Genomic DNA, 220225 nt, shown 5'->3' with positions numbered 1-220225 from the left:
GGGTTGTGCGCGGCCCGCAGGGCACCACCGATCCGGGGAGGGTGCCCCTCTCTAATGAACAGCCCCCCCTCTCTACCCCGCCCCCCCATTGCTCAATTGTATGCCCCCTCCCCCACATCCATTTAGAGGCAGCTCTCCAGGGTGGCTAGGGAGGTACCCAAGTTCAAGTTGAAAGATGTCACAACATTGACAACAATAACAATAATAACAACAATTACAATAACAAAAATAACAATAATAACAATAATAACAACAATAACAACAATAACAACAATAATAACAATAACAACAATAACAATAATAACAATAACAACAATAATAACAACAATAATAACAACAATAACAATAATAACAATAACAACAATACCAACAATAACAACAACAATAACAATAATAACAACAATAACAACAATAACAACAATAACAATAATAACAACAATAGCAACAATAATAACAACAATAACAATAATAACAACAATAATAACAACAATAATGTCAACTTGTAAAGCTGCGCCGCTGTCATGCAGCGTTCGCTCCTCGGTCTCGAAGAGAGAACGATAGAGGGACCAGGTGGAACCACGGATTCAGAGAGGCCAGGTGGAACCACGGATTCAGAGGGGCCGGGTGGAACCACGGATTCAGAGGGGCCAGGTGGAACCACGGACTCGGAGGGGTCAGGAGGAACCACGGACTCAGAGGGACCAGGAGGAACCACGGACTCAGAGGGGCCAGGAGGAACCACGGACTCAGAGGGACCAGGAGGAACCACGGACTCAGAGGGGTCAGGAGGAACCACGGACTCAGAGGGGCCAGGAGGAACCACGGACTCAGAGGGACCAGGAGGAACCACGGACTCAGAGGGGTTAGGAGGAACCACGGACTCAGAGGGGTCAGGAGGAACCACGGACTCGGAGGGGTCAGGAGGATCCACGGACTCAGAGGGACCAGGAGGAACCACGGACTCAGAGGGGTCAGGAGGAACCACGGACTCGGAGGGGTCAGGAGGAACCACGGACTCAGAGGGGCCAGGAGGAACCACGGACTTAGGGGGACCAGGTGGAACCACGGACTCAGAGGAACCAGGAGGAACCACGGACTCAGAGGGGTCAGGAGGAACCACGGACTCAGAGGGACCAGGGGGAACCACGGACTCAGAGGGACCAGGAGGAACCACGGACTCAGAGGGGTCTGGAGGAACCACGGACTCAGAGGGGTCAGGAGGAACCACGGACTCAGAGGGACCAGGAAGAACCACGGACTCAGAGGGGTCAGGAGGAACCACAGACTCAGAGGGACCAGGAGGAACCACGGACTCAGAGGGACCAGGAGGAACCACGGACTCAGAGGGGCCAGGAGGAACCACGGACTCAGAGAGACCAGGAGGAACCACGGACTCAGAGGGACCAGGAGGAACCACGGACTCAGAGGGGTCAGGAGGAACCACGGACTCAGAGGGACCAGGAGGAACCACGGACTCAGAGGGGCCAGGAGGAACCACGGACTCAGAGGGGCCAGGAGGAACCACGGACTCAGAGGGACCAGGAGGAACCACGGACTCAGAGGGGTCAGGAGGAACCACGGACTCAGAGGGGTCAGGAGGAACCACGGACTCGGAGGGGTCAGGAGGATCCACGGACTCAGAGGGACCAGGAGGAACCACGGACTCAGAGGGGTCAGGAGGAACCACGGACTCGGAGGGGTCAGGAGGAACCACGGACTCAGAGGGGCCAGGAGGAACCACGGACTTAGGGGGACCAGGTGGAACCACGGACTCAGAGGAACCAGGAGGAACCACGGACTCAGAGGAGTCAGGAGGAACCACGGACTCAGAGGGACCAGGGGGAACCACGGACTCAGAGGGACCAGGAGGAACCACGGACTCAGAGGGATCTGGAGGAACCACGGACTCAGAGGGGTCAGGAGGAACCACGGACTCAGAGGGACCAGGAGGAACCACGGACTCAGAGGGGTCAGGAGGAACCACAGACTCAGAGGGACCAGGAGGAACCACGGACTCAGAGGGACCAGGAGGAACCACGGACTCAGAGGGGCCAGGAGGAACCACGGACTCAGAGAGACCAGGAGGAACCACGGACTCAGAGGGACCAGGAGGAACCACGGACTCAGAAGGGCCAGGAGGAACCACGGACTCAGAGGGTCCAGGAGGAACCACGGACTCAGAGGGGTCAGGAGGAACCACGGACTCAGAGGGACCAGGAGGAACCACGGACTCAGAGGGACCAGGAGGAACCACGGACTCAGAGGGGCCAGGAGGAACCACGGACTCAGAGGGACCAGGAGGAACCACGGACTCAGAGGGGCCAGGAGGAACCACGGACTCAGAGGGACCAGGAGGAACCACGGACTCAGAGGGGTCAGGAGGAACCACGGACTCAGAGGGGTCAGGAGGAACCACGGACTCAGAGGGGTCAGGAGGAACCACGGACTCAGAGGGGTCAGGAGGAACCACGGACTCAGAGGGGCCAGGAGGAACCACGGACTCAGAGGGACCAGGAGGAACCACGGACTCAGAGGGGTCAGGAGGAACCACGGACTCAGAGGGGTCAGGAGGAACCACGGACTCAGAGGGACCAGGAGGAACCACGGACTCAGAGGGGCCAGGAGGAACCACGGACTCAGAGGGACCAGGAGGAACCACGGACTCAGAGGGGTCAGGAGGAACCACGGACTCAGAGGGACCAGGAGGAACCACGGACTCAGAGGGGTCAGGAGGAACCACGGACTCAGATGGGCCAGGAGGAACCACGGACTCGGAGGGGTCAGGAGGAACCACGGACTCAGAGGGGCCAGGAGGAACCACGGACTCAGAGGGGCCAGGAGGAACCACGGACGAGCGGGGAGGCAGCCATGCGGTGAAACGGCACAAAATCCAACCCCCCTCCTCCCACCCCCAAGTTCTGCAGTCCTCTATATATATGAAAGTGTTATCGGCCAATTATTGAGTATTTACATGTGGGAGGAAACTGGAGTACCCACAGCAACTCCACGCGTGCGAGGGGACAACACTCTATCCCGTATAGATGGAAGAGACCGGAGGCTACGCTCGTTGTAACCCGAGCCAACAAGCGGGCTGCTCCTCGACACCCAAGCGAGTTTAACGACATCTGTGCGGTGATCCACCAACCCTGGCTGCCTCCACAGCGCTGGATCACGAGCCACGTGCGCAGCCACCACCGCCCCCCGGCTCGTAACGATCAGGCCCACCATGATGGTTGATGCCGTCACACATCGCCATCGCTTCCTTCCTTCTGCCAGATCGCGCAGCATTTGCATAGGCTGACACAACGCTCGTGGAGTATTGCACTGGGGATATGGATGTGGGTGCCACTCCCTGCTCCCCATTGTAATCATAATGATATTTATTTAAATTTTGATTTAAAGCTTTCGTGACTGCAGGGATTCATATTCTTTGTTCTTTCGGTACGTCTTTATGTTGCGCTTCTTTTGCACGGTACATAGCCAACCGTGATAATTAGAGGTGCGGTGGAAGGACAACAAAATAAACACAAAAAGCAGTTCTAAAGAAATGTTTTTTAAATATATATTTAAAAATGAAGATCGTTCCAGCCGGCCGCAGAAGCGCATCTGAAAGCGCGCGATGCGGTGACCGCCTTTGTTTGATGGCCCAGCCAAAAAGCCGCTGCTGCTGCGAGGATGGCCGGAGTTCGTGCGGTGATGGTTTGTGCTCCTTGACGATATCGGCAAGGTATTGCGGTCGAGCGCCAGGGCTTTCACGACCGAAGGTGCCGCTGCGATTCACAGACACAATCTGCAGTGTCGTTTCACAGTACGGGGCGATGTTGCGGCTTCGCGTTATCCCGAAATTGAGTTTTAAAAATAGCGGTGTAAGTTTGCCAAATTTAGGAACACCTTTGGACCACGGCGCTGCGCACAATGGCCTATCCATTTAAAAAAAAAACACGTCCCTTTGTGAAGAGGCGTAGAACGTTACGGTGAATTCTGTCCTGCAGTAATAACCGGGGGCAATTTTCCAGATTCGAACCGCGCACCTCTCGGCCACGTCGCCCCATTCCCCCAGCAGTATAAAGCGAATCCATTGCTTGCAGAATTTTTTTTTTACCCCACGATTCGGTCACATTCACAATGCGAATATCAATCGGACATACTGCAATACGCATACGTGCAATCGATTCCTACACGCACGATCAGACATACGCGCGCGCGTCGTTGGTGAATATATCGATTTTGATCGATTAATCAATAAGTCGTGACGTGCCTTTGTGATTTGGTATCAAGGTAGGCAGCGTAAAGCGGGGGTGCGTATGAGCGGGGGGCGGGGGCGTGGGGGATCCCCCCTCAACCTCCCCCATCCATCCCCAGCCCCCCCCGAGTGAATTCGCACGTTTGACAATTGGCTCTCGTGGACAATTATTAACGAGGCCAATTCACTACAACCCCCGCGAGACCCATCACACGCAGCACTGTCTAAACAGCCGTCGCCACCCCCTCCCACTCCCTCCCACCCCACGTGGCCCCATCTATGTTCAGGAGCTATTAATGCCAATGTCGAGGTCCGCTGACCACGACGAGAGGGCATCGGGAGAGGGTCGTTGTCGTTTTGCTGTCCCTCCCCCGTTATAGACTGCAGTGGTCATGGTCCATAGTGTGAGTTGCGTGGCCACAATCGCACTACTGTGACTTGTGCCTTTAATTTTGCGTGAACGAAAGAGATGGGCGCAGCGGGCTACTGTTGATGTTCCGATGATGTTGATGGTCACATCTGTGTCTTCGAGGAGGAGGGGGAGGAGGAATGTCAAAGCCAGGATGAGCGATGTTTGGGTCTCCATTGAGGTATTTATTCTGCACTTCCACGTTCAGGCTAAAGCAATAGACGATGCAGGAAATGGCACGCCGAACCTCAATGGGGCCCTCACCCGTGTTAAATAAAGTACATCAATCAACGGGGATGATGATGTATCTCGAATGGCCTCTCGGGTAGTTCAATAAAGAATATTAATCAATCAAAGGTTGTTCGCACACACGTGGGAGTATTAAACACACATGATACTGTACTGTTGTAGCTACACGCGGGTATATTATATCATACGCACGAGGTTATTACGCACACACATATGGGAGAAATGATACACACAAAATACAAAGATCCCCCATGTAGCCTTTAACTTGCTGTTGGAGCAAGTGCTAGGTGCACTTTGAGGCAACGTGAAGTGTCGAAGGTTCGCTGGCATGAGATCACGGGACAGGTCCCGGTTTTTTGGGTTGTCTGGCCGCGATGACTGTCAGATGCACCAACTGTGCTCCCCACTGTGCCACCTTGCTGCGTTTTAGTCGCTCGGCGCTCCGCTCGTTGTTGTGAGCGTCGCTCTTCCGCCCTCAGCTGTTGTCGGAGAGCGAATGCCTCCGGGCTAACCAGGAGCGTCGTTCGCGAACCTCCTCCACAGAAACCGATCTTGACACCGCTGCTACCGGTCTTCGGCAAGCAAATCAAACACACAGACAACAAAGACAACAAAGACAAAGATCCCCAAGATAGCAGATCCCACGCTAAAGACCCACGACACGCCACGCGAGGGCTGTGCTCGATCGCCTTCGTCTCCCTGGTGCCGATGTTTGGCACACCACCGAACCAGTTACTCATTTGAGGTTGAGTCGACCTAGGGAAGGCCCAGGACCGGTTCGGATAATCGTCACCGGTGTTGGTGGCCGGCGAGCGAGGATCGATCGCGTGACCCGTCGGGTTTCGTAGCGCAGCGCTAACCGCTAGACTGCCGCGCGTGCACTCGCGCGCATGCCCGCGCGTGCACGCGCGCGCGCGCGCACGGAGACGAGGATGTACACACGCGGGACAGCGATGCCTAATTCATCATCGCACAAAGGGGCCATCTCCCGGACTCACGCAACAAACACGCCTCAGCCGAAGCCATTGGTGAAACTTCCACGACGGATCGCAACGCCGCCACCACCACCATCATCACGACCATCGTCATCATCGTCACCGCCACCACCATCATCATCACGACCATCGTCATCATAGTCACCGCCACCACCACCATCATCATCATCACGACCATCGTCATCACCGCCACCACCACCACCACCATCATCATCACGACCATCGTCATCACCACCACCACCACCATCATCATCATCATCACGACCATCGTCATCACCGCCACCACCACCACCATCGCTACCATCATCATCATTAACGAGGTGGCAGGAGGCGTTGGGCGACCCGGGGAAAGGTGACAGGCGACTAGGTGCGCAAATGTGTTTGGGATCGCGCGCGTGTGTGTGCGCGCGCACGTGCATGTGTGTGCGTGCGCACGTGTGTGAATGTGTGTGAGCTCATGTCGTGAGTAACTGTGCCGCGTGGATGTGTGGGGTTTTAATACAATCGGATATTTGTGCGTGCACTTGCCCCCGCAGTATGCTAAGGATTATACACGGGAAACCTTTGTCTTTTGTGTATAAATAGGGGAGCGGTAATCACGCGCGGTCAGCGCGCTGCACTGCGAACCCGAGTTCTATTCTCGCTCACGGCCAACGCCAGTGACGATTATCTGAACCGTGCCTGGCACGGTGTGTAAACATTACCACTGGGGGAGACAAAGGCTGCCGGGCGTGGTGCTGGCCACACTTCTCCGCGAGCGCCGTACTGGCTTTGATAGGTGCTAGCTACCAGCACTTGCCCCCATCAATATGTTAAAGGCTATACGGGGAATCTTTGCCTGCGAATATCTGTTAACGTTGTGTGGTTGGCACAGTGGTTAGCGCGCTGCCGTCTGAACCCGGTCACCTGAGTTCGTTCCCAGGCCACGGCTCATGTCAGCGGCGAGTGATATCTGAACTGGTGCTGGGCTTCCCCCTAGGTCTACTCAGCCTTAAATGAGTAGGGCTATGCCACGTTGTTATTTGACTCGATAAAGGCGGTCTGGCGTTGTTCCACATCATCCACTACCTATTAAGGGCATTATGTCCTTAATAGGTGCTCGCTAACATGTGTTTGTTGTGGTGTGGCTATTGTTGTTGTGTGATGTGGTTGCTGTTACGTGATGTGGTTGTTAATGTTGTGTGATTGTTGTATGATGTGGTTCTTGTGTGATGTGATGTTTGTTGTGTGATGTGGTTGTTGTTGTATGATGTGGTTGTTGTGTGATGTGATGTTTGTTCTTGTGTGACGTGATTGTTGTTGTGTGATATGGTGGTGGTTACTTGTGTAATGTGGTGGTTGTTGTGTGATGTGGTGATTGTTGTGTGATGTGGTGGTTGTTGTGTGATGTGGTGATTGTTGTGTGATGTGGTGGTTGTTGTGTGACGTGGTTGTTGTTGTGTGATGTGGTGGTGATTTTTGTGTAATGTGGTGGTTGTTGGGTAATGTGGTGGTTGTTGTGTGATGTGGTGGTTGTTGTGTGATGTGGTAGTTGTTGTGTGATGTGGTGGTTGTTGTGTGATGTGGTGGTTGTTGTGTGATGTGGTGGTTGTTGTGTGATGTGGTGGTTGTTGTGTGATTAGGTTGTTGTGTGATGTGGTAGTTGTTGTGTGATGTGGTGGTTGTTGCGTGATGTGGTGGTGGTTTTTGTGTGATCTGGTGGTTGTTGTTTTTGTTGTTGTGTGATGTGGTAGTTGTTGTGTGAGGCTGTTTTGTGTGATGTGCTGATTGTTCTTTTTTGCGTGATGTAGTGCTTGTTGTGTGAAGTGCTGATTGTTGTTGTTGTTGTGTGATGTGGTGTCAGACCACGCGTCTCCTCCTAGACTGCTGCTGAGCGGCGTGAGGCCGTGAAGGCGAAGCGGTGCTCATAGGAAAAGCGATCTCCCTGCACACAAGACGAACTACTTTGACCATCACCACCATCGCGAGCGTCACCCACCATCATTCACCGCCACCACCAACAAAAACCACGACCGCGACCGATGTGACGTGCCTTCCTTGGTGGCGTCAAGACAGGGCAGCGGTGGATAGAGCATCTCCCATTGTCCCAAATCGGGACCTACGTGGAGTATGGTGTCATAACGGATCGCAGGAACATCTCTGAAGGTGAGCACTGCCCTCGTCGGGAGGCGAATCACTGACGATGGGCATCGTGTAACTTGATAAGGGACCGTTCGTGAGTAACACCGCGGCCTTAGAAGAAAACATAATTGGCGACGTTTCGGTCACTGGTCCTTCATCGTAGCAACGGCCCCTTCATTCAGAATCAGAACCTTTGTTTAGGCTGGAGGAATCCGGTGAGCTGTGAAGCTCTTTTTTTCAAGGCGGCGGTTCAGAACGTTACAAACAACATTGAAGTGCTATGAAGGAGGGTCGTTGCTCGAATCGTCGCCGATTATATATAGACATCTTGTTGTTAAGTGAACGGAGTTATTGACACCTAACTTGTAGATTTTTGTTGTTGTTGTTGTTGTTAATTGTGCTTTGTGCGCGCTACTGCCAACGCAGCAGCGTCACAATATAATTTGTTTGATTTTAATTCAGCGTTTGGCGCGAGGCTTAAACGTGGCCAACTGTGGAGGCTTGAGGCTGACTTTGCCCCCCCTGGAGAGTGAAACGAACAACCCCAGGGGCTGTCATTATATTTTATTATGGCGACCAAAATTCGAAAAAGTTTGGTTTATTTTTGTTACAATCGTAGAACTCGACAGCAAGTTGTCTCTCGAGACCTCCTAGACCATGGCCATACTTTACATCAGTCGCGATGCATACGACATAGCTGCAGTATTGTTTGAGAACGTTGTCAATCCGCTGCTGCATTGATGGCATCTCCACCACGCCGTGTCGCTCACGGGCGGGGGGGGAGGGGTTGTTTGACCATACTTCACCACGCTGGTCAGTGCGGGTTGGTGAGGCTGGGATGCTGATTAAGATGTCACTTGCGCCACTGATGTATATGTTCGCCGTGGTCGGGAATCGAACTCAGGTAACCGGGTTCTAGTGCAATGTCCTCATCGCGGCGCCACCGCTCCTCTCCACTTCCAGCTGATGTGTTGTGGGCGCGGAGTGTCGATACTATCCATGTAACCACGAGGCGCTTTGGTTGTTGAGATTCGATTATTTTTGTGAATGAACTTAGCGGACGACCCACGTTGACTCGTCACATGCAACATTTACAAATCGGAAAAAAAATCGATTCTGACATGCGTAATTTGATACGTCCATATGATCGTGAGGTTAAGAATGTTTTCATATTAATCAATTAATATTTACACTCTCTGTGATTCATAGCGTCAGTCATAAAGTGCGTCCAGTGTCCTGACTCAAACGATATCTTTGTCGTGCTGAGATATTGGTAGAAATTCCACATTCTCATAGCGGAGCCATGCCATCCATAAGCCAACCACTGCTGACTTCCCAGAAAGTGGTACTCATTTTGTGAACTGCATGGGGATAACGGTGGTGATGATGCAGATGATGATGATGATGGATTGTTATAATCGTTGCACTGCTTGGGATATTAATTAAATACTCTTTCACTCAAAAGTGGGTAGACCACGGCCAATGATGATGGCGATCCATTGTAGCATCACAGGACTGTGAGGCATGGTGACGGCGCGATAATACTTTAATCCAGCAGTTGTTGGGCCGTGCCTGATGATTATAATGATGATGGATTGTAGAATTGCATGACCGTGATTAATGGCTATTGTGTGAAGAGAGCTTAATCCAGCAGTGCAGTGAGCGTGACTGATGATGTAGATGATGATGTTTATGATCTGATCAGCCCCCACTCACCCAGCCCCCCACTCACCCAGCCTCACTCTTTCCTCCTCCCTACGCGTGTCCATTTCTCGCAGCCCGTGGAATTCATTGAGGGTTGGAATAGGAGGAGGGTGGGAGCAGGACGTACGGTTGGAGCAGACGGTGGAAGCAGTGGACAGGGTGGGAGAAGGGGGGAGGGAGCAGGGGGTACGTTGGAATCAGGGTGGGAGCAGAGAATAGGGTAGGAGCAGGGTACCGAGTGTCCGTGGAGGGTGAGAACAGGAGGCAGGGCGGGGAGCAAGGCGGGAGGGAACAGGGGAGGGAGCAGGGGGACGAAGCGGGGAGGGGGGCAGAGGGAGGGAGCAGAGGCCTGAGAGGGAGCAGGGGAGGGGAGCGCGGAGCATGGAGCCGGTCTTCTCGCCAGACGCCGTGGCTGCTCTTGTGGCGGATCGACGGGACGAGCGGGAGGAGTCGGTGCTCGCGGCCATCGGGATAACGGCGACGGTGCTGAACCTCCTCGTCATCATCTTCGTCTACATCTACAACACGGCCTCGTGACTCCATCGTTACCCTCGTCACCATCACCGTCGTTGTCAGAAGCGACAGCAGAAGCAGCAGCAGCAGCATCCCCAGGATCAGCATTCGTGGACGAGCGCCATGAACCCGAAGAATCGCCGCCATCATCATCAACGTGGACATTATCGCCGCCTGTCGCGGTTTGAATTCGCGAGGCCGGCCTGGTTAATACTGCGGGTGTATCAACCTCACTGGCGGATGTTGTGGATCCCATGACGCCATTCGGAACGAGTAGGCCATTCCGTGCCGGCGTCGTGGTCCACATTTGGCAATTTTTTGACAAAATCTTACACCGCAAATGTCTTGATTGGGAAACACAATGGCAATGGTTGCCACGACTGCAAACAACTTAGCAGGACCCTTTTGAATAAGAATCTGGAGTCTCGGTGAGGATTGTATGGGTAGACATGTGTATTAAAAATCATCATTAAACCTGGAGACTCCATCTCGGCCACGTCCCATCCACCCGCACCCCGACTCCAACTATAACGCCAGCAACTATGGGGGGATTCCCAGCAACTCGGGGGTGCGAGGGGGCAACACTTTATCCCATACACATGAAAACATATTCTTTGTTTTCCTGGCGAGCAAGGGTATGGAATCTCCTCGACGCTCACGGGAAGGGAGTTTCACATTCGTCTCGTGACCCACCAACCCTTGCATGAACAGTGCCGGGTTAGAGGTCGCGTGCATAGCCGCCACCGGCCGGCTAAACAGAGAACACTGACTCAACATACATGCACACAAACAAACACACACACACGCAGTGAACAATGCACGTGTCTTAATGCTCAAAGAATATCGGCTGGGCATCGCATCCCATGGGAGTATCTATCCAGCGGTGGAAATGACACATTCCGATGTTCCGATGGACATGTCTGTGTCTCAAGCACAACCAGCAACAACCGTATTACTGTTGACTTCCCAAAGTCGTCTAACAACGGCCTCACAACGTGGTGCTAAGTTTACCGAGCCGGAAAGGATGATGGTAACAATGATGGTGATAATGGAACTCAATCTACGACCACGTGGTTATGATTTGAATTCATTAACCTCTACCGACTGAGCCATCATTCCAGCACTTTTCGTGAAGCCTTTATAACCGTGCCAATGTAGAACGGGCGTGCATCATGTGATTCATTGTTTGTTTCTAGCCACGGCAATAATATTGGGCTTCCCAGTGTCAAACACAGTGAAACAAATTCGTTTGAAAGGAGATTTTTTTTAATCGATGATTTAATCTAATATCGAACGTGGACCATGACATGGACTCCAATGGGGGGGGGGGGGGTGGGGGAGGTAGGATGGGGAGAATATTGTTACATCTCCCGCTGTGCAACACACAGACTTCGTGATCGATGAAAATGACTGCACAGTACCCGTACTACTATAATTGTGTAATCACGTCACGGTATTTTGTGATTTTACTGCTGTGTTGGCAGTGGCGCACGAATACTAATTGTAACAAAACACCGTTCTCTGTAACACTACGTGTCCTTAAAAAAAAAAACATTAAATACGCGACGTTTCGGGCAATGGTCCTTCTTCACAGAAGGACCATAGCGCAGTACATGTGCTTTGACAAAGGCTAATTTCCCGACAAAGTCACCGATTATATATTGTTTTTTTTTAAGGCCACACAGTTATGATTGACGAATGTGTTGAGGTTTTTTTTTACATTCGTGTGTTTTTTGTACGAAGGTAAAGAAGAAGTGAGGGTTTTAGACGCCTCTGATCAATCCTAAAATTAAATACAAGCTCTTAGATGCCTTATTCGTACCGAGCGATTAATCTGCGTGCGCAGGCGGTGCAACTGCACCGGGACCCACGGGCCGGATGGTGGGGGGGGGGGAGTCCGGACTATGAAGGCGGGGAGGGGGCAGGTAGAGAGGAGGGGCTACATTTAATTTATTGCACCAGGACCCGTGACAACCACCAAACTCTACTGCAGTGTTCTTCATTGCAAGGCCCGCGGGCCACTGGCGTCCTCTGGTGGCTTTTAGTACGTCCCCCGACAGTACACAAATGGTGAGAACACCACCGTCGTGCTGTTGCCAAACTCCAATGGCTTCAAAAGTGTGGGAGGCCCTCACACTGATGTCTATATCGGCGAAAGTGCCCCCCCCCCCTGTAAAAATTAGTGAAGAACACTGCTGTACTGGGTCGTGGCTTGTAGAGTTAGAGCCAGGGATATGTGGGTTCTGACCGACCTTTTACCGGCTCATTGCTTGGTTTATTGTCCCTTTAGAGTAGTTTAGTGTCACTGTAAAAGCTGGGCTTAATAGTTGAATCCAAGTGCGGGGCTTTGTATTAAATTTAAATTCCCGTGATGAAATACTGAAGTTACGAAGAGTAAATTTTTATTTAAAGCTTTCGTGACTGCAGGGATTCATATTCTTGGTTCTTTCGGTAAAGTCACGTAGAAGGGAAAGAATAAAATAATAAAAATATAAAACAATAAAATTCTCACGACGTTTCGACTGCAACACAAGCAATCATCATCAGGTGTGAAAAACCACAACAAGAAAATATGAAAAAAGTGGCGTTTTGTTGTTGTGGTTTTCACACCTGATGATGATTGCTTGTGTTGCAGTCGAAACGTCGTGAGAATTTTATTGTTTTATATTTTTATTATTTGATTGTTGTTTCCCTTCTACGTGACTTTACCGAAAGAACCAAGAATTACGAAGAGTAGATATACAGTAATGAAAATGGTGATGATGTTTACAGTAATTTATATATCTCTGAGTGTATATAAAAACAGCAACCTAAGTATTGATTACAAATATACGTGTATGTGTTTTTAAATTCAGTAATTTGACATGTCCATTGTGTGTTGTTAGGAAGTGTCTCTCTGTGGGTATGCTAGCCGTATAGGGCAAGCGTTATGCAAATTTCACTCTTGTGGCAACTGCGCTGGTATAAAGATGCATCGGTGAATCGACTAATATCAATTACTAGCCTTTTTCCAATCCAAGGACGGGTGTATTGCAGTAAATCTGAAACTTGCAAGCGAAAAGCAGACCGCGACGTGATATATTCATTGCATCAATGCGTGTGCAATTTGTAAGGCCGCGGTGACACAGACTTATTTCATTTAAAGGTTATAATCCCTTGTTCATCACGACGTCCTCTTTACTTCGATGTCTCAACAACAGCGTTACGGAGATCACGTGACGTGAGGGTTCTGCCTTTGTCGTGAGGGTTGTAAGTTGACGCCGAGGAGGGGGGAGGAGGCGCCTCGCCCCCCCCCCCCCCCATGTGGAGTGACGTCACCCACTAATTATTATTTATTAATGGGGGGTGTCCATTTTGAGGACGTCACCTGTTCATGATTATTAATGAGGGGGGCTGTTCGATGTGGAGTGACGTAACCTGTTCATGATTATTAATGAGGGGGGCTGTTCAACGTAGAGTGACGTCATGCGCGTTACACACTGACATTCTTGGGTAAATATAGTAGTAAATTTAAGCTCACTTGTGCAAGAATCGATTTTTTTTTTTTAAACTGTATCCGTTGTATTTGATGGGTTCACGTGACACCCGCAGCCGCTAGAGGTTGCTGCATTCATTAGAATGTAAAACGTAACAATCGATTTAAAAAAAAAGTTATTGTACACTTGACTCGCGGAAATTAATTGAATCGTTGGGCCAAATGGGGGTGGTAAATCGTGATCAGGGATTAAGTTCTCACTCGATATTTTCCGGTAACGTTGCTCGCGACTAGCTTGGAATAGGGATGATCGACTAGGGCACAATACAATGTATGCATCCCCGTAATAATTCTATTTTATAAGAACCTGCATTCCTATAATAATAATACTCATCATATGATTAGATTCAGGACAAAGTCAGGCGGGATGGATGTGGCGTGCCCAAAATAATTGCGTGCAAATAGAGTTCCGGACACTTTCGGCTGCAATGAACCACCAGTTATAACCCTCATGTGTGTGTGTTTATAAGGGAACTCAATTAGGTGTTTTTAAAACGAAAAGTATGTTGTTTGTACCCGATATAAACGTGTTTGTTTTAATACATACAGGTATTTTCATATTGAATATGGCAAGTGTTGTGCTTCTACATAAAATCAGTGTCCGTGTGTGATACACATACAACCACGTAACACTGTCCGCTGTTTTATTTGCACGTGTTTTTTTTTACTTCAGTCGTCGCAAAAACACGACGATCCGTGGTAACACGTTGACCAATCTCTGTTGTATTGCATGTTAAGTCGTCGATACATATGTAGTGACGTAGAATGAGTCACTGGAGCGCAGTAGCGCTGGGGACTGGTAGAGAATGGGAGTGCGGGCAGCAGCCCGTTCTACCAGTTGGACCCGTGGGCGAAGCCCGGAGCCTTCTGGGGGATACAGGAGGGGGCGTGGTCGAGGGCGGAGCCTGGCTACGCTGGTGGAGGATAAAAGGACGAGTTCCGACTCACGTTCGGGGCTGCTGCCATCTGGAGTGGAACTCGTCGTGCTGCCGTCGTCGTGGTCTTCGCCTCTTCGAAGCTGTGGGTATGGCAGCGTGTTGGCTGTCCCGACCCGGTGTGTAGTTAGCCCCTATGGCTGTAAAGGCCGGAATAAAATAGCGAGAGAGTGCCTCCTACAAGTGTCTCTGAATTAGCACACTACACATGTTCCACACACCTGATGATTGGTAAACAAAGAAAATAAGCGTCTTCCTCGTAAACCGTGAAACGGTAGGCCAACGTTGGGCTGCTGTTGTTGGAAATCGCTGTTGTTGTAGACATAACTTAATTGACGTAGTGTAATGATTTAATTTGCGGTACTGTCGTTCACAGTATGAGAGCCGACAGGTAGATGTCAGGGCACAACCGTGTTTGCATCTCTGCAGATCTTTTTTGCTTTGATTTGTGTTTCCAAACATAGTACTGGCTAACCCTTGATCAATGTAGCCACTTTTTGTAAATAGAGTAGATGCCTGATGGCAGCAACATATTATACTAAAGTTCGGCTCATATTGGATCATCTTTACGACGATCAACGTGAACTCCCCCCCCCACCCCCCCCCCCCCCCCCGTTTGCGACGACAGACAGATGGACAGACGGATGGCCTGACAGAGGTAATGTGAATGAACGCCATCAACCTTAGTTGTAAAGCGTCAAAATCAACGTACGAAAATACGAATTTGCAGCGTGCAGCAAGTAACACATGCTTCGTGCTGCAAACGCACAATAGGTGGCGTTGCTCCGCGGTATTCTTCCGAGCCGCGCGTGAAGGATTAAAAGCCCTGGGGGGAGACGGGGAGGAGGAGGATGGATTCCTTGAGCAAACGTTAGGATGGTTGCGCGTTCCATTAGGGGAAGGGGGGGGCATTACGGCTCCTCGGCAGTAACTGAGGCCGCTAAGTGCGGAGCGAGCGACGAGCAGGAAGTTTAACGAGGGTCAAGAGGTCACGGCGAGCCGGGAATAAGAGGCGCGTGATGACCCCGGACAGGGTGTGAATGATGGCGCTCTTCTAAATGTGCTGATGGCATTTACAGAGATAGTGAGTGAGCGCGTGAGTTGCGAGGGTGAGCAAATGAGACTGTTAAATTAATGCAGAGTTATTGATTTTTGGCAATGAGTTGGGATTTATTTGCACGTGTGTACGCGCAAACTGGCGCGCCTTCGAGGACGGCTGACCGACGTGGAAGATGGGGTAAAGTACCTCTCGAGAGCTCTCTCTAGAAATGACCTGAGCAAGAAATTGCAGGACTGCGCCTTTACCTTTTTGTTACGTGTACAGTACACATCCCTTTTGTATGTATGTACGTTGAAGTTTTTTTCGCACCGTACGTAGCCAATCGAAGGTGCACGTGCAGGACAACAAACTAAACACAAAACGCAATTCTAAAGAAATTACTTTTCGACCTAGATAATGTAAAAGTGCGTAGCTCCCAATGGCTTCCTAACGTGGGAAGGAAGAGCGTTCCAGACGGCTGCAGAAACGCGTCTTGAAAGCGCCCAGTGAGCGAGTGAGCCGACAGAATCGTTGCATTCATCCGGAAATTCATTTAACTCCTTGATCTCCATCACACCCTGGGGTATGACTTCTCGTCGGTATCGTGTAATTGTGCACGAACACCGAGACCCCGCGTTCCGGGTAACTGAGACGGGGATGATTCCCCGCGTGTTGGAGGAAGACAAGCCATGATGTGACCTCAGCTTCCAGTGTGCAGGTGTAAGTGAGCGTCGAATACAATTTTATTATATTGAATTGGTACGATGTTGAAATATGGTAAAGGGTCTTTGCCCGAAAAGGTTAGCTCACGCAGTGCGTGCATTTCCCAGTGTGTTAATTTAATGTTTTAGAAACATTTAACGAGGAATTATGATCATGAGATGACGATATTTTACAAAACGGACGATACAATAATCGCATAACTTATATAGTACGAAAATATATCGCTGTTTAATTATTGTTGTGATACAGAGGAGACACCAAAAAAAACACATTCATCAATACCTCTCTGGCCTATCTACTTATGTGCTGCGATGAAGAAGGGCCATTGCCCGAAACGTCGCCGAGTATATTATTTTCCTTTTAAGGCGGTGGTATAAATATCGTGGGATGTCAGGCACGTCGCGGGAAACCACGGTTAAGAAATAACAGCGATGTCACGCACAAGTGACATAAACAACCCCTTTCACCGCCCATGCCGGTGCCACAGCCAATGGGACCTCGGCTGAAGGACCTCTTAAGGAAGACTCGCACACGCGAGCCGAGCAGTCAAACGCCACGATTATTAAGCAGTGGCGTAACTATTGGATGTGCACACAAGCGGTGGTGCGGCTACACCAGTGGGACGTAAGGTCCGACGAGCGGGGAGGGGGGGGAATGGACAAAAACGAAACTATTTATTTTTATTTTACCAGGTTAGCCCCACTGAGCTATATTTAGCTGTATTTCAGAAGCGACCTGCCCACACACGATGATAGCTCAACGAAAGTGCCTGACCACGTGGACATTTGTAGCAACCAAATATTATAAACGCGGGTTCGATTCTTAAAGTGGAGGGGAAAAACCCGGAGGACCCGAAGAAAAATCCACACGACCACGAGGAGACAGAGAACATGAAAATTCCAAATATACAGGCGTCAGGGGTCGCGATCGGGATGGCGATTGAGCCCACGACCTCCTGCATAACAGGGGAAATAGTTAACATTTCGCCACCGTAGCTCCCCTATATTGCCATACATGTCAACCTCTAGGGCTTCTTCGTATTCTTGTACAGGGAAATTAAGTTTGCAGGCCCATACGGCGTAAAGCCGTTTCAATACGAGCAATAAAAAAAAAATCTTGATTTGAATCTTTCGTGACTGCAGAATCCATACTCTTTGGTTCTTTAGGGTAAAGTCACGTAGTAGGTAGATATAAAATTAAACAAATCACGACGTTTCGATCGCAACACAAGCGGCCGTGATCAGGCGACCGCTTTGTGTTGCGATCGAAACGTCGTGATTTGTTTTATTTTATTTCTAACTACTACGTGACTTTACCGAAATAACCAAAGAGCAATACAAAATAGTTTTAGTTGTTTGTGTTACTCCATTTTGATGGGACTTTTGTAGGATGAACGTTGAGATTTATAAGGGCACGGGGTGACCAATAAGGTCTGAATTGGTCTGTAATAAGGTAGGCACTGATAGAGGGTTGACAGGTACGCATTTCACCTGGACCCATGCCAACCACGTTACGCCACAGTTGTGTGTATATGTTTGCGTGTGTGTCAGTCGGCAAGCTCGCGGAGGAGGCTCGTGAAGGACGCTATTGTGCAGCAATATGGCACCGTGGGGAGCACAACAAGGTGGTGCGACTGTCAATAATCTCAGTCAACACTTAGCTCTTGTTTCGTGACCTCCCGCTTCACGTGGTGTACCTAGCCCGGCACAAGCGCCGTCACTGTCAGTTTGCGGTGAACGGCGGCCGTTGTAGTGTGACTATCGAGTGTGCCGGCGGTGCAGAATCAGAATCTGTATTGATCCTGGAGAAATCCGATGAGCTGTGAAGCTTTTTTTTCACTATTGTCCGGTGCAATTGCACCGTAGGTGCTGGGGGGGGGGGGCACGAGCTGGACCGGTCCAAGCCAGTGCCGGATGAAGCTAATGCGGGGCCTGTAGCATGCGTTACAAAGGGGCCCTGAATAAATAAACACGTAAATATTCAAACACATAAAAAAAAATACTTGCACAGTAAAGTAATTGTATTTTTTCATTTTCTATACAGCCGGGTAATTCGACAAATCACTAACCTTAAACACCCGGTCGTTCGTAAAAGTTGAAGGCGGTATAGTACTATAGTAATAGAGCAAGTGCAGAATCACTGAACCGGGATTGATAGCTTGAAAGCATTTAGCGCAGAGCCCTTGAAAGTACGGGGCCCGTAGCTACTACATTTGTAGTAGATACTACATATGTAGCTACTACACGTGTAGCTACTACACGTGTAGTAGCTACACATGTAGCTATTACATATGTAGTAGCTACTTGTGCTACTGGGATAATTCCGGCACTGGCCCAAGCACTGTGCTATGAAAAGGGACGGGAATGAGAGAGGGTGCGGGCTAGGGGTTAGAGGTTGGGAATTGGACGGGAGGGCCCCATTTAAATTCCTTGCACCAACCAGGAGGACCCACTCCAGCCACTCGACGCCCCTGAACTCTTTGCATGATTGGTCGTGTTGCTGCGTCGCAATTCGAGATTGGATTTTTTGTTGTCGCGTTTAGTTTTAAATTCTGGTGATTATCGAGGCGCGCTAGTGGCAGCAGGCGTCTCACGGATCCACATCTTCTTACATTAGTATAAAAAGGTGTACCGATGGGAAAATTGTCGATTGGCACGTGCGATTATGTGGATTCATCATGAGCAAAATCGATTTGAATCGATAAACCGATACACGTTACACCGCATAACTGACACGTGAAAAAATGAACGTTCGATTTTTTTGCAGCACATTTTTTAAAATATCGTATATAACATAATCTCCAATCCTCACCTAAGTCACATTAGCAATAATAAACCATGTAAATAAAGTTACCTTTAATGGTATTGTATGTATGCGTTTAAAATTAAGAATGATGCACATTGCATCACAAGGGCGTACGATTGTCGATGGTGTAGGGATGCATTTGTTCAACCAACATTGTATTGAGAATATAATAGCTGATGTTAATAAGTTATTTAAATTTCATATTAAGCGTTTCATGTTTGAACGAAACGTGTTCGGAGTAACTGCGACACACTTGCTTCCATTCATTTTCATTCCAGCTGACAAATTTTGTACGAAGTGCAATTACACCAACACTTCATGTTTTCAAACAACATTCTATTTGGCCAGAATGTTGTTTAAGGGGTCATCCATGTCACCCTGAGTCTTGTGTATGTGTGCGCGCGTGTATGTATATGGCCATGAACGTGCAGTGGGCTGACCAGTGAAGATTATCTGAACCGGTCCTGGGCCTCCCCTAGCTAGACTCAGCCTCAAATGAGCACCTGGTGCGATGTGTAAAGGGGCCGTCCATAAATGACGTCACGAGATTTTTGGACGATTTTTGACCCCCCCCCCCTTCGTCACACGGCGTCACGAAAAGTCAGACCCCCCCCTCAAATATGACGTCACAAAGCTCTGTCCCGCCCCCCCCCCAAATAAAACATTAAAATCGCTTTAAACTGTTGTCATTGTAGTGCGTATTTAATGTGGCGCTGCACTCTGTTGTTGGAGAAAACATTTATTAAAAAGTCTATTCAATTAAGTAGAACGTGTTGTCTATATTTATTTAAAGTTGCGATTTTTCGTTTGACGTCACATTTCTCAAACACCCCCCTCGTCACACATCTTCACAAATGTCTGACCCCCCCCTCGCCCCTAGGTGCGTGACGTCATTTATGGACGGCCCCAAAGACATTGCCACTGGGGAGACAAAGGCGGTCGGGCGTGGTGCTGGCCACCCAACTACCTCGTGTGCGACAGTGCCGGCCTTCATAGGCGCTACTCGCTAACAGCACTTGCCCCAACAGTCTGTTAAGGGGGGGTCTTTGTTTATGGCCATTAAACACTTTCATGCGGAGGGAGCTGGTAGGAACGTTGGGTTGCTCGGTCAATGGCCAGGGTCAACGGCGGCACCACCACGTGGTGTATTCCGCAAATATGCCCGACTGTAAGGGCGGGCACAAGCCTGGCGTGAGTAGGTTAAACGTTGAGTTTTATAAGGGCACCACGGGGTGACCAGCCCCTCCCCACCCAGCCCCACCTCTCCCACTCCCCACCCAGCCCCTCTCCTCCCACCCTCCCCACCCGGCCCCTCCCGACCCTCCCCACCCAGCCCCTCCCTCCCACCCCCATCCAGCCCCACCCCTCTCACCCCCCACTCAGCCCCACTCAGCCCCACCCTCCCCACCCAGCCCCTCTCCACCCTCCCCTCCCCACCCAGCCCCTCCCACCCCCACCCAGCCCCACCCCTCCCACCCCCCACCCAGCCCCTCCCTCCCCACCCAGCCCCTCCCCACTCAGCCCCTCCCTCCCCATCCAGCCCCTCCCCACCCAGCCCCTCCCCTCCCTCCCCACCCAGCCCCTCCCCTCCCTCCCCACCCAGCCCCTCCCCACCCTCCTCTCCCTCCCACCCCCCACCCAGCCCCACCCCTCCCATTTTTGATGCACGACGGACGAACGGACACAATAATCCCCTGTGGGCTGGTGGTGTAACCAGGAGGTTCCTACCAGTACATGCACAATGGCTGTATAATAATAACCACCACCACTACCGCCACTACCGCCGTCGTAATGTGTCTGTGTATCAGGCGGCGTAATTAATTAAGGGGTGGCAGATGCAGTTAGCCTCTAAAGTTGCGTCCGAGAACCCAACCACGTGCGTGACTCAGTCGATTGGTGGCAACTTTCCATCGATCGTGAATTACGAGATTTAGAGCAAAAGTCTGACTTGGCTCTGCTGATGAGACGCTGAATGTAGAAACCGGTCCAAGTGTCCCTTTTGTCTTGTCTCGACGATAATGCTGATGAAGTGATGCGCTGGTGGAGAGACGTACACGTGTGAAGGATATTTATATTGTAATATTCGCAACGACGCTACTGATTATTTTGAGTTTGATGTTACACGACTGCGTGAAAACGTAGTTTTGTTTTTGGTTTTTTTTGCGCCACGATATTTGTGAGGTAAGTTGACGATTGTTCAGCTTTATGAATGAGGCAGTTATTGAATTTTTAATGATGGTGCTAGTAAATTGGGATGTTATTTATTGATGTCGATGGTAGTTGATTATGCTCGTTGATATTGATAATAGTGATGAGGGTAATTGATGGTGGCGAAAGGCTTAATGTTACCAATCCCCCCTCCGCTATGTCGATCAGTAACGGAGACCAACACAATACCGATATCAGTGTAACTTAGTCCCAGATATCGTGCAAAAAAAAACAAACCACCACAATGCTTGTCATCCCAACACAACAAGATACCAATAATCAAGACTTGTCAGTTGACAACCCACCGCAGCGATGGTAGTGAATGGTGTTGATGCACGGTGCTGGTAATTGTCGATGATGATACAGTATCATGATCGATGATGTGGGTGATGATGTTATTATTTCGCCGCTATCGCGATGCATCCTTAAGAGGCCTAGCCGAAGCCTACGGATCTGTCAGTGCACGGCTCTTGGGTAAGGAGGTTTACAAAGCTGCGCAATTCCTATAACTTAAACAGACGCCTCCCGCCGCGGGCAATCCTTAATTAATGCCTCATTTTGATGTAAACTCAATTGCAAAGGTCCTCCAAAGTTAATTGTATTCTGTCTTCATTGAATTATTAGACGCTTGGCGTTTGAGATTAATTTTTACGTTTTTTTATTTTTACCTCAGTTTTATGTTATTTTAAAAAAAAAACATGATTAAATTGTAATATTGTTACTAAGCGAGTGGTCGGTCGTGGGGTTTCGTTGTTGTTGTTGATCATACTTCACTACGTTTTGGATAAAGTATCGGTTGTGTATATTTTTTTTGAAGAACAAGCCCGCCAAATTTGTACGTACAGTACGCAATGTTTTTCTGTACTGTACAGATGGGTGGCGCAGCGGTGTGCGCACTGAGCTCTTTGAGGGATTCCTGACCACGGCTCACATCAGTGGCGAGGGATATGACGGGGCCCTCCAACCCCGTCAGCGTGGTGAAGTATGGACAAATAACCCGATGGCACGGGGGAGGTCTTCATCCAGCAGTGAACTAACAAAGGGTTTAAAATTATTATCCCCGTTAATGCGTCCTCTGTTTCTGAGGTAAATGTGCTTACTTTTCGAAAGATTTTCCCAAATGGTAGACATTTACCATTGTCACTGACAATGCGTAGCTTCACGGTGCGTACCGTTGATATGAGTGGCCCCGCCATGTGAATGTGGAATCTCCACGATTGGCTCAGGCCTGTCCAGAGTATGGTCACCTGTAGGAGTTACCAGGTAAACATTTTTTTTTAAACAATCTGTTGTTGTGAATTCTAGGTGTCGTATGTCTCGATTTGATCGATTAATATCGCGTGTGTAAGAATTGATGTTTTAAAAATAAGAGCTTTTCGAGTCGATTTATGACCCAGAAATAGCGACGATTGTAAATGTTGTGGATTTACTCTCCAACACATACCGGTGTGCTGTACTAGTAACGAATTGCCATCTTGTTTACGTGACAAACCTTACTAATTGTCTTTGTCGGGTGGTGGCGGGTTTAACAACACATTTGTATTTACGCGATCAAACCACCCCCCCCCCCCAAAAAAAAACCTGTATTTCGAATTGATTTGAAAGTTGGCCAATCGTTAGTCCATTAATGGCAACCTCTGAGAGGAGAACAATTTTGCAAGTGGGAGCTGGCAAATATACGTGTGAGATGAAAACATTCTTGAGCCAGGACGCAATTGCGTAGGCAGCACGGTTGGGATGTTGCCCTGGTTCAAGTGACGAATGTGGGGGGCACTCTGTCCCATTTTATTCCCTGTCGTCGTATTCCAAGGCCTGGGCCCCTCGAGGACGTGGGCCCAATGTGCAGTTGCACCGACTGCACATTTTAATGGCCATGTGAAGGAGGCTCAAGATTCGTTTAGTCAAATGCCCTGCTTTGGAGTGATTGGCCAGACGTTTTCAGCTGGGAGTTGAGGAAACCACACTTCCTGGAGAAACCTCACATTTTCACGGGGAGAACACTGAAACGTGACATTGGGTTATAATTGTAACGCGTGCTAAAAAAAAAAAGATTGGACGTGTTTTACGTTCGAATCATTTGAATGTAAATGTGATGTGGCACCTCATGTTCCCCCTGCCTGCAGTGATTAATTATCCATCACATCAATCTATACTTGTATACAATCGATCAAACCAGTCAGTTGCTTCAGTGGGGGAAGGAATTACTGACATTCTATAGTCCGGATGTGGTGGATCACTATTGCCCACCAAAACAAATTTTAAACATTTTCTCACTCAGGCAGCCCATAATAAACAAGAACCCGGACATTTTAAGAATGACTGCATTGTCATGAAAATAATAATTCAAAAAGTACATCATTGTTGGGTGCAGAATCCGCCATGGAATAAAAAAATGTACAGCAGACAAAGGTGACTCGAAGCATCTGGCTTCACATCGATGCATGCAGCGACTGGTTAGCGTCACTTAGATTGATTAAATTCACGGTGATGGGCAGTAAAACTGGATTATGATGAAGGCGTCAATTATTTCACTGCAAGACCTATACAGTGAGGGAAAAAAGTATTTGATCCCCTGCTGATTTTGTACGTTTGCCCACTGACAAAGAAATTATCAGTCTATAATTTTAATGGTAGGTTTATTTGAACAGTGAGAGACAGAATAACAACAAAATCCAGAATAATGCATGTCAATAATGTTATAAATTGATTGGCATTTTAATGAGGGAAATAAGTATTTGACCCCCTCTCAATCAGAAAGATTTCTGGCTCCCAGATGTCTTTTATACAGGTAACGAGCTGAGATTAGGAGCATACTCTTAAAGGGAGTGCTCCTAATCTCAGCTTGTTACCTGTATAAAAGACACCTGTCCACAGAAGCAATCAATCAAACAGATTCCAAACTCTCCACCATGGCCAAGACCAAAGAGCTCTCCAAGGATGTCAGGGACAAGATTGTAGACCTACACAAGGCTGGAATGGGCTACAAGACCATTGCCAAGCAGCTTGGTGAGAAGGTGACAATAGTTGGTGCGATTATTCGCAAATGGAAGAAACACAAAAGAACTGTCAATCTCCCTCGGCCTGGGGCTCCATGCAAGATCTCACCTCGTGGAGTTGCAATGATCATGAGAACGGTGAGGAATCAGCCCAGAACTACACGGGAGGATCTTGCCAATGATCTCAAGGCAGCTGGGACCATAGTCACCAAGAAAACAATTGTTAACACACTACGCCATGAAGGACTGAAATCCTGCAGCGCCCGCAAGGTCTGAATGATTCAGAGGACAACTGGGTGAAAGTGTTGTGGTCAGATGAGACCAAAATGGAGCTCTTTGGCATCAACTTAACTCGCCGTATTTGGAGGAGGAGGAATGCTGCCTATGACCCCAAGAACACCATCCCCACCGTCAAACATGCAGGTGGCAACTTTATGCTTTGGGGATGTTTTTCTGCTAAGGGGACAGGACAACTTCACCGCATCAAAGGGACGATGGACGGGGCCATGTACCGTCAAATCTTGGGTGAGAACCTCCTTCCCTCAGCCAGGGCATTGAAAATGGGTCGTGGATGGGTATTCCAGCATGACAATGACCCAAAACACATGGCCAAGGCAACAAAGAAGTGGCTCAAGAAGAAGCACATTAAGGTCCGGGAGTGGCCTAGCCAGTCTCCAGACCTTAATCCCATAGAAAATCTGTGGAGGGAGCTGAAGGTTCGAGTTGCCAAACATCAGCCTCGAAACCTTAATGACTTGGACAAGATCTGCAAAGAGGAGTGGGACAAAATCCCTCCTGAGATGTGTGCAAACCTGGTGGCCAAGTACAAGAAACGTCTGACTTCTGTGATTGCCAACAAAGGTTTTGCCACCAAGTACTAAGTCATGTTTTGCAGAGGGGTCAAATACTTATTTTTCTCATTAAAATGCAAATCAATTTATAACATTTTTGACATGCGTTTTTCTGGATTTTGTTGTTATTCTGTCTCTCACTGTTCAAATAAACCTACCATTAAAATTATAGACTGATCATTTCTTTGTCAGTGGGCAATCGTACAAAATCAGCAGGGGATCAAATACTTTTTTCCCTCACTGTAATGAACTTCCCTCGTCGTGTACTGTCGATAAAGCTTTTGTCAACATAACCAAAATGAAATGGTAGTGCGTTGGCGGTTACATGTAATAATAATGCAGCAATGACTCAAGTTTTAAGGCCAGTCAGAAATGTTAGCTTGATGTCGTGTTTGTATCTGCTGTTTAGCTGGAATGTTAGTAAAGTGGTTCACATGCTTCGAGCAGAATATTGAAACAACTACGTCCCAATGACTTACACACGGTCTGGGGAGTCCCTCATTCAGAGGTTCTTTGAAAATTTTGGTGTAAATGTTTTACTGATATTACAATTTTTACGATGTATTTTAATATATCCAGGTGGTCCATTTGTTAAAACATACACCTCTCAATTAAAAGAGGTTGTGAGTGGAATCTCTACTGGAGTCAGTTCAGCATTTTATCCCATAGGGGCTCAATAAAATTGGTGCTATTTTAAATAAAGTCAACAGTGAGTTTATTATGGATTAACATACCCCTGTTATAGGAATGTGTAATTTCTGCCACTGGCTTTGGAGTACCGACAGATGAGCACTTTTAATTTGTTTTATTATTTGTCAGGGGTGCCAAAACTTGCTGACCTTATGAGCCGCGTACCAAAATCGTATGGCCTGCAGTTGAGAGGCACCAGCTTTTACTGGTTGTGCGTGGAGTTTTTAATGTAGACGTTTATGGGAGCACCTTCGGAGTACTGTACTCATGTCTGGCTCCTCTGCCAGGTTTGAGTGCCCTGGGCCGCTGTAACTTTCGTAGACTTTTTGTTTCAAATGAAGTTACATTGCAAAGTTAAACATAAATTGCATCTCTTTTGAACTGGACTTGAACTGCCCAAGAGCTGCATGTGGCTTGTGAGTTTGACCACCCCTGTTATGTATTATCGTCTTCATTCATGGTCTATCAACTGCTATCTTCGTTCTGTGTTATCACAATCTCATTTCTTAACATCATATGAACTCATCACTATCTGCAGGGTGGTCATCCTCGCATTCTTTCATAATTACTACCATTCATTCATCATTATCATCCATCGGCAATCTCTTCTGCAATGTATTCTGCCAAAGCCCAGTTACATACTTTAAAAGCCAGTAAGATATCTATATATATTAATTGTGTTTTTTTCTCTTGATCCATGTGTTCCTCTTTCTCGGCGTCTGGGTTATTCAGCAGCGTACTTTATTAAATTTATGCTGCATTATTAATGACAATTCTGGCAAAGTTTTTTTTATCACATTGTACGTGTGACAGCGGAGATGTATGTTGCCTGAAGCGGTCTTTTAAACCCTATCATACAGCTGAGCCATGCCACCTCTCGTCGTGTCTGCCACCCGCAACTGTCTCTCACTTTCTCAGTAATGAGTTCGAGGGTGGTGGAGGGTGAGTGACAGTGCCAAGGGCGATTGTGAGCTCTTCTCGTGATCCATGCTTTGCTGAGCACACGTGTTGCCAAATTCCCAGCACTTCTGTGTTTCACCTCCTGTCATTTTATGTGTTGCTGCTCCGATTGGCATAATGACACTGGGAGCAGTCTGTGTTACACAACCTAGAACATAGTATACAAATATTTCAAAGTGGTTTTCCTGTCCAGGAGATTAGAAACAGTGCTTGTATTATTTTGCTTGTTTTTGATTGGGTGAAATATGGTGCCAAGGTTGTCACTTGGCATATGTCAAGTGCCTGAGAACAGTTTTAAGCATAATTCTTCATAAATTGGAGCATTTGAGTTAAGCAATGAAATGTGTTTAATGTATGGCAATGAGTGTTAACAAATTATAATTTAAAAATATTTTTTTCTAGTAAAGCTGCAATGAATTTCAAGATGTTTTACACCATACGTCTATGAGGCCATTTCCGTTTTTGAGTATTGCTTCACGTCGCAGGAGTGATTGAATAACAGGTCCCTGCAGGGTGGGCTGGCAGGACAAGTCTCTGCGCTGTCTATTGCTGATTTTACACCCAACAGCACGAGATTTCACTTCGTTAAAGTATTGAAAGGGGACGGACGGACGGACACATTAATCTATTGCAGGCTGGTACACTCAGTTTACAACTTCGTTCCTACCAGTAAAATCGACACATACCATAGAAGAACACTCGTATGTGTATGTATGTTGAACTTCTTTCGCACCGTATGTAGCCAACTATGCTAGTCGGAGTTTCGAGGGAAGGACAACAAACTTAACACAAAAAACAGTTTCAAAGAAAAGCGCACCGGACGACTGTTGAAGGGCATCTGAAAGCGTGCGATGCAGAGACCGTCTTTGTTCGATGGTTAGCCAGAAGCCGCTGTGAGGATGACACGAGTTTAAGTGATGGCTTATGCTCCTTGACACATAGCCTGTTTAATCCTATTTGTTGTACTGCCTCTTATTGGAATTTTTATATTCCTGCAGATGGGTGTCACCTGAACATGACACAATCGAGATTCACTACCCAACCTTCAAGTTCTAGATTACAAACACGTCATCTCCACCACGCCCAGCACCGTAGCCGTGTACTTTGTAGGTGTCTCAAGTGTTACTGAAGTTTGGATTATTGACGTAAATGTGCTTTTAGGGCTTTTTTATAATCATACTGTCACAGCAATTCGCTTCTTTCTTGAGGCATTGGTGCCATCTCCCATTAACAGGTTAATTGAATATTTAAATAGTGAAAAATAATGATTTTGAAGGCTTTGTATTGGATTGGCTCCGTTGCTCAGTGGATAGATCACTGGTCTTGTAAACAAGGGGTCATGATTTTGACTTAAAGCTTTCGTGACTGCAGGGATTCATATTCTTGGTTCTTTCGGTAAAGTCACGTAGAAGAGAAACAATAAAATAAAAAATATATAAAACAATAAAATTATCACGACGTTTCGACTGCAACACCTGTTTGTAATCCAGAACTTGAAGGTTGGGTCGTGAATCTCGATGATTGCTTGTGTTGCAGTCGAAACGTCGTGAGAATTTTATTGTTTTATATTTTTATTGTTTCCCTTCTACGTGACTACCGAAAGAACCAAGAATAACGGGTCATGAGTTAAATTCTCGCTGGGGCCTCTGTAATTTTGCATCCTACTTTGGTAATATTGAGCACCTGTTGTTGATTCATACAGCGGGCGGGCACGTTAGCAACGATTTTGTAATAACGTGACATAAATTGGAATTTCGATTTAACGCTTTCGTGACTGCAATGATTCATCTTCTTTGGTTCTTTCGGTAAAGTCACGTAGAATGAGAATAAAATAATAAATTGATAAAATAAAATAACACAATAATATTCTCACGACGTTTCGGCCACAACACAAGCGGCCTTCATCAGGTGAAGGGACGAGACTGTCTGGTAGTTCAGTGGTTAGAGCACTGGTTTCGTAAACCAGGGGTCGTGAGTTCAATTCTCACTGGGGCCTCTTTTATTTTACACCTTCTTGAGACTGTGATTGAAAATAGAAGTTCTTGGTTTTACAAGTTGGCCCATGTTCGAGCGCACCAAGTCATTGTTCATTTCACCTGGGACCAAGGTGGCCCTAGCATCTTGTATTAATGTTGAAATGTTTCTGAATTGATATCGTCCAAATACATTTGTTGTGAAGTGTCGTCGGAAAATAGCACTGAATGTGTCTTGCAGTAAGACATGGATGGGAGTAGCTCTGTTGCTCAGCAGTGAAAGCGCTGGTCTTGTAAACTGAGGGTCGTGCCTTCAGTTCTAGATGGAGGTTATAAGTCGGTTGACATACTGCATTTGTAACATTTTGAAATATTGTACTACTTTTTGTGTTAAGTTTGTTGTCCTTCACCCGCATCTACGATGAGCGCGGTCGGCTACATACGGTCCGAAAGAAGTTCTACATTCGTACTTTTAAAATCTGAGCACGAGTGTGAGGATCTGCTACTTATTCATGGCAGCAGGGGGCACGCCAGCAACGTTGTTCGGTTTAAGTGTGGCGTTTTATAATGGACACAACCTAGTTTTATTTTTATTTATTTTCCAATGTGGGCATGTGTTAAAGCATTTTTTCATAGCTTATCCGTTCTTCAGAGGGCCACGTTTTTGCATATTTGGTGTAGCTAATTTTGTTGGGATATTAGTTCGACATTCCCTTAGAAGTTGATACAACTCCCCACTCAGATGGCTCCATAGCTCAGGGGGTAGAGCACTGGTTTTGTAAACCAGGGGTCGTGAGTTAAATTCTCACTAGCTTCTTCTTTTTGCTTATTCTTCAAAGAGACTGAGTGAATCATAAAACCCTTGGTTTTCAAAATTGGCCGATGCTGTGGGAGAGCACCGATTCACTTTTAAGGAAACCGGGATGTAATTTGGACCTCGTATTTCACAGTAATGTGGCAGTTTTTTCTGGATTATTCCCACCCGAAAGTTATTATTTAGAAGTGTCATATGTGTACGTATTTAAATTCAAACTTCCCAAGTCATGAGTTGCTAACATGGTCAAGTTTACATGAAGCTGTGTTACGCAATTTGTCTTTTTTGGCCACATCGCAATTAACTTCTCACCTGAGGCATTGGTAGCATCTTGCGTTAACAGGTTTTGTGAGCTTTTTAATTCTGCATTTGAAGGTGTCGAACAGGGTGGCTCCATAGCTCAGTGGTTAGAGCACTGGTCTTGTAAACCAGGGGTCGCGAGTTCAATCTCTCGCTTGGGGCTGTGTAGTTTTGCATCCTGCTTCGGCAATATTGACAAATCTAGAGACTGTTCTTTTAAGTTTTCAGCAATGCTAATAACAAACAGCAGGGGGCACGGTAGCACTGACTGGGTGCAGGTGTGGCATTGTTTTGGGCAACAACTCACTTAGGAGTTTACTTGTTTGAATACATTTTTACTTTTAAAGTGCGTGTGCAATAAAATTATTCGTTTTTATCGGTCACCAGTTTCTCAGAGAGCCCGGTTTTTGGTATTGTGATATGTTTCCTCAATTGTGTTCTCACCTCAAGAGGTTGACATAAAACTGTCACCAAAAGGCTTCATAGCTCAGGGGTTAGAGCACTGGTTTCGTAAACCAGGGGTCGTGAGTTCAATTCTCACTGGGGTCTTGTTTTTGCTTATACTTCAAAGAGACTGAGTGAATCATAAAACCCTTGGTTTTCAAAATTGGCCTATGATGTGGGAGATCACCGAGTCACTATTAAGGAAACAGGGATGCAATTTTGACCTAGTATTTCACAGTAATGTGGCAGTTTTTTCCGGATTATTCGCACCCGAAAGGTATTATTTAGAAGTGTCATATGTGTACGTATTTAAATTCAAACTTCCCAGGTCATGAGCTGCTAACATGGTCAAGTTTACATGCAGCTGTGTTACGCAATTTGTCGTTTTTGTCCACTTCGCAATTAAATTCTCAGTTGAGGCATTGGTGCCCTCTTTCATTAACAGGTTTTGTGAGCTTTTGAATTTGCAGATACAGTAATGGAGTTGCTCCATAGCTCATTGGAAAGACCACTGGTCTTGTAAACCAGGAGTCGCGAGTTCAATTTTCGCTGGGGGCTGTGTAGTTTTGCATCCTGCTTCGGCAATATTGACAAATCTAGAGACTGTTCTTTTAAGTTTTCAGCAATGCTAATAACAAACAGCAGGGGGCACGGTAGCACTGACTGGGTGCAGGTGTGGCATTGTTTTGGGCAACAACTCACTTAGGAGTTTACTTGTTTGAATACATTTTTACTTTTAAAGTGCGTGTGCAATAAAATTATTCGTTTTTATCGGTCACCAGTTTCTCAGAGAGCCCGGTTTTTGGTATTGTGATATGTTTCCTCAATTGTGTTCTCACCTCAAGAGGTTGGCATAAAACTGTCACCAAAAGGCTCCATAGCTCAGGGGTTAGAGCACTGGTTTCGTAAACCAGGGGTCGTGAGTTCAATTCTCACTGGGGCCTTGATTTTGCTTATACTTCAAAGAGACTGAGTGAATCATAAAACCCTTGGTTTTCAAAATTGGCCTATGATGTGGGAGATCACCGAGTCACTATTAAGGAAACAGGGATGCAATTTGGACCTAGTATTTCACAGTAATGTGGCAGTTTTTTCCGGATTATTCCCACCCGAAAGGTATTATTTAGAAGTGTCATATGTGTACGTATTTAAATTCAAACTTCCCAAGTCATGAGCTGCTAACATGGTCAAGTTTACATGCAGCTGTGTTACGCAATTTGTCGTTTTTGTCCACTTCGCAATTAACTTCTCAGTTGAGGCATTGGTGCCCTCTTTCATTAACAGGTTTTGTGAGCTTTTGAATTTGCAGATGCAGTAATGGAGTGGCTCCATAGCTCATTGGAAAGACCACTGGTCTTGTAAACCAGGAGTCGCGAGTTCAATTTTCGCTGGGGGCTGTGTAGTTTTGCATCCTGCTTCGGCAATATTGACAAATCTAGACGCTGTTCTTTTAAGTTTTCAGCAATGCTAATAACAAACAGCAGGGGGCACGGTAGCACTGACTTGGTGCAGGTGTGGCATTGTTTTGGGCAGCAACTCACTTAGGAGTTTACTTGTTTGAATACATTTTTACTTTTAAAGTGCGTGTGCGTTAAAATAGTCGTTTTATCGGTCACCAGTTTCTTAGAGAGCCAGGTTTTTGGTATTGTGATATGTTTCCTCAATTGTGTTCTCACCTCAAGAGGTTTGCATAAAACTGCCACCAACAGGCTCCATAGCTCAGGGGTTAGAGCACTGGTTTCGTAAACCAGGGGTCGTGAGTTCAATTCTCACTGGGGCCTCTTTTATTTTACACCTTCTTGAGACTGTGATTGAAAATAGAAGTTGTTGGTTTTACAAGTTGGCCCATGTTCGAGCACACCAAGTCATTGTTCATTTCACCCAGGACCAAGGTGGTCCTAGCATCTTGTATTAATGTTGAAATGTTTCTGAATTAATATCGTCCAAATACATTTGTTGTGAAGTGTCGTCGGAAAATAGCACTGAATTTGTCTTGCATTAAGGCATAGATGGGAATAGCTCTGTTGCTCAGCAGTGAAAGCGTTGGTCTTGTGAACTGAGGGTCGTGCCTTCAGTTCCAGATGGAGATTATAAGTCGGTTGACATGCTGCATTTGTAACATTTTGAAATATTGTACTACTTTTTGTGTTAAGTTTGTTGTCCTTCACCCGCATCTACGATGAGCGCGGTCGGCTACATACGGTACAAAAGAAGTTCTACATTCGTACTTTTAAAAGCTGAGCACGAGTGTGAGGATCTGCTACTTATTCATGGCAGCAGGGGGCACGCCAGCAACGTTGTTCTGTTTAAGTGTGGCGTTTTATAATGCACACAACCTAGTTTTATTTTTATTTATTTTCAAATGTGCGCATGTCTTAAAGCATTTTTTCATAGTTCATCCGTTCTTCAGAGGGCCACGTTTTTGGGTATTTGGTGTAGCTAATTTTGTTGGTATATTAGTTCGACATTCCCTTAGAAGTTGATACACCTCTCCACTCTGTTGGCTCCATAGCTCAAGGGGTAGAGCACGGGTTTTGTAAACCAGGGGTCGTGAGTTCAATTCTTACTCGTTGCATATTTTTGCTTATTCTTCAAAGAGACTGAGTGAATCATAAAACCCTTTTTTTTTCAAAATTGGCCTATGCTGTGGGAGATCACCGAGTCACTATTAAGGAAACCGAGATGTAATTTGGACCTCGTATTTCGCAGTAATGTGGCAGTTTTTTCTGGATTATTCCCACCCGAAAGTTATTATTTAGAAGTGTCATATGTGTACGTATTTAAATTCAAACTTCCCAAGTCATGAGTTGCTAACATGGTCAAGTTTACATGAAGCTGTGTTACGCAATTTGTCGTTTTTGGCCACATCGCAATTACCTTTTCACCTGAGGCATTGGTAGCATCTTGCGTTAACAGGTTTCGTGAGCTTTTTAATTCTGCATTTGAAAGTGTCGAAGAGGGTGGCTCCATAGCTCAGTGGTTAGAGCACTGGTCTTGTAAACCAGGGGTCGCGAGTTCAATTCTCGCTGGGGCCTCTGTAGTTTTGCATCCTGCTTCGGCAATATTGACAAATCAAGAGGCTGTTTTTTTAAGTTTTCAGCAATGCTAATAACATAGCAGGGGGCACGGTAGAACTGACTTGGTGCAGGTGTGGCATTCTTTTGTGCAACAACTAACTTAGGAGTTTACTTGTTTGAATACATTTTTACTTTTAAAGTGCGTGTGCGATAAAATAGTCGTTTTATCGGTCACCAGTTTCTCAGAGAGCCAGGTTTTTGGTATTGTGATATGGTTCCTCAATTGTGTTCTCACCTCAAGAGGTTGCATAAAACTGTCACCAACAGGCTCCATAGCTCAGGGGTTAGAGCACTGGTTTCGTAAACCAGGGGTCGTGAGTTCAATTCTCACTGGGGCCTGTTTTATTTTACACCTTCTTGAGACTGTGATTGAAATTGTAAGTTCTTTGTTTTACAAGTTGGCCCATGTTCGAGCGCACCAAGTCATTGTTCATTTCACCTGGGACCAAGGTGGCCGTAGCATCTTGTATTAATGTTGAAAAGTTTCTGAATTGATATCGTCCAAATACATTTGTTGTGAAGGGTCGTCGGAAAATCGCACTGAATGGGTCTTGCATTCAGGCATAGATGGGAATAGTTCTGTTGCTCAGCAGTGAAAGCGCTGGTCTTGTGAACTGAGGGTCGTGCCTTCAGTTCTAGCTGGAGATTATAAGTCGGTTGACATCCTGCATTGGTAACATTTTGAAATGTTGTACTACTTTTTGTGTTAAGTTTGTTGTCGTCCTGCACCTACGATGAGCGCGGTCAGCTACATATGGTACGAAAGAAGTTCTACATTCGTACTTTTACAATCTTAGCACGAGTGTGAGCACCTGCTACTTACTCTTTGGTTCTATTCGGTAAAGTCACGTAGGTGAAAATAAAGTAACAAAAAATCACGACGTTTCGGCCACAACATAAGCGGCCTTCATCAGGTGAAGGGACGAGACTGTCTGGAGGACAGCGCTGGAGTGAGAGAAGCCACGCTTAGATCACGACCTTTAAGCTGTGTGAGAGTTTGGTTACAGCACCGGTCTTGTAAACCAGGGGTCGCGAGTTCAATTCTCGCTGGGGCCTCTGTAGTTTTGCATCCTGCTTCGGCAATATTGACATATCAAAAGGCTGTTCTTTTAAGTTTTCAGCAATGCTAATAACATACAGCAGGGGGCACGGTAGAACTGACTTGGTGCAGGTGTGGCATTCTTTTGTGCAACTAACTTAGGAGTTTACTTGTTTGAATACATTTTTACTTTTAAAGTGCGTGTGCGATAAAATAGTCGTTTTATCGGTCACCAGTTTCTCAGAGAGCCAGGTTTTTGGTATTGTGATATGGTTCCTCAATTGTGTTCTCACCTCAAGAGGTTGCATAAAACTGTCAGCAACAGGCTCCATAGCTCAGGGGTTAGAGCACTGGTTTCGTAAACCAGGGGTCGTGAGTTCAATTCTCACTGGGGCCTCTTTTATTTTACACCTTCTTGAGACTGTGATTGAAATTGTAAGTTCTTTGTTTTACAAGTTGGCCCATGTTCGAGCGCACCAAGTCATTGTTCATTTCACCTGGGACCAAGGTGGCCGTAGCATCTTGTATTAATGTTGAAAAGTTTCTGAATTGATATCGTCCAAATACATTTGTTGTGAAGGGTCGTCGGAAAATCGCACTGAATGGGTCTTGCATTCAGGCATAGATGGGAATAGTTCTGTTGCTCAGCAGTGAAAGCGCTGGTCTTGTGAACTGAGGGTCGTGCCTTCAGTTCTAGCTGGAGATTATAAGTCGGTTGACATCCTGCATTGGTAACATTTTGAAATGTTGTACTACTTTTTGTGTTAAGTTTGTTGTCGTCCTGCACCTACGATGAGCGTGGTCAGCTACATATGGTACGAAAGAAGTTCTACATTCGTACTTTTACAATCTTAGCACGAGTGTGAGCACCTGCTACTTACTCTTTGGTTCTATTCGGTAAAGTCACGTAGGTGAAAATAAAGTAACAAAAAATCACGACGTTTCGGCCACAACATAAGTGGCCTTCATCAGGTGAAGGGACGAGACTGTCTGGAGGACAGCGCTGGAGTGAGAGAAGCCACGCTTAGATCACGACCTTTAAGCTGTGTGAGAGTTTGGTTACAGCACCGGTCTTGTAAACCAGGGGTCGCGAGTTCAATTCTCGCTGGGGCCTCTGTAGTTTTGCATCCTGCTTCGGCAATATTGACATATCAAAAGGCTGTTCTTTTAAGTTTTCAGCAATGCTAATAACATACAGCAGGGGGCACGGTAGAACTGACTTGGTGCAGGTGTGGCATTCTTTTGTGCAACAACTAACTTAGGAGTTTACTTGTTTGAATAAATTTTTACTTTTAAAGTGCGTGTGCGATAAAATAGTCGTTTTATCGGTCACCAGTTTCTCAGAGAGCCAGGTTTTTGGTATTGTGATATGTTTCCTCAATTGTGTTCTCACCTCAAGAGGTTGCATAAAACTGTCACCAACAGGCTCCATAGCTCAGGGGTTAGAGCACTGGTTTTGTAAACCAGGGGTCGTGAGTTCAATTCTCACTGGGGCCTCTTTTATTTTACACCTTTTTGAGACTGTGATTGAAAATAGAAGTTGTTGGTTTTACAAGTTGGCCCATGTTCGAGCACACCAAGTCATTGTTCATTTCACCTGGGACCAAGGTGGCCCTAGCATCTTGTATTAATGTTGAAATGTTTCTGAATTAATATCGTCCAAATACATTTGTTGTGAAGTGTCGTCGGAAAATAGCACTGAATTTGTCTTGCATTAAGGCATAGATGGGAATAGCTCTGTTGCTCAGCAGTGAAAGCGTTGGTCTTGTGAACTGAGGGTCGTGCCTTCAGTTCCAGATGGAGATTATAAGTCGGTTGACATGCTGCATTTGTAACATTTTGAAATATTGTACTACTTTTTGTGTTAAGTTTGTTGTCCTTCACCCGCATCTACGATGAGCGCGGTCGGCTACATACGGTACAAAAGAAGTTCTACATTCGTACTTTTAAAAGCTGAGCACGAGTGTGAGGATCTGCTACTTATTCATGGCAGCAGGGGGCACGCCAGCAACGTTGTTCTGTTTAAGTGTGGCGTTTTATAATGCACACAACCTAGTTTTATTTTTATTTATTTTCAAATGTGCGCATGTCTTAAAGCATTTTTTCATAGTTCATCCGTTCTTCCGAGGGCCACGTTTTTGGGTATTTGGTGTAGCTTATTTTGTTGGTATATTAGTTCGACATTCCCTTAGAAGTTGATACACCTCCCCACTCCATTGGCTCCATAGCTCAAGGGGTAGAGCACTGGTTTTGTAAACCAGGGGTCGTGAGTTCAATTCTTACTCGTTGCATATTTTTGCTTATTCTTCAAAGAGACTGAGTGAATCATAAAACCCTTTTTTTTCAAAATTGGCCTATGCTGTGGGAGATCACCGAGTCACTATTAAGGAAACCGAGATGTAATTTGGACCTCGTATTTCGCAGTAATGTGGCAGTTTTTTCTGGATTATTCCCACCCGAAAGTTATTATTTAGAAGTGTCATATGTGTACGTATTTAAATTCAAACTTCCCAAGTCATGAGTTGCTAACATGGTCAAGTTTACATGAAGCTGTGTTACGCAATTTGTCGTTTTTGGCCACATCGCAATTACCTTTTCACCTGAGGCATTGGTAGCATCTTGCGTTAACAGGTTTCGTGAGCTTTTTAATTCTGCATTTGAAAGTATCGAACAGGGTGGCTCCATAGCTCAGTGGTTAGAGCACTGGTCTTGTAAACCAGGGGTCGCGAGTTCAATCTCTCGCTGGGGGCTGTGTAGTTTTGCATCCTGCTTCGGCAATATTGACAAATCTAGAGACTATTCTTTTAAGTTTTCAGCAATGCTAATAACAAACAGCAGGGGGCACGGTAGCACTGACTGGGTGCAGGTGTGGCATTGTTTTGGCCAACAACTCACTTAGGAGTTTACTTGTTTGAATACATTTTTACTTTTAAAGTGCGTGTGCAATAAAATTATTCGTTTTTATCGGTCACCAGTTTCTCAGAGAGCCCGGTTTTTGGTATTGTGATATGGTTCCTCAATTGTGTTCTCACCTCAAGAGGTTGCATAAAACTGTCACCAACAGGCTCCATAGCTCAGTGGTTAGAGCACTGGTCTTGTAAACCAGGGGTCGCGAGTTCAATTCTCGCTGGGGCCTCTGTAGTTTTGCATCCTGCTTCGGCAATATTGACAAATCAAGAGGCTGTTTTTTTAAGTTTTCAGCAATGCTAATAACATAGCAGGGGGCACGGTAGAACTGACTTGGTGCAGGTGTGGCATTCTTTTGTGCAACAACTAACTTAGGAGTTTACTTGTTTGAATACATTTTTACTTTTAAAGTGCGTGTGCGATAAAATAGTCGTTTTATCGGTCACCAGTTTCTCAGAGAGCCCGGTTTTTGGTATTGTGATATGTTTCCTCAATTGTGTTCTCACCTCAAGAGGTTGCATAAAACTGTCACCAACAGGCTCCATAGCTCAGGGGTTAGAGCACTGGTTTCGTAAACCAGGGGTCGTGAGTTCAATTCTCACTGGGGCCTTGTTTTTGCTTATACTTCAAAGAGACTGAGTGAATCATAAAACCCTTGGTTTTCAAAATTGGCCTATGATGTGGGAGATCACCGAGTCACTATTAAGGAAACAGGGATGCAATTTGGACCTAGTATTTCACAGTAATGTGGCAGTTTTTTCCGGATTATTCCCACCCGAAAGGTATTATTTAGAAGTGTCATATGTGTACGTATTTAAATTCAAACTTCCCAAGTCATGAGCTGCTAACATGGTCAAGTTTACATGCAGCTGTGTTACGCAATTTGTCGTTTTTGTCCACTTCGCAATTAACTTCTCAGTTGAGGCATTGGTGCCCTCTTTCATTAACAGGTTTTGTGAGCTTTTGAATTTGCAGATGCAGTAATGGAGTGGCTCCATAGCTCATTGGAAAGACCACTGGTCTTGTAAACCAGGAGTCGCGAGTTCAATTTTCGCTGGGGGCTGTGTAGTTTTGCATCCTGCTTCGGCAATATTGACAAATCTAGACGCTGTTCTTTTAAGTTTTCAGCAATGCTAATAACAAACAGCAGGGGGCACGGTAGCACTGACTTGGTGCAGGTGTGGCATTGTTTTGGGCAGCAACTCACTTAGGAGTTTACTTGTTTGAATACATTTTTACTTTTAAAGTGCGTGTGCGTTAAAATAGTCGTTTTATCGGTCACCAGTTTCTTAGAGAGCCAGGTTTTTGGTATTGTGATATGTTTCCTCAATTGTGTTCTCACCTCAAGAGGTTTGCATAAAACTGCCACCAACAGGCTCCATAGCTCAGGGGTTAGAGCACTGGTTTCGTAAACCAGGGGTCGTGAGTTCAATTCTCACTGGGGCCTCTTTTATTTTACACCTTCTTGAGACTGTGATTGAAAATAGAAGTTGTTGGTTTTACAAGTTGGCCCATGTTCGAGCACACCAAGTCATTGTTCATTTCACCTGGGACCAAGGTGGCCCTAGCATCTTGTATTAATATTGAAATGTTTCTGAATTAATATCGTCCAAATACATTTGTTGTGAAGTGTCGTCGGAAAATAGCACTGAATTTGTCTTGCATTAAGGCATAGATGGGAATAGCTCTGTTGCTCAGCAGTGAAAGCGTTGGTCTTGTGAACTGAGGGTCGTGCCTTCAGTTCCAGATGGAGATTATAAGTCGGTTGACATGCTGCATTTGTAACATTTTGAAATATTGTACTACTTTTTGTGTTAAGTTTGTTGTCCTTCACCCGCATCTACGATGAGCGCGGTCGGCTACATACGGTACAAAAGAAGTTCTACATTCGTACTTTTAAAAGCTGAGCACGAGTGTGAGGATCTGCTACTTATTCATGGCAGCAGGGGGCACGCCAGCAACGTTGTTCTGTTTAAGTGTGGCGTTTTATAATGCACACAACCTAGTTTTATTTTTATTTATTTTCAAATGTGCGCATGTCTTAAAGCATTTTTTCATAGTTCATCCGTTCTTCAGAGGGCCACGTTTTTGGGTATTTGGTGTAGCTAATTTTGTTGGTATATTAGTTCGACATTCCCTTAGAAGTTGATACACCTCCCCACTCCGTTGGCTCCATAGCTCAAGGGGTAGAGCACTGGTTTTGTAAACCAGGGGTCGTGAGTTCAATTCTTACTCGTTGCATATTTTTGCTTATTCTTCAAAGAGACTGAGTGAATCATAAAACCCTTTTTTTTCAAAATTGGCCTATGCTGTGGGAGATCACCGAGTCACTATTAAGGAAACCGAGATGTAATTTGGACCTCGTATTTCGCAGTAATGTGGCAGTTTTTTCTGGATTATTCCCACCCGAAAGTTATTATTTAGAAGTGTCATATGTGTACGTATTTAAATTCAAACTTCCCAAGTCATGAGTTGCTAACATGGTCAAGTTTACATGAAGCTGTGTTACTCAATTTGTCGTTTTTGGCCACATCGCAATTACCTTTTCACCTAAGGCATTGGTAGCATCTTGCGTTAACAGGTTTCGTGAGCATTTTAATTCTGCATTTGAAAGTATCGAACAGGGTGGCTCCATAGCTCAGTGGTTAGAGCACTGGTCTTGTAAACCAGGGGTCGCGAGTTCAATTCTCGCTGGGGCCTCTGTAGTTTTGCATCCTGCTTCGGCAATATTGACAAATCAAGAGGCTGTTTTTTTAAGTTTTCAGCAATGCTAATAACATAGCAGGGGGCACGGTAGAACTGACTTGGTGCAGGTGTGGCATTCTTTTGTGCAACAACTAACTTAGGAGTTTACTTGTTTGAATACATTTTTACTTTTAAAGTGCGTGTGCGATAAAATAGTCGTTTTATCGGTCACCAGTTTCTCAGAGAGCCAGGTTTTTGGTATTGTGATATGGTTCCTCAATTGTGTTCTCACCTCAAGAGGTTGCATAAAACTGTCACCAACAGGCTCCATAGCTCAGGGGTTAGAGCACTGGTTTCGTAAACCAGGGGTCGTGAGTTCAATTCTCACTGGGGCCTCTTTTATTTTACACCTTCTTGAGACTGTGATTGAAATTGTAAGTTCTTTGTTTTACAAGTTGGCCCATGTTCGAGCGCACCAAGTCATTGTTCATTTCACCTGGGACCAAGGTGGCCGTAGCATCTTGTATTAATGTTGAAAAGTTTCTGAATTGATATCGTCCAAATACATTTGTTGTGAAGGGTCGTCGGAAAATCGCACTGAATGGGTCTTGCATTCAGGCATAGATGGGAATAGTTCTGTTGCTCAGCAGTGAAAGCGCTGGTCTTGTGAACTGAGGGTCGTGCCTTCAGTTCTAGCTGGAGATTATAAGTCGGTTGACATCCTGCATTGGTAACATTTTGAAATGTTGTACTACTTTTTGTGTTAAGTTTGTTGTCGTCCTGCACCTACGATGAGCGTGGTCAGCTACATATGGTACGAAAGAAGTTCTACATTCGTACTTTTACAATCTTAGCACGAGTGTGAGCACCTGCTACTTACTCTTTGGTTCTATTCGGTAAAGTCACGTAGGTGAAAATAAAGTAACAAAAAATCACGACGTTTCGGCCACAACATAAGCGGCCTTCATCAGGTGAAGGGACGAGACTGTCTGGAGGACAGCGCTGGAGTGAGAGAAGCCACGCTTAGATCACGACCTTTAAGCTGTGTGAGAGTTTGGTTACAGCACCGGTCTTGTAAACCAGGGGTCGCGAGTTCAATTCTCGCTGGGGCCTCTGTAGTTTTGCATCCTGCTTCGGCAATATTGACATATCAAAAGGCTGTTCTTTTAAGTTTTCAGCAATGCTAATAACATACAGCAGGGGGCACGGTAGAACTGACTTGGTGCAGGTGTGGCATTCTTTTGTGCAACAACTAACTTAGGAGTTTACTTGTTTGAATACATTTTTACTTTTAAAGTGCGTGTGCGATAAAATAGTCGTTTTATCGGTCACCAGTTTCTCAGAGAGCCAGGTTTTTGGTATTGTGATATGGTTCCTCAATTGTGTTCTCACCTCAAGAGGTTGCATAAAACTGTCACCAACAGGCTCCATAGCTCAGGGGTTAGAGCACTGGTTTCGTAAACCAGGGGTCGTGAGTTCAATTCTCACTGGGGCCTCTTTTATTTTACACCTTCTTGAGACTGTGATTGAAATTGTAAGTTCTTTGTTTTACAAGTTGGCCCATGTTCGAGCGCACCAAGTCATTGTTCATTTCACCTGGGACCAAGGTGGCCGTAGCATCTTGTATTAATGTTGAAAAGTTTCTGAATTGATATCGTCCAAATACATTTGTTGTGAAGGGTCGTCGGAAAATCGCACTGAATGGGTCTTGCATTCAGGCATAGATGGGAATAGTTCTGTTGCTCAGCAGTGAAAGCGCTGGTCTTGTGAACTGAGGGTCGTGCCTTCAGTTCTAGCTGGAGATTATAAGTCGGTTGACATCCTGCATTGGTAACATTTTGAAATGTTGTACTACTTTTTGTGTTAAGTTTGTTGTCGTCCTGCACCTACGATGAGCGCGGTCAGCTACATATGGTACGAAAGAAGTTCTACATTCGTACTTTTACAATCTTAGCACGAGTGTGAGCACCTGCTACTTACTCTTTGGTTCTATTCGGTAAAGTCACGTAGGTGAAAATAAAGTAACAAAAAATCACGACGTTTCGGCCACAACATAAGCGGCCTTCATCAGGTGAAGGGACGAGACTGTCTGGAGGACAGCGCTGGAGTGAGAGAAGCCACGCTTAGATCACGACCTTTAAGCTGTGTGAGAGTTTGGTTACAGCACCGGTCTTGTAAACCAGGGGTCGCGAGTTCAATTCTCGCTGGGGCCTCTGTAGTTTTGCATCCTGCTTCGGCAATATTGACATATCAAAAGGCTGTTCTTTTAAGTTTTCAGCAATGCTAATAACATACAGCAGGGGGCACGGTAGAACTGACTTGGTGCAGGTGTGGCATTCTTTTGTGCAACAACTAACTTAGGAGTTTACTTGTTTGAATACATTTTTACTTTTAAAGTGCGTGTGCGATAAAATAGTCGTTTTATCGGTCACCAGTTTCTCAGAGAGCCAGGTTTTTGGTATTGTGATATGGTTCCTCAATTGTGTTCTCACCTCAAGAGGTTGCATAAAACTGTCACCAACAGGCTCCATAGCTCAGGGGTTAGAGCACTGGTTTCGTAAACCAGGGGTTGTGAGTTCAATTCTCACTGGGGCCTCTTTTATTTTACACCTTCTTGAGACTGTGATTGAAATTGTAAGTTCTTTGTTTTACAAGTTGGCCCATGTTCGAGCGCACCAAGTCATTGTTCATTTCACCTGGGACCAAGGTGGCCGTAGCATCTTGTATTAATGTTGAAAAGTTTCTGAATTGATATCGTCCAAATACATTTGTTGTGAAGGGTCGTCGGAAAATCGCACTGAATGGGTCTTGCATTCAGGCATAGATGGGAATAGTTCTGTTGCTCAGCAGTGAAAGCGCTGGTCTTGTGAACTGAGGGTCGTGCCTTCAGTTCCAGATGGAGATTATAAGTCGGTTGACATGCTGCATTTGTAACATTTTGAAATATTGTACTACTTTTTGTGTTAAGTTTGTTGTCCTTCACCCGCATCTACGATGAGCGCGGTCGGCTACATACGGTACAAAATAAGTTCTACATTCGTACTTTTAAAAGCTGAGCACGAGTGTGAGGATCTGCTACTTATTCATGGCAGCAGGGGGCACGCCAGCAACGTTGTTCTGTTTAAGTGTGGCGTTTTATAATGCACACAACCTAGTTTTATTTTTATTTATTTTCAAATGTGCGCATGTCTTAAAGCATTTTTTCATAGTTCATCCGTTCTTCCGAGGGCCACGTTTTTGGGTATTTGGTGTAGCTTATTTTGTTGGTATATTAGTTCGACATTCCCTTAGAAGTTGATACACCTCCCCACTCCGTTGGCTCCATAGCTCAAGGGGTAGAACACTGGTTTTGTAAACCAGGGGTCGTGAGTTCAATTCTTACTCGTTGCATATTTTTGCTTATTCTTCAAAGAGACTGAGTGAATCATAAAACCCTTTTTTTTCAAAATTGGCCTATGCTGTGGGAGATCACCGAGTCACTATTAAGGAAACCGAGATGTAATTTGGACCTCGTATTTCGCAGTAATGTGGCAGTTTTTTCTGGATTATTCCCACCCGAAAGTTATTATTTAGAAGTGTCATATGTGTACGTATTTAAATTCAAACTTCCCAAGTCATGAGTTGCTAACATGGTCAAGTTTACATGAAGCTGTGTTACGCAATTTGTCGTTTTTGGCCACATCGCAATTACCTTTTCACCTGAGGCATTGGTAGCATCTTGCGTTAACAGGTTTCGTGAGCTTTTTAATTCTGCATTTGAAAGTGTCGAACAGGGTGGCTCCATAGCTCAGTGGTTAGAGCACTGGTCTTGTAAACCAGGGGTCGCGAGTTCAATTCTCGCTGGGGCCTCTGTAGTTTTGCATCCTGCTTCGGCAATATTGACATATCAAAAGGCTGTTCTTTTAAGTTTTCAGCAATGCTAATAACATACAGCAGGGGGCACGGTAGAACTGACTTGGTGCAGGTGTGGCATTCTTTTGTGCAACAACTAACTTAAGAGTTTACTTGTTTGAATACATTTTTACTTTTAAAGTGCGTGTGCAATAAAATAGTCGATTTTTATCGGTCACCAGTTTCTCAGAGAGCCCGGTTTTTGGTATTGTGATATGGTTCCTCAATTGTGTTCTCACCTCAAGAGGTTGCATAAAACTGTCACCAACAGGCTCCATAGCTCAGTGGTTAGAGCACTGGTCTTGTAAACCAGGGGTCGCGAGTTCAATTCTCGCTGGGGCCTCTGTAGTTTTGCATCCTGCTTCGGCAATATTGACAAATCAAGAGGCTGTTTTTTTAAGTTTTCAGCAATGCTAATAACATAGCAGGGGGCACGGTAGAACTGACTTGGTGCAGGTGTGGCATTCTTTTGTGCAACAACTAACTTAGGAGTTTACTTGTTTGAATACATTTTTACTTTTAAAGTGCGTGTGCGATAAAATAGTCGTTTTATCGGTCACCAGTTTCTCAGAGAGCCCGGTTTTTGGTATTGTGATATGTTTCCTCAATTGTGTTCTCACCTCAAGAGGTTGCATAAAACTGTCACCAACAGGCTCCATAGCTCAGGGGTTAGAGCACTGGTTTCGTAAACCAGGGGTCGTGAGTTCAATTCTCACTGGGGCCTTGTTTTTGCTTATACTTCAAAGAGACTGAGTCAATCATAAAACCCTTGGTTTTCAAAATTGGCCTATGATGTGGGAGATCACCGAGTCACTATTAAGGAAACAGGGATGCAATTTGGACCTAGTATTTCACAGTAATGTGGCAGTTTTTTCCGGATTATTCCCACCCGAAAGGTATTATTTAGAAGTGTCATATGTGTACGTATTTAAATTCAAACTTCCCAAGTCATGAGCTGCTAACATGGTCAAGTTTACATGCAGCTGTGTTACGCAATTTGTCGTTTTTGTCCACTTCGCAATTAACTTCTCAGTTGAGGCATTGGTGCCCTCTTTCATTAACAGGTTTTGTGAGCTTTTGAATTTGCAGATGCAGTAATGGAGTGGCTCCATAGCTCATTGGAAAGACCACTGGTCTTGTAAACCAGGAGTCGCGAGTTCAATTTTCGCTGGGGGCTGTGTAGTTTTGCATCCTGCTTCGGCAATATTGACATCTAGACGCTGTTCTTTTAAGTTTTCAGCAATGCTAATAACAAACAGCAGGGGGCACGGTAGCACTGACTTGGTGCAGGTGTGGCATTGTTTTGGGCAGCAACTCACTTAGGAGTTTACTTGTTTGAATACATTTTTACTTTTAAAGTGCGTGTGCGTTAAAATAGTCGTTTTATCGGTCACCAGTTTCTCAGAGAGCCAGGTTTTTGGTATTGTGATATGTTTCCTCAATTGTGTTCTCACCTCAAGAGGTTTGCATAAAACTGCCACCAACAGGCTCCATAGCTCAGGGGTTAGAGCACTGGTTTCGTAAACCAGGGGTCGTGAGTTCAATTCTCACTGGGGCCTCTTTTATTTTACACCTTCTTGAGACTGTGATTGAAAATAGAAGTTGTTGGTTTTACAAGTTGGCCCATGTTCGAGCACACCAAGTCATTGTTCATTTCACCTGGGACCAAGGTGGCCCTAGCATCTTGTATTAATGTTGAAATGTTTCTGAATTAATATCGTCCAAATACATTTGTTGTGAAGTGTCGTCGGAAAATAGCACTGAATTTGTCTTGCATTAAGGCATAGATGGGAATAGCTCTGTTGCTCAGCAGTGAAAGCGTTGGTCTTGTGAACTGAGGGTCGTGCCTTCAGTTCCAGATGGAGATTATAAGTCGGTTGACATGCTGCATTTGTAACATTTTGAAATATTGTACTACTTTTTGTGTTAAGTTTGTTGTCCTTCACCCGCATCTACGATGAGCGCGGTCGGCTACATACGGTACAAAATAAGTTCTACATTCGTACTTTTAAAAGCTGAGCACGAGTGTGAGGATCTGCTACTTATTCATGGCAGCAGGGGGCACGCCAGCAACGTTGTTCTGTTTAAGTGTGGCGTTTTATAATGCACACAACCTAGTTTTATTTTTATTTATTTTCAAATGTGCGCATGTCTTAAAGCATTTTTTCATAGTTCATCCGTTCTTCAGAGGGCCACGTTTTTGGGTATTTGGTGTAGCTAATTTTGTTGGTATATTAGTTCGACATTCCCTTAGAAGTTGATACACCTCCCCACTCCGTTGGCTCCATAGCTCAAGGGGTAGAGCACTGGTTTTGTAAACCAGGGGTCGTGAGTTCAATTCTTACTCGGTGCATATTTTTGCTTATTCTTCAAAGAGACTGAGTGAATCATAAAACCCTTTTTTTTTCAAAATTGGCCTATGCTGTGGGAGATCACCGAGTCACTATTAAGGAAACCGAGATGTAATTTGGACCTCGTATTTCGCAGTAATGTGGCAGTTTTTTCTGGATTATTCCCACCCGAAAGTTATTATTTAGAAGTGTCATATGTGTACGTATTTAAATTCAAACTTCCCAAGTCATGAGTTGCTAACATGGTCAAGTTTACATGAAGCTGTGTTACGCAATTTGTCGTTTTTGGCCACATCGCAATTACCTTTTCACCTGAGGCATTGGTAGCATCTTGCGTTAACAGGTTTCGTGAGCTTTTTAATTCTGCATTTGAAAGTATCGAACAGGGTGGCTCCATAACTCAGTGGTTAGAGCACTGGTCTTGTAAACCAGGGGTCGCGAGTTCAATTCTCGCTGGGGCCTCTGTATTTTTGCATCCTGCTTCGGCAATATTGACAAATCAAGAGGCTGTTTTTTTAAGTTTTCAGCAATGCTAATAACATAGCAGGGGGCACGGTAGAACTGACTTGGTGCAGGTGTGGCATTCTTTTGTGCAACAACTAACTTAGGAGTTTACTTGTTTGAATACATTTTTACTTTTAAAGTGCGTGTGCGATAAAATAGTCGTTTTATCGGTCACCAGTTTCTCAGAGAGCCAGGTTTTTGGTATTGTGATATGGTTCCTCAATTGTGTTCTCACCTCAAGAGCTTGCATAAAACTGTCACCAACAGGCTCCATAGCTCAGGGGTTAGAGCACTGGTTTCGTAAACCAGGGGTCGTGAGTTCAATTCTCACTGGGGCCTCTTTTATTTTACACCTTCTTGAGACTGTGATTGAAATTGTAAGTTCTTTGTTTTACAAGTTGGCCCATGTTCGAGCGCACCAAGTCATTGTTCATTTCACCTGGGACCAAGGTGGCCGTAGCATCTTGTATTAATGTTGAAAAGTTTCTGAATTGATATCGTCCAAATACATTTGTTGTGAAGGGTCGTCGGAAAATCGCACTGAATGGGTCTTGCATTCAGGCATAGATGGGAATAGTTCTGTTGCTCAGCAGTGAAAGCGCTGGTCTTGTGAACTGAGGGTCGTGCCTTCAGTTCTAGCTGGAGATTATAAGTCGGTTGACATCCTGCATTGGTAACATTTTGAAATGTTGTACTACTTTTTGTGTTAAGTTTGTTGTCGTCCTGCACCTACGATGAGCGCGGTCAGCTACATATGGTACGAAAGAAGTTCTACATTCGTATTTTACAATCTTACCACGAGTGTGAGCACCTGCTACTTACTCTTTGGTTCTATTCGGTAAAGTCACGTAGGTGAAAATAAAGTAACAAAAAATCACGACGTTTCGGCCACAACATAAGCGGCCTTCATCAGGTGAAGGGACGAGACTGTCTGGAGGACAGCGCTGGAGTGAGAGAAGCCACGCTTAGATCACGACCTTTAAGCTGTGTGAGAGTTTGGTTACAGCACCGGTCTTGTAAACCAGGGGTCGCGAGTTCAATTCTCGCTGGGGCCTCTGTAGTTTTGCATCCTGCTTCGGCAATATTGACATATCAAAAGGCTGTTCTTTTAAGTTTTCAGCAATGCTAATAACATACAGCAGGGGGCACGGTAGAACTGACTTGGTGCAGGTGTGGCATTCTTTTGTGCAACAACTAACTTAGGAGTTTACTTGTTTGAATACATTTTTACTTTTAAAGTGCGTGTGCGATAAAATAGTCGTTTTATCGGTCACCAGTTTCTCAGAGAGCCAGGTTTTTGGTATTGTGATATGGTTCCTCAATTGTGTTCTCACCTCAAGAGGTTGCATAAAACTGTCACCAACAGGCTCCATAGCTCAGGGGTTAGAGCACTGGTTTCGTAAACCAGGGGTCGTGAGTTCAATTCTCACTGGGGCCTCTTTTATTTTACACCTTCTTGAGACTGTGATTGAAAATAGAAGTTCTTGGTTTTACAAGTTGGCCCATGTTCGAGCGCACCAAGTCATTGTTCATTTCACCTGGGACCAAGGTGGCCCTAGCATCTTGTATTAATGTTGAAATGTTTCTGAATTGATATCGTCCAAATACATTTGTTGTGAAGTTTCGTCGGAAAATAGCACTGAATGTGGCTTGCAGTAAGACATGGATGGGAGTAGCTCTGTTGCTCAGCAGTGAAAGCGCTGGTTTTGTAAACTGAGGGTCGTGCCTTCAGTTCTAGATGGAGGTTATAAGTCGGTTGACATACTGCATTTGTAACATTTTGAAATATTGTACTACTTTTTGTGTTAAGTTTGTTGTCCTTCACCCGCATCTACGATGAGCGCGGTCGGCTACATACGGTCCAAAAGAAGTTCTACATTCGTACTTTTAAAATCTGAGCACGAGTGTGAGGATCTGCTACTTATTCATGGCAGCAGGGGGCACGCCAGCAACGTTGTTCGGTTTAAGTGTGGCGTTTTATAATGCACACAACCTAGTTTTATTTTTATTTATTTTCCAATGTGCGCATGTGTTAAAGCATTTTTTCATAGTTTATCCGTTCTTCAGAGGGCCACGTTTTTGCATATTTGGTGTAGCTAATTTTGTTGGGATATTAGTTCGACATTCCCTTAGAAGTTGCTACAACTCCCCGCTCAGATGGCTCTATAGCTCAGGGGGAAGAGCACAGGTTTTGTAAACCAGGGGTCGTGAGTTCAATTCTTACCAGCTTCTTCTTTTTGCTTATTCTTCAAAGAGACTGAGTGAATCATAAAACCCTTGGTTTTCAAAATTGGCCGATGCTGTGGGAGAGCACCGATTCACTATTAAGGAAACCGGGATGTAATTTGGACCTCGTATTTCACAGTAATGTGGCAATTTTTTTCTGGATTATTCCCACCCGAAAGTTATTATTTAGAAGTGTCATATGTGTACGTATTTAAATTCAAACTTCCCAAGTCATGAGTTGCTAACATGGTCAAGTTTACATGAAGCTGTGTTACGCAATTTGTCGTTTTTGGCCACATCGCAATTAACTTCTCACCTGAGGCATTGGTAGCATCTTGCGTTAACAGGTTTTGTGAGCTTTTTAATTCTGCATTTGAAGGTGTCGAACAGGGTGGCTCCATAGCTCAGTGTTTAGAGCACTGGTCTTGTAAACCAGGGGTCGCGAGTTCAATCTCTCGCTGGGGGCTGTGTAGTTTTGCATCCTGCTTCGGCAATATTGACAAATCTAGAGACTGTTCTTTTAAGTTTTCAGCAATGCTAATAACAAACAGCAGGGGGCACGGTAGCACTGACTGGGTGCAGGTGTGGCATTGTTTTGGGCAACAACTCACTTAGGAGTTTACTTGTTTGAATACATTTTTACTTTTAAAGTGCGTGTGCAATAAAATTATTCGTTTTTATCGGTCACCAGTTTCTCAGAGAGCCCGGTTTTTGGTATTGTGATATGTTTCCTCAATTGTGTTCTCACCTCAAGAGGTTGGCATAAAACTGTCACCAAAAGGCTCCATAGCTCAGGGGTTAGAGCACTGGTTTCGTAAACCAGGGGTCGTGAGTTCAATTCTCACTGGGGCCTTGTTTTTGCTTATACTTCAAAGAGACTGAGTGAATCATAAAACCCTTGGTTTTCAAAATTGGCCTATGATGTGGGAGATCACCGAGTCACTATTAAGGAAACAGGGATGCAATTTGGACCTAGTATTTCACAGTAATGTGGCAGTTTTTTCCGGATTATTCCCACCCGAAAGGTATTATTTAGAAGTGTCATATGTGTACGTATTTAAATTCAAACTTCCCAAGTCATGAGCTGCTAACATGGTCAAGTTTACATGCAGCTGTGTTACGCAATTTGTCGTTTTTGTCCACTTCGCAATTAACTTCTCAGTTGAGGCATTGGTGCCCTCTTTCATTAACAGGTTTTGTGAGCTTTTGAATTTGCAGATGCAGTAATGGAGTGGCTCCATAGCTCATTGGAAAGACCACTGGTCTTGTAAACCAGGAGTCGCGAGTTCAATTTTCGCTGGGGGCTGTGTAGTTTTGCATCCTGCTTCGGCAATATTGACAAATCTAGACGCTGTTCTTTTAAGTTTTCAGCAATGCTAATAACAAACAGCAGGGGGCACGGTAGCACTGACTTGGTGCAGGTGTGGCATTCTTTTGTGCAACAACTAACTTAGGAGTTTACTTGTTTGAATACATTTTTACTTTTAAAGTGCGTGTGCGATAAAATAGTCGTTTTATCGGTCACCAGTTTCTCAGAGAGCCAGGTTTTTGGTATTGTGATATGGTTCCTCAATTGTGTTCTCACCTCAAGAGGTTGCATAAAACTGTCACCAACAGGCTCCATAGCTCAGGGGTTAGAGCACTGGTTTCGTAAACCAGGGGTCGTGAGTTCAATTCTCACTGGGGCCTCTTTTATTTTACACCTTCTTGAGACTGTGATTGAAATTGTAAGTTCTTTGTTTTACAAGTTGGCCCATGTTCGAGCGCACCAAGTCATTGTTCATTTCACCTGGGACCAAGGTGGCCGTAGCATCTTGTATTAATGTTGAAAAGTTTCTGAATTGATATCGTCCAAATACATTTGTTGTGAAGGGTCGTCGGAAAATCGCACTGAATGGGTCTTGCATTCAGGCATAGATGGGAATAGTTCTGTTGCTCAGCAGTGAAAGCGCTGGTCTTGTGAACTGAGGGTCGTGCCTTCAGTTCTAGCTGGAGATTATAAGTCGGTTGACATCATGCATTGGTAACATTTTGAAATGTTGTACTACTTTTTGTGTTAAGTTTGTTGTCGTCCTGCACCTACGATGAGCGCGGTCAGCTACATATGGTACGAAAGAAGTTCTACATTCGTACTTTTACAATCTTAGCACGAGTGTGAGCACCTGCTACTTACTCTTTGGTTCTATTCGGTAAAGTCACGTAGGTGAAAATAAAGTAACAAAAAATCACGACGTTTCGGCCACAACATAAGCGGCCTTCATCAGGTGAAGGGACGAGACTGTCTGGAGGACAGCGCTGGAGTGAGAGAAGCCACGCTTAGATCACGACCTTTAAGCTGTGTGAGAGTTTGGTTACAGCACCGGTCTTGTAAACCAGGGGTCGCGAGTTCAATTCTCGCTGGGGCCTCTGTAGTTTTGCATCCTGCTTCGGCAATATTGACATATCAAAAGGCTGTTCTTTTAAGTTTTCAGCAATGCTAATAACATACAGCAGGGGGCACGGTAGAACTGACTTGGTGCAGGTGTGGCATTCTTTTGTGCAACTAACTTAGGAGTTTACTTGTTTGAATACATTTTTACTTTTAAAGTGCGTGTGCGATAAAATAGTCGTTTTATCGGTCACCAGTTTCTCAGAGAGCCAGGTTTTTGGTATTGTGATATGTTTCCTCAATTGTGTTCTCACCTCAAGAGGTTGCATAAAACTGTCACCAACAGGCTCCAAAGCTCAGGGGTTAGAGCACTGGTTTCGTAAACCAGGGGTCGTGAGTTCAATTCTCACTGGGGCCTCTTTTATTTTACACCTTCTTGAGACTGTGATTGAAAATGTAAGTTCTTGGTTTTACAAGTTGGCCCATGTTCGAGCGCACCAAGTCATTGTTCATTTCACCTGGGACCAAGGTGGCCGTAGCATCTTGTATTAATGTTGAAAAGTTTCTGAATTGATATGGTCCAAATACATTTGTTGTGAAGGGTCGTCGTAAAATAGCACTGAATGGGTCTTGCATTCAGGCATCGATGGGAATAGTTCTGTTGCTCAGCAGTGAAAGCGCTGGTCTTGTGAACTGAGGGTCGTGCCTTCAGTTCTAGCTGGAGATTATAAGTCGGTTGACATCATGCATTGGTAACATTTTGAAATGTTGTACTACTTTTTTGTTTAGTTTGTTGTCGTCCTGCACCTACGATGAGCGCGGTCAGCTACATATGGTACGAAAGAAGTTCTACATTCGTACTTTTACAATCTTAGCACGAGTGTGAGCACCTGCTACTTACTCTTTGGTTCTATTCGGTAAAGTCACGTAGGTGAAAATAAAGTAACAAAAAATCACGACGTTTCGGCCACAACATAAGCGGCCTTCATCAGGTGAAGGGACGAGACTGTCTGGAGGACAGCGCTGGAGTGAGAGAAGCCACGCTTAGATCACGACCTTTAAGCTGTGTGAGAGTTTGGTTACAGCACCGGTCTTGTAAACCAGGGGTCGCGAGTTGATGTCTCGCTGGGGGCTGTGTAGTTTTGCATCCTGCTTCGGCAATATTGACATATCTAGAGGGTGTTCTTTTAAGTATTCAGCAATGCTAATAACAAACAGCAGGGGGCACGGTAGCACTGACTTGGTGCAGGTGTGGCATTGTTTTGTGCAACAACTATCTTAGGAGTTTACTTGTTTGAATACATTTTTACTTTTAAAGTGCGTGTGCGATAAAATAGTCGTTTTATCGGTCACCAGTTTCTCAGAGAGCCAGGTTTTTGGTATTGTGATATGTTTCCTCAATTGTGTTCTCACCTCAAGAGGTTTGCAATAAACTGCCACCAACAGGCTCCATAGCTTAGGGGTTAGAGCACTGGTTTCGTAAACCAGGGGTCGTGAATTCAAGTCTCACTCGGGCCTCTTTTATTTTACACCTTCTTGAGACTGTGATTGAAAATAGAAGTTCTTGGTTTTACTGGGTAGGAACGAAGTTGTAAACTGAGTGTACCAGCCTGCAATAGATTAATGTGTCCGTCCATCCCCTTTCAATACTTTAACGAAGTGAAATCTCGTGCTGTTGGGTGTAAAATCAGCAATAGACAGCGCAGAGACTTGTCCTACCAGCCCACCCTGCAGGGACCAGTTAAAAGTTGACCCATGTGAGAGCGCACCAAGTCATTGTTAATTTCACCCAGGACCAAGGTGGCCCTAGCATATTGTATTAATGTTGAAATGTTTCTGAATTGATATCGTCCAAATACATTTGTTGTGAAGTGTCGTCGGAAAATAGCACTGAATGGGTCTTGCATTAAGACATAGATGGGAATAGTTCTGTTGCTCAGCAGTGAAAGCGCTGGTCTTGTGAACTGAGGGTCGTGCCTTCAGTTCTAGCTGGAGATTATAAGTCGGTTGACATCCTGCATTGGTAACATTTTGAAATGTTGTGCTACTTTGTGTGTTAAGTTTGTTGTCCTTCCCCCGCACCTATGATGAGCGCGGTCGGCTACATATGGTACGAAAGATGTTCTACATTCGTCCTTTTAAAATCTGAGCACCAGTGTGAGCACCTGCTACTTATTCATGGCAGCAGGGGGCACGCCAGCAACGTTGTTCGGTATAAGTGTGGCGTTTTATAATGCACACAATTTAGTTTTCTTGTTTGATTTTAATTTTATTTTCCAATGTGCGCATGTGTTAAAGCATTTTTTCATAGTTCATCCGTTCTTCAGAGGGCCACGTTTTTGCGTATTTGGTGTAGCTAATTTTATTGGGATATTAGTTCGACATTCCCTTAGAAGTTGATACAACTAAGCACTCAGATGGCTCCATAGCTCAGGGGGTAGAGCACTGGTTTTGTAAACCAGGGGTCGTGAGTTCAATTCTCACTAGCTCCTTCTTTTTGCTTATTCTTCAAAGAGACTGAGTGAAACATTAAAACCCTTGCTTTTCAAAATTGGCCGATGCTGTGGGAGAGCACCGATTCACTATTAAGGAAACCGGGATGCAATTTGGACCTCGTATTTCACAGTAATGTGGCAGTTTTTTCCGGATTATTCCCACCCGAAAGTTATTATTTAGAAGTGTCATATGTGTACGTATTTGAATTCAAACTTCCCAAGTCATGAGTCGCTAACATGGTCAAGTTAACATGAAGCTGTGTTACGCAATTTGTCGTTTTTGGCCACATCGCAATTAACTTCTCACCTGAGGCATTGGTAGCATCTTGCGTTAACAGGTTTTGTGAGCTTTTTATTCTGCATTTGAAGGTGTCGAAAAGGAGTGGCTCCATAGCTCAGTGGTTAGAGCACTGGTCTTGTAAACCAGGGGTCGCGAGTTCAATTCGCGCTGGGGCCTCTGGAGTTTTGCATCCTGCTTCGGCAATATTGACAAATCTAGACGCTCTTTTTTAAGTTTTCAGCAATGCCAATATCAAACAGCAGGGGGCACGGTAGCACTGACTTGGTACAGTTGTGGCATTGTTTTGGGCAACAACTAACTTAGGAGTTTACTTGTTTGAATACATTTTTACTTTTAAAGTGCGTGTGCGATAAAATAGTCGTCCTATCGGTCACCAGTTTCTCAGAGAGCCAGGTTTTTGGTATTGTGATATGTTTCCTCAATTGTGTTCTCACCTCAAGAGGTTGGCGTAAAACTGCCACCAACAGGCTCCATAGCTCAGGGGTTAGAGCACTGGTTTCGTAAACCAGGGGTCGTGAGTTCAATTCTCACTGGGGCCTCTTTTATTTTACACCTTCTTGAGACTGTGATTGAAAATAGAAGTTCTTGGTTTTACAAGTTGGCCCATGTTCGAGCGCACCAAGTCATTGTTCATTTCACCTGGGACCAAGGTGGCCCTAGCATCTTGTATTAATGTTGAAATGTTTCTGAATTGATATCGTCCAAATACATTTGTTGTGAAGTGTCGTTGGAAAATAGCACTGAATGTGGCTTGCAGTAAGACATGGATGGGAGTAGCTCTGTTGCTCAGCAGTGAAAGCGCTGGTTTTGTAAACTGAGGGTCGTGCCTTCAGTTCTAGATGGAGGTTATAAGTCGGTTGACATACTGCATTTGTAACATTTTGAAATATTGTACTACTTTTTGTGTTAAGTTTGTTGTCCTTCACCCGCATCTACGATGAGCGCGGTCGGCTACATACGGTCCGAAAGAAGTTCTACATTCGTACTTTTAAAATCTGAGCACGAGTGTGAGGATCTGCTACTTATTCATGGCAGCAGGGGGCACGCCAGCAACGTTGTTCGGTTTAAGTGTGGCGTTTTATAATGCACACAACCTAGTTTTATTTTTATTTATTTTCCAATGTGCGCATGTGTTAAAGCATTTTTTCATAGTTTATCCGTTCTTCAGAGGGCCACGTTTTTGTATATTTGGTGTAGCTAATTTTGTTGGGATATTAGTTCGACATTCCCTTAGAAGTTGATACAACTCCCCACTCAGATGGCTCTATCGCTCAGGGGGTAGAGCACAGGTTTTGTAAACCAGGGGTCGTGAGTTCAATTCTTACCAGCTTCTTCTTTTTGCTTATTCTTCAAAGAGACTGAGTGAATCATAAATCCCTTGGTTTTCAAAATTGGCCGATGCTGTGGGAGAGCACCGATTCACTATTAAGGAAACCGGGATGTAATTTGGACCTCGTATTTCACAGTAATGTGGCAATTTTTTTCTGGATTATTCCCACCCGAAAGTTATTATTTAGAAGTGTCATATGTGTACGTATTTAAATTCAAACTTCCCAAGTCATGAGTTGCTAACATGGTCAAGTTTACATGAAGCTGTGTTACGCAATTTGTCGTTTTTGGCCACATCGCAATTAACTTCTCACCTGAGGCATTGGTAGCATCTTGCGTTAACAGGTTTTGTGAGCTTTTTAATTCTGCATTTGAAGGTGTCGAACAGGGTGGCTCCATAGCTCAGTGTTTAGAGCACTGGTCTTGTAAACCAGGGGCTCGCGAGTTCAATCTCTCGCTGGGGGCTGTGTAGTTTTGCATCCTGCTTCGGCAATATTGACAAATCTAGAGACTGTTCTTTTAAGTTTTCAGCAATGCTAATAACAAACAGCAGGGGGCACGGTAGCACTGACTGGGTGCAGGTGTGGCATTGTTTTGGGCAACAACTCACTTAGGAGTTTACTTGTTTGAATACATTTTTACTTTTAAAGTGCGTGTGCAATAAAATTATTCGTTTTTATCGGTCACCAGTTTCTCAGAGAGCCCGGTTTTTGGTATTGTGATATGTTTCCTCAATTGTGTTCTCACCTCAAGAGGTTGGCATAAAACTGTCACCAAAAGGCTCCATAGCTCAGGGGTTAGAGCACTGGTTTCGTAAACCAGGGGTCGTGAGTTCAATTCTCACTGGGGCCTTGTTTTTGCTTATACTTCAAAGAGACTGAGTGAATCATAAAACCCTTGGTTTTCAAAATTGGCCTATGATGTGGGAGATCACCGAGTCACTATTAAGGAAACAGGGATGCAATTTGGACCTAGTATTTCACAGTAATGTGGCAGTTTTTTCCGGATTATTCCCACCCGAAAGGTATTATTTAGAAGTGTCATATGTGTACGTATTTAAATTCAAACTTCCCAAGTCATGAGCTGCTAACATGGTCAAGTTTACATGCAGCTGTGTTACGCAATTTGTCGTTTTTGTCCACTTCGCAATTAACTTCTCAGTTGAGGCATTGGTGCCCTCTTTCATTAACAGGTTTTGTGAGCTTTTGAATTTGCAGATGCAGTAATGGAGTGGCTCCATAGCTCATTGGAAAGACCACTGGTCTTGTAAACCAGGAGTCGCGAGTTCAATTTTCGCTGGGGGCTGTGTAGTTTTGCATCCTGCTTCGGCAATATTGACAAATCTAGAGGCTGTTTTTTTTAAGTTTTCAGCAATGCTAATATCAAACAGCAGGGGGCACGGTAGCACTGACTTGGTACAGTTGTGGCATTGTTTTGGGCAACAACTAACTTAGGAGTTTACTTGTTTGAATACATTTTTACTTTTAAAGTGCGTGTGCGATAAAATAGTCGTTTTGTCGGTCACCAGTTTCTCAGAGAGCCAGGTTTTTGGTATTGTGATATGTTTCCTCAATTGTGTTCTCACCTCAAGAGGTTTGCATAAAACTGTCACAAACAGGCTCCATAGCTCAGGGGTTAGAGCACTGGTTTCGTAAACCAGGGGTCGTGAGTTCAATTCTCACTGGGGCCTCTTTTATTCTACACCTTATTGAGACTGTGATTGAAAATAGAAGTTCTTGGTTTTACAGAGTAGGAACGAAGTTGTAAACTGAGTGTACCAGCCTGCAATAGATTAATGTGTCCGTCCGTCCCCTTTCAATACTTTAACGAAGTGAAATCTCGTGCTGTTGGGTGTAAAATCAGCAATAGACAGCGCAGAGACTTGTCCTACCAGCCCACCCTGCAGGGACCAGTTAAAAGTTGACCCATGTGGGAGCGCACCAAGTCATTGTTAATTTCACCCAGGACCAAGGTGGCCCTAGCATATTGTATTAATGTTGAAATGTTTCTGAATTGATATCGTCCAAATACATTTGTTGTGAAGTGTCGTCGGAAAATAGCACTGAATGTGTCTTGCATTAAGACATAGATGGGAATAGTTCTGTTGCTCAGCAGTGAAAGCGCTGGTCTTGTGAACTGAGGGTCGTGCCTTCAGTTCTAGCTGGAGATTATAAGTCGGTTGACATCCTGCATTGGTAACATTTTGAAATGTTGTGCTACTTTGTGTGTTAAGTGTGTTGTCCTTCCCCCGCACCTATGATGAGCGCGGTCGGCTACATATGATACGAAAGATGTTCTACATTCGTACTTTTTAAATCTGAGCACGAGTGTGAGCACCTGCTACTTATTCATGGCAGCAGGGGACACGCCAGCAACGTTGTTCGGTATAAGTGTGGCGTTTTATAATGCACACAATTTAGTTTTCTTGTTTGATTTTAATTTTATTTTCCAATGTGCGCATGTGTTAAAGCATTTTTTCATAGTTCATCCGTTCTTCAGAGGGCCACGTTTTTGCGTATTTGGTGTAGCTAATTTTATTGGGATATTAGTTCGACATTCCCTTAGAAGTTGATACAACTAAGCACTCAGATGGCTCCATAGCTCAGGGGGTAGAGCACTGGTTTTGTAAACCAGGGGTCGTGAGTTCAATTCTCACTAGCTCCTTCTTTTTGCTTATTCTTCAAAGAGACTGAGTGAAACATTAAAACCCTTGCTTTTCAAAATTGGCCGATGCTGTGGGAGAGCACCGATTCACTATTAAGGAAACCGGGATGCAATTTGGACCTCGTATTTCACAGTAATGTGGCAGTTTTTTCCGGATTATTCCCACCCGAAAGTTATTATTTAGAAGTGTCATATGTGTACGTATTTGAATTCAAACTTCCCAAGTCATGAGTCGCTAACATGGTCAAGTTAACATGAAGCTGTGTTACGCAATTTGTCGTTTTTGGCCACATCGCAATTAACTTCTCACCTGAGGCATTGGTAGCATCTTGCGTTAACAGGTTTTGTGAGCTTTTTATTCTGCATTTGAAGGTGTCGAACAGGAGTGGCTCCATAGCTCAGTGGTTAGAGCACTGGTCTTGTAAACCAGGGGTCGCGAGTTCAATTCTCGCTGGGGCCTCTGGAGTTTTGCATCCTGCTTCGGCAATATTGACAAATCTAGACGCTCTTTTTTAAGTTTTCAGCAATGCCAATATCAAACAGCAGGGGGCACGGTAGCACTGACTTGGTACAGTTGTGGCATTGTTTTGGGCAACAACTAACTTAGGAGTTTACTTGTTTGAATACATTTTTACTTTTAAAGTGCGTGTGCGATAAAATAGTCGTCCTATCGGTCACCAGTTTCTCAGAGAGCCAGGTTTTTGGTATTGTGATATGTTTCCTCAATTGTGTTCTCACCTCAAGAGGTTGGCGTAAAACTGCCACCAACAGGCTCCATAGCTCAGGGGTTAGAGCACTGGTTTCGTAAACCAGGGGTCGTGAGTTCAATTCTCACTGGGGCCTCTTTTATTTTACACCTTCTTGAGACTGTGATTGAAAATAGAAGTTCTTGGTTTTACAAGTTGGCCCATGTTCGAGCGCACCAAGTCATTGTTCATTTCACCTGGGACCAAGGTGGCCCTAGCATCTTGTATTAATGTTGAAATGTTTCTGAATTGATATCGTCCAAATACATTTGTTGTGAAGTGTCGTCGGAAAATAGCACTGAATGTGGCTTGCAGTAAGACATGGATGGGAGTAGCTCTGTTGCTCAGCAGTGAAAGCGCTGGTTTTGTAAACTGAGGGTCGTGCCTTCAGTTCTAGATGGAGGTTATAAGTCGGTTGACATACTGCATTTGTAACATTTTGAAATATTGTACTACTTTTTGTGTTAAGTTTGTTGTCCTTCACCCGCATCTACGATGAGCGCGGTCGGCTACATACGGTCCGAAAGAAGTTCTACATTCGTACTTTTAAAATCTGAGCACGAGTGTGAGGATCTGCTACTTATTCATGGCAGCAGGGGGCACGCCAGCAACGTTGTTCGGTTTAAGTGTGGCGTTTTATAATGCACACAACCTAGTTTTATTTTTATTTATTTTCCAATGTGCGCATGTGTTAAAGCATTTTTTCATAGTTTATCCGTTCTTCAGAGGGCCACGTTTTTGCATATTTGGTGTAGCTAATTTTGTTGGGATATTAGTTCGACATTCCCTTAGAAGTTGATACAACTCCCCACTCAGATGGCTCTATAGCTCAGGGGGTAGAGCACAGGTTTTGTAAACCAGGGGTCGTGAGTTCAATTCTTACCAGCTTCTTCTTTTTGCTTATTCTTCAAAGAGACTGAGTGAATCATAAATCCCTTGGTTTTCAAAATTGGCCGATGCTGTGGGAGAGCACCGATTCACTATTAAGGAAACCGGGATGTAATTTGGACCTCGTATTTCACAGTAATGTGGCAATTTTTTTCTGGATTATTCCCACCCGAAAGTTATTATTTAGAAGTGTCATATGTGTACGTATTTAAATTCAAACTTCCCAAGTCATGAGTTGCTAACATGGTCAAGTTTACATGAAGCTGTGTTACGCAATTTGTCGTTTTTGGCCACATCGCAATTAACTTCTCACCTGAGGCATTGGTAGCATCTTGCGTTAACAGGTTTTGTGAGCTTTTTAATTCTGCATTTGAAGGTGTCGAACAGGGTGGCTCCATAGCTCAGTGTTTAGAGCACTGGTCTTGTAAACCAGGGGTCGCGAGTTCAATCTCTCGCTGGGGGCTGTGTAGTTTTGCATCCTGCTTCGGCAATATTGACAAATCTAGAGACTGTTCTTTTAAGTTTTCAGCAATGCTAATAACAAACAGCAGGGGGCACGGTAGCACTGACTGGGTGCAGGTGTGGCATTGTTTTGGGCAACAACTCACTTAGGAGTTTACTTGTTTGAATACATTTTTACTTTTAAAGTGCGTGTGCAATAAAATTATTCGTTTTTATCGGTCACCAGTTTCTCAGAGAGCCCGGTTTTTGGTATTGTGATATGTTTCCTCAATTGTGTTCTCACCTCAAGAGGTTGGCATAAAACTGTCACCAAAAGGCTCCATAGCTCAGGGGTTAGAGCACTGGTTTCGTAAACCAGGGGTCGTGAGTTCAATTCTCACTGGGGCCTTGTTTTTGCTTATACTTCAAAGAGACTGAGTGAATCATAAAACCCTTGGTTTTCAAAATTGGCCTATGATGTGGGAGATCACCGAGTCACTATTAAGGAAACAGGGATGCAATTTGGACCTAGTATTTCACAGTAATGTGGCAGTTTTTTCCGGATTATTCCCACCCGAAAGGTATTATTTAGAAGTGTCATATGTGTACGTATTTAAATTCAAACTTCCCAAGTCATGAGCTGCTAACATGGTCAAGTTTACATGCAGCTGTGTTACGCAATTTGTCGTTTTTGTCCACTTCGCAATTAACTTCTCAGTTGAGGCATTGGTGCCCTCTTTCATTAACAGGTTTTGTGAGCTTTTGAATTTGCAGATGCAGTAATGGAGTGGCTCCATAGCTCATTGGAAAGACCACTGGTCTTGTAAACCAGGAGTCGCGAGTTCAATTTTCGCTGGGGGCTGTGTAGTTTTGCATCCTGCTTCGGCAATATTGACAAATCTAGACGCTGTTCTTTTAAGTTTTCAGCAATGCTAATAACAAACAGCAGGGGGCACGGTAGCACTGACTTGGTGCAGGTGTGGCATTCTTTTGTGCAACAACTAACTTAGGAGTTTACTTGTTTGAATACATTTTTACTTTTAAAGTGCGTGTGCGATAAAATAGTCGTTTTATCGGTCACCAGTTTCTCAGAGAGCCAGGTTTTTGGTATTGTGATATGGTTCCTCAATTGTGTTCTCACCTCAAGAGGTTGCATAAAACTGTCACCAACAGGCTCCATAGCTCAGGGGTTAGAGCACTGGTTTCGTAAACCAGGGGTCGTGAGTTCAATTCTCACTGGGGCCTCTTTTATTTTACACCTTCTTGAGACTGTGATTGAAATTGTAAGTTCTTTGTTTTACAAGTTGGCCCATGTTCGAGCGCACCAAGTCATTGTTCATTTCACCTGGGACCAAGGTGGCCGTAGCATCTTGTATTAATGTTGAAAAGTTTCTGAATTGATATCGTCCAAATACATTTGTTGTGAAGGGTCGTCGGAAAATCGCACTGAATGGGTCTTGCATTCAGGCATAGATGGGAATAGTTCTGTTGCTCAGCAGTGAAAGCGCTGGTCTTGTGAACTGAGGGTCGTGCCTTCAGTTCTAGCTGGAGATTATAAGTCGGTTGACATCATGCATTGGTAACATTTTGAAATGTTGTACTACTTTTTGTGTTAAGTTTGTTGTCGTCCTGCACCTACGATGAGCGCGGTCAGCTACATATGGTACGAAAGAAGTTCTACATTCGTACTTTTACAATCTTAGCACGAGTGTGAGCACCTGCTACTTACTCTTTGGTTCTATTCGGTAAAGTCACGTAGGTGAAAATAAAGTAACAAAAAATCACGACGTTTCGGCCACAACATAAGCGGCCTTCATCAGGTGAAGGGACGAGACTGTCTGGAGGACAGCGCTGGAGTGAGAGAAGCCACGCTTAGATCACGACCTTTAAGCTGTGTGAGAGTTTGGTTACAGCACCGGTCTTGTAAACCAGGGGTCGCGAGTTCAATTCTCGCTGGGGCCTCTGTAGTTTTGCATCCTGCTTCGGCAATATTGACATATCAAAAGGCTGTTCTTTTAAGTTTTCAGCAATGCTAATAACATACAGCAGGGGGCACGGTAGAACTGACTTGGTGCAGGTGTAGCATTCTTTTGTGCAACTAACTTAGGAGTTTACTTGTTTGAATACATTTTTACTTTTAAAGTGCGTGTGCGATAAAATAGTCGTTTTATCGGTCACCAGTTTCTCAGAGAGCCAGGTTTTTGGTATTGTGATATGTTTCCTCAATTGTGTTCTCACCTCAAGAGGTTTGCATAAAACTGCCACCAACAGGCTCCATAGCTTAGGGGTTAGAGCACTGGTTTCGTAAACCAGGGGTCGTGAATTCAAGTCTCACTCGGGCCTCTTTTATTTTACACCTTCTTGAGACTGTGATTGAAAATAGAAGTTCTTGGTTTTACTGGGTAGGAACGAAGTTGTAAACTGAGTGTACCAGCCTGCAATAGATTAATGTGTCCGTCCGTCCCCTTTCAATACTTTAACGAAGTGAAATCTCGTGCTGTTGGGTGTAAAATCAGCAATAGACAGCGCAGAGACTTGTCCTACCAGCCCACCCTGCAGGGACCAGTTAAAAGTTGACCCATGTGAGAGCGCACCAAGTCATTGTTAATTTCACCCAGGACCAAGGTGGCCCTAGCATATTGTATTAATGTTGAAATGTTTCTGAATTGATATCGTCCAAATACATTTGTTGTGAAGTGTCGTCGGAAAATAGCACTGAATGGGTCTTGCATTAAGACATAGATGGGAATAGTTCTGTTGCTCAGCAGTGAAAGCGCTGGTCTTGTGAACTGAGGGTCGTGCCTTCAGTTCTAGCTGGAGATTATAAGTCGGTTGACATCCTGCATTGGTAACATTTTGAAATGTTGTGCTACTTTGTGTGTTAAGTTTGTTGTCCTTCCCCCGCACCTATGATGAGCGCGGTCGGCTACATATGGTACGAAAGATGTTCTACATTCGTCCTTTTAAAATCTGAGCACCAGTGTGAGCACCTGCTACTTATTCATGGCAGCAGGGGGCACGCCAGCAACGTTGTTCGGTATAAGTGTGGCGTTTTATAATGCACACAATTTAGTTTTCTTGTTTGATTTTAATTTTATTTTCCAATGTGCGCATGTGTTAAAGCATTTTTTCATAGTTCATCCGTTCTTCAGAGGGCCACGTTTTTGCGTATTTGGTGTAGCTAATTTTATTGGGATATTAGTTCGACATTCCCTTAGAAGTTGATACAACGTACCCCTCAGATGGCTCCATAGCTGAGGGATTAGAGCACTGGTTTAGTAAATCAGGGGTCGTGAGTTCAATTATTTATACCTTCTTTTTGCTTATTCTTCAAAGAGACTGAGTGAAACATTAAAACCCTTGGTTTTCAAAATTGGCCGATGCTGTGGGAGATCACCGAGTCACTATTAAGCAAACCGGCATGCAATTTGGACCTCGTATTTCACAGTAATGTGGCAGTTTTTTATGGGTTATTCCCACCCGAAAGTTATTATTTAGAAGTGTCATATGTGTACGTATTTGAATTCAAACTTCCCAAGTCATGAGTCGCTAACATGGTCAAGTTAACATGAAGCTGTGTTACGCAATTTGTCGTTTTTGGCCACATCGCAATTAACTTCTCACCTGAGGCATTGGTAGCATCTTGCGTTAACGGGTTTTGTGAGCTTTTTATTCTGCATTTGGAGGTGGCGAAAAGGTGTGGCTCCATAGCTCAGTGGTTAGAGCACTGGTCTTGTAAACCAGGGGTCGCGAGTTCAATTCTCGCTGGGGCCTCTGGAGTTTTGCATCCTACTTCGGCAATATTGACAAATCTAGAGGCTGTTTTTTTTAAGTTTTCAGCAATGCTAATATCAAACAGCAGGGGGCACGGTAGCACTGACTTGGTACAGTTGTGGCATTGTTTTGGGCAACAACTAACTTAGGAGTTTACTTGTTTGAATACATTTTTACTTTTAAAGTGCGTGTGCGATAAAATAGTCGTTTTGTCGGTCACCAGTTTCTCAGAGAGCCCGGTTTTTGGTATTGTAATATGTTTCCTCAATTTTGTTCTCACCTCAAGAGGTTTGCATTAAACTGTCACAAACAGGCTCCATAGCTCAGGGGTTAGAGCACTGGTTTCGTAAACCAGGGGTCGTGAGTTCAATTCTCACTGGGGCCTCTTTTATTCTACACCTTATTGAGACTGTGATTGAAAATAGAAGTTCTTGGTTTTACAGAGTAGGAACGAAGTTGTAAACTGAGTGTACCAGCCTGCAATAGATTAATGTGTCCGTCCGTCCCCTTTCAATACTTTAACGAAGTGAAATCTCGTGCTGTTGGGTGTAAAATCAGCAATAGACAGCGCAGAGACTTGTCCTACCAGCCCACCCTGCAGGGACCAGTTAAAAGTTGACCCATGTGGGAGCGCACCAAGTCATTGTTAATTTCACCCAGGACCAAGGTGGCCCTAGCATATTGTATTAATGTTGAAATGTTTCTGAATTGATATCGTCCAAATACATTTGTTGTGAAGTGTCGTCGGAAAATAGCACTGAATGTGTCTTGCATTAAGACATAGATGGGAATAGTTCTGTTGCTCAGCAGTGAAAGCGCTGGTCTTGTGAACTGAGGGTCGTGCCTTCAGTTCTAGCTGGAGATTATAAGTCGGTTGACATCCTGCATTGGTAACATTTTGAAATGTTGTGCTACTTTGTGTGTTAAGTGTGTTGTCCTTCCCCCGCACCTATGATGAGCGCGGTCGGCTACATATGATACGAAAGATGTTCTACATTCGTACTTTTTAAATCTGAGCACGAGTGTGAGCACCTGCTACTTATTCATGGCAGCAGGGGACACGCCAGCAACGTTGTTCGGTATAAGTGTGGCGTTTTATAATGCACACAATTTAGTTTTCTTGTTTGATTTTAATTTTATTTTCCAATGTGCGCATGTGTTAAAGCATTTTTTCATAGTTCATCCGTTCTTCAGAGGGCCACGTTTTTGCGTATTTGGTGTAGCTAATTTTATTGGGATATTAGTTCGACATTCCCTTAGAAGTTGATACAACAAAGCACTCAGATGGCTCCATAGCTCAGGGGGTAGAGCACTGGTTTTGTAAACCAGGGGTCGTGAGTTCAATTCTCACTAGCTCCTTCTTTTTGCTTATTCTTCAAAGAGACTGAGTGAAACATTAAAACCCTTGCTTTTCAAAATTGGCCGATGCTGTGGGAGAGCACCGATTCACTATTAAGGAAACCGGGATGCAATTTGGACCTCGTATTTCACAGTAATGTGGCAGTTTTTTCCGGATTATTCCCACCCTAAAGTTATTATTTAGAAGTGTCATATGTGTACGTATTTGAATTCAAACTTCCCAAGTCATGAGTCGCTAACATGGTCAAGTTAACATGAAGCTGTGTTACGCAATTTGTCGTTTTTGGCCACATCGCAATTAACTTCTCACCTGAGGCATTGGTAGCATCTTGCGTTAACAGGTTTTGTGAGCTTTTTATTCTGCATTTGAAGGTGTCGAAAAGGAGTGGCTCCATAGCTCAGTGGTTAGAGCACTGGTCTTGTAAACCAGGGGTCGCGAGTTCAATTCTCGCTGGGGCCTCTGGAGTTTTGCATCCTGCTTCGGCAATATTGACAAATCTAGACGCTCTTTTTTTAAGTTTTCAGCAATGCCAATATCAAACAGCAGGGGGCACGGTAGCACTGACTTGGTACAGTTGTGGCATTGTTTTGGGCAACAACTAACTTAGGAGTTTACTTGTTTGAATACATTTTTACTTTTAAAGTGCGTGTGCGATAAAATAGTCGTCCTATCGGTCACCAGTCTCTCAGAGAGCCCGGTTTTTGGTATTGTGATATGTTTCCTCAATTGTGTTCTCACCTCAAGAGGTTTGCATAAAACTGTAACCAACAGGCTCCATAGCTCAGGGGTTAGAGCACTGGTTTCGTAAACCAGGGGTCGTGAGTTCAATTCTCACTGGGGCCTCTTTTATTTTACACCTTCTTGAGACTGTGATTGAAAATAGAAGTTCTTGGTTTTACTGGTAGGAACGAAGTTGTAAACTGAGTGTACCAGCCTGCAATAGATTAATGCGTCCGTCCGTCCCCTTTCAACACATTAACGAAGTGAAATCTCGTGCTGTTGGGTGTAAAATCAGCAATAGACAGCGCAGAGACTTGACCCATGTGAGAGCGCACCAAGTCATTGTTAATTTCACCCAGGACCAAGGTGGCCCTAGCATATTGTATTAATGTTGAAATGTTTCTGAATTGATATCGTCCAAATACATTTGTTGTGAAGTGTCGTCGGAAAATAGCACTGAATGGGTCTTGCATTAAGACATAGATGGGAATAGTTCTGTTGCTCAGCAGTGAAAGCGCTGGTCTTGTGAACTGAGGGTCGTGCCTTCAGTTCTAGCTGGAGATTATAAGTCGGTTGACATCCTGCATTGGTAACATTTTGAAATGTTGTGCTACTTTGTGTGTTAAGTTTGTTGTCCTTCCCCCGCACCTATGATGAGCGCGGTCGGCTACATATGGTACGAAAGATGTTCTACATTCGTACTTTTAAAATCTGAGCACGAGTGTGAGCACCTGCTACTTATTCATGGCAGCAGGGGGCACGCCAGTAACTTTGTTCGGTATAAATGTGGCGTTTTATAATGCACACAATTTAGTTTTCTTGTTTGATTTTAATTTTATTTTCCAATGTGCGCATGTGTTAAAACATTTTTTCATAGTTCATCCGTTCTTCAGAGGGCCACGTTTTTGCGTATTTGGTGTAGCTAATTTTATTGGGATATTAGTTCGACATTCCCTTAGAAGTTGATACAACTAAGCACTCCGATGGCTCCATAGCTCAGGGGGTAGAGCACTGGTTTTGTAAACCAGGGGTCGTGAGTTCAATTCTCACTAGCTCCTTCTTTTTGCTTATTCTTCAAAGAGACTGAGTGAAACATTAAAACCCTTGCTTTTCAAAATTGGCCGATGCTGTGGGAGAGCACCGATTCACTATTAAGGAAACCGGGATGCAATTTGGACCTCGTATTTCACAGTAATGTGGCAGTTTTTTCCGGATTATTCCCACCCGAAAGTTATTATTTAGAAGTGTCATATGTGTACGTATTTGAATTCAAACTTCCCAAGTCATGAGTCGCTAACATGGTCAAGTTAACATGAAGCTGTGTTACGCAATTTGTCGTTTTTGGCCACATCGCAATTAACTTCTCACCTGAGGCATTGGTAGCATCTTGCGTTAACAGGTTTTGTGAGCTTTTTATTCTGCATTTGAAGGTGTCGAAAAGGAGTGGCTCCATAGCTCAGTGGTTAGAGCACTGGTCTTGTAAACCAGGGGTCGCGAGTTCAATTCTCGCTGGGGCCTCTGGAGTTTTGCATCCTGCTTCGGCAATATTGACAAATCTAGAGGCTGTTGTTTTAAAAGTTTTCAGCAATGCTAATATCAAACAGCAGGGGGCACGGTAGCACTGACTTGGTACAGTTGTGGCATTGTTTTGGGCAACAACTAACTTAGGAGTTTACTTGTTTGAATACATTTTACTTTTAAAGTGCGTGTGCGATAAAATAGTCCTTTTATCGGTCACCAGTTTCTCAGAGTGCCCGTTTTTTGGTATTGTGATATGTTTCCTCAATTGTGTTCTCACCTCAAGAGGTTTGCATAAAACTGTCACAACAGGCTCCATAGCTCAGGGGTTAGAGCACTGGTTTCGTTAAACCAGGGGTCGTGAGTTCAATTCTCACTGGGGCCTCTTTTATTTTACACCTTCTTGAGACTGTGATTGAAAATAGAAGTTCTTGGTTTTACTGGTAGGAACGAAGTTGTAAACTGAGTGTACCAGCCTGCAATAGATTAATGTGTCCGTCCGTCCGTCCCCTTTCAATACTTTTTATACTGGTAGGAACGAAGTTGTAAACTGAGTGTACCAGCCTGCAATAGATTAATGTGTCCGTCCGTCCGTCCCCTTTCAATACTTTAACGAAGTGAAATCTCGTGCTGTTGGGTGTAAAATCAGCAATAGACAGCGCAGAGACTTGTCCTACCAGCCCACCCTGCAGGGACCTGTTAAAAGTTGGCCCATGTTCGAGCTCACCAAGTCATTGTTCATTTCACCTGGGACCAAGGTGGCCCTAGCATATTGTATTAATGTTGAAATGTTTCTGAATTGATATCGTCCAAATACATTTGTTGTGAAGTGTCGTCGGAAAATAGCACTGAATGTGTCTTGCATTAAGACATAGATGGGAATAGTTCTGTTGCTCAGCAGTGAAAGCGCTGGTCTTGTGAACTGAGGGTCGTTCCTTCAGTTCTAGCTGGAGATTCTAAGTCGGTTGACATCCTGCATTGGTAACATTTTGAAATGTTGTACTACTTTTTGTGTTAAGTTTGTTGTCCTTCCCCGGCACCTACGATGAGCGCGGTCGGCTACATATGGTTGGAAAGAAGTTCTACATTCGTTCTTTTAAAATCTGAGCACGAGTGTGAGCACCTGCTACTTATTCATGGCAGCAGGGGGCACGCCAGCAACGTTGTTCTCTGTATAAGTGTGGCGTTTTATAATGCACACAATTTAGTTTTCTTGTTTTATTTCTATTGATTTTCCAATGTGCGCATGCGTTAAAGCATTTTTTCATAGTTCATCCGTTCTTCAGGGGGCCACGTTTTTGCGTATTTGGTGTAGCTTATTTTTTGCGGATATTAGTTCCACGTTCCCTTAGAAGTTGATACAACTCCCCACTCAGATGGCTCCATAGCTTAGGGGTTAGAGCACTGGTTTTGTACACCAGCGGTCGTGAGTTTCATAAAACCAAGGTTTTATGAATCATAAAACCTTGGTTATCAAAATTGGCCGATGCTGTGGGAGAGCACCGAGTTACTATTAAGGAAACCGGGATGTAATTTGGACCTCGTATTCCACAGTAATGTGGCAGTTTTTTCTGGATTATTCCCACCCAAAAGTTATTATTTAGAAGTGTCATATGTGTACGTAATTAAATTCAAACTTCCCAAGTCATGAGTTGCTAACATGGTCAAGTTAACATGAAGCTGTGTTACGCAATTTGTCGTTTTTGGCCACATCGCAATTAACTTCTCAGTTGAGGCATTGGTGCCCTCTTGCATCAACAGGTTTTGTGAGCTTTTTTATTCTGAATTTGCAAATGTCGATCAGGAGTGGCTCCGTAGCTCACTGGTTAGAGCGTTGGTCTTGTTAAACATGTGTGTCTTTTGGAATAAGGGACTGTTCTGTAAATCTACAAATTGCTCTCGTGAATTTGTTTTATGTTTGTTAAACTCTGGTGTTCGTTTTTGTTTCCCTGAATCTTTTCTACGATTTCACTTGTAATATGGCTTGTTTTTGGTGCCTTGTTTACAGGTTTCATTGTTGATTTTTAATTGGCAGATATTCAAACTACTGGCTGCATAGTTCACTGGTAATAATGATGATCTAACAAACCAGGGTAACGTGTTTCCGGCTCTCCCCTTGCCGCTTTTTTAATTTGAATCCTCATTTCGTCGCGAGTGAAAGGTGTGACGTTCACATGTGTCGTTTGCCAACGATGTCGTCAACTGACTCCATAGCTCAGTGGTTAGAGTGCTGGACTAGGAAAACAGGGGTCGTGAGTTTAATCCTCACTGGAGTCTTGCTTTTGCATCATGGTGATTACTGTGAAGTTTTACACTGTTAGCGTATATTGAGGCAATAATGCATACCACCAAAGATATGGTAGCACTATCGTTCGGAATTGGGATAAAGCTACTCCAACTTACACTTTTGAACGCTACGTGACTTTTGGATTTGTATAGGTGTTTAAGTGTTTATATGTGATAAATATTTAAATCAGAAGTTTACTTCCCGAGTTAAGCCCATTGAGCTAAGAGGTTATTTTTCAAGGGAGACTGGGCCGGCAGACAACATGAAATTGCGAGTTAACAATGAGCTTGTCGCATAGCTCACTGATCTTGTAAATTAGGATGGCGATTTAAATTCTTGAAGTAACCTTTGTTATTATATTGTACATCCTGTTCGGATTATGTTGACAAAACAAGAGCCATTTAAGATGTTAGCGATGCGGTTTGTGAACACCAGTTTGCATGGTCACTATAATCTTTTTTAACTTCATCTGACTTGCTGATGTCTGTGTCTTTTAAGACAAGCTTCGTCGGTAATCAGTTATTAATAGGGTCTGTCTTGTGCTTACGTTTTTCTGGCAAACCTTCAAATAGCGACATTTTATTTGGGGCTCATGGTTGGCTCCGTATCTTGTTGGTTAAGCTACTGGTCGACTAAACCCGCTGAACTCAAATCTCTCCCAGGGCCTTTGTTTTTAATCTGGCGCGGTGATGCTGAATTGATAAAAGGAGAGCAGCTCATTACAAACACCAGGGGGCATGATAACACTGACATTTGATATGAACACGTGAATTTTAGGGGGAATTAAACATACTTTGGTTCTGCCTTTGTTTTAAAATTGTGATGATGTGGTGTCGGTGTGTAAGTGTGGTTCTTTCTTGAAACTTTCTCAAAGACTTCATTTTCGAATGTGTTGTGCACTTTCCAACGTGGCATTTTTTAACCAGACATTTATATGGCAACATAAAATATAAGGCCATGGGCAGAATCCTTAACTGAATTACCATAACATTCATTGATCTAATTAACTCGGCAACGTGTGCTGATGCTTGAGCCTTCTTTCATCCTGTTTCATTTTACACCATGATTTGCCTGATGGGTGACAGGCTTAAAATTCACGTGTGTCTTTTGGTGACAGGTGCTTCAACTGGCTCCATAGCTCAGTGGTTAGAGCACTGGTCTAGTAAACCAGGGGTCGTGAGTTCAATTCTCACTGGAGCCTTTATTTTATACATCATTAAACTGCAGTATTATAATTATTTTGTTGAATGTGACAGTTCCAGTCTGTGAGCACCTACTGACACTTATTCATAACTGCAGGTGTTATGAAGCATATGATGATACTCATCTGGCAATATATTTTAATAAAACCACTAAAATTTACATCGTGAACGCTTTTAAACATAAAACGGTGTCAGTCATGGAGATCCGAAATCAAGACTCTGCACCATAGAGCCCAATGCATATCCGACCAGGAACACATAGCCAGTGAACTCAAGCACGTACACCAAGCTCTTAAGGCTAATGGTTACTCCGACTACACAATCCGCAAAGCTATCACTCCAACCATGAAGAAGGACCCTCTTGAGGAGCCTTTCAAAACCATCACTTTACCTTACATTGCGGGGATCACAAAAAAAATCTCCAAAATCTTGAATAAACATGAGATCCAGGTTCGATTCAACACATTACATAAAATCCGTGATCTGGTTCCGTCTGTAAAAGATGTGATTCCGGACATACAGTACCCTGGCGTCTACAAACTAAGTTGCCTCTGTGGTAGTAGTTACATTGGAGAAACCAAACGACATGTCTCGGACCGCATTCGTGAACACAAAGCAGACCTAAAACACGGTAGGACCTACACCTCGGCCGTGGCAGATCACTGTTATAATGCAGTAGGCTCACATGACATTGACTTCTCCAAGACAGAGGTTATTTGCAAGCCATCTGGCTACCATGATGGATTCGTTCATGAGGCTATCCACATATACAAACACAGAGACAATTTCAACCGAGAAGATGGATTCTGGCTTAGCAATCATTGGAAGGATTTGATAAACCATTTCGGGTCTTAATTGATTCTTCACGCTTACGGTGGCTTTCAGGACCGCATCCATTATTTTCGTCTCCCCCCTCTTTTCCGAACATAGATGGACTCGTCCATCTGAACAAACTATCAAATCGCTCTCCGTGGTGCTAACATTAAAAAACCCGCCACTTTTTTCAAAATTTTCTTGCTGTGGTTTTCACACCTGATGATGATTGCTTGTGTTGCAGTCGAAACGTCGTGAGAATTTTATTGTTTATATTTTTATTATTTTATTGTTTCCCTTCTGAAAGAACCAAGAATATGAATCCCTGCAGTCACGAAAGCTTTAAATAAAAATTCAGCGATTGAGAGTTCCATTCGTACTGACCACCAGGAAACATAGGATCCAAATGAGTCTCCGGCTCTTTCAGTCAGTGACAGCGTTCGGTGTAAATATCATGCACGATAACTAAGGCAATATTTCTTGGATGAAGCCAGTCAAATGTACTCTTTAGAACGTTGCCTTACTTTCTGTTCGATGTGGTGTTTGTGTTTGTTACAAGCTTCCCCAGTCATCAGTTATAAAAGCCAATATTTTGCTCAGATGGTTTTTGTTAACTACCTCGCCTGGTATACAGGAGTTGGTGGGTTCGATTCCGACCCTGACGCCTGTACGTTTGGAGTTTGCGTGTCTCTCTCCGGGTGGTCGTGTGGAATTTTTTTCCGGGTTCTCCGGGTTTGCCATCCACATTTAAAAATCAACGTCCGTTTAGAGTATTTGGCTGCTATACATTTCCACGTGATGATAAGCCTCTTCGTCGAGCTTTCATTTGTGATAGCCAGGTCACTTCTGAAAAAGAGCTATATAGCTCAGTGGAACCTTACCTGGTAAAATAGTAACAAAAAAAATCACATCCTGGTGCGTTGAGGTTGACGAATGTGAGCTCCCACGTGTTTTAGGATGTTCGCCACGCGGTTGTGTCGTGAGCGCCCGTGGCACATTGAGAACTGCAGGGGGCGCAATAACTTTTGTTACACTTTTGGAACTTCGGCTTTGCGTTGTTTGTAATTAATATAAGCTTTTCAAGGTCATGGGTCACGAAGGAGCACCTGTCTTAACATAACAGACTTTGTGCATACGCCTGCACTCAACTTTAAATAGTGATATTTCACCCGCAAACTTCGTCTGGCTCCATAGCTCAGTGGTTAGAGCACTGGTCTCGTAAACCAGGGGTCGAGAGTTCAATTCCCTCTGGGGCCTTAATTTTTATATTAACAAAAGGCGATCGTTCTTTTTTAGACGTTATCCATGTATTGTTTGTGAACACCGAGAGCTAATTCAGAACAACAGGGACTGTCAAGTACTTATCCTTTAGAGTGAATATATGACGTTTTGGGGAGAAAAACATTACGTTAAAATTACTCCATTGAATGACTCAAAGCTTTGCCATTTGTGATATTCTGCTCTGTTGTGTGCGTCTTTTCCGGAAACGTTCTCCAATATTTCATTTTAAAAAGGGGGCTTAATGTGAGTGCTGGACTTTTGATTAATAATTGGGTTTATTATTAATATTTTACCACGTTGCATTTTACTTGCCATACTTTTAAATGGGAACATCACAAATAAATGAATGGACTCGCTTCCATATTCTGAACGCTTCGAAAACAGGACTGAATAATTTTCCAGGTAGCGTATCCTGAAACCTTTTCTTGATCCTTAAGTGCCAATCTTTTGATTTAAAGCTTTCGTGACTGCAGGGAATAATATTCTTAGTTCTTTCGGTAAAATCACGTAGAAGGGAAACAATAAAATAAAAAATATATAAAACAATCAAATTCTCACGACGTGTCGACTGCAACACAAGCAATCATCATCAGGTGTGAAAACCAATCTTTGTCAATGGTCAAGATGTGGAATCCTAGTATGCCTATTGAGAACAGATCCCTCAGCTGGCTCCATAGCTCAGTGGTTAGAGCACTGGTCTAGTAAACCAGGGGTCGTGAGTTCAATTCTCACTGGAGCCTACAAATATTTTTGTCTTATTTATCGCTATAGACATTTCCTAACAACTCTGAAACCACCAAATGTCCGCCCATGAGCACCAAAACTATAAATACGGTTATCTTAACTTATAATGCTTTAATTGCCGAGGAGAGCAAGATTTTTAGAAGGGGTTGTTTTGTATATGTACGTGTTGCCATGCAGCTCAGTATGGTCCTGGAACAGGTTTAGCAGGCCTCCTGCTGGTGTGGCGCTTGGCTCAGGCAATGATAATGATCTTAGAATAAGAGGAAGTGCAGGGAGGCGGTTCATGTATTTGTAGATTTTTTTGCATTTGGCGCAGAACATCACAGTTTATCATAAATACGAGTGTACTGTACGTTACTTTCCCAATATTACCTCTCCACTGAGTCTCAACACTTTGCATGCGAGTCCTGAGGACGTTTCCAATGATGAGTGTTTTTTTTCGCAACGTGAGGAAAAACCAGAGTAGCCACGCGAATAAGGGGTGACACTCAACACTGCCTTCTGCTGGCCGCTTGCAGCCTCGTGCCTGTAAACACGTGGAACACCCTGGTGGCCTGTAAACACGTGGAACACGCTGGTGTCCTGTAAACACGTGGAACACGCTAGTGTCCTGTAAACACGTGGAACACCCTGGTGGTCTGTAAACACGTGGAACACCCTGGTTGCCTGTAAACACGTGGAACACCCTGGTGGCCTGTAAACACGTGGAACATCCTGGTGGTCTGTAAACACGTGGAACACCCTGGTGGCCTGTAAACACGTGGAACACCCTGGTGGCCTGTAAACACGTGGAACACCCTGGTGGCCTGTAAACACGTGGAACATCCTGGTGGCCTGTAAACACGTGGAACATCCTGGTTGCCTGTAAACACGTGGGACACCCTGGTGGCCTGTAAACACGTGGAACACCCTGGTGGCCTGTAAACACGTGGAACACCCTGGTGTCCTGTAAACACGTGGAACATCCTGGTTGCCTGTAAACACGTGGGACACCCTGGTGGCCTGTAAACACGTGGAACACCCTGGTGTCCTGTAAACAACTGGAACACCCTGGTGTCCTGTCAACACGTGGAACATCCTGGTGATCACCAAACCCGATAACTAACCAGGCCGAAGATTGAGTTTTTAAGATCTGATGAGATTGGGCACTTTCTGGATTCGAATACATTTCCAGACCAGACTATTAAAGTTGCATATAATATCTGTTTGGTTGACAATGCAACCATTGGCCTAATGCTATAGTTCTGAGCGCAACATCAAAATCAGAATCTTTATTTATCCTAGAGGAATGCGGTGAGCTATGACGCTGTTTTTTCACAGATGTCCAGTTGTCACAGGTGCCCAGCGCAAATGTACATAACCAGGCTCGAAGCCGGCTTAGCTTTCGAGGTCTGATGAGATGGGGCATATTCAGGGTGATGTGGTCGTAGTTTGAGACAGAGGATATACTACACACAAGGGGCCACCCTGCCACTGACTCTATGTCGGCATGGACCCTTATTTGGTAAGAGTGGGCACAAGTCGTGGGAACGTTTTCATCTGGGATTGCAGATGTGGCAACGGGCCACGTAAAAATGTTACGCGCAAAGATGAATAAACAGAGCATCCACCACACGCATAAGGGGCCGTCGATAAATGACGTCACGAACCTAGGGGGGGTCAACATTTATGACGATGTGTGACGATGGGGGGGGGGGGGGTGAGAAATGTGACGTCACATCAAAATGCGCAACTTTAAATAAATATAGACAACACGTTCTACTTAATTAAATAGACTTTTTAATAAATGTTTTCTCCTACATCAGTGCAGCGCCACATTAAATACGCACTACAATGACAATAGTTTAAAGCGATTTGAAGCTTGCTTTATTTTCAAAATGGAAATATGGTTTGGGGGGGGGGGGCAGAGCTTTGTGACGTCATATTTGAGGGGGGGGGTCTGACTTTTTGTGACGCCGTGTGACGAAAGGGGGGGTAAAAAATCGTCCAAAATCGCGTGACGTCATTTATTGACGACCCCTAATTAACACTGGCGTATAACGGAAACATATAATGTACTGACCTAGGAATATAGTTATATATCTAGATCACAATTACTGTATATACATTCTTCCCCAAAGTTTAATTTTTTTTTCTAATATTTTTGTCTTATTGTTTTTCCTGTGACCAGCTGATTATTTTTCGATTGCTGTTATGACTGAGCCATTTCCACTTCGGTTAAGAGGTAAATATATAAAGGTGCAGCCCTGAAATAACTCGCTCACACCACTGTTGGCAGAAGGGCTCCCACTAGAGGGAGGTATATAGAGTACTGTATTTGGCCTACTCCTCCATGCTGGCTTGAGATCTTGTAAGAGATGGGAGCACCCACACGTTAGGGGCCGTCCATAAATCACGTCACGCGATTTTGGACGATTTTTGACCCCCACCTCGTCACACGGCGTCACATAAAGTCAGACCCCCCCCCCCCCTCAAATATGACGTCACAAAGCTCTGCTCCCCTCCCCCCCCAAAAAAACATGCTTCAAATCGCTTTAAACTATTGTCATTGTAGTGCTAATTTAATGTGGCGCTGCACTCTGATGTTGTAGGAGAAAACATTTATTTAAAAAGTCTATTTAATTAAGTAGAACGTGTTGTCTATATTTATTTAAAGTTGCGCATTTTTACGTGACGTCACATTCTAAACCCCCCCCCCCCCCCATCGTCACACGTCGTCACAAATGTCTGACCCCCCTCGCCCCTAGGTGCGTGACGTCATGTATGGACGGCCCCTTACCTCACCACACACAGTACCAGCCAATCGACTCTTATACCCATTGTATATTGCTGGGCTACTTTGGAAACTTTACAAGAAGGTTGACTTTCAAGTCCAGAGTGCAAAGCATTACAATCATATTCTTGGTTCTTTCGGTAAAGTCACCACGTAGAAGGGAAATAAGAAAAAAATATAAAACAATAAAATTATCACGACGTTTCGATTGCAACACAAGCAATCATCATCAGGTGTGAAACCCACAGCAAGAACATTTTTATTTTCTTGCTGTAATTTTCTGTGGTTTTCACAACCTGATGATTGCTTGTGTTGCAATCGAAACGTCGTGAGAATTTTATTGTTTTATATTTGTATTATTTTATTGTTTACCTTCTACGTGACGTCTCGACTTAACAGTATAATAAGTTGTCACTGGCTAACACACGACACACACGCATGTGCTACTACATACGTGTGTACGCGCTGGTGCCGGTAGTGGTGCGGCTCCATAGCTCAGTGGTTAGAGCACTGGTCTAGTAAACCAGGGGTCGTGAGTTCAATTCTCACTGGAGCCTCGTTTCTTTTATTAGGATAGCTGTTATTGTCGCGTACGTTTATTTGCGTTAACATTTTTAATTTTTTTATTATTATTTAGGAACCCAGCGATTCGAGTTCGATTCCTCGCTCACGGGGGGGGGTTGGGGTGAACAACAGTGACGATTATCTTAAACTGGTTCTGAGTGGTGCGGTATGTAGACTCGGCCACTAGGGAGGAAACATGCGGCCAAGTGCGTGTCTTGTTTGTTGGTGACCCACCGGCCCGCCCTCGCCTTCAGTTTTAGTTCAGTTTCAGTTCATTTATTTTGGTATAGCAACCGCGCAACAAACAAAACAACAAAAACACGAACAAGAAAACACATCTTAAAGTGACTATGTGACTGTTCATAGGCGCTGCACCGCTAAACAGCACTTGCCCCCAAGACTCTGTTTAGGCGATAGGGGGGATCTTTGTCTTTGGTGCTGTGCGTGGTGGGGCGCGGTAGTTACTGGTGGTTATCGCGGTGCGATATAATCCTGGCCAACAACCGGCGACGAATATCTGAACTGGTCCTGGGCCTCCCCTAGGTCGACTCAGCCTCAAATGACGGTACCGAGACGGTGTGTGAAAATCGCTACTGGGGGAGACAAAGGCGGCCGGGCACGGCGCTGGCCATCCACCCGCCACGTGTGCACTCGCCCTAAAAGTCTGTTGGTTATACGGGGGAATCTTCTGTCTTGTGCATTGTGTAGCGTGCTGTGCAGTTCACAAAGACGCCAGACGATTGAGCACAAAGTAAAAAACGATGTTAAACATTTTACGTAAGTTTTCCAACGATCTTCAACGTGTATATATATTTCATTTTCAACGTCGCATGTTTCGGAGCGAACGCGATTTGACATATAAATGGGTGTGGGCAGCGATACGTATCACGTGGCTCCATAGCTCAGTGGTTAGAGCACTGGTCTAGTAAACCAGGGGTCGTGAGTTCAATTCTCACTGGAGCCTTAGGTATTTTTTATTTTAAAATAAATTTTATTGCAGATGTAGGTTTTTTTTAATCATGTTTTACGAGCTAGCAGGTTGCATACGCTTACGTTGGGCTTTACTGGAGAGGACCACGTTTGTATGAGATTTTAAGCGGTTTATAGCTGGAGGCTGATCCTGCACAATGATTGCGCAATCAACCTCTGGCTGATAACTTTTTGGAGACCGACATTAAAACACGTTTATTGTATTTTGATAGCATTTTTTTTTTACAAAAATAACATTAAACTATATTTGAGCCAATTGCTTTTCATTTTGTCCTTCAAGAGCATCATTAAAATGTACACTAATCACTTAACCCGTGTCAAATACTTGTGTTAATGTAATCTGCAAATGGGTAACTATTATACCTTAATCAATATTTATTTTTACTGGAGGAATCCGATTTTCTATAAAGCTCTTTTTCATTGAAAAAGGATGGTACGTCACCTTCCTTTGACTGATGAGCTAGGAGTTTTCTAAATACAAACCTGTCAACCCCCTTATCAGTGCCCACCTTATTTAAGACCAATTCAGACCTTATTGGTCACCCTGTGCCCTGAACATCTCAACGTTCATCCGACACAGTCCCATCACAAGAGAGAAACACAAATAGACTTACAGTATTTTTTTTGCCTGGATTGAAACGGCTGTACGCCGTATGGACTTGAAAACCGAATTTCCCTGTACAAGAATACAGGTCAAACCGTACGGGTTGACACGGTATGTCAATATGTGAACCGTCAGGTGCTGCAGCATAAAAAAAACCCCCATTGGCAACAAAGTAATTCTATGTTAGGGTGCTGACGTGTCCGCAGTGCACATTTACATTCGCCACCATGCAGGCTCATTGAACCATGCGCTGCTGGGCGTTGCTGCAGTGCATAGTTACACAGCATTGTGCAGTGTACAGCGTTTGTCATCAGCTGTTATATAATGATTTAGCAGGCTTGATCGTAGGAGTGGCTCCATAGCTCAGTGGTTAGAGCACTGGTCTTGTAAACCAGGGGTCGCGAGTTCAATTCTCGCTGGGGCCTAAATGTTTTTTGATCATCTACACGTTTTAGTCAATCGCCCCCAACGGTCGTCAGCGTAGTCATTGGAAACAAATGTTCCCGACTCGGTTTTTGTTGTTTTACGTTCTGGAGATCCGTATTGACACACTGAAGTCACATAGGTTTGTAGCGTCTCGAATCAGCAAGCCACTTAAATACTGCCAAGTGGGCTGGCCCCACACGAGACCAACGATATTTAAAAACTGTTTAATTTAACACTCGGTGAATGAAGTTCGTCACTAGCGTATTTGTTAACGGCTGCATGTGGCCTGTTGGCCAGGTTTGTGGTAAAAGCTAAAAGGGTTTTTGGTATTTATCAGTACAAATTAAGTTTTGCACCACTGGCAGTTTTGCACCACTGGCATCTGGCTTTTTTGGAGTGATGTAAAAAAAAATTCGACTTGGTAATGCTGGTCGAGACTTACGACAGAGTGCCAGCCAAAGGAGTGAACAGTCCTGAGAGGATGGTCCATGAAAGGTTGAAACGATGAGATCAGCTTCTGTGCAGGAGCTTGATGGATTGTTAAATCACATGATCGTGACAAATGGTAATGGCTTGGGGAGGTCTTCATCCAGCAGTGGAAAATAAATTAATGGTGACAATGATTAAGAAGGGCTTCCATCGACAGGTTTATTATAAATCCAAAACTTTTTAACTTTCACCAATAGTTTTGGCTTTCCTGTGTAACTTATTACTCTCTTGATTTAATCAACCATCACTCAGAATATGCGGCCAGTGATATCAGTTGCCACTTAAATTTGTCAACAGGTGGCACTGCTCAGCTTGTCTCCACCATGGATTTGTCAACTAATTGGTTGCTTCTTGTCCAACACAAACAGGTTTGGCTACACTTCAAAGACTACGCTGAGAGGCACTTGTCAGGCTAGGCTCCATAGCTCAGGGGTTAGAGCACTGGTCTTGTAAACCAGGGGTCGCGAGTTCAATTCTCGCTGGGGCCTTGTTTTGTTGCTTTTAATTAAAATTGTGCATTTAGCATAAATTAAAAGCTTTAAACTCCATTACATTAATCATTACAAGCACGGTAATAAATGAGTCCATAGGTGGAAGAAAACATCTCCATGCTGTCAGTCGTAGGGGGTTGTTTGACCAAACGTTACCGCCACTGGTCAGTGGAGGGTTAGTAAAAGGTGAAGACAGCACAGGATCGGTTCAACTATCACTCAGCATTGACGTCAGCCGCAGTCAGGAACCAAACCACGAGTGCCACACAGCTCCCTTCCGTTGTAGACTGAACGATATACTGATCATTTTTCACCTAAAATCTGTTGCATCAAAAGCCAGGTAAAATAATCACGTTTATTTTACAAACTCAGTGGATTTGGCAAAAAAAAATACATCCAAAGCTTAGCATTCATTCAGCAACAGCTGCTAAGAGCGTGACACAATGCAACTAGGTATAAATCAACATACTTTTTAAGCAGCGCCTGCATTTTATTCTGTAAAAATATAAAATCTACATTATAATTTGATTTAAATATCACTCAACATTCAACTCTACATCAATTCAGCAACTACGAATGAAACGTCATCATAATCACACAGTATATACAACTAGATATGCAACTGATTCTCAGCTGAAAATACATGAACAAAATGTAAACTTGCTGTAATTTCCAGTATTTAAATCAGCATTGGGCTCTAAAGTTGTTTCACAAGAAACTAATGCTGAAAAATGTGCCCACCGCTGCGTAAAATGAGTAAACTCGGGGTTCCGCACTCACCATCATCGCCAAAGATTTAAGAGCAAATATTCTCCGTCAGTCCCACTACTCCTTAACACCACTCAGTCCATGACCTCCAGTTACCCAGACATGATCCAATTCTAGGCAGAATGTCTGCCAGTCAATGAACAGTACCCACAAAACATCCACAGACCACCTACCACAACAATTTCATTGCATGGGAGATGACTGGCCGATATGCAAACTCAGAACCAGAGTTCCGAGTTTGCCGTGTAACTTATTACTGTCTTGATTTAATCAACCATCACTCAGAATATGCGGCCATTGATATCAGTTGGAGGGCCCAATACTCAAAATGTACCGCTAAACCCCAGTTCTTTGGTACCTTTGACTTCAACATCTATAACTTTTAAAATTCCCACTTTTGTTGTATTTCATCGACAGCGGGTGGTGTCGTGGAGGCCGCGGCCGTTGCCGGCACCGGCTCAACGCATGCCCAGCAGCTGCCGGCTCTTGAGCTGGGATTCCGCCTCGAGGTATCGCAGCTCGCGCGTGCGCATGTTCGCTGCCTGCAGGCGCTCGCGCAGGGCATCCCCACGTCCCACCGGTGCACGGCACGGCCCCGCCAGCGACACGACCGTTGCCGCCCCGACCGAAACCGTCGCACCCACCACCAGGCCGGTGTTCTCCTTGCTCTGTACGCCGTCTCCCACAAACTGCACCTTCTTGCGTGCGAAAGCAAACTCGCCGTCTGCCGGAACAAGGAGAGGAGGGGGGCGAGCGCTTCCGTGAGTTTGTAATCGGACACCCCTGATAGTGTTAGTTTGGTGCTTGTGGTTGTTTATTTGTGTGAATAAACATCAATCACTCGCGTCACCAGTTACCACGCGTGCAGTGTTTCGGCATTCCCCGTGATTCGACGAATTGCTACGTTTGGGGCGTTACGATTCCATCCAGGAGTGGATACTGTTCTTGCCTTGTTTGCAAAGTCTCATGGGATTGCATGTCTCCTGACTTTTCTCTCATTTGGTTGGTGTCATTTGTACCATTAGCCCAAGGGTAATGTGATACATTTTCTTCCCCCCCCCCTCTGAATTGTTACACGCTGAACAGTTATATATTCAGAGAATGGATTTGGCTCCGGGAGACCCAACTGAACACTTTATTTGTTACAGTCCAGTGTTGATAAAGCTCTTTTCTAATGAATTGTTGTGGAAGCATAAAAGCTTACACCATTGTGCAGTACGCCGACTGTAAGTTATGGTAAAACAACACATGTTAAGTGGTGGAAAAACACAAAATATACCTCAATGAAAGCAGTGTCAGTGCCTTTCATCAGTTCTGAATCGTATCGGGAAGGGTAAAACTGCATATAATATTGTCTTATACACACACATAGCCTTTGTGTATGAAATATTTACAACAGAGCCATATAAAAAAGGTAACAACTTGAAAGATTTATTAATCTGCAGTATTAAAAACGTCCGTTTTCATTTTAATGAGACATTCGCAAACGCAAAACGGCAACGCCAACTACGAAGTACAACCTTTATTAATAACAATAAATATCATTGTCACGTTTCCATGCCAGCCAAATTTGAGCAAGACCATGATTGCAGATGCAAAATCAACTTCGTATTTACACGTAACCATGCATTTTTGCGGCGCTCGCACGCGCTGAATAATTCATCACGAGCTGCCGTGCCGCTGCACCATAATTGGGCGTGTGGACAGGGCGAGTGTTGTTTGAAAGAACCAATTAAAGCCAGCACGACTCGTGGTGCGATGTGACCAGGACCACACACAACCCTGCTGCCTTTTGTCAATCCAGTATTGATATTGTCACATTCCACGAGATACTCACTTAGGGCCGAATTGATCTAGGACCAGTTAAGATATCATTCGTTCCCTAAGTTAGCTGTGGCAAGGAATTTAACTAAGCTCGTTGGGCATATTGCAGAGTGTGCACAGGACTGCATCACCGATCCCCACACACATAGACATAAAGACCCCCCCCTATTGGGGGCAAGTGAGCACCTATGAAGGCCGACGCTGCACACAAGGGGACGCTATGGTCAGCACCACATGCAAACACACACTCACGCGCGCATACACAAAATAAAGATTCCCCCGCATCGCCACACAAGGCAAGTGCTGTTGGCGAGCCCCGATGCTACCAAGCGCCTATTTGTGTATATTTATATATACTATTGGAGCAAGTGCTTTTAGCGAGCACCTATGAAGGCCGGTACGCCACATGAGGAGGGTGGGTATATATACACACACACACACACAAATAGTCGCTTGTCGGTGCAGCGCGAGCCATCACGCGAGGTTCATCCTGTAGCGGTCAGCGGTGGCCGCTCGCCACTGCCGCCTGGGCTGCGGGGGGCTGGTAGCGCACAAGCACCCGCAGTTACCTGGGTTCACGAGCTCGGCAAGCGCCGACCCCGGTGCCGGCACGCAGCAGCCCGGCGCATCCAGCTTCAGCTCCTCCATCCTGCGCGGCGACGGCACGAGTCGGGGTACAGCGGAGAGACCGCGCGTCAGAGCTGCGGTACCGGCATCGGATTTCCAGACCACAGCGGCCGGTTGCGTAAAAATGCCTTGGGCCATATTCACGTCTTGGTGAATGTTCCTTTTGGTCCAAGAGAAATGCTCCTGTATTTTTCCAAACTTTTCTCTTTTACAATTGTGCTAGTGGCATCACGTCATTAAACGGAGGGTCCATATGGTACTCTCAAGAAGCAATGCTTCACGCTGTACGTTAAACGTTACGTTTAAGTAGATATCATAGAACCGCTTCCGAGATCCTCTCAAGTTGCCCTCCATACCTATAAAACACTAAGAGGGCGGTTTGTTCACAACTGCCACAGGCTTCAGTCTCTCCATCTCCAGCTACCCACCTTTCAGGGTTCTGAAAGGTGTGAACGCGTTAAACCACTCAATCACACTCCTTTATTTAATCAAATCAGGAGGCCTTCGAGGTCATCCCTTGCATGTGAAACCTGGGTTGACAAAAATTCGTGAACGCGCAGTCGTGTTGAAAGGAAACAGTTGCGAGTCAATTTCCCAGTCTGAAATCAGACCTGAGGCATGGGAATGGCGTATGATTGTGATCGCGAAGGATGTCATGCTTTATTTGATGTCCGCCTTTCCTACCTGGATAGTTTTTCGTCAGCCAGCCTTTCCCTCAGACACAGTTCCTTTTCCCGTTCTATGAAAAACAAACAAACTTACAAGTGGAAAATAATGAAGTTGGGATAAATCCCAACTCACAGGTAGAACATTTCCTCGAGTATTCTTTTACCAACAGGAGCATCAGGTGACAGTTTGACATAGCAGCCGGTTCTGTAGTGTAATTTCCCGAAAGTATAAACGCATGGATGCAAGGAGAGGTGTCAAGCCAGATATGGCAATGACCTCAGGTTATTAAGGGAATTAACTGGATCCAGGGTTAAATTTTGGTTCATGAATCACCGCCTTCGTCGTCCAAACTGTAATGTTCCATTTCTATTGTCGTTTTCTTTGTAAGACATGAAATGACTCGCTCATTAGTTCCATTGACCTGCACGTCACACTTGCATGCAATCTCTGCATGGATTGTAAATATTTCATTATTACGCGCGCTACTGAATATAGACTCCATTCCACGTGTAAACATCTATTTAAATGGATTGATCGTTACATGCCGAATGATGACACAATCATCAATTAAAAGGCCATCAAAAAGTCCACGCATTTACCACACAACCATCATCAGAAGCAATAGCGAGTAATGCCAGATAAATGACATCAATTAATTAAAATCAATTCTATTTTTCATGACATGCATCAGCCAATACCATCCCTACCCTTGCTACCAGACCATCACTATCTAGGTGCTTTCGCATTTATATGCTTCGTAAATACAATTTCCAGCGCATTTTTACAACTGTAAAATCCCTTTGTTATCGCTCTGTAAAAACCATTTGCTATGGGGCTACTGAGCCGATTCGCGGAGGAAGCTGAAACGGACTGGCTCACGTTCCAACCGCTCCTCCCGCTCGCGCAGGGCTTGCTCCTTGGCCTGGAGCTGCTCCTCCTTGCGACGGAGATCTGCCACCAAGCCCTCCTCCGCAGAGGGGCTACCGCCAGAGCGTCGCTCCGTGGTGGGGACCCCGCGCGGCTTCTCGGGCGCCGCCCGCGCCTGCTCTTCGTCCAGCACCTCCGCCAGGAGGCCGTACTGCATGATCTGCTCGATGGATGGCCGCAGGTAGTCCTGTGGTCGCACGCACGTGAACACGTGCGCATTCATTCTACGTCGATCCAGACTCGTAACTGTTAGAATGCTATCCCGCCCCACCGTCCCCCCCCCAACCAACTGTCGCCGCAAAGAAGTGTCCACTGACCTTTGCTCCTACAATGGGAGCAAACTTTCAAAGCTATGCATCTCATCTGTTTTGTCAAGACAGTAATCTGGCGCGAGGTCGGATTACAACGTGGACAATGATCCAGTTCCATCCATCGCAGCCTCGCCGCTTGCTTTTCCCTTCTGGGCAACACGGTCCCCTCGACGTGCGAGATGCACCTTCAGGTTGAGCATCTTGGAAATAATTTCGTTCAGCTCGTCCGAGTAGCGGTAGGGGATCCTCCTGAACTTCCCTTCCTTGATCTTCTCCGCCAGCTGCTTCTGGTTCATGGCCGTGAACGGGGGCCTGGGGGCGACAGGAAGCTGTATCTGTGGTGGCGTTGCGGCATTGCCAACTTTGCTGTTTAGATCAATAAAGATAATCCATTCCAAGGTGCAATACATCACATGTTTTCATTATTTCAATTGTGCTATCGGCATCATGTAATGAGAAAAAAAGAATCAATTTGGAAATCTTACACAAAGCAGTCCATGCCCTCATGGTAGGTTCCAGTCCCTGGAAAGTGGCATCACATAACTACGTTCGAGATCCCTTCAATGGTCTCTTGTCCACACTCGGGTGGCTGCACCTCCTAAAGCCTGCCCCTCTCGCAGAGGTGTCCGTCGCATGGCAAAGCAAAAATGTTGTGTTTCTCGGACGGATGGAAAAATACAAAATCAAGCAAAAATCTCAATTTTATTTAGTATTATGCAGTCATTGATGACCAGGACGAGACCATCACCTCCATAAAATCTAGAAGCTGGATTAATCATGGGTGGTGAACTCAGATTACAACCCAGTATCTCAAGTGCCAAATCAGTGCTCTGACAGGTAATGGAATCTCTGAGCAACCTAGCGACGTTTGAGGCCTGACTTAAAACCAGCCAAAGACACGCATGACTCAAGTTCTCATGAAACAATGTTTGGCTTCAACGCTGCACTTGTGGTGGTCGATTTCTCATGCAATTGGCAGCCTGCACACTGTACTCACACCAGCGCGCAGAGCTCGTAGAGCAGGCAGCCCAGCGACCAGATGTCAGACTTCTCATTGTACGACATGCGGCTGAACTGCTCCTGCAACGATACAATCCCACGTGCACCGTCGATGGATGGAGGGGGCCGGTGGGGCAGCCCACGGAATCCTTCGTTAGGATTTCCGACTCTGACAAACTCCGAGCAGGTTTGCGACTAGTCAATTAATATTGACTATCGCATCCAGCCGGGTTGGCTACGTAAGGTGTGAAAGAGGTTCAACATACATATTATTAATTCCTACGGCCATGGTATCAGTAACTGAATTGTGGGGGTAAGAATCAATCATTTTCTAGTCATGCAAACTCATGCTATTTTTAAAAGAATAATGGATTACATGAACTAGACCGAACAAACGAGACCGAGCAAGACATTTACGGTGACATTCGTCAAATGAAAAGGGCAATCAAGATGCAACGAGACAAAGCAAATGAGGCAATACAAGGAAAACTACCGTATTTTCCCACGTATAACCCGCGGGGTATACCACTTTTTACACACAAAACAAGACCCTGCGGGGTATATGGAGGTGCGGGCTATCCCAAAAATATTTTACACGTGTGATATGTCATGACTCGTTTAAAAATTTTCATGGTAGGACTAGCCACTATGCAACACTTACCTTTGACTAAAGCACTGCTGAATAAACCACTCACACTAAAATTGCACATGTTATCACGTTTTAAATAAATTGTTTGTACAATTAAACGACAATGTTTGAAGTGCGCGCACTGGGGGGTGGGGCAGCTGGGAGGAGAGAGAGGTGGGGGGGGTTGGTGGCTAGGCAACGGCGTTACCGGAGTGCCGCTATTATCTGCGCAGTGCGCAATCTGCCAGTGCTAAAACTGTACTTATCTACCAGTTATGTGTTACTTATTCATTGGATATTTACTTTTGTTACTTATTTACTGTTTTAAGTTCATTCGTTTCCGGTTAGTTTGTTTTCTATGTGCATGTTACGATTTTAACGTTAACAATTGATAGTGGAATGTATTACAAATGTAAACTTCGTATTAATATGATGGAATTAAGCTGCGGTAACGACGTTAAATATATGAATGCATGCGGGGTATATGGAGGTGCGGGCTATCTGAAATTTGTTTTACACAAAACGCTATTTTTGCGGGGTATATGCATCTGCGGGTTATATGCGTATGCGGGCTATATGCGGGAAAATACGGTAATTCTTCAATCGAAGCGTGAATGTGAATCGTGACTATGATTCGTGGAGAGAGTGAATTGCCACACACCCGTCAAACACGGCATTGAGTCAAGCGCGATGGTGGTTAGTGGCCGTTAGCCGTACCGGCGACATGTAATAGGGCGTTCCCACAAACGTCTTGGCGAAGCTGGTGTCATGCTGTAGGATGCGCGCTAGCCCAAAGTCTCCGAGCTTCACGTTGTGCCGTGCGTCCAGGAACACATTGGCCGGCTTGAGGTCGCGGTGCAGCACCGTGCGCCCGCCGGCCGTGCGCCGGTGGCACTCGCGAAGCGCCAGCACAAGCTGCGCCAGCACCCGCAGGACAAACTCCTCCTCCAGGAAACGCCTGCACGGCAGCATTTGAACGGGGACGTCAAGGGTGACAACACGGTTTAGCGATAGGTAAAAAAAAAGACTCACTAAGTGCATCGGCCAGTTGACAAAGCCATTGTGATTAGATTCTGTCCATCTCCCTGAAGTGTCTTCATTTCCCCTTCTGCTATCGTGCCATCTAAATTCCATTCTTGCCTGTGACTTTCCACCAAGCACTCCCTGCTCTAAACAATCCCTCTCTTCTTTAAACTCTCCAGATGCACGTGCCTGCGATTTGAACATCGATCATGAGACGCGATCGCATTTAAGACGCTTTATAAATCCAAGACGTGATTGAAATGTAAAAAACCTCCCGCGAGGCCATGGCAAAAGAATAACATCGGCAGCTATATATAGAGTAGGGCAATTTGAGATGTGAAAGCAGGCTCTGCCGACTCTTGGCGATAGGCTTGTACCGAGTCTCTCCCCCAGTGACTTGAACTGTCGCGGTCCGCCGGCACGTCTCAATTCAAGAATCCATTCCTTTGTCTCTTTTTTGCTGTCCCGTTAATTTGTATCGATCCCTCTTTCTTATTTGTTCGTTTGGATAGTTTTATTTGTTCCATTAGGCTAAATGAAATTACAAAGCAACACAACGAGTCAAGCTGGGGCAATCAAATAAATACAGCTAGGCATGTAACTATTACCCACCTAACAATAATTCCTTTCAATAAAACAATAAAAAATTTTTACTACATTTTGTTTCCATCAAGTTCCGTCTCATTTGCATCCATTATCCTTCGGACGTTTGAATATCATTTGCCTATAGGTTACAAATAGATAAAACAGTGGGTTTTTACTCGCGCGATTTTATGCATGTATTATGAGCAAAATTATCGATCGTAATAATCTGAGAATCGTTATTGCCTACTTGGTGAGAACCAAACAAGTGGGGCCTCCATCTTGATTTTGGGGACTAAAGTTGTCACACGTTGGTGAGCAAGCGTCCGAGTGAGCGTGCCTGTCACGACGGCAGCGGGAGATGAGGCTGGCAAGGTCCCCGCACTCGCAGTACTCCATGACGATGTAGAGCGTGGTATTGCTGCGGTCGATAATGCGGTCAAAGTAGCGCACAATGTTGGGGTGCTTGAGCTCGCGAAGGAGGTTCACCTCCGACACCAGCATCTGCTTCTCGGGTTCTGACATGGTGCCGTAATCCAGCACCTTCCACACCAGCACCTGCCAGACGGGTGGATGGTAGTGGTGGTGAGCATGCCCAGAATCCTCGATCAAAATAAGGCGGCCAAGACAAATAGTTAACGGAGCCTGAGTTCTCACAGAATAATCGTGGCGAACCAACAGCCCATGTCATGTGGCTCCTGGATAAATGAGACCTACCATTTTGAAACAGCCTGAAAAACAATATTTAGCATGTATGTAAATTTAACTTTTTTCGCACCATACGTAGCCAACCATGCTGAAGCTAAAACATTTTCAAACTGGCAACAATGATGATTTGAAGCTTTCGTGACTGCAGGAATCCATACTCTTTGGTTCTTTCGGTAAAGTCATGTGACTTTACCGAAAGAACCAAAGAGTATGGCAACAATGAGTTTCTAAATATAGCCTGCTCAGCCTCTTCTGTTACTGCAAGCACCTCCTACGGTCAAATAGGCGACTGAAGTGTGCGCAAATGTGCGCTTGTCGGTCAAACTTATTTGAAAGTCCCATACGTAGGGATTTTTACTGTACTGTCAAGAAAACAAATCTGCTATGATACTGCTTCTGGCAATGGCTAAGGCAGTTTTTTTTTCTCCCACTTAACGATCCTTCAAAGTTGTATAAGGGCATGCTGTCACACAGCCATGCTGTAGGAATACAAAATGCGTTTTCCCCCCATTCATCTCAAATTCCAAAACTAAAAAAAAAACACGATTAATTTAATTACCATCTAGCAGTGGATTGAGAATAACTGTCAATAATCGCGATTTCCAGCAACATTAATTCAAAATAATTATATAAGCAATCAGGTTACACGTCATTGTTTTCTTCTTGTTACCATGAGAACGTTGTAAGCGGAGATGCATGCTCATCTTAACAAAACGACCTGGTTACTGCAACAATACCTTTAGAAGAGTACAGTATTGTAATCATGGCATTTATTTTATTCAGTAAGGCCACACTGAGATTCAAGACTCCGTAGGCTTCGTGTGGGAGAAAACCGGGAGGAACCCCACAACGCAAACTCAAAACTCTGCAAAAAAAAAAACGGGTTTCATTAATCCACTTTCTGTACTGCCATATTCCGGCCACCTCGCAGCGCAAACAGCTTCTTTGGAGATTCACAAATCTCTGCGTGAGCAGTCAACCCTGGGACTCCCAAGCGCCGCTTTGGGGTGGCGCGCACAGCAACCACCACACGCCTAAATTTCGATTTAAAGCTTTCGTGACTGCAAGGATTCATCTTCTTTGGTTCTTTCGGTAAAGTCACGTAGAATGAGAATGAAATAATAAAATAAAACAATAAAATTCTCACAACGTGAGAATTTTATTGTTTTTTCTCACAACGTGAGAATTTTATTCTCACAACGTGAGAATTTGGAGCTCTGTCGTCCCGACAGTTTTTTTTGTTCCTTCACCTGAAGAAGGCCGCTTGTGTTGTGGCCGAAACGTCGTGAGAATTTCATTGTTTTATTTTATTATATTATTCTATATTCTACTTGACTTTACCGAAAGAACCAAAGAAGAACACCACACGCCTGGCTGCTGAACATTTTGTCCGGTTCAAGTTGGCACTGCGGTAGTTCACGGCGTGGTCCGGTGGGGGGCGGGGAAAGCTTTCGTCCAGCACCGGATTTACAAAAGGTGAGCGCTTTATTAATTTATTTTCGGTATTTAATTGCTAACGGCGCTGCAGGTTTATTTGCGTTTGACACACACGCAGCCAGCCATTCGAGTGGGAGTTTCAAATACTTGGGCAGACAGGTGAGCCGCTTGGGGGCAAAGTTGGTTCCCTTTGGTGCAACGATTCTTCACACCTTTTATGTCAAACTTGCACCCCCGTTGGGTTCTCAATCGTGTAAAAAAAACAATTATGTTAATACATTTGCGTAGGTTTGATGAAACAAAGTAGTGCTTATTTCGAGTTTCGATGATTTACTATTCTAAAAAAAAATCTGGCCGTGTCTCGCACCCCCGTGTTCAGAACCACTGGTTTAGGGGGAGCAACTGAATAAGTAATATTTTTTAAAACTTTTTTTTTAAAACACGCTTTTATTAAATGTACCGTACTAGTAATGGAATAGCTCCACGACACCAGGAAGTGGGCCCCGAAGCTTACCACAACGTAAGGGGCCCGTGGGCAATTTTACAGCCAACGTCAGTTGAGCGTGGACAATTAGACGCAAGCCGAAACATAACATGTAGAAAAGGTTTAAAAATATATTGTTTATTTTTATGCTAGAATATAGTATTGTCATCAGTGTGACATAAGTATACCAAGTTTCGCAGTCGATACCACATTGGGAAAGTGGGTTAAAATTGAGTTACAAGATTTCAGGATACAACAACAGACAGCGAGTTAAATAAAAGCGTGTAAAAATAAAAAACCACTGGACATAGACCCACCTTGGCTGCATTGTTTATCATTTCATGGGAATGCGGAATTCCCACCACTGCCTAATGAGAATGGTGCCTGCCAAAGTGTTAATTTGAGCAAGGATGTACTTTGAATGATACTTATTTTTGAGACCGATCTTTCAATACATTACTTAAGTGCAATACTACATCACTTAAACAAAATCAAGTTTGCCGAGCACAGGAATAAACAGTACTATTGAATGTGTAATACTAATCCGTACGTTTCTGGAATTAAGTAAACTCATAGGCGCTTGGGGAAAGAGGTGGAAGGGAATTCCGAATGCCGGGGTAGTTGACATGTCACGTTGCAATCGTCATCACAAGCAATAATCAATCCACTGCTGGATGAAGACCTCGACACCGCCGTCGCCATCTCACTCACGGTCTTGCGACACTTTGCAACGCACAGACTCCACTACTCATAAACGGTCCACCGCGGTTGTTGACAACCATTAGGTATTGGCCTTTGAATTGTGTACAAGTGGAACAATTAAATACTGAACGAACCCGTCTCACCTTGCCGTCCGACTTGCGCCGGATCTTCTGACACTCGCCGTAGGAGCCCGTGCCGATGGTGTACATCACTTCATACTCGTCCAGCTGCGACGGCATTGTAGTCTCGCTCTCTCTTCTCGATAATCCCAAATAAAATGGTATTCAATAACCCCCCCCGCCGCCGCCGCCCACCTACGGGCTCAGGTGTAAAGACGTGAAACACTTTAACTACTGGCTGTTGGGTGATAGTAATGAGGGTCCGGGTTAAGCTTCATACCGTGGAGGTTAAAGACGGAAGAAACTTGATGAAATAATTTAGATCTGCCCTCGCCAAAACCTAGAAACTGAGAACCCTTCGGGGACCGAGCCTGGTCTAGACACGCACCGCAACGGGTTGCTGAAGTTACTGCATGCAACCAGCTTCGCGGCTTTACCCTTCAGGATGAAAACAAACAAAACAGAGCGCTTATTTACGAGCGACCGTTAAACGTCTACTCAGACGAGACAACCGCCACAAATACCCGAGGAAATTTAACGAGATACGTGAGTTATAATGAGAACGGGGGCGAGCTCGTAACGACCGAGTATTCAGCAGCGCGTCGGGTTGAAGCGCCACCTCGCTCGCTCCCTCCCGCCGGCCCCGACTCCACGTGCGTGCAATTTCAAATCCCGCCTCCCGACAAGGCCACCCCTCTGATTGGCCGACGGGGGCTTAGCACGTGACGAGCTTGCCGGGCCACCCTCAACCCCGCCCCCCCTCTATTGGCTGTCGCCACTTGACAACAAACGGTCGCTGCCGGGTTCGCGCGCGCCCCCCCGCCCCCGTCAAACAAAGCGGCCCCCCCCCCCGATCCCAACCGTCGCCTTTAGTGACGCGGCCTCCACGGCACCCATCTTGGGTAGGGGGCATGAACCTCCCCTCCATTGGCTGTCACCACTTGACAACAAACGGTTGCTACCGGGTTCCGCCCCCCTCGCCAAACAAAGCGGCCCCCACCCCTCGATCCCAACCGTCGCCTTCAGTGACGCAAATTCTCTGGCAGCCATCTTGGGTAAGGGGCGTCACACTCCCCATTGGCTATCACGCCGCTGCCCCCGCCAAACAAAGCGCCCCTCGCACCCCCCCCCTCCCGATCCCAACCGTCGCCTTCAGTGACGCGATCTCCACAGCAGCCATCTTTGGTAGGGGAACGACCCCCCACCACCTAACCCAGTATTATGGACCCCCCTCTCCCCCCCCCATAGACTTGTCTGGGGTGACATCACGACGAAATAATAGTCCTCTACCATGTGAGACTAGGCTCTAAAGAAAGCTGTCTCTGGTGCGTTGTGGCCGAAACGTCGTGAGAATTTTATTGTGTTATTTTATTACTTTATTCTCATTCTACGTGACTTTACCGAAAGAACCAAAGAAGATGAATCCTTGCAGTCACGAAAGCTTTAAATCGAAATTTAATGCATATATTATCAGAGTATGTTTTTTGTTTCCATTCTCACCACAAGTATTGTGGCTAATGCAGACATGATGCTTTGTAAAAGGGTTCAGTTTGGCGTTTTAACATCTTAACACAACTGTTTTGTTGCCAGAAAAAAAGGGGGAAAACCTGTTCTCATATTTTGGTACTGGCAAAGGAGGTCCCATGATGAAAACAGGATGTGTTAAGATGTTCGAACGCCAAATTGAAGCATTTTGCAAGGAATCAAGTCTGCATAAACCACACACAGTACTTGTGGTGGACATGCAAGCAAATATATGCATTGTCTTTGAAACGGATTGGTCTACACGACTACACCAGAAACAGCCTTCTTTATGCAACAGATATATATAAAGGTAAGCAATAGATTTAAAGGTAAGCAATATATTTAAAGGTATGCAATAGATATAAAGGCAAGCAATAGATTTAAAGTTATGCAATAGATGTATATAAAAGTATGCGATAGATATAGGTATACAATAGCTATAAAGGTATGCAATAGATATACACAAAACACTGAACTCTGACGCCAACGGTCTATTGCCAACAAACTGCAACTTGAATCACTACCTATGAGATCTTCACTCAAAACTGCTCTAGAGGAGTTGTACAACCCTAGCTGCCACTGCTATTCAGTGGCCTAAATTATGGCCCTAGATTTTGGTGTTATAATTTATTTATGTAGTTTATTGTAAAAAATTCGGTCACAGTCTCTATGATCACTGTTACATTGCATTTATGGCTTTTATTTTGGTGATTTCGAAAAGTTTTTTTTTGTTTTGGCCATGTTTTTGTTTATTGTAGTACGGAGTTAGACTGATGGCCTTAATCTTAGTTGTCTTGTGGTTGTTGTTGTTTGACTTGCATCCCACTGGGATTTTTGCACACAGCGTTGGTGTACGGTGCTATTTCAGGAATATTTTGATATTTTTTTCCTGTATTTTATGTTTGCACAGCCACAAAATCACTTTAAGATGTTTTCTTGTTCATGTTTTTTTGTTTGTTGCGGTTGCACCCGATTCAAGAGCCGAATGGCTCACAAGGCTATACCAAATAAATGAAACTATGAACTATGAACGTAGGGCAGTGTGGTGGTAGGGGTGAGGCTATCCTCACCCAACATGGCCACCGGCGTGTCGATGACGTTGCCCGGTGGTGGCGGCGGCGGGGGAAGAGGAAGAAGACCCTGCGAGTCGGGAGGCGAACTGGCTGCGGTGAAGCCGATGGTGGGAGTAGGAGGAGGAGGAAGAAGAAGAAGAGGAGACGAAGGAGGAGGGGGTGTGAGGCGACATGGACGCGATCTTTCACGAGAAGGTGCGACCCGTTGGGTGGAATATATATTTTAAATGGTTGGGTGTTTTTTGTTTTGGGCCCCCCACCACCACCACCACGGTAATTCGCGGGGCCAAGCCCCGCCAAAGCGGCCTCCTCACACCCTCCTCCTCACCCCCCACTCCCCCGCGAAAGAGCGGACATTGCGGCGGGAAAGGCAGCCGTGGTGGTTGAGGTGGAAGAGGAGGAGAAGGATGATGATGAGGAGGAGGAGGAAGGGGGGGTGAGGGAGGGAGACCCGGTTCGCATCCCGGCCTCCTCACCTCAACCTCGTCGCTTAGTTTCCCTCCCAAGTCTCACGCGGTATTCAAGAGTGAGCGACTTGGAACCCGCTGTGGCGGCACCGCACATTGTCGTCGCCACTGTGGCTTTACAAACACGGCGTGTGGCCTTGTGGCAGACTGTTGGGGCAAGTGTTGCTAGCGGGTAGCAAACCTACGAAGCCTCCCCCCGGTTCGCCCGTCCGGCCGGCCGGCACACGCGGGGTGCCTGGTGGCCAGCACCGTGCCCGGCCCCGATGGGGATTCCCCACCCCCCCCTAACACATACACACAATTCTGCAGGTCATGAACATTATATTTTTCCCTATATCGATGTCATTACAATAGCGATGTATCACATCTAATCGTGCGAGAGATGGGTTTGCATTAATTGGCTGTGATAATCGTCTTAATTTGGCCCCCGGGGGTTGTGTTGTTTTTTGTTTTTTTTATTTCTTGCGAAACTTGGTGACGCGGTGTTTGTGTGTTGTTTTTGTTGTTTTCAGTGTTTGTGTTTTGAGAGATGCCCCGTGTGCCGCCTGTTACGCGTCACCCCACCTGTGTTGCGTGCTTATTACGTGGGTCGTGTAGTAAGCGTCTGTGTTGTGTTGCGCTACAACAGCCGGTGACACCGAGTTCACGATTCCCGTCCACGACCACCAAACAAACCCAGTGACGATTATCTGAACCGGTCCTGGGCCTCCCCCCCCCTAGGTAGACTCGGCCTCAAATGAGCACCTGGTACGATGCGTATAAAGTCGCCACTGGGGGAGACAAAGGCGGCCGGGCGTGGCGTTGGCCACCCACCCCCCTCGTGTGCCACAGTGCCGGCAACCTTCATAGGTGCTGCTTGCTAACAGCACTTGCCCCTACAGTCTGTTACAAGCTTATACGTGTGTGTGGGGGATCTTTATGTCGTTTTTTGTGTTGTGTGTTTATGTATTTTGTGATGTACTTGTGACGTTTTGTATATTATTGATGTGTTTGGCGGTTACAAACTGTGATGTCTTCGTGTTACGTATTGTTTGTGATGTCTGTGTGTTGTATGCCGTTTGTGTGCTGTTTTGTATTGCGTGATGCGAGTGTTATGTAATGTTTGTTTATTGTGTCGTGTGATCTTTGTGTATTGTGTTGTCTTTTGTGTGACGGATGGGTGTGGGGAGGGGTTGAATCGTGTCAGCCGGGAGAGAGTTCCTCTTGCTTTGTCGACAATTTGCCAGTGCCATCAGCTCTTTAAACGGCTGTGTTAAATGATGCTTGCACGTTATAGATAGACTGTAATGGAAATGCAAATTAGTTTCTATGTATAGTAACCTGTTTATTTATTTTGTGAAGCTTCATTAAAGGCAGACAAGTTCTACATTACATTCCATGAGTGTGCACACACACCTCAAGGACTATGTTTGGTCATTTTTCCTCGCCCGTGACAATAATGTAATTAGTCAACAATTCGAAGTACAGTTTATAATTGTATTTACGTAATGGTGAGGTTTACAGTAAAACGACACGTAAGTTCGTGTTTGTGCTATATTTTAAGGGTGGTGGCGTAAAGTATGGGTACTTGCACTTCGTTAAAGGTGTCTGGGCAGCGTGGAAGAGTAGGCCAAATACCCTTCGAGGAGGGGCTGTCTAGAGCTCCCTGGAGTGGCGTGAGAAAGTAATAGTAGGGCCGCAGCTTTGTATCTTGTTTTAATTATCGAAATGGTATTGAGACCGAAAGAAGAACACACATGCAGGTTTAAAAGGGCTTAATTTGGACTTCAGATAATAAGTAAGCGGGCCTTGGGCAGGACACGTCCCTAGAAAGGATGAGTTGAGGGCTGATGGTCGAGACTAATGACAGAGTGGCAGCCAGAGGAGAAAACACGTCCGAGAGGACATCCACTGTGGATCGTGCCGAGGTGCTCGGTAGGATGTAAAATTTCCGGACAGTGAGACACGGTAACGTCGTGGGAACTCGTTCATCAAGCAGTGGATTGATCGCGCCTGATGATGTGTTAAAAAAAAGAAACCCCCACATTGTAATGAAAAGCTGCGGTGTTTAATTCAGGTCACCTTGCATAATAGACTAATTGGTTCATTAAGTTGTCATCCTGAGTTACCAGTGAAGGAAATTTGTTGATTGTTGCCTGACGTCTGGTTCTTGTCAGGGGCGCTTCCTCATTGCACTTTGAGCCTGATCCTCCGGTTGAACTGACACCCGGAAATAAAAAAAAAACCCAGTGTTTCCCCTGAATTTATTATATTCCACTCATTTGTTACACATGTACAGCCCTTTGTCAATACTGCTGACCAATTCACCCAGCATGTATGCAGTCTCATCACATCTCAGAAGCTCAGGCGGGTGGTGACTGGATAGTAATTGTTTGGGTGACGCGTTGCAATTAAATGTTTAAGCTGTGAGGCTGCGTGGCGGGCCGTGAAAAGGTAAAGGTACCACAGTAGCGAGATGTTAACTACCTCGCCTGGTATACAGGAGGTTGTGGGTTCGATCCCGACCCTGACGCATGTATATTTGGAGTTTGCACGTTCTCCCCCTGGTTGTGTGTTTTTTTCTCCGGGTACTCCGGTTTCTCCCTCCACATTTAGAAACGTGCATTTAGAGTATTTGGCTGCTATAAATTTCCACGTGATAAGCCACTTAGTTGAGCAATCATTTGTGATAGCCAGGTCGCTTTTGAAAAGAGCTATATTGCTCAGTGGGTCTAACCTGGTAAAATAAAAATAAACTTTTTTTATAGTTTACTACAGCCCTGAAATTGCTTGTGCATACCCCTGCTGGCAGAATGGTCTCTACTAAAGGAAGCACTACATTGGTATTTGGCCTATTCTTCCACACGCTGCAGACGTCTTTGAAGGAGTGGGAGTACCCACACTTTACCCCACCAGACACTACCTGCCGATCACCATTTGTGGAGTTCCCGATGTTATACTACTTGGTATCAGAAACTTGTCCTTTGTTTCAATTGTCACACCTAGAGATTTAACGAGTGACCCCTGGATTGCACATAACTCGAAATAATTGGATTTATAACTCGTGTGCTCACCATTACACTGTTCACCATTAATCAGATGAGCCTTCAACTTTGCTGATGAGGGAGAACTCTAAATATCACATACCTCACGAGGCTGACAATGCAGTGGGTGTTGAAATGAAGTTGGATACAGACGATTAAAAGTGCCTTCCTGATTTTCATTGTTTTTCATTAGATTCAGATTGTCTGTTTGGCAATTGACATGTCTGGGAAATGCACACGTTTCTGGTCAAGCTGTGATGTGCCCAACTATTAATTAAATCCTTACACGTGAGAAATAGTCTAAAGTGTGAGAGATCAATTATATTCTTGTTGAAACCCACAAGTGTGTTGGAATAGCTTAGACCAGGTTTGTTGCAGTGGTTGTGAGAGCCCGTGGTACTTTTGCATTGCAACTCCCAAATTACAAAATTGGATTGATGTTTTTATAGTATTCCTGGAAAAAGAGACACTTGGTCTTGATGGGCTCTTATTTGGTCACAGATGAAAGTTATGTATCCATATTTACGGATAATACGTCATTTTCAACCCTTGATAATCCACAGCTGAATGACGCCTCACCAATTCAGTGAATGTGGGTTGGTGACAAGGGCAGTGATGAGGACAGATTTATATTTCAATTCGCTACTGGTGTTAGTGACCAGGAATGGAACTCAGATTGCCAGGTTCATAACAGTGCTGAGTTCAGAGCAACCCCCCCCCCCTGCCGCCATCATATTGTTAGACATGATCAATATACTACTGGATGACAGCCTCCCTACGCTATCCTCAACCGTCATGGTCCCTCTAATATAACAGTCCCCTAAGTACCTACACATGAGCTGAATTCAGGAGTTCATGTGCTGCATGTACTATCGCTGCACCACTGTACAATGCGTGCCCTGACCTCCTGCCACTTTTCCCTCGTATCTGCGGTTTCTAGCAAGAGGGCTCGCTGTGCGCCCAGCACTGCCTCAACTCACTGCTGCAGGGCCCTTACTTCACCGCTGTGGACCTGTCCACGCTTGCCGTGCAGCTGGACGAGGCTGAGCGCCTGCGCATGGCCGAGGGGGGAATCACGTCACAGGAGTATCAGCGTTTCATGGAGGTAGGGAGTTGCTGGGCGATGCGAGCGTTACCGCATTCCTAGTGATGTAGTGTTTAATAACCATGAAACAATTTATTCCATGGGTCCGTGATTCTATTGAACAATTTTGAATTTAGTTCTTCTATTTTTACTCTGCTAAGTTACAGCGGCGTGCGAATGACATCGCCAAATTGATGCTGTATTAAACGTGTGGAAGCAATGTCACTAAAGTGCCAAGGGGAGATGCCTGATTGTGTCCTAAATTTCTATGTTCTCATTAATGAAGCTTCCAATTTCTGTTAGACAGCCCGGGTCACACAGACTAGTTACGTTTACAAGATAAGAGCTGTCTAATGTGTTTTCAGATTGTACCTTTCATTGTTTTGGCATGATGTCCTACATTACGCGATGCAGTAAAACCAGAAAACACATTGGAAGCACAACCGAAAAAAACTACACAGTGATAACATAAGAGATGTTTATTTTTTGGGTTGCATCCTCGTATAAATTACATTTAAACATGTTTTTATTATGTTCGTATGTTGAACTTCTTTTGCACGTTACATAGCTAACCGTGCTGATCATAATTGAATTGATTGAATTACGTGTTAAATTGTTGTCTGTGTTACGCGTTTACTTTTTTCGATCATGCAGCAACCGTCAGGAAACATGGACGACAGTGGGTTTTTTTCCATACAGGTGAGACTTAAGACAATTAATGACAAATCCAGTCAATTACAAAAACAGTGAGCGGCAGCGATGGCGCATTGTTTAGCGCATTGCGCAAAATGAATCGAGTGACCAGAGTGTAAATCCTGGCCACAGCTGTCGTCATTGGCGAGTGATGTCCGAAACGATTCTGGATCCCCTCTTGACCAATCTGCCCTGAGCAGCATGGTGAAATATGGTCATACAACCTCCATGACTAACACAGCATGGGGAGGCCTTCAGCTAGCAGTTGAATGGCAAAATTATTCAAATTATTTCTATGCAGTAGTATTTATAGCCTTTGACAATCACCTCGAATATTCTCCCCGATCTCGTAAGAACGCAGACGCTAAGCTGGCTTGACGCTGGATTGTGCTTGGATGGGTGATCAGCACGCAGGTCTTGTAGACTGCTGTGGGGTTACATTGTGGAATGAAGAGGGTAGTGCAGCAATATCTATTGTATTGCTAATGCTACAATGCCTATGGTTCCCACCTCCACCAACGTCTGTTCAAATAACCCCCATGGCCTGCATGGTGTGGCAAGGCCCTCAACCAGCAGTGGATTGACAAAGGGGTTGCAAATGTACCACAGTAGTATGCTGGTGCTGTTGTATATTGTTCTAAGAGTACATGTTGTCGTGTGTGACAGTGGCCATATACTCATTGAATGCTCCTTTTGCTCCATTCGCTGAGTCGCTTCAGGTCTAAAGTCGTTGAGCCACGTTAGGGAGACTCCCACTGCTGGATCCTCACCTTGCCTCCTTCCTCACCCACCCACTCGACTCTCCCTGCCTCAGCACTCACCGCCTTCATGTCCTTGTCGAGATGCCATTTGCCCGTAACGCGCGTGTAATTGCCGCTGTCCTCGCTGCAGGTGATTAACAGCGCTCTGGGAGTATGGGGGCTGGAAATGGCGCCCGTGAATGCACGGCACTTCCAGCGGTCGCACATCGAATTGCTGTGAGTCTTCCTGCTCCTGAGCGAATCGCCCGTGCCCATCACGTGCCACTGGATGCAGTCATGGGCGGCCGGTGATGGGTGCTGTGAACAGCAAAGCTGAAAAGTGAACATAAAGAAGATCCAGGAGATGGGGTTAGGAGTAGGATTATGGGCAGTGGGAGGTCTAGTACTAGTGGCTGGTTGGATTGTTTTGTTCGGGTTAGGGCCTGTGGGAGAGATAATATCAGTTGCTTGTTGGTTACAGCCTGTCGGAGGTGTAGTGCTAGTTGTTGGTTTGATAGCTGTTTAGGGGTAGTGCTATTCTTTCCTTGGGTAATTGGTTAGAATTTCGACCTGTAGGAGGGCAAGTACTCATAGGTTAACTCACTGGTTATGGTTAGGACTAGTTCAAATAACTGGTTATATAGTTGGTTAGCGTTAAGATCAATGAGAGCAATAGTACTTGTGGTCAGTTGTTTATTTCACTGGGGCTAGGGATAGAGACTGTGTGGTTGACGAGTGTGTGCCACTACAAACTTTTTGTCCCCTCCTCCTGATTGCGATGTATGGCCTTTTAGCACATTTCACACGAACCTTTACAGTGTCTGTCTAGTGTTTATGATGTTTGCAGCTCTGTCATGTGTCCGTCTTGTGTCTTGCAGGAAGGAAATGGCGTTCATCTGCAATTACAAAGAGCACTGGCTCACGGTCCGGAAGCTGGGAAACCAGGTAATGTGCACTCATAACTTGACATTAAAGCATTGTATGTCATAATTACATGCCTGCTTGTAACTTTAAAGTCTCTATTTATCATTAACGAAGCCTCAATCTTGCATCTGTTAGCCCAGGACACACAACCTAGGTACTTTTCTACAAGATGAGCCATTTGATTTTGGGGTTGGGTTTAGGGTATTTGGCTGCTATAAATTTCCACATGATTAGCCACTTCGTTGAACTATAATTTGTGGCCAGGTCGCTTCTGAAAAAGAGCTATAGAGCTCAGTGGGTCTTACCTGGTAAAAAAACCTAATTTTTAGTTTATCAAGGCAACCAAATATTTAGCATCGCAGTCACATGAGAGTATTGCAATCATTTCCAACAGCACAGCCACGTGCAGCAGCACAACCGGTTGCATAAATTGTAACCGCACGCAGAAGCACAATCAGGTGCAGCAAGTGCAACCGCATATAGCCACACATCCACGTATAGCAAATTCCTTTAAGCCATCTGTTCTCAACCCGTGGGGTGTGAAAACCTTTGAGGGGTGCGAAATCTGCGAAATCGATACCATGCAAGGGAAGGTTTGAATTTGCACTGAGAATATCAGGGCTACGTTGCGACGACAAAACATTTATACACAGCATGAGACATGCCTTAAAACCGAGGGTGGGGATAGGGGGGGAATGTGGGAACCCGTCGTCTTGATTGGGGGAAGACTACGTAAAAAAGGATGAGAACCTCTGCGTTCAGCACACACTGTGAGATACGTTGTTACTGCTGTAGCGAGAAGACCAAAGTGTTGACCAATGCTTGGTGCCCCATGCCCTTCTCTGCCGACAGTGGTTCAACCTGAACTCGCTGCTGTCAGGCCCTGAGCTGATCTCCGACACCTACCTATCGCTGTTCCTGGCACAGCTGCAACAGGAGGGTGAGGGCGTGCGTAATGCAGTAAAACTCTCCTTATCTGTATTGATGTGGGGGGTGCTATTGGCCGATCCTATTATTTGTGCTTGTCTGTGAAAGTATTTCCAAATATTCATACGGTTACCCATGGTTAAATGCAGTGAATTTCCTGCTTTATCCAGGTGACTATTTTTATCGGTGATAAACACTTCCAGGAGACCCCTTTTCGGTCACTTCTGTTACCATGAGTATAAACACAGATAATATAAAGATTCCATGGGCGGAGAACAGGAAGCAGCTGTGCAAGGTGCTCGTGTGGCACAGGTCAGAGCGCTGGATTTGGAGCTGTTGAGGTCCTGGGTTTGGATCCAGGGGACCCGCCTATCATTAAACTGAGTTCTCAAGTGTAGCAAGTCTATGGTCTCATTCCAGTCACCAATGATTGCAAAAAAAAAGATCACCTTAAAATAGTTTCTCACTTAATCCAGCTAAATTCCAGTTGCTTTGTCATGTGACAAACATTACTCGCTACAGCAGGGCAGGTGGGAATGTGCTTCCCCCTACTCTGGACCAGAGGTGTTGTGGAAGGATCTCAGAGGTAGCTCTGATCGCTGCTCCTGTGAGCTGTTCTCTAGCACGTAGGGTTGCACTGCTGTGCGAGAGATTCAGTTCGATAGGTCATCTCGTGACACGATTCCGACAGCACGGTGGTGACATAACTGAAAAAAGTACAAAAAAATTGTTCGGGCTTGCAAGTTTCACAGAAAAGACGCGGCGTCTAAAAATCTGAACACATGGGCCACCTATTTAGGCCTCTCAGCAGCAGTAATGTCATGATTTATGGTGCGTCTAAAGACTGGCTTAATTTAGAGAACCACGTCATACACAAAGGGTTGCACTTCTCTGCTATGAGATTGAAATGGATACTTTGTCTCATTACGTGACACCAGTAGCGCGATCGAGATAAAATTGTGGGAAAGCATGAAATTCAAGTGACTACATGCACAAACGACTGCTTCGTCTGCGTTACGCGCGTGCGTGTACGAGCGCAGGCTATGCGATATTCGCGGTGCGCGGATCCTTCCCGGAGTGCGAGGCGGACCAACTGCTGCGGCTCATGCCGGCCGTGCAGAACGAGCGGCCCCGGCTGCTGAGCGAACTGGCGGCGTCCGGGAGCGGCAGGAGGGCGGCGGAGTCGCACAGGCAAATTCACAGCGGCAAAGCGAAATGAGATCACACACAGCAAAAGCTAAATGTGACGGCATCCGGTTAGCCACACAAACTGCGCGTTGAAATGCAGTCACAACCGGGTGCAGAAATGCAACCGTATGCAGAATTGCAATGGGTATGCAACAACGCAATAGCATGCATGCAACAACGCAATAGAGTTGCTGCAAAACAGTTAACATCTCGCCACCAGGGCACCACGGTGAAGAGATGTTCGCTACCTCGTCTAGTATACATCAGGTCCTGGGTCGATCCCGACCCTGACATCTGGATATTTGGAGTTTGCATGTTCTCCCTGTGGTCGCGTGGATTTTTCTACGGGTCCTCCGGTTTTTCCCTCCACATCTAGAAACATTCATGCATTTAGATTATTTGACTATTATTTATGGCCAGGTCGATTCTGAAAAAGTGCTGTAGAGCTCAGTGGACCATACTTACCTGGTAAAAAAAAAGAGTTTTTACTTTATCAAGGCAACCAAATATTTAGCAACTCAGTCACATGAGAGCTATGCAATCATGTCCGACAGCACAACCGTGTGTAGGAGCGCAATCAGGTGCAGCAGCACAACTGCATATAGCCACACATCCACGTAGAGCAAATGCATCAGCACTAAGATATGCAGCTGCATAGGCAACACAACCGCAGTCCACAGTCAACTGTGTGCAGCAATGACACTGGATGCAGGAAAACAAGCAGGTTTGCAGGTATTGGGAAGGCAGAGTGAATTGCTGAACTAACATTTATTTGGGGGGGGGGCGGGGATATTCCCCCATAATGTGTTGTGTCCGGTACATTAATTTCGTCATGGTAAATAATTATTAACTGTTACAAAATTTATCTCTTTCAATCGGTATAACTGCCCAAAGCCGTGATGGAGAAATCTAGTGGGGTGGCTGACAAGAAATCAGGACATTGGATGTGTCTTAATTGTGCTAATGTAAGTGGATTTTAATTTATTGCTTAATAAGTGGTGCTGTTGGCAAAAAGTGGGCTGGTGGGGTGGGGAACCTGTCTTGCATATTATAAATTCTCACTGTCGTTGGGCCAAGCGGTGAGTCATGGTTATTGTCAATCCCACGCACGCATCAGCATTTAATGAGCGCAGCTGCAAAGGAATGGAAACACTTCTCCTGCCGTTCGCTCGTTAATAACGGCACGATCAATATCGAGAGCCGTTTGATTCCAGTGCCAGAGTTGGGAGGGCAACCCCATGGGTGGAGTTTGAACGTTTTCTTCCGCATTAAATTATCCCGGCTGCCAGGTGGGGCTTTGGCCCGGCGGGAAGAGGAGCTGGTCTGAGCATCACACCACACATAATGCGACTGCTCGGAACCCTGGGGTTGGTGGATCGCCCAAGGAGGGGCGAAGCGTCTCGGCAAGGAGACACAAAAAGCACGAAAATGCAAAAACAGGAAATAAAGTGAGCTCGTATTGTTTATCTTTGTGCCTCTAGGAAAAGGGTGTCTTCATTCTATCTTGCTTGTCCTTTTACACAATCATCTCCAGTGTCTGCTTCCCAGGGACCAGCTGTCTGGGGAGAGCTCTCAACAGCGCCTCCTGTCGTGCCTTTACCGAGCTCCTAAGCAGCGACGCCCTCACTTTTATCCCCACGCATGTGGGCCCGCGTTTCCCCGCATGACTCCGCGTGTCATTTCCATCGTTTGTCGCGGGGGGGAGTGCAGCGACCTGGAGCAGGCGATGGCCGACAGCCAGGCGCACCCGGGCGGGCCGTCGGGGGCGGCCGAGTCGGAGAGCACGGAGGAGCGCGAAAATCTGCGTCGGGCGCTGGAGATGAGCCAGCAGCAGATGGACGAGGAGGACGAGCAGGCGGACCTGCGCCGCGCCATCCAGCTCAGCATGCAGGGCGCCTCGCGCCACCACGCGCTGCTGCCAGGCACGTCCCCGGGAAGAAGCGCAAAGGCGCCGTAATAATTCACCACCGGGCGTATATTTTTTCCTCCATCTGCGATTTATCGAAGTGTCACATATTTGTGGTTGCATGTCAATTCAAGAATTGATCATTTGTTATCAATTTTGTACCGTCTTGTTCGTGTCAGCTGTTTTGTATGTTATGGATTGTTCTGTGTCGTTTGTTCCGTTTGTCTAAATCTTTCTTTGTCATATCATTTGTATCGATCGTAAATAATTGCTTTTAGCAAGCGGGGTTCCACGTACATGTTGGAGGTGTGGATACTAATCAATCGATGGATCGTTGTTTGCAGCGTCAAGACTCGTCCTAATCTATTGGGATGTTTAGCCAGTTATTATTTTTACTGGTTTTTTTGCTTCGTGTGGGAGGAAACCAGAGGATCCAGAGGAAACTCGCCACACATACGAGGTGATAACTCTTAAAAGCTCTCCACAGATGGGTTCACAACCAACTTGCTGTCCCGGCATCTTGAGTGTTTTGGAGATTTTGCAAAGCTTGCATCCTGAACTCGATTGCAGGCGTGTGCCACCACCCCCAGATAACGAGTCCGTTAGTGGGCACACGCGGTACGGTTTATTAAAAATGTAATGATTTGCCTCCCTTCTAGGTCGTGATTTATTGTGGTGAGTTGAGCACCCCTGGTGGCTGCTGAGGTCACACAAACCAAGTACGTAAGAGTTTAACAGGTCCCTAGCCCGTGATTTAACCAGAAGTGCCCTGTTGTCGCTGAACGACTGGGAAGGCCCATGTCCAGCTGAGTAGGAGACCGTTGCTGGATTGTAATGGTGTGAAATGGTGCTGGATTGTAATGGTGTGCTTCGTGATCATCCTCAGACCCCAGGGCAGAGGGGGTCCCGCCAAGGCCAGCCCCGTTAGCTGAGCCAGAGGCCCTTGATGCTGAGGAGCTGCGTAGGAAGCGCCAGATGTTCTTCGAAAAGTACGAGTCACTGTGCACGCTTTGGCCTTCACCACTGACCTACTTCCTACCACTGTAGTCTAAAACTAAAATAATATGAAAATTGTGCATATGCATGGGTTCTGTACACTTCTCAACATGCGTTGTTGTCTTTGGAAGTTTTTCTTTAGAAATAATGTTACGTTTTAAGCCACTCAACGAGGTGATGACTTGTCATCTCTCAATTTGGCCGGTTTTCTTTAGGGTAATTCCTTTATAGGAACACAACTATATCTTAAAGTTTTGTTCACATTAGATCATCTTCATGAGAGTTATTGTGTCCGCCTGTTTTAGATGCAGACAGAGCAAGTTAATGCATTAATCCAACCGGCGTTGCAGCCTGCGCTGTACCACTGGTTGTCAGCCTTTGATGGCCTGTTAAGCGACCAGCATTGTTCTGTTAATTTTTTTTTACTATACATTTATTTCCGGTTACGTTCCAGTTGTGCTATTGGCATCACATCATTATACGAATTGGAACTGAAATGTTTAACCCTGGGAGCCAGAATAAAGCAAAAAACATTAAAAAAACAATTGTGACGCAACGGGTCTGTTTGTGCGGCCCTTGGCGACGGGTCTGAGACCAACAACGACGTTTTTTGTGTAGATAGTATTGTTGAGGCAGCACGCATTCTGGAAGCATTACCTGATAAGCGCCGTTTAGTTAAACCAGCAGGGGGGGGTGGTGGCAAGGGACTGAACCTTTTTCATTCATTCATTGATTTTACACGAGCGTATTTGTATTCGTTGGATTGCCACTTCCCCCCCCCCCGCGTCCTCTTGTGGCTGCACTCTATCAGGCAGCAGCAGCAGCAGCAAAAGGAGGAATCGGAGGGATCGATGACTCCGGATCTGTGTGCCGAGGGCAGCCTTGCCTCCTCGTCATCACCCGAAGAGGAGCCTCGTGCTCCGCAGCACGGCAAGCCAGGTACGGGTGATGCCAGCATGGCCACCTGATACCCCCTGCCTACCTGCTCATCTGCCTGCCCACCTGCCCATCTGTCTACTCACCCGTCTACCCGTCCGACCGCTTGCCCCTCCGCGTGCTCATGTGCAGCATCGCTCCCCCGCGCCTCCCTCTCCGCTGTCCTGTTTCGATCGTTTCATCTCGAGTGTCTGCTTTGCAGGAGCGTGCGCACAAACAACTGGAAAACTTCATCATTGGACATCCTTTGCCAGCACCAAAATATAATAATAGGGGTTTTCCCCTTTTTTCTGGCAACAAAACTGAAACTTTTTTTTTACAAGGATTCATGTCTGCATTAACCACAATACTTGCAGACAAAATACAAACAAAAAACACACTGATAATATATGCATTGTCCTTGAAACTTAGTTTCAGGGCAGCCTTGCCTCCTCGAAACTTAGTTTTAAGGACAATGCATATATTATCAGAGTGTGTCTTTTGTTTGCATTTTGACTGCAAGTATTGTGGTTAATGCAGACATGAATCCTTGTAAAAAAAATGTTTCAGTTTGTTGCCAGAAAAAAGGGGAAAACCCCTATTATTATTATTAAACTGGAAAACTATCGTAGGACTTGTGTGTAGGCAGCTGTTCCCTTCGGCGTGAGTAGAAACCCCCATCCCACATCTCCCTTGCGTTTGTGGTGTTGCGCTTTCTGCTGCACGAAGAAGCCGGCTTAATTTCTGGCTACTCACTCGCTCGTTGGCGTGTTCATTTGTTTGTTGTTTATTTTTCATTTGAAAAATCCTGTTTTGCTTTAGAAGCTTAAACAGAAGGCCCTGTAATGGTTTGTCGAATATTCTTTTAAAATGAATTTTGATGCTTCCAATAATACATCGAATTGTGTGTATTGAGAGTTGACTATGAGCTTTTCATGTATTGTCTTTGTTTGGACATGGAAATCACAGAGGTTGAATCTTGAATTGTGATCAGAAATGATGCACTTCACCAAATAATAGGTTACTGGTGGATCGTTCTATATTTTTGTATGTACATAATAATTCAGGGTCTGCGGCTGGCACATTAGAGGCTCTGTATGCCTTTCCACCGTCAATGATAACAACTGTGTCCAATACCTCTTGAATACAGAGACATCTCTGCATGCATTATTATTGAGTCACAACAGGGCATCGCCTTGAATACAGCTAGGCATGGAATGATCAAGATGGGAAACAATGTAAATTCTGGAATCATCTTTTTTTGACTAGCTTTGATTTGTTTTGCTCCATTAACCTTAAGGATAACGTTTGTTTTTAAATTGCATAACATTCGCACACATCCTAAATTATTTATTCTTATGCGGACACCGTGCTGCATGTATCACGAGCACAGGAGTCGGTTTTAATCGATGCATTCTTACATATATATCTATACAGCGTACGTTTAAATAAAATGAATACAGTTTAAATACATTTTTCGTACAAAAGAAAAAGGGCACTGGCTCGGAGGGGAGGTCTGTGAATGGGGGTCTCTCTTGCCGCAATCGACATAAAAGCGTGCGGAGCTCCATCCTCGAATCGGGCGCAGGTGTAAGGCTGGAAGCACAGACAGCGGGAGGTGTTTAATGGGATCGGAGGTGCAATTCGTTGGTAACTACAGTCGCGGTGCCGCTCGGTGTGTATTGAAATCCATACAATCTGTCAGCTCGTTTGCAGACCTTTGTACACGCACGAACAGCGAGATATCCATTTGATGCCATTGATCTGATGTGTTTGTATTATGCGTGTAAATATGCTTTCTAACAAAAATAATATATAAATGCACCTGCTGATGCGTGTATGTGTGCGGTGTCATGTCTGCATTGCATATACATGATGTGATTAACAGAGGACATGAATGTGGGGCACTTATTAGGGCCACCCTGATGAAAGCCGTTTTTGTGAAATGTATAATTTTTCTTCCTCTGCACGATGAACATTGTACCCTCACTAAAAATAGCACACTGCCAAGTGCGCACAAGCATGGCACTGTGTACACAGGAATAATCACAATTTAAATATTAATGAGCATTGGTCATTTTAATTCTAATTGATTTCCAAGGCCACTTAAAATGTAAATTTTAAGTTTGGTGATCCGTGGTACAAATGTTTCCCCCGTAACTATCGCGACCACGTAACTGTATTGTCCACCTCCGAGTGTCACTAATTATCGTTTGCTATTTATACAATTTTTGTACAGCCTGGCAGTACCCACAAGCATGACTGTTAGGATTATTCTCTGGATGCCCACCAGGTTGGGAAAATAAATATTAATTTGGAAGGTTGCCCCGTCACTGATAGGCCTCTTATCCCTACAAAAGTGTGTGTGACTCTTCTTTGCTCAGTTTATTTTTTTATTTGGCTGACCAGAGGCTGCTGGTGTGTTAACCAGCTCCTCTTTTGTTATTTCCTTCCCTTTCTGTTATGTATAATAGGGCTTGTCCCCAGGGGTAGGCCCTAGGGTCTGGCAGATCACTGTGGTTTGTGCCAACTGTTTGGGAACTAAACGCCACATGTCCTCTTGCCCTGCGTGATGGACCCTTGCCATCGGTCACATGACAGGCCTGGTAGGAGTGTCACGCACGCAAGGCGGCCCGTTCCTCGGCCAGGGGTCCACCCCCAATGCCTCTGGTGGTCTCGTCTGGCATGAGTCCCCGATGTTGCCGGTGGTCCAGTTGGGTGGCACAGCTGCAGTACGGCCCTTCGGTCACTGTGAGTTGGAAGCAGCTTCTCGGGCAGGCTGGACCAGTGGGAGTCAGAGGAGGCAATGGCCGAAGTTGCTCCTGTACCCTCAGGCCTGTGGCCCAGGAGAAATCCAGCAGCGACGTCCTAGCATTCTAGAGCCCTGGCTATTGTCTGAGGAGACCTGCTGACAACTGCCCCCTGAGCCCAGGGGTGAGGCAGCGGTCTGGGGAGCCTGGTCGGTGGTACCTAACAGTTCTTTCTTGTGGTTGCTGCAAAAATCCATCTTTACATAAGTACTAAATATTGTATTATTGTGTGTGTATATTAAAAAAAAATCATTTTGTACGTTGCTGGCGTTTTGTCGTTTTCACCCAGAGTTGTGTCCGTCTTTGCAAATTGGCCCCGGGTCAAAAGAGCGCACGTGTGTGTGTGTGTGCCCCACGTGACTTGCCCCCGTCATCCCCCCCCACCGCTGCCGTCGAGTGTTGGCACGTTTTGCCATCTCTCCGCAGTGGACCAGATGACAGAGGAGGAGATGCTGGCGGTGGCTCTCCGGCTGTCGCTAGAGGCACGCACGAGCAACGGTGGCGATGACAGCAACGGGGGCAGCGGTGGTGGTGGCGGCAGTGTTCCCCCTGTGCACTGACCTGTGACAGTGCCGCTTGGCCAGGTGCAGACCAACCCCTGCACCGCCCACACCGGTATTCACTTGCCAAACGGCGCCTACCCCCGCGCCCCTACCCTCCGACATTCTCCCGTGTTCCGTCCTCACTGCGTGGGGGTTGGGATCACCCCCTGTTGGGCAGTGTTGCGATTCAATGCAAAGTCTGGTCACATAAGCGACGACGATGTCTTGTGAGTGTTACATGGGAACCCTGTGTTGCTATTTTTGATGGAACAAGAATAATCGGACTGGAGCAACATCCAGAGGTGTTTATACGAGTAAGTGTCCATTGCTTGCCTGCACATAACAAAAAATACATAATGTGTAAACTGTACCGGGTGTTTCTAACGAATGTCATCTCGTTTTTGGATGTTAATGTTAACCAAGAGGGGTTTCTTTGACCGGCTGTGAATATCGGCAGTGGTGAGCACATTACCTGCGAATGCCAAGCTGTCTTATTTTATTTTCCTCTTTTGTAACTTATATAGTTTGGTGTGGGGTGAGGGTGCTCAGCAGTTGTGCTGTGTTAAGAGTGAGCGGGCAAGTGCAATTTAGCGAAGCAGCGCCATCATTACAGGTTACGCCTCTCTAGTCCAGTGTTTGCCAGCCTACTACCGCTAAATGTTCCCGCATACACCACGGACCCTCAGTATGGTGGATGTTTTAAGATATATGAATATCACATTCTTTTCCATAGTCCTTGCTGTTCTTACATCGGGCAGTTCTCCATGCCTTTTTAAATTTCCATCCTTTGGACTCTTTGCATAGATTTTATTCCAGTTTGTCACCAGGGTAGAAACTTGCTTTCATTTGCCTCTTGGGGGAAGGTGTTTTGACTGCTGGTTGTTGTACGAGGGAGCTCCGAGTCTCGTTGCTGGCTTAATTTGACATTGAAACAAAAAACACTTAACTATGGCTTAATATTGATACTGCACCTCCCACGCAGTAAATCTTTGAGGTGGCCTGTGGCAGTCGAGCAAATGGGGGTACCGCCTTGACAGCTATCCCTGTGCGGCACAATGTGAACGCAGCCTGTAATTGGCCTGCCAGTAGAGGGCGATGTTCCGATGTGTCTTTTTCCCAAGAATGTAATTTGCAAATACAGTAAAACCTTGGATTGCGAGCATAATTCGTTCCGGAAACGTGTTTGTAATCCAAAGCACTCGTATATCAGTTGTGATCACGTGACGCTCGGCAGACAAGGCGTATACGTGCTGCTCGTATTGCAAGACCTCGCTCGTTTATCAAATAAATATTTATTTAAAAATTTGCTCGTCTTGCAAAACACTCGCAGACCAAGTTACTCGCAATCCAAGGTTTTACTGTAATTTCGTAAAAATATGCTAAAAATTGCACACATGGCTTACACTTCCACTGTGAGGCAGAAGGTGCGTAATGAATGGTTAATATAGCCACGATATTAAACAGGGGGGCTCTTTGGGCTCAATCCGTGAACGTCTGCAACAAGGGAAAAACGCGCTGTCGCTGGGCCGCTGTGTTTTAAATCATTTTTTGCACCAACCTGAATTTGGAATCTAAAGCTTAAAATAAGTTCCAAGGACAGATCATATTTCTTACTTACTTGCGTGGAACACACCTTCCACAATAAGTGTTTTTAAGTGCGAGCATCGTTTGAGAGCACGGGGAATGTTTCGTCAAACTGCAGTCACTTCTGATGCCAAACCAAGCAAATGTGTAATTGTCAAAAACTACATGCAAAATAGTATGACAAAGACCAAAATGAATAACCAAGGTAAAGGGAAGTGCTATCAACATAATGAAATATACAAAAATCCTTTCACATTTACCAATATAAATCCAAAATAGACGAGAATATAATTTATTTTTGGCATAATGCCATTTTATACATAAAAGTCTGTCTCAAGAGTATAATAGAGGGTCCTCGTGGAATGTTTGGCCAATTCCGTTCATGTTTGGCATGCGGGAGGAAATCAAGAGTACACAGAGAACACCTACCTTGTACAGAGGTAACACTCAAAGCTCTGTACAGATAGATGTATTAATCTATTGCTGCACTGCCATCTCCTGGCCATCTCGCAGGCCAAGCCTACAACACCTGGTATTCTCAAGCAGCCTCCCAATTACTAACTGTTCTCATTCCAGCTTAGCTTGTGATGTGACAGGATCAGCTTGTGAGATTCGATGAGATTTGATTGGAGGCATTTACAGGAGCCTGTTACCCCTCGATCCCCGTTGTTGGTGCTGCCCACATCAGGGCGTTTGAGATGCTACTCATGTCCTGAGGGGAAAGCCTGGCTGGGGAAGGGCGGCAAGGCAAGTTGATAGTTGGTGCGTGTGAGGGTCTCATCGTGTCCCCGTGCGACCTCGCCAAGCGAGACCCGGTATTTCTTTCCTAAGGATAATCTGTTCCATTCCATCATCTCGCTCTCCACTCAATTTTGTACGTCGCCTTTCCAGCTCTTGGACCAAACTTCCATATTTTAAGTTTCCAAAGTATTTTTTTGTTAATTGCTGCGCACCTATCAGGGGTGTGAATCCGTAATTCTCCCCACTCCACATTCCAGGGAGTGTTGGTGCCGCGTTGAATGTCGGCAAGGTCTGCGCGAGTCTCTGCCGCAGATGAATGTGAAGCGTGTGCGGTTTCCTCGAGTGTAGAGAATACTCCGTTGCGTGTGACCTAGCGAAGTAATGGAGGCAACCGGGCAGCGCTGAGAGACGGCAACTATTTTACACTGTAAGGTCCGACCACGCGGACTGCGTTATCGGCTCACCTGAGCAGGTCGTGAAACCGATGCGCACGCTGGTACTGGAAATCGCTGTTGCCCCACGCAAACCGTCCAGCCAGCGGTGGTTCTGTCAGCAGTTTTATTTATCGGTTATTGTCTCGGTCTTGCCTGAACCATTGCGTCCGCATGGCTGGAAGGGCCTCCTTCGGTTTTAGAATTATTGAGGGACCTTTCCGTTTGTCATAATTTTGTTTTATTTCGTTTGATTTTGACGTCTTGTCGTACAAATGGGCTCAGTGCTTTAAAGCGGTGTGGTGTGTTTTTACTTTACAATTCGGCTCAGCTGTGCTGTGCATGATTGTGTTGAAATGTCTCAGCAATAAATAAAATACTAAAAACCCTGGCCTGGTTGATGCAACCAAAAGCGAGCACTTGGCGCAATGTGTGTGTGAAAGTCAGAATTGGGGAGACAAAGGTGGCCAGGATTGCGCGGAGTGCTGCTGCCCACATCCCCCCATCTTGTGCCGCGCCGCTGGCATTAAAAGGTGCTCGCAAATCGCATTTTCTCCGATTGCCTAGAAGGCTATACAGTAGGTGTGTAATGAGTCAGGGATTAAAATACATTCCAGTGGTCATGACAATCCATATAAGTGTCATATCAGTTATGTTGATGGTTTATGAAAGTTATTTGCAAACGTTACCATTGGGCTCGTGGAATGAAACAGACAAAACTAGACGAAACAAATGAGAAGAATGACACCACAAATAATGGATTCTTCCACCGGATCGTGGCAATTGATGTAATGGCGGTTTCAGGTATTGGGGGTGAATCCTCAGAAGCCTGAGCAGGAATCTCTGCGACCAGCCGAGAATGTTTTGCGTGTGCGTGTACAGACGTTTGCACGTGTGTGTCGGTGGTGGTACAGTATCTCGGGTGGTGCGGTTTTGTCAGGGACTCTCATCAATAATACATCGCCTCAGGGCGCAGCGGTAAGCGCTCCTTGCTGAGTGCTGCGCTAAATGGAGGCACCCTCGCTGCTCCCGAGTGTGCCGCTCCCTCCATCTCGGTCGGATGTGCTAAAAAAAAAACTGTCCACCAGGAAAAAGTTTAGAAGATGAAAATGAGAATACTCGGCTGGTTTTTGACGGTTGTGGTGTATAGCTTGAGGGGCCATCCATTTAGTACGTACGCATGGAGGGGGGAGCGGGGGGTTCACCCAAATGCATACGCTTGCGTATAGGGGGGTCTACTGACAATGTACACATAGGAAACGGGGTGGGGGGTGAAGCCTCGATAATTTGTCTTTTGCCTTCAAGCAAGTTTGCTTAAACACTTTAATAGTATTCATCCTTGATCGTTTCTGCGTGGATTAAATATCGGCCGTTCTATAGGATTCGGGGGGGGGGGGTGTAAAAAGTACGTGTGTGTACAGGGAGGGGTCAAGTTGTGACAGATTTTTGCGTACGTATTAAATGGATGGCCCCCTTACGATGTTTTTGAATTGTGCCGTGTTTGGCGTGATGTCTGGAGCGAAACATTGGAGATCTTTAAAGCACATTTGAGAGCTTTGATAATGTCTTTTTTTACTTGCCAATGATACACAGATCTGGGCATAGGTATTGCTAAGCGATACGTTACATTTTGTAGTAATTGGCTTGGTGTTTTTAATGTGAATATCCTCGGGAAGGAAGGACACATGGATCCCGTAGCCTTAAAAAGTCAAGATTAGGTGTAACTTGATCCCAATCTGCAAGGGTCTGTGACATATGGCTCACAAAGATTGCACACGCCGAATGAAAACACGCCGTAGTTTTATTTGTAATTCCACTTGGCTTGTTCAATGCTGTGTCGACGTGAGAAGCATGGTATTGAAGGGGTGCGTGGAGGCAGGGGCGTCCACAACTCTAAATTTGTCCTTAATTTCCTGTGTCAGGCTTCAAGTCAATATCACCACAACACGCTAATGTTCATCACAATTGCACCATCCATTGTTTGTGGCAGCCAACCGATATAGCGCGAGGCAACCGGAGAGCGTTAATTTGATTTTTGCACATTTTTCAGTAACAACTGCAAAACGTCCCAGCAAGAAGGAAATTAGTGTGAAATTTTAATTGTGCTCGAGTCTTGGCCCGGGCAGCACTATGCTAACGTACATCCTTGCTGAAATTAAGGTGGTCACATGGCGTGCTCCAAAGCGGTGGTGCGGTTTAGGTATTTGTTGCCATTTAGAGTCACACTGTAAAAGTTAACATCCAAATATAATAATTACAGTAATATCACGATCCTGAAAAGGTGCTGTGCAAATCTTGCTGACAGCACTTGTGAAATGATTAACCCTTTTGGCCATGCCGCCCAGAAGCATGGGCAGTTTTCATTGTCGAGGCCCTGGGCGTTTCTGCCAAACCGCAGGAATTTCAAATGTTTAAGTTTGCCATCAGCTTCATTGCAGCAAACCAATCAGAGGGTTTTTTTTCACGAGCTCTCGGGATTCTGCTCGGAATTCATTTAAAATTTCAACCATTGATGTACTTCGCATGGGCCGGGGAAAGGTTTAATAATCGTGAGTACTCTTGCTGTTCACACCATTATTTCAGCACAAAGGTAATTCCTAAGGCACCACGTTTCAGACGGTATAGTCAGACATTTGGCGTTACCAATTAAGTCGTTTATGGGTTATTTTTTTACAAGTATGGCAAATTTGGAAAAGGAATGCCAGCACACACGATCCACTCTTTTTTGTCAAGGAATCTTTAACGTCCACTTAAGCAGACCACACATATCTTTGGTTAATACACCCACGGTATTATCAGGGCGATTACAGGGTTCGAACAACGATCCTCGGCATCAAGCACGTTACCACTGCTTTGCCACCGCCCTGCAAGGACCTGAGTTTACAAAAAACGAGAATTGAAAAATTGCACAATGTAGATTCTTTTATTTTTTATTTTCCCAAAATTGGCACACAATCAGAGCCGAGAGCAATGGAAGTGCGTATGCTGCAGCGCTAAGCTAATACCCGCGTGCGCTGTTGCACCTAAGACTTCAAAACGCAATTCGATGCGGGGATTTCACTGCCATGGTTGGCATTTCTGAAGGGGAGGGAAAATTTAGATTTAAATTTTGACAGGTTAACTTCGAGAAATTTGAAAGCCATCAGGAACAAAAATGAAATGCATCACTGGGATGGGCGACATCTGCACGGCTTTAGAGTTAAGGCTTTACTTATATATTTCCCCTCGAGTTAATTTAAAAATCTTGCATCACCGTGTCGAATTTTGCAGACGGATGAAAATCGTTTGGCAAATACAGCGCACAACATCTCGGTTCCGAGGTTTCGGCAAGAACTCCCCTCAATGCCAAAAACACAGCGCTACATTGCAGTGCAGAGAAAAATTTCAACCTGTACATGAACACAAACTACCACCTAACTGTACAATTAAAAACTATAACCTATTTTTTTGTTTTACCAGGTAAGGCCCACTGAGCTTTGTAGCTCTTTTTCAGAAGTGACCTGCCCACATGATAGCTTAATGAGGTGGCTGATCACGTGAAAATTTATAGCAGCCAAATGGTCGAAACCACAATTATATCTAGTCACAGCAATACAAGGACATTTTAAACATGTTTTTTAATGGATAAAATAATATGGGATGATGCGGTTAGTGCACTGCACTTTTAACTTGGCAACTCAGGATCGCTTCCAAGCCAAGGCTAATAAATGGTAATATCTAAATTGGTCCTATGTCTCATTCTTAACCAATTCAACATTACCAGCCTGTTGAGGTCGGGTAAAAAATTAACCAATGACAGACCTTTATCCAGCAGTGCATTGACAAAGAGCTATAACTTTTCTTTTGAAAAGCATCACTGCAGGCATACAAATAATCAATACATTTCTTCAAATATTAACTCCCTGGCACATTTACAAAAATGGATACCTCTTTTCCACTATACAATTGAACCGTGCTGGGGCTGTCCCGAGCTAGCCTGGCACGGGGCTCATGAGACGCCAGTTTGCATTTCCACTGCAGTTCCTGAAACATGCCTCTGGCGTCACAAAAATTATTGACCATGCCCATCCTCAACGACATTCAGATGTCATGAGCCCAGAGTTGCATGGTTTAGTTCTGGCTCTGTTTTGCAAATAGCCAGTGGTATAAACCACCCACATTGAGGACCCAATACTCGCACTGTTCAGATGTCCCAGTTGGAAAAGGGGTAAGAGTCCAACCCAAACAGCTGAAGAACCATTTATGCTTAAGCACAGTACTTTTCTATCTTGACGATACTTCCCAATAGTGGACACGGGCCACCTGATAAAAAACGAAAGGCAAAGGTCGTGCTTTGTCGCACCGGTCACGCGATGGTGTTCGGGTTCCAGCAGTAGTGCAGCTGCTTGTCCATTCCGTCCAATGTCTCTATATCCTCCTGCGCGAGCTTGAAGTCAAAGACAGCGGCGTTGGAGGCGACGCGCTCCACGCCCGTCGACTTGGGGATGACGCCCACGCCGCGCTCCAGCGCCCAGCGCAGCAGCACCTGCGCCGGTGTACGCCCGTGCCGGGAGGCCACCTCCTGTACCGTCACCTCCCCGAGCAGGTGGCCCATGCCCAGTGATGAGTATGCCTGTGCGGTGGACACGAGCGCTTCCATTTGCTTCATCAGTTCATGGCGAGTTTTCGTGGGTTCGTGCCGTGTTTCAGGAAATTATCTTGCAGCACAAACAGACATGTCGCGGCTACGTGCGAGACACTGCCGCCTGGGTCTGGTCCGAGTTATATCGCTTTTCCAATGCAGGCAGCAGGAAAAATGTAACTGGATTTAAATTAAATTAAATCCAGCAGTGGATTGGCAAAAGGGTTGTAAATTATTGGTGGTGCAGTGGTGAGGACACCGAGCTATGAAGCATGTGATCAATGGCAAGTTATCAAAACAGTTCTGGACCTCCCCTCCTTCTTAACGCACACTGGCCAGCATGGTAAAAAGCATGATCGAACACGCCCCATGATTCAGCAGTGGATTGATACGGGACTGTGTACACTATCAGCATTAGGTTTAAACAGAATGTGTGGCGTCACCGAATTTAGAAGTCGCACCTTTCAAATGGCACGGAATTCAGCACTGCCTCATTTATTCATGTGCTCATACCATTTTCCCCCTGGATGCATGGATGGGAAGGAACATCGTGTATACAGTGCTATTCGTGGGCAGTGTAAAGCACCGCGCCACTACACAAGCTCCACAAAACATGCGTCATCGGGGCTTTTTCCACAAGTCGCCCACATTAGCCTCTTCCCACGCATATTTTTTTCCACGGGTTGCGTGGGTCAGTAGCGTCGGGGTAGGTTTCCCACAAACACAGCAGCTGACAGGACTTTGCCGAATCGGTGGTAAGTTCGCAGGGGTTTGGGCGCTGGTAAAAATAAATGGCTATTTTGGCCTCCACTGATGGTTTTGAAGGCGGAAACATTTTGAGACCAAGTTCTCTCGTACCTGCATGTGGATGCCATGTGCTTGACAGTATTCAAGGAGTTCCTTCTGCACCAGGTGTGGATGGTACTCCACCTGCGAGCCGGACGGTCTGCACGTTAGTAACCAGACACCACGACGATAATGCCCTTGGGGCATATCGAGTGATACTTTTTTTCCAGAGGGTCCTGTAAAGAGATGTTTGGCCAATTCCTTAACGAGTGCTTTGTATGTGGAAGAAAAATCACTTGTGGCAATAATGATGGAGCTCACGTGTATATTTTACCAACAGACCACGTTTCTGTAACACTACCTTAATATAATTTATATATCCAGTAGAGGCTCACTGAGTCTCAAGACTATATAAGAGGGCCTTGCACTGGGGTGTTGGACCAGTTCCTCCATTACTGTTTTGCATGAAGGAGGAAGTCAGAATAGCAGGAGAAAAGCTATGCAGAGGGGATGACTCAAAAGGTCTGCACAGACAGGTCAGAAAACTACTGGTCACCTGACCAGTAGTAGATGGCCACAGCACTGGGTAGTATACATGATATAACTGGTTGATAGTACTCGCTGCTGTAGCCACCCTGTTTTGCCTACAAGTGCAACTGTCTTATTGTGAGGTCACCAGGCTTGGCCGTCTCTCGTCAGTGAGTCTGTGGGTGCGTGGAGAGTAGAGATCTAACAATTCATACCCCCTAATGATCCGATGAATCTTCATGGTGTGGAGGCACGATTTATTCCAAGAAGCAACATGTATGTTTTAACATTGGGGTTGTAAATGTAATGTCTGCAGGGATAATCATGTGAACCCATGACATGAAAAGAAAATAATTCTCCCACCCACAGTTCGATGCACGTATTGCGAGTGTAAGAATATATTTTACTCTGAATTGATGCATCGTTGCAACCTTATTGGTTTACAGGCAGTCATGGTGGGTTATACATCACAATGCATCGATTAAACGATTCACATCGATTATTATTTAAGCTCACCATCCACGCATCAAAAGCACGTGTATAATAACGGATGTCATGCGATTCGATTGTAGTCACACGCGCTCCCTGCAGCCACTATTTGCAATTACATTTCACGACTTTTTTTATTTTACAAATGATCGATCCTCAAAATGCACCACGACAATTAATTCAATCACTGGCAGGGGTGAATCATCACACAAGTTGTAAAATGTTATTTCATCGGGCCAGACTTGTGACTTGCCTGCAGCACGCTGGGTTTGATGGAGCACGTTGCCAGCAGCTCCTCGAGATGCCGCACCGTGTAGTTGCTCACGCCGATGGCACGGAGTTTCCCCTCGCCATGCAGTTTCTCCAGCAGGCGCCAGCTCTCCTGCCGCAACTCCTGGTTCCTGCCGCCAAACCCAAGACTGTTATAACCAGGGGGTCTGGAGGAAAGATGTGGTGATGTGCTCGGTGCATAATTAGTCTTTATGCTAAACAACGAACCGGAAAGGATACCAGCTCGATAGAAAAAGTAATTATAGATGCGACGAATCATAAATCAGTGGATTAAAATCAATTTATGCACGCAAACACCTCGTGAAAGACTCGGTGAAGAAGATCCCTGGCTTCGATCTTCCATGAAGCTCATGGGCACAATCCCGAAACCGGACTTGCAAGAGCCAAACCATAAGACTCAAGAGAGTTGAAACCAGTTTACAGTTTGGCTGCTTAAACGAAAGTTGCAGTAAAACACTGGTCTGGAAGGCTTGTAGGTTAATCGACTAAAATGGATTAGATTTTCAGTTGGAGAAGCAGACTGTGTAGTCTTCGTTGCTAGTTTAGTTTGTTGTCCTTCCCAAGCACCTCCGATTAGCGCGGTGGGCTACATACAATGCAAAAGAAGTTCAACATACATATTTACATGTGGTGTAACGATCCTCCCCCCCCAACCCCCACCATTCGATTAATTGATTCGGGTCCGAGATTCAACAACCATGTATTTTTTGTCTCCATTTTACCATGTATTTTTTCATCTCATTTTGTAGATTTTTGTCGTCTCCATTAGCCGAAACATAACAGCACACCATTTGCATATTGCATATACTTTAGATAAAAAAGTGCCTCTTAAACATGCGAGTCAATGTTTGTTTTGCGAGCCTTCATCATATTTTCATTAATGAATGGTTGCATCGCCACATGCCTACTTAAACTATGCGTGGCATCTCTTGCATTGTGTGGTGTCAAGGGGAATTCTGGGTCACGGTAAGGTTGGGCCTGCTGTACGTGGTCTCCTGTGGCTATGCAAACACAAAAGATGAAATATAACAATCTCCGACAGCTCTCACAACAAACGTCTGGATGGAGTGTTAGGCGCTAGGAGGGCAGATTAATTATTTGTTAGCATTTCAAAACACACCAAAGAATCGCATGATACACAAGCCGCTCATTTGTGTAATGTATCATGCAGCGTATGTGCCGTACAGAATTACGAATGCAAAAAACACTTCAGGCTGTCGCTTTTAAAACGTACACGTGCTGTACTGTTGCCAGCTTGCGGATGTTGAGTGTTTCATGTCCCAAACTTAGTAGATATTTAAAAGTCAGAGCTGAATTTTTCTGCTTTCATATTTTTTATTGGTGTCAGATAAAAGTAAGAAAATGCCATAATTGAAATTATCATTAGCTGTCCCCACAGGCTTGAACTCCTTTCCCACAGCCATCCATGCTGTTGACCCTCTGCCCTTGTGCAAGCTCAAGGGCCTTTCTCTTTCCCCCCTGCCGATGATAGACTGCCTCTTTCTATACAATAATTATGCCCACTGTTTCTGCACAGCATGATATATACAGTCGCATTTACGCTCTATGGATCCAAATTGAAATTAAGAATTGCAATACCATTCGATGCAATTGCAGTTGTACTAACAGAGGTGATACTGATAGTAATACTGTACTCGTAACAACTGACTTGGTCATAGCTAGCAATTTAATGAATTCTGGGATTTACGTTTGCACTTCTAATAAAGAGGTAAAAGTGACAGCCCGAATAATTTTTTGCATCGTCGCTGAATGAGTCACGTGAACCCAGAATCACTGGGTATTGGTGACGCTTTTCAAGCACCTGCTTATTTATCCACGGTAACAACAAAGCAGGAACGAGAGAGCGACTGAAGTGGCAAGCAATGTTCACATGACCTCTGTAGCCACTGGAGGTGCTATCATTCACCATGATAATAATATATATTCCAATAGCAACCCTGAATCCTAACATTTCTAGGAACCAAGACGAACCCCTTTCACCCCTAGTGCGATTGTCAACAGCAGCAGGACACACCGCGGGTCCTCGCCAGGCAGACCCTGGGTGCCGGGCCAATGCACGAGGTACAGGTCCAGATATCCGCCAGGGTCCAGGTTCTCAAGCGACTTCAGCGCCGCGGCCGCCGCCCCAGGGCCCTGGTCGCGCGGCGCCAGCTTGCTCGTGATGAAAACGTCGGCGCGGGTCAGGCCGTGGCGGGGTAGCAGTTCGCGCAGCGCGCGCGCCACGTCTGCCTCGTTGCTGTAGACGGCAGCCGTGTCAACGGCACGGTAGCCGTGCTCCAGCGCCGCCGCTAGCGCGCCGTACACCACCTCGTAACCGTGCATCTGCGAGTCGCGCGGTTAAGGACGCGGGTTACGTCGGTCGTGCAAGAAGAGTGTATCATTGTTACGTGTCTAGCAATGACCTCATTCAACTTTTTATTCCTCTAATTATTTGAGGTGGGGAATTAATATTTAAATACCTGCAATAAAATCACGTTTATGATTCCATATAAATCAGTAAGTACCATTACATTTTTGTCACGTTAGGTGGTTCTAAATTCAACTGCGGCCCAAAGAAATGGAGCATATATTTAGTAATAAAGTATGTGACACTTTGGTTTGATTCCAAGTCGTGGCTTACATAAGGAAGTGACATGATCAGGCTTCCTAGTTTGACGTAAAATGAGTACCTGATGTGGTGTGTAAACATCAGCACTGCGGTAACAATGGCGGTCGGGTATGGTGCTAGCGGCATCACTTCCTCATTAAGTGCCATGCTGGCCTTAATAGGTGCTCGCTAACATTACTTGTCCCAATTTTCTGTATATCCCTGTATATCTAAGAACCAAATTAACCGTGCCTCTCTTCGCGTGACCACCACCACGCACACACCAGATTGTCATAGGTGGCTGCAGCGCTGCGGGACTATGTACTTAAAAGGAACAAAGTCGTCACGACTCAAAAAGAAACAGCTGAGACACTCTCGTGTGGAAATTGTGGAGCGGGGCCAAAATGCGCAAGATTTTTTTTTTCCGTCAGAGTTGTGTCGACATTTTACTGGCGTCGGGGTGATGCTGCCTGTAAATCGAAGGAGGCAATTTTTACCTTAAACGTGCCGAGCCCCAGGAGTGGCATAGCAGTGCCGCTGTTGAGTTTCACGCTCTGCGCAGTGCAAGCCATGGTCCCTTCTTCGATTGCCTTTCTGCACCGTGTAACGTTCTGAAATTAGGGAAAATTTACATCCGAGATGTTACGAAGAAGGCTACTGTAATGAGTTCACACTGTACTTATTTAAATCTCGGTCTCATTTGAAAGAGGATTGTTGTTACTATGAATTAAGGCCTCCCCATGGCGTGTCGATCTTGGGGGATGTTTTTGCCATACTTCACCACGCCAGTCAGTACGGATTAGTGAAGAGGTGGGGGAGGGATATTATCTGTTCAGATACGACTCGCCACTGACGTTGGCTGTGGCTAGGATTCGAACATTGGTCACTGGGTTCACAACCTGGTGTGTGAACCACTGCTTACCACTCCACCCGATAGGGCCTTATCAGGTTATACAGGTAAAACGTCTAATTTATCCGTTTCCCGACTGCTACGCAGATATTTTAAATTCCTTTTGCCTGTGTACTTCTGAAACTCATTTTGTTCTTGTTCATACAGTGAGGGAAAAAAGTATTTGATCCCCTGCTGATTTTGTACGTTTGCCCACTGACAAAGAAATGATCAGTCTATAATTTTAATGGTAGGTTTATTTGAACAGTGAGAGACAGAATAACAACAAAATCCAGAAAAAAGCATGTCAAAAATGTTATAAATTGATTTGCATTTTAATGAGGGAAATAACGATTTGACCCCTCTGCAAAACATGACTTAATACTTGGTGGCAATACCCTTGTTGGCAATCAGAGGTCAGACGTTTCTTGTAGTTGGCCACCAGGTTTGCACACATCTCAGGAGGGATTTTGTCCCACTCTTTGCAGATCTTCTCCAAGTCATTAAGGTTTCGAGGCTGACGTTTGGCAACTCGAACCTTCAGCTCCCTCCACAGATTTTCTATGGGATTAAGGTCTGGAGACTGGCTAGGCCACTCCAGGACCAGAATGTGCTTCTTCTTGAGCCACTCCTTTGTTGCCTTGGCTGCGTGTTTTGGGTCCTTGTCATGCTGGAATACCTATCCATCCACGACCCATTTTCAATGCCCTGGCATAATGTTTCCACCTCCATGTTTTATGGTGGGGATGGTGTTCTTGGGGTCATAGGCAGAATTCCTCCTCCAAACACGGCGAGTTGAGTTGATGCCAAAGAGCTCCATTTTGGTCTGCAGGATTTCAGTCCTTCACGGCGTAGTGTGTTACCAATTGTTTTCTTGGTGACTATGGCCCCAGCTGCCTTGAGATCATTGACAAGATCCTCCCGTGTAGTTCTGGACTGATTCCTCACTGTTCATGATCATTGCAACTTCACGAGGTGAGAGCTTGCATGGAGCCCCAGGCCGAGTGAGATTGACAGTTCTTTTGTGTTCCTTCCATTTGCGAATAATCACACCAACTGTTGTCACCTTCTCACCAAGCTGCTTGGCAATGATCTTGTAGCCCATTCCAGGCTTGTGTAGGTCTACAATCTTGTCCCAGACATCCTTGGAGAGCTCTTTGGTCTTGGCCATGGTGGAGAGTTTGGAATCTGATTGATTGCTTCTGTGGACAGGTGTCCTTTATACAGGTAACAAGCTGAGATTAGGAGCACTCCCTTTAAGAGTGTGCTCCTAATCTCAGCTCGTTACCTGTATAAAAGACACCTGGGAGCCAGAAATCTTTGATTGAGAGGGGGTCAAATACTTATTTCCCTCATTCAAATGCAAATCAATTTATAACATTTTTGACATGCGTTTTTCTGGATTTTTGTTGTTGTTATTCTGTCTCTCACTGTTCAAATAAACCTACCATTAAAATTATAGACTGATCATTTCTTTGTCAGTGGGCAAACGTACAAAATTAGCAGGGGATCAAATACTTTTTTCCCTCACTGTACGTTATACTTATATCCGTAGTCCTGCACTGTGTATCAAGTGTATAAGCTTACATTGAAAAACCTCGCAAAGTACAAAGTGAAGAGGGTTGTACTTTGAACATTTGGCCAATTCCTTCAATAGATTTGTGGGGTTTTTATGTTATAAAATGGAGATGGCTAGATACACAAGTAATATTTCAAAATACTTTTTTTTAAAACACGCTTTAATTTAATGTACCGTACTCGTAATGTCAAAACTCCACGACTCCAGGAAGTGGCCCCGAACCTTGCCACAACGTAAGGGGGCCGTGGTGATTTACAGCCAACGTCAGTTGAGGGTGGACAATTAGACCCAAGCCGAAACATAACATAATAAAGATGGTTTACAAATATATTTTTTATGATATAATATAGTATTGTCATCAGTATGACATAAGTATACCAAGTTTGCAGTCGATACCACATTGGGAAGTGGGTTAACATTGAGTTACAATATTTGAGGATACGACAATAACAGACAGTGAGTTAATAGAAAGCATGTAAAAAAATCGAGGGCATAGCACTTAAATTCCACACACTAGTGGCAGTAGTGCCATTTATTTAAAGGCAGGTAAGACTAAACTCGTAGCAACATTGCAACAACTGCACGTATAAAACAGCAGAGTGCCGAGTCACGTTTGCTCGGCAAGAAAATGTTGAGTCAGGGCGGTGACCCAACAAATGGGGGGAAGGGTGTGGACACACACACAACACTCACACCCAACAACACACACCCAACCACACTCACCCAACAACACAGACACCCAACAACACTCACACACACCCAATAACACTCACAAACACGAGGAACATGAAACGAATTTAAAGCATGTCGTCCTATAACGATATTCTTTGAAGGGATTTTTTACAAAGTTTTGTGTGCTATTATAACTTGCTATTTTTGTAACATTACCAACAACCTTTTGCATCAGGTCTAATAGTTTAAGGAATGTCCTTAAGTGCAATTTGTCATTGAGTGCATTCGAGGCGATACCTGGAATGCACTTAACTATCGATTCGCTCAAGTAAACAAAGTGTCATACTGCGTCAAACACATTCAGGCAATGGCTCTTCATACCAGAAAAGGCTATTTCCCGAAACGTCTATTGTTTTTCTTCTTAAAATATTTCCCTTCTACGTGACTTTACCGAAAGAACCAATAAGATGAATTCCTGCAGTCACGAAAGCTTTAAATCGAAAAATAAAAGTTTATTTTCCCTATTAGAGCGGTGTTATTAACAATTGTGGTTGAGTTCTTAATTTACTCAATGACAAATACATTTAAAATAAACCCAGTTAATTTATACAATTGATACTTATCCCACGAAATCGGGGAGAAATTAGAGAAAACTTAATTTTATTCAAAACCTCTACAACTCTCCCACCATCTTCAATGCATGCACAGTATGACATTTAAACTCTGTGATAGTTCAAGTGCTGTACAATGCAGCCTTGCATTGGTTAAACATCCAACAAACGCAGTTCGTAACCCACACTTAGAAGCAAACTTTACAGTAATTGTAAACACGGTAATCGATAAGCGTATCAAGCGCTTCGCGCTATAAGGGGCTACATTTCTACTTTAGCTAACCTACAAATAACTTCAAATCGATAAATCTACGTAAAATCCCAAAACACAACATGAACTGCTTCACGAGAAACAACGCAAGGACTCGCGGCCTGCGGGTATAACACGAAATGGGCCTTAAGAGAGGCACAAATGAGTAAATAACGCGTTCAGAGCCGAGGGTTAAAGAGGCGGGCGATTAAACACTAACAGCCGCATCTCACCTGCAGCACGCGCGGCCTGCCTCTCAATCTTAGCGACACAGGCGTCGAGACACCCCCCACCACTACCACCTCTCCCACATGTTAATACAAACACGTGTTCGTGACGTCACCAACGTGAACCAAACAATTCAAGGCGGCCATCTTACTCAGGGGGGGAGGGGTGAGGGACACTTCCTACCTACGGCTCTAACGACCGCGCGTTGCGAGATCGCTTACTAGTGACGTCACGCAATTGGTTTTGCATAGAGCCGAGGCGCCTTTTAAACCCTCCAACACCCCCTTAGTAAAATGGCCGCCCTCGTTGACGGGGGTGGGGGCGCGTTCACGCCGGCAAGGGCCAATCAGGAGCGAGCAGCTTCGCGCGGATCCGCGCTGCGAAATTGAAGCTCCACCCCTCCTCCCGCCCCATTCGCTCGTCCTGCCCCTCCCCCTCATCTCCCCCCCCATCCCCCAACTCATCCCAACCCCTCCCGCCGCTCCTCAGGGGGGCGGGGGAGGTGACGTTTGCGGCGCATTGACGTCAATGTGACGCCACCCGGCAGCCGGTAACCAATGCGCGACGCCACAGCCGCATCACGTGATTCAAAATAACGTTTAAAGAAAATAGGTGGGGGGTCGCGAAAAGGGGGGGGGGTATGTGGGACGAGGGGGAGGGTGAGAGGAGGCCCGCGGTCGGGGCGAGTATAGCGGTGGGGGTTGAGAGGGGGAGAGAGGGGGGGGGGAGAGGGGGGGAGAGAGGGGGGGGGGAGAGGGGGGGGGGAGAGAGGGGGGGGAGAGAGGGGGGGGGGAGAGAGGGGGGGGGGAGAGAGGGGGGGGAGAGAGGGGGGGGGGAGAGAGGGGGGGGGAGAGAGGGGGAAGAGAGAGGGGGGGAGAGAGGGGGGGGGAGAGAGAGGGGGGGTTTGAGGGGAGGGATTGAGGGGGTGAGGGGAGGTTTGAGGGGGGGGAGAAGGGGGAGAGAGGGGGGGAGAAGGGGGAGAGAGGGGGGGGAGAAGGGGGAGGAGAGAGAGGGGGGGGAGAGAGAAGAGGATTGAGGGGGAGGGGCAAGAGGGAGGGGGGAGAGGGAGGGGGGAGAGGGAGGGGGAAGAGGGAGGGGGGCATTGTTGAGGGGTGAGATTGAGGGGGGGGGTTGAGGGGGGAGAGGGGAGGGGTGAGAGGGGAGGGGTTGAGGGGGGCTGGAAGGGGAAGCGAGGCGCGCGCGAGACGTCGAGAGCAGCGAGCGCGAGACGACGGCGGTTTGCCGAGGGGCGGTTTCCCGCGAAAAAAAATTTCTTTCCCGTTCCGCGCCCGTAAATAGAATTTATAGTTCATTATTTCGTTACTATTCGGTTCGAAACCAATCGCCTACGTTTCTCTCATCCGATTTACTAACGCGTCGAACGCATGCCGTTATAAGTAATATTTAGACATTTTTATTTATTATTTTTAAACATAATATGGCCGCTATTCGCTGACAATGTTTGCCGGAAGGGATTTATAACAGCGAAGCCGAAATAATTTGTGAGTAAAATAGGAAGCAAAATTTTGCCTCACGTTAACGACTCGATAGAAATAAGTTCTTAATTCCGATTCCTTGACCTGTTTGTAATTTTGCTTCGATTGTACGTATTTTTGTGCTTTATGACTAACGGATGTAAAAAAAATACATTTAGTGGCTTCACTGTAATTTAGCTGGTTTTGTAAAATATGTACAATAAATGTAAATTATAAACGTGCCGGTAAAAAATAGATTTTTGTTGTGTCAAAGCAATCGGCGCATGTAGAAAAACAACAATTTACGCGAAGAATCTTGTAAAAAAAAAACCCAGCTCTACGTAAAATAAAACTATAGGGGACAAAACGGCGAAGACACACTATAAAATCGCGCAAAATAAGAAAACGCAATTTTTTTACGTTTCGCATAAAATAAAATATCACAAGAAGTAAAGAGAGAGGAAGGGTTCCTCCTCCACCACCATCATCTCCTTGACTGCAGTGGGTGTCCCCCCCCACCACTACCACCCACCCACCACCACCCACCACTACCACCCACCACTCTGCCTCGACTTCCCGGTGCTGCCTTTCGCCATTTCCGCCCTCGCCAGCCCAGCCCAGCCACAAGGGGGCCGCCACATTCTTCTTGTTTTGCCTCGCCGACAAACATCGACGACACCTTTTGGACAAGGGCGCTCGACGAGAAGCGCGCGCGCGTGTTGGTGGGTGGGTTTGGTGGTGGGTGGGTTTGGTGGTGGGTGGGTGGGGGGAGGAAGGCAAAAGCAGGCAAAAAAGCAAAAGCTCTCGCCCGACGGAAGAAGCGGCTTGCCGCGCTGTATGAGCTCGGGGGCGGCAAGATGATGTCGGCCACGGCCACGGCGGCGGAGAAGGTGGACGGCTTCAGCCGGCGCTCCCTGCGGAGGGCCGGACGCGCTCGACGCTCGCAGGGATCGTCGCAGTTTCGCACGCGAGCTCACCTCGAGCTCGCGCCGCTGCCCGCGCTCGCGGGTGAGTGCGTAGCTGGTCGGTGAAATCGAAAGTTGGGGGGGGGGGGCCCCGTTAAGCCGGGCCCGGTCGCGTGTACGGGGAAGGATGGTTGCATCTGCCTCCCCCGGGAGGCACCCATGGACAAGGGTAAGGGTGGGGGGGTGGCCCAGGGGGTGGCCCAGGTGCCACAGGCCTACCTAACGGAGACGTTTGGGGTGGGTGGGGGGCATTGAATTGGACAAAGGGTGGGTGGGGAGCAACATTTTCATTCCTTCCACCAAGACCCCCAGGGTCCATGCCCAACCACACTCATGCCACTGGTTGGTGAGTGTTGGGATTCGGACCTGTGCGTTTTGACGGGCTGTCGAAACATTTTGCCACGAATTGGCGGTGATATTTTGTTACATGTTAAATGTTAACTATGCATCCTGAGATGTCACCGACAATAACACTTTTAAGTAGGCAATGGTCAATTACCACGGATGGTTCGTTAGTTGTGGCTGGCAAAACCGTAAGCATCGAGTGTGGAGGTTTGAGCAGCGGAGGCTTTGGGATGGGTTGGAGGGAGCTTGAGGCGCGGAGACCTGCCAAACATCCCAAGTAGAAGCCTCTAGAAATCGAGTACTGTATTGGAATTCGGGCTTTGCAGGAAAAGGGTATCGTATTACCTTCGGTGTGGTTTTGGTGTGGGTGTTTGGGATTGAGGTTGGGTAGCCATGGATTATCTCCATCCAGGTCCACGCAGTTGTAAGTAATAAGGGTTTCAGGTTGGAGCGATCTGGATTGATTTAGTTTTTTTGGGTTTTAATTCTCTTCGCAGGGGGTTTACGCGTGGGAGAATGGAAATGTTTACATTTAGGGGAAATTTTTACAATCAAAATGCTGTTCATCTGGTGAGTTGATTCTCGAGTTTTCTCAGGAGGGGACCTGCTTTTGAAAATATTAATCAATTCCACATATACTGTACATGTTTTGTTTGTGGCAAATATTGGGATACCTGTAGATAACCAACGTGTGAGAGGATAACGCAAAGCCCTGCACAGATGGATTATAGCCATTGCTGTACTATTGCCTAGCCTACCTCTGAAGGGGGGCTCGAAATACAGTGCCATTCTGACTGGGTGTCCTGAGTGGGTTTTAATGGAGGCTGTTGAGCACCTTGGGTTATGTGGTCTCTCAGGCTTGGTTTTCATGAGAAGATTGGGATTAGAGTTATTTTGTGGTGCGGGTTATGTCGTACTTGCAGGATAGTAGGGCAACTCGGCCCAGCATGGTGTGTTGTTGTCCCTGATGGAATGGGAGTGTATTTAGGAAAGATGGTGGCTTCTGCCCTGGAGGTATCCCAGTGGAATATACCGAGGTGGAGGGGTGGTGAGAAAGTGCCTGGTAGAGGAGTTTGCGAGGATAAATGGCTTGGAGCCAGGGTACTTGACAAGGGCAGTTGCGATTGAGGGCAATGATGTGGGGGATGGATAGTGATGTTGATAGTTAAATGGTGATGGGTTGTGGGAGCTGGAGAGGGAATAGATATGTCGCGTGGCTTGCTTAGTGGTTTGTATATGCTGGAGGCAGATGTGGGTACAGGCTCTATTTTAATAGGGTCACTGAGACATATGGGCATTTTTATGTAAAATGGTAAATCTTTTTTTCCTCATACCTCTGGGGATGGGCAGCCATTTTAAGGGGAGAGATCATTGCATACAATGCTAGATTTAATGTGGAAGATAGCTTTCAAGAGAGGAGCGTCGAGTGTGTGTAGTTTTTTTTGTGCCACTGGGGTGTTGGTTGTGGAGAGGTTTTGTGATTGGTTGGGTTTCTGAGGGATTAAGAAATATGGAACCAGTAGGCAGTGCACGACTGACTACATGTAAGCTTCTGCCTCTGGATGAGTAAGCATGAGCGTACAGGACAATCTTTGTGCAGAAATTTCCAGCACTTAGGAGGACGTGCAAATTAAGGCCTTGTTCATTGCAAGTACAGGGGCAGCACAGGTTAAGGGGGTAGCGGTGAGGTATGCTTGGGGGCATACCGAATTTTGGAACTTTAAAGGTGGTTATTGGCAGAACAGCATTTTATACATGAGGTAAATTATGCAATCCTGTGCCTGGAATAGCAAGGACCAAGACAGATGGGAGAAAACGCATGAGGACCGTGGGGCAGAATGCACTGGGTAGAAACTTGGATAGCAAATTGTATTGCCACAATTAGCGGTGTTGTATTGCCACAATTAGTGCACAACACAGTACAGCAAATGAGTATTGGTATATGGGGCACTGTTGACAGCACCCACAAGGGCAAGCTCATGGACGCTCGTTTGTGTCCTGCAGGCCGTTGACGCAGCAGGCCAGCTCGCTGAGAAACGGAGAAGCATGCAAAATATGACATTGCTAGTTTAGTTCCTGCTGTGTTGAATCCAAATCAGGGGGGTTCACGGGAGTTATTTGTAGGTTATTCAAAATGGCCAAGCCCAGTTATAAGCGCGACACTGGCCAACGTAAGGATTTTTCTGCCCTTATCAATTATTTAATACAGTCGGCATTGGTAATCCAGATACCTTTTTTGCCGTTGGTGCAACGCATCTATTGCCTTGGCCTGTCGGTTTTGGTACTGATGACTGTGCACTGCAGAGCTACTGTCCTAATCCATGCATCAAACATGAACTCGACTAAAAGGTTGGTCTCCGGGGTTAACCGAAGAATTCTCTTGCTCTGCTGTGTTTAGGTTGATCGCTAAAATAAACACATTAAACAGCGTAGGAGTGGCATCAGTTTATTTTTATCTGACATTAAGTAAATAATCCCGTTTTCTTTTTGATGCCAAACCCTTCAAATGGACCAATTTGAGGCACTAACCTTCATGCCACCCACTGTCATAAACATGTGTGTTGCAATGAATGGCAATTTGGAATCTAATGTAAATGTGCAAAGTTTAATATATACTGTACTAGGTAATTGCTCATTTCGCAGTGCCTCACGTTTTATAAACGTTTGCAGATGATGTATGTGGTAATTGAAGTCGTAGTAAACTGTAAGGACAATGCATTCTGCCTAACATCTCCATTGTTTACATCGCCGCAGCTATGGTATGAAAAATGCACCAGTGTGATAGAGCCCAGTAAACTTAAGCCTCAGATTTGTTCGAATGATTCATTGTGTTTCGTGTTCAAGCCCACATTGATGGTCATAAGATGCACATTCCACTCAAGGGTACATTTTATTGGCAAAAATTCAGTCTGTCTTTTACACGTTTAAATAGGCTACGCTAAAAGCAACCTGCATTGCTGGTGTTAGAAGGCTAAAATAAGCCTGTCATGTACAGTACCAGTGCATGGCAGAGACTTGATCCCTTGCAGTAAATGAAAGCCACTAAATGCTTCTGCGTTGGACAGTATTACGAGCGTTATGCCATTACCTAAAACATTAACTGTAATCGGATGGGCGAATGTGTACAGCCAAGCTTTGTAGGCCTCACATTTTTTGCACCTATCAGAACATATCTGCCCTCATGAGATGGAAATGTCATGGCACTTTACTGTGGAAAACCATGAGGTTGGCATTGAAAATGGACTGGGTGTTTTAAAAATCCCAATGACCAAAAAATGTGTGTACTTTTTTTGCTTTCACTTTTGTAGTGCACGTGTCTTTTGATTTTAAACCGTACAAACGAATGGCTTAATCTTTAATGCATTAATATTTGTACAGTATTCAATAATGGTTTGACATTTTTACTTGTAATTGATGAACATTAAATTGCGTCAACTTCAGATTAATACAGTGTATACACACTTGGTCTCACTACAGTAATGGCTTGTTTGCTAAATACATTAATTGTTAATCCAGGAGAGGCCTTTTAGGCATTCGGAAATAATGGTGTCTTAAAACCGACGTAAGCAGTGGAAACATTTAAAAACAGGCTATTACAGTGGTGCTGCGGTTTATATGAACTTTCAAGCAATGTTGCATACATTAGAACCTTTTTCTGAGAGTTGAAAAAGGAGGCAACTGCTGTTCTGAAGGAAACCGTATTTTATACTGGGCAATGAAAACAAACATTTTTGGTTGTTGAATCGTGATGTGACCGGAGCATACGAGGTTGGCACACGGTGGATTATAGGCTTTATACAAATTCCTCGAATTTATACATTTTAAATCTTAAATTTCTAGCAGCAACATAAAAAACACATTATTCAGGACATGTACACTGAGCATTTATTGGTGCCTGCGTCTGCTGTTCCTACACGGAGGAAGGTGCAGTAATTTGGTTGGAGGTTTGTTTGGTGCTGCCGCACAATTTCATTGCCTGCATCCATGACCCGTGTCCACAGACACCCCAGCGTCGGAGCAGGAGGAGCTATTCTGCAAGAAGCTGCAGCAGTGCTGCGTCATCTTCGACTTCCTGGACTCCGTGTCAGACCTCAAGGGCAAGGAAATTAAGCGCGCTGCGCTTAACGAGTTGGTGGACTACATCACGGCAGGGCGTGGGGTGCTCACAGAGTCCGTCTACCCGGATATCATCCGCATGGTGAGTACCCATCCTGTGTCCATTGGCCACCCTTTCATTGAGATGTTTGCGTTCACAGAACTGATTGTATGGCCAATCTAGGAATCTGGCAATCAATTAGAACTGTGATTTTTGGAAAGAGTATTTATTGTTTTCCTCAATCGTATGAGTCTCAAGAGCCGAGTCGATATTAATGTGGTGAATGTAAATGTCCTGATGCATTTAAGTTGGATACACAGGAAGACCTCGCCGAATATGGGGGTTACATTCCTGGAAAATGCCGTTTTGGGCAAAACCATCCTCAACAAATAATAGACTTTATGGGAAAAAGAGAGTTGCGCGATTCGGTCCGAAATGATCGTTGTTGAACTACTTCTAAATCATTTCTGTCCTTGTAATTGTAATAAAAGATGCTGAGTCACTTTCCATTTCTTTAAGTTTTACCTTAACACAAAACTGCTGACTCCATTGCTCTTCCCACACCGCGGCTCTCACGTCCAACGCTCGCCCCTGACACTGTATTTCGGGCCTGACGCTCGATCCTAGCACTGTTACTTGAACGTAAATGATTGGCCATCTAGGCGTCCGTATGACTGACGTTTTCAAGGAGTGAACGGCTCGATGCAGGCGGCAATGTGTGAATATTTGTGTTGTGTGTGAGCATGTTGAGACCAGTATGTAACATTATCACACAAGAAACATACACAAAAAACATGTAAATAAATCGTTCTCACAGTCGATTCATTCACACCCCAAAGTACCTTCAAACTGATGCAGCACTCTCACCTCTCGCAAGCCAATCTAATAACTATGTTAGCAGTGGCAAATTATGTATCGCTGAAACATCACCCCTGTGTTATTGAAACGGACTTCAAGAAATCAACTGTTTAAAGGTCACATGTGCGTGAGATAAACCCTGTTCAGCGAGGTTTTCCTGTACTATTGTTACAGTATCATACCTTGTAGAAATAACCAGAAAATATCGTCTACTTGATTTTAGTGAAAAAGTAATGTACTAACATTTGTCTGACCAAGTTTGTGTAGTAATTTCTGCTCTTAAAAGCAGGCAGTGGCCATCCAATTAAAATAGAGTACTTGATGTTCCCATGGTCACTTTGTAAATATAAAAATACAATAAATATTTTGCACAGTGAGTGATGTTCACCAATTGAAAGCTATGTACACTTCAATTCTGTTGGCATGACGTCCTTGGTTATAAACAGTATTTATGTTTTTATTACAAATTCACTTGTACAAAGTACAAAATATTCATGGTCTTGTAATGGAAGTAAAGTAGTGATGAGTGCGTGAATTTGCGTTGTAAAATATTTCAGAGGCAGATGTCCACCATGGTTCATCCCACGATGCAATGAGAGGCTCATTATTGATTTACTCTGAAAGCTCCAGAGAGGTCAAGAAGGGGTCAGAATTTGAAAGGCGTATTGCAAGCTTTCAGTGGAATGGGTCACTTTACACATTCTGTAAAAAAAACACAAATAACTTACAGCAACGTAATCGAGCAGTAACTTTAGATTTTGCATTGTACAAGGCACTGTGGTCGCTGTTTATGTAATGGCAGGCATTGAATGGGAAACGAGAGATTTAGAGCTGCTGTTTGCTCTTGGCAGAGGCTCAAAATTCTGGCACTGCGGCAGAGCCTGCAGCCAAAATTGTGGCGTCCATCGTTGCGCTGCCTGTTGTCCTAAAGTGTTGTTGTCGTGCTTGCTGTGTGAGTTTTATTCTCTGCCACACAATAGCGAGTAAAGTGTGTGTGGCGGCCCTGTTTTGGAGCACCCCAAGACAAGCGAGTCCACTGGAGTTAATTAAGATTTCGATAGCTTTGACCATGCTGTTCCCAGTAAATCTTTTGCTAAACCATGACCCCTACACTCTGGGAGACTGGAACTGTCTGGTTTTGCTCCACACCGTGTTGTTGCAATTTGATCCTTGATTGAATTACAAGTTCCATTCTTGCCGCCGAACACTGCATATTTATTAAATGAAAGTTTCAGTATTGCGTGCAAGCGCAGTTCATTGTGCATTTAGGTGTCCCAGAAGCTTGCCACATTCCAGATAACATGTGGTGGAAGTACATTAGCCCTGAGGATAACATTACATTATTGTGTGCGTTTGTGTGCATGAAATTTTGTATTTTATGACCGCGAGCCTGTGCATTCGAAGTGGTACGATCTTTGCAAGGTCACGCTGCCACGCAGAAAAAGCAGCATTGAGTTTTCATGTTATGTAAGAGTTCCTATGTACGATTCTTAGGGTTCAATAGGTTTGCCTGTTGGATATTTATAATCGTTATTAGAGTGCCATAGTCCAGCAATGGTAAAATCCTTAAGTGGTCCAATTGGTAGCACTCCCTGCTGCGTCAGCTTTCCAGCCAAATGCCATGGCCGGTGGATCCATAACTGCTGGGCACTGAAACTGCAGGTTGTGGTTAGGTTTGGGGGGTTTGTTTGACCATACCTCACCATGCTGTTTTGTGCGGGTTGGTAAAGATACCAAACCAACAGGGGAATGTAAATGTGACACAACATGACCATGATCACATAGGCAGCTCGACCAATTACAGCAATACTTTATTCATAATTTACACACAAAACAACCACCATAGTTATTCACTAACAGAGCAAAACTGCAACTACAGTCAGTATACTACAGTAACAACCAATGCAATCTCAACAGCAACAAGCTACTAAAATAATGATTCCTTTGGCAGCTAACTGTTGCAGTGCTGCTTCTGTAAGGCTGTAACTATATATTTCACGAAAATAATACTACTGGCACAACTACTACAGGTATTTACTATAGCAACTACAGTCCATAGTAGTCTAATACCACAATCACAATACCTACAGCAATTGTCAACTACAGTAGCAACTTATACCACAACCTACTATTACAGCACACGGACTAATGTTCATGACAGCAATAATGGCAACATGTTAACCACCACAGCAACCATCCCCAATCGTAGTTCACTTCAAGAATAATTACTGCAGTCACTACTCTGGCAAAAGCTGCAACTATAGTTCAGTAATCATGACAATATTCACAGCCACTTCAACAGTTTACCAATGCAATATCAACTCCTATAGCAACCAACCCACCCACAGCAGAGTCGGGCAGGGAGATAAACAACATACCATTGCATCTACAAAAGTAAGTTTTCAATAAATGTCCATTATCTACAATTACACATGGATTTGAAACATGCACGATGATAAATAAAATGGAATAAAAACTGAAAAGCTTGCAAACAAGAATGGAGGTGCTTGCTTGGAATTATTCAGAGAAACAATGATGTACTCATGGATCAAGGAACAATCAGATGTAATATTGATTGTTAAGGACAATGAGTGGTTGTTGGAAAGGAGACGTGACAGAAAAGTAGTCAAAGGAGATAACAAGCCTGTGAGAACAACTGCCACAGAAATGGAGTGAAAAGATCTGCTTGTGCAGGAGTCAAATGGGTTGTGGCAACTCAAGACCGTGAGAGTTGGTGACAGTGAAGAAGAGGCCTTCATACTGTAGTTGATAAATCATGGCATGATGGTTTAGAGTGTCAAAATATCTACTTATGCCTCGCATTATAATGGTGTGAACTTGGTCAAGGACTGCATGGAATTAAGCGAAAGTTGCCCTCAAAATGGTTCTGGGCTTAGAGCAAAGATCTGTTTCTGGGAAAGTTCACACATACAAACCACGGGCTAATGTGAAATGTGGGAGTTGAATTTGCAACAATGATTATCAGGCCAGACACCCAAGGCGAAAGCAAAATGCCGGAAGCGAGCCAAGAGCAGTGCATATTGAGATAACGAGTTTGTTACGCTGCGAGAACGACCTGCTGCTGACCACACCTCGCCCACATATGCCTAGCTCACTCGTGGTGGCTGCCTACGTTGAAACCACAGTTTACTAAAGTGCATTTTCCCTTCTCGTTTTTGTTGTGCATTTGTTGGGGGGGGGGGGGGGTGAAAAACATTCCCATTTTTAAAAGGGCGACTGATGCCTCTCTGAATGTAATGGTTGTGGGATTGTTAAAGGGTACAAATGCTTTGATGTTTTCAGATCACTTGAAGTGTACATTTTGCAGGTAAAAATTTAGTGTGTCGTTATCTTCCAAAGAATGTTTTAAAATGTAATCAACATAACTTTAATTATGTTGCCCTTACTACTTGTTTACCATTAGAAAAGCTAGTAATCAGCATTGACTTTATTGGTATATATTTTGTACAAGAAAGCCTTTTTGTTTTGCTTAGCAGTGCTGTTTTACAAACCTACAGCAAAAAAATCCCCTGCTTAAATATTGATTTGATGGCTTTTTCTGCCAGTAACAGATGGCCTGCTGTTGCATGCCTTTGTACTATTAAATGGACGCTTGGAAAGAAGCTTTCCAAGTGTATGCAGAGCATAGCGTACTTTCAAAATTCAGCAAGAGGAGACTTTGATTCCCTGTGTCAAGCCAAATCGTGCTTTTAGTTTTCCACCAGATGTTAACATTTATAGTGAACATATTAAACAAAGAAATGAAATACTTGTACTTTGGCACACATTCATTACTCAATTGCAGATAATCGGGTCCTGTTACGTACTTGGCCCATGAAGCCACTCTTTTTAGCCCATGTGGAAAATTTGTTTTCATGTTGGGACCATGCTTTTTTTAGTAAAAAAAAATTACTGAGTAAAAAACAACTTGGCCATATTTGGCCATAAGGACAAAGTAAATGGTTTGCAATGTCATCTGCCATATTAAAGCAAAGGGGAAAGATGGTTTAACACTAGGGATGTAACAATTCATGGATTGACATTGATTTTATACTTGCGATAGTGTGTAAAATTGTGCATGTAAAAAGTATTATTTCTTCTATGGGCTAGTGGTTGTAATCAACAAGACAGTGCAATCAAAGCAGGCGTACAAATGAGATGCGCAATGTAAATAAGTCGGGCAATACATACACAATCAAGACAAAAAAACAATCGACTCTTTTAAAGGCTTTCACCACATTGTGATAACTCATTGAAACATTGGAAATGAGTGACAGCTTGCATCCTGATGTGCCTATTTAACACACTGTCGGCTATGGTGATGCGTGACATTTAAACTTGTGCAGTCGCTATGGTGGCTGCTATCTCGTACCCGTTACGCCATATTCTGCACACACGGGAATCTGTACTTCACTGCGCTTTTGTGTATGAATTATTGCCGGGCTTAAGCGAAGCTGAAACCAACCTAGCTCCCCTCAATCGACAGTTGTGAATGAAAGCAATAAAGCAGTTTTTCAGGAAAATTTTTACTAATTGCCTTGGTGGACCTCTCAGAATAGCCACAGTCAAACAATGTGCTATTTGAACGGCACTTAGAATGCAAGGCTCATTGCTCTTTGCCATCCCATTTTCACACTTTTGTAATGTAGGCCACCAAGGGAAGGCGCCTAACCTTAAATTGTAAAAAAAAACATTGCATATATGTAGTTGCTGTGTCAACAAAGCTGCATCAGTTAATGGTGTAATTGCAATGAGGAATGGTAGTAAAATATATTGAAGCTTTTTGTCATACATTTTAATAACATGTGCATGCTTCATTGTTGTGTTATGGTATCGAGAATAGCAAAATTCCAAAAGTAAATATTAGCTCTAACGAAGCAAAAGCCTTAAGAGAGCTCCGAGTAAATAAAGATATCCAAATCCTGGCAGCTGATAAAGGCCGCACTACTGTAGTGATGTCACGAGCCGATTATGATAATACAATTAGAAATTTACTAGAGGAAAGTACCTACATTAAAATTAAACAAGATCCAACTAATACTTTAGAACGTAAGACTACTGCAATAATTGCAAAATCATTAATCCCTAAGAATGAGCAATACCAAATTAAGCCAAGGGCCTCAAAACTACCTAGACTGTATGGGCTACCAAAGATTCATAAAATCGGCATCCCATTTCGACCCATAGTCAGTACAATTGGCTCTGCCACATATAAATTAGCAAAATATATAACTAAACAAATACAGCCCTACATCGGTAGGACATCGTCATTCATAAAAAATTCAGAACATCTTGTGAATGTGATTAAAGATATTAAACTTAATCCTAATGATATTCTGGTAAGTTTTGATGTGATTTCTCTGTTCACTAAGGTTCCAGTGAACGAATCGCTTAAATTACTTTATACACTAGTAAAGAATACAGGTTTACCAAAAGATATTCTGAAACTTGCTGATCATTGTTTAAATAACACATGAAAAACTTTGAAATAAGAGCACTTGCCTCGAGCACATTAAAACCATTTTTTTGGCTTAGATATGTGGATGACACTTTGGTTGTCTGGCCACATGGTACAGATAAACTTAATGATTTTCTAAATCATCTCAATGCACAAAACCCGGCCATCCAGTTCACCAAGGATATGGCGGTGAATAACACACTCCCGTTCCTAGATATTTTGCTTGGACATGGCCTAAACGGTAAAATAACACAGCGTTTACAGAAAGCAAACGCACACTGATGCCTATCTGAATGCAGATTCGCATCATCGTCCAGCTCAGAAATCCTCTCTTATCAAGACGCTCTTACATCGGGCTAAAACAGTGTCAGATGGTGAAAGTCTAGTGAGAGAGATCAAACACGTTAAAGAAGCATTACGACAGAATGGATACAATAATACTGAAATTAACAGCACTGAATGCCAAATCACGATCGCAAAGCACTGCTGAAAGCGATCAGACTGTTAAAACAATAAAAATTCCATATATCTCAGGAGTAACTGACAAATTAGCCCGTGTTTTGCAAAAGCAAAACATTACAGTAAGATTTGTACAGTACACAATTCAAAAACTAGTATCTTGCACTAAAGACGAATTACCTAAATTATCAACAAGGTGTATATCAGATTAATTGTTTGTGGCAGATGCTATATTGGACAGACGGGACGTAACATCAGCATAAGACTAAAAGAACACTAAAGAAATATTACATTCTCAAACACAACTGTCGGCAGTGACAGAACATGCTTGTCAACAAGGACACTCAATTGATTTTGATAACGTTGAAGTGTTGTGTAAAACTATTTATTACTGGCAAAGACTAATTATAGAATCCATTGAAATTGAGAGAAATAGAAATAACTTTAATCGCTCTGACAGCTACAGGCTTAACGCGGCTTGGAAGCGTATTATTAAATAATACATATTACAATTCCTTATAGGGGAAACACATACTAATTAACGGATTACTAACGTAGCATATAATCACAATAACACATTACAACTAATTACTAATCTACAACTCATTACTAATCATAACCATTGACTGATTACCAATCGATTATATAATTACAATACCCCCCCTCCGCCTCAAATCACTGCACCTGAATGAGTTAAATGATGACGTCGCCCTGCTGCTCTATTTAAGACCGGGAGCAAGAGAGGGCTTTACCATTCTGGCGAATTGCCCAATGATGCTGGATGTAATTACCAGCGAAACGTCGTACTCATACTAAATGTTGTGGATTCACTCTTCAACACACCAGTGGGCTAAAGTAGTGAACTATTTTACTTTTGTCAACGTGACACTTTTTTGCTGATTGGCCATGTCGGGTGGTGGAGAGTTACGACACATTTATATATAACGCGATCTAACCCAAAAACCTTTTTTTATGAAAGATATGATTATATACACTTCTTGTTAATTGAGGAAAGTGATTACCATCAGGTTATTCTCATAATGCATTGTACATTCGGTAATTTGTCAGCCTTTTGTGGAAATGCGTCTTCATATTTCTATTCTCTAAATTACTTCCCATGCTCAATGAGACTAGGCCAAAGTGTAAAAGGTAGTTTTGCACCTGACTAATTATAGATTACTGCCCAATATTTCCTCTTCTGCTCATTCCATCTTTCCTGCTTATGTCCTTAACATAATGACCTCATCCTTGCAGGAGTTGTTTCCTCTCGCCTCTCTTCGTCTATTTTTTCCAACTGGATGAGAGCTCCATCAGGCATAAGGTTATAAATGAGGCTTAATTCAAAAGCAAACGGAGTGAATTTTGGACTAATATTTGATAGATGTAATTCAATTTTTTAATTGGAAAATGATAATCAATCTTAATCTCACAAACGCAGATGGTCAGGCTGATTGTAGTGATGTAATTACTGTCTTAATGACATGATCCCATCAGGCTCCTTTCTTTCTGTTTCATTTTTCTGGGCCCAAACGGCACTTTGATTCCACAGCGCCACAGTGGAAAAACTTTGTGGCAGCAAAGTCAAATTAAATATATGCATCATTGTTTGTGAGAAAGGACCCAATTAGACTGAGGTTTTTTTTCTCCACTTTTTAATTATGGCAAACCAGCTGTCTCATCCCAGAGTAACAGTTCAAAGTGTGGCATTAAAGTACATGCTGCAGGAACAAAGCATTGTGCAAAGATGCCTCATACATTCACAAACTGGTTCTGATCATGTATACAAACCAAGACTAAACCCACATTGCTCTGTGCTTGCATATGTGTGTATTTGTACATAATAGAGCCATGGTTGCTACCCATTTCCTTACCTTTTTTTTGGTTTGTCCTTTTAAGGTAAGACTTTCACTCTTAGAATGTAAAACGGTTCAAACACTGGCACAAGTTATGGTCAGCAGCTCTGATAGAAGTCATTGAAGTGGATGCAGGAGATTTTCAGCATGGCCTGTGCAGATGTTTTGACATTTGAAAAAAAAACATTTTTATGACCATGCGAATAAATAAAAATGGACACGCGTCAACAATGTCGCATTTTGAGCTTTTCAAATGGCCTACAGTGAGACTGCCACGTCCTTTTTTTGTTAAATATAACCGACGTTTCCTTTACAGTGACTCCTACTTTTTTTGATGCACTTATGCAATTTCATTGTGTGGGGGAAGAGTAATGCCTTTATATTCTTGGTTCTTTCGGTAAAGTCACGTAGAAGGGAAACAATAAAATAATAAAAATATAAAACAATAAAATTCTCACGACGTTTCGACTGCAACACAAGCAATCATCATGTGTGACTTTACCAAAAGAACCAAGAATAGTCATGCCTTTATGAAGAAGTTATTGCATGCCAGCCAATGTGAGAAAAACATAACTGCTTTCATCCAATAATTTTTGTAAAAAAATTGTCATTTTTTGAAACAGATGGAATCATGGTCATTGTAAAATAGTGTACTTTATGCTTTTGGAAAGCTATAGAAAGAAGTGTTACTTTAAATGTGGTAATTGGAATTTTGAAACATGGATTTTGATCCTATCGCACTGTTGTCCTACTTTTGCCATTACTTGGCAATCTGAAATCAAACCAACCAACCTGGTAAAAGTTATCCTAATTGGTGAAAAGACCAACTACATGGCTCTCCAGCTACCTAGAATGCCCCGAAGTGCTCGTATGATGGGTGTTTTTTTTCCTATTCCAATGCATGTGCAGGTTTTTTCTAATAATGACGGTGATTGAGGTTTATAGCTTTTCTTTCAGAATCACTGCCCTGCAATTATTACTAATTTCAAAATGGAATTATACGCAATTCTTCTTTCGTCACTGTAAACGGTTCAATACATTCCTGATTTGCCAACGAGTGTCTCTTTGCATATGGCTCTGTGACTCTGTGGTGAAATGTCCCTCCATCACATCAAGTCTGAGTCCGCTGTTGAAAAAAGTATCCGTGTGTCTACTCCAGGTGGCGTACAACATCTTCAGAACCCTGCCGCCAAGTGAGAATCCAGAGTTTGACCCAGAGGAGGATGAACCTACGCTGGAAGCGTCCTGGCCTCACTTGCAGGTCCAAGTCACCCCCCACCACCCTGTGAAGTCACCCTCCCATTTATTTGCATACTTGACAGTGACATATCCTGAAAGGCATTCGGATGCTGCTTTTTTAATCCAGTTGTCAACACGTAAGTTGCCGAGTGTAACACCGGAATTCCAGCTTTAGGCTTGGATTAGACAACTGTTGTGTAGGGGTGTCCCCATCGTGGCATCATGCACGTTTGAATATCATACCTCGTGGTAGGGTTCATTTGAGAATTTACAGCACAGTACAGATACAGTGTACATCATGGGACCTCCTTTGTCAGTACCAAAATATGATAATAGGTTTTTCCCTTTTTTCTGGCAACAAAACAGGTGTTGAGATGTTAAAACACCAAACTAAAACCTTTTTCAAGGAATCATGTCTGCATTAACCACAATACTTGTGGTCAGAATGCAAACAAAAAAGTACTCTGATAATATATGCATTGTCTTTGAAACTGATTGGTCCACACCAGAGACAGCTTTCTTTTGAGCCTTGTCCCAAACGGTGTTAGACCAGAGGATGCCTTTTCAGATACAGTGCAGTGTATTTATGTATGTAAATTAGAAATTGAGTTATTTTTTCTTTATTAAGTTTGTGTTAAATTATACGAAATTATAATGAGTGTCTTGGTTCTTTCGGTAAAGTCACGTAGAATGGAAATAAAAGAATAAAAAATAAACATAATAAAATAAGATTAGAATCTTATTTAGAATCTTATTTTATTATGTTTTATTATTTTATTTCCATTTTAATCTTATTTTATTATGTTTTATTTTATTTCCATTCTACGTGACTTTACCGAAAGAACCAAGAAGATGAATCCCTGCAGTCACGAAAGCTTTAAATCGAAATATAATGAGTGTGTTTGCCCTATGTGTTTGCGTTAAAGGGGACTGAATTGTGCCTTTTGCATCGCTTTCTCACACTCCTGCATTGTTTTTGTCTCCTATGAACCTCTCCTTAGATCGTCTATGAATTTTTTCTAAGGTTTTTGGAACAGCAGGAATTCCAACCCAGCATTGCCAAGAAATACATAGACCAGAAGTTTGTACTGCAGGTGAGTGTTATAGCTGAGTGAGGGCCTGCAATCCCCTTGTCTTTCACACCTTGTTGGCAGTTACATAGCAGAGGAGTTTTATATATGATTTTCAGACAACTGCTGAAATTGCCATCATCAGGTTATAGGGACTGCTTGTGTAGAAATCTCGCAAAAAAATGTTCACCATTGAAAGACTTGACATTTTTACACCCTCCCCAAGAGTAATAGGTGTGACATAATTAGGCTGTAGTGTTAAAAATGAGGTCATGACATCCTCTGCCACAAGATCGTAGTCATACAGTTGCTGTTTTCCCACTGTCACAGTTGAATCTGTGTTCTTTCCTGTATGATACATGAAGCAGCTCGATGCGCAGCAAAACTGCAGGCTCCTGTTTTCAGATCTTGAACTGCGGTAGACTGGGCACATTGAATTTTATAAAAACATTGTGTGGGGTGCACCGAAAGTGTTGGCATCCATGGTTCTGGCTTTCTTAAAATAACAGCGTTGGCCTGTCGAGTGATAGATGGCGAAGCGTTGGAGACGCGCTCTTGTGGAGATGGTAATGGGCCGTGTTGCTGGGCACAATTATGCTGGCCGCTTGCCATGTTGGACCAGTATTTTTTTTTTAAGTTGAGTTTTTATTGCAAACGATATGTTTTTGTTGCCCCCTCCCCCCCCCCAGATGTTTCAGTTTATCATAGGTGCGTGTTAAAATATAATTGGGTTAAATGTACCCCATTATACGCTGCACACTGGGTGGTGTCAGTAATGAAAGACCTCAAGTGGAAAGCACAGTTGTCCATTTAAGATGTTTCCATAAAACATGGAAGTGGCAAGTTAAAAGGTCCTTCAAATCTCACATTGAAAAACAAAATAGCTTTTATTTTTAAAGGGTTCACAATTTATCTCCTGTGCACTTATGCTGTAAAGCTACAACATTCAAGCAGACGACTATTTAAATGCATCTTTTGATAATTTGAAACATCCAATAAGGTTATAATTTAATTAAAAACAACTGCAAAGTTTACAATTCCAAATAATGCACTGCGTTTTATTACTTTGCATGTAACCTCGTACTTGACTATGTTAGCGATTCACTTTGATTCTGTATCTACCTGCTCGTCATCCTTGAGAACAGCTGCACTGCTTTCAGAAATCATACTGCAGCTTAAACAAAGATTGCAATCCTGCACCCTCTCAATCAGATTATCTCCATGCCTGACAACACATTACACTGCATACACATGTAAATTGTATCAACAGTGATATCATTTCCATTGGACGTCTTCACTTTTAATTATATCTACCTAAATTTTTATTTCAAGCTTTCGTGACTGCAGTGATTCATATTCTTGGTTCTTTTCGGTAAAGTCACGTTGAAGGGAAACAATAAAATAATAAAATATATATAACAATTAAATTCTCACGACGTTTCGACTGCAACACAAGCAATCATCACACCTGATGATCACACCTGATGATGACTGCTTGTGTTGCAGTCGAAACGTCGTGAGAATTTTATTGTTTTATACATATTTTATTGTTTCCCTTCAACGTGACTTTACCGAAAGAACCAAGAATATATATCCACCTGATTCATACAGTGTTGTCATACCTGACAGAGAAAATGCATCCTTGGTTGTAGTAAACTGTTTGCTCGGGCTCTTCCGGCAGCTGCTGGAGCTGTTTGACAGTGAGGACCCGCGTGAGCGGGATTTCCTCAAGACGGTCCTGCACAGGATCTATGGGAAGTTTTTGGGCCTTCGGGCCTTTATCCGCAAGCAGATCAACAACATTTTCTTACGGTGAGCGGTCTGCCTGAGGTGAACATTCATTGTAAAACTAGGGGTTATAGCATTTGGGTTTAGCTGAAAACATGGCTTATCTAAGTACGATAATAAAAGTGAAGCGCAAGTACTGTAAACATGATGTTCTCTGTGCAGTGACGTTGACAATGATGAATGCATTTCCACATTGTTATCTTACCCTTGGCACTTTGTGGAGGTGTGGATTTAATTTTGAGATTCCGACGTATTTTAGAATACCAATGGCACAAAAACTTTGCGTGTAGTGTGCCAAGGGATTAAACTTGTCGATAATCATGAGCGATGTGTACATTCCATAGGTACATATATGAAACGGAGCGGTTCAATGGCGTGGGAGAAATGCTGGAGATTTTGGGAAGGTGAGAGCAGGGCAGCCCTGCCTGCGTGAGGCACCGGCTGTGTCGATGTAAACATGTCTGTAAAATTTGTGTTTTTGTTTTAAATTACGGTCCCTGCTGCATTGCTTCACCACATAAGCACTGCATTACTATCGACCGCAAGAACCAACAAACCTCAAGCCAACGTTGTTTGCTTCGACTAAATATGCTAAAGTTATGAGAACACAGCACTTGTCCCTTGTTTTACTAATAATCTTGTCATATATTTTAGCAATTAGAGACTTGCATGCTTTAAATTATTATTACAAAAGAATTAGTACATATAGGATGGCTGGGAATATGAAACACTCGTGACGACAAAACGTGGGCACGCCCAGTAAGACTTTTAGATTACAGCAATGAGATCAACATTCTGAAATTACCCCAGCATCGTTAAGAGGCTTAAGTATCCAGAGAGCCCGTCGAGGGGGAAGGAGAGGGGGGGGGAATGAGGTGAACCGTTATGTAAACAGCTCAAAGCGTACACACCAACAAGTATGGAGCTGACATTTACGTTTCTTTGTTGCTTGTTTCCCCCCCCCTTCGTTCCCCTCCCCCCATGGCGATGTCTTTGCAGCATAATCAATGGATTTGCTCTGCCGCTTAAGGCCGAGCACAAGCAGTTTCTGGTGCGGGTCCTTCTCCCACTACACACCGCCAGGGGCCTCTCCCTCTTCCATGCCCAGGTGGGGCCATCAATGTCAAGGCCGTTTGCACAAGGGCCTATTTGTCAGAGATACACCGCATGTAATTTTGTTCTCTCATATATCAGATTTCTGCTGCATATATTTGAATCACCTTGGTGTGCCTGGTTCTGGCTGTTGATTCTTTTTGTTCTTCTATAGTTGGCGTACTGCGTGGTGCAGTTTTTGGAGAAAGATGCCACCCTCACCGAGATTGTAAGTCTTGAGGTTTGATGGATTGACTTCTGATGAAATGGTGCATTAAAATAGACATTTTTAAATGCGTATTATTTAGTCAATTGGTCAATGGGTGATGTCTTTCAGGTTGTGAGGGGACTGTTGAAGTACTGGCCAAAGACCTGCAGCCAGAAGGAGGTTTGTACCACTTCTTTTTTTTTGGAACACCAGTCATTGTTATAACAGTAGAAACTGTGCATCAGATAAAGCTCTTGCAGGTGGTAATTTAAAAACTGTGCCATTTTTATTTGGTGACGTGTTATAATGGCACATCAGACCATGTGAAAACATTGTAACCTTGTATTTATAGTTATTTCAGAAACAAAAAGAAGAGTGCATGGGTTAGAGAACATAATTCTAACATAAGAAAAGTAAGTTGGATTGAGCAGGCCACGTCGCTAAGAAGGGATAATGGCCGGTGGTTGAGAATAATGACAGAGGGCTAGCCAAGGAATGAAGCGTTTGAGAGGATGTCCCCTGAGGATATGTGGAGTAATGAAATTGGCTAGTGTGCATGTGTTAGGTGGAATTCTACATCGCAAGATTAAAAGATGGCAGTAGCTTAGGGATGCCTTTATCCATCGGTAGATTGCCCATGGCCAGGGGGTGGGCAACCAAAATAACAAGAAGAGACATTTTTTATATTTGGTAAAAAAACGATTTCTTGAGCCGCAATGCATGTGAATATGAGACAGTCCTTAATAAATAACGTCACGAAGTAGTCCTTAAAGAGCTGCATGCGCCTCTAGCCGCAGGTTGCCAATCCCTGACCATGGCTGATGATAACAGAAAAACATATTTTGATTGTTTAGTTGAAAGGTCCCCATGAAGAATTTTGTCTATGGTCATTGTTGGCGTGATGTGTTGCACACAGTGCCTCATCATTGTATAACCCCCCCCCCCTATTGTGCCCACAGGTGATGTTTCTGGGCGAGGTGGAGGAGGTCCTGGACGTTATTGAGCCGACGCAGTTCGTGAAGATCCAGGAGCCGCTTTTCAAGCAGATATCTCGCTGTGTGGCTAGCCCACATTTCCAAGTAATTATTTTAGTTAAATTTTTTCCCATTAAAGAGCCTTTTCTTCCAACATGATTGACTTTGCTTTGTGTTTCCAGGAAAACACTATTAGAAACCTTGTCAGTCGCCTACAGCAGAGCATCTTCGTGGTGGCAATCAGTACTTAAAATCTGTAACATAGATAATGTTGCATTGCACTGGCACTTGAATTTGCTTGGTGGCATAACATTCATGCTCTGATCAGAATTTCAAAATACATTTTATAACATGACTTTTTTTTACTTTTATCATCGATTCTCCATAATAAAAATAATATTCAGCCACATTGGTGTGGCTCATTGCACAATTAATTTCACAGCGTGTATTTTTTTATGTTTTCTTTTGAGCCTGTTGACTTGCCCCTAGTGCAGTGTGAAATGGTGCGTTTCTATATAAGGTCCTGCTTCGACTGGTCTCCCACGTAACGTCTATTCTCACGTGATTGTGCTTTTTTAGGTGGCGGAGCGTGCCCTTTACTACTGGAACAACGAGTACATCCTGAGTCTCATCGAGGAGAACTCCAACGTCATCCTTCCCATCATGTTTGGCAACCTGTACAAGATGTCCAAAGAGCACTGGAACCAGTTGAGTGCTACCGTGCTCGCAGAATGCGTGGGTGTGTGTTGCTTCGACAAGGGAAAAGTTATTTTTCTTCCAGAAATACTCTTGGGACCGTGTTGGCAGGAATGCAAATATAGTATGGCAGGAGGTCAGGTGTTGATGTTCGAGTTGGCTATTGTCTTGCTTTCAATGTGTATTGTTGTGCCTCCACTCGAAACAAGGTGGACGCTTCAATGTGTTTCCACCCTCGACAACCTGTGTTGCATGCAGGACGATCTTAGGTTTGATTTTCAACGTGATGAAGACTATGATGGACATGAACTGCGAACTGTTTGGCGAACTGACGGCGTCCTACAACAACGAGCGGCAGCGGTGCGTGCTCCCTAATGCTGATCGCGGGATGGATGGATACGTTAAAGACTGAAGCTAGTGCGTCCTAATGTTGGTCACATTAAAACCTATAGGCAAGAAATGTGCACATATCAAAACTTTTCATGGGCTGGAGTTTTCTGTAGTTAATAGGTGGGGAGAGGGTCTTTCATTTTTTAAATGAATATACTTATCCATGTTGTAATTACAAGTGCAGGCATATGTAGTTGCCAAATAAAACAATGTTTTGTTATTTATGTAATTTACCCAAAAGTTTGATTCTTTCCTACTTTTAACAAAATTTTACATTTCCAATAGTTATGTTGAACTGTGTTTTCACAAACTGCACTGCACATAGCTGTTGCAGTACAATTGAGTTGTTTATAGTGATGTTCCTAAGCTTAAGTTGTTGCCATATTGAAGGTCCACCTGAAAGCTAATCTTCAATACTGGGGAGGGTTCTGATAATCAAGCAGTGCTTTGCTTCCTCAGGCTACTCAAACACATTTGCCACAAGACATTCTGGTTTAATTTTAGCCTCAAAATAGGTGCAAAATACCTTTCAAACTTTTTTCCCTAATTTTTGCAAAACTTGACTTTTTACATACAAACAGAAGTTCGCCATGTATGGTAACATTCTGTTAAAACCAATTGTTTGTGCTTGTAATAGTGAAAAGAAAAAGGAAGAGGAGAGGGAGGAGTTGTGGAAGAAGTTGGAGGATCTTGAACTGAAGAATTCTCAAAACAATATCCTGGTCAAGTAATGGTTTGTTATTTTTCATGCAAATTTCCGTGATTTAGTTTCAGCTGAAATACATTTGCAGAATTCTCTCTTGTGTGAAGCAGTCGACTATTAAAGCCTCTTGAAAGTTTCAAGAGGAAGTGAAGATGTTGACCGTGAATGATGTCAAATACTGAAGAATATTCTCTTCTCAGCTTTAAAGACAGCAGTATAAAGCCGCACATGTTCAACGCAGACAAGGAGCAGCATCACCAAACAGAAGATTACTGCAAATCACCACTCCTAACGGTAGCAACGATAATATTGGTTTACATTTAATCTTTTAAAAAAGTTCAAACAAATATAAACAACCTAAAACAGAAAATGAAGGAATCTTGCTAAAAATGTTTCTGAGAAACCCATGTAAAAAAACCCTCAACGCAGTAACCATCCGTTTCAAAAGAAGCCGCCACCATGTTTTACGTTTACAGGATTCATGGGACTTGTGCTTGCAAATGCGTTTGCCGTGTGGACTAAGGAATCGAGCAAAACTTTTACAAAGTGCGCGTGTCGCTGTAGAGTCACAAGCCTCTACGTGTTCGCTACCGGGGCAATTCTTCAAATGGACACAGATATATATAAAATAAGATTATACACAAGCTACAACTACTGCATTGACACAATTTGTGGAGCGCGTGAATGTTGCTCGTATGTGCGTGGACCCCTGAAACGATGGTGACTACTGCTTATGTATATGTTACAGAGGTTACAAATAAAACCCAGTTGAGATATGTTTGAGATATGATTCGAATACAATATATAAATATATAAAATTATGTTTTGAGCACTGAGGATCTTAAGTGACCGGAGTTTTGAATCATTCCGTGGGTGTTCTGTAAGTTCTGCTAATGCATCGTCCGTCTGCTGTGCTAATTAAACGTTAGGGCTTATAAAGCCAGTGAGCAGTATTTAACACACAATAGTAACAAATTTAAACCTTAAAGTGCGCTTCTTCTCCGAGTACAATCATAGGCGTGAAATGTGTGGGATGGAGCGCGTTGTTGGCCACCCTCTAGATCTATTAACTATTAATATTATTACTAATGAATGTAAAAAAGAGCTTGTGTGTGTGCACAGTGATCACTGTTAAGGTATTTCTATATTACCTAATGAAATTGCATACTTCAGCCAGATGACATTGTATATTATAATAAACACTGTAGTTTTTGTTTATAGGCATTTTTAAATGTATAATGCTCATGATCCTTTTTTCTGTTGCAGTTTGAAGGTGCGTTATTTGTTTTTATTTAGTTTCCATTTAATTAAATTAACAACTTTTTGGTTAACTTAAAGCAAGGTGACTCGGCTTATTTTTTGGCAGCTTTTGAGTGCTTTACTCCCAAGTTGCTGACGTCACGGATAGGTTTATTTATTTTGAGATGTATGTTTATGGCAAAGCGAATTAAGGAATGTTTGAGCTGAAGTGAAGACACTTTGTTAACGCACTGACTAACCAGGGGTTCCTGTGCTTCTGTTTGTATGGTAACCGGGTTATAATTGAACATTTCTCAAATCTCCGTCACGATAAAAGATTCAACACCATCACGATTTGTGTCCCAGTGTTATTTATTTCCAGCGGTTATGGGGATAGGAAGTACCTTGCCAACTCATGAGGTCCAAGCTTATCTAAGTTCGTCAAATTTGCAATCATTTCTTTTTTTACCATCTGGTTTCCTCATCATGAAGGGCCCCCCTTGTTTTTAACCACTATGTACACAACCCCTCAACAAACCCTCAACCAAATAAGTTGTTTAATTTGTTATCAAGTCGACCTTGAACCATCTCGCGTAGTCTGATCACAGATGTCCCAGCCCGCTTTTGGCAGTGCATGGTTTAGAAGGTTACTGTGCTCTCTCTTGCGCTCACTTGCATTGTTTCTGTGCAACCCTCCATTGAAATAGGGGCCACTTTGTTACGGGACACTAGCCTGTGATGAATACTCTAAATAAACAGTATAGGGTTGTATTGTGTAGTGCATAATGCTCCGTGCTCTGTAAAGGTCATTCAGTCAACTTGTAAATAAATGAACACATTTACTATATGTTGGCAATAACAATAAGGCATGGAATTCCTGAGTGCAATGCACAACCGATTTTTAACTAGAAGCATTTAAAATGTCAGAATCCACTTCGCAAGTCAAATTGACCCACTGATTAAGTACATATTCTCATTTTAAATCGGTCTGCTTCATTTGGTAGAAAAAAGCAATAGACAATTTGAAAATCCAGGCCTTTGGTGTATTTTTATTGAAATCGTGTATTTAGAGAAACTGGCATCTTGAGTGGCATTTATTTTTCATTAACCAAGAAAGGTGATGGCCTTAAAAGGAAATAACCAGTACAGGGCGTTTCACAGTTATATGGTTGCTGACATGTTTTCGCAGGCAATCACTTATTCCAAATGAAAACCATGCCTTAAAATGTAAATGCGTCATGCCATGTCCAGTATTAGCTTGCCCCCGCTTGGCCTCAAGGTGGGCTAGCACATTCAGTGTTCAGGTATTTAGGAAGGTGGCAAATACTTGTCTTAGCTTAGTTTAAAATCTGCCCTGGAGCAGATAATGGTCTTCATTTCCATTGAATTTATAAAACAGCATAAATCTAAATTGCGCTGCTGGTAAGGGTTCTTTAAGTTCAGATTACGACTGTCTTTTGAAGGTACTCTCAAGCTTAATAAGATTGATCGACAAAACCTGTGCTTTTCTGAACAACAAGGCAAGACTGGGTATTAGATGCATTTGTGCAAACATTTACACTTCCGCAATAATGGTCCGTTAAAAATGGTAATATTTGTGAGTGGTTGACACCGGCTGCAACGATGAAAGTGATGGCCTGTTTTTGCAGTACTGTATGTCTTTTGGTGTGAATGTTTTTTTTCAAAGCTAAACAGCGTAGCCTGATGTTCAGCAGCACAACTAGCTGTAAGGATACTTTTTTAGTCTTTCCCTCCCCCCCCATCGCGACCAATATCCATAATAGAGGTTTTGTTTTTTTGGGTTAGATTGCATAAATATATAAATGTGTCGTTAAACCCACCACCAACCGACACAGCCAACTCGTAAGGGTTGTCACGTAAACAGAACATGGCCAATTCGTCACTAGTACAGCACACCGGTGTGTTGGAGAGCCAAGCCACAACATTTGCAATCTGAGTACGACGTTTCGCCAGTAATTACATCTAACTTCATAAGGAACGAAACAGGTGGACTTCTCCACAAATCACGCCCCTGTAACCCAACAAAATTTACGCCTCTATAATGCCTCACACCTCTATAACCCCAAAAAACTCTTATGAACAATGTTCTCGTGTTTTGAAAAATGTACCGGTCCAAATCGAGTGCTCGTTTCACATATGCTCGTGTAGATTTAGCCTACATTGGTTATTTTGAATGCCTAAGTATGACATCGCGCCTACCGCATCGACGAAGACTAACGTTGACAGGGTGAACCCTCATTCATCGCTCTGAATGAGGGTTCACAAGTGGGACGGTGATGGCAGAATGCAAAAGCCTGGAGGACGGAACCCATAAATATGATCCTGGCGTGAAGCCCAGAAGGATCTTAATTCTGGACTGCTTATGGCTGGCTGGGTTGCCATAGTTTGGTGGTGTGAACTCTAAAGAATGTGCTTTGTCTTTCAAGAACGCGAGGAATTCATGGGCGGCTGAAGGGGTGTCATTGACTATTGATGTTTACAGTACGTGAAGTTCTGAAGCCTGCACCTCACTCGATCTTATCACGATGGACAGAGCTTGCTATTGAACTACAGTAGTTTGTTTGCTTTGAAAATAGCGCATCACCGAGCCTCGCGTTCAACACCGAATTCGGTGATCGCGCGCCCCCTGGTGGCTTCGAGGAGAATGAAAGCGGCAGTCGGGCGCGGCTGCTTTGAAAGGCTTCTCGATATTTTTGTAATTTACAATGAGTTCAGTTTTTGCCGAATCGTATTCTAAACATGTTCTGGTATGGCTTGGCTAACTTAATTTCTATTTTTGGCGGTACGTCACATCTGCGTCCCTCTGCTTCGCCAACCCGAATCGATCATGAAATATTGCATTAAACAAATGCAACAACAACAAAAAAAATCCAAGATGGTCGTGTGACCAATGGAATTTGTAAAAAATAATAATGTGGAGGGACATAAATGGCAAGGAGACGTATCCAACAGTGGGCTGTACATGTGCACACGTGCGCATAATAACACATGCACAATATGCAGCCACAATACAGTACATGACTTAACATGTCCAGGATTTATTTCACTTGCTCACGCCTCTGCGAGTGGAAGGACGTCCAACTAAAGGGGATCCTCTGGAGGGTGTTTGGCCTACTCTTACACACTGGCCAGACGTCTTGGAAGCGTTGGAGCGCACACGCTTTACCTCGCCACACGCGACCTGCGGGTCCACTCTTTGCACTCAACTGTTGGGTGGACACAAGCGGAGATTTTTCAATAAGAAACATGTTAACAGTGGTTCACGGATTGAAAGTCCAGTGTGCTAACCACTTACACCACGGCCGCTTCCCACTTTAAGATACAATATACAGCAGAAAAAAGACATCCCCATATATAATTGGGCCATTGGGAATAGTGCCTGTTTGCAAGCACTATTCAGGTCTGAATTTAGGTTATAGAAATCGCAATATATCTCAAAGTCACGGGTTTTTAAAACCCCTTTTAGCACATACGGATTTGCTCAGCAAAAAATCCGTGACAAAATTAGCTATTTCCCCATTTTTGTTATTTAAATGTACGATTAGCTTTGTAAATATGTGTCTACTATGGTTTAACCAAAATCGGTAACCTACAACTTGAAGCGGAGAATGTGTCTGAGCCGTAAAGGGAGAAATGATTTGGTGACGCTGCTGCTGCATTGACTGGTGCACAGTTAGCAAAACTCAACTATAACATCGCCTTAATAGAAAAATATATATTGGCGAAAATTTGACAAAAGGTGTTGAGATTTTTTCGGACAAGTTCGCTCCACAGCCAAAACCAAGCCTGGGCTTTGGGGGAGTGAATGATTTATGGCGATTACCCAAGCTGCGAACTGAGGGGAACACAAAGTCAAGGCTTTCGCAGTGACAATCTTTGAGCGTGGGACGACTTTGTGTAACATGGCGAGGTCTGACACAAAAAATGTTTTAACTTACTAAGCTCCTAAACACTTGGCCAGAAGAGCTCAAAAGCACCACATTTTCTGGAATGGAGCCTAAAAAAAAGCTGCACGACATTTCATTAAAAATGTTTTATTAATCGCATTTCACGACGGCTTAAAAAAAACCACCCCAACTGTGCGCAAAAATTGCACAATCTGGCGACCGTGCCGGTCTACAGGGTGAGCCGCCTCAACAGTGTCTCAACAGCGAGACGGTTGCTTACATGGCCAAGACAAATGAGCAACTGTGCGCTTAGCAAACGTTGATACTGGAAGGGTTTAAGCTTATGAGTGGAGGCTGTTGTCTTTTGAAGTCGAGGATGGAGTCACAATTTGCAATGCTGTACAGTACAGGGTTTCATGCAGAACTGGGATATCCGATTATTTCGGCAATCGAATCCTCTACCGATTATAGATTCAAGTACTTGCCTGCACTCACTCTGGTTTTTCCGGTAAAGTCACGAATGTAGAAATACAATAAAATTATATTAAAACAAAAAACAATCACGACGTTTCAATATAATTTTATTGTATTTCTACATACGTGACTTTACCGAAAAAAACAATGAGTAATTTTATGCAGTCACGAAAGCTTTAATACTTTATTACTTGCCTGCAGTAAATGGACAGTTCCAAATCTGGCCCCTCGTGTGCCGCTGGACGGGAGGTGGTGGCCGCGGATTGGTGCGTCATGGGCATCATCAGCTGCGTCGCACTGGATGTGGCTTGTAGGGGTTTCCCACCGAGAGTTTCAAGTTTCATTTCAAGTTTAATTTATTAGGTATAGCCCTGTGAGCCATGCGGCTCTTAAGTCGGATGCAACCGCAACAAAAAAATTTGAACACAGAACATCTTAAAGCGACAACGCGCAACAGAAACATAATAAACCAGCAAATATTCCACACAAAAAAACTTATTAAAACACTGTGTGCAAAAATAAATGTGGTGCAAGCCAAAAACAACAACATAAGACAATTTAGATTAACCATATGTTTTCGAATCACCAAAATAAAACTATAAAAACTTTTGATTTAAAGCTTTCGTGACTGCAGTAATTCATATTCTTAGCTCTTTCAAAACTAGCTTAGCTCTTATCTCAGAAAAAATCAGACTAATATGCACCGAACTAGATCAGTTAGACAAGACACTCTACAAATCACACTTATCATTGACGGCAACAATGTCCACATCGGATTGGGAACATGTAGACAATATGACTGCCTCTTCAGCTGCTACTATGTCGACCAAATGTAAGGACAACCTGATTTCCAAATTTAACCTCCTCTTCAACAAAAGACCGGACCCACACACCAAAAAGTTAGACGTTAACAAAGTCGTAATTAATCGCAGTAACAGTTCTATTCCCGATGGTCTGAAATCCGTTTTAGCTAAAGGTCTAAACTTTGCAGTCACACCTAAACACATACCAGTTAATGATATAATTTCCCAAGTAGACGTTGCTCTCAGGGGCCTAGGTCACATCGCTGCAGACGTAGCAAGATCTGAAATCGCTGCAACCCTCAAAAACGCTAAGATGCCAGCTAGCAACCTCAGCAAAGATGAGCGTTTTGAATTATATAAACTAAAAAAGAGGGATGACATTGTAGTCCTCTCAGCTGACAAGGGCAATGCTACTGTCATCATGGATAAAATAGAATACAACAACAAAATTAAACAATTACTCGACGATGGTAGTTATACAAAAATAAAAATAGATCCCACCAACAGCCTCGTCACACAAACCAACAAAATAATTTCTGATTCAACCGCATTAATTGATCAATCTAAACAGTTTTCGTTGAAACCTTCTGCTGCCAGGCCACCAAGATTATACGGCTTACCAAAAATACATAAAGTAGATACACCCCTTCGTCCCATCGTCTCTACTATCAACTCCCCCACCTACAAACTGGCTCGTTTTTTGTCTGAAATTCTGCATTCTTTCACTGGAAAAACCACCTCTGCAGTAAAAAATTCTACTCACCTGGTATCGACAATCGAGGGTATTTCCCTGTCCCCAGACGACCTGCTTGTCAGTTTTGATGTAGTTTCCTTATTCACCAAGGTTCCTGTACCTGACACCATCGCAATCATTGAAGACTTGGTTCATCAAGGACTAAACACTGAGGTACCCCCCCTGGTGAGACACTGTTTAACCAATACATACTTCACTTGGAATGGAACTTTCTACAAACAAACTGAGGGCACCCAATGGGCTCCCCCTTATCCGGTTATAGCTAACATTTTCATGGAGAAATTTGAGACTGACGCCATCCAGACTGCCACTCTGCGCCCAACCTTATGGAAGAGGTAAGTGGATGACACTTTTGTCATCTGGCGACATGGCCGGCCTGCTCTAGACCAATTCTTCGACCACATCAATTCCATACACCCAGCCATCAGATTTACCATGGAAGTCGAAAAAGATGGCAAGCTACCTTTTCTGGATGTCCTAATAAAAAAGAGACCTGATGGTTCAATGAGCCACTCTATCTACAGGAAAGCTACCCATACGGATGCTTATCTGAAACCGGATTCCCACCACCATCTATCACAGAAGAATTCTCTCATCAAGACTCTGTACCATAGAGCCCAATGCATATCCGACCAGGAACACATAGGCAGTGAACTCAAGCACGTACACCAAGCTCTTAAGGCTAATGGTTACTCCGACTATATAATCCGCAAAGCTATCACTCAAACCATGAAGAAGGACCCTCTTGAGGAGCCTTTCAAAACCATCACTTTACCCTACATTGCGGGGATCACAAAAAAGATCTCCAAAATCTTGCATAAACACAAGATCCAGGTCCGTTTCAACACATTACATAAAATCCGTGATCTGGTTCCGTCTGTAAAAGATGTGATTCCGAACATACAGCACCCAGGTGTCTACAAACTAAGTTGCCTCTGTGGTAGTAGTTACATTGGAGAAACCAAACGCCATGTCTCGGACCGCATTCGTGAACACAAAGCAGACCTTAAACACGGTAGGACCAACACCTCGGCCGTGGCAGATCATTGTTATAATTCAGTAGGCTCACATGACATTGACTTTTCCAAGACAGAGGTTCTTTGTAAGCCATCTGGCTACCATGAGAGATTCGTTCATGAGGCTATCCACATATACAAGCACAGAGACAATTTCAACCGAGAAGATGGATTCTGGCTTAGCAATCATTGGAAGATTTGATTAACAATTTCAGGTCTTAATTGATTGTTCACGCTTACAGTGGCTTTCAGACAGCATACATTAATTTTTTGTCCCCCCCCTCCTCTTTTCAGAACATAGATGGACTAGTCCTTCTAAATAAACTGCCAAATCGCTGCGCATGGCGCTGACGTTTTTTATAAATAAATACACCATTTAAAAATAAATAAGTTAATGCAAACCGACACACCTGATGATGACCGTTTGTGTTATGGTCGAAACGTCATGAAAATTTTTATTGTTTTATATATACTTTATTATTTTATTGTTTCCCTTCAACGTGACTTTACCGAAAGAGCTAAGAATATAAAAACAATGTAACAACAGTAATCATAGGAACTGTGATTTTTAATTTAACAATAAACGATATACATAACACGTACGACAAAACCTGCAGCAATAGCTGGCAGCACGACACTCCCAGTGTGTGAGTGAGTCAGCAGCAGCGTGAGTGAGTGTATGATGTGTGAGTCAGCGTATGATGTGCGAGTCAGCGTATGATGTGCGAGTGAGTCAGCAGCAGCGTGAGTGTATGATGTGCGAGTCAGCGCACGATGTGTTAGCGCATGATGAGTGAGTCAGTGTATGATGTGCGAGTGAGTCAGCAGCAGTCTGAGTGTATGATGTGTGAGTCAGTGTATGATGTGTGAGTGAGTCAGCAGCAGTGTGAGTGAGTGCATGATGTGCGAGTCAGCGCACGATGTGTTAGCGCATGATGAGTGAGTCAGTGTATGATGTGTGAGTGAGTCAGCGGCAGTGTGAGTGAGTGCATGATGTGTGAGTCACCGCACTATGTGTTAGCGCATGATGAGTGAGTGAGTGTATGATGTGTGAGTGAGTCAGCAGCAGTGTGAGTGAATGTATGATGTGTGAGTCAGCGCACGATGTGTTAGTCAGCGCATGATGAGTGAGTCAGTGTATGATGTATGAGCGAATCAGCGGCAGTGTGAGTGTATGATGTGTGAGTCAGCGCACGATGTGTTAGTCAGCGCATGATGAGTGAGTCAGTGTATGATGTGTGAGCGAGTCAGCGGTAGTGTGAGTGTATGATGTGTGAGTCAGCGCACAATGTGTTAGTCAGCGCATGATGAGTGAGTCAGTGTATGATGTGTGAGCTAGTCAGCGGCAGTGTGAGTGTATGATGTGTGAGTCAGCGCACGATGTGTTAGTCAGCGCATGATGAGTGAGTCAGTGTATGATGTGTGAGCAAGTCAGCGGCAGTGTGAGTGTATGATGTGCGAGTCAGCTTATGATGAGTGAGTCAGTAGTAGCTTGAGTGAGTGTATGATGTGTGAGTCAGTGCACGATGTGTTAGTCAGCGCATGATGAGCGAGTCAGTGTATGATTTGTGAGCGAGTCAGCGGCAGTGTGAGTGTATGATGTGTGAGTCAGCGCACGATGTGTTAGTCAGCGCATGATGAGTGAGTCAGTGTATGATGTGTGAGCGAGTCAGCGGCAGTGTGAGTGTATGATGTGTGAGTCAGCGCACGATGTGTTAGCGTATGATGAGTGAGTCAGTGTATGATGTGTGAGCGAGTAAGCGGCAGTGTGAGTGAGTGTATGATGTGTGAGTCAGCGCACGATGTGTTAGTCAGCGCATGATGAGTGAGTCAGTGTATGATGTGTGAGAGAGTCAGCGGCAGTGTGAGTGAGTGTATGATGTACAAGTGAGCCAGCACATGATGAGTGAACCTGTGTATGATGAGTGAATGGGTCAGTGGTTGTGTGAGTGTATGATGTGTGAGTGAGTAAGCACATGATGAGCGAGTCAGTGCATGATGTGTGAGTGAGTCAGTGCATGGTGTGAGTGAGTCAGTGTATGGTGTGTGAGAGAGTCAGTGCATGGTGTGAGTGAGTCAGTGTTTGATGTGTGAGTGAGTCAGTGCATGGTGTGAGTGAGTCAGTGCATGGTGTGAGTGAGTCAGTGTTTGATGTGTGAATGAGTCAGTGCATGGTGTGAGTGAGTCAGTGCATGGTGTGAGTGAGTCAGTGCATGGTGTGAGTGAGTCAGTGCATGGTGTGAGTCAGTGCATGGTGTGAGTGAGTCAGTGTATGATGTGTGAGTGAGTCAGTGCATGGTGTGAGTGAGTCAGTGTATGATGTGTGAGAAAGTCAGTGTCGGCTCCCTCTGCTTGCGCCGTCGCCCCCCCCCCCCTAAGGCTCCGTCGCCCCCCCCCTAAGGCTCCGTCGCCCCCCCCCCTAAGGCTCCGTCGCCCACCCCCCCGGCTCCGTCGCCTCCCCCCCCCAGCTCCGTCGCCCCCCCCCAAGGCTCCGTCGCCCCCCCCCGGCTCCGTCGCCCGCCCCCCGGCTCCGTCGGCCCCCCCCGGCCCCCCCCCCCGGCTCCCCTGGCCCCGTCGGCTCCCCCGGCTCCGTCGGCCCCCTCGGCTCCATCGGCTCCCTTTGTCGGCTCCCTCGGCCCCCTCACAAACGGCCCCCGCCAGCCGCTGCTGGGAGCGCGGCCCGGGAGCGCGCGTGCCTCAGGCGGCCATCTTGCTAAGCATGTGAGATGGAACACCGCGACCTCATTCAATCCGTGTGACTTGGAATCGAACTCTTGAAACGATCTAGAAAGTTGCCCCTCATGTGCGTCTTAAAATTGCAACTTTTTTCTGCCCCCCCCCCCCCCGGCCCCCTCACAAACGGCCCGGCCAGTCGCTGCTGTGAGCGCACCCCGGGAGCGCGCGCCTCAGGCGGCCATCTTGCCACGCGGAGGCAGGATGTGGTGGCGATAACACATTTTACGGAATCCCGGGCAATCCACTTTACGGTGGCTTTCAGACCCCATCCATTATTTTCGTCTCCCCCCTCCTCTTTTCCGAACATAGATGGACTCGTCCATCTGAATAACTGCCAAATCGCTCTCCGTGGTGCTAACGTTAAAAAAACCGCCACTTTTTAAAAACATTGCTGTGATTTTCACACCTGATGATGATTGCTTGTGTTGCAGTCGAAACGTCGTGAGAATTTTATTGTTTTTTATTTTTTTATTTTATTGTTTCCCTTCTATGTGACTTTACCGAAAGAACCAAGAAAACTTGACACGTGTTTTGTTGCCAGAAAAAAGGGGAAAACCTATTCTCATCAAATTGGGTGTTATCCCTTCTACGTGACTTTACCGAAAGAACCAAGACAACTTGACACATGTTTTGTTGCCAGAAAAAAGGGGAAAACCTATTCTCATCAAATTGGGTGTTTCCCTTCTACGTGACTTTACCGAAAGAACCAAGACAACTTGACACATGTTTTGTTGCCAGAAAAAAGGGGAAAACCTATTCTCATCAAATTGGGTGTTTCCCTTCTACGTGACTTTACCGAAAGAACCAAGAAAACTTGACACGTGTTTTGTTGCCAGAAAAAAAGGGGAAAACCTATTCTCATCAAATTGGGTGTTTCCCTTCTACGTGACTTTACCGAAAGAACCAAGACAACTTGACACATGTTTTGTTGCCAGAAAAAAGGGGAAAACCTGTTCTCATCAAATTGGGTGTTATCCCTTCGCATGTTGGGTTGCTAATACAGTGCATAATAATAACTATGTCGTCAGAAAATCTGAGATGAACATAACGGAGGCTTTTGCATCCAATATGATTCACAATTCATGTTTTGGGTCATATTGCATGCACACAATGTGTATTGTAAACCTTCCTCCACCCGACACAGCCCATTAATAGAGATGTAATGTCAACAAACGTCCCATTTTATGACTGCTTCAGCAGACAGGTGGGTTGGAGAGTAATAATCACATCTGACTTAAAAAAATTATTACGAATCATAATATTGGTGAGGATACCTCTCTCAAAACCCGAACATTTGAACCTTATGGCAGTACCCCAGGGTACCATAGTACCCCGGCTCTCGCATAATGTCCGTGATGCAGTCACTTTTAGTCTGTTGATGGTCGGCGATGCGGCAATCGACTCATCTCGACGAGCTGTACACGATGCACTATTCAAAGTTGAAATTTTCGATAACGGATTCTTTTATGCTGATGTTTGGCGTTTCGACATCGTGGAGTAGCACTGATATCGGATTGATTGGTACCCCAGTCGCGGGGTTAAGTACACCCCTGGGAAAAATAGTGTCCTAGAAATAAAATATTTAATTGCCTCAGTCACTTTGTATTATTGGGTACCCCGGGGTACCGCCATAAGGATAGTTTTAGAAAGCGCATTAAACGTGTGAAAATGTCTCTGTTGGCGTGCCTCAGTTTCAGTTTCATTTATTTGGTACGAGTTTTACTACCCGGTTTCGCCCGGGACTTGGATTGATCACGCCCGGCCGCCTTGTCTCCGCAGTGGCGATGTTCAGACACCGCACCAGTTAATTGTTTGAGACTGAGTCGACCTAGGGGAGGCCCAGGACCGGTTAAAATAATCGTCACTGGTGGTGGCTGTGAGCGGGAATCGAACTCGGGTCGCCGGGTTCGTAGCGCGGCGCGCTAACCACAACACTACAATGCGTTACGCGTCCACGTGCGCGGGTCACGTGACAGATTTGACGTCACAGCTCACTTGCCGTGCAAAAAAAAGATGCATTATTAAGCTCCCCCCCCCCCCCCATAAAAAAGAAAAGCAAAAGTGTATTTTTATAATTTTTGCATGCTGTACAGTCTGGAAAGTACCCACATGGCAAATTTCCAGTTTGTTGCATGTCGGGAAGTAGGCTAAACATTTTGAACAGACACACATATTCACAACTTTGCCTTTTATATATGGAGATAGCCCTGTGAGCCATTCGGCTCTTGAATCGGGTGCAACCGCAACAAACAAAAAACATAAACAAGAAAGCATCTTAAAGTGACTATTAAGTGACTCAAGAGATGCAAGGATTCAAAAGCAATACCCAAACACAGTTAACAATTAACATTAAATAATCTAGAGCGAACAAAGCTCGTGAATGATTGCAAAGCGAATACATAATAATTAAAGTGACTTAATGAACACATCTAAATCATTAATGCGATAAAACTTACCAAGTAATATTTGAATATTGGAATCAAATTGATACAATCACATTATAGGATGACAATTTTTTTTTACAAAAACAACACAAATAAACAAATTCAATAAATTGATTGGGAAACAACGTACACTTTGAAATGAACAATTTGAAAATGAAACGATTGTTAATTTGACAAACCACGAATGACTAGTGATATGATTATCAATCCTATCTAATGGACTTATATTTGCTCTTTGCACTAGATAAGACAATCGTTGTTGAAGATCAGAATGTGAGTATTCTCACTGGAGGAATCTGATGAGATATAAATATATTTTTTTCCACAGATGTCCACTAGGGGCGGGTAAGAACGTTACAACAACAAACACGATCGGAGTGCATAGTACAGGGAAAAATATATACAGTATTCTTGAACCAAGAATATAGATCCCTGCAGTCACGAAAGTTTTAAGTCAAACTTTACACGGAAAAAAGGTAAAGTTATCACCCAACAAAAACTAAACAATCCCCATCCTACCAGGCAAAGCCCACTGAGGCATTAACTTATTTTTCAGATAGAACCATTGGCCGAAACGTTGCCTAATACTGCGACTCGTTTAAGGCTTACACAACGTAGTGCTATTTACGAACGCATGGAGTTGATTGTTATGCATTCATCAAAGGTTTTTTTTGGGGATCAGATCACGTAAATATAACTGTGTCGTTAAACCGCCACCACCCGACACTGGAGCCAACCAAGTAAGGTTTGTCACGTCAACAAAATGTGATAATTAGTTACTGCATACTTGTCAACCCATACGGTTTACCCCGTGTACACATGGAAATTGAGTTTTCAGGTCGAGCCGTTTCAATACGGGCAACAAACAAAATCAGTGTCTGTGCTTAATGTTCGATTTAAAGCTTTCGTGACTGCAGGGATTCATATTCTTGGTTCTTTCGGTAAAGTCACCATGTAGAAGGGAAATAATAAAATAATAAAAAATATCAAACAAAAACATTCTCGCGACGTTTCGATTGCAACACAAGCAATCATCATCAGGTGTGAAAAAAACAGCAAGCTTGCCGTGATTTTTATTATTCTTTTATTATTTCCCTTCTACGTGGTGACTTTACCGAAAGAACCAAGAATGTGTATGTGTTTGTTTCTCCCTTGTGATGCGGCTTTGTAATATGAACGTTGAGATTTACAATGGCACGTGGTGAACAATAAGGTCTGAATTGGTCTGCCATAAGGTAGGCACGAATAAGGGGGGGGGGGTGGTTCTTGACAGATATGCAAGTCTGCGATATTTTATTTTTTACCTACGTGACTTTACCCAATAGAACCAAAGACTAAGTCTGCGATAACCACACGTACTTGCGGTGAACATGCAAACAAACGTGCTCTGGTGGCATTGTCTTTGAAAAACGATTGGCCTACACCACAGACATTACAGAACAGCAGCGTTCTTTGTGGCCTGGTCTCACTGCCGGTGTCAGAATGGCTCACAGGGCTATACCAAATAAATGAACTATGAACTGAATAAATGAACTATGACACAGAGGCTGTGTGAGATGATTGTTGTCTTTTTTAAAAAACTGTGCTCTCATCCCAATTGGTCAATTCGCTCGAGCCTCTCAACCAATCGCAGGGCCGCCTGTGTCAGTTTAAATTTAGCCCCTCCCCATCTCGTAACGGTCGTCCGAGTCGATGCCTAGGCTGCTGAGGCGGAGGAGATTTTAAATAAATTTTCCTCATAACTTACGAAGCTTTTAAAGCAAAATTATTTTTTGTTTTCATTCATAAAGAAGTACGGGGTATAGAGATGGGCGAGGGTAATGTCAAGGTGTGCGTCCGTGTACGACCCCTGATACAGAGGTTTGTAAATTGCATGCGTTAATTTGTAATCGCTGTGCGGTGTTTTGCGATGTGATGAAGACGGCGTTCGCCTCTCGCTCTCTCTGCCTCTGTGGAGTTTCCGCCTGTTAATTGTAACGTGCAACAAACATCACACGGATGTCGAGTGAAACTTGTGTTCTGTAACGAGCGAGTTCATGTTTGCGTTCCTTATTATTTAAGGGTTGGCGATGTTAGTTCGTGAGTTCCGTTTCATGCCATCTCCCTCGCCTCCTATTTTAAACTCTAAAAAAAATGTTGATACCTTAAACTTTCGTGACTGCAGGGATTCATCTTCTTGGTTCTTTCGGTAAAGTCACGTAGAAGGGAAATAATAAGATAATAAAAAATAAAACATAATAAAATTCTCACGACTCATTGGGGCGCTGTCTTTCCGACAGTTCTGTTTCTTCACCTGAGGGACGGCTGCTTGTGTTGTGGCCGAAACGTCGTGAGAATTTTATTTTACTATGTTTTATTTGTATTATTTTATCGTTTCCCTTCTACGTGACTTTACCGAAAGAACCAAGAAAATGTTGATACCGTTCCGCCTTCGACAACAACTGCCTGAGATATTAACAACACCCAAGTGTACTTTGACGTGTCCCCATATGCAGACATCTAAAGTGTGTATATGTGTGTGTGTTTTTTAGCGAGCATGTTATGTACGTGACTAATTTTGTTCATTTGTACATAGGGCCCCACACACAACCCTTAGCGTTCCCTCTTGTTCACCTCTCTCACATTGCCAATTCCCTAAGCATCGTCTCTCATTTCCCCGTGCTGTTACGACGATAACCCGGAGCAACTCGGGAAACTTGTCACACGTTATTACAGTATTGTTGTTCTGCAAACTTGGTGGTTTTAAAACCAAGCACGGCACACAGCATGCCACACCGTTTTAAGGCACAAGACTGTTGTGTTGGCCGACTCTCTGGGTTGTATTGCATTATATTTATACGTTTGTTATGTTTGTTTTCTCATTAATTCGTACCTGATGATGGTTGCTTGTGTTCCAATCGAAACGTCGTATTCTATTATTCATTTATTTTCTTTCTACGTGACTTTACCGAAAGAACCAAAGAGATTCCTGCAGTCACGAAAGCTTCGAATCTAATTTAATTTTGTATATTGTAAATTTTGCCTTTTTTTGCAATAATTTTTTACGTCTAGAAATAGCCTCATGAGGTTGTGTTGGTGTGATGTCTGTCCTTCAGGGAGACCACCAGTGGCAGCAATGTCACGTACTGGAAGTCAGACAAAAACTCCATGACTCAGATTGACAACAACAAATGTTTCATATTTGGTAACTCTTTGTTCACACTGCACCTCAACCTCGCATCACGTGGGGATTCAAGCAATGGGTTTTACAAGTGTGGGAAATTAAAAATATACATTTCACCATCGTAAAATATTATTGTTACAAAAGAGAAAAAAAATTCCATTGGATGAATTGACATGTATTTGTTTAGATTTCCGCAACCTTCGGACAATTTTCTGCACAGTACAATTGGTAGTTCTTGTAGCAATGTATTATGCAAGCCTGGAAAGAGGATTTGAGTAGGCTCTGCAAAAGTTGCAGGATTCAGATTGTACCCTGTCCTGTGTAATTTATAACCCATGGAATGAAGCAATTTGGCTTCTTTAATACATTTTAATGAATGTATTGTGACCAAAATGTCAACTTGCTGGGCTGAGTAAATGCGTGTTCTATTTATATGCTCTTAGTAGGAATTGTATAACCACCTTTTTTTTTTCAGACCGTGTCTTTGGCGTCGATGAACAGACTTGTGATGTGTTCGATGAAATTGCGAGGCCCATCATTAAAGCCGCTGTCAAAGGCTACAATGGTAAGACCCATTGCATCTGAGAGATGGTCAAATTTGCAGAAAAGTGGTGTCTGCAAATAACATGAACTGTGTACCTGTTTTGTAGGTGCTATGCACCTCCCTACTGTGCCACCGGAGCCACAGTGGGGTTGTGCCGAACCAGCACCAGTGTTTACCCAATGCAGAAACCGTGGCGTGCCCTTGACATCACGCACAATGAACGGGTTGAGATGCATATAGATGACATTGTGATGCTGTGTCTTCATTGTTTTGGCTGACTTTAAATGCAATGAACATGTCATTGACCCATACCTGGCCCTGCTTGACTGTGAGCCATGTCTTGTGATGTGAGTGTATCATGGCTCAACACGGCAAATTGTCGTAAACCACCCCATTTCGTGAGGGCCCTGTGCATGCTCGGCGTTGTTGTGCCAGTGGAAAAGACGCATTAGTCTAAAGCTGTTGGCTGATTACACATTTTTTTCGTGGAGTGGGAAGTTGCTGGACACACTTTAATTCTAACAAACTCGTTCCTCATGCAGGTACCATCTTCGCTTATGGACAAACGTCATCGGGGAAAACTTTCACAATGTTGGGATCTGAGAGCCACCCAGGCATCATCCCCTTGGCCATGAAAGAGGTTTTTGACGTCATAAAAAATGTAAGTTTGCCACCAGTGTAAACTGCGATGAAGTTGTTTTTAGTTCCATTCGTACTGGTGTATTCTTAATGCCAATTCAGTGGAGAATGATGTTGCATTTTTCATTGAGGAATGATCATCGTTTGGATTGTACAGAGTACACAAACTGTTTTATCTTCTTCGGCACCAAAGGGTTTTGTTTAAACTTAAGAGAGCTATGAGCATGTGGCATTTGACTCTTGATTTTTCGGTTTTAATTCATTATTACACTCGCAATACATCAAATCGTGTGTTTAAAAATTGCTACATGTTGCATATGGTGGAGTGGTTCCCTGCGCTCAGTCTGATAATTCTATTCCTAGCCATAGGTTACATCTTGCAAGTGATGTCAGGACTTGTCCTCAACCTTACCCCTTCACAAACCCACACTGACCAGTGGTCCAAAATAATCAAATCATCCCCCAGGCCACACAGTGTGGGGAAGCCCTCATTCAGCACTGGATTGACATGCTGTGAATTGTATCTTGCATGAATACTTTTCAGGCGAATGGAAATCATATGGCCAGTGTAGATCGTAGAATAATAGGAAAAATGAATTCCCATATTGAATCTTAACCTCATAAAGATGTGATTAATTTAATTGTTGTATCTGTTCCACTGAATATAATTCCAAATTTTCAAGCAGGTTTTACAGGACGAGTTTTGTTTTATCTTCCTGGGTCTTCTGCATCTTACCATCTTTATTTTACAGCTGCCGAGCAGAGAGTTTCTCCTGCGCGTTTCTTACATGGAAATCTACAACGAGACCATCTGTGACCTGCTGTCCAAAGACAAAAAGAAGAAATCGCTGGACATTCACGAAGATGTCAATGTAATTCCGACATGCATCGTTTTATTTGAATGGCTTGTGGACATGCCGCTGTTTTCCTCGTCTGGCAATGTGTGCCAGTGCCCAGCGTGTGACGAGGTGTGCTCCACTGTGCCACAGAGGACGGTGTACGTTGCCGATCTGAGGGAGGAGGTGATCACCAGCATAAAGGACATTCTGGAGATTATGAGCATTGGCGAAAGTAAGGAATATCCCATCTACCCCTCTATTTAAGCAACGAAACTGGAGGATTTCTCCACAAATCTGGCTATCGCTGATGAAGCTAGTTGTAATTACTGGTTAAACGTGGTAATCGGATTGTAAATGTTGTGGACTTGCTCTCCAACACATCGGTGTGCAGTACTAGTAACGAATTGGCATGTTTTGTTTACGTGACAAACCTTACTAATTGACTGTCGGGTGGTGGAGGGTTTAACGACACATTTATGTGATCTAACCCAAAAAAACTGTATTATGGATGATATCTTATTTGTGCCAGTGTTGTCTTTTCAATTTCAACTCAACAGAAAACATCCTGGCTTAATTGTCATTGAGGGGAAAACAATTTAACAAAATGCTCAATTCTGGCTGTCCGCGAATCGCATCTGGAACTCTACACGATTGCATCAAGAGAGAGAAAAAGAAAACCGTCAGATTACGTTATGAGAGAGAATGTAATGTGATAAAGTGATTAGATAAACAGATGAGATCAAGACATGAGAGAACTTCTCGAAGCTTTAGAAGCATCTGTAGATGTTACCTGTACAATATTCATAGGCCAATATTATTCCCGACATTTGCTATTCATGAGTATCTCTGGAATTTTTTCCCTCGCAAATAAGAAGGGATTACTGTATAGCACAAGGTAGGAGCTTCACTAATGAAACGAAAATCCCATAAACTTATGGTGAAGCTGGTCGTTATGGCACTCCATTGATATCACTGTGAAGTCTCTCCTGTATTTTCTGATACAAATTCATTCTAGTTACATCACTAGAGGCTGAGTAGCAAGGGCTGTGGGACCCCAAGAGTTTTTCTCTTTTTTTCAAAAAAAATATCCGTCGAGTGCATCTTTAGAACAAAATACATTTTATACAGATTCAATGCAGTGACATCACGAGAGCACACTCACGATGGAGCACCTCGCTTGATGATTTAAAAAGGCATTTGTGTTCTTTAAGATTTCCAAACTAGTGTCGTACATCTCTCTGTACACAGCCTAGGTATAGTATATGTAAGGCATTTTATTTTTGGAATGCATCTTTCTTTCGCACTAGTGATCGCTTGCTGTGTTCCCTCTGCCAGAGAACCGCCACTATGGAGAGACCAAGATGAACGATCACAGCAGCCGGTCCCATTCAATCTTCCGAATGGTAAACGGCACTCGGGCGGGCAAATGTGGTTTGTGCCTGGCCAGCCCAGAGAGTTAACCCAATGGGACATCACAAATGCCCTGCGTGCACTGGTTTGGCCACTGACGTAACTTTGCACTGACGTGATGTATGCAGATCATCGAGAGCCGGGAGAGGTCACAGAGGGAGTCGATGGATGGCGCCATCGCCGTGTCTCACTTGGTAAAGATTGCGGCAGTGTTGAAGCGCTACGTAGTGTCGGTTGATCTTTATTGATTATGCCAAACTGATGTCTGGGATTATGTCAGTGCACCAGATGTTCTGTGATTCACGTGTGAGCAATTAATTAATTGTTCTTAAAATATGGAATTAACTCAAAGCCAGTAATAAAGATGAAAAAAAACGTTTGGTATAATTTTTCTAAGTGACTTTTAAAAATAGATTCAAAAGCTCTATCTGGTTTTGCAGTGATGAGAAATTACTTTATGCAATAACGTTTGTCTGTCCTAATTTTTTTCAAGAATTTGGTGGACTTGGCTGGCAGCGAGAGGACCAGGCAGACTGGGGCAGAAGGTAACATTACCGCACGTAGTGGTGCTGTGTTATAGGAAAAAAAAATAATTTGCATCATGAAACCAGTTGGTAAAATGTTTATAACAAGTTCTGTTTGTGTTTGTAACTACACTATTTGTGTGTAACTCGTTTTAAATTTTCATAGGCTTGAGGCTAAAAGAAGGATGTAACATCAACAGAAGCCTCTTCATCCTGGGCCAGGTCATTAAGAAGCTGAGTGAAAACCCCTCTGGGTAGGTGTGGCTTCCAGCCCAGCGTTGACACAAAGATTGAATAAATTGGGAAAATTTGATTCAAGAATTGATTCTGGTTTGTACTCGATCTTTTGTTTCCATATCCTTCTGTCTCTTTGTACAGTTTAGTTTGCTCCATTAAACCTGAATTTAACATGAGCGTATAATAATTTGCATATTATTTTGATGGTTAAATTGTATTTGCGTAATTCGTAAGTCATTGCTTCGATGCTTTATTTGATGCATGTACTGGGAGTGTCAGAATTAGGCATGTAACGATGCATCGATTTGTTTTAAGGTCAATTCCTTCACGCATCAAACTGTGTGAGAATCTGTTATGTAGGCCCTGCTGCCTCTAGAGAATCTACTCTGAAAAACAGAATATACTCTTGAACAGAGGTGTGACTAAATGATGCCCCTCCATCGAGGCAGGGGTCTGGGTGGGGGGGGGTGGTGAATCTTTACCTGTCGAGTAAGAATCTGTTTTATAATCCATGCACTACTTATAGTGCACCTTGCTGCCGTCTTGACTGATGCCTCTCTTCCCTCGACAGGGGTGTGTACCTAAACTACCGTGACAGCAAGCTTACGAGAATCCTGCAGAACTCATTGGGGGGGAACGCCAAAACGGTCATCCTGTGCACGGTCACACCAGCCGCCCTCGAGGAGACACTCAGCACCCTCATGGTATGGAGCAGCCGCAAATCAGGGCTAAGAGGAAGTCTGGAAGGGAAATTGGGAGGTTTTGGGGTATGGCCGGGTCGCTCGGTGATTCTGGCTCTTGTAGAAAAGCCTGTATATTATGGGGTTTTGTAGTGGCCACCCGAGTTAAAATGTAATGTTGTGCCAGTGGAGATTCACGGTTTAAAGCAGGGGTTTTCAACCCATGGGTCGTGCCCCCTGGGGGGTGGAACGTGAGCGCCATGTTGCGACAACAAACCACTAATATATAAAATGAAACCAGTGCCTTGTTATAACACCACCTTGACCAGAGGGGTGTGGACATGTGATTCATCTGTGCATTATGGCCTAAGAAGCCTTAGTGGTGTTTTTAGAGCTGTGAGTAGCCACCAAACCACAAGATTGAGATCCACTGGTTTAAAGGAAAAAATATTCCAAAGGCATCTATTACTTTTTCATAATTTGCACCTCCTGATGTGAAGTTCTTATGAGAGCTGCCTGACTAGTTCTGTCAGCGTGGCCTGTCAAAAGGCGTGGTTGCTCATCAGCGACAGAGCATTAGAACAATTGTAAATACTAGATCTGAGGGCAGTTGTATGTCTTCATTATTTACCTCTTGATTAAATATTTTGAGATCTAGGGTCACAATTTTATTCCAGAATATATTTACAATGGTGCATGTAGCAGCCTTTAACAGTTGCAGTGGTCATGTGAACCCATTAACAAAATACATTTTGGGTGAGTGCTTTTAATAAGCACCTATTAAGGCTCGCACAGCACATGAGGGAGCGGGTGGCTAGCACTATGCCCAGTCACCTTTGTCTCCCCAGTACTGAAATTTAATTGCTGTACCAGCTACTAATTTAAGACTGAGTCAATCTAGGGGAGCCCCATGACCAGTACAGATATTCACTGCTGTTATTGTTAGTAAGCGGGAATCAAACTCGGGTTGCTGGGTTTGACGCAGTGCGCCTTCAGGTACACTACTGCTCCCCTTTAAATACAACATACAAATAAATGTATGTTGATTTTTACAAACGTGATTCAATGCACGTATTACGAACTGAATAATCGATATGAATCAATCGCATGTGTTATTACACCCCAAATGATTAAGGCACAAAAGTGGCAACTGAAAAATGTGATAATTGCATTTATTTTAAGCCAGCTTGGCTATGATAGCTTTCAAGGCAAGGTTGGGTGACCCGGGAATAAATTTGTTCTTATGCTTTGCCTTGATGCTGATAATGCTTTGGTGGGTTCGAAAACTGTTCCCCACAGATGAAGAGATGGTAGACACTTGGTAAATAAAATAAACATTTGTTATGGTTCCTGTAATGTTGTGGGCAACTGCAATCTATAAATAAAAACATACCGTGTTTGTCATTATAACCTTATATTATAACGGGAAAAAATGTTTTGTAGGCTGACGTTTTGGGTAATGACCCTTACTGACTACTTAATTATTGGACTCTTGCAAATGAAACTATCCTTGTCTCTTGAGTTCTCACCTGGTTAAACAAAATAATATTTACATGAGACAGGCCAGAGAGCTGGACCGGCTATAGTGGGAGATTTCTCTTCATCGTATACTGCCGGCCACCGGTCCATAGTTATAACATTCATCAGTTTGGTCTGGGCTGCGGAATGCGCTACAGATCAAGCACAATGTGCCTACTCCAACTATCACACTTCCCCGTCCCCTATCCATAAGCCACACTCTTCTTGATGCGGCTTGGAGTGAGTTGCGGAAAGGTTTTTATTTTTAACCTTTTCCAATATTAAATTGGCGTGGTGTGAAGCCGCACATATCGCCTCCTATATTTATTTCGGATGTTTAGGGACACCATGTGTTGGGTGGAATGCCTTGTCCAGATGTCAGGCGTTTTCAGTTTACTGCCTGCACATTGAAAGGATACGATTCAATAACCTGGGCGTTTCAGAGCAGGTGCAGAGCATCTTTTTTGACCCTCACAGTTACGCTCTTGGATACTGCTGCCATCGAAGGAGTGGTCAATCCCTTTTCTCCAGCTCTGGTATTATTGCTGATTTTCTGAATGTTGTAATTGGTGGCCGACAGGATGGATTACAGTAACACCTTTTTTTTTTTACAAAGTTACAAAACCTCATATTCTTAGTTTTTTCGGTAAAGTCACGTGACTTTACCGAAAAAACTAAGAATATGAATTACTGCAGTCACGAAAGCTTTAAATCAAAATTTACAAAACCTCGTTTGTATAGTGCAGGACAGTTTAGGACCGTGATAGTTGCACTGTATAATCCTCGTAAAGCTGGGAAATGTTAAGGCATTTGATCTGATCTTTGCTCGTACATCTCCACTGTCGATGTTCTCCCTTACTTTTTGCGTGAACTTAACGGAGAATGCACTTGTGATTGTGACAGTTTGCCAGCACGGCGAAGAACATGAAGAATTCCGCTCATGTGAACGAGGTGATTGATGATGAGGCCATGCTGAAATGCTGCAGGAGGGAGATCATGAATCTGAAGAAGGAACTGATGCAGGTGAGCGCGTGGTGTTGTTAGCATCGTGACACCATCAAGGAGAATTTTAATGTTTCCTTTTATCAGCCATGACCTGTCCACTTTCGGGATGAAGGCCTCTCCAAGCTCTCACTATTGGGTCAGTCTTGTTATGTTGATTGTACATCATACTTCTTTGGACGAGCACATCTCATTGCTTTGTCTCATCTGCAGTGATTGTACTCTCGAGAGTGTTCTATCTTTGGCTGCCACTTCGTCATTCGTTTTAGGGATTTGTCTTGCCGAAATCAACTTAACTGTCAAAATGATGCATCTGATTGGCATGTCTTTTCTCTAATCTCAGTGTCATTCCAAGCATGCATCTTTCTATGTTTCTTTTCACACTTTTCAGCTTGTTTCGTTTTCTTTGTCAGTGGCACTTGCTAATTGGCATGCTGTAGTAGTTAATAGGTACTGATTAAAATGTAATTTCATTGTAGGACATGTCTCCTTCATTTAAATCTGAGCGATAGGTGAACATTCCACTTTCTTATGCCGGGGAGCTACACTTCTCTGACTAAAATCACTGTTGAATTCTTCACAAAGTGGTACGCATGTTTATGCCCGTTCCAAGAGGAATAATAGCCGGCCTGACTTGCAAGCCTTCTGATCATGGTATGGCAAGTGATGCGATTTATAAATTGACGATTATGGTAGGGAAATAAAAGGTAGAGTGGAATACAACATTTAAGCACTACTTGAGCTGTCAACAGCCCAGCTGGCACAAGGGGCAGTACAACTATAATGAGCCAAGAATGTCTGTTTGTGTCCCGCCCGTGACATGAATATTCATGAGCGGATTTTTACACTCGCGCAGAAGGTCGAGCGGAAATACTTTTTTTTTCACAAATTCACTTTAAGTTTGACGTTTATTTATTGAAGGTGAATCTAATAAATGATTCGACGCAGCAACAAAGTGGATTTGGTGTATTTATTTATTTATTCATCACTTGAGACAAAAGGTAAGTCTAATTTATGCTTCTACATTATGGTAATATAGACATTTCTCGGTGATTTTCCAGATATTGTATCGATTTCTAATTTATTTCAACCCCAGCGAATAAAGTATCAGAGCAGTGAATTTGAACAAATTCAAGATCAGTTATATACAGTGCTACAGTGACATTAAGCGAGGTGTTTGATGACATACCTTTGTGCAAGATTCACTGCCATTAAATCTACACAAGATACAATAATGCTCTGCTCAATTTTTTCGTAAATATGACAGCTTCCATCCTAGGACGGGCAAAGAAGCTAGTAATGCATACTGGCTATGCTTGTTCTTGGGGTTCGTTAAATAGGATTTAAGAGGTTAATTGGCAATATTTTCATTACGGGAGCCGATTTTAAAATTACTGTTTTGGTGTGGTATGGACCGCCAATATCCACAAAGAAGTTGTCACAGGCAACTCCAGGACAATGGTTACCTGGTGGTCAGCATCGGGCAATGCAGCAACATTCTTTACTTAACTTTTATTCCTAGCTTCATCAACCCACATTGACCAGCATGGTGAAGTGTGGTGAAATGACCTGTACGGCGTAGGGGAGGCAATCACCCAGCAGAATATGACACTTGAGCTTTACATGTACATCGACGTTAATCGCCGTTGTTTTGGTAACATGTTACTTTCCCGCAGAAAACGCAGATGCACCAGGCTCAGGCGCAGCAGCTTGCAGAGCGCGATCAGCAGCAGAGAGAGAGCGAGGAGCGAATCCGCAGCCTCAAGCACATGATCATCAACTACAGTGTTACTGCTGCGGGCGCCGCCGACGACTCCGCGGCTGTGAGTTTCCACGAGAATTGAACGTCCGCGCCGCCAAAGCTCCACGTTTGCTGGCTGCAGGGTGTGGAAAATGGGGCTGTGGTATCCAGGGGTGCTGTAATGCCTTCCTAATGTAATGTAGATAATAATTTGAATACATATAGCACCCTAAAGAAATTGTCACAGTGATGTTTCTGGTCTTTCCCGTGTATATGTGGAGAGCGGTAGTGTAGTGGTGTTGCATACTGCGCCACAAATCCAGCAATTGAGTTGAATTCCCGCTCAAGACCAATAAGTGGCAAATATTTGAACCGGTAATGGGCCTCTGCTTGGTAGACTCATCCTTAAATTAGTACCTGGGTGGTGTGTAAATATCAGCATTGGAGAGTGCTGATTTTTAGTTGTCTGTAGTGTTGGCCACCCTCCCCCTCGTGTGCCAGGTCCAATATGTGCTCGCTAACAATACTTGCCCCAACAGTCTGTTAAAGGCTACATGGGGGATCTTTGTCATTGTTGTGCAGGCAAGACCAAAGCGCAGGGAGACATGGTGTCCCGGTCTTCTGAGATCTCAAGCGAAAAAGTTCCGGGGCAACAGCAACATGACAGGCGATCTGGACTTGGCCTGTAAGTCACATCCCCAGCTGCACCCATCATGTTTTTAATTAATTAATCGCTTTTTGTCAACATTTTTTGCTTTCTAATTTTCAATCTCTCAGTTTTAACATCTTTCTGTTATCCTAACTCTCACATAAAATGTTTATCAGTTGCACAAAGCGTAAATTGATTTATTCTCCCTCACGATTGAATACATTGCATCATGAGTGCAAGGTTTTCTTTTACTGTGCGCATCATTGCATGCCTGGTGCGAAGTGACACCCGCCTTACGTTGTACGCAGCAGCCACAGACGTGACACAGGGAGAAGACACGTCGGATTTATCGCTCCTAGACGTCAACAAGTCTTTAGGCTTCGTGTCTGTGCGCCGCGAACGCGGGTCCTCGGCGATGGTAATGGTGGGGGATGATCCCGAGGAGGAGGAGTCGGAGTGGCTGCGGAGCATCTCCTCGGAAGACAGCCCCTTGTTTAGCAAACTGCAAGCCAAGGTGAGCGTCGCCCGTTCATTATTCCCGCGTCGTTTTGGTTTGCACCTTGGAAATAGTTTATTTCGATCTCTCGTTTATATTGTGCACTTCACAATAATAAAAGCATCTCGGGGGTGCTTTACTTTAAATAAAATGTAAAAGAATGCCCAACAATTAGACGAAAAAAATATGCAACATTTTAGTTGGTAAGTACCCGTGACAATATAATTTTAAAAATATGTAAGACCTTAGACTGTTTACTGCTTTTGGAATTATTTAATCTTAGGTCTTAGTTTAAAAGTAGAATTTATTGAAAAATATAGTTTTTTGCAAAATGTTACTTATCCAGCTCCGAGACCTAAAATATTACTTTTTTCAATATTTGTCGTGAATTATAGGGCATTCCTCTTGTGTGGATTAATAGGTCTAATGAAGTCCTTTCAGGATTAGTGGTGTCATCTTTCTAGGCCAGTGGGTGATGAGCAGCCACCTACAGAGTTTCAAATGGAATTTGTTTCATATGATGCTGACAGCATTGTTGAAATATTGTTATGAAAAAAAAAACTCGTTGAAAAACAGGGAATAACAAGTATCACGTGGAGTCGCATGTATGACCAGATGGTGCTTTCTGTCGACCCTACTGCTGTGTGGTCCCCGGTCCAGGTCAGTGAGCTGGAGGAGGAGCTGCAGGATGCTCGCCTGAAGGAGGCGGAAAAGAACGGACAATTCATGGCCATCCTTGATGACAGGGACGAGCTACGCCAGGAACTTGCCACCCTCGAGGCGAAGCTGAAGGAAATGGAGGCAGAGAGGCAGCGCGTAGAAACCGGCGCGCATGACTCTCCGCTGGAAACGGCTGGAGCTCCGTCAGACCACTTGGTCGCTTCAAATGGCGCAAGCGGGCAACACTTTAATTCAACAAAAGACGAGAACGATCCAAATGCTGCCCCCCTTGCTTTACAGCTGAATGTGCAGGATTACGAGGAGCAGATTTCAGCCTTGAAGGGGAGAGTTGCTGCATGCGAAAAGGAGAACAGCAGACTTAGGGATGCTGCAATGGAGGCGGAAAACATCGCGCAGTACCTGGAGGAGATTTCAAATCTGCAGAGTGGCCTGTCGCATCTGAAAACTGAAAATGCCAAGCTCCGAGAGCTAGTGGAAAATCGTTCACCTGAAGGTAAAGAAGTGCTGGACTCTTCATGTGAGGCTCCAAATGATAGCCCTGCTAATGCTCTTCTAGCAGAGGAGAACACCTGCTTGAAACTGGAATGGGAGACGATGGGCAAAGAGGTGGAGAAGGCGCAGGCAGAATGTGCAGAAGCATCATCTCGGTTGCTTGACTGTCAGTTCAGGCTGTCGGCAATGGAGGAGCAGAACTCGGAACTTAACGACGAGCTTCATGCTAAGAATAGAGACCTTGTTGAAGCAAACACCTCTTTGAAATCTCTCGATGAGGAACTCTCTTCCCTGCGGATGAAGCTACGAGAGAATGAGGATGGGATCGCCCAGCATGATGAAGACGGACCCACTGCTGTGCAGCTACTGGAAGAAAGGCTGACTGGCCTCAACGACCAAGTGACGGAAATGCAAATAATCAACCAGGACCTTGCTACTGAATTGGCATTGAAAGAGCTGAACCTACAGAAAGTGGAGCAGTCTGCGAAGGCCTCTGCTGAGGAAATATCCACTTTGCAGTTGAGCAGTGATGCAGCCAAAGCTGAATTGGAGCATCTGAAAGGCCTGCTCGAGCAAAAGAGTGAAGAGCTTGACCAGTGGGCGTCGTCTTCAATGGATGAGAGAATACAACTGGAATTGCAATTGGCTTCCCTCAGGAAGGGAATGGAACAGCTGGGAGAGGAGCTGCAGATTGCACGTAAATCAAAAGAGCAAGCTGGTGACTCCCATCCTGAAATGGAAGCCTCTGACGCAGTGGCTCAGCTGAGTTCTTTGGAGACGCAGTGCGAAATGCTGCAGAGCAAACTAAGGGAAAAATCTAGTGAGTTGGACACCCTTGCTGGTGTTTTGGAGGAGAATAGATCTTTGCAGACGAAACTGGAAAGTGAGAACCAAGACCTTCAGGATAAGGTTGTGAAGATGTCACTTGAATACGAGAGAGAAATATGCAATAATAAAACATTGGTGACTGAAATTGCTGCTCTTCAGCAGCAAGTGAGAGAGTTTGATGACGATAACAGTCGCCTTGTGGAGGAAAGCAAGGGTTACTCTGAAACGAATATTACACTCCAACACTCTGTTGAAGAAGCTCAGCAACAAGTGTCACTCCTCAAGGACAGCGTTGAAAAATTAACCGAAGAAAATTATGAACTAAAAATGGATATCCAAGGGACAACTTTAATGTCCAGGCCTGCCCAAGAGCCGGTCAGCCAAGGTTCTCGGAAAAGGGCTGAAGAGCGCCGGTCGACACGCAGGTCATCGAAATTGATTGCTAAAATGGAGCTGTCGTTCGATGAGTGCGATTACAGGCTCCTCAACCCACAGCAGGCGGCCGACACTTGCAGCATCATACCGGAGAATTTGGCCGAAGTGGAACTGGAGAGCCTGCGTGGAAAGCTTGCCAGTTTGGAGGAGGAAAACAAGTCTTTGCTTGCACTGCTGCTGCCTGCTCCTGAGAAGCCAGAGGAGGAAATGAGTGACAGCGTGGCTGAGCTGCTAGCCAGGGTGCCCATACTGGAGGAGGAGAAATGTCGACTGGAGGCCGCACTAGACACAAAGACGAGAGAGCTCGGGTCCATCTCAGATGAGGCCACAACGATTAAGAAGCAGCTCAAATCTGCGGAAAAAGAGATTGAGAACCTGCAGATGATCTTGGATGCGCTGAATGAGGAGTCTGTGAATCAGTATAAATTGAGTAGCAGTGAGAATGAAAGGATGAATACGATGGAGGAGGAAAATGAGTGTGTGCGCAAAAAACTGGAAGCTCTGCTGGCCCATGCTGCTGAGAGCGATCATGTGGAGGTATCCAATGAAGCAGATGTCAATCTGGAAGCCAAACTGAGGACACTGGAGGAGGAGAAGGCGAACTTGCAAGCACAAATAGAGCATGTCCAGGCAGAATGCGAAGCACTCTCAAATGCTGCCGATGACAATGCTGGAAGAATGCGAGTGGTGGAGTCCGAGTTAGAATCCGCCAGATTGCAGAATGAGGAGATGTCCATTACCCTTGTCTCTGTCCAAGCCAAACTTCAGGAAGTGGACCATGAGAATGCCCAATTACGCGACCATGTCAATTCTGCAGGTGTGCTTGATGACAAACTTTCAACGGCAATGGAGACCATTTTGATGCTGAACGAAAAACTTTCATCAATCCAAATTGAAAAACAAGAGCTGCAAGTGCGAGTGGATTCTTTACAAACTCAGAGTGATGAACTCTCCACTGCTTCGAACATCACTGCCCTCAATAGCGAACTACAGCTGCTTCAGGAAGAGAAGGAGGCTTTGCAGTCCCAATTTGAGGATGCTGTGCTGCGCTGCGAGCGGCTGTCTAGTATTTCGGATGAGCTCGCTGATCTGAAGGTTCGGTTTGCAATGACACAAGATGAAAAGGAGTCTCTACAGTTGCAAATTGACTCCCTTGCTAAAGAACAAGGTGACCGTTATCTGAAGGGTGCTCAGGAGGCTTCCATGCTGGAGGAAAAGATTAATGTGCTCGAACATGAAAAGAGAGCGCTGCAGATACTGCTTGACTCTGACGGAAAAAGGGGTGAGGAGCTGTCTGCTGAAACAGAGATGATATCTCTGAAGGTCAAACTCCAAGAGCTGCAGGATCAAAATGAAGCGTTGCGGTTGCAGTTTGAGTCCTGTGATGTGCAGTGTCAGCAACTGTCTGGTAGATCTAATGAAGTTTCCGATCTCAAGAGCAGGCTTCACAAGATTGTAGAAGAAAATGTAATGGTGCAGTCATGTGGCAATTCTGATGGAGTGAAACGTGCTCAGCTGTCAGCTTCCTCGGATGAAGTTTTCCTTAAGGTTCAACTTCAAGAGCTACAAGGTGAAAGGGAACAGATGCAATGCCAATTATATTCTCTTCAATTGCAGTGTGAGCAGCTTTCTTCAGCCCCTGATGAACTTCGTGATCTGAAGACCAGACTTGGGGTACTAGAGGAGGAAAAGGAACTGCTTCAAACACAACTGAACTCAACACATTCTCAAGCACTTAATGATAAATCATCAGAGAATGCTGATAAAATTTCTGCATTGACAGAAACATTAGAGCTTATGGAACTTGAAAGGCGTGAATTGCAATTGCAGTTAAATTCTGCTAAAGCACAGCATGCTGAGTGGGCTGATGAAATGTCAACCCTGAAGCACAATTTTCAGGAACTGCAAGATAAGAAGGATCAGTTAGAATCTTGGTCGGATTCGCTTCGTCTGCAGTGTGAACAGCTCTCGGCAACCTCTGATGAACTTGCTGATCTGAAGACTAAACTTCAGGTTATCCAAATTGAGAATTCTGATCTGAAGACCAGGCTTCAAATGTTGGTGGAGGCGAAAGAGGAACTTCTCCAGACACAGCTGAACTCTTCAACACATTCTCAGGAACTCAGTGATGAATTGGCAAAGACTGCTGCAGAAATTTCTGCACTGAAAGAAAGACTAGAGCTAGTTGAAGGTGAAAAAGGTGAACTGCAAGTGCAATTAGATTCTGCTAAAACACAGCAAGAGCAGTGGTCCTCTGCCACAGATGAATTGGCAACCCTAAAGCTTAAACTACAAGCGCTTCAAGATGAGAAGGAGCAGTTACAATTGCAGTTTGATTCACTTGGACTGCAGTGCGAGCAGCTCTCGGCAGCCTCTGAACTTGCTGATCTGAAGACTAAACTTCAGGTTATCCAAATTGAGAATGCTGATCTGAAGACCAAGCTTCGGGTGCTAGAGGAAGAAAAGGAACTGCTCCAAACAAAACTAAACTCTTCAACACATTCTCAGGAACTTGGTGATGAATTGGCAAAGACTGCTGAAGAAATTTCTGCACTGAAAGAAAGACTAGAGCTAGTTGAAGGTGAAAAAGGTGAACTGCAAGTGCAATTAGATTCTGCTAAAACACAGCAAGAGCAGTGGTCCTCTGCCACAGATGAATTGGCAACCCTAAAGCTTAAACTACAAGCGCTTCAAGATGAGAAGGAGCAGTTACAATTGCAGTTTGATTCACTTGGACTGCAGTGCGAGCAGCTCTCGGCAGTCTCTGAACTTGCTGATCTGAAGACTAAACTTCAGGTTATCGAAATTGAGAATGCTGATCTGAAGACCAGGCTTCGGGTGCTAGAGGAGGAAAAGGAACTGCTCCAAACACAACTAAACTCTTCAACACATTCTCAAGAACTTGGTGATAAATCCTCAGAGACTGCCGATAAAATTCCTGCATTAACAGAAAAATTGCAGCTTGTGGAACTTGAAAGGAGTGAATTGCAATTGCAGTTAGATTCTGCTAAAGCACAGCATGCTGAGTGGGCTGATGAAATGTCAACCCTGAAGCACAATTTTCAGGAACTGCAAGATAAGAAGGATCAGTTAGAATCTTGGTCGGATTCTCTTCGTCTGCAGTGTGAACAGCTCTCGGCAACCTCTGATGAACTTGCTGATCTGAAGACTAAACTTCAGGTTATCCAAATTGAGAATTCTGATCTGAAGACCAGGCTTCAAATGTTGGTGGAGGCGAAAGAGGAACTTCTCCAAACACAGCTGAACTCTTCAACACATTCTCAGGAACTCGGTGATGAATTGGCAAAGACTGCTGCAGAAATTTCTGCACTGAAAGAAAGACTAGAGCTAGTTGAAGGTGAAAAAGGTGAACTGCAAGTGCAATTAGATTCTGCTAAAACACAGCAAGAGCAGTGGTCCTCTGCCACAGATGAATTGGCAACCCTAAAGCTTAAACTACAAGCGCTTCAAGATGAGAAGGAGCAGTTAGAATTGCAGTTTGATTCACTTGGACTGCAGTGCGAGCAGCTCTCGGCAGCCTCTGAACTTGCTGATTTGAAGACTAAACTTCAGGTTATCGAAATTGAGAATGCTGATCTGAAGACCAGGCTTCGGGTGCTAGAGGAGGAAAAGGAACTGCTCCAAACACAACTAAACTCTTCAACACATTCTCAAGAATTTGGTGATAAATCCTCAGAGACTGCCGATAAAATTCCTGCATTAACAGAAAAATTGCAGCTTGTGGAACTTGAAAGGAGTGAATTGCAATTGCAGTTAGATTCTGCTGAAGCACAGCATGCTGAGTGGGCTGATGAAATGTCAACCCTGAAGCACAATTTTCAGGAACTGCAAGATAAGAAGGATCAGTTAGAATCTTGGTCGGATTCGCTTCGTCTGCAGTGTGAACAGCTCTCGGCAACCTCTGATGAACTTGCTGATCTGAAGACTAAACTTCAAGTTATCCAAATTGAGAATTCTGATCTGAAGACCAAGCTTCAAATGTTGGTGGAGGCGAAAGAGGAACTTCTCCAAACACATCTGAACTCTTCAACACATTCTCAGGATCTCAGTGAGAAATTGGCAAAGACTGCTGCAGAAATTTCTGCACTGAAAGAAAGACTAGAGCTAGTTGAAGGTGAAAAAGGTGAACTGCAAGTGCAATTAGATTCTGCTAAAACACAGCAAGAGCAGTGGTCCTCTGCCACAGATGAATTGGCAACCCTAAAGCTTAAACTACAAGCGCTGCAAGATGAGAAGAATCAGTTAGAATTGCAGTTTGAGTCACTTGGACTGCAGTGCGAGCAGCTCTCGGCAGCCTCTGATGAACTTGCTGATCTGAAGACTAAGCTTCAGGTTATCCAAATTGAGAATGCTGGTCTGAAGACCAAGCTTCGGGTGCTAGAGGAAGAAAAGGAACTGCTCCAAACAAAACTAAACTCTTCAACACATTCTCAGGAACTCGGTGATGAATTGGCAAAGACTGCTGAAGAAATTTCTGCACTGAAAGAAAGACTAGAGCTAGTTGAAGGTGAAAAAGCTGACCTTCAAGTGCAATTAGATTCTGCTAAAACACAGCAAGATCAGTGGTCCTCTGCCACAGATGAATTGGCAACCCTAAAGCTTAAACTACAAGCGCTTCAAGATGAAAAGGAGCAGTTAGAATTGCAGTTCGATTTGCTTCGGCGACAGTGTGAACAGCTCTCGGCAGCTTCTGATGAACTTGCTGATCTGAAAATTCTACTTCAGGTTATCCAAAATGAGAATGAAATTCTACAACAGGAGCACTCTCATAACAAGGAAATGTCAGCAATGAAGGACCGTAACCGTGAGCTACAAGCTCTCATTGACTCCCTTCAAACTCCGAAAGATCTCTTATCCACCACTTCTGATGAAATTGTATCTCTAAAGGCTGCACTGGAGGCGCTACAGACTGAACGGGAAGAGCTGAAATCCCAGCTGGATTTTACCAAATCTCAGTATGAGCAGTTGTCCTTTGCCTCCGAAGAGACATCTTCGCTCCGATCAAAGTTGGAGATGGCAGTGGTGGAGTCGGCGCGCTTGCAGAGCTGCCTGGAGTCTGCTAATACCCAGCTGGAAGTGCAGTCGCACGTTACGCTGGAACTCGAGCAGATGAGATCGGCACTCAGCACCCTGGAGGGCAAAAGGGCACGCATGCAAGCACTGCTGGGCTGCGGCGATACCACAGATGATGCCAGGGAGGAGGAAGAGGATCCATTCGTGGGGAAGAGCCTGCTGCCAGCCGAGGCAGGACGTATATATTCGCGCGACTCCATGCGCGACAGCGGAATAGGGAGATCCAGTGGGGACATGGTGGAACTTGGCAGCAATATTCCACTGCTCGAGGACGAGCAGCTGTTGGTGTGCGACGAAGGAGACGTTGGCTCCCACGATGCGTCGGTCGTGAGCACGTGAGTCCATTTGAGGCAGTTTAGGTTCAGCTGCCAACTCGGGATGTTAATTTACTTTTTTGCAATATCGATAACTGCAGGTAGAAAAAAAAATTAATTCAATGATGGGTCTACCAATGTACAGCAACCCACACTTAACAGTGTGATAAATTATGGTCAAACAAGCCCTTAATTCAACTGCACTGTTGAATTAAGGTTTTTTTAACATGTATTTTGTATATAATGGTTTGTCAAACAACCAATCAAATTCGAATGCGCTGTAGGGTTTTAACATTTGCACATGCTTATCGGCTTTAAATTTACTCGCATTAAACCCGCTCATCATTTCCTAGACTTATATTTTCCACATAATCAAGTAAATATTTTTTGCTTTCGTGATTCAATGAATTGTCACGATTCACAATTCGATCCAAGAATAGATTAATTTGTTGACATGGTGCTCTGTGTAGAATGTCTGGGAGCTGCAGGGCTTAAGGGAACATCTACGAATCGTAGCTAATTGAATTTTACCCGTGCGATTCAACCTATTTATCGTAAGCGTTAGAATTTAATTTAATTGGTGCATCGTTACATGGCGAATGTTTCTCCGTTTATACGTGTCCCATCATTTGTTGTGTTGTTTTGTTTTGTAATGCTCAGCCTAATGGAGGAGCGTAACGCTGAAAGCGATGAGCTGCGGCGCTCGCTCGAGGAGCTGAAGGAGAAGTTTGTCCGGGTGCAGAACGAGCGTAGACGGAGCAGTCACAAGCACTTGGTGGGTCCTGGTCCTTGCAGTACTCTAGAGCTGCGATGATGATTCTTACGTGGGATGTGTCAGCAGTGGGACCCCTTGAGCTGCATCATTTATGTGAACCAATTGCATAACAACATACTTCATATAGTTAGGCCGCATAATAAATTAATTGGAGGTGACACTTGTTAACTGTAGGTCACACATAGCACGACAGCAATTTATTTTAAAGGTTATATTTATTTAGGCAATTTTCATAATCTGTTTGATAAGGACACGGTGTGGGCCCAAAGCAACGACGGAAATAAACTATGGTACTATGTGTGAGTGGTGTTATACTCCCTCATTAATTTGGGAAAGAGAAACATTTGCCGACTTAGGTGGGTTATTAGTGTAAAACTATTTAAGCAATGGCCATGTTCATACCTTCACAAAACAGCTAAAACAAATCGTCCTGCCCATTTTCCCCCATTGTCGTATGTATCTTCAACGTCTTTCGCACTGTACGTAGCCAACCGTGCTAATCGGGGATAGTAATTGTTTTTGCAAACAATCTGACAAAAGGGAACACCTGCCTTTGTTTTTTTGCCGGTCAGAACCAGGAGGAGCACTTACAGAATCAGCTGCTGGAGAGCATCCAGCTGTGCGAGAGTCTGCTGCTGGAGAAGGTAAGCATTGCTTATATTTGCTCTGTGATGTTAGACCACCATCACCCTTGTGTCAGGGATCTTAAACTATAATTTCCATAGGGCCATATAATAAAATGAGCACTTGCCGGTAGGCCTCATTATGTCATGTTGTGCACAATTACTGTGTAAAGTGACATCGTGATGTAAGAATGCCTGTACATGTCACCATTCATCTGTACGTCTTGCTTCTTTTTTATTTTTATTATCACTTTGATCTCACAAATCTTAATTTCTTGTCAAGAGCTTTCGCATCTTTAAAGCTTGTCCTAATCTGTATCCCTTTGTCTGCCTGAGCCGTATATCTCGGTGCGCCAAAGCTCAGACAGCCATTCCAAAGAGCCTTTGGCCTGTGAGCTGCCAGTTAAAGAACCCTGCCCCACGTGATGTAACATTTGTTTTTTATGACACTTGTCGACCCAAGGTGTCACTTAAAAAATAAACTTCGAAGTCTTGATGGGTTCTCACCTGGTTAGTGGCTCACACGGCGCTCATGTTCAGCACTGAGACTTCGGCTCTTAACAAACGAGCGACGTTCTTTGGTATCGCATTGTGAACTCCGCGTGTGTTTTTTTTTGTTCGCTACGATGCGTGGCAGAAAGAGCTGGAGGCGCAGCTTGAGGCTAGAGTTAATTTGGTCGAGAAGCTCCAAGAGGACCTGAGAACCAAGAAGGTTGAGCTTCAGGACCTGCAGGAACTACAAGAGTTTGAAAATCTGGAAAAGAAGACTGAGCATGAGGTAAGGCATTTGCGGTGAACGCAATGGCAGTGACGAAAATTACGTCCTTCAATCGTTTTTCCTGAATTGTTCACACAGTTCAAATAAACTTCCATTTCATTACAATTATAAGGATGAAATAGGCAGGTCTTCAAATTGTGGGCACGACTTGATTCCGTTGTCACGTAGTCTATATGTAGGTTCTTCGGATATCAATGTATGGTTCTCACACGCGACTCCGTTTTGTAAACGTTTCATAAAATGGATTATTTTTCTGCAGGCGCAGCTGATGCATGAATTTGAGCAGCTCAATAAACTTGTGCAGCAAGGGGTGGAATACAACCAGGAGTTGGAGGTATGGGCACCTTTTGCAGAAAAAGAGCCGACACCACAGTGATGTATGCATCCAGCTTGTGCTGCATGGGTTATGATACTTTAAACCCAGGGTGGCACAATGGTAACACTCGGGCCTCACAGCAAGAAGATGAAGGCCCTGTGAATGATTTCCGACTCGTGCACCCTTTTATGTGGAGTTAGTATGTTCTTCCTCTTTTCTGCATGGGTTTTCCTCTAGCTTTTCCAGTTTTCTCCCACAGCTAAAAACGATGCCTTGAAACTGATATTCGCTTAACATCTCCAAACCTAAAGATTACGTGCAAATTAGGATTGCACATAGCAACATTGCCTCCTACTGCAAAAACTTGGCAGGACCCTCCTGAAAGAGTCTTGTGACTCAGTGAGGCTTTCCTGGGTAAACAAGCATCATGTTAAAATAATAATAATGAAGCAAAAAAAAATGTGCAACCCCTGGGTTGGTTGTATCGAACTGCAGACATTTTAGCCGTGACACTTGAAAGGACGAATTGCAAGTAATTACGTTAATCATTGGATTTGCTTGTTTATATTTTTTTGGGAATTTAATACAAACTCCTCCCTCTTTTTACTCAATTACTGGCATGAGTCATGAACTCCCATCTTATTGGGAGACCTGCTGGGTCATCAGCCTATGTTTTTTGTTGGTCTAAAATTATCAAAACACTGGAATTTAAGTGCAATCCAAGAGATACAATCTTATCGTAGGCAATTAACTGCACTGAAGTTGTAGAATTTATCTACTGCTCAAGAAGCACCAGTCGAAGGAATATCGGAGAGCGCTGGCATACCGCAGCAGTTTGGCACCACAGTGTATCCTCCCTCTTGCACAGGCTGACCTGAAGAGGACGTTGCAGGAGCTGCGCTGCAAGGAGGAGGAGATGCGTAGGCTGCAGGAAGAGATGTTCCAAATGACCGAAGCGATGTCCAAGCAGCAGCGGTGGGAGAACGACATGCCAAAGGTAAGTCATTATCTTTGTTTCATCATCTACTTCAGCTGTGCCCCACCCCTCCCCGCTACCTCCTTGCCCCCCCCCCCCCCCCCCCCCGGGCGTGCACCATTGTGATGGCGCTGGCTTGCTTGATCTTAAAATTGCGTCAACCTTGCTCTCTCTCTCTCTCTCTTCGTCTTCTCCTCTTTCAGGGTTCGGATGCGCAGGAGCTTAGGGAGCACGTGAAGACGCTGCGGAAGTCACTGGAGGACGCGGAAACCGTGACAAAGGACAGCACCAAGCAGGCCGCCATACTTCGCACGGAAAACCTCAGCCTCAAGGAGCAGATGGTACAGAGCTGGACGCACAATTTACCAAACACACTGAAAAGGCGAAGAAAAGATAGACATGCCGTTTCTTGCTTGTTTGATGCTCTGGATGTGTCAATACAATGTAAAACTGTTAACGCTTAACACTTATAGCTCTAGTCTAAGCTGCAACTCGCTCGAGTGCAGAAAAGAGAGTGAGGTTTATGGGTAGAGGGCGGAGGAAGTATGATTGCAGAGGTGAGCATTTAGTGCCCACCCTTAACTTAATCTCCAGCACGCTCCATGGCCCAAAGAAAATTGATAAATGTTATGAATAACATTGGACCAATTGGCAGTGGCATGGAACGTAAAAGACCAGCCTGGGATGCAGTCTAGATACAGGACATAGCTACAAGTAAGCTATTTTTGTTTGTTTGTTGAATATTTAATTGAATAATAGACCGCTCAAATAAAAACACAAAAAATAATGTACACTGAATATTACATCTGACTACAGAGATCACCGCCGAGTTTCCTTAAAACATCATCTTCGTCGTGACTCCCAATCGTCTCTGTGTCTCACTGTCTCGCAGGCGGACATCCAGGTGAGACTGCAGGCTCTGACGAGGGAGGCGGAGGGCTGCCGCTCATCGCTCGAGCAGGAGAAAGTGCGCTACTGCAGCATGGAGATGGACCTACAGCGCGAGCTGCGCAGCATCTATGCCGACCACACCCGCCTCTCGCAGCTCCTCGACGGCAAAGTGCCCAAAGGTGACATACGGCAACGCCAGAAGGGATTCTTTTTTGTCTGCCACCTTCAGTCGAGTAGTTACAGTGGTGGGGGGAGGAAACTTGTCCGGGTGCTTAATCCAAAGCCCACATCTCGGTTGATATGTGAGTGTGTTGGCAACCAGTTGCACAATGGGTTGCTTACAGGAGAGATGGGGACCTTACCTTCAAGCGATCCGTTTATCAATTTACAGCGACGTATTTGATCACAACATGCACATTTGCGCAACTCTGATTGGTTGTTACAGTCTTAAATTCCCTCTTTAATTTCCTCGCCACCCCACGCCTCATTCATATGTGGACAAAGCAGTTGCAGGCGATGATAAAGTTGTGCAATTTTTAGAGGAATTTGGTTGTGCAACTGATCGTTCAGGCGTGGGGGACCCAGTGTTACCGAGGTACTCTCCCCTCCATCCCATAATGTGGCGTCATTCTCATGTTTATATTTTACCCTCTACTAGATCTTCAGACGCGCTATGAGCTGGAGAAGCAGCTGCAGGAGGTGAAGGCTCGCCTGCAATCGATGATGGAGAGGGACCAAATGCAAACGGAGGCCTCCCGCCCCGACAAAGCCGACATCACTGCTCATGAACGTGCCACCTTGATGCAAGAGGTGACACAAGCCCACCTAAAACATTGCACACCCCCATGGCGGGGTATGAGTATATTGTACCACAGCCACTGCTAGCTTCCCATCAATTGGTCACGTGGTTGTAGCCCTATAAAATTATTTAGTTAGCCACTAGTACCAGCCCCCCATTGACCCTAACACTCGTACGTCTGGTGCTTTGCCAGGTCTACTTTTAATTTTTCGTTGGCTTTTCACGATTGGCATTGATAAGTAGCTGATTACCTGGCTTCATCTCAATTCATGACCGTCGCTCTCTGCAGACATCCGAGCTGAACGAGAAACTCAGCCTCGCGACGGCCGAGAGGGACCAACTGGCGGCAAACCTGGAGACGGCGGTGCGGGAGAAGGTCGACCTACAGCGAAGGGCATTGGCTCGAGATGATGAGCTGGCATTGGAGAAGGAGAACGTCGCCACGGAGAAGGAGCTCGCTCGGCAGCAAGAGCTTTGCCTTGCCGAGGAATTGGCTTGCAGGAAAGCCGAGCTCTCCCAATCGTCTCTGGCGAGCAGCGTTGAGCACCGGGATGCCACCGGCGCCTTGAGCACGGTGACAGAGCAGCTTTCGGACATGAAAGAAAGGGTGCGCTGTTTCACCCTGCAAAGGGACGAACTGTCGGCCAGGGTGGATACGCTGGTTGCAGAGAGGGAAAGCCTGCTGGCGGAGAAGGGCTTGCTGGAAAGTGCGCTGCTCAGCCAGGAGGCGGGCGCGCGAGAGGAACACGGCCGGCTCTCGCGGGAGGTGGCAGTGTTGAATGAGCAGCTGGGCATATTGGCCGAGGAGAAGGCGGCCGTGCAGCTGAGCCTCGAGAGGGTCATCGCGGAGAGGGATGAGATACAAAGCGATCTCCAGGATAATGTCGACAGCGTAAGACCAGCACTTTATTTTATGGTGGCACGGCGGCCTGTAGCGTTTCACCAGGTGTATCGGTCTAAAGAAACGCGTGTTCTGCTGTTGGGCCAGCTGTATGTCAGCCTGTGATTGTGTTCCTCACAAATCCTGTACACACATGAATCAAACTTGGTGGATTTTTGCACACATGATTTGAGTGTAAGAATCGGTGCATTAAGAATCAATATGAATCAATGTAGAGCTACCTTCATTAGTCTCGTGTGTGCACATTTTGTTTTTAATCTTGCCAACATGGTTTTCTTCGAGGTGCACAAAATAATGATTTAAGAATCAGCCAGACATCCAGGCCAGGACTGTCTGAAGAAAGGTCTTGGCTCATGGCGTCCCATTTTCTTGAACGGATTTTCTCTTCGCATTGCTTGTGTGTGTGTGTTCAGGCCATCCAAATTCAAGCGGAGCTGTTGGAGCTGCAGGCAAAGCTGAAGGCTTCACAGATGCAGCAGAAGGACATGGAGAAGGCCCTTCAGGAGAAGTCCACTGAAGTTATGAGGATGCAGAAACGGCTGATGGAAGCACAATCATCTGGACAGGTAGAGTCCATGGTGGTGCAGCATAATCGGTGTCGTCAATAATCTCTCGTAAGTTTTCGGCCAAAGGGCAGGACCACGGCTCAATATCCTCGCCCTGCCCCCCTCGAACCCCATACACTTTGTATCAACACACTCTATTGGAGGGCCATAGCTAGGGAAAAATAGATCAGGTGGTTTCCCTTTGCCTTCAATAAAAGTGTTTTAAGGTGACACTATCACCTGTCATTGTTTATTTTACCAAGCAGGGTTTTTAAGAGCAATATATGATTTGGTCATGCTGCATTGTGCACAAGAACAAGTAAGAAGAACAAAAACTCACATTCATTATCACACTGGCCTTATACAGAAAAACGTATATTATAGGCAGCGTCTTCTTGGCAATAGCCATTCTATAGGACGTATTAATAGTGACATTTATTTATCCAGGAAAGTCTCGAGTCCTAAAACTATTTCAGAAGGGTCCTGCATTCTTGGCATGTTGGGCCAATACCATTTAATGTTTGGCATGTGAGAGATGGTCAGATCCTCCACATTGTTAGAATGAAAGGCATTGCCTCCAGAGTAGAGCCGTGGCTCTGAGTGACATTCGACTCGTGTTCATATCATCGTGTGTGCATGTGTTTTTTTTTAGGCCATGCAAATTCAAGGGGAGCTGTTTGAGCTGCAGGAGAAGATGAAAGCCTCAGAGATGCAGCACAAGGACATGGAGAAGGCCCTTCAGGAGAAGTCCACCAAGGTGGTGTGGCTGCAGAAACAACTGACAGAGGCACAGGTGTCTGAACAGGTGGGACCCGTGGTGAATTGTGATGCAATTCAGTATTATCTTGGGAACACCGTCACCTGATGCAGTTGAATCATACCCTTCAGGGATTTCAATAATACGGTTTAACTCTCGATCGTTTTTGGTATGCCCTCATCCAAGACTTGAGTGAAATGCCACACCTAAGAGCATAATGCTCAAAACTCTGCAGATGTGTATAAAAAACATCCATTGGCCACCTTACAGCTCATGCCTACAACACGTGATATTCCCAGTCAACCTTCTATAAATGTGTTAACTAGGATTAATCCTGCTTTTCCTCTGAGATCTTATATCAGTTTTCCCCTGTATAACCTAGCCGTGCCAGGGACCAGGAAATACCAGGTTTTTTTTTGCTGCTTAAGGCAAGCCGTATCTCTGACGTTACACGCTCTGAATGCGTCATTTGTCCTGGCAAATGACGCTGCTTGGCCCAGAGCTAAATTCAGATGTCTTGAGTCCAGCATATCACAGTTTGGTTCCAGCTCGGTACGGAAAATAGCCGGTGGAAAACCACCCGTACTGTGAGAGCCACAAGCTCGCTCAGCTCGGATGTGCTAATGGCAGAGGGGTATAAGTGAAGCCTCTAATGGGTTCCGAGGTTTGACCGCTCGCTTGTTGGCTGTGCGCGTGTGTGTGGCGGTGGGGGGGGGGGGGGCGGCGATAATCCAGGACCTAAGCGCACGCATGTCGGACCTGAACGGCCGCTGCGCGAAGCTGTCTGCCGACCTGTCCTCGCGGGAGGCGCTGGTGGAGCAGCTGCAGGGCTCTCTGTCGCAGGAGCAGCGGCGCACGTTGGACGAGGAGCAGCGCCATTCGGCACTGGTGGAGGAGCTCCGTGCAGCGCACCACAGCAGCGAGGGCTTGCGGGACGAGGTGCAGGTGCTGAGCCGACAGGTTGTGGAGCTCGAGCAGCAGCTGGCGCTCGCCCAGGAAAAGAACAACAATTTCATTGCTGAAGCAGCCCACCATGTTGAGGTAATGATAATGATTATTATTATTATATCATTTTACATCAAACTGGGACCCCATAGCATTGGCAGTTGAGCAGCATTGATTCAAGCAGGCCTTACTGCCGATGAGACGCGATTTCATAACGGTCCAAAGTCTGCTCGTCTTGAAACAATGATGCTGATATGTATCCACTCCCACAAGGTTGTGCTGCCGATGCTTTGTGTAAGAACTACTTTTCTATGATGGAGAGATGGATGTGTGGAGAAATTGCTTATTTGTGTTGTTAATAATAATAATGATTTATTCTTGATAATACGCTCGTTATGTGTGCCAGGGCATCACAAGAGTGCTAATATTAAATCCCATATCAAACGTTCAAAACTGCACCCGCAGTGGCAGCTGTCCCTGTGCGCCACAATGTGACTCAACACCTGACCTACGAGCGGGCATTATTCTGCTAGTTTGGGTGTGGCATCGCGTACCCAGATGGTAGGAGATGATATCGCACGAGAGCGAGCTTCAGCAGCGCGTGCGTTCTCTCTTTGCAGGAGCTGAATTTGATGACGTTGCAGTCGGAGTACTTCATGAAGCTGATCGATGAATCTGACATGGAGCTCAAGGAGGAGAGGAATCGGACTCAGGAGCTGCTGGCTCGCGTCGCCTCCCTCGAGTCGCAGCTGGAGGCGGCCACGGCAGGCGGGTTAGCCGGACCGAGTGGCTCGAGCGAGCTCCAACAGCTGAAGGAGAAGCTCACGGAGGTGGAGGCATCTTTGAAGGTAAGGCCGAGTGTGGAGTGGCGCTGCTGAAATCTCTTGCACTTTCTCGTATTTTGCTTTTCAGTCGGTTCGTGCTTTTCACAAAACATAATTTAGGTGGCCGGGGGATTCGGGGAGCTAATACGATGTTGGGACACCGAGTTGACGCTGTTGAGGTTGTGGGTTCAATTATAGGTTTCTGACACCCATGACTAAACCTGGTCCGAGTGCTTTAGCTCAGTTGCCAATGGCTACACAAACAAATCCCCAGTCAAGTCCGTGTGGTAATATGACATTCAGGCCTTGAGGATGAAAAATGTGTTTTATTTTTAGTGTGATAAACACCCATATAGTATAACATGTGAGAGGCAACAGGCATCTTGGAAGTTTGCAGTGTTATCTTCTGATGCCATTCTGTCATGTGCTGTGATGCACTGATTTCTGTTTACAAATCTAATTTTGGGAAAAGACAACAATAAACAAACGATTGTGTGATATCCCCTGTGTCTCAGTTCAACAAGGAGACGATGGGCAGCAGCGAGAAGGCGTTTGGCGAGACGGTGGAGCGCCTGCAGTCCGAGCTCGCGGTGGAGAAGCGTCAGACGGACGTGCTGAGGCAGCGCGTCGCCGTGCTGGAGAGCGAGGCTCCTCACCTTAACTCCCAGCTGCAGGTCGCCCATGCCGAACAGAGCGTCGACACATCGGAGAGCCAGCAGCAACTGGAAACTTTGAAGGAAGAGGTCCAGGTGAGCTTAGGTGCTCTCACTTGCACGGTGGTGTGTTACGGGTGCAGCTCTACTGTGTAGTTGTGAAAGATATGTTGGCTGCTAGGTGTGTAACGATTTAACCCACGCCCCTGCCTTAGATTAAATTAATTGACGATTTTGGATTGCGATTCAATTTAATTATTCAACATTGCAATGCAATACAGGAATCCCTTGCCAACCGAGGGTTTGCCAACCAATTTCACTAACATGATGTTGTGGTCACTTAAGTTCCACATGGCCCTGTCGGTCCGACATGTGGCCCGTGGTTGGAAAAAGTTGCACACTCTTGATCTAAATTCTGACTTGATGTTCTTTCCTGGAATCCAAACGGGTGCTCGGATAATCGTGGCACTAGATACAGGTTTGGAAGTTGGTTATCATTCCCTGCCCACTTTGCTATTGCTCCTCTTGCTGGAACCCTCTACTGGTCCCTACCCTCACCTTCCTCCAGAAGCTGCAGGGGCTGCTCTTCTGCAACAATGACGGTGAGGAGGAAGTGGCGATGGCGATGGTGGCGTGGCGCACCCAATTAACTGGAGAGAATATCGCGCGAAGAGCAAGCTCAGCAACGCGTGCGTTCTCTCTCTTTGCAGGAGATGAAGTTTCAGTCGGAGTACTTCATGAAGCTGATCGATGAATCTGACATGGAGCTCAAGGAGGAGAGGAATCGGACTAAGGAGCTGCTGGCTCGCGTCGCCTCCCTCGAGTCGCAGCTGCAGGCTGCCATGTCAGGTGGAAGAGCCGGGCCGAGCGAGTCGGGCGAGCTCCAACGGCTGAAGGAGAAGCTCACGGAGGTGGAAGCGTCTTTGAAGGTAAAGCCGAGTGCGGTGTGGCGCTGGGGCTGATGAAATCTTTTGCACTTTCCCGTATTTTATTTTTCAGCCATTTTCTGGCTCGTCACAAAAACGAATTAAGGTGGCCGGGTGGTCCAGGGAGCTAATACGATGTTGGGACACAGAGTTGGCATTGTTGATGGTCGCGAGTTCGATTTTGGGTTTCAGATGCCCGTCACTAAACCTGGTTCTCAAGTCCGAGTGGTTTAGCTTGGTCACCAATGGCTACACGCAAACCACCCAGTCCAGTCTGTGTGACATGAATATATATTTATCACATTCGATGTGATAAACACTTGTACAGTATAACATGCAAGAAAGATGCAGCACCGCGCACTGGATAAGAGGCAATGGAAGGCACCACGGAAGTCTGGGCAAAAAAATGTCTTCTGAGGCCATTCTCTCACACATGCGGCGATGCACTGCTTTCTGCAATAATTTCAAATGAATATTGTCTTACTGTTGATAAATCTAATTTTGGGAAAATACAAGAATAAACGAACGATTGTGTGATATCCCCTGTGTCGCAGTTCAACAAGGAGACGATGGGCAGCAGCGAGAAGGCGTTTGGCGAGACGGTGGAGCGCCTGCAGTCCGAGCTCGCGGTGGAGAAGCGTCAGACGGACGTGCTGAGGCAGCGCGTCGCCATGCTGGAGAGCGAGGCTCCTCGCCTTGGCTCCCAGGTTGCCCGTGCCGAACAAAGCGCCGACACATCGGAGAGCCAGCAGCAACTGGAAACTTTGAAGGAAGAGGTCCAGGTGAGCTTAGGTGCTCTGACTCGCATGGTGGTGTGTTACGGGTGCAAGATCTACTGTGTAGTTGTGCAAGGTGTGGTGGCTGCTAGGTGTGTAACAATTTTGGATTGTAATTCAATGTAATGATTCAGCATCATTGCAATGCAATACTTCAATGCTCAACGAAAAAACCCGGTGAACAGGCCGCCACACCAACTTTTATTCACACGTGTGACGTCAATCTCACGAATGTAATGTCGCGGTCAAAGTTCCACGTGACCCCTGTCCAACCTGAGATGTGGCCCATGCTTGGAAAAGGTCCGCACACTCTTGGTCTAAATCCCGCTTTGATTTTCTTTCCTGGAACCCAAACGGGTGCTCGGATAATCGTGGGGCCAAACACAGGTTTGGAAATTGGCCATGGTTCTCAGCCTGCTTGCCAATTGCCCCTCGTGAGTTTCTGGAACCCTCCACTGGCACCTACCCTCACCCTCTTCCAGAATCTGCAGGAGCTGCTCGCCTGCGGAAATGACGGCAAAGAGGAAGCGGTGGCGTTGCGCGCGAAGATGGCGGAGATGGTGTCGCGCGTGAGCGAGCTTGAGCAGCGTGTGATCAGGAGGGACTCGCAGCTTTGCGATCTCAAAAGGCGGCTGCAGGTAACTGGGGCACGGTGGTCATGACGGTTCCACACACGTGCCGCGTGCAAGTGAATCATCGTCATCAGAATTCGTGACGTATATCCACTGCTGCATGACGGCCATCTCAAGTTGTCGCCAGCCCTCGTGGTCTCGCAATATAACAATCCATCTAACTGCTGCACATGAGCTGATCTTATTACTTCATCTCTGCCGTGGTTGTACTCTTGGGTGCGTTCCATCATTCAGCTGCTACTCCATTGTTAGTCAAACAATGGCCATCATGCCTTATCGCCAAGTGTCCTGCTGGAGCCTACTTACTTCTCTTAAGTCAATATGTCTTTAACCCATGTGCTCCGATTTCCGTATTTCCGGGCATGCATCTCTCCATGCTTTGCAGACTGTTTAGCTTGTGTTTAATTTTATTGGATAATGTCCATGCCTCCAGGTCATGCCAGGTTAACATACGCTGCTTAAAGCCATTATTCCTTAGTTACGGTGGTGTGCTGCATTTCATTATTAAGGCCAGTTTAAAAAAAGCACTCCAACCTGCTTTCGTCTTTACATAATCTCATCATGGTCTGTCGGTGTCCATGTTTTAATCTGCATATTCATGAGAACTCCTCCTCCTATCCTCAGTGATATGGGGAACCAATATCGCAGACCCTATTATCCGTGTAGTCATAAGCACTTTTATTTCTCTTATCCACAGGGTAGAAAATTGAGGATAGTAGGAGTATTTTATCACCCGACTCCTCTTGTCCACAAAAACCACGAGTACTGGGAGGCCGCATTCCTATGAATTATTGGTAAAATCGTGGATAATAGGGAAAAATAGGGCTGCAGATAATGAGTTTTTATGGGTAACAGGACCACGGATAAGAATTCTATGTTATATTTACAATGTAAAGATGTGATTGGTAGAGGTATGATTTATGTTTTTGTGTGTCTAAGCATGTGGGTGATCAGCTCGCACATCAGCATCTTCTATCTTTTCAGCACACTTAAGATGTTGCTGAATTCTATGCAGGTCCTCATGAAGCCAAATAAGCCGGATGCTGACGGGAAGGAGTCTGCAGATGTCAAGTATGAGCTCGTGAAACTGCAGTTGGAGAAGTACAAGCTGGAGAGCGCTCACGAGAAGGAGTGAGTCCCGGCCAAGATTCACACCAATTATCCTGTGTTTAAACTGGTCCCTGTCATTGTAATGTGGATTTTCCACCACTGGCTCATTGGCCTCGTGGTGTTGAGCATGCTTATTTGAGCAGGAAGACACCTGGTCTTGATTTGGCAGTGGTTTTAATGTCATGGGAGCTTTGAGCTCCGTAAGCACGTTCATCCTACATCAGAGTGGCCGGATGAGGCTTGCGGTGTCCCTTCGTGTGAGGTTGCTGTCTTGTGATTTTTCTAACTAACTCGTGTGGAGTCTGCCTTCCTGGTCTTCTTGCTCCACTCATTGCTGTGTTGAGCCATTTCCACGTCCACTCTATAACTCTAGATTCACTACTTCAAACCACCTCTGTTGGCATGCCCTCTCTCTTGGCATGCCCTCTCTCTGCCCTGGTACGTCTGTGTTCACTCGATTTCCTTGGATTCTTGCATCTTTGTGCAAAAGTGTGAGTGACAAACACCTCGCAGATTGCGTGGATTTCCTCTATCAGTTGCCTACTGTGCTCCTGCTGCACTCCAAGTTTGAGCAATTCCAAGAATGGAATTGCTCAAACATCTCAATGTGCAGGGCCCTCCTGAAAAAAACATTCTTGAAACTCGGCGACGCTTTGCTGAACACGTACATGAAATTATTACATTATACGTCACCATCTTTTTTTTCGTCTAATTTTTTTTTAAATGTAGCTTGTTCACCTGTAACCTTTGTTACAACTCCCCCTGTCACCGCGGTAGGGTCAAGTCTCTGAAGACCACGTTGAGCGCAAAGGAGCAGACACTGAGGAGGCTGAAGGAGGACCTGCGTGCGGCGAGGCAGCAGGCGGACTCCACCTGTACGTCCCGGCTCGCGCCGTGTCACTTGTTTTTGCCGAAGGCAGTCCTTAAGTGCCTAATCTAGGCTGTGCAACGGGTCTGTACGACACGAGTTATGTTAATGAGAGAACTTTAACTTTGTGGTCAAGCTTGCAATTAATGGCACCGTTGTGACATCGGTGTAACATCGCTCCTCCCATGTGTTTTCAATGGAACATCACAGCACCCTCAATAGGTATATCACGCTACAAAGTGTTTGACAAACCACGGCACAGCCTGAGTGTGCCTACAATGTAAGATTTGTTTGTTTATGTGTGTGTATATATGTAGTGTAGCAGTTAATTCACTACGCAATGAACCCGGCGACCGGAGTTCAATTCCCGCTCATGGCCAACACCAGTTACAATTTTCTGAATCGATTCTGGGCCTTCTCTAGATCAACTCAGCCTCAAATGAGTACCTGGTGTCGCGGTTTGTAAACATTGCCACTAGGTAGACAAAGGCGGCCGAGTGTGGTGCTGGCCACCCACCCCCTTGTGTGCTGTGCCGTCCTTCATAGGTGCTACTCGCTAACAGCACTTGAGCCAAACAGTCTGTTAAGGCTATACGGGGGAGGTCTTTGTGTATATCTAACGGTCCACTCTGCATCCATTGCAGTCTCAGAGCCGAGTCACGGTGCCTCATCTGGCGTCGTCACCTGCGGTGGTGGCAGCGGCGTCATACAGGCCACGGCACTCATCATCCTGCAGAACGAGAACACGCGGCTGCACAATGAGCTGAAGCATCTGAAACTCAAGCTGACGTCAATCAAGGAAGGGTGCGGTTTCCCCCCCACGTCACCTGCACTAACCCACCTGCTAGTTTATTCAATTTAAAATTTATTCTTGTACCCAAGATGCACGCGCGTCAAATCGAGCATGCCAGAATTACTTTCCAAATTGTATATATTGCTTCGATAACATTGACTGGGCTGTGACCGTTGGAAAGCTGTTTTTAAATCTTGTTTCAGATTAGAACCCAGGATCTCAGCGGTGCTGGCTAAGTGCTCTAATGTATTGAGTATCCTGGATACTACGTACATTGCAAAACAAATATATAATTGTGACCAAAGAATTCTGTAACAATTAATGAAATTATTTTTTGCCTTTTGGTTGCTGCAATGAATGTGCTGCGGGCAAACACAGACTAGGCTTGATTTGTCATGTGCAGCACTTACCGATTACTGGTCAACCCACGCACGGAATGTTTGTACAAGCCTCTTGGCCGAATTGGGTATTTGTCTTTGGCCAGGTGTTTGCCGTATGCAGCGTGCTCCATGATGATCACAGAACTCAGATGAGCAAATCAATCATGTTAGTGTTTTAAAATATGTTTAAAAGTTTGTAATTAAAGTGTCAGGTGGAGTGGGGAGGGTACGTTAGTTTGGGCGCTATGCTAAAATCCCGGCAATCCGGTCTCAATACCCTGGTGCGGCTAACATCGGTGAATTATATCTGGACTTGTCCTGGGTGGCCCCCTTCACTGAACCCACATACAAAAATTTACTTGAACCTTGAACTTGAAGACGTTGATTGGCATAGTAAAGTATGATCAAAAACCACCCTTAACTGACATAAACTAGGGAGACCTTCATCTGGCAGTGTATCGCCCCCTCCACGGAAATTTGAATGCGGAAACCTCAAGTAGCTGCAGGGGTGAACCCATTAATTATATGTAACGTATAGGTATTTAAAAACATTCTTACATGCAGTTCGATACTTGCACTATAAGCTTATTAATCCATTTTAGTCAGTCATCACATGCCTGCCATAATATTCTCCGGATTATAAGATGCTCTGGAAAGTAAGACACACCCCAAACTTGTGCTCGGTGTCAATAAAGTTGTACGAATCTTATCACACACACTTACCAGATGATAAGACAACCCCAACTTTGGTTTAAAGTACAGGGGGAAAGAGTGCGTTACAATCGAGGGTATATGGGAGCAACGTGTAGTAACGGCATTTCCGCAAAGGATAAACTTGCGCTGAAACTCGATTCCCGCACGGCAGGACGATGCTGGTGCGACTCAAGGACTCCGCGACCAAGTACAAGCGGGAGAACGAGGCGCTCAGGGAGAATGTGAAGTTGCTGCAGTCTCAGCTGGACCTCCAGAAGGTGGAGAGCAGCGCGGCAGCGCCACCGTCGCCGCAACTGCCACCGGCACCAAAAACGGCCTCCGACGCGCCAGCCGGCAGCCTCCGCACACCCACCAAGCGAGCGAAGGCCTGCATTGAGAACAAGGCCCCACTCTCCCCACGCAAGAACCTCATGATGCCGCAACCTAAGAAGCAGTACTTCGAGCCGGGAGCGCCGATCGCCCTGCCGAGCAACGTCCAGTTCTTCGACAACTCCAGGCTCGGTGTGTGACCTGCACTGGGGGTCATGACGTAGCCGCCAGCTTAATTGATGCGGTAGCAGCATTCTATTTTTTGGTTATGCTCTGCGTCCGTTGTAGAATGAATATTTACAAGACGCTTAACGGTATAATCATGAATATTCATATTTATATTCTTAGTTCTTTCGGTAAAGTCACGTTGAAGGGAAACAATAAAATAATAAAATATATATAACAATACAAATTCTCACGACGTTTCGACCATAACACAAACGGTCGTCTTCAGGTGTGTCGGTTTGCATAAATGTATTTATTTTTAAACGACGTATTTATTTAAAAAAACGTTAGCGCCACGCGCAGTGATTTGGCAGTTTATTTAGAAGGACTAGTCCATCTATGTTCTGAAAAGAGGAGGGGGGAGACGAAATTTTTTTTTTGTATGCTGTCTGAAAGCCACTGTAAGCGTGAACAATCAATTAAGACCTGAAATGGTTTATCAAATCTTTCCAATGATTGCTAAGCCAGAATCCATCTTCTCGGTTGAAATTGTGTCTGTGCTTGTATATGTGGATAGCCTCATGAACGAATCTCTCATGGTAGCCAGATGGCTTACAAAGAACCTCTGTCTTAGAAAAGTCAATGTCATGTGAGCCTAACACGTAGGCTTTCGCGACCAATATTATTCATAATAAAGGTTTTTGGGTTAGATCGATCTAACCCAAAAACCTTTATTATGAAGTCATGTGAGCCTACTGAATTATAACAATGATCTGCCACAGAGGTTCTTTGTAAGCCATCTGGCTACCATGAGAGATTCGTTCATGAGGCTATCCACATATACAAGCACAGAGACAATTTCAACCGAGAAGATGGATTCTGGCTTGGCAATCATTGGAAAGATTTGATAAACCATTTCAGGTCTTAATTGATTGTTCACGCTTACAGTGGCTTTCAGACGGCATACATAAAAAAAAATCGTCTCCCCCCTCCTCTTTTCAGAACATAGATGGACTAGTCCTTGTAAATAAACTGGCAAATCGCTGCGCATGGCGCTAACGTTTTCTATTTATAAATAAATAAATACACCGTTTAAAAATAAATACATTTATGCAAACCGACACACCTGAAGACGACCGTTTGTGTTATGGTCGAAACGTCGTGAGAATTTTTATTGTTTTATATATATTTTATTGTTTCCCTTCAACGTGACTTTACCGAAAGAACTCAGAACATGAATTACTGCAGTCACGAAAGCTTTAAATAAAAAAATATTCATATTTAATTGAGGGAGCCTGTGAGCATATTGCCCGGAAAGTACTCGGTCTCGGAAGCAAAGCAAAATTATTCTGAATAGTTCATTAATGGGGTGAACACCGTGCACACTTTTTTTTCGTGTGGCTGCTAGACTGGGCAGCAGAGGGCAGTGCAGCTCTTGTTCTTTCGTATCGGGTCCCATCATTCTTCCAGCAGTACTTGGGCACCGTTGACTCTTGATAACGTGACCTTAACGTTGCCTCTCTTCCCCTGCAGAATTGAGTCCGCAGAAACGTGCGCCACGCTCCACCGCTAACAGGGATGATGAAGACTTCTGGAAGGGGCCGTCGCATGCCGACCAGTGCAAGCAGCAGTAACGGAGTCACTACTGATTGGAGTCTTTAAAGCATCGTCCTAATTATTTTATTGCTTTACAAGCGTGCTTTCAAAATACGGCAGAGAAAAACGAAACTAAAGGTAGCAGAAAAAATATAACCCCTTTAGAGCAATTATTAGTCACAAGGCTGTCTATAAATGTATACAACAATACTCTTGTGTACAATAATCACAGCATGGCAATGTAATGTAAAACTATAAATGGTATAGTGTTTGGTATGTTTATGCGTGGGAGCAACGGAAATCATAATGTAAATAAATTGTGTGATTTCCTTACTTGTTAATGCACATTTAGAAGTGTATATCAAAGTTTGACAGACATTGAGTTAGATTGGCATTTACGTTGTGTAACTTGCAGTGCGCCACAATCCATGACACAAAAACATGGCTCTTTCATAACATTCTACTTGTCATTATTGCCCCAAACTATAATTATTTACAGTTGTTAGTAAGAATCTAAATTTACGGTTTTAGCCAAGCCAATAAGTTTTGGTTGCAGAATGAAGAAAGCCTTTTGCTTTGTTTTTTTTATCAATGCGGTTTCTAACCATGCACCTTTTTGATCTATTTAAATATCTGATTTCTGCGTAGTTGCACAATACCTTTGGCTGTTTACAGAGTTCCTCTGCCTGACGCTTGTTTATCAATCCTGTTGCAAGTGTGGAACTGTTGGTGAGAGCCCTCATGTCTGTTTTAGGTTATTGTAAACATTCTGCTGTATAAGACTTTCGCTGAGAGATATTGGGTTCCGGTGATCTTTGCTTTAAACTGTTTTTCCCAAATATTAATTTTCTTTTAGTTTTAATAAAGTTCGTTATGTCCTTGTCATTCTGTAAGAAACAATGTGCATGTCATGAAACGCATGGTTCCCTTAAACAGCAAACTGCAACATAAAACGGGCAGTCTCAGTTTTAACGTAACACTTGCAGCCATGCACACCGTATCCTGCCACAGTAATCGTTTTCTCTAATAGACAAATTATTTGGCATTTAATTGTCAGTGATACACAGCACAAATTACAACAAGACTTAATGCATTCATTAGTAACAATGCATTCAAGTATTAAGGACATTCTTTGTGACATCTTGGCCAATAGCCATTCTTCACAGTGTTGTTTGAGAAGGATGCTGTTCACTGCTATAAAGGTAAGTTTTTATGAAGAACATGTCCCAAATGGTCTATTCTGGCCACTGGCAACGCATCTTGCACTAATTAGCGTGTTTTGCTACGTACGGTGCAAAAGAAGTTCATAATTAACTATATAATCCGTCTCGCTATTGTTGCGATGTACATAAACTATTCATTATAGAAAGTGTCTCTACATCTCCGAAGAAAGCAACTTGGTAATTTCTCCACCTGTACAGTATCCCCATTACCTGACAATAGTAACAATTTTGATTTAAAGCTTTCGTGACTGCAGTAATTCATATTCTTAGTTTTTCGGTAAAGTCACGTTGAAGAGAAACAACAAAATAATAAAATATATATAAAACAAAAAATTCTCACGACGTTTCGACCATAACTCAAACCGTTTGAGTTATGGTCGAAACGTGAGAATTTTTTATTGTTTTATATATTTTATTATTTTGTTGTTTCTATTCAACGTGACTTTACCGAAAAACTAAGAATATGAATAGTAACAATGTTTCTAGTATATTTGCTTGGGTTAGAACCATACAGCGTGTAAACAAACGTGGGGTTCCATTCTTGCATATCCTGAGATTTGGGCAGTAATTATTTCATTTTACATGGTGTAATTCGTAACGTTTTTTGTATAGTGTTGAAACCGTCCAACCTCTGGCAGGAAATTCAAGAAACATGGCATTTGGAAATCAAGTTTTAACAATGCCGAGCGTTTAAGCGAGCTGTGCGATGTGCTTCAAATCTGCCTGCCAAATTGCAATCCCAAGAGGCACTTGAATCGTAAGCTTCTGACTAGCCTTTGATGACCACAATGGATACAAGATGCGGGCCTTGGCAGTGGCGTTGAGGCCGGGGCTATAGAGTACATTTGCTGCTACCAACAACGAATATTTCAACTAAATCATAAGTAGTTTACTTTGGGTTAGTTTTATATCGTGTAGATGTGTTTTTTTATTCTAATCCTCCAGCACCTGACAAAGCTCATCAAATTGGCTTGTCACATGGCCAAATATGCCAATTTGGTTGATCAACAAACCCATTATTTGGTGACTTTATTTAACTGACTTAGTTGGGTCGTAATATTCTATGTATAGCTTTTCCTCAACTGGTAATATCTGATAGGGGTTTTTTTAACAAGTTAACTAAATTAAGTTAAAAGTAAATTTGAGCTTACTTGCTAATAGGAGAGGTTTTGATTATACTGTAATTGTGTGTAAGTCTTTGTTGAACTAATCTTGATAAGGAAGACCTGGGGTAGGCCTGAATTTGGGTATACTCTTCCAGGGAAACCAGAGCAGAATATACTATCTTCACTTACGTATATATACACATACATTAAAACAGCCCAGGTGGTCATGTCCTCCGCTATCTGCACCAACTTGCACCGACCTGCGTAGTGAAGTATGGTAAAAAACACAGCTGGAACAACGTGAAAAGCCATTCATCTCTTGGTGAATTGAATTACATTTTAATAACGCATTAATCGAATAGCAATTAATAATTGTGACATTGTCCGTAAGAAAATGATATAAACTCAACATGTTCTTCAATAAGACTGCCCCAAAAAAGGAATGCAGTATATAATTGCTCATGTCTTTGACAATAGCCCACTTTTATAGCAGATAACACCTCTTAAGATTTGACGAACGTGAGTTTTTTATATTGTATTTAGGAATCCACTGACAAGGCGGTTTGTATTTAAAAAAACCCCATCCATTATAAAATGATAACATCAATAAGCAGATCTACTTTAAAAAAAAGTTAAACAAAAATAACGGGTATTTTTTGTGGGTCCTCCTGGAGTTTTGGGCCCTGGGCAAGTGTCCCATTTCCCCCCGCCTCTGAAGTCTTGTCCTGACCCGGGGAACGAGAGCACAAGGAAACACCAAGAGGATGTCGTGGGGGGATTTTTAGTACGCATGACTCATTGCGCAAAGCCTGGTTGGCGTCGTCGCTGTTTATCTGTCGACAAGGTGCCAGCCATCAATTGATAAGATTCTGAGATCGATTTGGGCTCAACATCAGTCTTGACGCTCGGGGTGACACGGTGCACAAGTTCATCAATGTGTCGAACTAAAAAAACCCCTCAAACTCGTCAACAACAATTCCTTAAAACGACATATACAATCGGCAACGTGGAATGTTGTGTTATGAAGGGTCACTGCCTGAAACGTCGCCGATTGTATAATTTTCTTTAAAGGCAGTATTATTGACTAGTCTTGTTTTTATTCTTAGTTTTTTCGGTAAAGTCACGTTGAAGAGAAACAACAAAATAACAAAATATATATAAAACAATAAAAAAATTCTCACGACGTTTCGACCATAACTCAAACGGTCATCATCAGGTGTGTCGGTTTGCATAAATTTATTTTTAAAACGGCACATTTATTTATTTATAAAAAACGTTGGCGTCACGCGCAGCGATTGGCAGTTTGCCCAGGACTAGTCCATCTATTTTTCTTGAAAAGAGGAGGGGGGAGACGAAATTTTTTATAATGTATGCTGTCTGAAAGCCACTGTAAGCGTGAACAATCAATCAAGAACTGAAATGATTTATCAAATCTTTCCAATGATTGCTAAGCCAGAATCCATCTTCTCGGTTGAAATTGTCTCTGTGCTTGTATATGTGGATAGCCTCATGAACGAATCTCTCATGGAAGCCAGATGGCTTACAAAGAACCTCCGTCTTGGAAAAGTCAATGGCATGTGAGCCTACTGAATTAGAACAATGATCTGCTACGGCCGAGGTGTTGGTCCTACCGTGTTTAAGGTCTGCTTTATGTTCACGAATGCGGTCCGAGACATGGAGTTTGGTTTCTCCAATGTAACTACTACCACAGAGGCAACTTAGTCTGTAGACACCAGGGTATTGTATGTCCGGAATCACATCCTTTACAGACGGAACCAGATCACGGATTTTATGTAATGTGTTGAAACGGACCTGGATCTTGTGTTTATTCAAGATTTTGGAGATCTTTTTTGTGATCCCAGCAATGTAGGGTAAAGTGATGGTTTTGAAAGGCTCCTCAAGAGGGTTCTTCTTCATAGTTTGAGTGATAGCTTTGCGGATTGTATAGTCGGAGTAACCATTAGCCCTAAGAGCTTGGTGTACGTGCTTGAGTTCACTGCTTATGTGTTCCTGGTCGGATATGCATTGGGCTCTATGATACAGAGTCTTGATGAGAGAATTCTTCTGTGATGGATGGTGGTGGGAATCCGGTTTCAGATAAGCATCCGTATGGGTAGCTTTCCTGTAGACAGAGTGGCTCATTAAACCATCAGGTCTCTTTTTAATTAGGACATCCAAAAAAGGTATCTTGCCATCTATTTCGACTTCCATGGTAAATCTGATGGCTGGGTGTATGGAATTGATGTGGTCGAAGAATTGGTCTAGAGCAGGCCGGCCATGTGGCCAGATGACAAAAGTGTCATCCACGTACCTCTTCCATAAGGTTGGGCGCAGAGTGGCAGTCTGGATGGCGTCAGTCTCAAATTTCTCCATGAAAATGTTAGCTATAACTGGAGAAAGGGGGGAGCCCATTGGGGTGCCCTCAGTTTGTTTGTAGAAAGTTCCATTCCAAGTGAAGTATGTATTGGTTAAACAGTGTCTCACCAGGGGGGGTACCTCAGTGTTTAGTCCTTGATGAACCAAGTCTTCAATGATTGCAATGGTGTCAGGTACAGGAACCTTGGTGAATAAGGAAACTACATCAAAACTGACAAGCAGGTCGTCTGGGGACAGGGAAATACCCTTGATTGTTGATACCAGGTGAGTAGAATTTTGTACCGCAGAGGTGGTCTTTCCAGTGAAAGGACGCAGGATTTCAGACAAAAAACGAGCTAGTTTGTAGGTGGGGGAGCTGATAGTAGAGACTATGGGACGAAGAGGTGTATCAACTTTATGTATTTTTGGTAAGCCGTATAATCTTGGTGGCCTGGCAGCAGAAGGTTTCAACGAAAACTGTTTAGATTGATCAATTAATGCGGTTGAATCAGAAATTATTTTGTTGGTTTGTGTGACGAGGCTGTTGGTGGGATCTCTTTTTATTTTTGTATAACTACCATCGTCGAGTAATTCTTTAATTTTGTTGTTGTATTCTATTTTATCCATGATGACAGTAGCATTGCCTTTGTCAGCTGAGAGAACTACAATATCATTCCTCTTTTTTAATTTATATAATTCAAAACGCTCATCTTTGCTGAGGTTGCTAGCTGGCATCTTAGCGTTTTTGAGGGTTGCAGCGATTTCAGATCTTGCTACGTCTGCAGCGATGTGACCCCGGCCCCTGAGAGCAACGTCAACTTGGGCAATTATATCATTAACTGGTATATGTTTAGGTGTGACTGCAAAGTTTAGACCTTTAGCTAAAACGGATTTCAGACCATCGGAAATAGAACTGTTACTGCGATTAATTACGACTTTATTAACGTCTATCTTTTTGGTGTGTGGGTCCGGTCTTTTGTTGAAGAGGAGGTTAAATTTGGAAATCAGGTTTTCCTTACATTTGGTCGACATAGCAGCTGAAGAGGCAGTCATATTGTCTACATGTTCCCAATCCGATGTGGACATTATTGCCGTCAATGATAAGTGTGATTTGTAGAGTGTCTTGTCTAACTGATCTAGTTCTGTGCGTATAAGTCTGATTTTTTCTGAGATAAGAGCTAAGCTAGTTTTGAAAAGAATTCGTTTCGCATTAGAAGAAGTTACAGTAGCAGAGGTGAGTGTAAATGCGATTGGTATTACCCCAGAGTCGCGGCATCTCCTCTTTTAAAAAAAAAATAGATGGACTAGTCCTGGGCAAACTGCCAATCGCTGCGCGTGACGCCAACGTTTTTTATAAATAAATAAATGTGCCGTTTTAAAAATAAATTTATGCAAACCGACACACCTGATGATGACCGTTTGAGTTATGGTCGAAAGTCGTGAGAATTTTTTGTTTTATTGTTTTATATATATTTTGTTATTTTGTTGTTTCTCTTCAACGTGACTTTACCGAAAAAACTAAGAATATGAATTACTGCAGTCACGAAAGCTTTAAATCAAAATTTAGTCTTGTTTTTTTATTGTGTTGTGCACCACTCAAAGCAGCAGTATCACCAGACATTAATTTGTTTAATGCATATAACAGATGGATTCCCAAACTCAAAATACATGTATTTTACTGTTACCAGCCATGGTCAATCCATTGCCGGGTAAAGACCTCTCCCCCCAAAACCATTGTGATCTCTCAATTCTGGAATGTAAATGCATGGAATCGCGTGTGTAAGAATTTGTGTTTGTATCCCATGGTATATTGTAAGAAATAGCTTAATACCACCACTGTAGCCGCTAGAGGTGTTAACGGCAACAGCCTAGGATCAATTAATCAATTGAATTAGAGCAATGCGATCTTAATGATGGGTGGTTCATTTGTATTGACAAAGAAGGCAACGTAAAAAAAATCAGCAGTGGTAAATGTCCGTCGTGACATTTGTTGTCATGACTTCTCGTTACTCGACTCCAAAGGATGTAGAAATTCCACATTCCTATGACTGGGATAAATATTCAGAATCGTGATTTAGCCTCGAAGAATCCGATGAGCTGTGAAGCTCTTTTGAACAGTGTCCACTCATGTGTTTGCTTTCCTGCATATATATTTGGTGAACAAGTCCTGCGTACACATGTAATGTATGACTAACGGCGTATGGTAATCGGTCGTTTTTATTTAGCTACTTACGCAACACGACCAACCCCACGCAAAAATGCCACGAAGGTCAAAGTGTCAGACCCATTACGTCACAAATAGCTGACTCACAACGTGACACCGCGGGGCCACACCCTCACCCCGCCGCGTGACATCACTCACAAGCCACGCCCACCCTCTACCCCCCCCCCCCCACCACGTCAAACCCCAACCGGCCCACTTGGCACGCTGAAATACGATAGCGGACCGAAATATTCCGTGGCGCTTAGCCAATCATATAAAGGGAAACGAGGGGGCGTGCCGTTTGACCGCGACGTCACCAGCTCGATCCAGTAAAGAATCGTTTGCGTTGATTAACATGTTCTTGTTGATTCTGCTCATTCATTTGCCCGCGGAATTTGAATTACGATCTCCAGTTTGTGCATCTATTTGCAACACGCTTCTCGCCGCTCCCTCCTCTTGCTTTAAGAATTGTGTAAAGTTTCACGACTTTCTCTTCGGTCCTTTACAATGTCCGATTTGATCTTTATATAAACGTTTACCCAGAAAGTGCAATCTTTATAAATGACCGATTTTATCTAAAAGTTTATGCAGTTACTCCTACTGTTGTTCTTCATTGCTTTTCAAATGGATTTGCATTAGCAAGTGCTTATAACGTTTGGACATGCGAGCCCAATGTATGCAGCACTGCAAGGCCGTAGCCAAGGCGTCAACATTGGGGGGGACCAAATCTTCCAGGGGGTCCGCCCCTCCCCCCCAGAAAAAAAATCTAAATTTGAAAACGAATTTCTGTCTAAAATATCAAAAAAATTCACTAACACATAGGATGGACTTTTTTTTTTACAACAATGTCTAATAGTGTATTGTATTACCTTGCTCTGCTTTGTCTTTTTTAAAATCTTTTCTTGTTTCATTGTATGTAATGGCAGAGATTAGGGATGAATAAAATACAACCATAATCACAATCACATAAACAAAAATCTATTTTATAGCAATACATTGGGGGGGGGGGACATTTTGAGCATATTTGAATATTGCGGGGGATGTGTCCCCCCCCCCCCAAATATATATTATAATTATGGCCTTGCAGCACTGCATTTTTGTGTGTTGTGACCAAGAATCTGAACTGAACCTCTGCACTCCGCTGTGCACCGTTGCTTTGCTTAGAAGTTTGATAAGACTGCGTATGGCGATTGTTGACTTTTGCACGTTCATTTCCCAAGACACTTAGAAGCTTTTAATTGTCCACACCGTTCTGCATCTGCCACATACACCTGCGCATAGGAAAGTACAGGTACATTTTTAAAAAATCTACACGCATCATTAAACTGCATATAGAAATAGGTTGGGCACATGGGGATATTTTAACATATTTGCAGCATAACAGCGTGCCCCTTCTGCTCGGCAGCAGGAAATATTTAATTTCAAGAAAAACGCAAGCCGTGGATGTTCCATTAGGGAGAGTCCACGTTTCGCAACCATAGAGACGGGCCGCGGCCGAGAAGACTCGAAGCTTCGTGTGGGGCGACAGACCAGGTAGCTTCCACACAGCAATATGCAGCCAATGAAAAGATGATGCTGCTCGGCTGATTCGGAGTGAGACCTCTGCTGTCAAACCAGAGCCGGTCAGGAGCACACTGCCCAGGTATGGATAGCTTTCCACTCTCTCCACAACTGCCACAGACCCACCACCACGCTACAACCACACAACCAGCCCGTCTTCGTGCAGTACTCCAACCACAGCAAACTCACGACGGATAACTCGCCACACCAAGCGGTAACAACCACACGGCACTGATGATGGTGACCTGCTTTTTGCCTGGTAGATGGAGCTTCAGTCATAAAACGATCGTTTATACCCTTGGGTAAGCTTGATAGTTGTTTGGCCAGGTGAGATTTTACTGCAAAACCAACACCATTGTCGCGTCTCTCCTCTTTTCCATGCCCACTCCATTAGAAGGTGTAACCGGCTCCAACGTCTGCAATATATCCAGTGTCAGCTAGCCGGGTCTCACTTAGGCGATGTCAATGTTGTATCTGGCAAGTTCTCTGCCTACTAGAGCCATTCATCTCTCAGATCTGTTTGGTCCAACTGTGTCCATAAGTGTGCGAACATTCCAAGCACCAATATTAAGTGGTGTCGCTTTGATGTTCTTTGTTTGCACTGATGGTGGTGTCATGATTTGCACTTGCAATTGGATTTAAGTGAGTTTTGTGCAGCTTCGACCTCACTCCCTCGTCCAAACTCACCTGTAATCCAGTGGTAAGACGATATCTAGATGGCTGGAGATGATGCTGGATGCACTGGTGGTATTTCCCCCACCAAGGGTTCCACATACCCAACTCAAGTACTGAGTTTTCCAGGTTAGTTAACCACCGCCCGGGGTTCGGCATTGGCAGCTGCTTGCAGTACCGACTCACCAGGTGCAAGATGGAAAGCACCTGGTGTGTGCCTATGGTAGCAGCTCAGGTTATTCTCAGCAAAGACTGACTACACACCCTATATACACCCTATATACACCCTATATAGACTACAATATATATGGAACTAACTTGACTACCCGGCTTCGCCCGGGACTTGGATTGACCACGCCCGGCCGCCTTTGTCTCCTTAGTGGCGATGTTCACACAGCACACCAGTTACTCGTTTGAGGCTGAGTCGACCTAGGGGAGGCCCAGGACCGGTTCAAATAATCGTCACCGGTGGTGCCTGTGAGCGGGAATCAAACTCGGGTCGCCGGGTTCATAGCGTGGCGCGCTAAGCACTACGCATGCGCGGGTGACATGACAGATGTCACGTCACAGCTCACTTTGCTGTGCAAAAAATATCCATGAATGTTGCATGTCGGGAAGTACGCTAAACATTTTGAACAGACACACATAATCACAAATTACCCAAAACCAATATGCAGCCTAATGGCTATTTGAATATAAATAAAGGTCTCCAATTGGTAGAAAGAGGCCTCCACGGTCATTGGTCAGGAGGCAGACTTTTAAAGGCATTGGAGGAATAAGTTTTTAATGAGATCAATCGGAAAACAAAAAGTATCCGTAAGAGGGGAAGGACAGGGATTGGCTTAGGGAAAACAAGGACAAGGGTCCAGAAAGGGGGCCTGAGGAATATCGAAGGGAAGAGCACGAGGAGTGGGGATGTTCGGAGGAAGTTACAAGCTGAAGACAAGCACGAAGCCTCGGGTCCCTTTGTGCCTGTGTCCAAATACTCTTACTACATTGTTGTCATGAGTCGTTACATATGTAGTACAGTGACTTCAGAGACGCGGTTTGTGGAGGCACCTATGACACAACACTAGCCGTCTAACATCGATGGCGCTGACGGAGACAGCTAACAGGCTATCTAGCAGCGCAATATCGAGTGAAGACGGTAGCGACGATGGCGACGAGATGACAGCAACAACGAGACGATCCAATCCCAAAACGGCCTCAAGCTCCCACTCTCAGCCCCTTTTATCTTACCAGCGCCGCCTGGTGCCATCGCCAGTTACAGATCCCGCTGCATGGGCTCCTCTGCCCCTTCGGCGTCCCCTTTCCAAACCGCCACCCTGAGCCATTGCTTCAAGTTCTCATGCGCCTGAATCCACCGGGCCACCCTCAAGGATGCCAGCTCGTCGTCCTTGGTAATCATAGAGGCCGATCTTGACACCGCTGGTACCAGTCTTCGCCAAGTCCACTCAGTTCCACATCCTCCCATACCACATCAGCTCCATCTTTTCTCCAGCCCATGCGACAAAACAAAAGCTGCTTGGACATGCAGTGGCTGGGCATGCCGGGTTACATGACCCAGCTAACATTACAACTAACACACAGTACACAAACACGATAGTAGTGCAAAGTAAAAGAAAGGTAAACAAATCACCCAGACACATAAAACTACAACAATAAACCATCCCCATTCTACGGGTATTAACTTGTTGTTCAGAAGCGCAGAAGAAATCCTGAACAGTGTGCATCAAGACAAGCCAGAGACTGCACAGTTACTGCTGCAGCACGGGCTAAGGAAACACTTTTAATATTTGTGTATATATGTTACTAGGGGTTGTTCGGGGGCCCCTATGGCGCCCCCTCACAACCATATACGGTCTTCGACAGGAAAGTTTTTTTAAAAAATTGCACACGAACGACGCATTCACGCAAGCAACCGATGCTCCGTTTTGAAGTTTTAAAATGAAACATCTTTGAATTGTTAATTGTTTTTTTTACTCTTTTATCTGGCAACAAAACTGACACCTTTTTTACAAGGAGTCATGTTTGCATTGACCACAATACCTGCGGTCGGAATGTAAACAAAAACATAACTCTGATAATGTATGCACTGTCCTTGAAATTGATTGGTCCACACCCGAGACAGCTTTCCTTGGAGCCTAGTCTCACATGGTGTTGGACCAGATGACGCCAAAAGGCGCACTTTTGTTGCCAGATAAAAGGGTAAAAAAACAATTATCATATTTTGCTACAGGCAAAGGAGGTTCCAATGGTGATCTTTGAATTGTGTTATGTTTTGAATTAGATCATTGTATTTCTTCATTAAAAGCTTATTATTTTACATCTGGAAGACGTAATTGAAAGGGACATTTCATGTTAATTTTCTCTCGGGGTTCGGTTCGATGCGGACTTTCGCCTGTTTGAGATTGCGGGATCGAGATAAGGCGACATCGAGCTGCTGGCCGTGCGAGAAGACCGCCGTCTGCAGATCGATTCCAACGTGATCGATCGTCTGTCCCTGCGCCTCCGTCGTTCAATGCAGGGGGCACGCGCGTAGGTTTGCAGCGCCCCCTGCAAGAAAACGACAAAGTGCAGCGTTCATCACAGGTAAAGTGCCCTTATGTAAGAGCATTAAGAGTGTTTTTAGAAGAGAATACAAGTATTTGAAATACTGTTTCCCCCCAGGCAAAGACGGCTGCTTCCTCCTAGTAACTACATAAATGAGACGTGTAACGCGTAAGTTACGCAATAATAATCATACCATTTTAAATAAACAAATCTAAATTTCGATTTAAAGCTTTCGTGACTGCAATGATTCATCTTCTTTGGTTCTTTCGGTAAAGTCACGTAGAATGAGAATAAAATAATAAATTGATAAAATAAAATAACACAATAATATTCTCACGACGTTTCGGCCACAACACAAGCGGCCTTCATCAGGTGAAGGGACGAGACTGTCTGGTAGGACAGCGCTGGAGTGGAGCGCTGTCCTACCAGACAGTCTTGTCCCTTCACCTGATGAAGGCCGCTTGTGTTGTGGCCGAAACGTCGTGAGAATATTATTGTGTTATTTTATTTTATCAATTTATTATTTTATTCTCATTCTACGTGACTTTACCGAAAGAACCAAAGAAGATAAACAAATCTAATTATTATTAACAATGTGTAAATCTGAGAAATCATACTTTACTGACAATAAACATATATGATTGTTACTGTAACCTTGGCAAGAACACGCCGTGGTGCTCGCCCCATTTGCCCAACGTTAACATTGAGCACCAAGTCGGCCATTGGTTTTGCCTTTACAATAAGAATGCCAAATGTTATCGACTATTACAAAAAGCCTACATCACATTTTCCTGACCAAAACACTCTAAACCATCTTCCAACTCCGTTACGTCGGTTTAACTCCGATGTGAATCGATACAATTACGCAATTAACAAGTGGCGGTAACAACAATAATTATTAAATAACGCAGCCACGAGGCGTCATCCTTTTCAACTATATACATTTCCCGCGCGAAAACGGCAAACACCCAATACTACTGTAAAATACAACTAAGCTTTAATATCTCTAACCTGCAATACGTTGATCAGAGACCCCTCCTCTGTGTTTCATATTTTAGACCTCAATTATTAAGTATATTTTGCAGCATATTGAAATAAACGTTTCGACGTCAAAAGTCTCAATTGTGAAATATCTTCATCGTCACCACCGCCGCCGACAACTCAATCGGTCAATGAACGTTACCGAGTTGCCATTCATTCGATCGGCGTTTAAGATTAGATCGATTTAAGTTACGTATATTTATGTATTGGAGCTAATGTAGAGAACGCAGTTTCCTGGGTGTCCAGAAGCAAGCTACGGTCCGTGTCACGTGCTCTACTAGGGCACGTGGGGGAGGCCTCGAGGTCCAATCCCTGACCGCCATAATAAATAAATAATACATATCATCTATAATTCTATATGTATATACGCCTAACTTTATGTGATGAACGCTACACTTCCCGTCGTTTTCATGCAGGGGGCGCGTAGGTTTGAACGACGGAGGCGCACGGACAGACGTTCGATTACGTTGGAATAGATCTGCAGAACGAGGCGAATCGGTGTTGATTCCCAGAATCGATTACCAGAATCGACTTGGCCTCCACCGACACGACTTTGCCATTTGTTTTGCAATGACGACGGCGACAATTTCCCATTCTCCCTATCAACATGTCGCATGGATTCCTGCAGTCACGAAAGCTTCAAATCAAGATTGAACCGCCTCTACGGGGAGGGTTTCCACAATCTGTTAGATCTTTTAACAGACTGCGAGATATTTTTCTACCTACGTGACTTTACCGAAATAACCAAAGAGTATAGACTCCTGCAGTCATGAAAGCTTCAAATCAAAATAATGAATACTAATAATGGCCTTGTAAGAGACACTGATAACCTGGGTCTGGGTGTCTCTCTCAGTGGGGTCATAATGGCCTTGTTAGAGACACTGAGAACCTGGGTCTGGGTGTCTCTCTCAGTGGGGTCATAATGGCTGTGTCAGTGACACTAAGAACCTGGGTCTAGGTGTCTCTCTCTCAGTGAGGTCATAATTGCCGTGTCAGTGACACTGAGAACCTGGGTCTGGGTGTCTCTCTCTCTCAGTGAGGTCATACAGTGAGGGAAAAAAGTATTTGATCCCCTGCTTATTTTGTACGTTTGCCCACTTACAAAGTAATGATCAGTCTATAATTTTAATGGTAGGTTTATTTGAACAGTGAGAGACAGAATAACAAAAAAATCCAGAAAAACGCATGTCAAAAATGTTATGAATTGATTTGCATTTTAATGAGGGAAATAAGTATTTGACCCCCTCTCAATCAGAAAGATTTCTGGCTCCCAGGTGTCTTTTATACAGGTAACGAGCTGAGATTAGGAGCACTCTTAAAGGGTGTGCTCCTTATCTCAGCTTGTTACCTGTGTAGAGGTGTTACGGGAGGGGGACACGCGGTTGTAGGGCAGTGGCCACACACACGTCCGCTACGGTCACCACCCTGGGGGGCTGTGGGGGACGTTGTGATCCCTCCCTGCCCCACCCCTCAGTGAGGGACTGTATAAAAGGTGGGACCCATAGAGCTGAGGGGCAGTTTGACTCAAGCAAGATGAAGAGCCAGTGAAGAAAGAAGATCAACTAGCTAGACCCTGGAACTCCTTTGGCCCGCTGTCCTTTTGAGGGCCGGGCAAAGCAAGCCAGGGTGCGACCCCAGAGCCGCGTGGCCCGATGTCCTTTTGAGGGCCGGACTCGTGCGGCTGGTGATCGGGACCTGCGCCGAAGCTGGGCCAAGTCAGATAGCCTCTTAAGAGAGGACCAGAATAGAGGGAACCAGGGAGCTAGCGTGGGCTAAGGCTCGGGAAACGTTCCCTCTATAGAGTACGGGTGAAGAGGCCATTACCTCAAGTATCAGATTAGCCACTGTAGAGTGAAGTGTCTGTAATAAATACGTGTTGCCTCTAAAGAACAAGTCTCCGTCGTCAATAAGGCCACTACACCTGTATAAAAGACACCTGTCCACAGAAGCAATCAATCAGATTCCAAACTCTCCACCATGGCCAAGACCAAAGAGCTCTCCAAGGATGTCAGGGACAAGATTGTAGACCTACACAAGGCTGGAATGGGCTACAAGACCATTGCCAAGCAGCTTGGTGAGAAGGTGACAACAGTTGGTGCGATTATTCGCAAATGGAAGAAACACAAAAGAACTGTCAATCTCCCTCGGCCTGGGGCTCCATGCAAGATCTCACCTCGTGGAGTTGCAATGATCATGAGAATGGTGAAGAATCAGCCCAGAACTACACGGGAGGATCTCGTCAATGATCTCAAGGCAGCTGGGACCATAGTCACCAAGAAAACAAATGGTAACACACTACGCCGTGAAGGACTGAAATCCTGCAGCGCCCGCAAGGTCCCCCTGCTCAAGAAAGCACATATACATACCCGTCTGAAGTTTGCCAATGAACATCTGAATGATTCAGAGGACAACTGGGTGAAAGTGTTGTGGTCAGATGAGACCAGAATGGAGCTCTTTGGCATCAACTCAATTCGTCGTGTTTGGAGGAGGAATGCTATGACCCCAAGAACACCATCCCACCGTCACACATGGAGATGGAAATATTATGCTTTGGTGGTGTTTTTCTGCTAAGGGGACAGGACAACTTCACCATATCAAAGGGACGATGGACGGGGCCATGTACCGTCAAATCTTGGGTGAGAACCTCCTTCCCTCAGCCAGGGCATTGAAAATGGGTCGTTGATGGGTATTCCAGCATGACAATGACCCAAAACACACGGCCAAGGCAACAAAGGAGTGGCTCAAGAAGAAGCGCATTAAGGTCCTGGAGTGGCCTAGCCAGTCTCCAGACCTCAATCCCATAGAAAATATGTGGAGGGAGCTGAAGGTTCGAGTTGCCAAACGTCAGCCTCGAAACCTTCATGACTTGGAGAAGATCTGCAAGAGGAGGGGACAAAATCCCTCCTGAGATGTGTGCAAACCTGGTGGCCAACTACAAGAAACGTCTGACCTCTGTGATTGCCAACAAGGGTTTTGCCACCGAGTACTAAGTCATGTTTTGCAGAAGGGTCAAATACTTATTTCCCTCATTAAAAGGCAAATAGATTTATAATATTTTTGACATGCGTTTTTCTGGATTTTGTTGTTGTTATTCTGTCTCTCACTGTTCAAATAAACCTACCATTAAAATTATAGACTGATAATTTATTTGTCAGTGGGCAAACGTACAAAATCAGCAGGGGATCAAATACTTTTTTTCCCTCACTGTAATTGCTGTCAGTGACACTGAGAACCTGGGTCTGGGTGTCTCTCTATCTCAGTGAGGTCATAATGGCTGTGTCAGTGACATTGAGAACGTGGGTCTGGGTGTCTCTCTCAGTGGGGTCATAATGGCCGTGTCAGTGCAATCATTTATTGCTCAGGATGACAGGAACTGCTCAATAAGATTATGCTGCAGGACTCAAACGGAAAATGTCTCGAGATCTCTATTATTTTACCGCTGCACGCAGGAGAGTACGTCACCAGCCGATGTGAATGCACACACAAACAAGACAAAGATCCCCCCCGTATAGACTGAATACTCTTGTGGAAGGTGCTGTTAGCGAGTAGCAGCGCCGATGAAGGCCGGCACGGCACACGAAGGGGATGGGTGATCAGCACCACGCTGGACCGTCTTTGTCTCCCCAGCGGCGATGTTAACACACTGCACCAGGGTACTTATTTGAGGCTGAGTCGACCTATGGGGAGGGCCAGGACCGGTTCAGATGATCGTCACCGATGTTGGCCGTGAGCGGGAATTAATCTCGGC

General features: G+C 44.6%; 5 protein-coding genes, 2 long non-coding RNA genes and 49 other non-coding genes across 64 annotated transcripts; 54 read left to right on the top strand and 2 right to left on the bottom strand.

The window, feature by feature from the left end:
- The first annotated feature begins 4434 nt into the window (after positions 1–4434).
- Positions 4435–9882, top strand: LOC116947835 (uncharacterized). Its single transcript, XR_004403728.2, has 3 exons — positions 4435–6263; positions 7740–8041; positions 9796–9882. It is a non-coding gene; the product is annotated as an uncharacterized LOC116947835 (long non-coding RNA).
- An 11058-nt stretch (positions 9883–20940) lies between these two features.
- On the top strand, positions 20941–82516 carry LOC116947834 (uncharacterized). 3 transcript variants are annotated; one of them, XR_004403727.2, is made up of 3 exons: positions 20941–21452; positions 22352–22461; positions 81641–82516. It is a non-coding gene; the product is annotated as an uncharacterized LOC116947834 (long non-coding RNA). The 3 variants fall into 3 exon arrangements; XR_004403726.2 differs by lacking the exon at positions 20941–21452 and adding an exon at positions 21643–21953; XR_012945728.1 differs by lacking the exons at positions 20941–21452; positions 22352–22461 and adding an exon at positions 76087–80375.
- On the top strand, positions 30153–30227 carry TRNAT-UGU (transfer RNA threonine (anticodon UGU)). Its single transcript has one exon. It is a non-coding gene; the product is annotated as a tRNA-Thr (tRNA).
- On the top strand, positions 30540–30612 carry TRNAT-CGU (transfer RNA threonine (anticodon CGU)). The gene has a single exon. It is a non-coding gene; the product is annotated as a tRNA-Thr (tRNA).
- TRNAT-CGU (transfer RNA threonine (anticodon CGU)) lies at positions 31379–31451 on the top strand. Its single transcript has one exon. It is a non-coding gene; the product is annotated as a tRNA-Thr (tRNA).
- Positions 32216–32288, top strand: TRNAT-CGU (transfer RNA threonine (anticodon CGU)). The gene has a single exon. It is a non-coding gene; the product is annotated as a tRNA-Thr (tRNA).
- TRNAT-UGU (transfer RNA threonine (anticodon UGU)) lies at positions 33470–33542 on the top strand. Its single transcript has one exon. It is a non-coding gene; the product is annotated as a tRNA-Thr (tRNA).
- Positions 33851–33923, top strand: TRNAT-CGU (transfer RNA threonine (anticodon CGU)). The gene has a single exon. It is a non-coding gene; the product is annotated as a tRNA-Thr (tRNA).
- TRNAT-CGU (transfer RNA threonine (anticodon CGU)) lies at positions 34948–35020 on the top strand. Its single transcript has one exon. It is a non-coding gene; the product is annotated as a tRNA-Thr (tRNA).
- On the top strand, positions 36048–36120 carry TRNAT-UGU (transfer RNA threonine (anticodon UGU)). Its single transcript has one exon. It is a non-coding gene; the product is annotated as a tRNA-Thr (tRNA).
- Positions 37301–37374, top strand: TRNAT-UGU (transfer RNA threonine (anticodon UGU)). The gene has a single exon. It is a non-coding gene; the product is annotated as a tRNA-Thr (tRNA).
- Positions 37687–37759, top strand: TRNAT-UGU (transfer RNA threonine (anticodon UGU)). The gene has a single exon. It is a non-coding gene; the product is annotated as a tRNA-Thr (tRNA).
- TRNAT-CGU (transfer RNA threonine (anticodon CGU)) lies at positions 38068–38140 on the top strand. The gene has a single exon. It is a non-coding gene; the product is annotated as a tRNA-Thr (tRNA).
- On the top strand, positions 38905–38977 carry TRNAT-CGU (transfer RNA threonine (anticodon CGU)). The gene has a single exon. It is a non-coding gene; the product is annotated as a tRNA-Thr (tRNA).
- On the top strand, positions 40158–40230 carry TRNAT-UGU (transfer RNA threonine (anticodon UGU)). The gene has a single exon. It is a non-coding gene; the product is annotated as a tRNA-Thr (tRNA).
- Positions 40539–40611, top strand: TRNAT-CGU (transfer RNA threonine (anticodon CGU)). The gene has a single exon. It is a non-coding gene; the product is annotated as a tRNA-Thr (tRNA).
- Positions 41639–41711, top strand: TRNAT-CGU (transfer RNA threonine (anticodon CGU)). The gene has a single exon. It is a non-coding gene; the product is annotated as a tRNA-Thr (tRNA).
- On the top strand, positions 42739–42811 carry TRNAT-CGU (transfer RNA threonine (anticodon CGU)). The gene has a single exon. It is a non-coding gene; the product is annotated as a tRNA-Thr (tRNA).
- Positions 43992–44064, top strand: TRNAT-UGU (transfer RNA threonine (anticodon UGU)). The gene has a single exon. It is a non-coding gene; the product is annotated as a tRNA-Thr (tRNA).
- On the top strand, positions 44377–44449 carry TRNAT-UGU (transfer RNA threonine (anticodon UGU)). Its single transcript has one exon. It is a non-coding gene; the product is annotated as a tRNA-Thr (tRNA).
- TRNAT-CGU (transfer RNA threonine (anticodon CGU)) lies at positions 44758–44830 on the top strand. Its single transcript has one exon. It is a non-coding gene; the product is annotated as a tRNA-Thr (tRNA).
- Positions 45593–45665, top strand: TRNAT-CGU (transfer RNA threonine (anticodon CGU)). The gene has a single exon. It is a non-coding gene; the product is annotated as a tRNA-Thr (tRNA).
- TRNAT-UGU (transfer RNA threonine (anticodon UGU)) lies at positions 46847–46919 on the top strand. Its single transcript has one exon. It is a non-coding gene; the product is annotated as a tRNA-Thr (tRNA).
- On the top strand, positions 47228–47300 carry TRNAT-CGU (transfer RNA threonine (anticodon CGU)). The gene has a single exon. It is a non-coding gene; the product is annotated as a tRNA-Thr (tRNA).
- TRNAT-CGU (transfer RNA threonine (anticodon CGU)) lies at positions 48327–48399 on the top strand. Its single transcript has one exon. It is a non-coding gene; the product is annotated as a tRNA-Thr (tRNA).
- On the top strand, positions 49581–49654 carry TRNAT-UGU (transfer RNA threonine (anticodon UGU)). Its single transcript has one exon. It is a non-coding gene; the product is annotated as a tRNA-Thr (tRNA).
- Positions 49968–50040, top strand: TRNAT-CGU (transfer RNA threonine (anticodon CGU)). Its single transcript has one exon. It is a non-coding gene; the product is annotated as a tRNA-Thr (tRNA).
- TRNAT-CGU (transfer RNA threonine (anticodon CGU)) lies at positions 50804–50876 on the top strand. Its single transcript has one exon. It is a non-coding gene; the product is annotated as a tRNA-Thr (tRNA).
- TRNAT-CGU (transfer RNA threonine (anticodon CGU)) lies at positions 51901–51973 on the top strand. The gene has a single exon. It is a non-coding gene; the product is annotated as a tRNA-Thr (tRNA).
- On the top strand, positions 54435–54507 carry TRNAT-UGU (transfer RNA threonine (anticodon UGU)). The gene has a single exon. It is a non-coding gene; the product is annotated as a tRNA-Thr (tRNA).
- TRNAT-CGU (transfer RNA threonine (anticodon CGU)) lies at positions 54818–54890 on the top strand. The gene has a single exon. It is a non-coding gene; the product is annotated as a tRNA-Thr (tRNA).
- On the top strand, positions 56460–56532 carry TRNAT-CGU (transfer RNA threonine (anticodon CGU)). Its single transcript has one exon. It is a non-coding gene; the product is annotated as a tRNA-Thr (tRNA).
- On the top strand, positions 57298–57370 carry TRNAT-CGU (transfer RNA threonine (anticodon CGU)). The gene has a single exon. It is a non-coding gene; the product is annotated as a tRNA-Thr (tRNA).
- On the top strand, positions 58732–58804 carry TRNAT-UGU (transfer RNA threonine (anticodon UGU)). Its single transcript has one exon. It is a non-coding gene; the product is annotated as a tRNA-Thr (tRNA).
- TRNAT-CGU (transfer RNA threonine (anticodon CGU)) lies at positions 59115–59187 on the top strand. Its single transcript has one exon. It is a non-coding gene; the product is annotated as a tRNA-Thr (tRNA).
- Positions 60369–60442, top strand: TRNAT-UGU (transfer RNA threonine (anticodon UGU)). The gene has a single exon. It is a non-coding gene; the product is annotated as a tRNA-Thr (tRNA).
- TRNAT-CGU (transfer RNA threonine (anticodon CGU)) lies at positions 60756–60828 on the top strand. Its single transcript has one exon. It is a non-coding gene; the product is annotated as a tRNA-Thr (tRNA).
- TRNAT-CGU (transfer RNA threonine (anticodon CGU)) lies at positions 61592–61664 on the top strand. Its single transcript has one exon. It is a non-coding gene; the product is annotated as a tRNA-Thr (tRNA).
- On the top strand, positions 64121–64193 carry TRNAT-UGU (transfer RNA threonine (anticodon UGU)). The gene has a single exon. It is a non-coding gene; the product is annotated as a tRNA-Thr (tRNA).
- Positions 64506–64578, top strand: TRNAT-CGU (transfer RNA threonine (anticodon CGU)). The gene has a single exon. It is a non-coding gene; the product is annotated as a tRNA-Thr (tRNA).
- TRNAT-UGU (transfer RNA threonine (anticodon UGU)) lies at positions 65940–66012 on the top strand. The gene has a single exon. It is a non-coding gene; the product is annotated as a tRNA-Thr (tRNA).
- Positions 66324–66396, top strand: TRNAT-CGU (transfer RNA threonine (anticodon CGU)). Its single transcript has one exon. It is a non-coding gene; the product is annotated as a tRNA-Thr (tRNA).
- On the top strand, positions 67719–67791 carry TRNAT-UGU (transfer RNA threonine (anticodon UGU)). Its single transcript has one exon. It is a non-coding gene; the product is annotated as a tRNA-Thr (tRNA).
- Positions 69996–70068, top strand: TRNAP-AGG (transfer RNA proline (anticodon AGG)). The gene has a single exon. It is a non-coding gene; the product is annotated as a tRNA-Pro (tRNA).
- Positions 71207–71279, top strand: TRNAT-AGU (transfer RNA threonine (anticodon AGU)). The gene has a single exon. It is a non-coding gene; the product is annotated as a tRNA-Thr (tRNA).
- On the top strand, positions 73278–73350 carry TRNAT-CGU (transfer RNA threonine (anticodon CGU)). Its single transcript has one exon. It is a non-coding gene; the product is annotated as a tRNA-Thr (tRNA).
- Positions 74042–74114, top strand: TRNAT-AGU (transfer RNA threonine (anticodon AGU)). Its single transcript has one exon. It is a non-coding gene; the product is annotated as a tRNA-Thr (tRNA).
- On the top strand, positions 77376–77448 carry TRNAT-AGU (transfer RNA threonine (anticodon AGU)). Its single transcript has one exon. It is a non-coding gene; the product is annotated as a tRNA-Thr (tRNA).
- Positions 78347–78419, top strand: TRNAT-AGU (transfer RNA threonine (anticodon AGU)). The gene has a single exon. It is a non-coding gene; the product is annotated as a tRNA-Thr (tRNA).
- TRNAT-UGU (transfer RNA threonine (anticodon UGU)) lies at positions 79402–79474 on the top strand. The gene has a single exon. It is a non-coding gene; the product is annotated as a tRNA-Thr (tRNA).
- TRNAT-UGU (transfer RNA threonine (anticodon UGU)) lies at positions 80380–80452 on the top strand. Its single transcript has one exon. It is a non-coding gene; the product is annotated as a tRNA-Thr (tRNA).
- Positions 80792–93011, bottom strand: NEK2 (NIMA related kinase 2). The gene is made up of 9 exons (XM_032964025.2): positions 92288–93011; positions 89154–89371; positions 87926–88166; positions 86579–86661; positions 85767–85893; positions 85223–85457; positions 84359–84413; positions 83617–83696; positions 80792–81947 (listed from the first exon to the last, which is right to left on the bottom strand). Exons 1-9 carry the CDS (start codon positions 92381–92383, stop codon positions 81682–81684), a joined length of 1401 nt encoding a protein of 466 aa, XP_032819916.1. The 5' UTR covers positions 92384–93011; the 3' UTR covers positions 80792–81681.
- A 1864-nt stretch (positions 93012–94875) lies between these two features.
- Positions 94876–114222, top strand: ATXN3 (ataxin 3). Of its 3 annotated transcripts, none has more exons than XM_032964021.2 (12): positions 94876–95055; positions 99291–99455; positions 100089–100133; positions 101019–101104; positions 101746–101812; positions 102644–102731; positions 103759–103909; positions 105196–105354; positions 105617–105828; positions 106699–106801; positions 107620–107747; positions 107947–110815. In XM_032964021.2, exons 1-12 carry the CDS (start codon positions 95032–95034, stop codon positions 108009–108011), a joined length of 1293 nt encoding a protein of 430 aa, XP_032819912.1. In that variant the 5' UTR covers positions 94876–95031; the 3' UTR covers positions 108012–110815. The 3 variants fall into 3 exon arrangements, with proteins under 3 accessions (XP_032819912.1, XP_032819911.1, XP_032819913.1); XM_032964020.2 differs by lacking the exon at positions 107947–110815 and adding an exon at positions 110960–114222 and having other exon boundaries at positions 94881–95055; XM_032964022.2 differs by lacking the exons at positions 105196–105354; positions 107947–110815 and adding an exon at positions 110960–114222 and having other exon boundaries at positions 94885–95055.
- Positions 114223–115614: 1392 nt separating this feature from the next.
- On the bottom strand, positions 115615–127607 carry LOC116947831 (glyoxal reductase-like). The gene is made up of 6 exons (XM_032964019.2): positions 127389–127607; positions 123652–123765; positions 122582–122889; positions 120509–120656; positions 119311–119382; positions 115615–118443 (listed from the first exon to the last, which is right to left on the bottom strand). Exons 2-6 carry the CDS (start codon positions 123724–123726, stop codon positions 118177–118179), a joined length of 870 nt encoding a protein of 289 aa, XP_032819910.1. The 5' UTR covers positions 123727–123765; positions 127389–127607; the 3' UTR covers positions 115615–118176.
- A 940-nt stretch (positions 127608–128547) lies between these two features.
- LOC116947830 (serine/threonine-protein phosphatase 2A 56 kDa regulatory subunit alpha isoform-like) lies at positions 128548–152642 on the top strand. Of its 3 annotated transcripts, none has more exons than XM_032964018.2 (13): positions 128548–129866; positions 134170–134366; positions 144052–144153; positions 145133–145225; positions 146883–147013; positions 147334–147393; positions 147989–148097; positions 148257–148310; positions 148419–148469; positions 149249–149368; positions 149843–149970; positions 150218–150376; positions 150987–152642. In XM_032964018.2, the coding sequence occupies exons 1-12, from the start codon at positions 129716–129718 to the stop codon at positions 150369–150371; spliced, it is 1350 nt and encodes a 449-aa protein (XP_032819909.1). In that variant the 5' UTR covers positions 128548–129715; the 3' UTR covers positions 150372–150376; positions 150987–152642. The 3 variants fall into 3 exon arrangements, with proteins under 3 accessions (XP_032819909.1, XP_032819908.1, XP_032819907.1); XM_032964017.2 differs by having other exon boundaries at positions 150218–150411; XM_032964016.2 differs by having other exon boundaries at positions 128549–129866; positions 150218–150319.
- A 13431-nt stretch (positions 152643–166073) lies between these two features.
- CENPE (centromere protein E) lies at positions 166074–204649 on the top strand. Of its 3 annotated transcripts, none has more exons than XM_032964012.2 (38): positions 166074–166286; positions 167522–167610; positions 168065–168154; positions 168676–168794; positions 169525–169644; positions 169762–169843; positions 170947–171014; positions 171150–171215; positions 171515–171566; positions 171712–171799; positions 172354–172486; positions 174884–175003; positions 176659–176805; positions 177306–177408; positions 177684–177886; positions 178529–185733; positions 186373–186487; positions 187060–187131; positions 187748–187888; positions 188148–188222; positions 189073–189201; positions 189384–189521; positions 190073–190250; positions 190730–190881; positions 191160–191762; positions 192185–192337; positions 192969–193121; positions 193809–194114; positions 194639–194866; positions 195358–195591; positions 196206–196424; positions 196976–197203; positions 197680–197835; positions 198845–198960; positions 199717–199814; positions 200452–200611; positions 201846–202195; positions 203702–204649. In XM_032964012.2, the coding sequence occupies exons 1-38, from the start codon at positions 166234–166236 to the stop codon at positions 203800–203802; spliced, it is 12843 nt and encodes a 4280-aa protein (XP_032819903.1). In that variant the 5' UTR covers positions 166074–166233; the 3' UTR covers positions 203803–204649. The 3 variants fall into 3 exon arrangements, with proteins under 3 accessions (XP_032819903.1, XP_032819904.1, XP_032819902.1); XM_032964013.2 differs by having other exon boundaries at positions 177681–177886; positions 193917–194114; XM_032964011.2 differs by having other exon boundaries at positions 177681–177886.
- Positions 204650–220225: the final 15576 nt, after the last annotated feature.

Source organism: Petromyzon marinus, chromosome 31 (genome assembly GCF_048934315.1).
Source record: "Petromyzon marinus isolate PM22_M1 ecotype Great Lakes invasive population chromosome 31, UKy_Petmar_22M1.pri1.0, whole genome shotgun sequence".
Classification (NCBI taxonomy): domain Eukaryota; kingdom Metazoa; phylum Chordata; class Hyperoartia; order Petromyzontiformes; family Petromyzontidae; genus Petromyzon; species Petromyzon marinus.
The sequence above is the reverse complement of the archived record's forward strand: the minus strand, read 5'-3'. Positions and strand labels throughout refer to the sequence as shown.

Excerpts from the sequence above, each read along its gene's own strand:
- ATXN3 (XM_032964020.2), top strand. The coding sequence starts at position 95,032 with ATGGACGCGATCTTTCACGAGAAG. Across the intron at positions 101,105-101,745 it reads CGGTCGCACATCGAATTGCT|GAAGGAAATGGCGTTCATCT; the intron begins GTGAGTCTTCCT and ends TGTGTCTTGCAG. Across the intron at positions 105,829-106,698 it reads CCACCACGCGCTGCTGCCAG|ACCCCAGGGCAGAGGGGGTC; the intron begins GCACGTCCCCGG and ends GATCATCCTCAG.
- LOC116947830 (XM_032964016.2), top strand. The coding sequence starts at position 129,716 with ATGATGTCGGCCACGGCCACGGCGGCGGAGAAGGTGGACGGCTTCAGC. Across the intron at positions 129,867-134,169 it reads GCCGCTGCCCGCGCTCGCGG|ACACCCCAGCGTCGGAGCAG; the intron begins GTGAGTGCGTAG and ends CCGTGTCCACAG. Across the intron at positions 149,971-150,217 it reads TCCAAAGAGCACTGGAACCA|GACGATCTTAGGTTTGATTT; the intron begins GTTGAGTGCTAC and ends TGTTGCATGCAG.
- NEK2 (XM_032964025.2), bottom strand. The coding sequence starts at position 92,383 with ATGCCGTCGCAGCTGGACGAGTATGAAGTGATGTACACCATCGGCACG. Across the intron at positions 85,458-85,766 it reads CCAAGATGCTCAACCTGAAG|GACTACCTGCGGCCATCCAT; the intron begins GTGCATCTCGCA and ends GTGCGACCACAG. Across the intron at positions 83,697-84,358 it reads GCTGACGAAAAACTATCCAG|GATGGAGGAGCTGAAGCTGG; the intron begins GTAGGAAAGGCG and ends GTCGCCGCGCAG.
- LOC116947831 (XM_032964019.2), bottom strand. The coding sequence starts at position 123,726 with ATGGCTTGCACTGCGCAGAGCGTGAAACTCAACAGCGGCACTGCTATG. Across the intron at positions 122,890-123,651 it reads TGGGGCTCGGCACGTTTAAG|ATGCACGGTTACGAGGTGGT; the intron begins GTAAAAATTGCC and ends CGCGACTCGCAG. Across the intron at positions 118,444-119,310 it reads CACATGGCATCCACATGCAG|GCATACTCATCACTGGGCAT; the intron begins GTACGAGAGAAC and ends TCCACCGCACAG.
- CENPE (XM_032964011.2), top strand. The coding sequence starts at position 166,234 with ATGGGCGAGGGTAATGTCAAGGTGTGCGTCCGTGTACGACCCCTGATA. Across the intron at positions 177,409-177,680 it reads AGGCGATCTGGACTTGGCCT|CAGCCACAGACGTGACACAG; the intron begins GTAAGTCACATC and ends CGTTGTACGCAG. Across the intron at positions 190,251-190,729 it reads CGACGGCAAAGTGCCCAAAG|ATCTTCAGACGCGCTATGAG; the intron begins GTGACATACGGC and ends ACCCTCTACTAG.